Here is a 288,358-nt window from a genome sequence, read left to right on the forward strand (position 1 = left end):
AAGCTTTTACAGTTACAATTCGAAAAAGATATTAATAATAATAACAGTGCATGATCACTGTTGTGAATGGTAGTACACTGTGAAGTTATAAATTAATAAATGGTAAAAAGTTTGTTTGTATTCTGTGATTTTATATAAAGGGGAAATCCAATATTTGCCGGGGTTCCGGATAAGAACTATTTATTTTGGTTGTTATGAATGCATGATTGAATGGTGACATATGCATGTTGCACAATCATGTGTATACTGTGATTAAACCCAACATGCTGGAATTTTTTAATGGACTGTCCAGCTTCTATTTTTAGAACTGTCCATTTTCAATTGTGGGGATGTCAGAATGAAAATTTTAATTTAGTGAGCCAACTGTATGTAGAGCCTTGTCAATCAGCACTTGTAGTATAGAGGCCTGGTCAGACTGCACTGATGTTCAGCTGGCCTTGATGTACAGGCTAGACTGGCCTAATGTACAGGCTAGACTGGCCTAAATGTTCAGGCTAGGCTGGCCTAATGTACAGGCTACACTGGCTTAACGTACTGGCTGGCCTGGCTCTATACTGGTGTGGCAAGGGTTAATCATTTTTGGTTCCAGCAGGGTATGGGGTTGATATTTTGATGGAGATTATTGTATTATACTCATTTCAAGTTTAAGTTTAATATTTAGTTTACAAAAATTTGTGCATTATTTGGTTTCTTATTTATTTTCATTGCTTAATTATACATTATAATTTTTACAAGTTTATTTATTTCAACATAATGCTGTAAAGTTAGATGTACTTTTTTTTTAATTCGGTTGAAATTATTTTGTAAAATTACATTTAAAGCATTAGTACATTACATTTACCAACAAATAAGATTCATTCATGATTATGCCCCCATTTTTTCGAAGAAAAGGGGTTATATTGCTTTGCACTTGTCGGTCCGTCGGTCTGTCGGTCCGTCGGTCCGTAGACCCAAATGGTTTCCGAGTGATAACTAAAGAACCCTTAGGCCTAGGAACTTCAAACTTGGTATGGTGATTGGTTCATGACCAGTAGATGACCCCTATTGATTTTGGGGTCAAGGGTCAAAGGTCAAGGTCACATTGACCTTGTAAGCAAAAACGGTTTCCGATCAATAACTAAAGAACCTTAAGGCCTAGGAACTTCAAAACTTGGTATGGTGATTGGTCATGATCAGTAGATGACTCCCTATGATTTGGGTCAAGGGGTCAAAGGTCAAGGTCACATTGACCTTGAAGGCAAAAAAAACGGTTTCCGATCAATAACTAAAGAACCTTAAGGCCTAGGAACTTCAAACTTGGTATGGTGATTGGTCATTGATCAGTAGATGATCCCTATTGATTTTGGGGTCAAGGGGTCAAAGGTCAAGGTCACATTGACTTTGTAGGCAAAAACGGTTTCTGATCAATAACTAAAGAAACTTTAAGGCCTAGGAACTTCAAACTTTGGTATGGTGATTGGTCATGATCAGTAGAATGACCCCTATTTGATTTTGGGGTCAAGGGGTCAAAGGTCAAGGTTCACATTGACCTCTTGGGTAAAAAAACGGTTTCTGACCAATAAACAAAAAACCCTTAGGCCTAGGAACTTTCAAACTTGGTATGGTGATTGGTTATGACCAGCAGATGACCCCTATTGATTTTGGGGGGGGGGGTCAAAGGTCAAGGTCACATTGACCTTGTAGGTAAAAACGGTTTCCGATCAATAACAAAAAGAAACCCTTAGGCCTAGGAACTTCAAAACTTGATATGGTGATTGGTCATGATCAGTAGATGACCCCCATTGATTTTTGGGGTCAAGGGTCAAAGGTCAAGGTCAACATTGACCTCTTAGGTTAAAAACGGTTTCCGATCAATAACTAAAGAACCTTAGGCCCAGGGACTTCAAACTTGGTATGGTGATTGGTCATGACCAGCAGATGACCCCTATTGATTATGGGGTTAAGGGTCAATGGGCAAGGTCACATTGACCTTGTAGGTAAAAAAAATGCTTTACAATCAATAACTTAAGAACCCTTAGGCTTAGGAACTTCAAACTTGGTATGGTGATTGGTCATGACCAGCAGATGACCTATTGATTTTGGGGTCAAGCGGGTCAAAGGTCAAGGTCACATTGACCCTTGTAGGTAAAAATGGTTTCCGATCAATTAACTAAAAAGGCTTGGCCTAGGAACTTCAAACTTTGTATGATGATTGGTCATGACCAGCAGATGACCCCTATTGAGTTTTGGGTCAAGGGGGTCAAAGGTCAAGGTCACATTGACCTTGTAAGTAAAAAAACGGTTTTCAGATCAAAAAACTTAAGAACGCTTAGGCCTAGGAACTTCAAACTTGGGTATGGTGATTTGTCATGACCAGCAGATTACCCCTATTGATTTTGGGATCAAGGCGGTCAAAAGTCAAGGTCACATTGACCTTGTAAGTAAAAAGGGTTTCTGATCAATAACTAAAGAACGCTTCGGCCTAGGAACTTCAAACTTGGCATTGGTGATTGTCAATGACCAGCAGATGACCCCTATTGATTTTGGGTCAAAGGTCAAGGTCACATTGACCTTGTATGTTAAACGGTTTTCCGATCAATAACTAAAGAAAACCCTTAGGCCTAGGAACTTCAAAACTTGGTATGGTGATTGGTCATGACCAGCAGATGACCTATTGATTTTGGGTCAAGGGTCAAAGGTCAAGGTCACATTGACCTTGTAGGTAAAAAACGGTTTCCGATCAATTAACTAAAAAACGCTTAGGCCTAGGAACTTCAAACTTTGTATGATGACTTGGTCGTGACCAGCAGATGACCCCTATTGAGTTTTGGGTCAAGGGGTCAAAGGTTAAGGTCATGACCAGTAGATACTTGATAACCCTTATTAATTGTTTGATCACTGGGTCAGAAGTCATGCATAATAACCTTATCACATGACTAATTGGCTGCAGATAGGGGGCATACATGTTTTACAAACATATCTTGTTTTCTTTGGTGTATACAGCTTATCGTGCTTAAGAAGTTCAGCCATAGAAAAATATTTTCAGAGTCACTTGTCCTGCAGAACAAGTAGCTTCTAAATCCAATGTGCAGACAACATTGTTCTACTAGTCCTGCTTTGAATTCTCTTAAATTCTACTCGTAATTACGACAAGTGGAATTTTCGGTCTCTGAAGTTAAATGAATGACCAACATTGTTGATAGATTCAGTAATTATTCATAAAAAAATAAAGAATAATACCATTGATATCAAGGTCATTAAAAGACATGACAGTTAACATATGAAAAAATCATAGTAAAATTCTTAGTTCTGGGATTTTTTCTATAAAAAGCATTTTGGAACAGATTTTTTTTTGTTATTTTACGGGTAGGAGCTGGAAATCTGTATATTTTTGGAAGAGGGAAAAAATTTGGGATATAAATAAAGAAATTTTAGAAATTAGGATAGATATTCACTGATTAGAGAGGTTATGGGGAAAAGTAGTCTCTATAGATTTTAAGTGATGCAGGCTGGAATTAGATTTAGGTTTCTTGATGCAGATTATGAAATTTGCTGTGCAAATGAAATTTGGTTTAAGGGTTACCTTGGTAATGAATACTAAAAAACAGATAACTAATGTTTTCATTATGTGACTATTAGTGAACTGAATTGGAGTTTTTACTTTGGGAGAGAAATTATTTGTACTGAAGGCCCTAGGGTAGGTTTTTGATTGTTTGCCAGGATTTATGAACTGTGTATTGCTAGCCAGGTGCACTCCAATTCAGTCCATGATTGAGACCTGACAGTTCACAAACCAGTTACCTTGAATCATCTAATTGTAGTTATATCCAATGAAATTAAAAAAAAAAGTTGTTTAAAATACACTTGTAATGAAAAATTAAAAGTACATGTAAAAAATGAGTTCTACATTATTCCTGTAACAACAGGTATGAACAACAGGTATGAATATGAAGTTTAGCTGAAAGTAAATGTTTTAGAACAGGGTACAAATGTATATGCGTGTGAAATGTAAACAAGATTAAGCTTAACACTGAAATGATAGTTTTTTCTGAAGTTTTTTATGCAATAATTGAAGAGTTTTATAAAATAAGTTATTATACCCCCACAAACGAAGTTTAGGGGGGGTATATAGGAGTCAGCTTGTCGGTCGGTCGGTCCGTCGGTCGGTCGGTTGGTCCGGCGGTCGGTCCACATCATGGTTTCCGGACGATAACTAGAGTTTAGAATGAGGTATTGTAATCAAACTTGGTATATAGCAACCTTATGTGGAAACTCCGGTTGGTATTGCATTTGGACCCCCTGGGGTCAAGGTCAAGGTCACCGTTACTAAAAATAGAAAAATGGTTTCCGGACAATAACGAGAGTTAGGAATGAGATATTGTTATCAAACTTGGCGTATAGCAAGCTTATATGAAGACCTGGGTTGGTATTGCATTTGGGTTCTCTGGAGTCAAGGTCAAGGTCACTGTTACTAAAAATAGAAAAATGGTTTCCGGACAATAACTTGACTTAGGAATGACATATTGTAATCAAACTTGGTGTATAGCAAGCTTATATGAAGACCTGGGTTGGTATTGCATTTGGACCCCCTGGGGTCAAGGTCAAGGTCACCATTAGGAAAAATAGACAAATGGTTTCCAGACAATAACTAGAGTTAGGAATGAGATATTGTAATCTAATTTGGTGTAAAGGAAGCTTATATGAAGACCTGGGTTGGTATTGCATTTGGACCCCCTAGGGTCAAGGTCACCGTTACAGTGTTACTAAAAATAGAAAATGGTTTCCGGACAATAACAAGAGTTAGGAATGAGATATTGTTATCAAACTTGGCGTATAGCAAGCCTATATGAAGACTTTGGTTGGTATTGCATTTGGGCCCCCTTGGGTCAAGGTCAAGGTCACCGTTACGAAAAATGGTTTTCGGACAATAACTAGAGTTAGGAATGAGATATTGTAATCTTATTTGGTGTATAGGAAGCTTATATGAAGACCTGGGTTGGTATTGCATTTGGACCCCCTAGGGTCAAGGTCACTGTTACAGTGTTACTAAAAATAGTAAAAATGGTTTCCTGACAATAACTAGAGTTAGGAATGAGATATTGTAATCAAACTTGGTGTATAGCAAGCTTATTTCGAGACCCCAGTTGCGATTACAATTAATTGAAATATTTCTTTGTACACAGTTGATAGTTTGTGTTCAAATTTTTCTTCAGACTACTTTTTTTTCAAAAAGTCAAAGTTGTTGGTGGGGGTATTAATCACCTTCAGTGATAGGTCTAGTTAACATTGGTTTGAATTGTGAACCAGTGATCTTAGGACTAATGGATACCCCTGTATTGTAAAGGTCTGAACCGCAAATATTCGATATACTTGTTACAGCTATAATATTGATGATATACTTTTTGTGCAATTCTTTCGCTATGATCCAGAGAAAAAAAAATCATTAATTTAGACTCTTATTTAAGACAATTAACATTATTTGAATTGAAATTCTAAGGGAAAAAAACAAAACAAACGAAAACAGGCACTTGACCAAATATCATATGGAACAAACATTTTTTTAATTGGCTGTAAAAATATTGAAAAAATAGAGTGATTTTTTTTTTTTTAACTGAAACTTAATTTACTTACCATACAGAAGCTCCAAGATTAGACATTCATTAAAAAGAGAAACTGACCATCCGTCTGTTATAACATTTTAATTTTAACCTTGATTTTATGTTTCAAAGTTTTACATCTTGCTATTACAATGCTAAACAAAGAAGTATATATGCTTTATTTGGTACATATAGTTATACAGCTATATCATATTAATAATGTTTATTACATTTGACAGGTGCTCAGGTTGATTGCTGTGATAAAGTGGGGAACACGCCACTCCACATAGCTGCCAGATACGGTCACGAATTACTGATTAATACCTTGCTAGAAAACGGGTCTGATCCAACAAGGTAAGTTGGTCAGGGGTATCAAGTTAAACTAGTAGTGATTTTTCACTCTTTCTTTGGAAGAGATTCAGATCAGGCCAGTGGGGAAATCTTTTAGACATGAAAAGAACGGGTCCATGGCCAAGATGTTAAGGTCGTTGATGTGTTAAACCCCTTGCCTCTCACTGTTGTGGGTTTAAATTCTGACCTTGGATTCTTTCATTCAAGGAAGCTATCCAGCTAGCTAACAAGGTGTATGAGGTTCTACTCAGGTGCCCATTAATGCATGAAATAATGCATGGAATGGCACCCAAGATCTTCCTCTACCAGTAAAGCTTGAGAGTTGCCATATGACCTATGCAGTGTTGGTGTGATGTAAAACCTAACACACAAAAAAAAGTTGTGAAACAAGGTTGTTTGTTGGTAAAAATCAGGTTTTAACAACATTATTTTAATGAATTTGAATAATCATGGTCCCCATTTTGGGAAAAATTGATTATTTGAAATAGGTCTGTTTTTCAGTTTTAAGAAAGAAGATAATAGTGTGAAATATTTTATGCAAAAATAACTACAACCCTGATTATTCTATTATTAAAAAATGATTTGGAGCGTTCAAAATATAAACAGGAAAGAGAATGCAGGGTTTTCATTATTAACCAATTGATGATCCATATCATCGGTTGAAATGCTGTTAAAATTGGACATATTTTCAGCTTTTAGATTAAAATATCCCCTAGACCCTTGGCCAAATCCTTTTTCATTGGCGCATCTGTTGCCTCAGATAAAAATAAAAACCCTGAGAATGTTAGATAGTAATGTCTATTTGGTGATGTTTTTGGCAGGTTATTTTAAAATGTACTAATATTATATTATAGACGTGGTGTACACGGGATGATGGCAATACATGTAGCGGCCCTGTACGGTCATATGGACTGTGTTAGAAAATTACTATCTGTGATGCCTGAATTAGATCTTAACGTCCCTGATGACTGTGGTAGAACCTGCCTTCATGCTGCTGCTTGTAGTGGGTAAGTAAAGGTCTTCATGTTTATAGTAGGTTAGTTAAATATCTGAAATAAAGTGATCCCTGGGAAGCATTAAAAATGGCAAAATTACATGAAAATTGCAGACTCGGTACGATTGAGTCTGTACATATGTAATGGGTAAGTTGAGCTGTATTAAGTGGGTAAGTTCAGCTACATGTAGTGGGTAAGTAAATGTTTTATGTATTAGAATAATTAAGCTGTATTAAGTGGGTAAGTTCAGCTTATATAGTGGGTAAGTAGCAGAATAATCAAGCTGTATTTAGTGGGTATGTTATTCTATATATACTGTTGGCTGACTAGCTCAAAATGTTCATATCCTTAAAATTTGGAATATGAAAATGTCCATTTAAGCAGATTTAATACAAAACTCCAATACAAAAGATCTCATCAATTAATGAATTTGAAAGCTGTTCATTTTGTATGCTAATTAAAGGAGTTTTATATTGTTTTACAGGAAGATTGACAATGTTGAGATGCTGATAAAAGGGGGAGCCAATGTTAATCAAGAGGACACAGCCGGAAGGTATGGTCACATTTTATTGTCAGCAAGTTAGTCACTAAAGTGGCATTTATCAATAGGAATTATGGCAAAATTTTCTAAAATCTTAAAATTTTGACCTTGAAGGTCAACATTAGTTCATATTTAAACAGGTTAACATGTAATTTTTTGTCCAACTGTTGTGTCCATGTATTGATGGTTCTAGCTTACAGAATGAATTTGTACTAGTTATGTTTTAAGTTCTCTTTAGAGAGATGGTAGAAACAGGTAAAAAAAATAACCAGGGGTACAACAATAATTTAAAGGCACATTATTCCTCAGAAACAAATAAATATTTTCTTCCTTAAAAAGGGCAAATTTCGACTTCAATACAAAATTGTAAATCACTATTATTGAACACACCAGCAGCAATAGATGGTTCAAGTATTTGGCCGCCAATTTGTAACTTTCTTGAATCTATAAACGGACACAAAAAAATAAAAAGTTTTTGAGAAGTAAAATAAAAGGAATACTGGGGCAAAATGGGCCTTTAATGATATCATGGTATTGCACCTTCACCCCAGATCCATTTATAGACATGCAAAAGAACAATATCATTTTTTCACTGGTACAATTGTTTTTTTCAGGTTTCCTATACATTACGCAGCTGCAAACGTACACCATGGATGTGTATTTTCTCTGCTAAATGCGGGCAGTGCAGTAGATGTACAGGATCACGCGGGTTGCACACCATTACACTTTGCTGCTGCAGCCGCTGCTGATGATGATGCTAAGTAAGTTAAAATACCTGAACAAATATTAGATATATCAATTGCTAATAATGTGAGAGTTGGTTGTTTGAAGAACGAAATTTTATTTGAATGAAAACGAAAAAATTTAAACTTCCTCCTATTAACCTCATTTTATGATTTTATTGACCTTTCCCTTAATGTTCTGTCCCAGTTATTTATTAGGACTGAGGACAGACAAAAGGACAATAATTATGTCTCCCCCACCTTGGGGGGAGACATATTGTTTTTGCCCTGTCCGTCCGTCCGTCAGTCCGTCCGTCAGTCCGTCCGTCCATTCTTCGTTTCCGGACGATAACTAGAGTTCCTTTTGACCTACAGCCCTCAAACTTCATAGGATGATTGGTCTTATAGAGCTGATGATCCCTATTGTTTTTGGGGTCAGTAGGTCAAAGGTCAAGGTCACAGTGACCGTTGGTCAATTTCTCGTTTCCGGATGATAACTAGAGTTCCTTTTGACCTACAGCCCTCAAACTTCATAGGATGATTGGTCTTATAGAGCTGATGATCCCTATTGTTTTTGGGGTCAGTAGGTCAAAGGTCAAGGTCACACTGACCGTTGGTCAATTTCTCGTTTCCGGATGATAACTAGAGTTCCTTTAGACCTACAGACCTCAAACTTCATAGATGGATTGGTCTTATTGAGCAGATGATCCCTATTGTTTTTGGGGTCAGTAGTTCAAAGGTCAAGGTCACAGTGACCGTTGGTCAATTTCTCGTTTCCGGATGATAACTAGAGTTCCTTTTGACCTACAGCCCTCAAACTTCATAGGATGATTGGTCTTAAAGAGCTGATGATCCCTATTGTTTTTGGGGTCAGTAGGTCAAAGGTCAAGGTCACACTGACCGTTGGTCAATTTCTCGTTTCCGGATGATAACTAGAGTTCCTTAAGACCTACAGACCTCAAACTTCATAGGATGATTGGTCTTATTGAGCAGATGATCCCTATTGTTTTTGGGGTCAGTAGTTCAAAGGTCAAGGTCACAGTGACCGTTGGTCAATTTCTCGTTTCCGGATGATAACTAGAGTTCCTTTTGACCTACAGCCCTCAAACTCATCAAAATCCTTCAAAGGATTGAAGAGTTATGGAGCAGACACAATTTCCTTTAATTTCGTTTGTGAAACTATATATGATATGACATTCAAGTGTCAAGTAGACCTTGACCTTGGAACCAGCCATACGAAACATGTACTCTACACGTTCTCTGGATGTGGTGAATTTTTGTTTCAAGTATCTACCAGAGAGGCTTCATTGTGAAAACGAGTGGAGTCATCCCAACACACTACAGTTATCATGATTTTACATACATTGTAATTTGAGTTGTCTTTCAATAGTGTAAAAAAATCTGACAATATGAACGTTTGTTTCAAGTATCATCAAAATCCTTTAAAGGTTTGAAGAATTATGGAGCAGACACAATTTCATTTAATTTCATTTGTGAAACTATATATGATATGACCATCAAGTGCAATTTCGTTTGACGCCCGCCTGCCATACGCTGATTGAATAACCAGGATTTTCAAAATTGAATACCTGGTTAAAAACAAACAGTTTAGGAAGCATCTTCTCATACAACCTTAACAATAGAAACCATCCATAGACAGCCTTCATTGAAGTGACTACCGGGTATTTACATTATCTTATCTCCATTTCCATTCCTGTTTCCATTCACAGTTATTCTCAGCAGTGGGGGAGACATGCGCTTTTTTACAAAAGCATCCTCTAGTTTGATTCCTGTCCCATTTTTCCTTGGGTCGAAGGGGCCAGGGTTACGAATAGGTGGTGTACTCATAATGGTGATTAGAATCAATTCCAATGCACTTAGCAGTCCTTATTCATATAATACAAGTTAGCTTACATATATATGTTTCTTCAAACCATTGTGTTTTTAACACCTGAGGTTTGCCAAAAATCATCTTTCCATATGACCTATACTGTATTGGTGCGCTGTAAAACCAAACAAACAAACAACCATTGTTAAAGAAACTTCAGAGGAATACTCCATGGGTAGTACTGTATCAAAATGATCTTACAAATATATATTGAATGGTGTTTATATATTTTCAGGGTACTGGAGTTACTGTTGAAGCACGAGGCTCGGCCAGGAATTTCTGACAATCAGGGATACAATGCTATACATTACGCAGCTTTAAAGGGGCACAGATTAGCCCTTGAAATGGTAATTGTTATTTATGGATGTAATAGATGATAATATTAATATGGATGTAATAGATATAATAAAATTAGAATGAATAAATTATATAAAAAATATCTGATCCCTCAGAAGGTGATAGAACAAAATATGAACTCAAAAAAAAATCTTATAATTTCTACCAACACTAGCAATGTTTTGATTGTTATTAAAAAATGTTATTCATCTTTAAGCTTAATTTAATAAGACAGAATTAGAATCAGTTTAATTTCATAAGTACATATATTAGTTTAAAGAATTTGTTATGTGTAAAACATAATCTATTTACAATTTAAAGATATGTGCGATAAGTCTGTTTTAATTCAGATATTGGTTCTTTAAGCTATTTTAAGTGCAAAATTTTAGGAAAAATGTGTCTTCTGTTTTTGATATATACACATTCAGCACATCTTAAGTTAATTTCAGCCACAATTTTAAAAATATATAAATTTATACTCAATATTTTATTGTTATTTTCAGTTACTAGATGTATCAGCAATAAACTTGGTTAAAGGGGAAGCCCCTTATTCTCCTGCCCATCTGAGTGTAAGTCAATATTAAACTTTATTGCCTAAATAAAATGCATTCAACAGATTTGATTGGTTAATAATGATACAAATATTGTAAAATATTGCACTTTATTTTAAAAACAAAATTACTCAAGGAAAATTAATTATTTCATCTCTGTGCAAGTGTTTCCAACATCTATAATACAGGCAATTCTGGACTGGCCTCACTGATGGAATGTTTTGGGGTTTTTTAATCCCCCAGTATGAGCATTATCCCCCTCCCCAGCATCCCTACTTTGCCCCATATTGCAGTGGTTTAGCATGTTTTATATAAGGAAATTTAAAAAAGAAATTCAACATATTGCATATCCACGTCTGCATTTCATATTCTTTCAAGGCATTTTATTTATATATTTTGCCCTCTTGATGTAGTGGTTCCTCTACTTTACTTACCAGAATAATAGGTCTGGTCATTGCATTGTTAATATAATGTGACTGGGCAAGGTGTTGTGTCAGTCCATCTTTACTGTAATATTTCATTAAAGCAGTATTATAAAATTTCGACATTTTGCTCATCGCAAACCATGCTAATTGTCCCATATAGATTTGCACTATTCTTGTAGGAGACTTATAAAAGTAAAAAGTAAAAGTAATTGCATTTTATAGTCTAAGTTTCATGCTTACGCACGTTCACCGACTTTACAGCTATTACCCCTGGTCATCGGGCTACTGGTATCTATCAATCAATCTCCCTGGGGAGTCTTTTAACTCCGCTTAGTGCAGCCGACACTTGGCGCAACAGAATTATACCACCCTCGCAGGTACCCATTTACACCTGGGTGAAGTGAAGCAATCGCAGGTAATTTTCTTGCTCAAGGAAATTAGCAGTGCCCCTGGTGGGGTTCGAACCCGGGACCTCTTGATCCCTAAGCGCGCGTCCTACCACTGGACTACTGCTCCTACAATATATATACATATCTTATCCCTGCTTGATCATAAGAGGCAACTTAAAATTACTGGTGTCTACGCATCTCTTATCTCCGGCAGGTGGGGTAGTTTTAACCTCTGTGTTGCTTCAAGTTTGTAACAACCGAAGTTAGCCAATATCATCTATCCTGTTTCGGCACCGTATGACCTAAATTGTGTTGGTATGCTGTTACACCACACTTAAAATTCTAGAACACCTGTTCACTGTTTTGAAAAAGACCTCAATCTTTCCCAATCATTGAAAGTGTTTCTCTTGTGTGACTGCTTTCCCTGTTAAGATCATTGTTTCTGAATCATTTTTCCTACAAAGTTCGAAGCACTATTAGGTGCCTGTATGTGATTGGTAAAAAATATAAATAGATATCTTTGCATATCTGTCCAATGGTTATAGCTGGAAAGTTGCCTGATGACATTAACATTGTCTAAGTGAATCAAACTAAACCAAGGGAAAAAAAAGCCTTGTTGTTTTTAAGGTTAGCCAAAATCAACTTTCCGTTTCGGCACCATATGACCTAAAATGAGTTGGTGAGCTGTTAAACCAAACAGACAAACCTTGATATACTAGTATACCTGAACTTAACACAACAGTCGTCTGGAATCTGAAAGTCTAAATCCTACCACCCCTTAGGAGTTTGTTGTCACAGTTAACTGGTACATTACAAGTGACTGTTTAGAATTCGAAGCAGAAAGAGTCCACCTCACAAATATAGGGGATAAAAGTTTACACTGTTTCACTATATATTTCAGGCATCTCGTGGACATAATGAAGCACTGCTTGTATTGTTGTCGTGTGTTATGAACCTTGAAATCCGAGATGTTAATGGTATATTTATGTTTTTGTTTTATGTTTACTAACAAAAAATTATGTTTTCAGTGAGATATCATTTATGTCTCATCTCACAACATTTTTCATATAATTTAAAAAGTTAGTTTGATTTAAAGTGTATAGCTACATGTATACTAGCAAAATGGACAGAATTAATGTATAGTCAGGGACTTTTGATACAGAGGCATTTTTTTTCTAGAATAATTCTTTAAATTGTTAAAAATGACTCAAAAATGATATGATTTTCATTTCTGAGTATATATCTTAATTATCTTTTGCATGTCTTCCTGTTTTATGTATCCCAGCTGATCTATGTTAGAAATTCAAACTTTATGTTTTTAAGCCTTTTGGACCTCAGTGGAGTTCCTTTAACAGCATCCAAACCACACAACAAATTAATAACACTAAACTCTAACGATATATTAATTTAATTTAAAAATGCACATATACAGATATTTTTTTATTTCATTACAAAGTATATGAAGATGTAATCAATAATCTTGCTACAGGACGAACCATGCTGGACCTAGCGTGTTTTAATGGTCATACAGAATGTGTAGAGACGTTACTACTTCAAGGTGCCAGTATAATCGTACATGATAACATCTCACGTAGGACACCACTTCACGCTGCAGGTATATAGATAGTTTAATTGTTCTTTAGTGAGCATAAATTTCAAAATTTGACAAAACACAACATATTTTGCTTTGAAAGCAATTTAGAGCATAAATTCTGTAAATGTATAATTTTATTACAATGCTTCAGCTTTTGCAATGCTTCAGCTGTGACAATGCTTCAGCTGTGACGATACTACAGCTGTGACAATGCTTCAGCTGTGACAATACTTCAGCTGTGACAATACTTCAGCTGTGACGATACTTCAGCTGTGACGATACTTCAGCTGTGACAATGCTTCAGCTGTGACAATGCTTCAGCTGTGATGAAGTTTCAGCTGTAAAATACTTCAGCTGTGACGATACTTCAGCTGTGACAATACTTCAGCTGTGACAATGCTTCAGCTGTGACGATACTTCAGCTGTGACAATACTTCAGCTGTGACAATGCTTCAGCTGTGACGATACTTCAGCTGTGATGATACTTCAGTTGTGACAATACTTCAGCTGTGACGATACTTCAGCTGTGAGGATACTTCAACTGTGATGATACTTCAGTTGTGACGTTACTTCAGCTGTGATGATACTTCAGTTGTGACGATACTTCAGCTGTGACGATACTTTTAGCTGTGATGATACTTCAGTTGTGAGGATACTTCAGCTGTGATGATACTTCAGTTGTGACAATGCTTCAGCTGTGATGATACTTCAGCTGTAACAATGCTTCAGCTGTGATGATACTTCAGTTGTGACGTTACTTCAGCTGTGATGATACTTCAGCTGTGACGATACTTCAGCTGTGACGATACTTTAGCTGTGATGATACTTCAGCTGTGACGATACTTTAGCTGTGATGATACTTCAGTTGTGACAATGCTTCAGCTGTGACGATACTTCAGCTATGACGATACTTCAGTTGTGACGATACTTCAGCTGTGATGATACTTCAGTTGTGACGATACTTCAGCTGTGATATACTTCAGTTTGTGAATGATACTTCAGCTGTGACGATACTTTAGCTGTGACAATACTTCAGCTGTAACAATGCTTCAGTTGTGATGATACTTCAGCTGTGACGATACTTCAGTTGTGACGATACTTCAGCTGTGATGATACTTCAGTTGTGACGATACTTCAGCTGTGATATACTTCAGTTGTGATGATACTTCAGCTGTGACGATACTTTAGCTGTGACAATACTTCAGCTGTAACAATGCTTCAGCTGTGACGATACTTCAGCTGTAACAATGCTTAAGCTGTGCCGATACTTCAGCTGTGAAATGCTACAGCTGTGACGATACTTCAGCTGTGACAGTACTTCAGCTGTGACGATACTCAGCTGTGATGATACTTCAGCTGTGATGATACTTCAGTTGTGACAATGCTTCAGCTGTGACAATGCTTCAGCTGTGAAATGCTTCAGCTGTGACAATGCTTCAGCTGTGACAATGCTTCAGCTGTGACAATGTTTCAGCTGTAACAATACTTCAGCTGTGATGATACTTCAGCTGTGACAATAGTTCAGCTGTAACAATACTTCAGCTTTGATGATACTTCAGCTGTGAAATGCTACAGCTGTGACAATGCTTCAGCTGTAACAATGCTTCAGCTGTGACGATACTTCAGCTGTGATGATACTTCAGCTGTGACAATGCTTCAGCTGTAACAATGCTTCAGCTGTGACGATACTTCAGCTGTGATGATACTTCAGCTGTGATGATACTTCAGCTGTGACAATGTTTCAGCTGTAACAATACTTCAGCTGTGATGATACTTCAGCTGTGAAATGCTACAGCTGTGACAATGCTTCAGCTGTAACAATGCTTCAGCTGTAACAATGCTACAGTTGTGATGATACTTTAGCTGTGACAATGCTTCAGTTGTAACAATGCTTCAGCTGTGACAATACTTCAGCTGTGACAATGCTTCAGCTGTAACAATGCTTCAGCTGTGACAATACTTCAGCTGTGACAATGCTTCAGCTGTGGCAATGCTTCAGCTGTAACAATGCTTCAGCTGTAACAATGCTTCAGCTGTAACAATGCTTCAGCTGTGACAATACTTCAGCTGTAACAATGCTTCAGCTGTGGCAATGCTTCAGCTGTAACAAATGCTTCAGCTGTAACAATGCTTCAGCTGTAACAATGCTTCAGCTGTAACAATGCTTCAGCTGTGACAATGCTTCAGCTGTGACAATGCTTCAGCTGTAGCAATGCTTCAGCTGTGACAATACTTCAGCTGTGACAATGCTTCAGCTGTGGCAATGCTTCAGCTGTAACAATGCTTCAGCTGTAACAATGCTTTAGCTGTAACAATGCTTCAGCTGTGACAATGCTTCAGCTGTGACAATGCTTCAGCTGTGACAATGCTTCAGCTGTGACAATGCTTCAGCTGTAACAATGCTTCAGCTGTAACAATGCTTCAGCTGTAACAATACTTCAGCTGTGACAATGCTTCAGCTGTGATGATACTTCAGCTGTGACAATGTTTCAGCTGTGATGATACTTCAGCTGTGACAATGCTTCAGCTGTAACAATGCTTCAGCTGTAACAATGCTTCAGCTATGACGATACTTCAGCTGTGAAATGCTACAGCTGTGACAATACTTCAGCTGTGGGATGCTACAGCTGTGATGATGCTTCAGCTGTAACAATGCTTCAGCTGTGACGATACTTCAGCTGTGACAATGCTTCAGCTGTAACAATGCTTCAGCTGTGACGATACTTCAGCTGTGAAATGCTTATTCTGTGATGATACTTCAGCTGTGACAATGCTTCAGCTGTGACAATGTTTCAGCTGTGATGATACTTCAGCTGTGATGATACTTCAGCTGTGATGATACTTCAGCTGTGACAATGCTTCAGCTGTGACAATGCTTCAGCTGTGACAATGCTTCAGCTGTGACAATGCTTCAGCTGTGACAATGCTTCAGCTGTAACAATGCTTCAGCTGTGACAATGCTTCAGCTGTGACAATGCTTCAGCTGTGACAATGCTTCAGCTGTGACAATGCTTCAGCTGTGACAATGCTTCAGCTGTAACAATGCTTCAGCTGTAACAATGCTTCAGCTGTGACAATGCTTCAGCTGTAACAATTCTTCAGCTGTAAACAATACTTCAGCTGTGACAATGTTTCAGCTGTGACGATTCTTCAGCTGTGACGATATTTCAGCTGTGACAATGCTTCAGCTGTGACAATGCTTCAGCTGTAACAATGCTTCAGCTGTAACAATGCTTCAGCTGTGATGATACTTCAGCTGTGATGATACTTCAGCTGTGACAATGCTTCAGCTGTAACGATATTTTAGCTGTGACGATGCTGCAGCTGTGACAATAATGACAAAAACTTTACTCTTTGTATTGTACATAGTAATGTAAATATGTCAGCCACCAGTATAGAGCCAGGTCAGACTACACGATTGTGTAGGCTGGCCTGGCCTTATACTTGTGACATAGGATAATCACTTTGGTTGCAATAGGTTGGGGATTAATTAGTTAAGTGACTGTTTTTATATTTCAGCTATAAATGGTCATACAGAATGTTTACGGTTACTAATGGAAACATCTGATGATAATAATATTGTAGATATCAACGATGCCAGAGATAGGTATATACAGTTTAATTTGCTTCATTGTTTAGTGGAACAGTATTTATTTAAGGACGTTTTCATATAGACATAGGCAAAATTAAAACTGTTCAATAGAATTTCTTTAAACTTGGCATGTTGTTAGAATATGATAACAGAAACGTTTTAAGCGGAAAAAAAATTGGGGTCACCATTCTTGTTTTTAGCTCGACTATTCGCAGAATAATCGAGCTAATGCAGTCACCCATTTGTCGGCGTCGGCGTCCCTGTGGTTAAGTTTTTGCGTGCAAGCTGGTATCTCCATAACTACTGAAGGGAATGGATTGAAACTTCACACACTTGTTCTCTGTGATTATCTAACATGATTGGCACAAGTCCCATTACTCTGATTTGCTCTTTTGCATAATTATGCCCCTTTTTCAACTTAGAAATTCTTGGTTAAGTTTTTGCGTGCAAGCTGGTATCTCCATAACTACTGAAGGGAATGGATTGAAACTTCACACACTTGTTCTCTGTGATTATCTTACATGATTGGCACAAGTCCCATAACTCTGATTTGCTTTTTTGCATAATTATGCCCCTTTTTTGACTTAGAAATTCTTGGTTAAGTTTTTGCGTGCAAGCTGGTATCTCCATAACTACTGAAGGGAATGGATTGAAACTTCACACACTTGTTCTCTGTGATTATCTAACATGATTGGCATAAGTCCAATAACTCTGATGTGCTTTTTTACATAATTATGCCCCTTTTTCGACTTAAAATTCTCGGTTAAGTTTTTGCGTGCAAGCTGGTATCTTCATAACTACTGAAGGGAATGGATTGAAACTTCACACACTTGTTCTCTGTGATTATCTTACATGATTGGAATAAGTCCCATAACTCTGATTTGCCATTTTGCATAATTATGCCCCTTTTTCGACTTAAAAATTTTTGTTAAGTTTTTGCATGCAAGCTGGTATCTCCATAACTTCTGAAGGGAATGGCTTGAAACTTCACACACTTGTTCTCTGTGATTATCTTACATGATTGGCACAAGTCCAATAACTCTGATTTGCTCTTTTGCATAATTATGCCCCTTTTTCTACTTAAAATTCTTGGTTAAGCAAATATCTCCACAACTACTGAAGGGTTTGTGCCTTTTTTGAACAATTTTATGCATTTTATAATAATAAAGCAGTGATTAACTCGATAAAACATCTTAATAACAAGCACTTGTACCTTTTCGGACAGTTTTATATATTCATATAGGTAAGCATTATTATACTCAATGAAACACACTTGTGACAACTTTTCGAATAGTCGCGCGTTACTGTCCTCCGACAGTTCTTGTTGAGTTATCTGCCCTTGAATTGGACTTTTTATGTTAAATTCAAGGGCAGATAATTTACAATGAAGGGAATTAATACAATTTTTCTTTCTTATTTTCATGAAGCTTACCTTCGTTTTAGTCGGTAGTTTTTATTCCCACTTCATCTTTTAACCTGTGCATTTTTTCTTAAAAAATGGTCTTTATTTTCATTGAAAAAAAGCAACAGAAACGAAGGAATTACATATTATTATGTATTGTAATCAACAATAAAAAGAAAAACATAATCCAGAAGTAGAAACAAGAATTCATTTAAGTATGTATAAGTTATCTGCCCTTGAAATGACCTCAAATAAGTAGAAAAGTCTGATTCAGGGGCAGATAACCCTAAAACGAGAACGGTGACCCAAATTTTTTTTTCGCTTAAAATATTTCTGTTATCATAATCTAATAACATGCCAAGTTTAAAGAAATTCTATTGAACAGTTTTAATTTTGCCTATATGTTTATATGAAAACTCCCGAAAACGTCTTTAAGCTGGATTTTGAAGAAGGCTTATTTGAGTCTGATTGATTACTAAGCAACCACATCCTTTTGCTTCATAATTTAGTCGCAAACACTTTGAATAGTACAGAAGACAATAGTAGAGGACTAATGCCACCAGTGTAAATCTGTCAGTTCGATCCTCATGCAAGGTGGTATATCTCCATGACCATTAATCTTGGGCATTAAGTCAAATTTGTCTTATTCAGAAATTGTGTGAGATTCGTAGTCAAGTCACTTGCAGAGCATTTTGTAATTACTAGGAAGTTATGCAGGAAAGCCAGTTATATGGATTGACTGCTGTAATGTGAAATCATTTTAACATCTAAAACAAGGACAGAGCCAGGCCAGCCAAACTTTAATATTTGATAGCAAAAACAAAGTATTAACAAGATTATAGAAGGGGAGATCAACATGTTAAATACTATGGTATTTTGATATTATTTGATAATAAGGTCAACCAGTTTTGACCCACTGAGACATTTCACTAGGATCGGTTAATTCCAATATAAAATGAAGACGTATCAACTTAATTTTATTAACTGAAAAATATTGAACATTTGTGAATCACACGTTTGTGTTTTTCTTACAGAACACCTCTCATGTTAGCCATTGAGAATGGCCATGTGGACACAGTTCTATATCTGATAGCAAATGGTGCCATAGTAAATGCTCGTGATATTCAGGGTCGTACAGTTCTTCATAGAGGGGTAAGTAACTGCTTAATTGACATCTTATTTATAACCTTTATTTATTACATGGATACTAATGGCCAATAGATTAATGTTTATATATCCGCAAGATGACCATCTAAATTTGAAATATTAATCATAAATAGTAGTACAAGTATTCCATCTTATTTTCATGTCCATGTCAGTTTATCCATTTATAGGTTGAAATGGCCACGTGACAAACATTTGTGTCAGTAAATCTTTTTATAGACTGCCTTTTGGTGATATGATCAATGTTTAAGTCAATAAATCTATTTATAGGTTGTTTATGGTCATGTGACAAAGATTCAAGTCAGTAAATCTTTTTTTTAGCCTGCTAATGGTCGTTTGACAAATGTTCATGTCAGTAAATCTTCTTATAGACTGTTAATGGTCATGTAATAGGTGTTTGTGTCAGTAAATCTATTTTTAGCCTGCAAAAAGTTGTACGACAAACTTTTATGCCATTCAATCTATTTATAGGCTGCTTATGGTCACATGGCAAACATTCATGAAAATTATATAAATTTATGTCTTGAAGTATATTCATAGACTGCTAATGGTCATGTGACAAATGTTCATGTCAGTATATCTATTTATAGCCTGCTAAAGGTCATGAAACAAACATTCATGTCTGTCAATCTATTTATAGGCTGCTGTTGATCATGTGACACTTGTCTCATGTCAGTGTTTCTATTTATAGGCTGCTGTTGATCATGTGACACTTGTCTCATGTCAGTGTTTCTATTTATAGGCTGCTGTTGATCATGTGACACTTGTCTCATGTCAGTGTTTCTATTTATAGACTGCTGTTGGTCATGTGACACTTGTCTCATGTCAGTGTTACTATTTATAGGCTGCTAATGGTCATGAAGAATGTGTGGATGCCTTGTTACATAATGGTGCTGATATATCGATACAGGATCATAAAGGTCGTACAGCACTACATTTATCCTCTCTGTGTGGACATGTAGGACTTCTAGGATCAATGTTATTGGTATGTAATCTTTACATTTATACACATTATATAGGGATTGTTTTTGGCAATTTTTTGCCCCTGGAAATTTATGTATGTCTACCATTTTTAAGCAATTAGTGAATATATTTTTCAAAGGCCTACTTTAACTTAGCTAAGTAAGCAATGGTAAGTAAAGACTTTATTTATCGAGGCTACACATTTGGTTTCTCAATCTTCCATGACATGTGATAAATTGTGGTAAGCCTGGTTAGCTATTTTTTCTTTAAAATTGTGAATTTGAACCACTTAAATTTAGTTCTTTATATTAAAAGTTTTGTACTGTACTATTGTTAATTTGAAATTGTTATTTATTCTGATTAAATCTTTCTATTTTTTCAATTGATATAAAAGTTCAAAGTAGATATATTTATTTTTGTTGTTGTTGCGGGGTTTTTTTAAACAACATTTTAGATTATATTTGTAAAAGAAACATGAAAGGATACAGTTTTGTTTTGTCTACTTTTTCAGATGGGACCATTAGAGAAACTTCATGATAGACAAGGCTATACACCTCTTCATTTTGCCTGTTATAATGGTAACTTTTTATCTTACTTCATTTTAATCACTACCTGATACATAAAAAATATTGATGGTATATTCAATATGTCTGTCAGCTTAGCTCAAAGTGCTGCCAATATCCCGCAGAATTCCTTAATTTTTATGTGCCAGAGACCATTCTGCAAAAATTCAGTGTAAATGCAATAAAGACATCCATTCTGGTCTTAGTTTCAATAAAGGTATTAGACGCTTCCCGGAAGTTTTTGCTCTGGTGATACATGCATGTATCTCAGGAGCTGAAGGGGGCCCCCAAAAGAGCATTGTCCTGGACCTGCAAGGGGCCTACATGGCCCTCTAAACCCCTGCAAAAAGTTCTTCCATTTTCACTCCTTGTTGTTGGCAGGCTTGGCTAAATAGGGTGAGCGTCAGATTTGTCATCCAGAGGTGGCTTGTTTGATCCTGACTCATACATTCAGTGTAATGGACATTTGTCTCTCACTCCTCATTCAGAAATTATGTGAGATTAGTAGAAGCTTCCTTATGGAGAAATCGGTTTAATCACACTTGTTAGTTTTTCAGGAAAGCTAGTTTGGTGGATAGGATCACCAAGATATAACCAAATATTGTTAAAATTGAAAACTGAACAAACTAAAAAAAAACAGTATAATTAATATTGTATGTCATGATATGTACATTAACATTCTAAAATTGATGGTAAAACTTTGCTGAAATCAAACATACATGTAATAACACATATCTTACTGAATCTTTGTAATGGACTTTTTCCATTTTCATCCTGTTACAGATATGCGGCCCTGTCAGGTTCATGGATATGCAAAGATGCTGGTATATTTTCATCCTGTTTGCAAAGGCTATGCATTATCGCAGTTTACACTATAAAGATTAAGAAAGTAGACCATTAAATTATTTCCTCAATTTTATTTTTAGGTCATGAGGCATGTGTGGACCTGTTATTGGAGAACGAGGAACATCGGCAATTCTCAGGGAACTCTTTCTCACCTTTACATTGTGCTGTGTAAGTATATAAAAATTCTCAACATTATATTCAGTTGTGTATGCTTATAGTAATGATAACAAGAGCACCAAAGTGGTGTTAACAATCTGTTTTAAATTCGTAGTTAAAATGGAGTGTAACTCCAAATATATTGCTTTCAGAATTATGTCCCTTGTCGTAGAACTGCACCTTGTCATGATATGCAAGCATTCCAAGTTTTATGTTTAAAATGTTAATAAATGGGCTACATTGAAGTTTTTGTATGATGTCAACAACGATGACAACAATGATGTCGCAGTGATCATAACTGCTGGACTTTCTCTTCTAAACAGACAAGCTAAAAATAAAAGAACAATCAGTAATCAGAAAAAATATTAACAAGGACAAGTTGCCACCTTATTGCAATAACGGGTTAAATCCTGTTATTATTTAATAGGAGTTTACCTGTTATTACACTAAGGTGATGAAATTTATATGTCTTGTAGGCAAATCCATAATACATTGAGTGGGACGTGTATATACCAATCTTGTAGGCAGTGAAAGGGCCAAGTGATAAGCTTAAGATTTACATTGTTTTGTTGGCAAGAGTTTATGGAAATATAATCCAGTGACAAATACAGTTATCTTTGCTGGTTGTAATTTGATGTGTGTTTAACTTAATTACAGGTCAAATGGTAATGACAGCTGTACAGATTTGTTGCTGGACATTTTAGGGGATACCATAGTTTAACCTCCAGGACTCAAAAGGGCAGGTAATGACAGTTTTTACAACATTTGTAGTGAAATTATTTCCATACAACCTCGATTATTTAAGAATCGGCCTCTGTGGGCTGAGTGGTTAAGTTTGCTGACTTCAGATTAATTGGCCCCAATAGCTGTGGGTTTCGAATCCTTAAAAAACTTTTTGATTCTCCTCTTTTTGAATGCACCTCAGAGTGAAGGCTATCCAGCTAGCTTGCACAGTGTTGGCAGTTCTACTCTAGTGGTTTCGCTTTGCCTAGAAAATTTATCTATATAAGTACTAATTATATCCATGCAAGCTCTAACCTTACCACGCTAAAAATCTTAAATGAACTCATCTATCTTATCATTTGGACAAAACCATTCATCATTTCCAAGGGAAAAATTTTAAATGATATATTGACTAGGGGCGTCTGTGGCCGGGTGGTTAAGGTCGTTGACTTCAAACCATTTGTCCCTCAAATCCCCAAAGGGGCTGGATTCTTTCATGCAAGGAAGCTATCCAGCTAGCTTGCTGAACGCCGGTGGTTCTACTCAGGTGCCCGTTTGTGCCAGAAATAATATACGGAAGGTCACCTGAGGTCTTCCTCCACGAGTAAAGCTGGAAAGTTGCCATATGACCTATACTGTGTTGGTGTGACGTAAATCAAACAAACAAATATACTGACTGAACAGTGCAGACAGACCATAATGTGCCGGCTGATCTAGGTCTGCACTGGTGTCATAAGACGATTTAAGTTGCCACTAGCTGTAGCTGGCTTTGATTAATAATTTAGAAAATGGGGTATAAACAGGAACCAGGTTTAAATCATGTAAATATATGAAAAAATGAAAAACTTTTATATTTATAGGACCCCAGTTCATGCAGCAGCCTACAGGGACCAAGTTGAATCTCTACAGTTATTATTGAGTCATAATGCCTTAGTTAATACAACAGACAACTTTGGTAGAACACCAGTGATGTTAGCAGCTTCTCAAGGTCATTTAGCCTCAGTTGGTAAGTAGGTCAAGGTCATTTGAAGAGAATGTGATTTTAGCAGATCTTCAAGGTCATTTAGCTTTAGTTGGTAAGTAAGTCAAAGTCACTGGAAGATAATTTGATTTTAGCAGCTTCTCAGGATCATTTAGCCTCATTTGGTAAGTAGGTCAAGGTCACTTGAAGAGAATGTGAGAATCTCTTAGTGTGCTTGCAATTTTTACAAAATATTTTGTTTTTCTATCTTATCTTATTAATTTAATGTTCTGATTTATTTCAATATGTGGTTTACTTAATTTAAACAACCTGTTTATAAGCAATAGCAAAAATCTTACATTATTTTGGATCATCCCTCGTACTCATTGTTTGCAGTACAAAATTTGCTTGTATTATACATTTCAGAATTGTTAGTACAGAACAAGGCAGATTTGAGTCTTGCTCTGATGAGTCCCCAAAATACAGCTTTACACTATGCATGTATGAATGTAAGTAATGAAATCAGCTTCATTATTGATTTGTCTCCCTTTTATTTTGATCAAGAAAGACGTCTCAAGTGGAGTTCTTCTACATATATTTATAAAATTTATTGATAGTTCATCATGGTTATTTAGAGTGTTTTTGTGCAGAATGGTTGTATGATATCTAATTTATTTACTTAAAACCAGTATTTATTTACAACATATATATTTCAGGACCATGAAGTATCTAGCACTGTTAATTCTAGATAAGATAGACGACCTAAAAATGTAATAAATAAAGCTAATCAGGATATGAAAACGTAAGTAGTTTCAGTAGTGTTTTTTCTCTCTTGAAGCTGCATGCCTCCAGATGTGCCAAAATATTGATAAAAAACTTGAGAAAAATGTACTATAGTTTTAAGAAAAGCAAGAAGATCTAAGATTTACGTAATAATTTACATGTTATGTGCGATTAATGACTGGTTTTGGAGTATATATATCACCAGGTTACTATTGCGTTTTTACTACTTTTTGCCGTTAACAACGCAGTAAGGGCTATTTTTGCATATTTTGGGCTCTGTCTGAAATAATGGCCCTATATAAACAGTTGTTTGGAAATATAACCCAAGTCCCTAGACAAAAGGCTGTATATAAACTGGTTGTTTGGAATATAACCCTCGTCTAGTAGAGGGTTATATTGCAAATAGCCAATTCTATATACAGCCTGTTCCAAAAATTATTTGTAACAAATTTATAAAACAGCAAAGCAAACTGCCTTTTTTTTAGAGAAAGAAAATTGAGATTGCTTCATAAAATTTACAGGGAGCTTTTGGGATTTAAAAACTATGTAAAAAAATCATTTATTAAATCCAATTTAAAAGTGAAAGTTTTCAAAAATGCAGTATCAAAAAAAAATATTAAAAATTTATGATTATCCAATGAAAAAGTAAGTTACAAACGTTTCAGTTATTATAATGAAATTTTTCATTTTTATTATTTTTTGGTTTTTAGTGCCCTTTTTAAATAGCCCGGGGTTAAAAAATAGGATTAAAAACCTGGAAAATACAAAGATTTTAATTACTAAAAGGGGCCAGTCTTTTACAGCTGTTTGATATAAAAGGGAAAATTCAATTTACTTTCCCCTTTTTTGTTTTTGACTACCCTTTGTATGACAAAAATTTAAAACATAGAAATGTGGTTTAAGAACCCTTTGCCTTAAATCTTTAAAAAATATAGAGCGTTTTTGGGCCGGGGAATTTGTTCAATCCTTGGAGTTTCGGGTTTTGGACAGGGGCAAAAAGGGCAAAATTTCTTTTTTTGAAAATGTTTTTGGGGTTTATTTTTAAACTGAAACCTGGTCTTGGCAAAGTTAAGGGAATTAATCAGTTCCCCTTTTGGAAAGTTGGGGGTAATAGTAAATTTGGGAAAACTCTTAAAAGCCCTTTTAAAGGGAAAAATTTTTCAAGTTTTGGCCCCGAACAGTGGCCTTTTTGGGTTTTAAACAATGTGGTTTTACTTGGGTGTTTTAAATTTGAAGTTTAAAACTACCTTAAAAAAACCACCAACACCAAACTTTAAGATTTTAAAATTACCTTTAAAAGTAAAAATTAATTCCCAAATTTTCCTTTACTGCTTTTCCCAAAAAAAGTGATTTTAAATTTTTTGATATGTTCAATATTTCAAAAAATTTTTTGGGCCCCCTTTGTGTTTTGGGGTTTTATATTTTAAAAAAATATGTTTTCGGCGCTTTGCTTAAAAAAGGGTGAAGGGAATAGATTTTACTCCTTTGGGGTTTTCTGGTTTAATCTTTTGGGGGAAAACAAAATTTTCTCCCAAAACACAATTTTTATTTTCAGACAATAAAATTTTATTCTTTAAAGGGCATTTGTTTTCAAAACAAGCTGATTCAGAAAAAAATGTTTAAAAGTTTCTCGATTTAATGCAAGTTCTATTTTGAAAAATGTCCTTTATTTTTTTATTTTTCTTTTTTTTTGGGATTTATCTTAACCAAACCCGTTTTGGGAAAATTTTGTTATGTTAAAGGGGCCATATTTTAATGGGAAAGGCCTTTAAATAAACAAAATGATAAAAATGGGCCTTTTGACCCAAAAAATATAGGGTTTGGCTTGCTCATTTTTACATGTTTATATTTATTAAGTTACTGCTAATTAAGAAGCAAAGGCAAACTGCTTGGAATAAAATTTTGTTTGTTTTGTTTTGGGTTTTACATCACATCGACACAGTATAGGTCATATCACGACGTTCCAGCTTTACTGGTGGAGGAAGACCTCAGGTGCCCTTCCATGCATTATTTCAGGCACGAAGGGGCACCTGAGAACCACCGACGTTCCGATAGCTTCCTCACATGAAAGAATCCAAAGTCCCAGTCGGGATTCGAACCCACAGCGGTGAGGGGCAAGTGGTTTGAAGTAAACGACCTTAACCACTCGGCCACGGACGCCCCTTGGAATAAATCATAAATGTTCAAGTCTAAGGCTATTGAAACCAATCAGTGCTAGTTTCATATGAGAGAATATGGTTATGACAAAGAAAAAAGCTTGAACTCATAATCCCTTGCTTTGATAGGCAGACATAAGTTGCTGCAGGGCCGAGTGGTAAACATGTCAGAAAAGTAATCTAAAGATTGCTAGTTGCATAGGTTAAGGTTGTTACCTTGAATGAGAAACTACACTAATTGCTTAGTACTGGTTGGTTCCAGGAATGGATTCAAGAGTGTGTCTGTAAGCATAAAGCTTCCTAAACAATCAAACTAAAATTAATTCTGTATAAACTAAAGTTAGTCGTCTTAATTGCTAACCTACCTATTCATGTTTTTAGCATTTTGATGTCAAATTCCTATCGTAGCTCACAATGTACATTTCTGAAGAGACAAAACCAGACAATTTTTAATAGCTAACCTGTCACAAAGTGACATGGTGAGCTTTTGTGATCGCTTTTCTTCTGGTGTCTGTCCATCCCTCGTCTGTCTGTCCGTAAACTTTTACTTTAAACGACATCTCCTCATAAACCACTAAGCCAATTTCATCCAAACTTCACAGGAATGTTCCTTTTGTAGTCAACTTAAAAAATTGTTCAAAGAATTTAATAATTCCAAGCTGAACTCAGGTTCAAATAAAAGCCCTGGGGTCAAAATTGGCCCCACCCAGGGGGTCATTGTTTTTTCCCTTTATGTATATAGTAAAAACTTAAAAAATCTTCTTTTAAAAAACCTTTAGAGCTAGAGCTAAGATATTTAGCATCTTCTAATGGGTGTCTACCATTTTTGTTCAAATAAGGGCCTTGGGGTTAAAATTGGCCCCTCCCCGGGTGGTCATTGATTTTAAAAACTTAAAAAATCTTCTGTTAAAAAACCCAAAGAGCTAGAGTTTAGATATTAAGCATTAATTATCTTCTAGTGAGTGTCTACCAAGTGTGTTCAAATAAAAGCTTAGGGGAAAAATTGGACCCACCCAGAGGGGTGGGGGTCATTGTTTTTCCCTATGTGTAAAGTAAAAACTTAAAAAATCTTCTTAGAGCTAGAGCTTTGATATTTATTATGAAACATCTTCAAATGATTGTCTACCAAGTTTGTTCAAATAAAAGCCCCTGGGTTAAAATTGGCCCCGCCCTGGGGGCCTATATACAGGTGAGCGATTTCAGGGCCATCATGGATCTCTTGTTATACAAAACTTAGCATGTAAATTGTTATGACAAGCTTTGCTGATTTTTCTATATATCTACACTTATCTGGTCATGATTTTATATTCTAAACTTTTATTTATTTTTTCTATCTCAGGCTATTCTCCGGCTCTGTCCTGTGCTCCGAATGATCGTGTAGCCGACTGTCTCGCCATTATTTTAGCTCATATGTCCTTTGCTCCATCTATGTCTAGTACATTCATTCGATCAAGAAACGAGAATACTTCGGGATTCGGTAAGTATTGAAGAAATTCACACCTACATCAACACTAATGAATGGTTATTGTAAATTCACTTAATTTCGTGGCCATGAATTTTCGTGGTTTTGTCTCAATTAACATATTCGTGGGTTCTTAAATACACACCTACATCAACGCTAATGAATGGTTATTGTAAATTCACTTGATTTCGTGGCCATGAATTTTTCGTGGTTTTGTCTCAATTAACATTTTTTGTGGGTTCTTAAATTCCTAGACTGTTTATTTTTTGAAATGATTAAAATGAAAATAATGTGATGCATAATAATCTCATAGCAGACAAAAGTTGGATTTTAATTTTTAGCTCGACTATTCGATAAGAATAAGTAGAGCTATTGCAGTCACCCGAGCGTCGGCGTCGGCGTAACCACTTATGTTAAAGTTTTTGTAATAGTTCAAATATTTTCAAAGTCCATAGACATATGGCTTTGAAACTTTGCACACTTGTTCACCATCATGACCCCAACCTGTAGACAGGAGGAGGTAACTCTATCAAGCATTTTGACAGAATTATGCCCCTTTTTCGACTTAGAATTTACGTTAAAGTTTTTGTAATAGTTCAAATATTTTCAAAGTCCATTGACATATGGCTTTGAAACTTTACACACTTGTTCACCATCATGACCCCAACCTTGAAACAGGAGGAGGTAACTCTATCAAGCATTTTGACAGAATTATGCCCCTTTTTCGACTTAGAATTTACGTTAAAGTTTTTGTAATAGTTCAAATATTTTCAAAGTCCATTGACATATGGCTTTGAAACTTTGCACACTTGTTCACCATCATGACCCCAACCTGTAAACAGGAGGAGGTAACTCTATCAAGCATTTTTTTTACTATCAAGCACTAAGAATAGTCGAGTGTTGCTGTCCTACCGACAGCTCTTGTTTAGATTGACGTATCAGCGAAAACCACGAAAATTAGTTCCCCACCAATAATAATGATTTAGCAGTATATTCTTTCTTACTTTATTGGCATGTTTGAATGAACTCTCTGTTAAGCTTATGCAATTGATTTCTAGTGTTTTAAGAATTTAATAGAATAATTTCAATTTCGTAAGCATGCATGTAAATGATACAATTCAAAACTGTACAGTTTGTGAAGATAAAATTGATACAGAATTACATTTTATTTTATGTAAGAAAGCTATCCAACTAGCTGACAGAAGGCGGATGATTTTAATACACTGAAACCCCGTTATAATGCTCATATTGGGGTCCAAGACTTGACTGTCACATTGAACAATTGTTACAGTGGATAAGGCGCTATATAAATATACATAAAAAAATTATGATCCGTGATGAAATATGATATTATTTTGGGAGCCAAGGCATTATACTGGGGTTAAGATTATAACAGGGCACATTATAACAGAGTGGCAGTGTATTAAGCATAAGGGGGACTTGAGGTATTCATCAGCTAGTCTGTTTAGCTTTTAAAAGTCTTAAATTTCTTATTCTAAATTTTAAGTCCTGGCCCATGAATAAGCACCTATAAAGTCCAAGAAGTTAACAAGTAATAGTTTATTTTTCTATGATTACAGGGGGAACAAGAACTCTGGAAACACCAACAGAGAGCAGCTCAAAAGACCAGAGTCTTCAAAGTTCTGACTCGGAGTTTTATTAGCACATAAAGTTTTTGTTTAGAGTTTATTTATACTAATAGAATTATATACCGGTACTAGATATATAGCAACAATTTATAGGCTTTATTTGTTTGTCTTGAAAAGATTACTGGATCTCTTTTGTTATGTGATGTAGCTAACGAAGTTTTACTTTCGAGGCGTGGGTAATGTTTTGACCTAGATTTCTCTGTGTATTTTCTGTTTGTCCCTATAGTCGCCTATTAACAAATTTTTTTTCAGTATTTTTATTCTTTTGTAGAAAGAATTGTTTATGATTAAAAACAAAATTTGTACATTTTTGAAAAAATGTGTAAAGTATAATAAATTCACTTCTATTTTTCAATTTTAACTTATTTTTTTGCTAGGAGCATGATATAATTATAATTATATTCTAGCTGGAATTGTTATTTCTTTATGTTTACTGGTTTCTGTTTATAGTATATCCTTTATTAAGGATAATTTAGCACAGTGGAACGGTTAAAACTGTGTTAAAGACCACCTATTAATAAAGATGACCCTGAAAATAAATAAAAAATGGGATTTCTTTTCACCAACAGCTTAAGCTGGGTGTGACTAGTAATAGTGTTGATGTTTGTTAACATCATAATTTGTTTAAATAAGTAGAACCATGTAATTGTTTGAATAAGTAGAACCATGTAATAATAAAATAAATAGACAATATATTGTTTGTTTTAGTAAATTGAAGTTTTGCATTTTAGATTATATATATTATAGTTATAATGTATTCAACACTGTCCCAATCATGTTACAGAAATTAGTTGACAAGGAATTTCTTAGAAATTCCTGTAAATATATCAAGTTAAAGCTGCATGCCTCCAGATAAGTCAAAATATTTCAAGAAAATTAAAATTGAGAAAAATGTACTCAGATTTGAAGAGAAGTAATAAGATAAAAGATTCAATTTATAATTAACATGTTATATGTGAGTAATTACTCATTTTGCAGTATTAATCACCATAAATCCTTCAGGCTAATTTTGCATATTTTGATCTCTCTTTGGTAATTTATGAAGATTGTAAGCGCAATTTACAATGTGTAAGTTAACATCTTTGTTCACTTCACAATATTTTACTTTTAAATACATTTTTAAAAATTTGAAGAAAATTTGCATGAATCTGGAGGCATCCTGCTTAAACCCTAAATACTTTCCGATTAAAGAAACATCCCAAAAAAATTTTGATTTTTAAATTTTTTTCAATATAATTTAACATTTTGAATAAAAAAAAGGTAATGAGTAAACAAATAAATAGGGGGTTTTGTTTTTGTAGTGAATAGTTTTTCTCCCCTGTTTCCCCTGTGTTTTTAAAAAGAAAATTTATGTTAAAATACCGTGGAAAAATTAATGTCTTTATTCTTTTTAAAATGTTGATTTTAAAATGCCAAATACTATAGTCTGTCCATCCTTTTTACCGGTTTTCCATTTTTTATCACCCCTTTTAAAAACGTTGTGAATGACATTTTCAACCGGGCCACTTTTTCAGAGTAATAAGTGATTGATTTTTTAAAAAAAATTACACACCATAAACTGAAGTTTAAATTTAACCCCTGATGGTCTTTTAAAACATTGGTGTTCAAAATTGGCTGAATAATTGTAACGTGGATAGTTTTTTGTTAGTGGTATACAACTACATTCAGTACATAATTTAGCATTCAAAACTGCAATTTAAAGGAATAATCTAGTGGTCTGAAACCTTGTTTGAACATACAGGTATTATATATCCCAAAGCTTGAAATAGAGCCACATTATGTGTAAAAATTATATCCCAGCATTAAGTAAAAGATGGGGGAAACAAATTATACACTGAAATGGATGTTGTTTTTTTTTTTTTTGTATTGAACTTGTATGTACCTTTATCTTCAAAGCAATAGAAAACTTTTATTTCTAGTTTTTATTTTTGTAAAAAAAAAAAACCCATAATGTTATAAATGATACGGTACATATCAAATACTAAATATGGAATCATGAAACTTAAGTGTACTTAATTATGATTTCCTGATTACTTACCTTTGTTGATAATTGAAATATTAAATTATTATGATATCTGGATTGTCAAGATCATTTAGTAGGTTTATTAACCTTTTGTGTTTTTTTTTGTTGTTTTGTTTTTTTTTGGCGGGGGGAGGGGGTTATCTTTTGGTGTTTCCATACACTGTTTATAAACTCCTGCATTGAACAATTGGTGTTTATTTATTACCTGTATTGGTAACCATAGCTTGTTTATAAACAACAAAATTACTGTTGATAAAAATAATACTTACTGCTATTTACAAACCATTGTTAATATACATAAAAAAATTGACAAATATGAGTGTTTTTGTAGATTTATATATAATGTAACACTGCCATAGATTATGCATTTCTATTTCTACTATAGAGCTAGGTCCTAGGACATATTATAATGGAACTGGCATCCTGCCAACAAGATTAGTAGTCTTATGTCAGTGACTTGGCATCTTATTAACAGCTGATCAATAGATTTGCATTGTATTTAAGTATTATTGTAATATTGTTATTATAAAAAAAAATCATCGATGAATTTTCATAACATCATGATAAACTATAAAGATACCAAAGGCTGTCAAAATTGTATGCCAGTTGATTTATAGCAATGAAAAACGGCTCGTTTTCTGATATAATATCATATTTTGTAAATTTAATTCAAGGGTTTCACTGTTTAAAAAACTGTTAACAGTTTAAACCGTGACCTAATAACCATGTTAAATGTTTAACCAAACGTACTAATAAAATCGTAAGATTTTCAACATTAACTTTTTTCTTAATGACAAGATATGACATTTTGTTCATGTTTTGTTGTACTCAAAATGATTACAATGCATGTCGGAATAATTAATTAATAATTAAAAAACCGGGAATATGGATTTTTAGCTAAAAACGGACCTTACTGTTTAAAAAGATAAATGTGACACCTCTACATATATTTAATACAAGGCATTAGTGTGAAATACTAATTCAACATAGTTTTGAAATAATATAGACCATTTCCTATATTATTTCCATATTCTTTATCTACATTTCTTTTGTTCAGTCATCCATGAAATAGATTTGAAGTCCGAAATATGAAATATTGTGCCAATATAAGGCATTTCATATAAATTGCTTTTTAAATTCACTACACATGTAATAATTTTGTCACCTTAGTGGAATAACTGGTTAACTCCAATACAATTCATAAAGGCTTAACCCATTAATGCACTAAGGTGACAGTATGTTGTTCAAATATACGATATTGGTTATTTAAATTTATTGCTTTTTGCTAAATATTATGCTTAAGTTAAACTAATGAAATTTTTTGTATATTTATTAATACATTTTTAAAATTTAAATAAAATTACAGAAAAATTGTTGGGGCTTCAATTGATAGAACAATTTTTTTATTTAAGTAAATGTATGTAAACTATTTTTTGGTAAAATTTTTGAATAAGTGTGTTAAGTTTTTTCTTTCTTTTAAAAAAAAACAAAACACACACACTCAGAATGTTGGCTACTGGCCATTTTAGTTTTTGTTTGTTATAGCTGTATATTTATATTGGTGTTAGAAATTTTAGAAGTTTATATTATAAAGATTGTTTAGTGCTGATGGATCAGGTTTTCCGAAATAAAACTCTGGGTAGTAATAAGACTGGTGAATGCCAGTTTGCAGACTAAGTGGGTGACCGAGAATAAACAATTTCTCCTTTGCGTAAGTTTGACATTATTCAAGAGATTACATTTAATCTTTCATCAAATCATTGTCATCAAGTGTCCTGGCACATATTGTCAGGATTTTAAGATGTGTTATTTTTTAAGCAGAATTATGTCCAAAATTTGTTTGTTTTTTGTTGGTTATTTTTGCAGAAAGTGTGAAATGTACATAAGTCTTCAGAAAGAATTTTATTTAAAAATGTTGCCATGGCAACTAATGATAATACAGTGATCAGTAGTATTTAATTATTAATTTGATAATCTGGAAATTGATAGAAAAGGAGTCGAAAATACTTCAAATAATCAAAATCGATAAGAAAAACAGTCAAATTGTTTAAATTATCAAAGAAACTTAAAAAGGGGAGATATTTTCACAATGGATTTTTTTGATAAATTGGAAAAAAGGGGAGATAATTTCACAATGGATTTTTGATAAATTGTAAAGACGACAGTTCATTATTAACTCACAAGTATTGTGTATATATTTTTTCTTCTTCATTATTTAAAAAGAATAATTGTTGTATATTTTCTAGAGGCCAAATTATGTTTTTCATTAGTTATTCATCAGATTCCACAGCTCATTTTTCTGTCAGATCTGAAATGTTAGCAACTTCATAGTGACTGAGGATATGTTATTAGCTTTATAGTGACTAAAACTGCAGCTATTCATTATTTCAATTCAATTCAATTTCAAGACTTACAATTTTTCCATGCTCACAGATTGCTTCCTCAAATACAATTCATTGTTCATCATTATCAAGTTGTTTATTCATGTAGCATACACTATATCAATTAAAAAAATAGGGCAGAGAAATCAACAATTAAAATTCATTTGTAATTTGATGTAATTTTCTTTAACTCACATATTTACTTTGCCAATGTTATTAAAATTTAGCACATCTAGAATGAATATCCCTCACGGTGAGGGAAATTCTTTTCAAATGTGTATTTGATGTAAATTTTCCACTCTTTTCCATTTTTGTTTGCCCATGTTGTTAAAATTTAGCACATTTAGATAAAAAAAAACCCTCATTGTGAGAAATTTGTTTAAATTCTTTTCAAATGTGTAATTGAACATGATGTAAATTTTCCCAACATAAGTTAAAATCTTGTACAGAACCTTCATGGTAACTAAGTGAGATAATTTGTAAAGTTGGTGAGTAACTTATGAATCAATCTATATTTTCCAAAAGCAAACTCTTTCAAAAGTAACTTTACAGAAATTGAGTTATAGTCAATATAAAAGGGGAAAAAGGGACTTTAAAAGAAGAGAAAAAAATTGGTCGTTTCGTAAGGGAACCGGGTGGTCGTTATCGTAAGGAAGAATGGGTTTTATCTGGAAGGTAAACCGATGGTTTGGTTATCGAAAAGGAACCGGATGGTTGGGTTTTCTGTAAAAGGGAACCCGGGGGTTTGGTTTTCGTAAGGGGAACGGGTGTTGGTTTTCTGTAAAGGGAACCGGGTGGTCAGATAAAAGGCATTTATTTCTGTAAAATAACCAGATTTTTCATTATCTGTTAGACATCCAATTTTCAGATAAACCCAATGGCATAACGTAAATAACGGAGGTCAGTTTTATTTCCGAATGGGGCATTTTTCTGCCCGGGGAAAAGATTGGTCAGTTTCTGTAAGTAACGAATGGCAGGGAATCGTGACATAATCGGATGGTCATTTACCTGTAAGATAACCAGATGGTCATTTATCTATAAGATAACTGGATTAACAGATAACCGGATGGTCATTTATCTGTAAGATAACCAGATGGTCATTTATCTGTAAGATAACTGGATTTACAGATAACCGGATGGTCATTTATCTGTAAAATAACCAAATGGTCAGTTGTCTATATATTTTGTTTCTGTCATATAGTACCTAGTATTTTGTAATTAATTATTTCTTGACTGTCTGAGGGTATGCTACTATCTCCTAATACTGTATATATACCTATCATGTGATATCACCATTAATGCCTTTTAAATTACCACTGTTATTGACTGTGAAAAAACTCATTTCTTTACTTGTAAATAATGTTAATACACATTGTCACTGTACACTGTTACACTTCAGTTATCCCCCATCCATATACCTTGTTGGTTAATTTTCTGTTAGGCCAGATTTCACTGGAATAGTTAAAAAAAAAAGCAGTTTTCCTCCATCCATATTCCTTGTTGATTAATTCCCAATTAGTCAAGAGTTCATTGGAACACTTCAGAAAAGCAGTTTCCCCCATCCATATTCCTTGTTGATTAGTTCCCAATTAGTCAAGATTTCACTGGAATACTTAAAAAAAGCAGTCGTTTTTTCAAACACGTATTATTTGTTAAATTTACTCTCAGTTAGTTACGATTTCACTGGAACTGCAAAAAAGCATTTTTCCCCAACCCATATTCCTTGTTGATTAATTCCCAATTAGTCAAAACTTTATTAGAACACTTTAAAGAAGCAATTTTTCCGATCCATATACTTTTGTAATTTTATTCCTAGTTAGTGACATTGTCACTGAAATTCTTCAAAAAAGCAATTTTTCTTCCATCCATATACCTTTTTAATTAACATTTGGTGTAGGTTTTAAATTAAGTAGAAACGACAAATTCTAGTAATATCCCGTAAAAAGATGGATGGTTTTGTCCAGATTAAAAGATGGGCCAGTCCATTTAAGATTAAGGGGGTTAATGGTTAAACTTTTCAGAATACTGTCATGTTTTGTCTGATATACAATACAAAGTTAAGGCACCTAAGGTCTTCTCCCTTCCCCAATAAAGCTGGCACTGCTTATATTTTATTACAGTGTATGTTTACTTTAACTTTAACAAAATAATGATACGATATTTGAATAAATTGTTTAAAGTTAAGGTATATTTCACAAAGTTTCACTGTTTCTTATTTTTCTAGCAGTTGTTTGTATCTCGAATGCATCACAGAATTTGTTAGTTAGAAACATTTGAAATAAAGGCATTAATTTTGTTTTTGCTAGTTTTGTTTTAAAAATGTCCCTTTGATTTTAATATCTTTGACAAGAGTTCTTGGAAGGTCTACGTACATTATGATCGAGTCCTGGTTAAGGCCAATGGACATTTTGATCGAGACCTGGTTAAGGGCAACGGACATTTCGATCGAATCTTGGGTAAGGCTTACGGGCATTTGATTGAGTCCTGGGTAAGGCCTACGGACATTTTGAGTCCTTGGAAAGGCCTACGTACATTTTGATTGAGTCCTTGGTCAGGTCAACGAACATTTTGATCGAGTCCTGGGTAAGGCCTACGTATATTATGATCGAGACCTGGTTAAGGGCAACGGACATTTCGATCGAATCCTGGGTAAGGCTAACGGGCATTTGATTATTCATAATTCAGGAATACTGAACATGTTCGTCTGTGAATGACTAAAAAAACTGGTAAAACAAAACCAACTTTTTTATCACTTGGAAGAAAACAATCAAGACTGCGATCTTCTTGCTAGAGATACCAACTTAGAAAGAAATTAAATGAAAGCTTAAAAATGCACTGAGATGTATAAGCTAACAGTGTAGGTTCAATTAAACAATCATTGCATTGTGAAAATGAAGAGTCAATACAAGAGGCCTTAGCTTCTTGATTTTGGGAAAAATAATCGCTACAACTGCTTATTTTAGAAGTATAAAAATCAGTGTAACTTCTAATTTTCTGGAAAACTGCATGATTTTAAAAAGAATTTCAATTTGGAAAGAAGCCTTTTATAGGCCCCTGTTATATAAGGATTGTATTCAATGGATAGTATTTGTTTCAGTTGAATCTATAATGTATTTCAAATAAAAAAAAATCTTGAAAACAATTTAACTTTGTTTTTTTTTCTCTTGCAACTGTAGTTTGTAAATTTTTTAGCCGTTGATATATTCACAGATTATTGTTCTTTTCCATTGACACCCGTCATCATTCCATGTATACCCCGACCATTTTAAAATGATTGCAGCGCAGTCACAATCTAAGCCTTCAGGACAATAGGGTTGGCTGCTGCCCCAGTTCAACGACGTCCCGAGGACATCCCCGTCCTCCCATAACCAAGAACCGTTCGTTTTCTGAAAGATAACGTAACGCTGCGGTTTCCAACTGTTTATCACTTACAAAATATATTTTATATTATTATATTCAATGTATTAACCACGCATAAAAAACTAATGGTTGCCATTTTACTATTTCTAACATTTTACCATTTGAGTAGTACAACTTATTAGACTTGTCAAAGAGACATCGAGGTACTTTTGGACGGGCGATGTCTTTTTCCTATGAAAAAAAATCTGTAAAATGGACAAACCGGTTTACGCCGAATTGATTTAGCTACCATTTGAGATAATCGGGCTGATAGTTAGAATCATAGGTGTTCGGCGCGTTGATTGGTCACTACCCCGGGACACCCCCCCCCCCCTCACCTACTCTACAACACTCCTACCTCTCAAAACCATGTAAACTGCAGTATTTTTCATTTTAAACATGTTTTAATATTTGGTATATGCTTTTAATTCAATTACCTTCATCTCCAAAATGATTTATTTATATATATATATATATATATATATATATATTTAGTAAAGGTATGCAACTCGCCGCTCATTTTTCAGCACTCATCTTAATATGAACTCCATAACTCAAACATTTTTTCACCAATTTTCAATATCTTGGTACCAAATGGTAGGGAATTGATTACTCTTAAAGGAATTTAAGCTGTCATTACAATCATTTCAAGTTTTAAGAAGATATGTAATCTCGAAGTCATCACAAGTGTAACTTGACAGAGACCTGGGCTTTTGCGGTTAAAAACTCATAAAATTTGACCCATTCTGGAGAACATTTGGCAAATTTTAAGCACTGCCTACAAAGAGCTCATAAGGTTTATCTTCTTATTTCCTACATACAGTTTACTAAGATTTCTAGTAATGTCAGATTTGTCATGCAATCATCAATGTAGAATCAGAATGTTTTAAGGGAGGTCTCGTGTTTAAGTTCTATTATTTTTTTTCCGTTTTTCCTGCTCTAACAATAAGTAACGCGTACTGGAGATCCGCCTAGAAATTTTAGCTAGCAGTTAAACATAAAAAGCACAAACTTCGGAAAACCATGAACATCAATGTTTATTCATTAAAAAGTATATATATATATTATTGTCTAATGTTCAAAAATAAGAGCTAATCTTTTGCACATGTACTCACGTGTAATCCTAGATGAATATTCTTCTCAAACATTGATACTGGATCGGGAACAATTTTGACTATAAATCTCGCAAACGCCTGTTGTTTTTGCACAGATTTTAAAGATAACATAGTGGCATTCCTATCGTTGCAGTACTAAGGTGAACAGGACACTCTTTATCCTCCACAACAAACATCTTCCAACCGGGTGAAGATATCCTGTCGGCATTGAAGAAGTTTTCCGTAACGTGAAGCCGGCAACTTTTGTCCACACTATTGTAAAAGACCGATGAACAATTCGCATGACGGCCACATAAGCCGGCGCAACGTCTAGCATTCGTGATGTTGCTTACCTCTTTTATCAAATATTTAGTGAAAATTAAGTTGTCGTGATCCGGGTTTCTTATAAATCCTGTAGATTTTAAGGTCGTAGAAATAAATGCAAAGCATGCGAATTGTATTATTATTATTGACATATGAGATACCTTAATCATATTTTTATCACAGTAGATTTATTTGTAATTAATTTTGTAAATAGTAAAGAACCTAAATTGCAAATGTACTGTTATTACTCCAACGTCTATGACAAATGGAAAAAAAGAAAGTCATGGCAATGTGTCAGTGTGATTTTAAATAAACTTTTCAAATAAATCAAAAACTGACCTACAAAATGACGCCGGCGTTCAATGTCTACCGGAAGTACCTTAAACATCATAAGCACTTGTCAATATGTACTATTTTATCTCTTTGGTTTAGTAAATAAATCTAATTACTTTAGTCTATGTAATTTCTTGCTCAAGCAAGTTGGAACAAAAGAAAAGCAGGTTTTGCTAGACCCGTCTTTGACAATTTTAAAATCCAATAATATTTAATTTACTTAACATTTATTTAACATGTGCATTTTAGAAGTACATTGCAAAGCTTGTCCGAAAGGCAGCTCGTCTATGTAAAAGTTAAGCGTTTTGTTTTTTTCTTTAAAGAGAGGAAGCATTACTGTTACTTAATTAAGAATTAAGATACATGTACATATGGTTTTTAAAGGCAATATAGTGGATTTGCTTGTTTTTTTTTTGTTTTTTTTTTATTTTTTTTTAATGATTTTTTTCTTTCATTTTGTCGTTGTTGTTTCTTTATCTTCAATATAAAAATAGTGCTAGTGCGACATATATAATTTTCTATGGGAATAGTGCGCATATACCCAAATCGCGACATATATAATTTTCTATATGGGAATAGTGCGCATATACCCAAATCGCGACATATATAATTTTTTATGGGAATAGTGCGCATATACCCAAATCGCGACAGATATAATTTTCTATGGGAATAGTGCGCATATACCCAAATGGCGACATATATAATTTTCTATGGGAATAGTGCGCATATACCCAAATCGCGACATATACAATTTTCTAAGGGAATAGTGCGCATACACCCAAATCGCGACATAAAGAATTTTCTATGGAATAGTGCGCATATACCCAAATCGCGACATATATAATTTTCTATATGGGAATAGTGCGCATATACCCAAAATCGCGACATATATAATTTTCTATGGGAATAGTGCGCATATACCCAAATCGCGACATATATAATTTTCTAAGGGAAATAGTGCGCATATACCCAAATCGCGACATTTATATTTTCTAAGGGAATAGTCCACATATACCCAAATCGCAACATATATAATTTTTCTAAGGGAATAGTTCGCATATACCCAAATCGCGACATATATAATTTTCTAAGGGAATAGTCCGCATATACCCAAATCGCGACATATATAATTTTCTATATGGGAATAGTGCGCATATTACCAAATCGCGACATATATAATTTTCTAAGTGAATAGTGCGCATATACCCAAATCGCGACATATATAATTTTCTATGGGAATAGTGCGCATATACCCAAATCGCGACATATATAATTTTCTAAGGGAATAGTTCGCATATACCCAAATCGCAACATATATAATTTTCTAAGGGAATAGTCCGCATATACCCAAATCGCGACATATATAATTTTCTATATGGGAATAGTGCGCATATACCAAAATCGCGACATATATAATTTTCTAAGTGAATAGTGCCCATATTCCGAGCTATCGGCTTTGTTCGCTTTCCCCAGTGACCTACCTTACATCTTCTGCAATCATGTGGTCAATTTCAAGGGAGGCAACAATTGGTGTTTGTTGATTAGTCTTGTATGTGGCTGGGCGGTATGATATGATTGTTAAAAAGAAGTTGGCGTTTGAAAATTTACATAAGAATTAGGTTTCTGAGGACAAATGACATGAATGTATTGGTTAATTAGATAATTTATAATGGTTTAAACTAATAGAAAGAGTATCGTTTTTCTCGTATTGTATTGATTTCGAAAAAGTAGTACTAATAATGAGACTACATAAGTTTCTCCGCTGCTGAATAAAGCATACTGCATTTAGCAATTTTTACTATCTCACTTTCAATTGGCACACCTCGACTATTATTCACAATAACTTATCCGAAGATTGACGGAAAGGGCCGAGAAGTTGCGATTGTATACTTCAGATTTTTTTTCTTTCAAAGAATATAAATAAAATAGTTGCCATTTTGTTGTCAAATTGACATCAATTCTTTGATAACAAACTCAATATACAAAAGTATACACGTAATACAAGCTTGCGGCATACACAACAATTAAGAGGCGACGAAATATAGACTCGCAAATAAATTATTCAAAATTATATCCGCATTTTGGCCTAATAATTCCAAATGTTGAATAATGCAATAGCAATTATTTCACCTTTTGCATTATAATTATACAAACGGGATAAAATTGATTTCCCATATATATGTACGCTAAAACTGTCTGGTGTTGAGCGCAATTTGCGAGGTGAGGCGGGGAACACAACAAAATCAAACAAAAGATATTGAATGTCTTGTAGCCATCACTCCCTTAAATAAAAAAACAACATTGTTTTAAAGTCAATATACTATTTGTAATCTTTTGATTATACGTATTGACCGGTAGTTTTGACATGAAAAGAACTTCCGTTAATATCACCTTCGTACAATAGATTCTGATGTCATCATTTAACCCGTTGATATTGATCAAACTTACTTGATTCAAAGTACAAAAAAAAATATTTTCATTTTCTATTTATTCATATAAAAAGACGTATCTATAAATCGTTTGCTAGGAGTGATTTCATTTAGTTTCGGCTCAAACGTATGTCTACATTTGTTGGAAGTAAGCGCAGGATATATTATGGGCAATAATAAGAAAGTTACTATCATATTTATGATAGTGCAATTTACATGTTTACCATTCGTTACCATGGTAATAAATTCTAAAGTTTTTATCAGAAACCCGGATAATGACGGCTTCTATTTCACTCAGAATTTTATCAAAGAATTAACGGACGTGAAAAACGCAAAACGATGCGCGGATTTTTGTAACAGGCAGCTGCAGACAGGGTGCTTATCTTTCTTTTACGACAATACTGGACAAAAATGTCGTCTGCATGACTCGACAAATTTTCTTGCATTTGACGGGATATCTTCAAATGGTTGGAAGTTTTATGTTGTAGAGAATAAGGAATGCCCAGTACATCGCAGTTTTATTCATGAAAAAGCTGAAGGATTTTGCTTCCATGTGGCCAAGGGAGAGCACTCTTATTCTTACGGACAACTCTACTGCAGTGAGCGGAATTCCGTTCTGGTATCCTTACAAACCCAGCAAAAACGTATTGCATTTTCAAACTTAATCGCCAGAAGTGACCTAGCTCCTCTTTTTGGTACAAACATCTTACTTGGTTTGCATGTGAGTAAATTAAAAATACTGCAGTAAACTGCCCTTACGGTGAACACGGTTATAGCGAAGTTTCGGTTACAAAGAACAAATAGTTTTTGCCCATTTTTGTTCTTTTCTTCAATCATTATTTAATTCTTTTATAATGAACAAGGTTATAAAGAATATTGCTTGTCGAGTACCAGTTTCAAAAATCAAACGTAATGGACAGACGTGATTTACCGCCTCATTTTGGTTAAGAATTTTACTGAGTTTGCATGCAGGTAATTTTGAAATCTTAAATTTTTTCTAAGAGAAACACGACAGAAATAAACAACTTTTGCTATGGAAACAAACTCAATTTATCTTAATTCAAAAGATCATTGTTTTTTAACGATCAGAATAATTAGATACTACACACGCATTGCCATCATGGTCTAGGAACTGAAACCCGCTAGAAAGACTTCTTTCAATAAAAATCTCTAAAAAAAGATCCTATCAAATCGAATCTCTATTTAAGCCGCGTCACGACAAAACCAACATAATGGGTTTGCGACCAGCATGGATCCAGACCTGCATGCGCGTTCGCGCAGTCTGATCAGGATCCATGCTGTTCGCTTACAAACTCTATAACAAGTAGAGAAACTGATAGCGAACAGCATGGATCCTGATCAGACTGCGCGGATGCGCAGGCTAGTCTGGATCCATGCTGGTCGCAAACCCATTACGTTGGTTTTGTCGTGACGCGGCTCATTTGTCTCATAAGGTGGCAGGTATACATTATTAATGCATTTTAATGCAGCAACTGAATTTTGCCGATCATAATCATACGTCTGCAATTCAAACAGTGAATATATTTATTAATAAATGATCCCTTTAAGTGACGAATGGTTTGCTCCAGATTGAAAGATTGACAAGTCCATTTAAGATATTAAGCGTTGTAAGGTTTAAAGTTAAAGTTAACAATTGCGAGAACAAGAATACATGTAGATATATATTTTTTCTTCTTCAGAAAACAAATGGAGTTTGGGTATGGGAAACTGGAGAAGCTTTATCTGCATCTAACTGGAACCCCGGGCAACCCTTTGTCCGACAGCCACGGTGTGCGAATTGCGTCGGACTGATCATCAGGTTGACTGGGTACACATGAATATGACGTTTGCAACGGGAAAAGAACTGTAGTAGCGAATATATAGAAAGACAGATCAATAATATATGGGGCTGATTTGTGCCAGTGCGTTTTTTTCGCTCTTGGGGAAACACGAAAATACGACGTCAACATTTTGCTATACTTTCGCTCCACGTGATCAACGGTGAATCACGATAATCCACAGTCAACGTTTTTCGTACTTTGCTCCACGGGGCAAAAACACGATAATACGGCAAAGTCACCATTTTGTCGTACTTTCGCTTCATGAGGCGCAAGAAGCTCTGGTCTTGGTATCGCGTTTCCCCTTGCACCCCGAAGAAACGAAAGTACGACTAAGTCGACACTTCGCTATATTTCGTGTTTTCGCCTGGCGCACCGTGGAGCGAAAATACGACAGGCCATAACAGCCCCATAAAAAACTGAACTTTTTTTAAAAGACGATTCACAAAAAAAAGACTTTTTCATTTATTGGGCAATTTTTTTATAAATTTACTTTTTCCCTTTAAACCTATCCACTAATTTTGAAGGGGCCCTTTTACCTTATTTTTTAAACTGTCCCTTAATCTTTGGGAAATAAGATTAGATTGAGTTGGGTTGGGCCATATAGCCGGTCAGACTGCACGCAAACCTTCTAATTGGTGGGAAAAGGGTTAGCCAAATTCATAGTATAAAAGTACATTTAAACAATCTAAAAAATATTCAGTTCTGTTCTTTTTGTATGATCAATAAGCTATTGTCATAAAATCTATAAAATGTTCAACCGATAAAAATCGGTTTAGTTTATATGAAAACCTAAATAAATCATAAAACAATGTATAATTCAGAATTCAAACAAAATTGGGCCAATAATTATGGAAGGGATTATCCGCCAGTTCACCTATTATGCTTTATGACATCCAATTTCCGTTTTTACTTTTGCGATAGTGAATTTGATGTTAGATTTTGGTTATTTTCAAGACTTAGTGTACTTCGTATCTTTATAATTATAAAGGTATTTTGAAATAATTATTATATCTTTGTTATACGTTAACTTTATTTTTATACACGATTTTCTTGTTTCATTCTGAAAATTGGTATGATGTCCCTTAAAATACATTTAATACATTTTAATTCAAAATCACACATTAAAATCAACATTAGGTATTCAGTGTATGGGCGCTACCGAATATGTGTTAATTCATTTGTAATAAAATGTTCAACATTTAATCAAAACAATCGAAACATCATTCGCAGTATAAAATGCTGTTTAACATTGACTCGTCTTCATAACAATGTTGACGTTATCAAATCAAAGCACAGAAGGCGCTGAATTTGTTTGGGTCTCAGAATGTCAGAAAGGTGAAGGTTGTGAGATTCTAAACCAATTTGTTTTTGTATAGTGCCGCCAATGCTTTCCAGCGTTTTAATTGTAGTAAATTGGTTATAAGACTAATTGCAACACTGATATTCAATCCAATGTTTATTTGACTTAAACAATTTGAAAAAAAAAATGAGTTGCCTTAGCTGGGATTTGAACTCCAGACCTCTCGCTTCCCAAGCAAGCGCGCAAACCTCTCGGTCACGGTGAATTTTTATTGATAACGGTCTGAAGAAAACCATATTCTAAATTAGGGTTTGTAACGACGCTAACTGTTGTTTAACACTTGTGTAAATAATTATGGAGCTTACTATAAGCATGTATATCTATAAAGAATAAAACAATATTAGAAATTTTCGACCATTCGGGAATTATTTTGCTTGAAAATTAATGCGCCTGTCATTTGACCATCTTTACGCAGTGATCTCCCCTGAATTTTTCGGCGTTAGTGTACATATAAAGGGAAGTAACCGTTTCAAAAAAGCGGACTACTTTCGACAATTGCAATTAACAGCATTAGAGTCATAAATTTCGCTACCATTATTTGTTTGGTCTGACGTCCCAAACAAATAAAAAACGAAGCGGGGAACCAATTTTTGTAAAGCGTTTTCTTACGACAGAGGTTGCTGTTTAATACTAACTGATCTTTTTCGGTGCGGACGTAAAAATCACCTCATGGAAAAGATCCGACCAAACATCGTGATACCCTGCCATGAAAAAAGCTGTTACTAGCTCTTTATACAACAACAACGAACATGTTCTCTCTTACATAATGCGCAACATATCATTTTTATTCTTCAAATCGACTCATTTTTGAAGTTCTTTCAGAAAAGGTATGCATGTGGCATACTGTATGCGGCGGACTTTCAGATATTTTGCCTCAAACTTGGCCTTTTTACTATACGTTATATATAGAGGGAAATATTTGGTAGTCATTAACCTCCACATGATCGGATTAGTTTCGTAGTATCAGATTTGTGAACACCGGTCAGGGAGCGATTATTATTTTTTACATTTTTACCAGTTATTTCCCGTTGATTAAAAAGGCCAATTCTAGCGCAAAACCTAATTAATTTTGAATTATACTTCGAAACTCTTAGTGTGCTATGCAAACTGCTGTTTCGAATACATAATACACAATGTCAGCATGGGACTAAAATTACCATAAATAAATACTGAAACACTGTAAGAATAAAATGTAAGTCAAAATAATTTTAGAAAGCAAATTCAATTAAAGGAAAAATATTTGAAAGCCAGCAAATTAAATATCTAATTTAGTTTGCTTGTTTACAGTCTTAGAACTGAAGTGTAAATTGAATTTTCGCATATTTTAATAAGAACTCGAGGTACGTCAACAAGTACAACATCTTAATATTGCATAATGATTACAACGTATTAATTATGTCTTCATATTAATAACAATGTTTTCATAATAATAATGTCTTCCTATCAATAAGAATGTCTTAAAAATAATAAGAATGTCTTCATATTAGTTACAATGTATTCATATTACATTTGTAATTAGAGTGGCGGATAATCCCTTCCATAAATAATGACAACCGCATCTTTTCGGTCCTTTCCGTTAACTTCGGATAAGAACTATTGATAATAATAGCCGAGATGTTTCGATACACATGGTAAGAGAAGCATGCTCTCGCCAAATGTGAAGGTCGATGATTTTGCACGTTTTGTCACTTGCTTTTTTTTTGCTACTCATTTATGCTCATTAATATTCATATGTGACGTACCTAATACACGCAAAGACACAAGGTCAAATGGCGGTGTTCAACCTGTACTAGATCGTATTTATACAGTCAAATGTATTAAGTATTATCTTTGTAAAATCTCATTGAAGTTCATTGTTTACATTATCACTATATATAGGGTTCACCTATATATAGGGTATACCAATATGAATGGATGATATTCTTTAATCTCGTCAATAGTCATTGATAGACATATTGCTAATTGTCGATGTTCCGCATATTTACCGATGCATTTGTGCATCCATCTCAGTTACGGATGCGGCTAAAAGTGATACATATATATGTACGATCCAGAGAACCGCTCATAAGCCCTCTGCGCATTTATTTTAAACAGCAGCGGGAGGCATGACACCCAGACTCCCCAACAAATGCTAGCTGGATAAGTTCCTCACAATGAAGAATGCAAGGTTCCTTGTGGGCTTTAAACCCAGAGTGGTGAGGTGGCAAATGGTTCTAAACCTTCAAGCACATTAATCACTTTACAATGTTATCCACTGCGTGTCTATATTAAAGGAACTCCATTGAGGTCCGAAAGCTCCAAAAACATAAAATTTGAATATCTTGCGTAGATCAGCTGGGGCACTTGCAATAGATAAAATAAAACTGAAAATTATATTATTGTGCCATTTTTGTCGCGACGCTTTCACTTTTGGGTCTTTTTAGCAATAATAAGTTTTATTGTTTTTTTTTTGTTGTTTTTTTTTGAATGAGTGAATTATATGAATGTGTGCACACAAGTTATTGGTCTTGACCTACATCAAATGGAACAATTTAAACTATTTCCAGTCTCGTTATGTCAAAAAAAAAAACCCTCCGCGGAGTCCCTTTAAAGAACTCTTCCGCAGTCTGGATTACCTGCCCTTTGTATACACAAAGATTCTATATGTTTACAATAGATGCTGGAACACGGCATCGTTGTTATGAACACAATTAATGATATAAAAAAATTGACTTCACTTGAAACCAGTGCATAGTGAAATAGTTTATTTATTGTTATACTTAAAACATCTTGCAAACTATTCCATATTTTTTACACAATGTTCCACATTACGGATATAGTTAATCCGCTATCAAAGCGAAACGTAACTCAAGCATAATTTAACAAAAATATTGGTCTGCTTGTTATTTCAACTTATTTGTAATCTGAACCAAAGGGCATTGTATTTTATGAAAGAAGTGTTTTTAATATCACAAAATGTAGTACAAATGTAGTTTGTATCATTAATTTAAGTATATTGATAAAGTAAATTGTATGTTTAAATACTTAGTGAGATTTGAATTATGACGGAATGATTGTTACGACAATAAATCAAAGAAAGATAAAATTCGGCCATATTTCGTTGTGTATTATTTCGTTTTTTTTTTCTCTTAATTAAAATGAGATTTTCGTTTTAATTGTTCGAATGAGTTTGATATTTAGAAAAGATAATATTCTATTAATCGAACTCGCAAATTCTATCATCAAAATTTTCAAAACGTATTGATATAATGCATTTGGATTTCTGAAACAATGAAGAATCTTTTTTGTTGTTGAAAATATGGGATTATTTAAAATATATAAAGGAAAGTTTTATACTTAAATATGCCTGTGAACAAAATCAACGTAGAAGCAAATGGGATAAAAAGTTGGGACGGTTCGTCCAATGGAGTCGCCCGACATGGTAAAGAACACGTTCTTAGCGTAAGGTAGGTGTTCTTTCTGTTTAATTTCAAATATTATATTAGAATATGAAGTTATAGTAAAAAGTATTTTTTATTTTCTTCATAAAGCCGCACACGGTTGAAAAGAAATTAGTTGACAAGGTTTTTGTTTATACTGCAATATTAGTCATATTATTTTTTTTATCTCGGCTACAAAAACCAAAGGGTATTTCCATGATAATTTGTAAAGTATTAGCCAGCTAATAACGCAGATCCCGGCCATATTTTCACTACTATGCAGTCTGTTCGACACACAAGTTTAGGTTGTTCAACTTTTTTAAAAAGCTTTTTTAAAATGTTTTAAAGTTTTTCTTTACGAGAAAAAATGGGGATGGGTTCCTTAGTGACTATATATTTTCTAGTGTTGTTCATATGATAATTCCTTAAGCCAAGTAGGTCCATCATATAATGATCTTCTACCCAAGTAGGTTTTAAAATTTTCTAGTCGCTTAATAAGTGAATTGGACTGAATAACATCAAATAAAGTTTAAACGGTTGCAAGTTGTTCTAATTTCCTTCCCTCCCAAGTACTCTTTAATAAACGACGATAACGTGACAAAAAAGGAAACAAACATATGGAAGAAATTTAAAAAAAAAATCACTTACATATAACATATTGTTTATAAATATATAAATAAATTGTTGTTTTAGGACAGAGGAACATCATGCACTTATAGATTCTACAGAAACAGTGGTACTGTCGTGGGAAAATGTAAATGTCAGTATTGACCCCAAAACCAAAACGTGCTGCCGGGGCAATGACGTCACAGAGGGACCGAAACACATCATTAAAAATGGTATAATAAAAGTTTTATTATTCAATATCTTGTATATAGGAAACGTACAATATTTTGTAAAAGTCATTATGTAGTAGAAAGGCAAATTAATTAATGTTCAATTCCACTAGAATGGTTTCTATTACTCAACAGTACCCTATTTTATTATACACATATAGCACGATGCAATTGTGAAAGTATGAGATTTATTTTGGAAAGCTCTTATTCAATCTTATGTCGTCATTTTAAGCCTCCTATAAGAACATCTGTCAATATATTTCGATGACATCTAAGAAAATAACAACAAAATAAATATATAAATTAAAATAAATAAATAAATAAACAACAACAATTTATAAACAATTATATGTACACTGAAGTAAATCAGAAACAATTTTACTTTTTTAAACACTATATGTACATTAACATAAATCAGAAAAAAACGCATTCATTCTGACGAAAATACGCATAAATTTTAATATGAACCATGAACTGGATGCGTATTACACAACACCATATTTGTATTTATATTCAATTGAAATGTAATTCGTCTCTCTGCTTTTTTTTTATAGTACATGTATTTGTATACTAATTATCTTTACAGCGTATGGTCACGTAAAGCCCGGGACCCTTCTTGCAATAATTGGAGCGAGGTAAGTTAGCCGCTTGTATATATCTATAAATGTTCCTACATTTAAATCTAAAAAAAAGTCTTCAGCCATCTTCAAACGGTCAGTAAGTCCTTATTATAAGGCCAACACTACTGCGACTGGTTTCGCTGGAAAGGTTTAAGCGTCTCATTTAAGCAGGTATAAGTCTTGTTTGTGGCCTTTAGGTGAAGGTCAGCGGATTCGATTAATATGAGACCTTTCAGATTTTCTGAGCATATTTTAATTTTCACTTTCGGTCTGATCGGGGTTTTTTGATAATGGAAGTTTATGAATAATTATGCCACGTTGCAAGATATGTAAATTATTCAGCTGTTCATTTTCTCTGACGAGTGTCTAACAGGCATGATTTTATAGTTGCATGTTCTTCACATGCATTGAGTTGTTACGTAAGCATAACTTAGATGTAGGTGCCTATAAATGAACAATGTTATTACGTATAAGCACCAAGCCATTCCATTCATTCTTTTCTTTTTATTTTGAATTATAGTGGGTCAGGGAAGACCATGCTGCTAAACGCCCTAGCTTCTAATACCGATCGCGATATAGTGACGTCAGGTGACGTCATGGTTAATGGAGTTGACGTAGGTAATGGCATACGCAATATATCTGCATATGTCCAACAAAATGATCATTTCATAGCCACAATGACAGTGAAGGAACATCTTACGTTCAGGGTAAGTTAATATGAAAAGTGCAAAGCCTCAAAGCGATATCGATTTACTTTTACCATGAAATAGTATAAAATAATCGTTCATTTTTATTTCACTTCGTTCCCTCGAAAATTAATTTCTTAAAACTCTGTATATAACCTCGAACCTATACATATAAAATCTTCTTATAGCTTTGTAAGTAATGAGTGTAAGAGAAGGCGCAAAGGTGGTTTGGGGGGAAAAAAAAAACAGCGAGCCAAGGGTTTTGGTCGTGCTCATATCTCGGCCTTTTTAAATGAAAGAACTTCCAAAAAAAACATAAAAAATGATATTTTATCAAAAAAAATAAAAGAATTTAAAAATGAAAATAGACTATGGAAATGATAAATGACTTATTTATAGGGGTTTGGGTTTAAGGGTGGAGAAAAAAGTAACCAAAAAAAAACATAGGGGCGTGGGGGATGAGGTTATATTTTAAATTGGACCAAGCAAAAAAGTCAAAAAACATCATTGGGATCCTGGGAGAAAACAAAGGGAATTTCCGGGGGAGAAATGAAGAGGCTTTCTTTCGCATCGGAGGTGAGTGAAATTTTAAGAAATTTTAATAGATTGTACTCGTGTATATTAAATGTAAGGAAGTACAGATGTGAGGAACTGAGGGGCACGCGAGAATTCTGATTTTGTGGTTATGAGATAAAAATGACGATGATGATGATGATGATGACGATAACAAAACGTACCCAATCCTCAAAGTCAACATCAAAATATTCTTTATATTTATTTCTGTATTTTCTTTATTTTCTGTTATATTGATTATTTCAGATCTTAACAAACCCTCCTTTATTATTCTGTGACGAACCTACTTCCGGTTTAGATTCATTCATGGCAGAAAGTATTGTGCAGACTCTGAAAGAAATGGCGCAGAAAGGCAAAACAGTACTGTGCTCGATCCACCAACCTTCCTCAGAAGTGTTTGCATTGTTTGACCAGTAAGACTTACCATCTTTTTTACTTTTCAAAACGTTTTTCTTTTTGTTGATGAAAGTCTACATTTTGAATCTTGCGAAGATGTTTTGCCTGTAAAGGACTAGTCGTGTTTCGTGCTTGAGCTACAGCAGACCAAGGTGTCAAGAAAAGAACGCTGGACTAGTGAGTGGGGCTTCAACGGAAGTAAACCCGCTGCTGTTTATACATGTTTATTATCAGTCTCATTCAAACGAAGCTTTCAATTTCTTTCAGTTTTGTAGTAGTGTCCAATTTCTTTTACTTTTGTAGTAGTGTGCGAATTCGTTCATTTATTGTGGTAGAGTGCGATTTTAAGATTTCCACTCTTTACTACTTCAAAGGCATTTTATCGCAATATTCAATATATCGATGCATTTTGAAAGGTCCATGTTCGTTATTATTTCCGTGTATTACTGACGTCATCACAACGTCTCCAGCTAATCTATATCCACAATAATACCGATTTTTTTGAAATCGATTTTTCTAAATTCATTTCAGTGTCCTCGTCATTGCGGAGGGAAGAGTGGCGTTCCTTGGTGATACGGACGAGGCTCTTAAGTTCTATAGCAAGTAAGTATGCACTGGTTCCCGATTCTTTTATAGAGAAGTTAGGAACCATTCCAGTATTGCATATCGCAAGCGGGGGTGGGGGAGGGATTATCTTTTTGAATAAATAACATAATATATAATTGTGTAATAAACAACTTTTTATGAAGGGTTAACTTTTTTCTTTTACATATTTGATATTTAAAAAGAAAATTTTAACCTTTTATATGATTATATGGTTACTTTAACAAATAAATCTAATTATCTATATCAAAGTGCAATGCATAAACATATTCAAACATGTATATTATCTAACTGAAGAGGAAGAAAAAACAATTTTATTTAGATTATTTTCAATACGTTTTCATTATTATAGCAGTATTTGATATCCGTGCCCCGTGAACTTTAACATTATTATTGCAGTATTAGATATCCGTGCCCCGTGAACTTTAAATTTATTATTGCAGTATTGGATATCCGTGCCCCGTGAACTTTAACATTATTATTGCAGTATTAGATATCCGTGCCCCGTGAACTTTTAATTTATTATTGCAGAATTGGATATCCGTGCCCCGTGAACTTTAACATTATTATTGCAGTATTGGATATCCGTGCCCCGTGAACTTTAACATTATTATTGCAGTATTGGATATCCGTGCCCGTGAACGTTAACATTATTATTGCAGTATTGGATATCCGTACCCCGTGAACTTTAACATTATTATTGCAGTATTGGATATCCGTGCCCCGTAAAACTTTAACATTATTATTGCAGTATTGGATATCCGTGCCCCGTGAACTTTAACATTATTATTGCAGTATTGGATATCCGTGCCCCCGTGAACTTTAACATTATTATTGCAGTATTGGATAGCCGTGCCCCGTGAACTATAACATTATTATTGCAGTATTGGATAGCCGTGCCCCGTGAACTTTAACATTATTATTGCAGTATTGGATAGCCGTGCCCCGTGAACTTTAACATTATTATTGCAGTATTTGATAGCCGTGCCCCGTGAACTTTAACATTATTATTGCAGTATTGGATATCCGTGCCCCGTGAACTTTAACATTATTATTGCAGTATTGGATATCCGTGCCCCGTGAACTTTAACATTATTATTATTGCAGTATTGGATATCCGTGCCCCGTGAACTTTAACATTATTATTGCAGTATTGGATATCCGTGCCCCGTGAACTTTAACATTATTATTGCAGTATTGGATATCCGTGCCCCGTGAACTTTAACCCCGCCGACTTTTACATAATGACAATGGCTGTTGTCCCTGGCAGTGAAACTGAATGTAAACAAAGAATTGAGGTGTGTATAAGTTACATTCATTGAATAAATAAGCGCTTTTATAAATGACGAAAACAAATCTCAAATATAAATCGGAAATACTTCTGAAATCAAATCGTTTTATCCATATAAAAATGTCGGTTTTGAGCACGGTAAACAAGTAAATAGAAATACATTAGTAACAAAAGTACTTTATTGATATAAATGAACGTAAAGTACACAATTTTCGATTTTTCAATTATCATTTCCGCTTATTTTTCTAAGATTATCGTCAGGAGTGTCGGAGTGATTGCGTTTTATCGAATTATAGTGTCGATATCAGTAGAGTATTTACTTTCATTTTTTTTTATTCATTTATTTCCTGTTTTCTTTGTTGTTGTTATTCTTTTATAGAAAATTTGTGATGAATTTTATCAAACCACATACGTGAAGACCATTCTGCAGGACAATAAATCAGTTGTCGAAAGTCCAAGACGTACAGGTGTAATTGTAAGGTCTATTTATAACTATTACCGTTAATAAAAATCGCATTCTTCGAATGAATACCGTTTTTTATTATAATCTTTTATATCTTATGGTAGCTGATTTAGAACATTTAAAGTTTTTTTTTGTTGTTTGTCGCTATTCATGATATCTTGTAAGGTCCTTTTATTACCATTACATTCGAATTCTTTGAATGACAACCGCTTTTTTTTGATCATCTTTTTATCTTATGGTAGCTAATTTAAGACACATTTGTCTTTCTTTCGTCTAGCGTTACTCATCATGTCTGTGTTTCATTAGGTTGCGTACGCTGTTTATCAATTAGCAAGTAATAATCATAGCGAAAATTGCCGTGCACACCAAAACGAAACAAGATTATTTAAAATACTTTTCTTTCGTTGTATAGCTGAATTAATTTGAAAGAATAAACATGATATAACTCAGGCACCATGCTAATTTATATCCACTGTTTGCGATTAAATGGCAACTTTCTTAAATCTAAGGTGTTAATAAAGCCTATATCATTTCGGGTTTACGTAGTCATTTTTAAGCGTTCTAAATCGCCATTACCCAGTGGCTTGACTCTTTGCTTCTGAAAGTTATTAACTTCTTTTTTTATCCTTTAGAAAAGATCCTTTATAACAAATTCTTGTTGTTATTGTTTTACAGTACGAAGAAGCGTTTAGCAGCAAATCGAGGTAAACGAGCAATTATTTATCTTTAATGAACATTTTAAATTGAAATCTAAAAATCGTTCCAGTCTCATAACTTTTCTTTCTTATAATGTTTATAGACTTATTATCAGTTTTTCCACACTGTTATGTACGTTATTAGATAAAATAAAAAAAGAAATAGACAGAGTAGGCATTTTCATAAGCTCTGTTTTTCAAAGATAAGCATTTTTTTTATAAATAATAGGTTCATTTGATATTCTCCCTCGAAAGGATAAGAATGTTACAATACAAGACAGCAACTTTATTTCTTTTCAACAATTATTATAGCCATTCAAGTTTATTTAATATAATTAAAGTAAATTGTGTTTGTTTACATAATTTTAAGATACGAGGCTTCATGGTTACAACGGTTCAGTTCTGTGTTTGGACGAGCCTGGAGCACAACACTCAGAGATCCAATGGTAATCAAGGTTCGAACAGCGCAGACACTTGTAAGTATCCCACCTTGTACAGACGTTATTAGCGACGCCATTAGTGTAGAACGTGATTTTATATACATTGTACATGTATAAGTAAGTCGCTAATAAGAGAAGAAATAAACAATTTTAAGGATCTCAACTGAGTTTTTTGACATCATTCTCTCACTCCGTTTTGCCAGAATAGTTACTTTAGGTGTGTGAAATGACCCAAAATTGAAAGGCGTTGTAACGATTTTCACTCAAATCAGAATAACAATAACACAAAAATACTTTTCAATTAATTTTGGATATATTTATTTATTATCTTGGGCATATCTATCAGTATTGAGTGCCCCGGCATATATATGTTAGAAATTCAAATTTTATGTTTTATGCTTATGCCATAAAAAAGTTATCATAGCAAACTTAAAATTAACAATTGCAGTTATTCGCTTCTCGTTTTCAGGTTTTAGCGGTGATTCTTGGTTTGTTGTATCTACAGCTAGACATTGATCAAGAGGGTGTACAGAACGTCAACGGCGTACTTTATCTGATGTTGTTAAACATGACGTTTGTGAATATGTTTGCAGTATTAAGTGTAAGTTTCAATATGTAAAAATCTCAACATTGCGGGTTGGATTCCCGATTGTGGGTTCGATTTCCGGGCTGGCCAACTAAAATTATTAATCGGTCTTCCGGAAAATACTTTAAATCGAGGTCCCTTGTATGAGTGCTTAAACACTTGGCGTGTTAAGCCAGGAGAAGCTTCTGGAATTGGGGTATCTTTCTGTATCTGTATCTTGCACTATGCTCCAAAATCTAAAATGACTAATAGTTTTCTGGGGTAGAGGCCCATGTTGGCAACCGGTGGCATGTATAAATAAACTCGAATACATGGGAAAAAAAAACAATTATATGTGTATTGACTGTATTCTGATTAAAAATAAGTTGGCGTTGAGGACTTAAGTTCAGTTATAATTATATCTGTATGTCATTAATTTATTTTTTTATGCACTGAAATAACAATATTAGTAAATAACGAATAACTTTATAATTTATCGAACTTGCCGATATACGAGTGTAAAATAGTTAAGGGAAATAAATAATTATATTAAACAATCATGTAGTCTATATGTAATAGAAAGAGTATCAAAACACGGGGCTATCGGGTTTGAACAGGGGATTGCCCCCGAGTCGAGTGTTTTGATGTTCTTTCTCTTTTGTATCATATCCAAAAACAAAAGCACGTTCCCTGTTATCACAATATGAATCCCCGAAAAGGTAACCAATGTACGAGCATCTGAAAATGACCATAGGTCCAATTGGATACCGGATAAAACTGATATAATTGTTCTTATTTTTTGCAGTCTTTTCCTCTAGAGTCGGGTGTATTTTCACGGGAGTATCGCACGGGTCTGTACAGCGTGGACATTTACTTCATGTGTAAAGTTCTTGCAGAGGTAACTTGTGTTTTATAGCTTCAAGCTTCAAATAACTTATCGTTTAAATGTATCTTTCTTGCAAAATAAATGAACGAATGAATAATGAATAAATAAATGAATGAATGAATGAATGAATGAATGAATGAATGAATGAATGAATGAATGAATGAATGAATGGAATTTTGATCGTGATATCATCACACAGCACGTGGAAAATTTCATTACTCTTCCTTTAAACTATTTGTTTTAAATTTAATTTAAAATTCGAGAGAAAAGAATCGCACTACCTTAATGAAACCCCTTTAAAAAGACTTTGCTTAGATCCATACGAGTTATCCCATATTCATTTCAGTTACCATCGTTCATTTTTATACCAATAGCATTCTGTGGAATATGTTACTGGATGATTGGTAAGTATAGTTGATCAATTTTAACGCCGTAAAGTACCATATTGTTAAGTAAAAGTTAAAATCTAGTTATTCTTTGATCTCTTGGTGCTTTAAAATTATTCAAACGTTTCAATGTATGTATTAGGCCTTTACTGGGGAAGCAAGCAAAACTGGTGTCCATTGCTATAAATCCCACGATGAGAAGCCTTAAGTTGTTCCTTTTCATTGATTCTGGAACATGTAACCATTTTACCTTCTATTTCAGGACTATTTTCATCTCTTAAAGCATTCCTGATATTTTCTGCTGTACTTTTACTTGTGGCGAATGTGGCAGTTTCTTATGGTATGTCCTTAAGTTTTCTTTTGTCCACAAAGTTTATTATGAGATAAGGCGTTTTTTGACGTTATATCTAAAGACTTGCAGGACGTATTTTTATAGGTCATTTGTGACTTATATAATATCTGTTAAACAAAACTGCTGATAATTTTTTAACCTTTTCTTTTATTTTTTACACCAAAGAAACTAATTGTGTATTGTAGCAACTGTAAAAAGATTTTATAACTAATACTATCAACGGAAGAAATATCAAATAACTATCTCCATATTCGGACAACACAATTTGTCTGTTAAAAATCTTGCATTTTAAAGTATTTAAATTAAATTGTATTTTAATATCTTGTAACACAAAGTGCATGTGTACCTAAAATAAAATGTTTTTATAACATATGAGCAGAGTCTTTCTATTTGAAAAACCCTCATATGACAGTATTTTTGAAATTTGTTGATGAACAATTTTCGTCACAAAATTATCAAGTATATCTTGAATGCCATGTTTGTTTCTGCCAAGTGCATTTCATTTGAGTGACTAATTCGCGAGTCCATTGTTCTTTTCTTCTTTCGCTCATACGTTTCTTTGTTCGTTAGTGCATGCGTTCGGTCGTTCAATCATTTATATATTTTGTATGTCCATTAAACCATTCATAATTATTAAAGTTTTGATAGCAATTTTGAACATTTGAGACATATTTTGATGTATATCTGAGACATAAATAAAAAAGATACTGTGATAAAATCATTTAATTGTAAATTTGTTTTATATACCGTCGAACAATTAAACTTTTTTACCACATCTTTCATGCACTGTACGCTCAAAATCATCATCGCGGTTGTAGGTATGGATTAAAGATTTTATTGATAATTTCTGATTAAATCTTTAATATCATGAACCATGATATACCCCGCAGAGTAAAAAAAACCCTATTAAACCTAAAAAAAACTATCAAACATTGATTTTTGAATAGCTAATTACTAAAAAAAATATTTTCAGTGGTAACAAAGTTGGTATACCGGGTATCCCATATTTTATTACTACACAAATGAAATATTATAATACTGTTCAAGTGAAGATTAACCGTTTATGTTAAAGTGAAGATTAACCGTTTATGTTAAAGTGAGGATTAACCGTTTATGTTTAGTTCCAAAATAACATAGTTCGTTGTAAATAGGGCGTGCATTCACCTAGGCACTTATTTTGGCGGTGACACGATAAAACTCCACCACAATAGCGGTTGGGAGTTCGACCCCTCCAACATTTTATTTATTTATTCATTTATTATATTATTATAATTATAATTATTATTATTATTATTATAATTATTATTATTATTATTATTATTATTATTATTATAATTATTATTATTATTATTATTATTATTATTTTTATTATTATTATTATTATTTTGACTAAGATGTGATGACAATATTTTTTTTTCATACACAGGTTATATAGTGTCGACGATGTCAAATTCCGTTAGTATGGCACTAGCGCTGGCGCCACCTATGATGATGCCACTGTTCATGTTTGGCGGTTTCTTTGTAAATACAAGGTTAGTAATAACCTTTACAGTCAAACTTGTGTTGAAGACCACCTGTGAATAAAAATCACCCTGTGAATAAAGACCAAGTTTCAACATTTATTCATTGATTTTATAGAGTAAAAGATACGTCTGCTTCAAACCAATAATAATAATAATAATAATAATAATAATAATAATAATAATAATAATAATGATAATAATAATAATAATGACAATAATTAAAGATCATCCATTATCTGTCATTTTCTGTACTTCAGCACTAATCCGGTGTACTTTATATGGTTAGAATACGTTTCCTGGTTCCGATACGCAAACGAACTTTTAGTTGTAAACCAATGGGAAAATATTGACACTATACGTAAGTAGTTTGAATCTTTTTCAGAACTTTTCGTGCTTTTGCAGAGCTTTTCGTGTGTTTTTTTTTTGTCCCTTTTTGTTTTCATTTTGGAATAAAAGTAGTACCTTGTATTTAATAGAATTTATGGACAGTCATTTCACTAAGAAAGCTTTTGTGCTTTTATATTTGACTTCTGGTTTTATTTACCCAAAGCAAATGTAGAATCTTTAGTAAATATGTATTTTATTAATCCCTAGCTCTGCCCGCTTAAAAATGAAATGGAAAAAATGTCTAGGCTGACCTTGGTCTGCACTGGTCGCTTGGTTAGAATAGGTTGATGTAGGCAGAGAAAGTGTTACATTTATTTATAATAATTAAAAATTCAAACCATGGCAATTTAACTTTAAGGTACTCACAAATATTTGTTCTTGTTATTTTTTTACAGCTTGTGAAGGTGGCTCCGGTAGCAGTAGATGTTTGTACAGAAATGGCCAGCAAGTTATCGACTACTTAAACTTTGATGACGTAAGCAAAATCAATCATTTTATACTGAAAAAATCAAAATTTACTCCGATTTCGATAAATACATTCATCAATGAGTTTAGTTCGAGCCATTTCTTGTTATTTATCGTAATATACGTACAAAACATACAAAATGTTCCCAGTATAAAGATAACTAGATAAGTATACATTTATGAATTATGTATATTATTTTTGCATTGGTGTTATATATTCATTTTATAAATTCATTTATAATATTAGTTTAATTTTCTTTCATCTATATGTCCGTTTAGTAAATGTGTACATTTTAACAAGTATGTATATTTGTGACTTATAAAATCGAGTTTTTGCTCTGCCTTTTTATCTAACTAACCAACCAACCAACCAACCCACCCAACTAACCAACCAGCCAGGCAGCCAATCAACCAACCAACCACCCAATCAACAAACAAGCTACCTACCTACCTTCTAACCAACCAACCAAGCAACAAATCAATCAATCAATCAACTAACTAATCAATCAATCAACCAATCATCTTTCCAATCAATAACCAACCAACAAATCAACAAACCAAACCATCATCCAACCACCTAACCAACCAACAAATCAACCAAACAAACAACCTAACAACCCACCCAACCAACCAGTTCATTAATGAATTTTGTAATTTTCTATATATTACAGGGCAAGTTCTGGTTAAACATAGGTCTTCTGATAGGATTACTGTTCGTGTATCGTCTGATTGCCTACATTATATTGTTTGTTAAAGCAAGACGAGCAAAATAAATGACTTTCAACAAAGACAGACGACAAATTTTGTAGTTTTACCAAAATTGTTATTAAAGCAGAAACAAAGACTGCGTGTATATACATTTGAATTCAGTGTTGCATACAGAGCAAAATACGCACCTGTATTTACCTGTATTTACAACATACCTGTATTTACAACATACCTGTATTTACCACAAACCTATTTATTTACCAGTTTTTTTCGACTGCATAAAAACGAAAAGGTATGGTCGTGCATATGTTTTTTTACGTGACGTTATATGCGTTATACAAACATAGTATTGGGACTGACTTTGATTAAAAGTGATTTTTGTTTACTGTTCACTTTTTTTCCTGGGTGTATGATAGATAAATGGCTTCATTACTGAAATTATTCCACACAAACTAAACTTAATAAATATGAAAACTTAATATGAAGACAAACTGCTTATGTTGGCAAGGCTATGTGTGTAAGATAGATGTAGAACTTAAATAAACATATGAAACATATTAATTTGCAAAAAAAAAAATAAAATCCTAAAAACACTTGAAATTTGTGTGGCGGTGCTGGTAGTTTACCCTCTGGAACTTGACAGGGAGCCATATTGAATTCACCAGACCACAGTTCATCCACTGCATTGTCCCTGGGCAGGGTATCAAGCAGTTTACCAATACTAGTTGTCTTCATTTTCGCAGCTTCTGTACATGCCAGACCAGAGGTACAGTGTGAATGATCGAAGAAATGATCATTTACAACAAAAGTGACCTGCATCGTTCGGGAATCGAGCTAGGGTCGCCCGATTCACAATCCAACGGTCTTACTATTGGGGTAACCAGGCGGTTCCTAAAATTTGTCCTGTGTATGATAATATGTACATGTATAATGTTAAAGTATATAAAACATGTTACTAAGCAAGAAATTAAAAAAAATATGTGTTGATACTAAATAAGAATGTTTCGTTTCAATTCAACACGTTTAGGACCTGTGCCCCTATACTCAGTATACCAACTATTTTCAGTTGTTTTCCAAACTATTCGTGATGCGATTTATAAATCGACATCTTTCATTTTAGATTTATGTCTCTAATATTTAAGGCTATGGCACCCTGGTACCTCAGACTGGTATGCAGAAAGTATTTCATGTAGAGTTCTATTGATTTTGATTTCAAATACTATTTCATTGAAAATAGTTTTGTTTATTGAAACCATAATCAACACAAAATATCAAAATCTTAGACACGCTTAATATGTAGACAGTACCGAGAAGAAACAATGCCTTTAGAAAGAAAGATTGCCATGCGTGTATTTTTGCTTCATTTCGTTTGTCATTTGTTTTGGTACCAAAGTATCTTTATTTGTTTCCGTTTAATTGAGCTATGTGAAATGATATTTATTTTGAAGTTAATAAAATATTAGATAAACGAATGATTTGTCTTTATTTATTGATTATATGCTGAGCAATATGACGTTTGTGATTATTTTCTGTTTATAAAGACCTATGACATTATCTCTAAATGCGTATATAAATGAACAAGGCTGTTAATGTAGCATTCCACTATCTTGGACAAAAAAAATCCACAGAGTTTTTGCCGCTGAGTCACACCGTAGATGAATAATGCCCAGTAACAGACCAAAGAACTGCGGCCGTAATAAATAAACCCATAATTGTTTAAAACATATGGCAACCTATATGAGAGGGTAGCAAATTCTACATACTAGCTTTGGTTGTATTAACGATACAGCAATAAACCGCTAGTAATAGCTTATTTTCGTCCGGTTAAACAATACTTAAACTTTCAAAATATGGCATGCTAGGTCATTTAACAAATTTACAGTATGTAATTGAAATACAAACTTTTTTAAGAATAAAAAACTGTCTACTGTAAATGAAGGGTCAATTTTATCATTACAATTTGTTCAGATATTTGGAAAGCAGACTGTTTAAAAATTCATAACCATTTTAACAAGATGCGACCATTTCTATCCGAAAACCGCCTGTCCTGAGCCAATTAAAACGCATAATTTAATACCACATGATAACAAAATGGACGACAAAAGACCTCAGAAAAGGGCGCCTACGGGGCACACCATGCGCCATGTTTTTGTCGGGATACCTATATAATATAGAATTGAAATACTATCTTCATATACGAAACCAAATTGAATGTGTATGCACCTATCGGGTAAACAATATATGTAATATTTACTTTAAAACAAGTAACAATAGCTCTATAGCTCAAGAAAGACTCTTTATACTCGGCTAGCTTTTTTGGGAATTATTAAACGGAACTTGTTGATTACCATGCGACCAGTGCTGTGCAGGCAAATATCAACCAGCACAGCACAGCACATCAATTGATTATTCCATAGTCTGACCAAAGTGTGTACTGTTCTCTATTCAGTACATAATTTTTCTCTTTTTTTTAAAGTTATGAATTTTTTTGATCCAGATTGAAAGACGGATAAGTCCATTTTAAGATATTAAGCGTAATAAGACACTATATCTGAAGATTTACAAATGGAGGATAAACATAATTAAAATACTTAAAGGTCGGATTTAAGTAAGACTGTCACAAAAATAGGTCAATGGACGTGATCGGTATTATACTATTGCCCCTTTGCCAATCTTCTTTGTTCCTCGTACAAAGCAACTTCATGAGGAAATATTTTTTATATTATTCGGTCACGTTTAAATCAAATTGAAGGTGAACCTTTAAACTCTTGATAATACTGAACTAGTTTTCGGATAAATCAGCTTGGCAAATAAGTCCGCTAAATATCAGTTTCACTCCGTCTTATGTTATTATTACTGATATTTTCAATATGCATCGTAACTTTTTTTATATAATATTACGAAAGTATTGCAGGTGTTTTGTAAGCTGATAAAAATAATTTAAAGTGCGTTAATAGTTCTATGGCCTTGTTAAAATATTTGTCAAAATATTTATTTATATTGCTTAATATTTTGCTGTTATCAGATTTATGAAATCAGAATTACTTAAATGACATGAATAAACATTTACGCTCTCCCTGTTTTCAGTATTGTTTTCATGTTTTCATACGGGTTTTATTACCGGTTAATTTGTAAAAACATCAAAATACCGTCTTTGATAGATTATGTCCATATATCGTTTTATATTTTTGTTTCGTTTAAACTTAATCGAACCAAATCACTGATTTTATCACGCGACCACTGTAAAAACACAATGGACCTATATTTATTCAGCTTAAATACATTAAAAGAATAAAACTCCATAAAGGGTAATAATTTGCAGTACATTTGTATTTTTAAAACGATTTTAAAAATCAATGATATTTACGAAAGCCGAGAGATTGTGATGATTTTTTATATGTAATTATATAATTTCAAACATCATTGAGGAGGAAGAAGCATATTGAAATCGATATTATATCGTTTGTGTAATAACACGGAATACCCTCTGAAATACGTGTGGTTTTTGTTTCTTATATACTTTAAATAAGGCGTATTTTAGTTCCTGCAGAACATGAATGAATAACTTTCATTCTGTTGAAGGGTATAATTGTTTTACATTGTATTCACTGATTAATAACATGTAAGATGCTTTTCATTTCAAGAAAGTAGTGCTAAATGTGAAATAATTTGTCAGAAAAAGAACAGAATGTAAACAAAGTGTTATTACTACATCTGTTCTAATTGCCAAACACAAAGCTGGATTAGCCATGTGGCAAATGAGTATATTTTTTAAAACAATAATCAAAGCAACAAATATAAAATGTTTTTGAGAAATAATGTGTTAAGCATTTTTGAGACTTAATATGCCTTTTAATTAAAAAGATGATCATTTAAGTCCTATCTAAATATATCAATAATTTTAAAAGTTGATTAGCAATACAAAACCATACAATTTCTCTTAATCGTAGATGTTTGATTTATTGCATTTGAAAAACTAAGTAAATGATAAATAAACGATATTTTCCTCAAGCAAAACGTAAAAAATTAAAATCTGTAGAAAAAAGGTGATTTCATATAAGAAATGAAAACAACATTAATTAAGAAATAGTGCACAGTACTGAGGGCCTCCTGCATTGTATTGATCAGCCACATTATGGAATCATTTTAGTTTCCGGTCGAAGGACAGAGAATCTGTGAGAAATGATAACAAAAGTTTGTGTAAAAAATTGAGGAATGAAAACAAAAGTAAATATATGAAGTTGACGTTTTATCTGGACCTAAATGACGAGACCGTTTAGGATAGGAACTTTAAAATACTGTTGCCCTCAATAATGATGATGATGATGATGATGATGATGATGATGATGATAATAACGATGATGATGATGATGATGATGATGATGATGATAATAATAATAATAATAATAATAATAATAATAATAATAATATAAAAATCATCATCACCACAATTATCATCATCAACAACAATATCATCATCATCATCATCATCTGAATTATCATCATTATCACCATCATCATCATCATCGTCGTCATCGTCAACATCATCATCAACATCATCGTCTGCGTCGATATCACCTACACCACCAGCACAACCACAAACGTCAACATCATTATTATCATAATTCTTTCAAATCATTAAAAGTCTTATCAGCATTGATAATCTTATTATCATTATTATCAACTGATGTACGGTTGGTTCCTATTGATAGGTCTGTTATTTTTTTCAGGAAACCTGCTGACACTGTGGTGTATAAAGGGGTTGAGAAGGCATCTCTTACCTGGGAACACATCAATGTCCATGTCAAACCGAAAAAATGGCTACCTTGCCTAACAGCTGAGGGAAAACACCAACAAGTTCTTCGTGATGGTATTAAACCGTATTTTAAATTTTACGTTAATTCAAACTAATAGTAATTATTTGCGTTGCAAAACCATAAATACATGTACCTGCTTTTCGTAATGTTGTGTCGTTATGTAACCGTTTAATAAAAGCGCAATGTCGAACTTCCGATTTAAAGTCACTTAGGAGTAAAGTACTTAAATTTTCTGTCATCTTTATTTAACAGTCAAATTTGAAATCGGTTAAAATAAAGAAAAAGAATAGTTTATAAGAATATTGATTTTATCGAATAGACAGGACTGATTTTAAGAAAATATGAATGCTAGAGGCATTTTATAGTACAAGTAATATCTTGAGTGTTTTAACCTAAAACGGGTATACTGAAGACGATGAGGGTGGATACCAAGAAATAAAATTGACCTTGACCTTTAAAAGGTCAATTCAAAATGGCCCCTTGAAATACTAAAATAGGTCATTAAAACTATGATACATTATGATGTAAGTAATTATTCTTGTCAAAATCAAATGATTATTCAATATGATCAGATTTTAATTAGATTGGCCACCAAATAAAACGATTATAAGCCTAATGGCTCAATTAACAGTTATATACAGTACTGTTTTACTAGCGCGTTAAGGTATAAGACTAAGATTGAAAAAAAATCACTTTTTATGTTTTGTTTACCAATAAACTTAGTTTCAAATTTTTTCTTTACAAATATAACCACTGAATAAATATTTCGTGATAACAAATTAATGTTTCGTTATTATTAAATAATATTTCGTAGTAACGAATTTATATTTCGTATTTACGAAATAATATTTCGTAATAACGAATCAATATTTCGTAATTAAGATTTTATATTTCGTTAAAACGAAATGATATTTCTAATTGGGAATTATTATCTCGTAGAAACGAATTCAATTCCGGGAGAAAGTGTGGAAAAGGTCACTTCAGGTGTTCCGTAATTTTCAACATAATTTGAAGCTATGATTTTTTTTAAGTTGTTCATTTTGTTTTCATACATTTTGCACTTATTATGGTATTTATGGTTTAAAATAAATATTTAAAAATTATTTTGAAATGTCAAAAAATTTACAAATCCTAAATTTTTAAATGGTTACAACAACATTTCTGTCACATTCTTATATAAAATTTGTCACTTGCTGAAATGTTGAAATTAATAAAGAGCCGTTTTTCAGCACATTGTGAACATTACACATGTATGCTGCATGTAAGTTTTTTGTGTGTTATTTTGTTTGTATTTGTTGTTTTCTACCGAAAATAATATCTGCATAATTCATTTTTTAGATTCAATTATAACTGCATTCAGGTATACGATGGATAATCGATAATATCAAAAAGTCATCTTAAACTTAGAAGTGTATACTTTATCAAATTCTTAACAAAAATACAGAAAACAACAAATGTTTACCATCTTGTTAAAATAAGTGACTAATTAATTTGAAATTTAAAGTTAAAGTTAAAAATAACAACAACAATATATAACAACACCATATTTTCATCGAGTCATGCACAGAGCTGCATTACTGGTACTGCAGTATGTACTGCAGCGATTTTGCAAGTACTGGTACTGATACTGAATTACTCTTACAAAATTTTGCTACTACTGGTACTGGTACTGCATTACTGTCTTAAAAAGTGGTACTGCTACTGCATTACCCAGTACTTTTGGTTTTGATAAAAATTAAAAATAACATCAATTTTTCTCATAAAATAAAGCTGTAAATTACATTAACTATATTTTATTTTTGTGAAAAAGTAAGTTATCAAATCTAAAGATAATTTGCTGCAATATTCCTTCAAATGTAAACATAGTGTTCATCATAAAAAGCACCAAAGACTTTAAGTAAAAATTAAATTAAGATAAACAGACTCAATAACTCTTTACCCTAAAATATCCTTATTAAAATCTTTTATTACTTTGTATTTACTAGTAAAAGAGCAAAATAACCACTAATTAATTTCTTCTATCATAAAATATCCCATTTCAAGTGAAAAAAGTGATATTGTTAGCACCATAAAAAGTTGTTATTTACTTTGGTATAAATTGAACAGAGGTGTGAAGGTGTGAAAGGCAACAAAAGACTGTTTTAAATGAAAGATGTTTGCAATGTATTTATACAGTTGACTGGTTACTAAACAATTAGATATGACATGAATATATGTTGTAAATATTGTTTGTAAAAAGTATGTTTAAACTATAAAGTTGTAAATATGTTATGTTAATGCTATCGTTCAAAAAATCTTAAATGATAAAAATCGTCTTTATTGTTGCTTTATTGATTTAAAGCGTGCCTTTGACAGTGTATATTTAAATGGTTTATTTTTAAAATTATATAAGCTAGGTATAGGTGGCAAAGCTTTGCGAATTTTAAGAAGTATGTATTCACATGTTAAAACATGAGTAAAGGCTTGTAACTCTTACTCAGACTTTTTTGCATGCGCTGTGGGCTTGAAAACAAGGGGAGATAATGTCGCCTCTACTATTTTCTCTTTTTATAGAGGACCCTAGAACTGTTCTTACAAGATAGTCCGTTGTGTGGTTTAAACTCTTGACGATATTACTTTTTTCTTTTATTATTTGCTGACGATATGGTTTTACTTGGTAAAAGTCCTGTGGAATTACAGCATAGTCTTGATTTGCTAAATGAATATTGTGATAAGTGGGGGCTTGAAGTCAACACTGATAAAACAAAAATTGTTGTATTCAGAAAGCGAGGCCCGTTAAATGCAAACGAAAAATGGACATACAAAGGTAGTCTAAATAGAAACTGTAAATAACTTTTAATTATCTAGGCACTGTTTTTAATTACACAGGCTCTTATACTTTAAATCAGACGACATTAGTAGGTAAAGGATTAAAAAGCTTTGAATGTTTTAAATACATAAAACGAAACATTATGCCGTTAAACCTCTTATGTGCCAACTGGTTTGATGCTTTTGTTTGCCGCCACCTTGAATTACGGATGCGAAAATATGGGGCTTTGGAAAATCGAAAGAAATAGAAACGTGTTTCATTTAAAATTTTGTAACAATTATTAAATGTTTAAACATCAAACATGTACAAATAGTATTTATGGAGAGTTAGGTTCGATTTCCAATTGTATATATAAATAGATATGTTAGAATTTATTAAATTTTGGTGCAAAACTGTATCGACGGAAAATATCTTTGATCAGTAAAACTATATGATTGTCTACTTGAAATTAAGAATAATAAAAATAATTGGGTTTATAATGTTAAATCTCTTTTAGATGAAATACGGATTTTCCTAATGTATGGTACAATCCAGGTTTAGTTGACTTGAAAAAAATTTTCATATTTTGTTTAAAGGAAGAGTAACTGATGTTTTTAAACAAAAATGGGAACGTAAGTTATCTACCAGTGAAGTATCGTATGGATATATTAAAAATAGTTTTGAATTTGAATCTTATATAGACATCTTACCTAAAAAAAAGTTAGAATTGCTACATCCAGACGGGCGTTTATCATCACATAAACTGAGAATTGAAACAGGCCGATATGCGCCAAATAGAATAGACCGCAATCAAAGAAAATGCTTACTTTGTAACAAAAACGATATAGAAGATGAATATCATTTGTAATCATTTGCCCGTTTTACGATGAATTAAGAAAGACTTTATAAAATCTTATTATTACAGACATCCAAGTGTGTTACAAATTTGTAGAATTTTGATGCAATCTAGGAATTTTAAAATAGTAAAGAATCTCGGTAAATTTTTGTATAAAGCTTTTTCTATTAGAGCGAGTCACAATTGGTTTTAGTTCTTTTCATATAATTTATTACCATCTACTAGTTTAAATGTTATTGCATATTGAACTTTACTAAATCTAGGTTTGTTATAATTTTTGTATTCATAAACTGAATTGCAACTGTATTCACATACCCATCCTCCTTCTCCATGTGATAAATATTATTTTTTACCGTAGCATGCGTGTGTGAGTGAGTGTGTTGATGATACGTGCGTGCGTGCGTGCGTGCGTGCGTGTGTGTGTGTGTGTGTGTTGTTTACTTTCTCCCACTATGTTATGCACTAATTTCAATGTTCCTATGTATGCCATTGTCATGTTGATTGTAAATTTGTATCATATATTATTTTGTTATAACGAAAAACTTTGTAAAAGTTTAAGTTAATAAAGTATCTATCTATGTTAACTTTAAAGCAGCACACCTCCAAGATTCATCCTAATTTTCATGAAAATTTGAAAATGTATTTAAAAGGTTAAAATATTGTTAAATGAACAAAGAAAGTACTTTGACACATTACAATCGGCACTTAAAATCCACATAAATTACCAAAAAAGAGGTCAAAAACATGCACTAATAGCCCCTACTGCGTTAGTAACGCAGTAGAAATATGGTGATAAATACTACAAAAATACAGTCATTAATTGTACATAAGATATTAAATTATCACTTGAATCTTTAATTTGTTTACTTTTCTCAAAGTTTTTTAGTTTTCCAAGTTTAATTTTCTTGAAATATTTTTGGTCATATCTGGAGGCATTCAGCATTTAAAGTAAATTATGAAATATTTATTTCTTTGACTGCAATAATATTTGCAATTATTTTTTGACACTGTATTTATTCAAACTTTGATGAAATATATAAAAGTAATTGGTACTGATACTAATTTACTTCACAAAAAGTACTAGTACTGCAGTACAGAGCTAAAAATCTAGTACTGGTACTGTAAAATGTTACTTGCATAAATTGCCAAGTACAATGGTACTGTACTTAAAGAACTACACCCTTAGTACTGATGCAGCTACTGGTCATGCAATGTCTGAAACCGGGAGATTGCTACGTGTGCTTGCTATACCATGGCAGCTCTCGAAAATTTTGGAATTCCAGTCACGTTTAGAGAAAATTCTACAAGAGAAGATTATCACATCATTCGATATACAATAGAATTCCGGGTACCCTCCAATAAATTTCCAGATATCTTAAAGTAACAGCAAAGTATCTATAAGAAAAATATTACTTGTAATAAATCGAGTAATACATGTATTTTATTTGACGATATATAAAAGTCACGTGGGTTGGCTACATAGTAGAGGTGTTAAAATATAATTGTAATAACCCTTTGTTAGCCATTGAAATAGTATTTAATGTATAAAGGACTTTCAAAAAAATGGTTATTATTCAGAGCGGGCCTATTGGTGCAGTGGTAACACTGTCTGCCTTCAAATCAAGGGGTCGTAGTTCGATCCCCCGCTACTCCACTGAACGAATAAATGACTACAAGACTGACAAAACCAGGACATCACACAGAATGACGGCAACGATAGATACAAGAGAAGACCTTAACGGAACAGGAAACAAGTACCGAAAGTACAAGACCGAAGACAACGACCGATAACAAAAGGAAGAATGGAGACAAGAACTGACAACAAGCGAAGAACAGAGGAACAGAGACATGGATAACAGAAATACTGGCAACAAGCGAACAGTGACAGGGACCGATAATAGAAGAACTGACAACAAGCGAACAGTGATGTCGACCGATAACAGAAGAACAGTGACAGGCACCGATAACAGCAAAACTGACAACAAGCGAACAGAGACAGGACCGATAACAGAAGAACAGTGACAGGGACCGATAACAGAAGACCTGACAACAAGCTAACAAAGACGGCACCCGATAACAGCAAAACTGACAACAAGCGAACAGAGACAGACCCGATAACAGGAGAACAGTAACAGGGACCGATAACAGAAGTACAGTAACCGTTAACAGAAGAACTGACAACAAGCTAACAAAGACGACGACCGATAACAGCAAAACTGACAACAAGCGAACAGAGACAGAACCGATAACAGAAGAACAGTGACAGAGACCGATAACAGAAGAACTCACAACAAGAGAACGGAGACAACGATTGATAACAGGAAAATAGAGACGTGGACCGATAGCAAAATAACAACCACGAGAACTGATTCCAGAAGAAAGGACAACAAGCGAACAGTGACAGAGACCGATAACAGCAAAACTGATAACAAGCGAACAGAGACAGGACCGATAACAGAAGAACTAACAACAAGCGAACAGTGACAGTGACCGATAATAAAAGAACTGACAACAAGCTAACAAAGACGACGACTGACAACAAGAGAACGGAGACAAGGATTGATAACAGAATAACATACACGAGGACTGCTTCCAGAAGAAAGGACACAAACATCAATAACGAGACGGGAACCGAAGAATTGACAACAAGAAAACGACGAGAACCGATGACAGAAGAACGAAGACGAGAACCGATAACAGAAGAACAAAGACAACGACCGATAACAGAAACAGAGATGAGAAATCGGAACATCTGACAATAAAAGAACCGATTACAGCAGAACGAAGATCACGACCAATAACAGAAGAACTGACAACAAGAGGCGACGAGGACCGATAATAGAAGAACGGAGACGACGACCGATAACAGAAAAACGAACACCAAAACCCAAGAGTACTAATTAATGTATATTTCGCATGCGCACGTATAAACCCCCTCAGACATACGCATAGGAATCTGAGTTGCCACTCTATATGCTTGCATAGAGTGCCAGATAAAATACATGAAAGCTCTTATATCGATATATCTTTATTTTTGTCTTTTTATTTTATTTATTTCTGTTTATTCTTTTTTTTTTGCAGATTAGGCATAAGGTTAGGTTCGCGCGTAACCCTAAATATAGTCTCTTGTTTAGAATCCTAAAATTTCAGTTTCTTCCTTAATATACTTCCTATATACTATTATGTGCTATAGTAAGTCCCATCTGATATTTCGACCATTCTAGCTTGATGTTGAATATCAATTTTAAAGTTCTTATTTTTTACCAAAACTTTGCTAGTGACAATTTCGGATTTCCTTTCTTAAAGGCTTTAGAATTATATCATCCATTTGATAAAAAATTTGCGGCATTTATGGTCATTCTTAAATGGCCATCAATGTCAAGGACAAGTTTTCATTTGTATCCGCATACCTTAAAAATAAAAATACCCAAGATACACTTACTACAATAATGCCTCTACCAACTTTAGGAGCTATAATATCTCAAAATCAGTCTTCTAAAACCTAAAGAGACTAACGTCTGATGTAATCTGTTTCTGTTTCATTAAACGCACGTGAATCAGGAACGCTATTAGCGTATCTTAGGGCAGAAGACGTTTACAATAGTTCTGTAAACAATACAACCACTCTTATTTTTTATATTTTCTATAAAAACAGAAAATAAACTAATTAAGTCAAATGTTCATATTTAGCTTTAAATAGGTCTGAAATGCTCTAAAATATAAACTTATATCATTTAAAAAGCTATTTGTTTTGATTGTATCTTATATACAACAGTTTATATTGTACGTCGCCTCATTTCACAGTGTATCAGGGGAAGACAACTTTCATAAACACGATGGACTGTAGAACAATCGGATTTCTCGCCCCCCCTGACTTAGAGTACGGTAACGGCGTTAAACTGGAGAATTACTAATATCTAGCATTACCACAAGATACCCTCAGACACTACAGTCAAAGACATCTTATATAGGTTATTTTTTTCTTAACTATTATATTATCCTAGTCTTGGAATCGAATATTCAATCCATTTGTAGCATTTTTAGAGATAGAAAATAGTTAAATGTTTAATTTATAAATTTTACTGACCACGAGAAATGTCGAAGAAATAAAATGTATTCAATAACACAAAGAAAAAGAGAATATAACTTATTAAATCATAATAGCATGAATTTTAGAGAATAAACATAAAAAATCAATCTAATATATTATATTAAAATTCCTTTTCTCTTACTTTAGCTTTATATAAACTACTTTTAAATCTCTTTATATCTCAATAATGGTAATAAGAAAATATCGTTGCTAATTTAACATTGTAAAGAAAATCTTTTAAAAATCTACTATTTTAATGTTATAAATATCATTATGCTGGAATAAAAAAATACTATCGCGCAGTAGAGATGTGACAAGAGATCTCAACAATTCACGAACGTCAACGTGGTGAAAGTTAAAGCTCGACTCAATTGGATTGCAGATAGCAGAATGAAGTCCGCAACGAAGAAGATATTGAGGTCATATTTGTCTTTCTCCTCGAGTCTTTAATTATAATTCTTCTTCTATGTGTTGTTTTTTTCTTTTGTTGTATACTATAAGCTTGTAAGAGATACATTATGCAAATAGAAACAGTGCAAATACACTATAAATATTTTTATCAGTACAATAGTGTCTAAAGCCGGTGCGAGGGGGCGTGGACGGTAACTTGCACTTTCAATGCAGTACCATCCATGTACGGGCTCAATCAAACCGAGCCTGCAACATTTTCAATTTTGTCATTATGGATTATTTTTAGGGATTCCGTGTTTGTATACACTATTGAATTGGTGTTTACATGACTAAAGTTTTTCCTTAACTCGTATTTATATTTTTTTGAAGATTCTGACGAATCCTCCATATGTTTTTAACAGCTACTTCGTTGAATTACATTTACTGCGAAAGTGATATCAATGTTTAAAGCGGAATCCAGTGTGGCGACCGCTGGCACCATCACAACGTCTCTAACTATTTCTTTATTTGAAAGTATTTCCGAATTTCGTTCAACATCAATTTTTTTTTTCTTTTAATACGTTGTTAAATTTCATTGTTATATCCATTTACAAATACACGTAGTGGTTTAAATAGCAAATACATGTAAGTTTAATCAAGAACCGGTTCAAGCAGATAGGGTAAATAGTAACAATTTTAAACGCTGTTGAACTTTCATTTAAAATAATTTTGAGGTTAATTGACAGTTTCGTCAAAGGTTTGGAAATGGGAGTTCAATCCTAAGTCTTATCGAACATGCACTTCGCGCCTGTGCAATTGAAAACTCAACTCGTTGAAAATCACTGTCTCTACCAGTAAAGGAACTTTATTTTTCGTTAATTGTTTTTTTGTTAATTGTTTTTCAGCATTCTAATAATGGCGGAAGGACGTGTAGCTTTTATGGGGAGAGCACAGGATGCATTGGCGTTTTTCTCAAGGTAACAGGTTTATTATGCTCCCCGAAAAAATTTCGGGAGAGCATATAGTCGCCGCCTTGTCCGTCCGTCCGTCCGTCCGTCTTTCCGTCCGTCCGTCCGTCCGTCCCCTTTTCTTGTCCGGGACATAACTTTGAAACAACAAGAGGTATCAACATGAAATTTTGTAGGTAGATAGATCTCATTGAGTAGAAGTGCAGTGCACAAGAACCGTAACTCTGCCTTGCCTATTTTTTGAATTATTCCCCTTTGTTTATTTTTACACTTTGAACTTTGTCCGGGACATAACTCTAAAAGTATAAGAGGTATCAACATGAAACTTTGTAGGTAGATAGATCTCATTGAGTAGTGTGCAGTGCACAAGAACCGTAACTCTGTCTTGCCTAATTTTTGAATTACCCCCCTTTGTTTATTTTACACTTTTGAAATTTGTCCGGGACATAACTCTAAAAGTATAAGAGGTATCAACATGAAACTTTGTAGGTAGATAGATCTCATTGAGTAGGTGTGCAGTGCACAAGAACCGTAACTCTGCCTTGCCTAATTTTTTGAATTACCCCCCTTTGTTTTATTTACACTTTGAAATTTGTCCGGGACATAACTCTAAAAGTATAAGAGGTATCAACATGAAACTTTGTAGGTAGATAGATCTCATTGAGTAGAAGTGCAGTGCACAAGAACCGTAACTCTGCCTTTGCCTAATTTTTGAATTATCCCCCTTTGTTTATTTTACACTTTGAACTTTGTCCGGGTGATAACTCTAAAAGTATAAGAGATATCAACATGAAACTTTGTAGGTAGATAGATCTCATTAAGTAGGTGTGCAGTGCACAAGAACCGTAACTCTGCCTTGTCTAAATTTTGAATTATCCCCCTTTGTTTATTTTACACTTTGAACTTTGTCCGGGACATAACTCTAAAAGTATAAGAGGTATCAACATGAAACTTTGTAGGTAGATAGATCTCATCGAGTAGGTGTGCAGTGAACAAGAACCTTAACTCTGCCATGCCTAATTTTTGAATTATCCCCCTTTGTTTATTTTTACACTTTGAACTTTGTCCGGGACATATTTCTTAATGTATAAGAGATATCAACATGAAACTTTGTAGGTAGATAGATCTCTTTGAGTAAGTTTGCAGTGCACAAGAACTGTAACACTGTCTTGCCTACTTTGTAGTTATTGCCCTTTGTTCATTTTGACACTTTGAACTTTGTCTGGGACATTACTCTAAAATTATAAGAGATATCAACATGAAACTTTGTAGATAGATAGGTCTCATTGGGTGGAAGTGCAGTGCTTAAGAATCATTACTCTGCCTTGCCTTATTTTGAAGTAATTGCCCTTTGTTTATTTTTACTTTTTGACTTTTGTCCTGGACATTACTTTAAAACTATTAGAGATATCAACATGAAACTTTGTAGGTAGCTAGATATAATTGGATAGAACTGCAACGCTTCAAGAACCTAAACAAAGCCTGGTCTAATTTTGGAGTTATTGCCCTTTGTTCATTTTTTTTATACTTTCCTGTGTCCAGAACCTTCTCGGGGAGCATCACCCGGTTCAAACCGCGTTCTTGTATTATATTTGTCTTCAGTAGATTTTGCTCATCTTTAAATATCATTCCCACAATTCTTCGAAAAAATATCTAAACACAAAATACTCCTCTTAACAGGAACATTATCTTTATATATGTACTTGCTCTGAACCAGCTCTAGATAAAGTCAAGAAATTTGGTCCAGACCACACTGTTCGCCGAGAATTCTTGATATCCTTGACCAAGTTTAACCAACAACAAGACATCTCCAATATCACTACGCAACCGCATACGATATCACTACGCAACCGCATACGATATCACAACGCAACCGCATACGATATCACTACGCAACCGCGTACGATAACACTACGCTACGGCATACGATATCACTACGCAACAGCATACGATGACCGAAGTTCTGCAATTTTTGCGTAGTTCCGTGCCTTTATCGCTGATAAGAGATCTCCATATTTTAAAACTCATTTTCAACATTCAAACCAACACCATTGGATTTAAAGGATATTTCGTTTATTTTCTTAACAATATCATTATGTCTGCGTTATTTTAGTGCGGGTTACCCATGCCCAAAGACGTTCAATCCGGCAGACTTCTATGTACTGACGCTAGCCGTACGTCCCGGGAAAGAAGACGAATGTAAAGAAAAGATTGAGGCAAGATAATTAATATAAAAATCATTTCTAAGCTTAAATAAGTACATTTGTCTGTTAATACATTATCTGGTTCTATCGACATGATGAATCATTAAGTGTTAACGCTTAAATAAGCCTCAAGCCGTTGCAAAAGGAAATTGCGTCTAAATAAACGCTCGTAAAATGAATGAATCAAACAATGTATTTCTTGTTTTTTCAATTTGTTATGTTATAACTTTATACTTTGTTGTCAACACATGTAAAGGGTCTTCCTATTCCTATCCGATTAAGATCCATTTTTGTTATTGAGATTCATTTAAGTTTGATAAAGATCTATTTTCGTTTCAATAGGCTCACTGTTCGTCTGATTAAGATCTAGTTTGATCAAAATCCTTTATAGTTTTATTAAGATCTATTTTTATTTTGATTAAGATCCATTTTATGATTGGCATATGAAGATTCGTTTTCGTTTGATAGGGGTCAATGTTTGTTTGATTAAGATCAATTTTGTTTGGTCGTATGATTAATATCAAGTTTTGTTTGATTCATAGTCATTTACGTTTTATTAAGATCCTTTTTCGTTTAATTAAGATCCTGTTTTGTTTAAGATCCCTTTTCGTTAAATTAACACATAGTTTTTCATTATTAAGATACATTTTTGTTTGGTTTATTTACAGAATATATGCGACAAATTTGACTCGTCGACTTACTCCAAGACTATCAAAAATATATCCGATGCCACCACAGTCGAAACAGACCATTTGCAAATAAAGGTACTTCTGTCATTGAAAAAATATTTATTTCTGTTTTTATTTTATTCCCGTTAATTGTTAAAGTTAAAAAAAATGTGTGATCGGAAAAGGCAAAAATAGTACCGTCCCAAATCTGTATAGATAACTACTCGTATAACTACGTAGTAAACATGCAGTATTGTAAACTTTGAAAACTTGACCTTTGCTGGTCAAGGTCATTGAGTCAAGGTCATATTTCAAATCCCCGTTCTTCGATCGATGCGGTGACAAATATTTTCTATTATATGAAAAGTGTATGAATTGTTGTTATTCATGATGATAAATAAACTTTAAATGCTTGACCTAGCTAATCAAGGTCATTTGGTCAAGGTTATATTTCAAAACTACATCATTCGATCGATGTGGAGATGAACAAGTATTGTCTGATGATTAAGATTTTTATCCAGTTATTTAATATTAACATGTTTAAACAAACCAAATTTTTAGCTGTTTGTGGTAACTATAAAATAAGTGAAATTTTGTTGCAGGATAGTATTTTGAAAGAAGACAGGTATGTTGGAATTTTTTAAAAAATCATTTTGTCTTATCTTTTTGTGTAATTACTAAAATGTACAAGTTTTAATATACTACAGCTAGTTTTCTAAAAATAATTAGGAATAGATTTGTTCAATATGAAAGCAATAAGTGATAAAACTTTTTCAACTTTATCTAGCTGGTATATTTCTGTAAAAATCCATTGCCATAGTAACCAATACCTACCATGATAGCTGATTTCTGACATAAACTGCTGTGTCGACAAGTTGTGGTCCTCTAAACAGTAGGTAGACATGTCACCTTTAGCGTTAAGCATCGTTTTAAGCGGTATATCGAAATAAGCGAAATCGTTATAAGCGGAGTTTACTGTATTTTTAGATTCAAGGCATCATGGCCTGTACAGATGGGAACAATGTTGTCTCGGACAGCTAAAACAACGTTCAGAGATACTTTGATGTTGTCTATCAGTATTGGAGAAACACTCGTAAGTACCATATTGAGTATTACACTAGATAACTGCAAAATTGGTCAACACTAATATACTATAAAATGATATTCTAATCAATCCACAAAGAAGTATTTATCATTATAATTATTCACCAAAACGCCAGATTACCCGGCTATAAGGATCTGTTTACATGATTGTATGAATTGTATGAAAATTTGCAGTCCGATTTCAAAGGTATCGAGAAAGTAATGTCATAATCTTACTTAAGGAATTCCAAACGACTGGTTACTTATATTTTGTAAAGCCGCAATCTGTTTTGATTCGGTTTGTTCGTTTTTGGTATGAATTTGTTTACAAATGTGAAACAGGGGATGGCTTTACTGCATGGATTGTTGTTTCTACGTCGTGACAATGATCAAGTTGGTGTGATGGACATCAATGGAGCCTTGTTTCTGATGATGTTAAACTTCTCAGTGACGTCAATGTATGCTGTTCTAAATGTAAGTTTGTACCAGTACAATGCTAAATTTAATCCTGACCAGAGTAAATAATTTGAATGGACTTGTACAGAAACTGTTTTTCAAATTGAAGACAGCTATGCATCATTTTCAGGGAAACTTTCAAAATATGAACTTAGTTAATAGCGAATAATGCAAACCATGAACAGACGACACGAATGTGTCGGCTGATCTTGAGCTAAACGAGTCACATTGGTAAAAAGCACACAGTTGCTGCCAGCACGCATTAATTAGGGTTAATTGTTTGACTATTTATTATAACTTAAACATTCGCCTTCTTTTATGATTTTTCTTGTTTAATTTTATATCTAATATTGCTTTCGCTTCAAAAGTGCGAAAATTATATGGCTTTGTATTTAAAATGTTTGTCGATTGACGATGCTGTACTATAGACACTCGTTATCATTATTATTCATAGATGCAAGTTTCTTATTTACTTTCATCTGTTTACTGATATCCCATTTGTTCATTTATTGCAGACGTTTCCGGCGGAAGTTCCGATATTTGTTCGGGAATACTCGGTAGATCTATACAGAATAGACGTTTATTATATATCTAAAATGCTTGTGGAGGTATGTAGATGAAGTGTAAATGCAATATTGTTTGCGTTGATTTTTTATTTTTAGCTCGCCTGAATTATAAACATCATGTCTTAAAGTCAAAATTGTCAATCTTGGCCTTCTTTTTCTGAATTTATCAAAAGGCTTTAAGTAGGAAATTTTAATGATACCTTTTGATTTAGATACAGGATGGTTTAGTTTGACCATTTTAATTGACATTACGGGAAATAAGGCGGCAAATAAAACAACGACGAGCATCAAATAAACTTATGTCTCTGTTATTTTTCCAAAGCTTCAAATATTTTTACATAAGTACAATAATTACTTTTTTTACAAAAGACCAATATTACCTTCATTTCACTTTTCTTACAATTGAGAAAAATTATGAAATATTACCAGACGATTTCTTGAATGGTGTGCATCTTAGAATTGAAAATATGTTTTTACATTTTTTCTTTTCAGCTTCCATCACACCTAATTATGCCAATAGCTTTTTGTTCCATTGCTTATTATATGATAGGTGAGTACCCTAAGTTCGGCATTATATTGTATATATTATATTTAAGATAAATACTATTACGATACTGTCATTTAAAGATATACTAAGCTCGTCTTTTTGTTAGATAGATCTATGGCATAAATTTATTGAAATCTAGGAAATTCCAACTGAATATGCCTAATGTATATAAGAAAATGGTAAACCTATTGCGTAAGTCACGCAGTGTAAATGTGGTGATAATACTGCATAATTGTTTATTAATCACAAATAACATATAAATTATTACTAAACTCTTTAATTGTTTTACTTTTCTTAAAATCTTAGTACATTTTTTTCAAGTTTGATTTCTTGAAATAGTTTGGCTCATTTGCAGGTTTGCAGCTTTAAACATGCATATAATATCAAACCACTGTAATTATTTATTTCAGGATTGTATTCAACATTTGAAGCGTTCCTGATATTTACTGGTATACAGACGATAGTGGCCAACGTCTCTGTGTCATTTGGTATGACTAAATATTATGTTAATTCATTCATTCATTTCGTTCATTCATTCGTTCATTTGTTCATTCGTTCATTCATTCATTCGTTCATTCATTAGTTCGTTCTTTCGTTCATTCATTTATTAGTTCGTTCGTTCATTCATTCATTCATTCATTCATTCATTCATTCATTCATTCATTCATTCATTCATTCAGTTTTCTTTTCAATGCATTCATTCAAGTATTCACATATCGATCAATTAAAACATGTTTATAATTTACGTGATAACCTGATAATCGTTATTCACATCTCCTTTGATTGTAATTACATGTACGTAAGCATTATAAAAACTGCATGATTAACATGCATTTTACTGATCTATTGAAACGCAATATCAAATTATGGAATATCAAATTTCAAGAGTATTTAGTACAATGCACCTAGGACCTAATGTGGCAAATCGTCTCCCGCCGCCCTTCCTCCCCCACAAAAGTACAAGATTCCTTCCTGGTCGCGGTTTTTGACAGAACATTTAGACCACATTCGCCATAATTTCAATCGACCGTTGTTAACGTGTGACATATGTCATTCCGACTGATTTAGATTTTCTTGTTAGATTAATCGATTAAAGATCATTAGATTTAAAAGAGTTTTTGATAAATCAGTTAGATTACAACCCCATGCATTGTTCTGATGACTGACTAATTCCAATAATAATAATAATAATAATAACGATAATGATGATGATGATGATGATGATGATTATATCGAGGCAGATATAATGAATTTTTTTTTGTAGAATTTATAATGTGTAGTAGTTAGTTTAATTTTTCTCCGTTGATCAAACGTATGCAAAATTAAAGTAGCATTTCTTAAAATGTTCCTATATTTTCATTATTGAACGTTCATCATTATATTACTTCTATTCTCTAACTCATCTGCTCCTCGTTGTGCAGGTTACCTGATATCAGCAGGGTCACCGAGTGCAGAAGTTGCCATTGGGATAGCAGCACCGGCTGTCATTTGTTTCATGATGTTTGGCGGACTGTTCATGAACGCCGAGTAAGCAAATTTCATTTTATCAAATAGCGTTCATTCTTCAAAAATTTACGCGGCTGCTTGAATTTGTTAGAATAATTATTTCATATTTTGACGAAAATCATACCAAATTCTATTTATATACACAATATAAAAGAGAGTATTTTGATGTTTTTATTACAGACACAAAGATTAAAGTTTCTTCAACATTTTTATGGTAATTTTCTATTCCAGCTCCTTCCCAGTGTATTTTGTTTGGCTGGAATATTTATCGTGGTTCAAATATGCCGGCGAGCTTATCACTCTGAATCAGTGGGAAAATATTGAATCTATAGGTAATACAACCTTTTATTATATTGAGTTCAAATCCCGCTAAAGCTACTATATTCATGAAATGATAATGCCGATATACATCTTGCTCCCTCTCGATTTTGATTCTCGGCTCTACTTGGTGCCTTGCCGCTGTGGTTTTACGATATCGGGGGCTGCGTTCTGTGTATGTTGCTTTGCCTTATTGATATTTGTTCTCATTTTAAACATGTAGATTGTTTGTAAATATATTATTTTATAGATTGCGACGCACCTGCCGGAAGTGACCAGTGTTTGTTTAGCGATGGTCAATCTGTGATCGACTATTACAACTACGACAAGGTAAATATACTAGTATAAGCTCGTTATTCTTTACATATACATACATGTATTTCACATAATCCTTGTTTTTTTATTTATCCTGCAATATTGTCCAATTATTTGATGCCACAAAAACTAATATGTCATCTATATTAATGGTTTAGCGCGTATGTCCTTTTCCACTTGTTATCAAAAGTTGAATATTTACTGAATGGCATCAATAAAGAGAATAATATAAGCGTCTTCAAAAACTAGCCTGTCTGTAAAGTGTATCTCAATTATAAGCATTAAATTCAAAACATCATTCTTGTAGTATAAATGATAAGGGAGTCAATCACGCCCCTTGCCGAATACCGTCGATTATTTTAAAGATGATTATTTCACGGCGTCTCAACGCCGTGATATTGTGATGGGTAGTTTTCGGTAGCATGGGCAAAAGTCACGTGACAAAATTCCTTTCGATTTCTACAGCCGACATTTTATTGGCTTTAAATACGCAATCATTGTACAGCCCATTTCCGTGAAAAGTAATATAGAAACATTTTCCTTTCAAATCATATACATTTGTAGAATCTAAACAGTATTTTTATCAACACGCGAAATATCAGCGTGATATATTTACACAATTCCGCACATCCTTTCGACACACTGTATTTGTTTGAATACTAAAACCCGGATTTCGAATATCGTTGTGGTCTACATTGATGCCGTATCCATATCCATTCGTTTATATATTTTCAAAATTTTCCTACAAGAAGAAATTTCACCTGCCAATTAGTATAAGGATAGGTAATGGACTGTTATAAACGATTATCCTATTAATTTTATATATTACGTTTATCTGTTGCACAGAATGGTTGTTTTTACAAGGTGTACCAGTATCCGGATGTTGAAAGCTATCCGATTTTCTGCAAAAACTGCTGTCACATGGTCATCTATTTTTTTTATGAATACTTTACCATGAATTTGCATGGCTTAATAAAACTGAGCCTGCAACATTTCTTAATTTTGATGTTTGGGGTGTTCTTCTGGGTTTTTTTTAGGTTTTCTCTATTTTAAGGGGAAGTAACTCATGTTTACTAAATTATTTGTTCTTTTCTGTCTATCTTAGGTATTATACTTGGTTCCTATGATATCAAGGGTTCTATGATATCAAGGTATTTAAATTTTCTGTGACTGCTAGTAAAAGCAACACACGATGATGCTAATATTTGTAAAACTTGCACACTAGATTCATTTTCATCTGCCAATAAATTTAATTTGGTGAATAATGAATGTATTTGTGGCAAGAAAACTATTTTATAAAATCTTCATATTTGACTACCATTTTCCTTAATGGTTTTTACACAGTCAATTAAAATATGTTATAAACACATATACTGACATATAGTCTGTTCATAAAGTTTTAATTTTATAGCAAGTTAACTGATGGAAGTTTTTCACAACTTAACCTGAAAGTTTTGACCCATCAATCCTTCCATACTTGCTTTTTTTGGGGATTACCTTGATACCGTAGTAACCTCCTCTGAAATGACCCAAAATGGCAGGCATTGAAAATATTCTAAATACTGTCATTTTTATTGGTTCTTTTGAAATAATTTTTTGAGAAACAGTTCTGGAAAAGGTTCATTTATAAGATGGAAGAAAAATCACATTCATTTATGATATTTATATTTAAATATTTTCCGATAAATGTTAAGTACCTTGATATCATAGAACCCCGGGCTATAGGGTTTCTTAATCGGAAAAAAAATCATAATCGATCATTGAAAATAATCGACCAATCATCTATTATATAATCGAAACATTTACGATAACAAAGTAAATATGTACAATGCACATATCATGCTTTAATATTTATAATAATTCCATTAATAATCTATATATTGTGTAACTACCACTTAAGATTAAAATAAACTAGTTACTCATGCTTAATTATGTTCATCCTTGAGTAAAATATTTTAATCAAATAAATTCATTATATCTATGAAATTATTATGTCTCAATTCCAATAAAGGAATGAATAAGCTATGTATGAGAACAAGAGAAGTTGGTCATTAACAAAAATTCCAGGTTTTTTTAATGACACTATATATTGATATTGTTACCATCTTCAGTGTGTAGAATAATTTTATAGATATCTTCTTTGTTTGAAGTCAAAACATGTTTATTTCATATTTACAAATAGACTGTGTAGACATTTTCTAATTTTAAATTTGAGCATAGTATGTCTTTAAACTACAGAATGCCTCACTGTCAACTATTAATCTCATGGTCACCAGTATGCTTTCTCATTCATTTTAATGAAAGTTATTGGGTACACCAAAGCTGGCTTTAATTTAAAGTGTTGTTATAATACAGCGAGTCACTTAAGTAAGAGCAAGAAGATAAATAACCGATGATCGATTATTGAACTTTGTATTCGATCATCGCTAATCGGTCCTATAAACGATCAATTATCGATTATACTTGATCATCGTTTAATCCCTACAAGTTAGGTATTACTTACTATTTTTGTTTAATAAAATTTACCAGTTGTAAGGTAATCAAAAGCATAAAGGCCATGATGAGTGAATATTGATATATATTTTTTTACTGGCTTTATATACCTTAATTAGACCAGATTTTTCTAGTTTGTTCAGTTAGCACATATACTATAGGTATTCTGCTAGAGGAATATTCTAATCAATATGTGAAATTATTATTTTCTATGTGTTTGTATGTAAATTGCTCATAAAATAACCTTTGGTAAAAATGAAAAGGTAGATAATAATATTTAAGCTATACATATGGGTGCTCATTTTAAACACTTGATATATATAGTTACAGTTAGTTTTATAGTAAAGTCTAATGAGGGACAGTATTTGTTACTGTAAGAGATATGCATTTAATGTTTAGAAACTCACACAACTTAATCTTTCAGGGCCTTTTTACCTTCTATAACAGGGGCCGGTATAGGGCTGCTTCCCCAAAGAAAATTTCTTTAAAATCATGCAGTTTTCCCCAAAAATTGAATTTACATCAAGTTTTTTCTTCCCCTTTTGCAAATATACTGTGTAATTTTTCCCCAAAATTAAGGGCTGGGCTGCTTCCCCAAACTGTGAAAAAAGGCCCTGTCTTTATTATATGATTTTTATTGAGATTTTTTTTACTTTTATACTATACAATATCATGTACATTTTAGTTTTCTTTCTACAAGATTATGAATTCCCCCCAAACACCAATGTTAATAGGATGTTATATATTTATTTTTAATGGAACCTGAGAATTATTTATGTAATGTTCATACAAGTGTATCATAGTATATGGATATAATGTGTATTTCTGTATTTAAAGACTTACAGTTATGATGGATGAGACTTGCATTTAAATTTATAAATGATAATACATGATCTGATAAGTCTACAGGTTAAAAATGTTTATACCCAGTGTTAGCTGGCTAATAATAGTATCTATAACAGAGTTTATATATTATAGTTTTCTTTCTACTAGATTTTGAATTCCATCCATTAGTACCAATGTTAATGGTAGGATTTCATATTTATTTAATAGAAACTGGGAATTATTAATGTTATGTGCATACATGTATATCTTAGTATATTGATATGATGAGATTTATAATATTTCTGAATTTAAAGAGTTACAGTTATGTCATTATTATTAAAGGGATGAGACTTTCATTTAAAGTTATAAATGATAATACATGTATTGATTGAAAATGTCCTGAATCTTGGATCCAGCAATATAATTGATAAAGTCTCAAAACAAATCATATTCTGAATAGTTACATTCTATTTTTTTTCTAACATGTGCATAGTTTGAAATGGACAGCTTCTGCCTTATCTATTTGTAATGGAGGGACACCGGTCTCAATCTCCAGGTCTCCTGAGTCAACCTGACAACATACTTTTCATAGAGTAGATTGTTACTTGCCCTTGAATAAATTTGTACACTAAATTTTATAGTGGGTGATTTAATGTGCCACATGAAAACCAACAAAGTACAAAAAGTAACCAGGCGCCAGATGAAAACATGAAAATACAATCTACCACGAAGTGGTTCGTTGGTTGCATAATTTTCATGTTTTCGCCCGGTGCCCTTGATGCAAAATACAAATCAGTCTTCATAAAATTTCTTATCATAGAAAAAAGGTTAGTTTTTATCTGTACAAAAAATAGATATTGTACATGAATTAGCACAGTTATGTTCACTTTCAAATTGACCTGTTATAATGGCACAACCAATAACTGTCTAAGCCCTTTTTAGTAAAAATAATTATACAATGGTATATAAATTGTTATCTTAATTAAGACTATATGAGTATGTAAGGGTTTTTTTTCTAATTTATTAATTAAGAATTATTTATCTGTTAATTTAAAAATCTAAATATCTGTCAATTGGTTTAGAACTGTTCACTATTTAGGGGAGAAAATGTGTAAGTGGCCAGATAGCTCAATCGCTTCAGCCGCGGTACATTATTCTGTGGGTCACAGGTTTGAGTTATGGTGAAGCTGAAAGTTTTTCTCATCCTGTGACTGCATATAACCATGAGTTTAATTAACTATGCTCTGTAAACATCAGAAATTCAAGGACATTAATCAATATAGTGGAGAAATATGTTGTGGTTTAGAACTGTTTCATTATTTAAGAGAAAATGTGTAGCCGGCCGGATAGCTCAGTTGGTCTTCTGAAAGTCATGTGTTCGAGTCATGGTCAGGCAGTTTCAGTCAGGGTTTAGAAGTGGTTTTGCGACTGGCACATGTTTTATTCATTTAATAAAGTGCATTTAATTTGAAATGGACAAAGGCAGTATTGCATGATACTGTTAGATCTACAAAAGCATTTGATACAGTTGATCACACTATACTGCACATGAAGAAGTTCTTTTTCTTCTTCTTCATGGAACTTCAAGCATCTGCCATATGTAATGACATTCTTACATGGTTCAAGTTTTATCTCTGATAGCAGCTGGTTGATGTGGCTGGTTACATACTCCTTCTACTCCTGCTCTGAGTACCTATGGTGTCCCCCTGATGTTCATTTTAGGTCCTCTTTTATGTCTAATATATGTCAATGACATGTCTGCAACCCTAAGCAATAAGCTTTATTATATGCACAAGTACAAGTATCAGACCTGGGAAGAAAAAATATGATTAGATTTTCTTCCCAGGTTCGATACTCGTGCATGTGATTATATGATGATGACTCAGGTATCCTTGTATCTGGTAAAATAAATCTTAAGATTGGTTAATTGACTATAAATTGTCTTTGCATCTTGGCAAGACAGTTGTCTATTCTTTTTGGTTTTAAGTTTCAACTTAAACTGGGCCTAGCCTCCAGGTCACATGAAATGGTACAGCTATAAAGTACACATCTTTTGTTAAGTATTTAGGTCAAATTCTTTTGGCGTCGCCCTTTGATGCTTTGCATCAATGCTTTTCTTGTTGTCTTTTTTTGAATAATTTCATTTTCTTGCGCAATAAAACATTTTTTCCCTAAAATGAGACTTGGTTTTCCATATGCGTTTCACAGTAAGCATTTACCATACCAGGTTGTACAATAACTTAATTTGGTCCGTAAATCAGTCTTTTACTCAAAGTCTTCTGAACTTCATTCAGAATTCATGTCTCATTATTGTGAGCAAAATTCTGAGTTTCCTTTAGCTATAAGCTGGAAAATGTTTAATTATTCCCCGTCGAAAAGATGGTTGGGGATATAAAATTAGTCTCCGTCCGTCCGCCTGTCCTTCCGTCAGTCTGTCCTTCCGTCCTCATTTTAGTCCGGACCATATCTTAAAAAGTATTTGAGGTATCAACTTGAAGCTTCATAGGTGGATAAATCATAGGAGAAGTGCAGTGCACAACAATGATAATTCTACCCTACATAATTTTTCAGTTATTGCCCTTTGTTATCTTTCAAACTTAATTTTTGTCCAGAGCATAACTTCAAAAAGCCATCTCACTCAGGGGTGTGCAGTGCAAAAAAAGTGATTAACTCTACCCCTTCATAGTTTTTGAGTAATTGCCGGCTTTGTAATTTTGCATACTTTATTTTTCATCTGAGTGGAGCATAACTAAAAAAAATCTTTGAGATGTCAACATGAACTTCATTGGTGGATTGATGTTATTGAGGAGGAATGTTGTGCGAAAAATGATAACTGTACCGATTGTAATTTTTTAGTTATTGACATTTTGTTATTTTTCATACTTTTTGTCCGGAGCATATCTCAAAAAGTGTTAGAGGTAGATCTTACTCACGAGGTGATAACTCTACCCTTCATATTTTTTGAGTTATTTCCCTTTGTTATTTTTCATACTAAATTTTTCACCTGAGTGGAGCACATCTCAAAAAGTGTTAGAGGTAACACCTTGAAACTTCATAGGTGGATAGACCTCATTGAGGAGGAGTGCTGCACACAAGAGTGATAACCGAGCGTGCATTATTTTTCAGTTATTGCCCTTTGTTATTTTTCATACTAAATTTTTGTCCAGAGTATAACTACAAATGCCTTTGATATATCAACATGAAACTTCATATATAGATGATTTCTCACTCAGGAGGTGTTCACTGCATAAGGGTGATAACTCTACCCTTCATAATTTTTGAGTTATTGCCCTTTTTTATTTTTCATACTAAATTTTTCACCTGAGTGGAGCATATCTCTAAAAAAGCTTTTGAAATGTCAATATGAAACTTCATAGGTGGATATATCTTATTAACGAGGAATGTTGTGCACAAGAATGTTAACTCTACCCTTTATAATTTTTGAGTTATTGACATTTGTTATTTTTCATACTTTTTGTCCAGAGCTTATTCTCAAAAGTGTTAGAGGGAATAACTTGAAACTTCATAGGTGGATAGAATCTCATTGAGGAGGATTGCAGCACGCAAGAATGATAACCTACCGTGCATTGTTTTTCAGTTTATTGCCCTTTGTTATTTTTCATACTTAATTTTGTCCCAGAGTATAACTACAAAGGCTTTTGAGAACCATCATAGGTGGATAGATCTTACTCAGGAGGTGATAACTCTACCCTTCATATTTTTTGAGTTATTGCCCTTTGTTTTTTTTTCATAAAGTTTTTCACCTGAGTGGAGCATATTTCTAAAAAAGCTTGTGAAATGTCAACATGAAACTTCATAGGTGTATAGATCTTATTAAGGAGGAATGTTGTGCACAAAAATGATAACTTTACCTATAATAATTTTTGAGTTATTGACATTTGTTATTTTTCATACTTTTTGTCCGGAGCTTATTTCAAAAATTGTTAGAGGTTACAACTTTATCACTACAAAAGCCATTGAAATATCAACATGAAACTTCATAGGTAGATAGATCTCACTCAGGAGGTGTGCAGTGCAAAAGAGTGATGACTCTATCCTTCATAGTTTTTGAGTAATTGCCCTTTGTACTTTTTCATACTTAATTTTTCACCTGAGTGGAGCACAACTCAAAAGGTCTTTGAGATGTCAACATGAAACTTCATTGGTGGATTGATCTTATTGAGGAGGAATGTTGTGCGCAAGAATGATACCCTTTATAATTTTTGAGTTATTGCTCTTTGTTATTTTTCAAACTTTTTGTCCGGAGCTTATCTCAAACAGTGTTAGAGGTATTAACGTGAAACTTCATAGGTGAATAAATCTCATTGAGGAGGAGTGCGGCACACACCTACCGTGCATTATTTTTCAGGTATTGCCTTTTGTTACTTTTCATACTTAATTTCGTCCAGAGCATAACTACAAAAGCCTTTGAGATATCAACATGAAACTTCATATGTGGATAGATCTCACTCAAGAAGTATGTACACAAGAATGATAAATTATTCTGCTCTACTACATATGCATGGCTCTTGTAACAAGTTACATTACAATACTTAAAAACCTTCTTAACAAGTTAACCTGTCAATTAAACTCAATGCTATTTGGAGATACCTTAACATTATACTTAACTGTTTGTTTTTGTATTTTTTCTTTTTTTCGCCGTGACAATCACATTGCTGCATTTCCCAGCAATTTTTTACTTGTATTCTTCTTTTTTTACAGGATAATAAGCAGCTGGACATTATACTTCTATGCGTGATGCTGGTCGGATTCCGAATACTTGGATTTATTGTTTTACTTGTACGAGCAAAATTATCTAGAAACTAGAAATTTACATCCATTCCCTTGTTGAATGTGCCAAGGAATGTGACACCGAAAGCAGTGTAATAAAAAGAATATGCAAATATTTCAATTCTTTAATATCTAAAGGTCGCAGATAAGACTTTTTTCGATAAAAAAAAGTTTATTTCCAAACTTAAATAATTCTTTAGTGACACTTAAAGGGAGGTAATTATATTCTGAATTGGGATACCCAGAATTGATAGACTATGTACCTATTGTCTTGAGCAGCAGGCAACAGTGGTAGAAGTATTCGCAGGCAAGAGATTTATACCTGGGTAAATTTATTGAGTAATACATTGGATGTTGTCTATGCTTAAATGTCTACAAACAAAAATTGTAAAATATATGTAAGTTTATTCTCACAACAGTTAAACGAATTGTGCCGTTTTACTATGTAAAAGCATTACTTCCATTATGTAATAGGGTGCAATTCACTAGAACAGTGAATATTACTGATATTGCATTTGATTTATGGACATTGGCCTTCGTATACAAAACAAAATGTTGGTATTTATTGTTATTATTGTTAATGTGATAAAAAATTGATCTTACATAAGTTTTTATGTATTAGAATTATCGCCCTTTTATTTAATTATACGCGACACATCACATTTTGTATTGAAATAATACAAGTTTGAACAATAATGTTGTACAAATTATTCATGAAACTCATTACTTATTATACGTATTGTTGCTTTAAGTGATTTTTTCGTAGGTATACAAATAATTGTTTTCAGTAGATTCACATGTATATGGTATTTTATAATACTGAACGTTTGTAACATCGCTTTTCTTTGGATAATCGTGACGTTCAAAAAGTTTTATAAACACGACTGCTGTAAAAGAAATCTCACTTTTTCCTCTCTGAAAAAGCGGTTTGCTGTATATAAAGGTTTCTGACAGTTTATATGACCGTATATGTAAACGGTTGTTTGCAATATAACCCTCGAACAACCGTTTAATATATACGGCCATATATCTGTCAATAATCTTTATAACTAATAGCAAAAAGACAACAGTTTTTAGTAAGACAATCACATCACATCATGTCAGAAATTTGGGACATATTACTATGTCTTTCTCAGATGATTAAATGTACATGATTTTATGATAATTTTCAGCATTGTTACAATATTGTTTCTTATGTTCCTTTTTTAAACGTATTCTGATTTCATGATAATTTTCAGCATTGCTACGATATTGTTTTATTTTCCTTAAAACCATTATTACGACATTTACAGAATTATTTATACATCAATAAATCGTTTTGTTTATAACGCTGGACTTTTTGTTATTATGTTATGTTTCATTTTCATGATATTTTGATAAAACTGAACTGTGCTCCTGTTAAGATATGTCATGAAATATGCCTATGCACCAAATTAAATCCCTTTTTGTTTCATCTGGCCAAACCCGTGGGAACTTTTCGGTAACTAAACTTCTCCAGCTAATATGTTTTGTAAGGTTCCTAGATCCTGCCAATTTTAACTGTATAACTAATAAAAATCTTAGGTCGATTTTCTTATCACCCAATTTTCGTGTTTGTAATGCTATTCCTGAAGGGAGAAGATGCGAAATAAAATTCGCATTGTCGTATCTTGGCGTTCTTAAAAGGGCGAAGTGATAACTGGTGCGAACGGAACACCATAGTTTTAGCGCTATATGTCAGTTGCTCTGGAAATGATTTACTACTTTGTCTAGCTTTGACTAGTGTGCGGTTATATATTCACAGAAGCTTATTTCATTTGAGCGTCATATTTTTACAAGCGAATATGCTCATAGAAAAAAAATATGTTATTAACATTTTGCGACATCTGTAAATAATTGTCCCATATTTCGTCTGCGAGTGCCATTACATTTGTCTGATCCACCAAAGCGATCGGATCCATTTAACCTAAAATGATTGAACACTGCTAAATGCTAAGCAATGTGGCATAAGCTGTGCAATATTAAACATTCCTAGCACATGAACATGGACAAAGAAACTCGAAACTGCACTTTTTCTGTGTAGTTATTTCTCCCCATGCATATAAGTATCTCTTTTTGAACTTTTGGAGGAATTCTTGACGCCGTTCCAAAAATAGTTTTCGCATGATATATTTAACATTAACTTTACAAAATACATGTATGCCAAGGTAATTCCATAATAAATCATTATCCAAAGCATGAAAGTCTTAAAACCGTCACATGTACCACTGAAGACAAAGCAATCCGAACAAGATGTCGCCTCATTATTGTATCAACGGTAGTTCTTACCCAACAGTGATCTAAAAATAGAAACAAAAATGAAGAAATGACTTGGTTATCTAATTTTGCTTTTAAAATTCTAATACATATAAGCAACCTATTGAAATAAAAACACGAAACACGCTGATACGTTAATGAAAGAAACCTATCAAAAGCTTATCAGATTTCTCATTTGAATCCATTCATTCTACATTTAACGACAACCGGTGCTAGAGAGCATGGTATAATATAGCATTATCATTAATTGACATGAAAACAACCTAAACATAAATCAAATCTCTATGTATGAGTCATGTAAGAACAAATCAAAATAATAATAATTACCTGCACATGAATTTGACTATTGAAAAAAAAAGATCTATCCGGAAATAAAAGAAATGCTAAGCATACGTTTGTATTTATTTAAAACAAAAGCATAAAACCCAAAAAACATCAGCATCCCTTGCCCGACCCCCTAACAAAAAGATGAAAAAACCAAGAGAAAAAAAGATGAAAAAACAACAAACAAACAAACAAAAACAACAACATCAAAAAAACAAAAACAAAAAAAACAGAAACAAAAACAAACAAACAAAAAGAAGAAAAAACAACAACAAAAAAACAAACAAAACAAGCAAACAAAAGAACAAAAAAAAACAAAAAGCAAACATAGCTCAAGATAACCACAAGATACAATAACAACAGGGGACAGGCATTTGTAGTGAGAATAAACACGATAATATACTCACCTTTCTTGTGCACATCATCCACTGTGGTTACTTTTATATCGGGAAGGATCATCAAGAGTGACCACACAATGGTTGCTATAATACATACTGGGCACATTAGCCAGAATCTAGACACTTCAACGGGATCGATAAAATATAGGAATATAGTCGATAACAGCGTTACCATCTCACTCGAAACCTGTGAAATAAAATGCGATGTTTGTAAATTGAAATTTCATTTTTTGTAACCTTTATACTACTTGATTTTTTAAATATGGAATTGCATTGCTTTGACTTAATTACTAATAAGGAGCTCCACTGAAGTCCATGGATAAAAGCCTGAAAAGTTAAGCAAAGACAAAGGAACATTTTATTACACGCCGGCCTCTCGAGGCCGGCGTGTGATATGGTATACATAATGCTGTGTTCTCACCGCCGATCAGATCAACTCGATCAAGCACGATCAAGCGATCGGGTACAAGTCTAGCTCGGTCTGCATGCGTGATCGGGGGTAGACCGCTCCGACCACCCCCGATCACGCATGCAGACCGATCGGCATGGCTCGGGCTTCCTATACCCGAATTTTTTTGACATGTCAAAAAATTCGAGTAGCGATCGAGTAGATAAGACGTCGAGAAGCGATCGTATAGTGATCGAGTAGAAGATCTAGTTGATCGAGAATAAATCGTGTAACGATCTAGTTTGGTCGGGTATACATCGGTTATACATCTCTTACCCGATCTGTACACGATCATCTCGACTTCTACTCGAGCATTATCCGATCTGGTCGAGTGGAAATCTGGCAACGATTGAGCAGAGGTCCAGTTAGTCTAGTTGAGATCGTGTATGACTCGCGTATAGGTCTGGGTGATCGCTGGAACATACGATACGTTATAGTACATCCCAGGTGATCGAGAAGAAGTCGGGATGTTGGTCGGGTTGTCGTCGAGAAGAAGTCGTAAACATGGTCGACTTGAGGTCGTGTAGGAGTCGTGAATTTGCATTTAATCCAGCTTGGTCGGGCTTCATCGGGGAATTAATGTGATCGAGTTGATCTGATCGGCGGTGAGAACATAGCTTAAGATAAAATTTTCATGGGCAAAAAATTGGCCTGTGTGTTTGACGTCATAAGGCCAAAACAAAATGGTCTTGAGGTTCTGGTAACATGCTGAAAAAAATAGGAAAAACATTTTTTTTTTTAATTAGTATTTTATTAAAATTTAACTGTATGTCAGATATATACACACTATAGGATACTCCAATTTTGCAATAAAATGTTCTAGGTAAGGTGCGGAAATACAGGGTCGGTCCGGTTACTGGAACCACAAGATCATTTTGTTTGGCCTAATCTCGCGTGAATAAGTCTCGCGAGAATTGTCTTTTTTTTTAACATGAACGAATATCAGTATATAATTAAGTTATAATAATTATTTGAGAAAAATACGTGATGAAATAATTTAAAATGAAAAAGAAATGCTTTTATTTAGACACGTGACTAAAGTTCTTGCTAAAGAAAAACAACATCCAATGAAAATGCGTTATTTACACCACGTGGTTTTCACACGCATCGGGGTTTGCCTAAAATACGAAAGTGACGTTTTTTTACGAAAGTGAACGAAAGTGACTTTAAAAATATGAATTATAGCTTTTAGATAGAATTTTACAATAAAAATGGCAGTTTGCAGACGAATAATATTTAGAAACTCATTATATTTTATTATCAAAAATAATCATTTACGCATTTATTTGCATAATTTCTAAACACAAGTTCTGAGATCTTCCTTTCGCTCACATTGAAAAAACATACGAAGTGTCTTATAAGAAATAAAAAAAAGAAGCTTTTAAATGGAAATTTAGTCGCTCATTGCTAATATTACACTCTTTGTTGACGTATATTATCAGAAATTCAATAATATTTATTGTCAAAAATAATCATTATGATGCTAGTAATACCCCATTTTATTTAGCATGATTTTATATTCAAGTTCAGCTTCCTTTCGCTCACACTGAAAAATACGAAAGTGACTTATAAAATATTAAAATATTAGTATTTTAATTGAAATTTATAATGAATTAATTTTGCCAGTTTGTACACGTACTTTTTTGTATAAATGATTGTATAATTATTTTCCCAAAAATACATGATTTTGATGATCTAAAATATCAAAGTTATTGCATAATTTCTCATAGCTGTAAACAAGTTCAGAGATCTTCCTTTTCGCTCGCAGACAATAATGTGAAAGTGATTTATTCGGACGACTGGGCGAGAGGAAATGAAAGTAAAAAAATAATTAAACTGTTTACCGTGATGTAACACCGGCGGACCTTTGGGGGGGTGCAAACGCACTTGGGAGGGTCGGGACCCCGAGAAGTTGCGTTTAAATGCGCAGGCCGGGCACTTGGGGTGCAAACCGCACTTGTGGGGTCAAAATCGAGAAATGACCCCAAAGTTGCCCGTATAATATGCTTACATATCAACTCACTTTTGGGTATCCAGATGCGTTCTAAAAAGTGTGTAATCTCGAGTTCTCTTAACAATACTGAGAAGCTGACTTATATTTCGATCTTCGACATTTGAAATATTGGAGTTGGAGTTCAAGATGGCGGTCAATACTTTGATTGATGCTTAAGTGACTTAAAAAGTGTCATTAATTTTTACCAACTTAAAAAATATCCAAAAATATATAATAATTTGTTTCACAATAACAAATCTGGTGGCATAAAAGTGACATTTGCATTTATTAATTTAGAATTTTGCATACATAGTTGTTTTTTGAAGTTTGCATACATAATGTGGTGGTTTTTCAGTTTTGCATTCATATTATTTTTTTGAGCTTTGCATTTTCATATTTTCTTAAAGTTTTTCGAGTGACAGGTGTTTGGACGTACTTTTCGTTTTTTTGCGTCGACATATTGGAGAGCGCAGAATCAAAAAAACAGCCTTCACATCTGCATGAGAGCAGCGGCGCATAAGTTGAGTTATGAAAGACTAGGCAGCTAGTTAGTAGTTGAGTCAGGAGTATTCGGCCCATTGGTTTGGTGAATCGGGGGCCCGGGTGCGGTTCTTGGCCGGCCGCGAAGAGCGTATGGGTTTCGGGGCCGACCTTTTGTCGGGCCCATTTTTTTTAGAATGCCAATAGTGGCGAGTTGTTAGAGTATGAGATATACGTGGAGTGTGTATTATTTTTTAAATTATTATTCTACTATCTATAGTAGTGTCTATTTGGAAAGGCTGTTGATTGGTGAAGGGAATTGAATGATGCGGCCAGGCGAAGCGCCAGCGCGCGCTGAGTTATGAGCGGTGGGGAGAGGGGTCAATTGACTTTAAACCAAGACCGCACCACTAGGTAAAATCTTCGCCTGTCGGGGGTATTTCAGAATAACATATCACTGCCTTATGCCCGGAACAGCGGAGACATTCACCACATTCTTTAACCGCACTTCTCCCCAGGGGGCGGAGAGGGGAGGTTGCGGTTACAATGAGCTGGTGTATTACAGGGTGAATAGCACAAGATAGAAATTCTAAATAGGTCTGTATGATTCGCAGCTGAATTTAGAAGAAAAACATATATATATAGCATTATAGAGCATGTAGCATTGTATATATGCAGAACAGTAGGATAATATCTAGGTGTCTTTCTGTATATATATGAGTACTTAAAAGGTGGTATTAATCTTGTTGATACCCCAAAAAATGCAAAATGGTGAGTATTTTTGCAAATTGCGAATGTTTGGCAAATGGGGTACTGTACAATTTACAGATGGCGAAGTGTAATTGAAAATGAGTGGTTGTTTACCAATGCCTCCGGGCGTAATGGTATCGCAAAGCCATCGTAGCTTGCAGAATAGGCGTCAGAAGTAAAGATTAGTGTAGCGAAGAGAAGGAGGTAAGGAAAACAAAACAGAAAGAGGTAAGAATATGTGGTAGCCGAAGAAAAGCGTAAAATAAATGATAGTATGGCAAGACTAAAATAGAAAGTGATGTAGATGCAAAGCGTTAAAGAATATGGTACTGCAAAGGCTGTAAAAGCAATAGGTGAGTGGAGAGGAAAGTAAAAAAAGCTATCAGTGTTAGTAAAACCTAACAAGAGATTTATGACCAAACAAAAGAGAACACAAAAAAATATTGTTACGAAAAAAATAGTATCAGAAGAAACAGAAGAAGAAGAGTTGCGAATGTCACTCTTTTTAGCCACGTTTTCAAAATATCTTTTAGTACAGAGAAGTCTGGTGCTAGTTGCGCTAGGAGTGTTAGGAGGATGCTGCCGAAACATTTATCCCCGTTCGGTGTCGACAGCGTTAGCTTGGATAGAGCTGTTTGGGTGCCATGGTTGAAGGCGGCCATGGGTTGAAAGGGTAATGTAAGGGAAGTGAAATAACAATGCAGTTAATATTTCCCCCCTCCACGCGCGCGCGGCGCTAAAGGCAGACGCGGCCCAGATGCGTTTATTTGTTATGGAATCTTAAACTATCTCAGAGAGAGTGGGAGGGTTTTTATATTGGTTAATAATCAATGTTTATCAGAGAGATGTAAGATGTGTTGTACGGTGAATTAGGAGGCGGTAGCAGATAATGTGAAAATTATTTGTTCATAAAGTAGTCAGAACCAAGGTGTGAGTATGCTGACGGTCATATAGAAACAGGGTAGAACTACTGTGGATGCTGACGGTGAGTAACGGGTACTGTAATCATCATTCGTCGAAAGGAAGGAACAGATGAGAAAGAGGATGGTTCGGAGAGGTAATTTGCCAGAGTGTGTTATGTTGGTGTTGATGAATGATAAAGAGACATCAAAAATAGAACAAGCTGAAGGAAGAGGAACAGGAATATGAGAAGCATGAAGTGGGCCGTTTAGAAATGGTTATTTTTTTAAACCTGCGGGGAGATTCCGATAGCCCGCGACAATCCCCTCGATATACCCACCAGTGAGGAGAGTTTTACAGGTGTAGTGTGCTGAGAGGGGTGCGCTTCTAATGGGTGTTGGCGACGGTGACTTGAAATAGTTTTGATATTTTTTTGACTGGCCTGTACGGACTACTACTTAATAGCCGACGATCTTCACCTAGTCAAGTTTTCTATCTGTGTCAGTTACATTTTTAGCGTGAGAGGGAGTGAAGTGGCGGGTAGTTTTAACATATTTATCAGCAAATTTTTTTACCTGAAATGTTCTTTACTCAAGAGTGGTACGCGGGGTAGGGATTTACCTTTGTCTAATTGCAAAAGACCTAATCAATTTCTGTAAAAGTGTGGTAAATAACAAGAACGGGAAAATGATGCATTAGCGGTAAAAACAATGGAGTTAATGTAAAGGTGTACATTCTTTTTAAATAGAACATGGAAAATTTTAGAAGAAAACAGTAATTTTTAAGCTTGAAAGCTGCGTTGGTGCCTCCAGATGAGTGCAGAAATATTTCAATAAAATCAAAAGCAGAAATATGTACTACGATTGATAGGAAATGTAAAATGATTCAAGATTCAAGTAATATTTTACATGTTATGTGCGGTCAATGAACTGAGTTTTCAATATTACAAAACTATTATTCCTACTGCGTTACTAACGCATTAAGGGCTATTTATGCATACTATTGACACTTTTTTTGGTAATCTTTTCGTGAGAGTTATAAGTGCCTTTTGCATAATGTGAGAACGAAGAATAGCGTTAGCTGACGCCGATGAGAGTAGCGCTGGGGTGCACTGGTGCAAGGGCCGGGGTGTTAAAATTGGAGATTCTTGCCAGTGTGTGGCTGAGGAGCGATATTATATTTATGAAAACTAAATTGTTTTGCGGTGACTTTCTTTAAAATTATCTTTAAGATGGATGGTTGAGATGCGGTCATGGTAGGGTGTGGATGACGGTGTGGGCAGGTACATTATCTGACGCAATCATATCTCCTTCGCTTCATATGTGAACCTGCGGACGGAAAGGTGAGGCTTTATTGAGATATTCAATATAGCGTTTATAAGTAGACGTTTAAGTATAGTATTGCAGTTTGAAGAATACTCAGTATTAAAAGACGTACATTTATAGATATTTTGTTTATAAAATAGTAGTGAGGTATCATAAAGATCAATTATGTTCCCTGAGGTTTTCAGGAACACATAGACATTCAGTATGTTGTATGTACCTTATGATCACGTAAAGTTGCATAGAAAGCGGTTGATTAGCATCAGTTTAGCAGGATGACCACCTGATTATATTTAAAAGACGAGTAGGTAGAGGTCGGACTTAGCAGAATGTTTATGACGGCGGGATATTTCGCGACGAGACTGTTCATACGAAAGCTTCTTGTTCAATAGTACAGTACATTTTTTGTGACCTTGTGTACATAAAATTTTCATGTATGATCGCCACACAAATAACTATGCAAGATCAAAGGAAGTTTGAATTCCTTTTTTCCTGCATTAGATATGGCCCTTTCTTACTTTTTATACTGTATACAGTACATATTTCACAAGTTGTGTAACTTCAATTACTGACTTTAACAAAAATTCTACTGCCGGCGTATAAATATTTAACTTGTAAATAGATTGTGATCATTCACAGTGCGTGAATTTATTATTTTATCCGTTTCGCAATGATTTTGCTATTGCTTTAAAGGAAATTAACTACCATATTTATGTATATACATTCTTTTTTAAAGTATTTTTTTCTATAGGTCCAACAATAATTTTGCAGCAGATACATAGCTTTATACACTTATTAAATATAATTTCGCAGATCCTATCCGTCAGAATATTATTCAAATAAGTTAAGTACTTACGAAAAACATTTTAGATTGTTCACAGCTTCTACGCCATTGTTCCAAAAATGCTTCAATTGGTAGACATGCTCTTGAAGGATGTTCTATCAGACTCATGTAAAGGCACCCATGGAGATAAAATCCGCTAGACACGGCGGCTGCCAGTTTCAGGATTGCAGCAGACGACATCCTATTAATGTGATTTAAAGTTTATGAATATTATTATATGATCTAAAAATAGCTGCAATATAATTGGTTTTAAACAGTAGTCAACAGAACAAAATTTAAAATGATATTAACTGGGTGCATTGTCATAGTCACTAGCTGAATTGGATGAATGCGTGAAGTAAGCTTTTAACGTGAGTAGTGTTCCTCGCGTCCAAAGTCTTTGATTTATTTATTTTTCATGAGGCTTTACCTGACATTGACGAATCAGATAATAGCATTCGTGCTAAGCTCTCCGAGGCCCCTTACCCAACCTACTCCCTACATTTTACAATTAAATCCCCGCTTGTTATCTCCCTTTTTTGTCGAACATTCGAACATATAGATGTCTTATTCAACCGGAAGTGCAGCCACATGGAAGCTTATCCATCCTATATATTAATATATTCACACGGAATGCATGAGTGATACGACTTTTAACTAAACTAAGCAAAACTGATTTAATTTGATCGAAACATAATTTTTGTTTTTGCAAACCATGTATACATATTCCAAAACATCTAATTATACCATTAAAACCGTAGGTAGAGCGTTGGACTGTAAATCGGGCGACCCATGTTCGATTCCCGGACGGTGCATGTCATTTTCGTTGTAATTGATCATGAAATCCTGTCTACGGCCATTTGCATTTATTTACCTCTACTGTGGCATGTACAGAAGTTATTTGTTCCTTGTGAAGACAAGTGGAGACAACTAGTCCTGGTAAACCGCTTGACAACCTGCCCAGAGACGTTGATGTGGATGAACTGTGCTCTGGTGAATTCAATGTGGTTTATTGCCGTGATCCGGAGTGAAAATTACCAACACAACCACTAATTATACCGGTACTTAGGCAGATAACATAAACACAACTAAATTTTCGAATTTATAACACCATAATAACTATTAATTTTAAATTCGTTTCATTTCGTTTATATTCTTACTTGTTTAGAAATGCACGAGTCCCTTTTGTCAAATTAAAGCTAATTATTCTTGAAATCTTAGTATGAAAACAATTAAAACATCCAAGATAAAATTCAAACAGAAATATTTAAAGAAATTAACACTTTAATATGAGTCAATACATTCACGTACCTTGTAATTTGATCAACCGTCCTTGATAAAGTGAACGTTTCACTGCAAAAAATTGAAAGATCAGGTATAATTTACATATCGGTAAACTCGATCTATTTAAAATAACTGCATGCGTTTACATGCACCGAATACATTACGTATCATATTTCTACGGAATAATCGCTATTTCTTATTATAAAATAACCATTCATTTCGGTAATATATTTCTTATGATAGTATAACCATTTAGTTCTATAAATATAACATAATTATGTTTATTAAGATATCTTGTGAAAGATACATTACTTAAAAATAGCAAAATAAGACTGTTTAAGATAGTCTTTAGTATGCTAGGATAACTGGATATGACTTCCATGCTTAAAACTCGAAGTTTAAGTTTCACTGTAAAATGTTACCTTTTAACAAGGTCTGTTTAGGTCTATGCGGAATATGATTAGGACCGTAATGAAAAATGTCGATGAACTTAAACGAACTGAAATATGTCCGTGTCAAGCTCATAAAGCGGACACATTGTTAACACTGCCCAGGTTTTACGAGTTCGAACCCCCCGCTCTTCCAACTAAGGTTTGTAACAAATCTTTTGGGAAAAAATTAAATAAAATAAAATTAATAAATAAGTTTAAGTCATACCTTTACAGCAAACGTGTTACAATGGGATTTTCACCTTCATAAATCTTCGTATCATAAAAATTTTATATGAGAATATCCTAAACAGAACTATAAAACTACACAAATAGTATAAAAAAGTAAAAGAACAATAGACCATATATATATCAAATATACCTTAAAACACATCTTTTATCCCCCCAAAGAAAAAAAATAAAAATAGATAAATAAAAATGAATCATAATTTTTTGAAAGATATGTAGACACTTTTCCATTACAAAATGTGCACGTAAAATGCACCGGAAGCCACCATTTAACATGTAGATTTCATTTCTTTACCTAGGCAGGACCAAAGGCAGTCGGTACTTGGCTTGGATAGTAGACATATACATGACCACGCCCACTTATTTTTATAAATATTTTTTTTCACTAATAAAATATTAAAATATGCTTATAATAAAAACTGCCTACGATTAAAAAAAAAATAACAAAAAAAACATGTTGAGATGGTTTTAGAACACCATTCAAGAAATAACAGAACACTTAGAAATAAAAATAAAGATCAACATGGCAAGGCGACGTTTACAGACCGCAGACCCCGACATAATTCTGTCACACCAGCAGGGCACCCAGATTGCACCGAACTAGAAATGGGAAGAAGACACAAGGGTGGTGAAAAGAGTGGAGGGATATGTAATGAAGTAAAATGAAAAGAACTAAAAGGGGCCGATATAAGAATAAAAGGGACAATGGTTGTAAGGAAGAAAGTGGGGTGGGGGAGGCTGGGGACACAAAACGCGACAAGCGGGGAAATGGAAAGATAATACCGCTAACGACAATTTATCACGATAGGACATTAAATGAATTAGACGGGGGAGTAAAATGTATTTTCTGTTACACAAAGAATCAAATTAAACCCATTTTAGTTCATTGAATTATGCCAAAAATTGTCTATGGTTGTAACATATTAAAATTGTCCTTCAATTTAATATGGGGATTTCGTAACTTTCTAGACCTTGATTTTTCTTACAATTTGCTACCCAGTTTAGTCGTATATCATATGTATCAAATATCATTTTCCGATTTTCATGATTATTAAGCATTAAATGTTTTAAGTCCATAAACTCAAAGTGACACAGTGAGCAAACAAGTACGAGTATTTTGTATATAATTTTGATAATGTTACAATAATATTATATATATGTAAAGAATTTATTTACCATATTGTTAAAAATAAATTTCAATATACGAGTGCGTGGTTGTTGTTTCTGTTATTGTTTTGATGCAGATTCCGAGATTTGATGAACGTTTCAAGATGAAATTACCAGTTAATAAAGAGTATTCTGTTATTTAAGGCACATTATTCCTCAGAAATCCATATATATTTTTAATTGCCTAGAACTGTCAAAACAAGTGTTTAATAATGTTTAAATAATGGATTTAGAGTATAGTAGATGTTTTATTACTTAAAGTTGACACTGATCATGCAGTTATGTTTCTTAAAGGCAGCAAAATATAAACACTTTCATTACGGAAACGTATGGCGACCACCTCTATATGTTAGTTAAAACATAATTTTTGACAATTTATTTAATACATATTATATACTTAACCAATTTTTACAAACCAAACTAACTTGATCTGAAATATTTATCTAGTAATATCTAAATTGGTAAAAACAGAATTTAAGACAATTTATTTTACACACGATATATATTTGACGATATTTACATTGATATTTGATCTTGAATACATCAGTTACTAAATCTGCTGTTTATATAGCTGGATTCAAATTTATGTGACATTTTTCTGTTCATTTATATGTATTAGTTTTATATATTGAGTTTGTGGAAAAATGATGAAAAATCTGCATAATTACATAAAAGAAAATACTTTAATATGTGTACTCAATCGGGTCTTATTTGCTAACTGAAGATCCGCTGTTAAAGGGAAGTAACTAATACCGATAATAAATTTCAATTATGCATGTGAGATTACTCTCCCTCTTTTTCAAATACATTTCTGTACGTTGCAAGGCCAAAGTAAAAACTCGGTTTGTTTACTTTGTGCCTATCAAAAAATTTAAAACCCATTTTTTTGGGACGGGGGACCTGGTCATTGATCCCTTTTTTTTAAATTTAAAAAATCCCCTGTCCCCCAAAAAGAGTTTTTTTTCCCATTAAGATTGAGAAAACCCTTGGTCCTTTTTTCAATTCCCCGGGGGGGCATAATGGGCAAAAAATTTTTTTTATGGAAGGGAAATTTTTAAACTAAAAATTAAAATTTTTTTTACTTTTTTCTAAAAAGTCCCGAAGAAATAAAAATTTTTTTTTTTTAAACAAAAAAAATGAAAAATGGGAAAGCTTAAAATTGGGATTAAAAAACAAATTTTTCGGCGCCCAAAATTTTTTTTCGCTTTTTAATTTTCGGAAAAAAAAAGAAAACATGTTGGGGTTTTAAATTTAAACTTTGGCCCCAAATGGGGGAAAAAACCCTTTTTTTTTTAAATAAGGGGAAAATTAAACAACTTTTTAAAAAGTTTTAGAAAAATAGTTTTAAATCCCCCCTTTTGGGAATTTCGGCCTTTGAAAAATAAAAGGGCGGGAAACAAGAAAATTTAAATTTAATTTACAAACCCGAAACCCCCCAACCCCGCTTTTTTTTGGTTTCCCGTTTTGTCCCGTTTTTTAAAAAGACTTTTTCAGAATGTTCCCCGAATAAATTTGGGTTTTTGCAATATTTTTGGTTTTCTATTCAAAGGCCAAAAATTTTTAATTTAAATTTTCCAAAAATTATTCTAAAAAAATTTTTAAAATTACGGTTTTTTTTTGAACCAAAAATGGGCCCGCCAAAAGGGAAAAAACCGGTTTTAAAAATTTCAATTTTTAAAAGAATTTTTAACGGGGCTTTTTTATTTTTTTTATGGGAGAATTTTTTTATAAAACATTTTTTCATTTTTTTTCCCTTTGAAAATCTTTTCCCAATTCGCGAATAAAAGGTTTTCACAGTTTTCGATTAAAAACAGTACTCTTTTTTTGAAGGGAAAAAAGAGGTGGTTTTTGCTAAAGTTTAAACAACGTTTTTTCTTTTTTTGCCGTAAAATTGTGATTAAAAAATAAAAAATTTTTTGTTTAATTCTAATTGGATTTATAAAAAAAAGCAAATAAAGGTAAAAAAGTTAAAATTTTGGATTTTTTAAACCCCTTGGGAATTGAAAAATTAAAACTTGGGTTTAAAAATCTTAAATTGGGCCCTTTAAAGGAAAAAATTACATAAAATTAAAAGTTGAAAAAATGGGCCCTTAAATTTTTAAGAAAGGTTTTTTCCGTCCAAAAAATAGTTTTACCCTTTTGTTTTAAATTTTCAAAAAAAATGAAATAGTTTTTAAAACTAACATTTCAAAAAAAAAGTAAAAATTTTTTTTAAAGGTTTACTTCTTTATGTTTCAGTAAAGTTTTGGAAATTTGGAGTAAATGTATTTAAAAAATTATCAGCCAAATTTTATATTAAAAAATTAATTTTTTTGTTGGCGGGGCCCTTTAAAGTTTGCCGGGGGTTGGCAACCTTTTGGCCCCTTTTCCCTTGGGCCTTTACCTTTCTTTAATTTTTCGTTTTTAAAAATTTCTTTAACCCCCGTGGGAAAAAAAGAGTGGGTTTTTTCCCCTTTTAACCCAGTTAAAAGTGGGCCAAAAACCCGCCCCCCAAAAACTTATAAATATTTTGAACAAAATCCTTTTTGGGGTTTTCTTATTTTTTCTTTTTTGCAATTTTTTTTTTTTTGTTGGTTTTAAACCCTCTGTACATGGAAAAAATTTTTTTTTTTTAAGGTTCCCCCTTTTGGTAAAAAAAAAAATGGAAAGGCCCCCTTTGGGTTAAAAGAAGTATTCCCTTTTTTTTACAATCAAAAACTATCAATATCAATACCAAAAAAGGTTTGGGAAAAATACATTTTTTTAGGAAAAATGGGAAAAAACCCCTTTAATTTTTTATAAATTTTCTCGTTTTTTTAAAAATGTTTTTTTTTTTATTTTTAAATAATGCAATGACCTTTTACCCCAAAACCCGTTTTTCTTTAATAAATTTTTCCCAAAATTAAAAACAAAATTAAAACCCCCTTTAAAATAAAAGCTCATATTTTTTGTCTTTTTCCCGGGTTTAAAAAAAATTTTTAAATCAAATTTAAAAATATTTTTTTTTTAAATTGGCCCTTTTAAATTTCCCCAAAAACTTTCTTATTTAACTTAAAATTAAAGGGTTTTTTTTAAATTAATTTTTTTTAAAACCTGGGGTTTTTTTTTTTCCAAAATTTTTTTCATTGTTTGGGAATGAATTTTTTTAAATAGTTCATATCATTGGTTTTTTGTGGGCAAAACAAATGAATATCTTTTTTCCCTTTTCTTTTAGCCTTTGTGGTTTTTTTGCTTTTTGTTTTTTTTGTTCTTTTTAAAATTTTTATTTTTTATCAAGAAAAACTCTGACCACACAAAACTTTTCTTTTGGGAAAATTTTGGATGTCTTTGGAGAAATTTTTCCCCGGATCACAGAAAGCTTTTCCGGGGAAAACCAAATTTTTTAACAACCCTTGGGGACCCTGGTTTTCCAACCCTCCCCTTAAAATTTGGGCCCTATTTTTTGATGACACTGCCCCAAACCCTTGGGAGGGTTTTTAAAACCCAAAAAAAAAGAAAAATGTATAAAAAAATGAATGAAAATAAAAAAGTAAATTGGGGGGCACCCCACAAATTCCCTATTCCCCCCGGGATATCCGGGGGAAGGGGGTTTTAAAAAATTTAAAATTTTCTAAGATATTTCGCCCTTTTTGGACCACAGAAAGCAAATTAAGCCGGGAGAATTCATCTTTTTTTTTTCCAAAAAATTAAAATACAATCAAAAGAAAAGAATGAAAAAAAGAAATGGCGAAAAAAAAAAGATATTTTTCCCCCCCCCTGTGGGGCCAATGTGGTCTTTCCCCAACCGTCCCCACAGGTAAATGGGTTTAAAAACTTATGAAATTAAAGTTTTTTTTCAGTTTTTTAATTTATTTAAATTTAATTTTTTTAACCCCCAAAATGTAAAAAACCCCAAAAAAATTTTAAATTTTCTTTTTTTTACTTTTTAGTTATGTAATTTTTTTTAAATTTCTTCACCCTTTTAATGTTTTGGAAAACCCAATAAATTTTAAAAAAATGTTTCTTACTTTTACATGGAAAAATTTACAATCTTCGTCCCCTAAAACCCATTTTACCCACTTTTTAAACCCTTTTTTCCCCCCGGAAAAACTTTTTTGGGGGGTTTTTTCCCTTTTAAAAGACCTTCTTTTTTCAAAACGCCCCTTTTTCCCCCAAGGGGGGGGGCGACAGGACCTGCAAAAAATAACCAAAAAATTTTTCCAAAATTTTTTTTTATAAAATTAAATTGGGAGGTCTGTAAACGCGGGGAGTTTTCAATTAATGGGATCTTTCGAATTAAAAATACACGACTCCCTTTAAAAAATTTTGAAATTATGGGAAATTTAAAAAAAACGAAAAAAAAAAATCAAACAAATAAAAAAAAAAATGTTATACGAGCTTTTTTTGACCCCATTTAAAAAACGGGGTTTTTTTTTTGGTTTTAAAATTTAAATTTAACCGTTTTTAAAGGGTTTTTTAAGGGGGAAAAAAAGGGGAAAAAAAAATTAAAAGAAACCCTTTGATTTCAAAAAAAAACTAAAAAAAGACCAATTTTTTTTAAAAATTTCCCCGCATGAATTTTTTCCCCTTAAAATTCTACATATTTTGGGGTTTTTAAAACCTAAAAAATATCTTTTATTTTTTTTGGGAAAAAATTTTTAAAAACCCAAAAAATCACCAAAAAAGTTTTAAAACAATCGGTGGGCTTTTAAAAAACCCTTGGAAAAAAACAATAACAGATACCCGGGGATATTGTAAAAGAAATTTACCCCAAAATCTAAGTTCATTTTAAGGGAAATGTTTTTTAAACCGGTTTTTCCGAGTTTTAAATGTTGGGCAAAATTTTTTGAAATCCCCCAGCCCCTTTTTTTAACCCAACCAAAGGGGGGGTTTAAGTTAGGAAAAATAAAAATTTTAAATTTTTTATAAAGGAGAAAAGGGTTTTTTTTTCCTTTTTAACCCGGGCCCCCAAAAGTTTTTTTTTTGAAGGCAAAATTTTTAAAAAATAGTTTAAAAGAAAAAATCAAAAAGACGAAAAAAAATTTTTTCCCCGGGGTCTCCCCTTCGTTTTTATACATGTTTTAAAAATTTTTTTAAATTTTAGTGTCCCCTTGGAAAAAAAGATAAAACAAAAAAGCCCCGGGGGTATAATTAAAGTTTTTTATGGAAAAAAAAATTTAACCCATAATAGACAAGGGCCCTTAAATTTAAAACTGGGCACTTTATATTATTAAAAGAAAAAACCACAATAAAATTTTAGAAGTGAATTTTAAATAAATTTTTTGTTTTTTTGGTTTTTTAAATTTTTAAAAAAAAATTTCCCAAAATTTTAAATTATAATTTGGTGGAAAAATTTTGGTTTTTTTTTTAAAAAATTCCCCGGAAAAAAATTTGGGGTTTAATTTCCCACTCCAAAATTGGGGTTTATTCATTTCCAAATAAAGAAAAATAAATTTTTGGACCTTTTCAAAGAAAACGATGTTTTTTCAAAAATAGAAAATTTTTTTTAATAAACCGTCCCTGAATAGTTTTTTTAAAGGAAAAAATTTTGATAATGGTGTTTTTAAGTAAATTTTTTTTAACTTCCGGCACCCCTAAAAATCCCCCATACTTTTCCCGCCACATTCAAAACACAAAAATGTTCCCCTTCCCGGGAAAAATTTTGGGGTTTTTCCCGAAATTTAACCTATTGGGGTCAAATTTTCGAAAAAACCCCCCTTTTTCCCCAAAATTTAAAATGAAAAAAGTTTTTTTCCCAAAAACGTTTTTTTTCCCCCAAATTTTTCCTTGAAAACTGGGGGGCCCCCCAATTTTTTGGGATGTCCCCCCCATGTTTTTTCCCCCTTTACACGTGAAAAATTTTCCCCTAGTGAAAACCCCCTTTGGAAAACGATTCACGGGGTTGGGGTTTTAAATTTTCAAACGTTGTTTAAATTGTTCCCAAAAAAAAAAAGCAAAATGAATTTTTTTATTTATAAATTTTTCTTTTTTTAAATTTTCAAAAGTAAAAAGTCCCCGAAAAGTTTTTTTAAAGTAAAAGCAAAAAAAAAAGAAAAAAAGAAGAAACAAACAACTAAACAAACCTATTACTAAGGCATTGCAACGAAACGAAAATTTTGTAGAGATATACAATGTAATTATATTGGACATGAAGTAAACTTTTTTTTATAATGTTTTACTTATAAAATACTACAATTTTCGCAATTGTATTCATAAAAATTTCATTGTCAGTTGAAATAATATAAATCTAATTAAACAGAACAAACAAACAATAAATACAACAGGTAATAACATGTAAAGACAGCAATAAAAAAACGAAAAACACACACAAAAAAATAAAAATAAAAGAAAAGCAGCAACAACAAAAAACCCCAAAAATTGAAAAAAATCTTAACAAATAAAAACGAAATAACATAAACGACACTTACATGTATTATAAGATACTCCGTCTTTCACGCAATTATATTTCTTTCCGATTTTTGTCTCTTTGGTTGCCTTCGAATTTGTACTTTTAGATTTTGAGATAGTTTTACCATTGGTTATACTACCCGACGTCAGTGACTCGTCGAAATCAGCTTCCGTTGACTTAGATGAGGTCTTGTCTTTTCCGGATGATGATTTTGATTTGCTTATGTTTTTACTTTTCAACGATTTAGATGACTTCTTAGCTTCATTATCGAGTGTTTTGGATGAAGCTTTATCCATATGTTTGTTCGTGGTTTCCTTTGATTTGTCAATACTTTCGGAAGACTTAGATTTGCTTTTCTCCATGCCTGTCTTAGATTGCTCACTGTTTTCTTTCAGAATCGACTTATTTATTGTTCCTTCATTGTTTTCTGATTCCATACTAATTTTGTTTTCGCCGGATTTTGAAAATGTTTTACTTTTCCTTTCACTTTTGCTTTTTATGGACTTAGTACCTTTGGTTTGGGATGCTTTGTTAGATGAACCTCCAGATTTCTTGGACTTGCTTTCATCAACTGTACCTGAGGCTTTGGAAGACATTTTCGATTTACTTGATGTTGGACCAACAATATTTCCAGGTGTTTTTGATTCTGCACTTTTTGAATTTGCTAATTCATTTGCCCCAATAACGCCGCTGTTGTCGGATGCATCATTCGATTCCTTGGACTTATTATCATCGTCTTTACCCGAGGTTTTGGCAGACTTTTTCGATTTACTAGATGTTTTACCAAAACTATTTTCAGGTGTTTTTGATTCTGCACTTTTTGAACTTGCCGATCCCTTTGCCCCAATAACGCCACTATTTTTGGATGCATCGTTTGATTCGATGGATTTGCCTTCATCATCTTTACCGGAGGTTTTGGCAGACATTTTCGATTCACTTGATGTCTTACCTACACTGTTTCCAGATGTTTTTGATTCTGCACCTTTTGAATTTGTCGATCCTTTTGCCTCAATAACGCCGTTTTTGTTAAATGCATCGCCTGATTGCTTGGACTTGCCTCTGTCATTTTTACCGGAGGCCTTGGCAGACATTTTCGATTTACTAGATGTTTTACCAAAACTATTTCCAGATATTTTTTATTCTGCACTTTTTGAACTTGTCGATCCCTTTGCCTCAATAACGCCGATATCATTGGATACATCGTTTGATTCCTTGGACTTCTTTTCATCATCTTTACCGGAGGTTTTGACAGACATTTTCGACTCTCTTGATTCCTTTCCTACACTTTTTCTAGATGTTTTTGATTCTACACTTTTTGAGCCTGTTGATTCCATTGCCTCCATAACGCTGTGATTGTTAGATGTCTTCGAACTTTTTGATTTAGTCGATGAAGTTTCTTTCGAATCTTTGAACTTGTAAGATCCTTCTGTGTAATCATCTGACAACTTTGAATCTACATCATCTTTTCCAGGTGATTTATTCTCTTCGTTTCCCGAACGTTCGTTATTTGATCTTTGTTTAGAGCTTTTATCCATTGATCCAGATTTACTCCTTGAAGAAGTGGTAACAACTGTTGCCAATAAACTAACCAATAACACAAGTGTGATAACCCTCATTCTTGAAGTTTTAGTGATACGAGTAATCGTTCAATAGTTATGAATGAACCAAACAAGCTCCTTTATATACGTTCTTGAATTGTTCTGCAAATATTTGACGACTTCGTTATTTTGCAAATCATCTATGTTCTTTTTAAACTCTTTTGTCTTTTTATCAATACAGAAAAGAAAAACCATTTTTTATCTTATTGCAGTTTATTTCAGTTTTTTTATTTATTTAATATTTATTTATTTATTTATTAATGTATTTATAAAAACTGTTATTCTTCATGTTATTTGTTATCTACTTTATTTTATTTTGGTTTAGTGGGTGTTGGTGGGTTGAAGTGAGGCAGTGAGGGTGTGATGAGTCGGAATGTATTGAAAAAAGAATTTACTCCGTTCTAAAAGACCGCTTGTTATAAATAAAGTAAATAAGGAATATTTTATTGTCATTCATAAAGCTTAAACATTTTAAGCCTATTATAGCATTCGGTGCGATATGACCAGTTATGTGTTGACATGCTGTAAAAATCCAAACAAACAAACAAACAAACAAATAAAGGATATCACGAATTCTTCTGTATTAGGGATGGGATGGAAATAATATTAATGTTGCAATTTTTGAAATGAAAGTTACTGATATTACTTACTCTATCTTCTATTTGAGTATACGCTGTTTAACTTAATGCGTATCTCTTTTTGCACATATTCTTGGAAAAGAACCACCTGCCTCGTTAACATTTAATAAGTATTCATTTTACTGTCAAAATCTGTTTTTCTAAGGTGGTTGATTTACGCAAGGTCTTATTAGTGTGGAATCGGAACATCTCGGCTTCTATCCATAATAACTTCTTATCTGCAGTTGCTGTGAGATAACTAATAAACAAATTCTTTATCAAGTTCAATAAGTCACCTAAAATTCAGTTGTTTTTATTGTAATGGGACTTAGCTAAAATCTGACATTGAAAATAATTATCAAAAAATGGTCGTGCAAGAACTTTTGTACATACAGTTCATCCTAATTGGGAGTATCTATACATCTGTTTCTTAATCCAATTAGCAGTCAAGCGTGGCCCCGTCTATGTCCCTACCTTTGTATAACAATAAGAATAATAATACTTATTAATTAATTACTCACTCTGTCGATAAGTGCACAAACAATAATCTTGCGTAGTACATACTAAATTACAAGTATTACAAGTATTACCGGCAGCTGGTTGGGTACAAAACAGTAGACCAAGTACAATAAAGGGATTGTAACGGGGACAAATAATCCCCAGTCCCATGCCACGTGATTGTGACGTAGATATTACATGGTTAATTAAGTTAGATATTGGTAATGAAAGAGCTTGTGTTTAGCCAATCAGAAAGGTGAACATGAGTGCAATGTTAATTTGTAGACAGTTTTAAAAAGATTATAATGTTAATAAGAAAATAATAATAAACTAGCAAAGACCAAACAAAATCACAAGAGAAAATTACACAAAAATAGTAAAAACCACGCAATAACAATTGAAATTACGCAAAAACTAGTAAATATCACGCAGAAACTAGTGAAAACCAACTGAAGATTAAGCAAAAAACTAGTAAATATCACGTATAACTATCGAAAATCACGCAGAAAAATTTAACTAATAACCCACTTTGAAAACTAGCAAAAACTCCAGTAATAATAATAAAAAGTTTGCAAGTCTGGAATTTTTGCAAACTCAACTATCCTTTTAAATATAGTTTCAATACAAAAAGTTAAATATAAAATGTGGATGTGATTTGGGGATTGTTGACCGTTTATATAAAGATAGCAGACAAATAAAACGCTGGGCAAGTGCGCCGTCCCAAGGGTTTTCCATCCTCCTATTGGGTTTTACGTGTCCCATGGTTGCTCCATTGGGATTAAAACCTCATTTTCATAAAATGGGAGAAAATAATCCACGGATTTTTTTTCCAAATATTTTTACATTACTTTTGTTGTTTATTATATACTTATAAAGAACTTATAAGTACTTAAGGAACATATTTAAAGAAATTGACAATCCTCCCATTGCCGAACTAAATAATTAAGGTCAACCGAACAAAAAAATCCTATATAAGAATTCCTGTATAAGTATATTTTTGTCGGTCGATAGAAACAAAACATTTCATTTGATAAAAAAAAAACAAAACAAAAAAACATGTTACATCCAATGAAAATAAAAAAAAAATTGTATCCTTACGAAGCATTACTGCACATCCAGTCCTACTTTCTTGAGTTTTTGAACATCTGACATGTTCTTAATACATTATTAAACACAATTGACCTTTTTAAAGAATTAAAAAAAATACTGACTTCTGAGGCATAATGTGCCTTTCAATAAATAAAAACAAATAAGTAGCATTTCGTATCGGTTAGTCATTAATGTGGGCTGAAGCATCAGATTTGAAGCCACTGTTTATCACTGCGTGAACGTAAAAGGCGAATAAATTGGTTTAAATAACAAGAGCCTTTGCTTCTCCCACACTTGTTTTCCTTTAAGTTGTATCATCCGGGGTTTGCAAAAATCATCCTTCCTGTTTTGGTGCCATATTACCTAAATTGTGTTTGTGCGCCGTAAAACCAAACAAACGAAACCAATTACTAAGCCCGGCATTACCTTTTACTGCATACTACTCACAATAATAGGGGCATTACCCATTCAATTCTTTAAAAATATGTATATTTGAAAAGCAAAAGTGAATAATTTACCTGAATAATCTATACGAATGTTCAATTTTCAGACATCAGCAGCCTAAATGCAATAAGGCATTTGGGTATTCTTGAAAGATTATTTTTTGCTTCTGTTAAATTTTTATACCAAACGGTCCTACAGGGTCATCAATTCCTTTATGGTCCTACGGCGTCATTGATTCTTTCATGGTCATTCAGAATAATTGATATTTTAATGGTTCTTCAGAATAATTGATTCCTTAATGGTCCTTCAAGATAGTTGATTACTTAATGGTACTTCATGATAATTCATTCCTTAAAGTCCTTCAGATTAATTGATTCCTTTATGGTCCTTCAGAATAATTTATCCTTCATAGTCCTCCAGGATTATTGCTTTCTTCATTGTCCTTCAGTATCATTGGTTTCTTCATGGTCATTCAGGATCATTGTTTTCTTCATGATCATTCAGGATCATTGATTCCTGCATAGCAGATGGTGTATCCGCGAGTTTTACCCATTTTGGAAATTTCATCTGGCATGGGGGTGCCAGATGAGTCGCGTGCCAAAGTAAGTTGTAAGTTCATACGATATTGTAAAAAAGTAGTTATGGATGAAATGACTTAAATTTCCATGAACTTATATCATATTGAGGTAAACCATTTTAAATATGAAATAATATGGCAGAATATGCAAGAAATAATATCTGACATATATCTAACGAACCGCAACATATGACATATTTATAAAATCTTTGTTTTTAATTTAGCAGTCGTAATTATAGCTTTTTGTTAAAAGCTATGTTTTCTAATAGAATTTAATAAGTTGAACTAACATACACTTGTCTATGAACGCCTGCACTGTGCAGGAAGGACGATGGTCTTTTTTCATTATGCGGTTTTCTCTTTTGCAACTAAATAATACAGTCTGACGAACTTGCATAGCGACAAGGCGTGTTATAATAAGTTCTTTTATTTACAATATCTTTTTTATATACCTGTTACAGTCTGTAATTCCCTTCAATGACATTTTAAATTTTCTATATGAAATATGAAATATCTTGTGCCCTTAAAGACATATTCTTATGAATAAACTCTCTATTCTATGCAGATTGATATAATCATTCACTTCAGACCAAGGCAAGGGGAGATACTCCCGGTATGCCACGGTGCTGGGGGTGTTCAATTCATTAACATGCAGTTTTCATGCATTACACACTGTAGTGAATTAGCTGATAGACCTTTGGTACATGGACAATTTCGACTGAAAGGCTTTATCTGCCCCTCGTCGAACGAAGGATTTATTGTGTTGTTTTTACTTTTATAAATTAACCTAAATGTCCTTTAGTCGCGAGACAATTTAAGTGTGTTCGGACTTTTTAATTTAATTGCACAACCCTTCACATTTTCTGCATTTGTTACCGCATTTGTTATCGCTTAATTTTCAATGTTTTCAAGTGTTGTACTTTCACATTCATGTTGAATGGTATTGTCAGTGGATAATCAAGCGAATACTGATACAGAATAATTGCTGCCAAGTATATGACAAACTCTGTAAGAAACCAGTCGCTCTAATAAATAATGAAAGAATATGAAATATAGGTATAATGAGTCTTCGTGCTTATGTACACTGTGTTTTTTTTCTACCCATGTTTTGGTATTTATTTTGATTTTAAGAAAAATACCAATGATATTATTGGCATTTCTAGATTTCGCTTCTATATTTTTCTGGACATTTACATTTACTTAAAATGCACTGGATTGATAGAATGATGTTATTTTATTTTAGTACAGTAATCCCGACAGGGACTTTGGTCTCTTTCTTGTGAGCTTACGGAACGTCGGTGGTTCTCCCCAAGTGCCCGCCTGTGCCTAAAATAATGCTCCGAAGGGCATCTGAGGTCTTCCTCCATCAATAAAGCTGGAAAGTCGCTATATGACCAATACTGTGGGCCTGTGGTGTGAAATCTCAGATATTCTGAAACTACGTGGACGTGAAAATAAAATCAGTCAAGTATGGATTCTAAATTGTGTAGATTTTACTGCAAACTTCGTTCCTTTTGTCAATGAAGTTTTTTCCCGTAAACTATTTCAGTGTGTGTCTTCAGTAACATTTTTCCATTTTTTATAGCAATTTTATGTAATGTGTAGATGTCCTCTCCATTTTACAAAACAATGAAACATCTAAGATATCTGGTCTATCCACCATGTTTAGAAAGCCAACATTCAATTTACTTAAAGTGACATTATGCTCATTTGTTTCATATTCAAGTTGAGTTGAATTGTCTTTCCATTTCAAAAGATTGACTGTTATATTGGTGATTGACCAACACTTGTTAATGTTCAGGATAAAATATAAATCTGCTAAAGATATATTAAAAGACTGCCCCACTCTTTTTTATAAATTGAACGTTACATGTCAACTCCGATACATATTTACAAAACTTTCATTGAGACACGTGAGTTATCTTTCATTCATGTAAAGTAAGTTATAAAATTGAATGGAATTATGGCAAAATGTAATTTATTTTTGACTTTCAATTGTTCACTCATTATATATCTTTGAATGGGCTTGCCACTTTAAGGAAACTATTTACGCTTCATTTAAAACAAACAACACACTAGGATGAAGCTTATGTTTCATGAAGGTCATAGGTGCAGGACATTATGCAGTTAACCAATAACCACGTGTTTTAGGAAGGAACTGGATTACGCCGTGTGTTGACGTCATATTACGCGTCACAAAATGTGCAATTTTCAAAAATACGTCGCTTTACGTTGTTGTTTCTGGCGTACTTTGATATCTAATGCTAGTTCTATGTACAGGTAAGTTTGAATGCAAGTCAAAAGCACTTTCATGCTGTTATTCACTTTCGATATCGTCTTCCAAATAATTGAAAGTATAGTATTGGTTTTAAAGGCGCTGTGATAATCTAAATTTCATGTTTCTGTGATTAAATATCAGGATACAGGCTTTTATTCCTGATTATAAACACCTTAATACTATGACAAAAAATAAAAACAAACAATTTCTATTTTTTCTATTTTATTATTTTTTTTTCATTTATTTTATAATGCCATCTTTAAATTTGTATTTTTTACACATTTTTTTGTTTAACTATGTACAATGTCTATTTTTTATCACTGGGGGATTATTTTTTGTATTTTTCATCTTTGCAGGGGGGCTATTTACAGGAGAAAGTTTATCGCATTTCTTGGTCGGCATCGGTAAATCATAATATATAAAATTGGCTAAAATCGTAGTCGGTTATAACGGTCCATGGTAGGTCGATCGGGGTTTAGGTATATTTTTGGTTGATTATTCGTGGTTAGTCTATTTTCCTTGGGACGGTCCATTTTCTGAAAATGAACAAAATAGATTATGTCAGTCATTATCATCATCGTTACGATTATCATCATTATCATTGATATATTTATGAAATTAGTAGATAAGGAAGAAGTTAAGTAATTTTTCTTTCACATGACGTAATAACAATCGTTTTAATAAAAAAGTGAAATTACAAATAATATCTTATGTGCATTTGATATATGTAAACGTATCTTGTAAAATAAAATTCTACTTTGCCTTATTTTGGCATTACATAATCATGGTAACATGATTACACAGGCAATGAGAATATTTTTCATATTTCCAAACCAACTTATTTTGCTGAATTTTGACAAACATTTAAAGATGGAATTATCACTACTTTAAAATGAAATAAATAATGTCACTACTGTATACTTTGCATATTTTCCAGTGTATTACTTATAAAATATATCTGGTATATTTTATGAATCACAGGTAAAATGTAAAGAAAATACTGTCACTCACGAGGTCTGGCAACTCCTTGGCAAACTTGACAACTGCACGCAGCTATTACAGGAACGAACATGGTCTTCAATTTCTGAGATTTACCTTCACCACAGAGCACGTTCACTTCCTTGTAACTTCTGACGTCACCCGTACAGCATCTGATGACGTAACAAACAGCCAAACGTTAATAAAATCAAATATAATTACGTCAATTTCGGAAGTTAAAATTGACACAATGATAAAGAATTACTGCACATTTGTCATTTATTGATTAATGTTACTGTGTTGCTCAAGCAAAATTCTCAAAATATGTTTACGATTATTCTATACATATGAAATACTTGTTCAAGTATATGGCATACGTAAGTGTTAAAGAGTATTTTACGTAAGCGTAATGTTCAGACATTCAACATTCAGGACCAAAGTTTAACACTAAAGTGGTAAGCACTTACACTCTATGTCTCCATATTAACTTCATAAGCATTGTTAAGACAAATTCAAGAAAGTTAAAAATAGTTTCAAAAAGTGAACCATTTTCAAATTCAACCTCTGACCCTTTATAAATACTTTGAACTACTTTTACTCTTGAAATTCGAGTTTGTTTGACTCTTTTGCATTTGGTTTTGAGGAACTTTTTCTCCAACAGTCCCGTGCAATACAGACTAGATTTCCTCTAGACTTTCTAAAAGTAAGACGTTGTTTTAGACCTGAAATGTTTACAAGTCTTTATCTTGTGGTTCGAAGCGTTTAAAAGATTTGTTTTACACTGGGCCACTTTTAAACTTCGAAAATGTATACCATTTCATTTGTTTTGTTTTTTGTGCTTAAGAAATACCAGCCTCATTTAGAATTTAGCTCTCGAAATATTAAATGTGATTAACTCACCTGCACTCGTTGTCAAGCATGGCATCGGTTTTGGCAAGAAGCATTGGGACTGAAGTACTATTACCGCATGATCCCTCGCAATATGTGAACTCTATCTTGGATACGGACCGGCATAAATGACTTGGATCCTCCAAGTAGTCGGATCGTTTGTACAATGTGCACGAATCTTGAAAGAAGTAAAAATGCGTGGTTAGAATAATGTGAATGATTCTGTACTGCCATTAAAAGAAAGATATTGATGTGGTATATATTTAAAATAAGAACAGTGTGTACTACCATTAATTTTAAAAGTGAATTCGTCTATAAAGAAAAGTGTGTACTAACATTAACGTGAATTAGTCTATACTTCAATGTATGTAATACAATAAATAATTACGTTGATCGTATTTAGTATCAAATATAGAAGCGTTCATGCAATTTAGCAATATTTTTTTTAAAACATTATAAGAACATAATATTTATATTGTTTTCATCTGTATTTAAAATTGTCATGGACATTGTGCCACTTTAAAAGCTCACAAGTTTTGACTCACGAATATTTCGGCAAAAGGTCAAGTTTAAGCAATTGATTTAATTTTCATTGTGTTAAAAGATTAGAGTTTGTTCTCTTAAGTATACAATGCTGGCGTAAAACTGACATTAAGGAAACAAGAGAAACTAGCACAATTCTATACAATGTTATCTTTTTTACAGTATATGTATTTTGTAACAATGAATTACCTGTTCGTTCAACACATCTTGGGCAACATGGGTTTGGTACGTCGTAGCTGAGTACTTCACCCTGAAATCGAATATATATAAGTTTGTGAATTAACTTAACTTTTCTTATTTTATCGAGTATAATTCCGGTGATATCAATGTATTAACAAATGAAAAGAAGAATTCTTGGGCTGCACTGATTTGTCTTTTTCATATTACACGATATATACGTATACAGCTACTTAGACTTTCTTGATTCAATTTAACTCTTTTAGGTAGCAATACAAGTAACAAAAATCTTTTTTTTAACAAAATAAATAAATAAATAAACAGATAAATCAATCAATCAATCAATCAATCAATCAATCAATTAATGGAATGCTTACCTCGCCACATTCAGGTATTTCACAGACTGGTGTACATTTAACACTTCCGGCGATACACTCACAAACGGAACATTCGTTGTCCTCGGATGGCCAGGTCTCGCCAGACTGTAACAACAAAATCATTGTTCAATTGTCAAACATATAGGTTAGGTGAGCTACATTAACACATTAACTGATATTCACTTTCATTTTTTATACTAATTAATAAGCGTCTATAAACTAAGATGAAAGATAAAAGCCGTCAGAAGGACTGAATGCTTTCTTATCGTTTACAACTCCTTCATTTCATTATAAAATGGCTCAACTTTTATTGCTATAAAAATAACATTTACCTTCTTATATTCACCGTCAACAAAGCATTTGTCACACTCGTTAATTTTCACGCAATCACCGTTCTCGTCACGGAAGTAGTCATCTTCGCAGACACAGCCGTCCTTAAGTTTCTCCTCACAGTTTTCAGGTACTCCACTAAGTCTGTTCTCACAAGTGTGCTCACACAACGTGTGGTTGGAATATTCTTCATTAGGTCCGCAGCCTTTTTTGATAAAAATAAGAGCCTTTGCTAATTTGTGAACGCAAAAGAAACCCCTAAGAATATTTTATTTTCGTAGAGGCGATTTATACAAAAAAGCCGAGCAAAATAATCCATTAGCAACATTGTAAAAATCTTTAATGAAGACACTGCAAAGTATGGAAGTCATAAAACTTATTATTAACATTAGTAAAGACATGTATTTAATGAACCCATCTTATACTCTTACTAATAAATATAAATAAAAAATAAAAACCTCAGAACACGACCAATATCCAGATATTTTTTTATTCTTTTCGTAAGCATTTCATAGCATTTTGTGATTTAACTCTGTAAATAGGTTATCTAATAGTAGTAAAAATGTTTGTAAAACTTACGACATGCTTTCTTATAGCATAAGGCAGAATCGTTGAGGTCTGGACAATCCGGAAGTTCCGGTCCACGAATGCGTCTGGTTCTGGTCTTTCGGCCAACACCGCAATCCTCTGAACAATCCGACCAATCCGACCATTGGGTAACATTACATTTCACTGTAACAAAATTATTTGATTAATTGTATATCATATTCCACTTACATTTCACTGCAACAAGATAATTTGATTAATTGTATATCATATTCCACTTACATTTCACTGTAACAAGATTATTTGATTAATTATATATCATATTTCACTTACATTTCACTGTGATTATTTGTATATCATATTTCACTTACATTTCACTGTAACAAGATTATTTGATTAATTGTTTATATCATATGTCACTTACATTTCTCTTTCACAATATCATTTGATTAATCGTATATCATATTTCACTTTTTATGTAATGAATTTTGGTAATTTTGCTACTCCTTATAACAATGAAATATTCATGAATACGTATTTGTATTATATTTATAACTTACTGTCACACTCGTGCTCCAAGCAAGATTCTGTTTCTTGTAAGACCTTTGAACAATCGTCACTGTTGGCGCCATTTTCGTATTCACGTGCACGTGTCCTGGTTCCTCTACCGCACGTGGTAGAACATTCAGACCATACACTCCAGGCGGAAACCGTACAGCCTGTAACACATAAACATACGAGACGTGCAAAAGTTTATGATTTCATTGGTATTTAGCAGTGATTTTTTTTCTTCTCAAACTTTTGCAATTTTAGTAATATTTTATATAATTATAACGTCGAAGATTACATTTGTACATGTATTAAGTCAATCTGTGATCTAATGATTATTACATCTATACGCATCCCTCTCAGTTTTTTAATTATAGCTTTACAAAATAATCTTCAATACAATTATAGGCTACATTTATATTCTATTATAATTATCGTTTTAGGCTTTTCTAGGACATCGTTTCTAGGACACCGTGGTGTTTGTTGAACAGAACAGATATGTATACACAACTGGTGCATTTTATGTTTTAATTATATTGTTACTATTATGATATCCTGCAATTCGTTTGACATTACTCATACATGTAATTCTTATAATACTCACAAGACACATCACTGTTGCATGGTTTATTGTCAGAGTTACGTCCCTTGCATGGTGCGCCACCACACTGAGGAAGTGGGTCATTACATTGCCTGTATCTATTGGTTACGCCACCATCGCACGTTCTACTGCACGTGCTCCACGAGCTCCATTCGGACCAGTTACCGTCAACTGAAAGGAAATAGTGAAGTATGAATAAAACATAACTATTTTGTTAACATATTGCACCGGATGTACTGTGAAAACTCGTCACATATTTTGTATGTAATGTAGAACATGATAAATAACGCTATTCCGTGTGACCTGAATTAATGCTATCTCCGGAAATGACGCAATTGGTGAAATTAAAACAATTGGTGAAATTCATACGCGCATTAGAAGGTTAGAATATTGCGTGGGACAAAAAAGTAAGATATATATATACCAATGGCATGTGTATCATTTTCACAAAGTTCTCCCTTTGTTGTGCAGTGGCAGACTTCACAGCCTTCTTCTTTAGTGACGTCACCAATGTGATACGGTTGGCCACGAATGACGCAATCCGCTGGACATGGTTTTCTCGGACAATCTTCTGTGTCAACCTTCTCACCACATGTGTATGGATCGCCATTCATCAAAATTCTACAGCATGAATGGAAAAATTTTATATATATTATGCCCACTAATAACATAATTGCATAATCTTAGGCCTACATATTTTGTAATAGATTGAGCTTAAGCTCTATATTTCAAAGCAAGACTGAGATTCTGATTCAATGAATTAAACTTTTGTATCTTAAAGCTCTGATATTATGTTACATATTCAGGAAAACAGGTGCCTTTTCCCCAATTCTTTAAATATATTTTCTGAAGAATCAATTCGTAGGTAGGTACACACAGAATGGTTGCTTATTTATGTCAATGTCATGCACATTACTTTTCAAGTAGCGGAACGAAAAGTTCAAAAGCATGTCAAAATTACGTGTTGTATTTTATAACCGGAATTATCGTACTTTTGATTTTTTTGCGTTGTCACAAGATAACCAGTAAAAGAAATACACCGACTACCGTACGTTAAGACTTTAGGAATCATAATTTACCTGTATCTGTTCCTAGTAGCCTCGCCACAGGTATCACTACATTCTCCCCATGGTCCCCAGGTCTCCCACTCACAACCTGATGAATTAAGAGAGTAAAGAAATATATGAGAATTATGATCAACAAGGGAATTTTTTTTTTTTAAATCTATTCCAAATCAAGTTCTTTTCCGTTGAAATAGTTGTTGTAAAGTACTTTCAAAACTGCATCGATCAACTTAACTCTAATGCGAAAACGTAAACCACCCTATATTTCAAAGCCTTGGTCTTATTTGGTGATTTTAGCATTCACATTATTTCAATGTTTTTCCTTTTATTAATAACTGAATCAATATTTCATTCGCGCTTATTTTCATTGGTTTAAAATGCAATAAATAACTTATATAAACTTACAGTCAGGATCTTTATGGCAGTCCATTTCTCCGTTCTTGCAGACGCTGTAATTCAAAGAAAATATATTTTTATAAAATACATTGCACATATGAATATACAATCTGTATTTCATAGTTTAACTTAAAACATAAACAATCAAATACATTTCCGTGAAATTAGCAATTAGCTTATAATATGTACATGTAGAATAAAAGGCACTTTAAATAAGATTAATTTGAAATTAAAACAAAAAATGTTATAAAAATATTCGTTATTGGCTCACCAAGTTTCACAGGGTGTCTTGTTAATTTCAAAGCCTGGCAAGATAACGTTTCCGTCCTCGTCGTAGCACGGGCATTTCTTCTCTACTATGCATTCACCGTCGTACAATACCTCACCGTCGGGACATGTACAACCTTTGAAATAAAGAATAAAAACAGTTTTAAACGTAAGTTTGATGCAGTTACAATTTTAACCTTCCAATTGAGTACCAACAAGCCTTTTGCTAGCCATTTTAGGAAAAGGTACCTAGCTCAGTTTGGAAAATTTTGTGTTGTTAATTTGCTTAATTGGAGAAAATATTTGATACCTCCTTTATGGTCTTTTGGTTAAGTATTTTGAATTGCGCAAAATTGTTTATTGATATATCATTCAGATAAAAATTCATTAAATTTTGAGAATGAAATGTGTGGAAACATCTGTCTGATACCATACTGGAACAACTTCATCAAAATAGTCATTTTATATATGTTTACATTAAACACGCATCAGAAATGTTCTAAAGTTCGGCACAGTAACGCTTTTTATCACACACCCGTGCCGATTTTGCGACTCCGTAAAAATGGTATTGCACGGCCGTGCATATATTTTGACGTGACGTCATTAGCGTTGTGCAAACATAGTGTAAAGACGCGCTGAATGTTAGCGTTATACTATAGGCGTGTCAATGTAAAATGATTCTTATTTCACTTAAAACGGTCTTTATTTTGGTAATGTGATAAATAGAATATTAAATTCGTGTAAGTTCAATACTGTATTTATTGCACTCGTTGAATTAAATAATATTATGCTCGCCAGAGGCTCGCATAATATCATTTTATTCAACTCGTGCAATAAATTCAGTATTGAACTTACACTCATTCAATATCCTCTATTTCACGCACCGTTGCTTTTAACGTTCTTAGACTTCTTTTATTTACATTAATTCTAAAGCATATTCTATTTATACCTGGTTCACATTCGTCATCTTCGTCTTCAGTGCACGTGCCGAGTCTTACGTCCATACACGTGTGTGGACATCTGTTGGCACAATTGCTCCATACCATATTATGGTCACACTGAGCTGGGGCTATAAGATAAATATATTTAAATTTTACTAATGCACGAGTTGCTAATTATAGCCGTTTGGCACGTGTTTGACAAGTGATTTTTTATGAATATTTCTTTTGTAACATCTTTTCGTGTAAAAGAAACTATAAAGAAATTATAAAAGTCTTTTGAATCAACTGCACTAAAGTTTGCCGTTATTTATGTCACATCAACACTAATCATAACGTGACATTAAACATATTCAGTGACATAATATTTAAATATTGAATATTTCAGTCACATTCGTTTGAGTAAGACTTATAATAAATAAAGTACACAATTTTAAAAGTGAAAGTTTCATTTATCCCAAGTACGAGGTCCCACAACCACTCAAACACCTCTCAAATCAAACTCCTCTTAAGTCAAAAGCATAAAACATATGAATAAAATTACTTACTTGTAACACACGGGTTTTCGCACGGTTTTGTCTCCACAGCGTCACCGTAACAGTTGCTGTTTGGCTGTATATTACACATCCTGTTTCTCTGTCTCGTGCCGAACGTGCACGGTGCATCCGGTGTACAGTCACTCCATGACGACCACGTGTTCCATTCCGGAGGCATGACGGCTATTAACAAAACGTGCAAAAGTTTTTTCCCGGTTTATTTTATTTTATATTTTTTGCAGTAAAAATGTAGAAAGATGTTAGAATCCTTACAGAAAATTCTTTTTTCTAAAGAAACTATAAAAATCAAAGGCATTTTTAGGCACATTTATTATACATGTATATAATATGTATAAACGTGTGATAAATGTAAAAAAAATAAAATTATTACATGCGTTCTTTTGGGATGTTCAACGATAAAATACAAAGCAGTAGAGCATACTTTTAAGAAGTTGAAACACTGATCTTCTATAGATACATGTAGTTGGTCAAATTGACATAAAATTTTTTAGTCGCACAAGCGATATAGGTTGAACAACCAAATGACATGCCGTAACTTTTCTACTTTCAGACCAAATTAGTTTAAATATGTCATTTTTAACAATATAAACAATAGAAAACAAAACCCCACAACTTACTCGGACATGGGTCAAGGTTACAATCTTCTCTCTCGGTAAGTACAGGCTTGCATTTAGATGCACGTCTAGAACTGTCCTTCAAACGGCGAGTTCTCTGCCTTTGACCAACATCACAAGATTTCGAGCAGTCTGTCCATTTACTCCATTTAGAGTATGTGCACTCTGAAAAATAAACAGTCGACGTTACTTAAAACGAACTCGTTAATGACGAATTATCGCTATAGCGAACTAAATCTGAAATCCCCGACCAATTTCTTCTTTATTTCATATTAAATCAAATCGCTTGATACTTGCTCACTTTAAACGAATAATTGGATGTAGCCGATATAAATAAAAGTTTGTTAACATTTAAGAATTTGTATTAGAAGCACAATATCTTTAGTATATCTGTTGTAAGCTGTTCTTTGTAAGAAATTCTTTTTCATATTTTATTTAGGCTTTTATAACTCAGTGGAGTTCCTTTAACTGTTTAAGGACTATTCTTAATATAAAAAGCACTTTACCTTCGCAATCACCAACTTGGCAGTCAATCATACCTTCGTCGCAGGTACTGAAATAATACAAAATAATTTTGTATTTTATACAGAATGTATTCTAGCTCGGTTATGTAGGACGTCATAATCTTACAGACACGCTGTTTGTTCAAACGATGAATAAAACTACGTTTTGGATACATTGGGTAACAAGTTCAGCTACAATGGGTAACCGGTTCAGCTACTGTGGGTAACCAGTTAAGCTACAGTGGGTAACCAGATAAGCTTCAGTGGGTAACCAGTTCAAACTAATAAAGACCAGGACCAGCTTGAAATTTTTATGCATGTTCTGCATTGTTTGCTATGCAGTCAGTACTTTTGAATTCGTATTGAATTTTCCCTTAATATGATGAATGGGTTTTGTCCTGATTGTAAGATGGATATGTCCATTAAAGACTTCCATTGACGAAAGGGGCAAATGTTCACTTTAAATGAATAGCCTTTTACCAATGAAGATTACATGTGACCATGTTTTCGTACATTTTGCACGGGTTTCGAAATCTTCGAACCTAATGATTGGTAGGCCTAATTAAGTTCACTACACAGAGACACTTATTACTTAATGTTTAACTTAAGCTAAATTCAACAAACGCGAGTTCTGTAATAGCATGTATGATATTTTCAGAATTTCTTTAATTTAATTGCCAGGTAGAATATCTGGGCAGTTTTTAAGCATTAACGCTGTTAATCTGTACAACCTGACAACAACGTGACAAAACCTGACAACAAGTTTAGTGTTTTCGGCAAAATTGTCAGGAAATATCTTACCAGTTGCTGCAGTCCACGTGTACAACGACGCCATCTTCGAACGTATCATCAATAAAGACATCTTCGTCTGGGCTTGTTGGACCGTATGTTCCATCACTTTCAACCCAACCTTTAGAAAACAGTAATATTGACACAATATACTTTCATTTATTTCAAATTGTTACCTCCCTTTTTGCTGTAAGCCTCCACTTGCATGGCAAAATGGTGCATGGAAAATGAGGAGTAAATATTGCATAATTATACTTATTTCTGGAGTGAAGTTCTTTTGTTTCGTTTGACAAAAAATGAATCTTTACAAAACGTATAAGTATATACTGATACAAATTTGGAAACATAAACTCTATAAATTAAATGATTCAATAAATAAAAATAATTAATAACATAGGATAAGTTCATATTCTTTTCATTTTACTCTGTTTCTCAATTATTTTTAACATGAATATGTATATTTTGATATAAAAATTGTCCTGTTTTGAAAAAAACATAAACTCTTACTTTCTATGGATATTACACTGAGAGCAATTCGGACAAATTAATACTTTTCTAATAAAGAAACTGGGAAAAATAAAGGAAATCCAGATCTACAATGAATTTATCAATTTACCGATTTGTTCAGACGGTTCGTAGCCAAATATGTTTTCAAATCCAGTCATAGTAAATGTACATTCACATGGCCGTTGAGTACAAATCTCCGTATCAACATCGTCTCCTGGACAAGGGTCTTGACCTGGTGCTGGTGCCGGGCTGTCACATGCTCTGAGTAAACAAAAATTGATAAGATGTGCGCATGCGTAAATTCAGGTTTATTTATAGTAACCGCCTGATATAAATAGGTTCGATTTGTTTTTTTTAATCTAGGCTCAAAATATTTTTTATTTTATGATAAAACACGGCTGTTAGCTTAGCTGTTTGCCCAATTTTGAAATATAACAATTATTTTCAGAATTAAAAAAAAGGTATATAACAAATTTTAGTAAATGGAGTTTGCAATACTAGGGGAGTCAACTGGTTTGAATAGATGTAAAGTAGTTATATAAGACAAGAGTGTGTTACCTTGATCTAGTTCGCATGCCTGTGCCGCAGTGGACATCACATTCTCCCCATGGTGCCCATGGAGACCAGTTAGGTGGACCTGACATACAGAAACATATAGTTTTATAAATGGTATTCATGTTTAGCCTTTACTTACTTAATTTGTATAACTGATACGATTAGCCCTATTCAAATTAATAACAGTCCATTCCAGGTCTAAGGAATTTCAGTTATAACTTTACTTAAATTTGAAGTTTTAACAATCTGTTCACCTTGACAATCCTTCTTTTTGCATGCTCTTTCTTGCTCGGCGTTTCCTGTACATGGTTTGCCATTAGGTCCTGGGGCAGGATCACTACACTCCCTGTATCGTGTCTCACGACCTTCACCGCATGACCTTGAACAACGTGACCATGGTGACCACGAGCTCCATTCACCTGAAAAAAAATGATGAAATTATTTTAAACACTGAATTTAACACATAATGACAGGCAAAATGCAGTCTATGCACACTGGTATGACAAAAACGCCTTACTCTATTTGAAAAAGCGCAATGTAGTGATATGGCGTTTGTTACATGAAAATGTTTCAAGGAAAGGCTTTTCATTGATTTAGAATGGCAATAAATTAACGCGGCCATGATCTATTTTAAACACATGTTGCCACATCTTGGAAGAGGGCCATCCAATCTCTATAAGCTTGATTCAATTCTGATGCATGAACCCTTACAGGCAACCTCTCAGCCACAAGGTGAGGAATTGTTATAAAAGAATATATTTCTGTTCAAGGCATTTCTATACCTCTTTATATCTCATATAGATAAGAAAACTTATAGAATATAGGAAGTATTCATACCGTCTGGGCCGTATGGTGTAACGGAAGTTGTGTAAGATGGAGTTGTTTCAACTGCAATGGAAACAAAACATATACATATGCATATGAAACCAGTTTATTTATGGTCTAGGAAGAAAAAACCTATAAACCATCTTTTATAGTACATAATATTGACAGTGTAACAATTAACTTCCTAGGAAACGAACTAAATTGTCAAAGAAAATATCTTAACCGCACATAAAAAGAGATTTACTGCGAACGATTCCCGGCCTGAATATGAAATAGATTTGTGTCAATACACCTTCCAATGATAAATTCAATGTCATTCGTTTACAAAGAATTCATTTTAGTTCGATTGTTATTCGACGTTATAAGCTTATAGACACTTTCGAATCTGTTCATGGAACCAACCAGTACTAAGCAATGAGTGTAAAGTTTCTTGCTCAAGGACACAACGACTTGCCCCTGACGGGGGTTGGATACATGCAGCTAGCGATCATACATTACTAGTCCGACACCTGAACCACTCGGGCCATATCGTCAATATTGCTGAATACATAAATAAGGTAACATGAAATATCTAAACAATAGGCAAGAATAATATGTAAAGTAAGTTATAAGTTTTAATTAATTGACTCATTTGTGTAAAACTGGACAACAATGTACCTTCACATGGTCCTTCGTTACATCTTCTTGTGTCCGAATCATCCTCCGAACAATCTCTTTCTGGGTTTTTACTTGTGCAGGTACGCGTTCGAGTCTCGACGCCAGCACCGCAGGTCTTTGAACAAGAGCTCCATTCACCCCATTGTGTCCAGAAGTCTAATAAAACAATGTATATAGTTGATAGTAATGCTTGTTATTGTTAAAAAATACTGTGTGACGTCATGATGTATGTTTTATAAAGTTTCAACATTGACCATTTGACTGTATTATATGCTGATTTGTTATACGTACTGTGTACGCATATGCATACAGCCCGGATGTACGTATTTTCTGAAGAAAACTCTTGTTACTTTTGCAATGAAGGATAATAAAAAAGTTAAGGCTTTATAAGCTGGCAAATACTTGTTTGATGCAGAAAATACGTATACATTGTGCCATTCTAATTTGCTATTTCAATTTTGGAATGTAATAGGCCTGTAAGGAAATAATACTAAGTTATTCTTTATTGCATGTAACGAAATCAAAAGCAAGCCGTGTGCAAAACATTTTCCCGCGCAAGCAGTTCTTATATTCAATAAAAATTAAGATAACATGTCGGTAACTGCATCGAAAACAAATTTGCATTGTTATCAAAGATCGATATGGTACCATGTCCCCTTAATGTTTATATGAAATTATGTAAGCTACCAAAGAGTTCAGGATTAAATTTAATCTTCGTTTCTATATTTATAAATAAAGCGCCAATGCAAACACGAGAATAAAAAGCTGTTTTCCGAACTGATATACTATGTACGAAAAGCGACGGAGTTGACCGAATCTATACCAGCTTTTGAAATAACATTTATATACCTTGCTATGAAATATATCTCCTTAAGAATAGAATATCATTTATGAATTTCATGCTGAAATATTTAGAATGTGTTGAAGTAAGCTTATTATGTACAATATACATTACCTATTGGCCTACAACAAGCACCACGGGTTGATCTTGGGTACAGAACACATGTGTCGTTCTTCTTTGGACATTTCTGGTTAGTAAAACCTCCGCAGGTAACTACGTCATCATCGTCATCCATTACTGGGGCGTAGCCCATGTCACATTCTATAAAAAGAGTGTTCAACCTTAAATGTCTTCGCTCTACCATTTGGCTTTTTAAATTCAATGATGTCAAACTACCCTTTCATAGCTTCCCATGGCTTAAATTTGCCATTATTATCTTGGATTCAACCATGACAAAATGATAAACTCCAAACATTCAGCGAGTACGATATTGTATCAGAATGCTCACAGTATCGCAAACTAACCAATCAATTTTACATTTTGCTCATAATTATGTTCTTCAGATGTGAGAGGGGAGAAACAGGCGCGATGAATTAAAGGTCACCATAGTATACATGTTGGTTTTTTTTGGGGGGGGGGGGGGGGTTACGTCACACCACCAACAAAGTATAGGTCATATGTCGACGTTCCAGCTTTACTGGTGGAGGAAGATCTTAGGTGCCCTTCCGTGTATTATTTCAGGCAGGCACCTGAGTAGAACCACCGACGTTCCGTAAGCTAGCTTGGTAGCTTCTTCACATGAACGAATCCCTGGCGGGATTCGAACCCACAAAGGTGAGGGGCAAGTCGATTTTAATTGGATAACCGTGACGATTTTATAATCTTTATACACCGCTGCAGTCGATTTCAGAATTAATTTCAAGTAAGTTTCTCTCTAATAAAGAATGTTTGCAGTATTATAAATTCGTTACACAGATTCTTGACAGGTTATATGGGGCCGTATAAAACATTTATATGCAAAATAAGGACTTGGGTTATATTTACAAGCAATCGTTTATATAAGGCCATATAACATATTATAAATCTATATAACTTAAAACATTTCTTGAATTAGAAATAACCCCAAAATCATATCAACCCATATAAACATTAATAGTAAAAATAAAGCAAAAAAAAATCCATACTGTCGCATTCGTCTGGTCGGTCGCACTCCATGGTTTGAGCAGACGGACCTCTGCAATATTTGCCGCCATATTTTGGTTTCGGGTTGTCACATCGGCGTACACGTGTGATTGTTCCTTGGCAGTTACATTTGCTCCATGGGCTCCAGGTACCCCATTCACCTACATGTACGGAAGTTTAGATTGATATTTCGTTTACATAAATACAGGTACATGTACATGATTACCCTTGTAGTATATTTATATGAAGAATGGATAAAGCCCATACTCACAACAGTATTATAATATACGTAATAGTATATAGTCACATAATTGTTTTTGTTTTCCGAATCTTGTATATTGCATATATACTACATCGAAATCACATTCATATGACTATGGACGTGTATGAATAAAGTTTTGATTGAAAATTTGAATAATTAAGTGTCCTTGTTCAAACTATCTTGAATTAATGACTGCTTGATAAATTCAAATTGCTAATTTGACTTTGTTTCTGATTGATTAAGTTTAAATGATTTACTTACCGTCTGGTACAGATGGTGTGGTGCCACAATTATCTTCGTCCGTACAATCAAAGCAGTCACAATTGCCATCACATATCTGTACAATTTTAAAACAAACTCAAAGTTTAATATGGTTAATGATAAATTGACGAATTATAAGGCACATAAGGTATAGTCACTATTAGATTGAAAAAATATTAAACGTAAGAGACTTTTTATAGCATCGTTGGCGCCGACGGAGTACGGTGAAGAACGGCGTCAACCCGATCACGGGAAGAAACTGCTGTGAGGAATTTAGGACGGCATTACAGACATTATCACTGTCGGAAGTGTTATTCGCAATGAATATCGGAACCTCTGTCTCTTTTGTAATATATTTTTTTTCTATGCAGACGAATATCAGGCTTAATCAATAGATACACAATCTGCAGACGAAATTGTTACGTGAAATGGATACTTGATAATTTAAAGATCCTGTATGTTGTGATCAAAGTGGTAAACCACAGTAAGTGAAGTTTTATATATGTAGAATCTACATAATTATGCAAATAAAACTTATATTTTCAAACATCAAATAATATGTAAAAAATGTACTGCAAATATTTGTGCATATTATATGTAATCATTTAAATATATGCATTTATTTCTTATTATAAAATTTGACTTAAACTTTATAGAAAATAAAGTTTTTATTACCTCCCTTTATTTACATGAAATATTAAATTCGGTGATATCTTTATAAATAATGCTTTTTGGAACCTACGATATTAATAAATTTTAATTTGAGCATCATATTTATTATTTAAAACCATAAAAAATTGTGTTACAGGATCTTTAAAAGAAAATGATAAAATTTGTAGTATTTACCTCATCGAAGGATAAGCACGTGGAGCCTTCGTCACACATTGACGCACAAACTTTCGGCGTTGTGGGAGATGTTGGGGGAGCGGGGGTTGTTATTTCCGGTGTAGTTGTAGATCCTATAACAAATTCAAAGAAAAAAAATAAAACTGCGTTTCGTTTATTTAAAACGCGGTGATATTTGCCTCTCTCAAATCAGAGACATAGATAACTATCTATGTCTCTGCTCAAATATATACAATATATACATTAACACAAGAATGTTTGCGTTAGATTCATCAGGTACAAATGTCCGCAAATGTTACTCTTCCAAAATTTATTACATCATATATTAAACTGTACGAGCATTCCTTTGATTTTCGCTATCGGCAAAAAAGCCCGCATAATAATTTGTATGGTTACAAGAGCCCACTCTTGCCTGAAAACAATGTACGGCTAGCTAAGAGACATAAGAATAAAATCTATCATGCCAGCGTGCTTAAAAAGCTATTTAAAAAGTGAAGATAGTAACTTCTGGAACTGTTGGTTATTAAAGAAACATCATGCCTCAGAAATCCATAACTTCTTTTAATTATTTGGAAAGATAAAACGGGTGTTCAGTAATGTCTTAACAATGGATTTAGAGCAACAGCTAAGACAGTAGCACTGAATGTTTAATTGATAAAATCAAAGTAGTATTTTGATTTCCATACAAACTACTAATTTGCTATTATTTTAGTGCTCGCGAACAGAGCAGAAAAAGCAAAAAGGTAGTTCCATTTAAATGGCATATGAGGTACTTTTGGAAACCGAAACTGTAACAAGGTTTCAAAAGTTTTCTGGAAATAAAGCTGATAACATTTCAGGGGCAATATGGTTATTTAACCTTTGCCAGCAATATTCCAACAGTCAGACTTGGCTTTATACTGTAGGTAAGTAAAATTTTGTGTTTTTTTTTTAATTTTGATAAAATTCTAATTATTAACGGACAGATAAATCCACTACCAGTACACAAATTTAGTAAGTTCAGGTTTTAACTTTCTTGTTTATTTAGGTTTAAACTTACTTGTTTCTTCCTCGTAACAGGCGTGTATTTGTACGTTGCTGATTTGAGGTTGTGTCTTCTTTATAGGCTGTACGTAGATATAAATCTTGTCTCCAGTTTGGCCATAAAAGTTGTAGGTGATGTGTTTATGGTGGATTGGTGTGTCGCATTTGATTTTCTAAGGTAAGTAGATACGATATGGTTAGAAAAAATCGTGTTTATGCAAAATTAAGTCGTTAGGGTGCATTCGTTTTGTTATGCATATTAAAGCTGTATGCCTCAAGATGAGATAAAAGTATTTCAAGATAATTAAACTTGAGAAAAATGCACAATGTTATAAGATTTTAAGAACAGTTAAGAAAAAGATTATATTAATAATTCAAATTATACGTGCGGTTTTTTGTCTGATTTTGCAGTATTTATCACCTTTTTTCGTCTGTGTTATTCACCCAGTAAAGGCTATTTTTTTTTTTCGTATTTCACATTTTTGGTAATTTAAGTGGATTAAAAGTACCATTTGCAGTGTGCAAATTTTACTGTCGTTATTCACTTTACAGTATTCTACCTTAATTTATTTAAATGTTTGAAAAATTTATCTGAACAATCGATCAAATTTCTATGAAAACACGATAAATTCATTTAGATATTCGAGACATTTGAGCTGCGTCACGACAAACGCGCAGTCTGATCAGGATCCATGCTGTTCGCTATCAGTTTCTCTACTTGTTATAGAGTTTGTAAGCGAACAGCATGGATCCTGATCAGACTGCGCGGATGCGCAGGCTGGTCTGGATCCATGCTGGTCGCAAACGCATTATGTTGGTTTTGTCGTGACACGGCTCATTTATTAGTTTTGTTCTGGTTGTTGGTCTTACGGCGCACCGACACAGTTTAGGTCATATGGCGTCAAACAGGGAAGATGATTTCGCTAACCTCGGGTGTTACAAATATTAAGCAACACTAGAGGTCAAAACCATCTCACCTGCTGGAACTAAGAAATGCATAGGATCGAATTTAGTTGCCTTTTACGGTCATGCATGGTTAAACGGCGGTTGAAATTCTGACGCTCAACCCGTAAAGGCAACCCCGCAGCCACAAGGGGAAGAAATTCAGTCAAAAGTTCGATAAATAACTAAGATATACTTACGTCGCTCGTATCCACATTCTTATCATTCTTGGAGTATAGGGCGATTATTACTGACCTAGAGAATCGCGTTGTGAATGACACTTGGTAAACTGATGCCTTTCCGTTCTTTGCCTTTATCTTAAAACAAAAACAAAATCAATCACTCTTTTTTTATAATCATTTTGAAATATTATCTTTGAAAATAATGTTCAAAGATCAATTTAATACTGAATACATAGAACTCATATATTTTAAACCCTGATCCTTGTGGAACCATTGAAAGAGATTATGTTTTGTCATATGTATAATTTGTTCCCGAGGTTTACAATATTTACCTCCCTTGCCAAAAGTGGCAGCCATTTTGAACGTGAATATTTTATTTAATATAAATGACAAAGTATAAAAAAAATCAATAAAAACAGTTGCTTTCGTTAAATTGTCAATTTTTTATACAAAAAAGGGATATATTACTATAGCATCAATAAGGTAATTTCATTAAGATGGTGAGATTTTCATTTTATCTTCAACATATGATATGTTAAAAAATGACCCCAAAATTGCGGCCAGGGGAGTACATATTTGCTATTACACATGTATATATAGTAAGGCTATCCTGCACGTCCGTTAAAATCTGTTCAGGCCCAGTATTATCGGTTGCTCATTTGTTGTATTTTGTTATTGAAATCCACTAAACTTTTATTATACTACTCTATATTCACATTTTTGCAAATCCTTTACACACATTCCGCAGGTCAAGGGTTAAAAGTGATATGTGACATGGTGGCATTGACTTTTAATACATTTGAAATAGGTAACCTTATGTTTGTGTATACTTCTTTCAACATACCTGGAAGAATACAAACGGTGAAACTTCATTATCTCCCTTTTTCGGAGACCAGAAAGAGTCACTGCCCTTTAGGGCCATTATTGCGGTGGCTGCCGGCATTTCGGAAGAGGAGCCGACGATTACATCGTCGGAGTCGTACTTTATCACTTTCTGGTCACATGTAGGCGGTGTTGATCCGGTGGTAGAGGAGAACCCTGGTGTGGTGACTGAAAGTGTGGCAAAATGAATTTTAAAAGTGTGGTAAAATAAAATACTTCAATAAAATATTACACATTCATATAACGGAATAATAGTTTATAAGAATACATTGTAACGGTATGGAACTGTTTACTAAGTGCCTTATAACTAAATGTACATAATAAAACATATTTATTGGAAAGCAAATAAATTAAAATTTTTCACGGCAGAACATGTGTTCAATGTATTGTTATGTAAAATATTTTTTTTTTCTGATTTTTTAAAATTTATAATGAGTATAGTTGCAATGCATTGCTTTATGACAAGCATATCATTTTCAAATTATATTGCATAATTTTATGGAATAGGAACGCGATTCCGTGTTACGAATAAGTATTTTCTGTTCTGTTTAAAATCTATTTTCAAACCAAGGCTAACTCGTAATATATAGAGTTTTCCTCTACACCAATTTCAATTGGTATGATTAGCTATGCTTCTCTACTGAAACGTATGTTTCATTGCTGTTATACTTCGCATTTCTGATTGTCATACCATTTAACTAGTCTTATTTCACATTATTTAGTACAAAAATATCTTGACGTGAGTGCGTTTTTGTATTTTATAATATGGTATTGGAAAAGTTATCTAAGAAAGGTATATCGACTGCCGAGTTCTGACATACCGGAAAGAGCATGACATGTGACCGGAAGAAACATAACATGTGACCGAAAGAAGCAAACAAAGTGACCGGAAAACGCATGACACGTGTCCGGAAGAAACATGACACAAGACCTGTAGAAACTATAACGTGCAGTTGGATAGGAAACCGGCGACATACCTATATCAAAAAGTAAACTTACAGACGTCAAAGCAGGCCCAAATGTTGATGGTGATGAAGATGGGTTCTGTGGGCACTAACTTTTCTACGACAATGATGATGACTTGATTTGCCATAATGCCACTAGGCAGTTGAATTGGTTCATCTGATACTGTTATTGACTATGGAAGAAAGTGAATCATTTATAAACATGAATAATACAACATATAGCATATTTTCTTGTAATGAAAATACGATAATATTTAAATTCTGATGGTATCCTTCATATTCGAATACCTGACAGCGGGTTTAAAGCATCCTAAATTTTCAATCGAGTACATCCTTTTCGTTTTTGGTTGTCTGCAAAGCGTCCCGTCAAACGGTAAGTTCAAACATTTATTATTTTCCTATGCTTTTCCTTTTAATACGCGCATCTATTAAATAACGTCCATGGAACTTTTAACTATAACACCGTTTTGAAATCGTACCTGGCGGCGCTCGCATTATGTATGCGTCACTTTATGATTTAACCTTACCACAAGCGTGTTTTCAAAGCAATATCTACTTTTGATTTATACTTATCTATAATAAAAGAGATTTTTCTCAATCTGACTCAAGTTCAGATCTTTTTACATTTACAAGCATAGGTCAATTTAATAGCTGATTTTTATCAGACTGGCTTGTACTGTACTGTACTTGTGTAATTTCTCGCTATAAATTTAGGTATACATAAAACTCTTACCATTCCTCCCATATATGGTATAAGATTAGTCTCTCCTGGTAACATGATCATGATCTGGATCTTTAGGATGTTTGAATGAGTTGGCATAGCCAGTTTATCCAGGGCAGCACCGCCACTGAATTTTATTGTGATCCTAAGATGACTCAAATAGGATTTAGCAGGTCCCTTTGTTCTTCCAGGTAACAGCTGCTCGATATCCAAACTGTCATCGTTGGTCTCCAACGCTTCTATGTAACAAATAGACAAACACATAATATTTACATATACATGTATATATATTTACATAGAAATAGCTATAAACCAACAGAATATTGATAATACATATACGTACGGAACTGTCTATGTAAAGATAAGACAGGTACCTACTTAATTTTCATAGAAAAATTAATACGTATAATTGTTTAAAGGAAAACTATCTGAATACGCTGTAAATTGGCTATGTTACATGGAAGCATTGGTATTGCTTCAAACATATTCAAATGCTATGTTTCTTTCGATATTTTACTGAACAATTTCGATATTTTACTGAACACTTTCGATATTTTACTATCAAATTCTGTGATAAATGTTTAGTGTTTGACATTACAGTTCGGTAACGATTTGCGCCCGACTCAGAGGGGCATTGCATTATATTTCAATTTTATTTGTTCAAAACATTTGTCAAAATATAAGTATCAATATGCATATATTTCAGAAGTACATGTTCCAAAGGTTCAATACCCCAATCATAATAGTTTGGACTATGGTAAAAATAGGTTCAGCATAATACACACGATATGCAAAACATGTTCGAGTACACAACTGTTTACAGTTACAGTGCAATATTAGAGTAACGGAAGAATTAACCAGCGGTTGTCAGGGCAGACGTGAATATGAAATCTTTGGTACAATATAAGACAGATTTACCCTTCGGTAAATATTCGGTGTAAGAGAGTTCTACCCTTTGGTAAATATACGGTGTAAGAGAGTTCTACCCTTTGGTAAATATACGGTGTAAGAAAGATCTACCATTTGATGAATATAAGGTATAAGGCAAATCTACACTTTGGTAAATATACGTATAAGAAAGATCTACCTTTTGGTAAATATACAGTATAAGAAAGATTTTCCCTTTGATAAATACACGGTATAAGAAAGATCTACCTTTTGGTAAATATAAGTATAAGAAAGTTCTACCTTTTGGTAAATATACGTTATAAGAAGATCTACCCTTTGATAAATATACGTATAAAAAAGATCTACCCTTTGGTAAATATAAGTATAAGAAAGTTCTACCTTTTGGTAAATATACAGCTTTGTCAACCATGCTTTCAGCCTCACATGGAATACTGACTGAAGAGTACATGCTTGGTGTAGTGACGAATTCAGTCGTTGTTCCTAGAAAAAATCAAGAGTAATACACTTGAAAGATATACATGAAACAGCTTATTAATTAAAGACATTGTCGTAAATACATCCCAGTTTTTATATTGTTGACAATTAATATAAAACAAAACTTATTACCTTAAACGTGATAACTATGGACTTTTTGTAATATAAACGAGATCTCACAGCTTGTTTAGAATAAAGAATTAGAAATACTCTGTCACACATAAAAATGTAACAAAACAATAAATCATAACGTAATGATGATCTTGATAAACATTGCCGTAATTTCATAAAATAGACAAACCGACTCTACGAATAATACATCCGAATGCTCTAGTATCTCATTTTATCAGTATCACTTTAAATTCCCTTCGACCAACTTAATCAATTCAGCAAGTTTACTGTACCTGGAACGAAGCATCCCCAGATTTCGATAGATATACGTATTTCGTCTTCTTCGATGAACTTATCAACCACAACAATTACAACACGTGTAATAGGCACACCTACAGGCATCTTAATTGGCTTATCAGCGGGTACCGGCTACAAGTAAAAAACGAAAAACATATTTTTCTGATAAAGCTGTTTATAGATATTGACACTTTATATATCAAATATGTTATAATTTAATTTTATTACAATGAAAATCTATTCGCTTATGAAAGATTCAAGGTTTCAGCTATTTTATTCTTCCTTTGCAAGAAATACACCGCAATTTGTTCCTACTTTAAATTTATCGAAGACATTAGTTTCAACTGTTGCATGATTCTCAGCCATTTTGAACGTAGCTGACGGCGTGCATGAATGTCTTCTATTAATACCACAATTAAAGCAAATCTTGTAAAAAAAAAAGTTTGCAAGAATCATTTTTAATAACAACAATATTGATGGTAGCAATTATTCTTTAACTACAACAAGAACAAAAACCAAAAAATAAATCAACAACGGAATTTTAGAAAAAATAACCTTGTCTCCATTGATAGGTAGAAGCGAATTTCGCCCTTCTGGACTATAGTAAACTTTAACAGCCTTTATGTTAACGTTGTCAGGGAGGGTTACTCTGTCCAATGGAACTCCTTCACTTGGTAGGTCTATTGTTACCTGATTAACACAAAACATGATTTTAAATCCAGCAAAGTTATTGACAAACAATATTAATTTTCTTCGGTTCCGATACCTAACCTTTTTATGTTCAATACATAGAAAATTGCATTCTTATTTCATTCGAAAAATACGTCGAGCATTTTTACTAGAAAACGATGCCACCAAAATTAAAATGGCCCAAATATTTTGAAATAGGCGTAACATTTTCATTTAACTTTGTTGTCCTGTTAACTAAAGATAGAAAACATCATTTCAATTCTTACTTTGAAGTTTGGTTTGTGACTCCTTGCGGGGTTCTTGTGTTCCGGTCTAAGTCTGTTTATTTTCTCATTCACGTTCTTGTCATTCGTTTTGATGTTTTCATCGGGGATGTCTGAATGGCTGTCCATTCCTCTGCTTATGATGCAAGGCGCTAGAGTGTGAAAGAGAACACTTGATAAGTAATAATTGAAGGCTCTAACTAAAATAGCATAATTAAACCGTGAACTAAGTGACTTAATGAATGTTAATTAAATTCATTTTCAAAAGATATTTTATCAAGCAAAAGGCATTATTTTCTATGTCTTCCACATCTACATTCTTGTTAAGTGCAAAGCGCTAGATGAACTGCAAATATGAAAAAAAAAACACGTACTAATGAATATAAACTGTATAGTTTCAGTGACCGAAATAATACAGACCTGGTGTAGACGTTGAACTGGTTGCAGAACTAGTAGAACTTGTGCTCGTACTTATAGAAGATGTAGAGGATGTAGATACAGGTGTTGTTGACGTGGAGGTGCTGATCAGGGAAGAGCTAGTTGATGGCGTCAAGGTAAATGTACTAACTCTTGGTGTCGTCGATTCTGGTCCGAATTTAAAACATGCAAATATAGACACTTTGAAAGACATTGGCTTATTTGAAACCTGTCTGTTTACAGTAAGAACTATTTCTACAGCGTCAGGTTGTTGTGGGAATCGAACAGTCTTCTTCGGGTTCTCATTCTAAAAAAAAAAACACGATGTTTTAGGTGAAAGATAGATATATTTATTTTGTTGTACACGTCATGTATTATATGCATCCCGCAATAGTATTTAAATGCAAAAGTGACAATAGAATTATGTTAGGTACACAAACTCATACATCTAGTTTAGCATATTAAGAGCTTTGTTATACGTCTACTCGACAATTATTCTTTAATTACGCTTTAAGTGTATCAAAGTGAAAATTGCAACCCTTTGTCATGCTACAAACTATAAATTTTCGTTTTACAATAACAATTCATTAAATAATAAGGTTAAACTTGGGTAAACTGGAACATATGCAGACGGACGAGTTTGTGTAGCGAAGAATGTAAAACAACTATGTACCGTTTCATGAAACGCAATGTTTGGTTAACAAGGAACATGTATTTGTACGCGCTTAATAAGGAAACAGTAGTTGGAACTCAATTCTATCGAATTAATGGAAGGCATTAGAGATTATGCAGCATGTGTTTCACTTAAAACTGTCATGATAAAAGTTTGAAATACAAGTTTCAAACGCACATATGTTTGAAAATAATTTTAAAACTGTAGCCGTATGCTTGGTGACTGGTATTTATTGTTTCTTCGTTTATCATATCAATAGTATGCAGAACAAATCAGCTGCAAACAGTTAAACATCAGATAGAGAAACAGTAATCAAGTCATCTTTTTGATTTAGTGACCCTTTTAAAATGTGACCAAAAACATACTAAAACAACAACAACAAATGTATGAACATATACCTCAACAACTTCTATTTTGTTAGAACTTCTAGGTCGCACGTATGAAACAGTTATATCTTCAATATTCTTTGGCATGATCAATTCTAACGACTCAATCGGAATAGCAGGATTAAATAAGAATCGTACAGTAAAAGAATTCCTATCAACAGTAAATGGATTCTCTGCATTAGGTCTTAAATTCTCAGCACCTTGCGGTATACGATCATTATTGTCCCTTATATTTTCTCTTGGAATAGACTTTGGTCTATCCATGCCCTCCGTGACAGTACAAACTGTAGTTGGTGTAAGATAAACTGATGTCGATGTCGTGGACACTGGAGTTGTCCCTGTCGTGTATAAACTAGATGTGCTTGAACTTGTCTCTGGGACAGACGTCAAACTTGAACTACTTGTTGAACTGCTAGTTGAGCTGCTAGTTGAGCCGCTAGTTGAACTGCTTGATGAACTGCTTGTTGATGGAGTCACTTCCTCAAAACATGCTTTTATTGAAACTCTGAATTTCATTTCGTCTGCAGAAGGTTTCTTTACTACTTCAAGTAATATATCAACAGCTTCAGGCATACCTGGGAAGCGAACGATGCTATCTGGTGATTCTTTCTGTAAAATAAGTCAATTTAATAAATTGTAACATTTACAACGTTAATCGTCAACAATTAAGTTTGTTTCCGATTTGGCTCTACATTAGCAATGAGTGATTTACTTAAAACAATAGAACACATAATGGTATCAAAAGTCAGAGGAAAAAGATGTGGAATTGAATGATGTCATGAGTGCAATATATAAATTTCTCCATCTTCAATGAACAACTATACATTCCTATGTTCATATTCCTTTTGCAATATATTTCTATTCATTGATAATTATAATCCAAATGCAAATTCGCAGAAATTAAGTATATCCATGTTGTCTCCTTACATTTGATTGTGTGTGTAAGTATGTACAAAATAATTTTACCTTAACTACTACTCGTTCTTTTGATGCTCTTTCTGAAGGTCTGATGTACCAAACAGCAATCGATTGTACGCCAACGGGATTTATCAATCTGATCGATGCAATTCGTCTCTCCGGCATCAGCCAGAATTTGATAGTCATTTTACTACGTGTCACAGAAAATGGACGTCGGCTATTAGGTCTCAACATTTCAACGTCGTCTGGCACATTGTCGTTTTCATCTACTATGTTGTTGTTCGGGATCAATTGATCGTCATCCATTCCGTCAGATAGTTCACATATCGTTGTTACTTCTGATAAAACAAACAAAGTTTGTTGATTATCTTGTATAAAAACACCAGGAATGCTGATCAAATATTCGATCACGCGATCATATCATAAGTTTCCACAATTTAAGTGTAAAAGGTGTAACAAACACGTACATGTAATTGTTTTGACTCCTCAATCGGAATTAAATGTAATGAAGTTTACAAAAAATTAAATACAAAACCATGTCGAAAGCCGATGGAAAATGCAAATCAAGTTTGATTTCTATCAGTATACGGGTATAATGATCACATAAACTGATGTAAATACCTGCAGATGTTGAACTGCTCGAAGAACTAGTAGAAGTTATGCCTGGAGAAGATGAAGATGTGTAAATGGAGGAAGAAGTAACTGGTCCTGTAGAACTAGTAGACGTTATACCTGGCGAGGTTGAAGATGTATAAATTGTAGACGTAGTGACTGGTCTTGTAGACGTTGATGAAGTGCTGCTAGTTAAAGAGCTTGTTGTTGGAACAGAAGATGTTTCAACAGAGGATGTTGTAACTACAGGAGTTGTTGTTGTCGGTATTTCGAAGCAAGCAAATATAGCAACTTGGAACGACATTGGCTCATCCGAATCTTCTCTATTCACTGTGAGTACAACCTCTACAGCATCTGGTTGCTCTGGGAATCGCACGACTTTCTTTGGATTTCCATTCTGAAAGAATCCAAAAAATAGTTGCAAGGTTTTTATAACTTTTTTGCCTTTAATACTTTCAAATACATTTATGTTGCCATTCATGGCATTTACCTACTTTTTATTTTCTTTTATTAGGAGATAACAAGTTCTTTCATATGTAATGCTTTTATTGATATATATTGATAAGGATTTAATACATATTATTCCGAATGAGACTTTGTGACTTATCAGTCTCGCTCACTTAAAGCTATTGTTTTTGTATTATAATCGCAATTATCAAATGACAAAAAATAAAACAAAAACCGAAACTGACCTGTCATGAAGTTAAGGTATCAGATATTAAAATAACTTATTAACGCTGCAGTATCACTCATTGAACAATTTAAGGAAAAATATATATAAATATGTTCAAACATACCTCGACAACCGTTATTCTCTTATTATTTCTAGGTTGTACGTATAAAACTGTTATATCTTCAATATTCCTTGGCCTGATCAATTCTAACGATTCAACGGGAATAGCAGGATTAAATAAGAATCGTACAGTAAAAGAATTCCTATCAACAGTAAATGGATTCTCTGCATTAGGTCTTAAATTCTCAGCACCTTGCGGTATACGATCATTATTGTCCCTTATATTTTCTCTTGGAATTGATTTCGGTCTATCCATACCCTCTGATACAGTGCACACTGTAGTTGGAGTAAGATAAACTGATGTCGATGTCGTGGACACTGGGGTTGTTCCTGTCGTGTATAAACTAGATGTGCTTGAACTTGTCTCTGGGACAGACGTCAAACTTGAACTACTTGTTGAACTGCTAGTTGAGCTGCTAGTTGAGCCGCTAGTTGAACTGCTTGATGAACTGCTTGTTGATGGAGTCCCTTCTTCAAAACATGCTTTTATTGAAACTCTGAATTTCATTTCGTCTGCAGAAGGTTTCTTTACTACTTCAAGTAATATATCAACAGCTTCAGGCATACCTGGGAAGCGAACGATGCTATCTGGTGATTCTTTCTGTAAAATAAGTCAATTTAATAAATTGTAAGATTTACAACATTAATCGTCCACAATTAAGTTTGTTTCCGTTTTGGCTCTACATTAGCAATGAGTTATTTACTTAAACCAATAGAACACATAATGGTATCAAAAGTCAGAAGAAAAAGATGTGGAATTGATAGATCTCATGAGTGCAATATATAAATGTCTCCATCTTCAATGAACAACTATAAATTCCTATGTTAATATTGCTTTTGCAATATATTTCTATTTATTGATAATTATGATTCAAATGCAAATTCGCAGAAATTTAAATATATCCATGTTGTCTCCTTATATTTGATTGTGTGTGTAAGTATGTACAAAATAATTTTACCTTAACTACTACTCGTTCTTTTGATGCTCTTTCTGAAGGTCTGATGTACCAAACAGCAATCGATTGTACGCCAACGGGATTTATCAATCTGATCGATGCAATTCGTCTCTCCGGCATCAGCCAGAATTTGATAGTCATTTTATTACGTGTCACAGAAAATGGACGTCGGCTATTAGGTCTCAACATTTCAACGTCGTCTGGCACATTGTCGTTTTCATCTACTATGTTGTTGTTCGGGATCAATTGATCGTCATCCATTCCGTCAGATAGTTCACATATCGTTGTTACTTCTGATAAAACAAACAAAGTTTGTTGATTATCTTGTATAAAAACACCAGGAATGCTGATCAAAAATTCGATCACGCGATCATATCAAAAGTTTCCACAATTTAAGTGTAAAAGGTGTAACAAACACGTACGTGTGATTGTTTTGACTCCTCAATCGGAATTAAATGTAATGAAGATTACAAAAAATTAAATACAAAACCGTGTCGAAAGCCGATGGAAAATGCAAATCAAGTTTGATTTCTATCAGTATACGGGTATAATGATCACATAAACTGATGTAAATACCTGCAGATGTTGAACTGCTCGAAGAACTAGTAGAAGTTATGCCTGGAGAAGATGAAGATGTGTAAATGGAGGAAGTAGTAACTGGTCCTGTAGAACTAGTAGACGTTATACCTGGCGAGGTTGAAGATGTATAAATTGTAGACGTAGTGACTGGTCTTGTAGACGTTGATGAAGTGCTGCTAGTTAAAGAGCTTGTTGTTGGAACAGAAGATGTTTCAACAGAGGATGTTGTAACTACAGGAGTTGTTGTTGTCGGTATTTCGAAGCAAGCAAATATAGCAACTTGGAACGAAATTGGCTCATCCGAATCTTCTCTATTCACTGTGAGTACAACCTCTACAGCATCTGGTTGTTCTGGGAATCGCACGACTTTCTTTGGATTTCCATTCTGAAAAAATCCAAAAAATAGTTGCAAGGTTTTTATAACTTTTTTGCCTTTAATACTTTCAAATACATTTATGTTGCCATTCATGGCATTTTCCTACTTTTTATTTTCTATTATTAGGAGATAACAAGTTCTTTCATATGTAATGCTTTTATTGATATATATTGATAAGGATTTAATACATATTATTCCGAATGAGACTTTGTGACTTATCAGTCTCGCTCACTTAAAGCTATTGTTTTTGTATTATAATCGCAATTATCAAATGACAAAAAATAAAAGAAAAACCGAAACTGACCTGTCATGAAGTTAAGGTATCAGATATTAAAATAACTTATTAACGCTGCAGTATCACTCATTGAACAATTTAAGGAAAAATATATATAAATATGTTCAAACATACCTCGACAACCATTATTCTCTTATTATTTCTAGGTTGTATGTATAAAACTGTTATATCTTCAATATTCCTTGGCCTGATCAATTCTAACGATTCAACGGGAATAGCAGGATTAAATAAGAATCGTACAGTAAAAGAATTCCTATCAACAGTAAATGGATTCTCTGCATTAGGTCTTAAATTCTCAGCACCTTGCGGTATACGATCATTATTGTCCCTTATATTTTCTCTTGGAATTGATTTCGGTCTATCCATACCCTCTGATACAGTGCACACTGTAGTTGGAGTAAGATAAACTGATGTCGATGTCGTGGACACTGGGGTTGTTCCTGTTGTGTATAAACTAGATGTGCTTGAACTTGTCTCTGGGACAGACGTCAAACTTGAACTACTTATTGAACTGCTAGTTGAGCTGCTAGTTGAGCCGCTAGTTGAACTGCTTGATGAACTGCTTGTTGATGGAGTCCCTTCTTCAAAACATGCTTTTATTGAAACTCTGAATTTCATTTCGTCTGCAGAAGGTTTCTTTACTACTTCAAGTAATATATCAACAGCTTCAGGCATACCTGGGAAGCGAACGATGCTATCTGGTGATTCTTTCTGTAAAATAAGTCAATTTAATTAATTGTAAGATTTACAACATTATTCGTCCACAATTAAGTTTGTTTCCGTTTTGGCTCTACATTAGCAATGAGTTATTTACTTAAACCAATAGAACACATAATGGTATCAAAAGTCAGAAGAAAAAGATGTGGACTTGATAGATCTCATGAGTGCAATATATAAATGTCTCCATCTTCAATGAACAACTATAAATTCCTATGTTAATATTGCTTTTGCAATATATTTCTATTTATTGATAATTATGATTCAAATGCAAATTCGCAGAAATTTAAATATATCCATGTTGTCTCCTTATTTGATTGTGTTTGTAAGTATGTACAAAATAATTTTACCTTAACTACTACTCGTTCTTTTGATGCTCTTTCTGAAGGTCTGATGTACCAAACAGCAATCGATTGTACGCCAACGGGATTTATCAATCTGATCGATGCAATTCGTCTCTCCGGCATCAGCCAGAATTTGATAGTCATTTTATTACGTGTCACAGAAAATGGACGTCGGCTATTAGGTCTCAACATTTCAACGTCGTCTGGCACATTGTCGTTTTCATCTACTATGTTGTTGTTCGGGATCAATTGATCGTCATCCATTCCGTCAGATAGTTCACATATCGTTGTTACTTCTGATAAAACAAACAAAGTTTGTTGATTATCTTGTATAAAAACACCAGGAATGCTGATCAAAAATTCGATCACGCGATCATATCAAAAGTTTCCACAATTTAAGTGTAAAAGGTTTAACAAACACGTACGTGTGATTGTTTTGACTCCTCAATCGGAATTAAATGTAATGAAGATTACAAAAAAATTAAATACAAAACCGTGTCGAAAGCCGATGGAAAATGCAAATCAAGTTTGATTTCTATCAGTATACGGGTATAATGATCACATAAACTGATGTAAATACCTGCAGATGTTGAACTGCTCGAAGAACTAGTAGAAGTTATGCCTGGAGAAGATGAAGATGTGTAAATGGAGGAAGTAGTAACTGGTCCTGTAGAACTAGTAGACGTTATACCTGGCGAGGTTGAAGATGTATAAATTGTAGACGTAGTGACTGGTCTTGTAGACGTTGATGAAGTACTGCTAGTTAAAGATGTTGTTGTTGGAACAGAAGATGTTTCAACAGAGGATGTTGTAACTACAGGAGTTGTTGTTGTCGGTATTTCGAAGCAAGCAAATATAGCAACTTGGAACGACATTGGCTCATCCGAATCTTCTCTTTTCACTATGAGTACAACCTCTACAGCATCTGGTTGTTCTGGGAATCGCACGACTTTCTTTGGATTTCCATTCTGAAAAAATCCAAAAAATAGTTGCAAGGTATTTGTAACTTTTTTACCTTTAATATTGTCAAATACATTTATGTTGCCATTCCTAGAATTTTGTTACTTTTTGTTCTATATTGTTTTAAAAATTACAAGTTCTTTTATATATAAAGCTTTTATTGAAATATATTGATAATGGTTTAATACATATTATTCTGATTGAGATATTGTGACTAATCAGCTTTGCAGACTAAAAGCTATTGTTTTAGGAATATAATACGTATCATCAAATTACACAAAATAAAACAAAAACTGAAACTGTGATATCATTACGTTAAGGTATCTAATGAAATTATTTATTTAAGCAGCAGTATCACTCATTATACAATTTAAGAAGAAAAATATAAATATGTTCAAACATACCTCGACAACCGGTATTTTCTTATTATTTCTAGGTTGTACGTATAAAACTGTTATATCTTCAATATTCCTTGGCCTTATCAATTCTAACGATTCAACGGGAATAGCAGGATTAAATAAGAATCGTACAGTAAACGAATTCCTATCAACAGTAAATGGATTCTCTGCATTAGGTCTTAAATTCTCAGCACCTTGCGGTATACGATCATTATTGTCCCTTATATTTTCTCTCGGAATAGTTTTCGGTCTGTCCATACCCTCCGTTACAGTACAAACTGTAGTTGGCGTGGAATAAACCGATGTCGATGTAGTTGAAACTGGGATTGTTTCTGTGGAACTGCTACGTGATGAGCTTGTGTATACACCACTAGAGGAAGACGATGATGAGCTAACACCGGACGGGCTAGTGCTTGAAGAGGACGTGTGAACATATGAGCTAGAACTTGTTGTTGATGTTTCTGAACTCGACGAAGTCGTTTCAACAGGAGAAGTACTTGAACTTGACGTTGACGGAGTCGTCTCTGAGGTCACTTCCTCGAAACATGCCTTGATGGAAACTCTGAAATTCATTTCATTAGCCGAAGGTTTCTTCACGACTTCAAGTATTATATCAACAGCCTCCGGCATTCCTGGGAATCTGACAATACTGTCTGGAGATTCATTCTGGAAAAGACACTGACTTTATCAAAAGTGATTTTCACAACGTGAACTTAACGGCTCATTACATTTGTGTTTATTTTCACGTTCTAAATGAATGTTTACATTTACAAGGAAGAAAGTAACATGAGCTAAAAATGTAGCATTTTCAATGTTTTGTGTCGTAATTGCCATCCATTATAATAGTGAAATTTTGAATCAAAATTTTACCTTAACAACTGCTCGTTCCTTAGATGCTCTGGTAGAAGGTCTAATGAACCAAACCGCAATCGACTGAACACCCACAGGATCGATCAATCTAATTGATGCAATTCTTCTTTCCGGCATCAACCAGAACTTGAGTGTCATCCTATTACGCCTAACAGAAAATGGACGTCGGCTATCGGGCCTCAACATTTTAACGTCGTCTGGTACATCATCATTTTCATCTACAATGTTCTCATCTGGTATTAATTGATCGTCATCCATTCCGTCAGAAAGAGCACATATCGTTGATATTTCTGAAAAAATCAATACAAACTGTTTATTAAGATTGATGATATATATAATCAATAAACACAATTCAGCTTTTTCAAGACATATATTCTTTTGAAGCAACCTAAGAAGTATTGCTAAAGTGTCCACATTCATAAAATTTTATGAAATTTCATGAGCCATTTGTGTCAACAAATGTTTATAAAAAATTGATCTAAGTGAAGTCTTGCCCTAGTTGTAAAGGTTTCCACATCTAAACCTAGGGATCGTGGGTTCGAGCAATACTCGGGTCTTATCCATTTTCCTTCATTTGACATATTACTGGTAGGTCAGGTAAGCAAACTCAAATGTCAGTAATATAAGTTGAAAAAACATAATATACCAAAATGAGATATGTTTAATTAAATAATTTCGTGAAAACAAATTCAACTGAAAATAATAACAAGTAGCATGTATATGTTTTTAATCATTTGTCACAAGAAATAGCTACATAAAAGTGTTTCCATGTACCTGATGAAGTGGAAGAAGTAGAAGAGGTTATTCCTGGCGATGATGAAGTAGACGTTATGACTGGTGTAGATGAAGTGCTGCTAACAGAAGTGCTTGTGGTTGGAACTGATGATGAAGTCGTTTCAACAGAAGGGCTGGACTGCTTGTTGAACTGCTTGTTGAACCGCTTGTTGAAGTGCTTGTTGCTGGTGTCGTCTCTGAGGTCACTCCCTCGAAACATGCCTTTATGGAAACTCTGAATTTCATTTCATCAGCTGAAGGTTTCTTCACTACTTCAAGTATTATATCAACGGCTTCAGGCATGCCTTGGAAGCGAACGATGCTATCCGGTGATTCATTCTGAAAACAAATTGAATTCATATCAAGCTAGATATTACAAGATGAATAATCAGCTATGGAGGTTTCCTTTTATTTCAAATAACATTAAAATGGTAATATTTATAGGACACAGAATAAATCATGTAGCCTTTGAAATATATTTTGTTTGGCAATATCTAACTATTTGAGAGAATAGTAAGCAATCGGCCTTACCTTTACCACTGCTCGTTCTTTAGATGCTCTGAGTGAAGGCCTTATAAACCAAACTGCTATAGATTGCACGCCTACGGGATTGATCAATTTAATCGATGCGATTCTTCTTTCTGGCATCAACCAGAACTTGAGTGTCATCCTATTTCTTTTGACAGAAAATGGACGTCGGCTATTGGGTCTCAACATTTCAACGTCGTCTGGCACATCATTGTTTTCGTCAACTATGTTATTGTTTGGTATCAATTGATCGTCATCCATACCGTCGGATAATCCACATATCGTTGATACTTCACACAAAACAAAATACCAGCGATAAAACAATTATCATTTAAAATTGGCAGTTCTGCTAGGTTAACCATCATGTGTGAATATAGTTTTGTAACAAGGGTCTGACAAAACTATACAACTGATAAATGCAGTTTATGCAATGGTTTAATTATATTGAATGTTTTAGTTTGTCTACGAAATAACATGATCACATTGCCAACTCATTACAAAGGGATTTACAAATACAAGAATGCAAGGTATTGTAGTAAGATACATGTGTGTACTTTCAAAATGTAGTCTTAGATACAAATAATTACATACATACCTGATGAGGAAGATGTCGAACTGCTTGATGAACTAGTTGACGTTATGCCTGAAGTAGTTGAAGATGTGGATGAAGTACCTGGTATCACAGAAGTGAAACATTTTATAAATAGTGGTTATGTTGATGAAACGATCATTGGTATGATTATAATGAATGTTTTTTTAATTTATCTACAAAATAGCATGATCACATTGTAAGCAAATAACAAATGGGTTGACCAATACAAGCTTGCATGACATTGTAGTAATTTACATGTGTGTACCCTCAAATGCATTCTCAAAAACAAACAATTACATACATACCTGATGAAGACGATGTCAAAATGCTTGATGAACTAGTTGACGTTATGCCTGGAGTAGATGATGTGAAAACAGAGGACGTTGTACCTGGTATCACAGAAGTAGTGGAAGTTATTCCTGTACTACTACTACTTGAAGTTACGCCTGGAGAAGATGAAGATGTAGAAATTGAGGACGTAGAAACTGGTACTGTTGACGTTGAGAAAGTGCTGATTGAAGAAGAGCTTGTTGTTGGAACGGATGATGTTTCAACTGAGGATGTAGTGAATATAGTAGTCGTTTCAGTTACAATTTTAAAGCAGGCAAAAATAGAGACTTGGAACGACATTGGTTCGTCTGAATTTTTCCTGTTCACTGTAAGAACAACCTCCACAGCGTCTGGCTGTTGTGGGAAACGAACAACTTTTCTCGGGTTTTCGTCCTTCAAAAAAAAGTAAATGAAACCATTTGAAGTACTTAATTTAGTTTTTTAACGACATATTTTTGAATTTTATTACATTTTGTTTTATCTTATTTCAAAATCTACAAGTCCGTAACCATATAAGCACAAACCGTCTAACTAGTTACCACTTTAGACATAATTAAATGATTAACATGTAGGAAAACAAACATTGAAATATTTATTATTTTGCAGATTCATTTTTGGTGCATATGCTCATGGACTGTCTAAAGATTCCAGTTTTTACCCTCATCCCTTATAACCGTCTTATGCGCAAGACATTATCTTATTCATAATGTTGGTAAAAGTTTCGTAAAAGAAAAATATGCAGACACGGTTTTCTTCGGCGGTGACCATAAAACTATTTTGTATAAGGCAACTTTCGAGCAACAATAAAAAAGTAATGTCAGCTTTACAATAAAACAATGATCGGAAATAGACAATACCGAATTTATCGAAAGTAAGAGATATATTATGAAGATTGCGTTTCATAGAAAATTGTCACAATCCAAGATTAAAATGCAGATCATATTTGCAAAGTATCCCTCATTCATTTGTTTGACAACATCTTCAAAACTTATTGCTGTAGCTAAATACTTGGTGACTGGTATCTATCGTTCCTTCATGTATCACTTAACTCAAACATAAGAAAATGATTCCATTTAAGGGTATTACTAAACAAAAACAAGTCAAGCAAAGAGAAGATCAGATGGAGAATCAGTTATCACGTGTTTGTTTAATTTACTGGCCTTTCAAAAGAAGACAAAAAAAGAAGTTGTAAACAAATACCTCAACAACTGGTATTCTCTTGTTACTTCCAGGTCGAACGTATGAAACAGTTATATCTTCAATATTGTTTGGCTTGATCAATTCTAACGATTCAACCGGAATAGCAGGATTAAACAAGAATCGGACAGTAAACGATTTCCTGTTTACAATAAATGGATTCCTTGCGTTAGGTCGTAGATTCTCAGCACCATCTGGTATACGATTATTATCATCCCTAATATTTTCTCTCGGAATCGATTTTGGTCTATCCATTCCCTCTGATACAGTGCACACTGTCGTAGGCGTCAGATAAACTGATGTCGATGTAGTTGAAACTGGAGTTATTTCTGTGGAACTGCTACTTGATGAGCTTGTGTATACACCACTAGAGGGAGACGATGATGAGCTAACACCGGACGGGCTAGTGCTTGAAGAGGACGTGTGAACATATGGGCTAGAACTTGTTGATGATGTTTCTGAACTCGACGAGGTCGTTTCAACAGAAGAAGTACTTGAACTTGTCGTCGACGGAGTCGTCTCTGAGGTCACTTCCTCTTCCTCGAAACATGCCTTGATGGAAACTCTGAAATTCATTTCATCAGCCGAAGGTTTCTTCACGACTTCAAGTATTATATCAACAGCCTCAGGCATTCCTGGGAATCTAACAATACTGTCTGGAGATTCATTCTGGAAAAGATACTGACTTTATGAAACGTGATTTTCACAACGTGAACGTAACAGCTCATTACATTTGTGTTTATTTTCACGTTCTAAATGAATGTTTACATTTACAAGGATGAAAGAAACAGTAGAAAAAACTGTAGCATTTTCAATGTTTTGTGTTGTATTTGCCATCAATTATAATAGTGAAATTTTGAATCAAAATTTTACCTTAACAACTGCTCGTTCCTTAGATGCTCTGGTAGAAGGTCTAATGAACCAAACCGCAATCGACTGAACACCCACAGGATCGATCAATCTAATTGATGCAATTCTTCTTTCCGGCATCAACCAGAACTTGAGTGTCATCCTATTACGCCTAACAGAAAATGGACGTCGGCTATCGGGCCTCAACATTTCAACGTCGTCTGGTACATCATCATTTTCATCTACAATGTTCTCATCTGGTATTAATTGATCGTCATCCATTCCGTCAGAAAGAGCACATATCGTTGATACTTCTGAAAAAATAAATACAAACTGTTTATTAAGTTTGATGATATATATAATCAATAAGGACAATTCAGCTTTTTCAAGACATATATTCTTTTGAAGCAACCTAAAAAGAATTGTTAAAGTTTCCACATTCATAAAATTTTATGAAATTTCATGAGCCATTTGTGGTTAAAAATGATCTAAGTGAAGTCTTGCCCTAGTTGTTTAGGTTTCCACATCTAAACCCAGGGATCGTGGGTTCGAGCAATATTCGGGTCTTATCCATTTTCCTTCATTTGACATATTACTGGTAGGTCAGGTAAGCAAACTCAAATGTCAGTAATATAAGTTGAAAAAACATAATATACCAAAACGAGATATGTTTAATTAAATAATTTCGTGAAAACAAATTCAACTGAAAAAAATAACAAGTAGCATGTATATGTTTTTAATCATTTGTCACAAGAAATAGCTACATAAAAGTGTTTCCATGTACCTGATGAAGTGGAAGAAGTAGAAGATGTTATTCCTGGCGATGTTGAAGTAGACGTTATGACTGGTGTAGATGAAGTGCTGCTAACAGAAGTGCTTGTGGTTGGAACTGATGATGAAGTCGTTTCAACAAAAGGGCTGGAACTACTTGTTGAACTGCTTGTTGAACCGCTTGTTGAAGTGCTTGTTGATGGAGTCGTCTCTGAGGTCACTCCCTCGAAACATGCTTTTATTGAAACTCTGAATTTCATTTCGTCTGCAGAAGGTTTCTTTACAACTTCAAGTAATATATCAACAGCTTCAGGCATACCTGGGAAGCGAACGATGCTATCTGGTGATTCTTTCTGTAAAATAAGTCAATTTAATAAATTGTTACATTTTCAACGTTAATCGTCAACAATTAAGTTTGTTTCCGATTTGGCTCTTCATTAGCAATGAGTGATTTACTTAAACCAACAAAACACATAATGGTATCAAAAGTCATAGGAAATAAATGTGGAATTGAAAGATCCCCGTGAGTGAAATATATACATTTCTCTACCTTCAATGGACAATTATAATTCCTATGTTAATTTTCCTTTTGCAATATTCTTCTACACATGGATAGTTATAATACAAATGCAAATTCGCAGAAATTGAATATTTCCATTTTGTCCTTACATTTAATTGTGTAAGTATGTACAAAATGATATTACCTTTACTACTACTCGTTCCTTTGATGCTCTTTCTGAAGGTCTGATGTACCAAACGGCTATCGATTGTACGCCAACGGGATTTATCAATCTGATCGATGCAATTCGTCTTTCCGGCATCAGCCAGAATTTGATAGTCATTTTATTACGTTTTACAGAAAATGGACGTCGGCTATTAGGTCTCAACATTTCGACGTCGTCTAGCACATCGTTATTTTCATCAACTATGTTATTGTTTGGGATTAATTGATCGTCATCCATACCGTCGGACAGTCCACATATCGTTGATACTACAATAGAAACAGAAACAAAAGATATTATAATTTACAATAAATTACTTTTTGTATTCTTCAAGAGTTTTACGACGAACTAATACTGTAAAGATCATATGACGACTTGTCAGCTTTATCGATTTAGGAAGACCTACGAGACTCTTCCGTTTATCATTTCAGGCTTATATAGGCATATAGAATCACCGAGGTTTTGTTACCTAGTTGGACAAGCTCTACACATGGAAAAATGAACAATCCTTTGTATGAGTCAAGTACACAGCCATACAAGGGCAAGTGGTTTAAAGAAAACGAATTATACTACTCAATTAACGTTTAAAAATGGTAGTTCTATTGTGCTTATAATCATGTGATAACATTACAGCCCTGCATATTTCAAAATTGCAGTGTAATATTATTCCCACGATCTTGTAGCTTTATTTCAAAAGTTGTGTATCACAGGAGTGAAACATCTGAACAATAACTTTAAAAAGTGAGTTTAATCATAGTTAATATTGAGCTTTAAAATTTATATTCCAATAAGAATAATGAATTGTCAACATAGTTCAAATCAAATACATTCGTGCATGAAAATACCATTTACATATCATGTCTGTAGTCTGAAAATGAAATATTGCAGAACAAGTAACCTGATGAAAAGGGAGAAGAGGTTGAACTGCTTGATGAACTTGTAGATGTAATGCCTGGTGAAGATGAAGATGTGAAAACGGAAGACGTTGTGACTTGTTCTGTAGAACTTGTAGAAGTTATCGCGGGAGAAGTAGTGTAAACGGATGACTGTAGTTACTGGCCGGGTAGACGTTGATGTAGAAGAACTGGTTGTTGGAACGGATGATGTCTCAACTGACGATGTACCTGAAATGTATTAAAGATTTTTAGAACTTTATTCTTAACAATGAACTTGTTATTTGTTAAAATTATGTTCTTTTTATAATCGCATCGCGGAGCATTGAACAATTCTGATGGAATTGAAGAAGTACCTGATGAGATTGAAGACGTATATAAAGAAGTGGAGCTGCTAGAAGAACTTGTAGGAACTGAGATTGTAGAGCTAGACGTGGATACTGGTGATGTTGAGCTTGTTGAAGTTGGTGTACCAGTAGTTAAACCTGTAAGTAACGGAGCAAACATGTTTACTTACTGCATTAAAAACCCCTTTAAATTTATGTCAAAAACATAGAATTCAGGTAATGGGCTCATGTAAAATGGTTGAAAGTATTTTAAATGAACAAAACTATACACAAAATTTTATAAACGTTTATCTCGCATAATGACGAAATGTGTGGAGTGAACAATGAATATGCTAACTGTTGAAAGCATTTTCAATTTGCATTTTCTTTACATGAAAAGTGGTAATTAAAGATCCGGTAACACATTACGGTATTTCTATGGTTTTATATCATAAATATGATGCTCAAATTAAGATTGATCAATTTTGTAAGTTCCAAAAAGCATTATTTATAAAGATATTATCGAATTTAACATTTAATGTAACAAAGGGAGGTAATATAAATTTACTTACTAAGTCTAAGTCAATTTTTTCAATAAGAAATAAATGCAATATTTTAATGATGACATATAATGCGTTTGAACATTTGCAATACATAATCTACATATTCTTCGATGTTTGAAAATTGTTTGATAAGCATAATTATATCATACATCAATATTATTTCAGAAAAGTGTGGTATACAATATCAATTACAACATACTGGTATTTAATGCAAAACTGTGGGTGTGCATGTGAATGTAAACCGTCGGTGGTATGTATAATTTAATATACCGACAGAATATATGGTAACATTTATATATTACATTAATGCAAAAACGATCAGTGACAAAACGTTCACCTAAATTAAACACATTTAGGGTGATTTAGGGTGATTTCACTTTGCTTCATTGTTGCATGTTGTAGCTTCTGTGTAGCAGGAAACAAAATCGTTAACAGACCAAAATGTTTTCTTGTTTCTTTTTTTTCTTCTATTTATTTAAGGGCTACAAAAAAAATAAAAATCCTTCAACTAGAAAAGCCATATATTGTGTGCAAATAATTGAGAAAGCGATCAATTATGCAAAGTTTCATTCCAATTGCTTATTTGGTGTTTCGGGAGAAGTCTGGAAAAAACTTGAAAATAATAATTAAAGGGCCATAGCTGTGGCAAAATCAAAGAGGATAAGCGCCTGGTTATTCCTGTTGAATTTGGACGAAATAGCAAGGAGTTTTTTATTAGTTGTTCGGACAAGATTTTTTTGTGGAAGGCAACGGAGGGATGGACAGGCAGACAGACAGGCAACAGGAAAGTGAGTTTGTAACATGTACCAGCTATTATGTAGCAGGCAATACAAAAATCACTATAAGGCCCAAATCCCTTTTATTATTCAAGGGCCACAATTCAGTCAAAAATCAGAAAAACCGAAAACTGTTAAAAATGTGCAAGTATTTGAGCTACAAAGCAATCCCGTAAATCTAATTCCAATTGCATTACTGGTAAAAGAGAAGTAGCCCAGACAAACTTTTAAAACATCATTGAAGGACAATAAATTTGACAAAAAATCATTTACAAGACAAAGATAATTTTATATTTGTAAATAGCATCCACGGGTGCATGTATATGCTTACTTAGTCTGACATGCATTTTAAAGGAAGGAATACATATACTGTTGTTGGACACTATTTGTCTTTTTAGGACATTGGGTATACTATTACACACATGAAAAATGCCTATAGGTTAGGACCAATGGACACGTATATCCGACATTCAACTGTTTTGTCATTCTACAGGCGGACAGCAGGTCAATTGGACAAACTGGAAATTGCAAATGAATGGTACCTCAAGAATGGACATGACCAGACAAATCTTAAAAATACATTTTTATATTGTTGCTCTCGATGTGTGGATCAAGAATATATTAATGAATGTATAAATACTTTCACTAGTTCTATTGTCTGCAGATGTATCAAGTATAAGAATTAAAGTGACAGTGTGCATGTTTTTCAATGTCAATGTCAGTCTGAGAAGAAAACTGTTGTCTATTTTATCTTTTGGGGATTAAACAAAATTGATAAATACACATGTTTAAGATAAAATAAAAAAAACATCCTTAAACATATAACGACCACCCCGCCTTTTTATACATTTCCGATAATTTCCATAGTAAATTGATAGATATTTGTGAGGGTCATGAGGGTTTTTGATTAATTATACACATTTGGCATTTATTATAAGATTAAAAACAAATATAACAACATGTCAAGTTATTTTAATTTCATGTAAACATTAACCATTTTACTCGTGGATTAGCATAATGTCACTCAAAGAACTGAAAAAGTGCACATCAATAGTATTATTATAATAAAATTAATATAATAAAACAAAAAATAAAATAAACAACAACAATCACCCATATCCCATCCTTACATTACGGACAAGTAGTTTGATCTTTAAAAAGAAATCTATGACACAACTTAATACACGGACACGCAGTTTAATCTTCAAAAAGAAGTGTATGACACAAAATTTACATAAGAAGACGTAGTCTGCAATTTTTACGAAATGCGTGAGGAATGTTGTACTCTTACATTATCCCTCATATACATACTCAATTAAACCGATTGTTCATGTAATTTTGTTTTGATAAATGCTTCCGATGGATTACTCTTTCTCCAATTTTTTTGTTTTAACACAAAGACACGCAAGCAGTTTGATTTCTACAAAGGTATGTATAACACAACTTTACACAAATGTAAGGGATTGAATCCCACTGGCTCACAACATTTTGTTTTTTAGTTTTGTCATTTGTTTTCTTTCTGGTCTAAATACAAAAAATAGAGAGCATTGAAAACTGTAAATTCAGAAATATTGAACGTTATAATATTATACCAAAAGAATGTCTACAATGTACTGTAAAATAGGTACCAAAAGGTCCGAGAGGACTTGCAGAAATTATTAGCTTTCAGAACATTAAAAGTACATCTAAACAACCTTTATCACACACCCGTGCCGATTTTGCGACTTCGTAAAATGTATTGCACGGCCGTACATATATTTTGACGTGATGTCATTAACAATCATAGTACACAGACGCGCTAAATGACTAGCTTTATACTATAGGCGCATCAGTGAAAAATAACACTTTTTTCACTTTAAACGGTCTATTTAGTTTGGGTGTGTCATAAATAGACTATTAAATTCGTGTACGTTCATTACAAAATTAAATAAATTGTTTAATAAAATGATATATTGCTCGCCAGAGGCTCGCGTATCATAATTTTATTCAACTTGTTAGATAAATTCAGTATTGAACTTACACTCATTCAACTACCTCTATTTAGTTGTGTTCATAATTGCACATATATGATTATTATAAAAGCCAAAAAGAACATGCTCAAGTCATAGATAGTATTTTCAGAAGAGCTTGGATGTCTACTCTTCGTCGATTTAAGAAGATTTTACCAAGTGCAATGTCAGTCAACCAATTTTGGCTTTTTCGTAACTGTATGATGATTTTGGACACTCTTTTACAGATTTGTTTTTATTTCCGTAATCAATTGATCTATTTTTTATCTATACAACAAAGAAAAGATTTTTATTTATATATTTTAAACATTGCCAGTTACGATTGTCAAACCTTAGTATATACCAGCGTTAATGTTAATAATTATATATTACTTACTACTTTCAACTTCGTAACATCCCCATATTTCGATTGTCATTGATATAGGTCTGCTAGGCTGTTCCTTTTCAACAACAACAATTTCTACTTTTGTTACTAAAACACGTGGGAATTGAATTCTCCTGTCAACAGGTATTGGCTGAAAACAATATCAAACTTGGTTATATAGAATTATGAGCATTTAGTGAAATCTAAATAATAAATTCTTTACATGTATTTGAATTATGCTCATTGCAGCTTTAAAACTTTAGGGAATAAGATTGATTTAGATAAAAATGCTTCCTTTGAATATTGAATAGACACTTAATATGTAGCACCAAAGCTACTATAAATTTGTGCGGCGAAATAAAAACAAACATACCATTAAAGTGTCAATTTCTTTGGTATCATATTGAAATAATGAACAATTGTTATCCTTTAAGCTATCAACTGACAACTTGTGTTTACTGGTATCAGAAGAATTAAGCTTGGTAATAATTGAACGGGTTATTAGCTAACATATCTTAGCATCTGTTTCCTTGCTTTCAATGTTGACGTTTTAACAGTTAAAACTTTAACACGATATTTAATTTTATCGTTTTGTTTTTACGTTAAGGAACAAAACATGTTTACCTTGTCTGAATTCAATGGCATAGGGTTTGGTTTTCCAGGTCTGTAAACATAAACCTTAACAGCATCAATGTTGTCTCGTACAGGTAGTCGTATTCTATCAACTGGTATACCGCCGTCTGGGAAATTCACGGTCACCGTGAACCTGTCTACGGAAGAGGTTGCCGGACTATTTGGACTGTCTGGACGCAGTGAATCGATATTTCTGTTTACTTTGTTGTCGTTTGTTGTTATATCTTCGTCTCTTTAGTCAAGAATGTTAAATTAGTTAATGATACAATAAAATATGATCATAATGTAACAGTTCAGGCTCATTTAAGAAATTAGGATAAACATATTTGTGTGTGTTTTATTTATTTATTTTATAAATGCCCTTGTTTAAGAGATACGACACTGTTTGCGTGTCAAACCTTTAACCATCAAAATGAAACAACAGTGCAACAAAATTTTGCTTATGTAGCTTAAGTTAAAAATTCTGATAATACAATTGTAAACATTTTTCAAATAAAAAATGATTTATCATTTGCTGGACCAGAAAATAAACCTTGATGAAACTAACAAATTAATTTCTATGTAATTCATATAAAAAAATATATTTTTTATTTTCAAATGTTACGCATACCTTATAACTGAGGGTCTGTCCATCCCTTCAGAGTACTGGCATGGTGTAACTGTTGACAGGAACGAAGATGACGAAGTGGAACCTTATGGTAAGACACAATAAAGATTTTAAACAGGCTATCAGATTATATGAAAGTTTCCTATTTATTAATGCTTCAATTATTTTACACACAACTGTTGACTTATTGACGATTTTCCGAGCTGGAACAAGCAAGTGTAAAATCCTTTCTTGACGCCAGATGTTTAACTGATGATGGTTTATCGACTTGTAATAAAAATGGCTATATATACGTTAAAATAAATATGTGTAAATAACATAAAATAAAAATATATGACACACTATTAGTACATTAGTAACGCACCGCTTGCAATTAAAAATATGCAAATTATCTTTGTAATTATTTTTTCCATAAGTTTTAAATTGTCGAAAATTTTACACAAAAAAAATGTTTTAAATTCCACCAAACCTGAATACCGGCGATGAAAGAAAAAGAGCTGGTTCCGGTCTATTAAATTATAATTAATGATTGAACTGATTAGGCAACATTTATAAGAATAAAGCCTGAAAATTAATATTTATCAGAATAAATGTCGTTGTAATATTTAACAAGTTATATTACCAACCTCTGCTTTAGTTAAGGTACTTCGTGTCAAAATTAAAATACATTGTGGATACTAAACATCTTAAAGGGACATAGGAAAACAGCACACGATGATGAATCTAATATACAGAAAATGAAAATCCTATGCACATGCTCTGGCATTTAATTAGATATATTGGTATAAAATAGCTCAAAAATCAATGCTAATATAAAGAACCTACATGCCTATATATTGGTATTAAATTAATGTTTGTCTCTTTATGCCGCAACAACCAGACATTGAAAAAATATTCGTTGATATATTATCGACAAACAAGACATGTTACGAAGTACGTTTAATCTAGCATGGCATGCACCAGTGTTTACGCGTTGAACTAATAATCTAAGGACTGCTGGTCGCTTTGGATAAAACCCACTTAGGGGCAAGCTGTTGCAGGTTAGAACATTCATTGCTTAGAACTGGCTTGTTCCAGGGACGGATTCAAAAGTGTTTCAATAAGGTTATAGATTCAACTAAAATAAATCCGTATAAACTAACTTGAACTATATGTTGTAGGCACTGTTGATGTTGATGATGATGTAGTGCTTAAAGGCGAACTTGAACTAGAGCTTGAAGTTGTCGATGTAGTAAACGATGGATAAGTTGCTGTTTCGGTGATAAGCACGGTAGACGATGAACCTGAAACAGTAAGTAATCAATGTAGCTTGTTTGTTGCTGAAGTCTGTATTTCATAAACAAACAATTGAGACTAAATGATTTGATAGAACCAGCATCCACAAATGACTAGTTCAGATCTAGTTAACTATATTAGTTGCCATATAGGTCAACATTGGTCCATATATGGAAGCTGAAAAACATACGATCATAAGGTAGAGAGTGGACACCTTATATTTATCACTACGTTGCACAATGTTTGAATGTTGAAGTGAAATTTTTAAAGTTGTCGAATTTTTAAAGTACGCAAATAATTATGATACAAGTCATATAAATGGCAATTTAAGTAAACATGGAAAGAGGCAGAATTTATTTACTTGATGAAGTTACTTCAGGCGTAGAAGACGACGTAACCGAGGGTCCAGACGGAGTAGTTATAGATGATGTGGTTGAAACTGAAACAAAGATATCAATATAATATGTTATGCAAAAGACGTGTTCTCAAATGTTATATTTTAGAAACTCTGATATGGTACAAAACATTAATAAATTGTTTGTTTGTTTCATTTTACGCCTTTTCCCTACAGTATTTCAGTCATATAGGCGGACAGTTTCCTAACCATCGTTCCTGGAAGTTACACGAGTACTAGACTACCTTCCTCCGCGCTAAACTACCAAAGCATCTCCCGATTATTGAACCCACGCCAAAGAGGTAACTGGATTAGAAGTCATCGACTCCAACCCTTCGACCACGGAGGCTGTCCAAAACATTTAAAATGAGATAATTGAGAGCTATTTTTGTGTACAGATTAACGTTGGTAAAATGGTAATATTAACCGGTATCATTAGCACTAATAAAATTCATATAAAAAGTATTTACTTTGTTCAAAGCAAGCTACAACAGAAATTCGTATTGACATCTGTTGGAATTTTCTGTCAAGTCGTACAACAAATATCACATCTTGTGCAAAGGGATACGACTGAAACTTAACTACATCGTTTGGTTTAACATTCTGAAAGAGCAAAATCAATATTTTATATTTATATTATATTTATATTTTATATATCATTATTATTCAAATTATTTCAAACTCCAAACAATGAATGATTAAGTAGTTGTTACATAAGATGAATTACTACGTAAATGACAACCGTCGTGTTTCATTTTTTTCTAACCACGGTTGAATATTGCACTTTATATGTAGAATCATAAATGATATCATCACAAATATTACCAGAGTTCAAGCTTGAATGACCTTATTTCTGAAAATAAAATTCGAATTGAATCCAAACTGGAACAACCTTGCATGAACGGTCTGTTTCAAATTTAATTTTTATTATTTAATTGTAAAGAATAGAATAATAACCGACATAAAATAACTGAAATAAACCAATATGTAAAGAATATCTTTATAATTTTTATTATTATTATTTAATGATATCCAGATATGGATAATTTACTTCCTTTCTTTAGCAAAGTTCTTCCAGAAAAACTTTGTAAAACCGTTATCTTTATCAACTTTTATAGCGTTACCCAAATCTTGAACTTGCATTTCGAGCAAGCTAATGCTCAAGACGAGCAGAATGGCTAACTGCGGGTATAACAATTCTTAAATACTATTGGCAAACAATATATAACGATTTGTGAATTAATTTGATTAAAATATAGATATGGTTTTAACAGAAATTCTGATATCGAATTATACAAAAATATATAATCGAACATAGTTATCACATATAGCTAGATTTCTTAGTATATCTATATTTCCTTTTATATATTATATTATCTTTATAAAAAATAAATACAATGCATGCGTAGAAAGGAAATTTATTATTATTACATGTATATTTTAATCAATATAATCGAGAATCTATTCAGTACCAACAATAATTACCTCTCTGTAAGGTACATCCCTAGATGCTCGTCCAGGTTTAACGTAATAGACATCGTACGATTTTACATTTTTAGATGTAACCAAATTTGCTGAAGAAATGCGCGCTTCAGGCATAATCCACACTTTGATAGTGATAACATCTTTCTTTACCACTAACGGGTTCTTGCTGTTTGGTCTTAAATTCTTAACATTCTTCTCATTTGACGCATCGTCTATAACTATTTGGTTTTCAGGTACATAAACCGGTTCGTCCATTCCGTCTACCATTGCACATGGAGTTGCTGAAGAGGAAATAAAAGTCGAGTAAATGTTAACGTTTTTACAGCAGAAATATAACATATTTTATTGTGTTCTGAAATTAGCGAGATCATCATTATTTATACAACCTTTAGAAGATTTCTTTAATATAATAACTCGATCCATACAGCAGATGTTGGTCGTCTTTAAGCCATTACAGGGCTCAACTCAGATAAAGAACGTTTAAACATGTAAACAATTAAATAGATAATAGTTTAAGTTTATAAAATTATTATTTTGATTTCATCCAAGGTCGTTACAGGCTATATTTCGTCATATTTTATTAAATGGCTAATGTTAAAAACAATTCCTCACTCTGAATGATAAATTCCATTTTCGGGATTGCATAAAAATACGATAATTTGATAATATAATGTTTCAATGTCGCTACACACCTTTCCAAAACATAGCATTGTCATACACTAGTATTTAACTGGGTTTTACAATTTCAACAATATTTAAAAACAAACAGCCATAACGATCAAATACAACTGCAATATAATGTTAATCAGGAGACGCAACCTACCTGTTACATCAATGAAGAAAAGTTGGTACAAACTTGCTATGTGACTTTGTTAACTGTGGTACACTTTTGAATTTAAAAGCAAAAAGCTAAACATCAATATCACTTCAACAGATCAAGTTATTAAATATAATTGGTCTTAAGATAGGAAACCCTTTTTATTCAGACATTATTACATAATTGGGCCTGTGATTTAGTTATCAAATAATTTGAAATCATATTACTTGTAGATGAACTTGTTGATGTGTAAGGAGATGTAATTGTCGGAGTCGTCTCACTTGTTGATACATATGGCGTGGACACAGAACTTGTACTTGAGGTAGAAGACGTAGTCGGATATTCAGATGAGGTTGTTATATGCGATGTCAATGTAGTGGAAGTACTAGTAGACGTTATGCCTGGTGAAGATGAAGATGTGTAAATGGAGGAAGTAGTGACCGGGCCAGTAGAACTAGTAGACGTTATGCCTGGAGAAGACGAAGATGTGTAAACAGAGGATGTGGTGACAGGTACTAAAGACGTTGATGAAGTGCTGCTAGTTGAAGAGCTTGTTGTTGGAACAGAAGATGTTTCAACAGAGTATGTTGTAACTACAGGAGTTGTTGTTGTCGGGATTTCGAAGCAAGCAAATATAGCAACTTGGAACGACATTGGCTCATCCGAATCTTCTCTATTCACTGTGAGTACAACCTCGACAGCATCTGGTTGTTCTGGGAATCGCACGACTTTCTTTGGATTTCCATTCTGAAAATATCCAAAAATAGTTGCAATGTTTTTGTAACTTTTTTACCTTTAATACTTTCAAATACAATTATGTTGCCATTCATGACATTTTCCTACTTTTTATTTTGTATTATTTGGAGATAACAAGTTCTTTTATATGTAGCGCTTTTATTGAGATATATTGATAATGGTTTAATACATATTATTCCGAATGAGACTTTGTGACTTATCAGTCTCGCTGACTTAAAGCTATTGTTTTTGTAGTATAATCGCTATTATCAAATGACACAAAATAAAACAAAAACCGAAACTGTGATATCATTAAGTTAAGGTATCAGATATTAAAATAATTTATTTAAGCAGCAGTATCACTCATTGAACAATTTAAGGAAAATATATATAAATATGTTCAAACATACCTCGACAACCGGTATTCTCTTATTATTTCTGGGTTGTACGTATGAAACTGTTATATCTTCAATATTCCTTGGCCTTATCAGTTCTAACGATTCAACTGGAATAGCAGGATTAAATAAGAATCGTACAGTAAAAGAATTCCTATCAACAGTAAATGGATTCTCTGCATTAGGTCTTAAATTCTCAGCACCTTGCGGTATACGATCATTATTGTCCCTTATATTTTCTCTTGGAATAGACTTTGGTCTATCCATGCCCTCCGTGACAGTACAAACTGTAGTTGGTGTAAGATAAACTGATGTCGATGTCGTGGACTCTGGAGTTGTTCCTGTCGTGTATAAACTAGATGTGCTTGAACTTGTCTCTGGGACAGACGTCAAAGTTGAACTGCTAGTGGAACTGCTAGTTGAGCCGCTAGTTGAACTGCTTGATGAACTGCTTGTTGGTGTAGTCACTTCCTCAAAACATGCTTTTATTGAAACTCTGAATTTCATTTCGTCTGCAGAAGGTTTCTTTACTACTTCAAGTAATATATCAACAGCTTCAGGCATACCTGGGAAGCGAACGATGCTATCTGGTGATTCTTTCTGTAAAATAAATCAATTTAATAAATTGTAACATTTACAACGTTAATCGTCAACAATTAAGTTTGTTTCCGATTTGGCTCTACATTAGCAATAAGTGATTTACTTAAACCAACAGAACTCATAATGGTATCAAAAGTCAGAGGAAATACATGCGGAATCAAATGATCCCCCTGAGTGAAATATATACATTTCTCTACATTCAATGGACATTTATCAATTCCTATGTTAATTTTCCTTTTGCAATATTCTTCTATACATGGATAATTATAATACAAATGCAAATTCGCAGAAATTTGAATATTTCAATGTTGTCTCCTTATATATAATTGTGTGTGTAAGTATGTATAAACTCATATTACCTTAACTACTACACGTTCCTTTGATGCTCTTTCTGAAGGTCTAATGTACCAAACAGCAATCGATTGTACGCCTTCAGGTTTTATCAATCTGATCGATGCAATTCGTCTTTCCGGCATCAGCCAGAATTTGATAGTCATTTTATTACGCTTTACAGAAAATGGACGTCGGCTATTAGGTCTCAACATTTCAACGTCGTCTGGCACATTGTCGTTTTCATCTACTATGTTGTTGTTCGGGATCAATTGATCGTCATCCATTCCGTCAGATAGTTCACATATTGTTGTTACTTCTGATAAAACAAAGAAAGTCTGTTGATACTCTTGTATAAAAAAACACACGGAATAATTCGATCACGCGATCATATCAACAAGTTTTCACAATTTAAGTGTGCAAGATGTAACAAACTCGTACACGTTATTGTTTTGACTCCTAAATCGGGATTGAATGTAACGAAGTTTACAAAATTTAATTACAAAACTGTCTCAAAAGCCGATGGAAAATGCAAATCAAGTTTGATTTCCACCAATATAGGGGTAAAATGATCACATAAACTGTTGTAAATACCTGCAGATGTTGAACTGCTCGAAGAACTAGTAGAGGTTATGCCTGGAGAAGATGAGGATGTGTAAATGGAGGAAGTAGTGACTGGTCCTGTAGAGCTAGTAGACGTTATGCCTGGCGAGGATGAAGATGTATAAATTGTGGACGTAGTGACTGGTCTTGTAGACGTCGATGAAGTGCTGCTAGTTGAAGAGCTTGTTGTTGGAACAGAAGATGTTTCAACAGAGTATGTTGTAACTACAGGAGTTGTTGTTGTCGGGATTTTGAAGCAAGCAAATATAGCAACTTGGAACGACATTGGCTCATCCGAATCTTCTCTATTCACTGTGAGTACAACCTCGACAGCATCTGGTTGTTCTGGGAATCGCACAACCTTCTTTGGATTTCCATTCTGAAAATATCCAAAAATAGTTGCAAGAGTTTGTAACTTTTTTACCCTTAATATTTTCAAATACATTTATGTTGCCATTCCTAGAATTTTGTTACTTTTTGTTCTATATTATTTTAAAAATTACAAGTTCTTTAATATTTAACGCTTTTATTGAAATATATTGATAATGGTTTAATACATATTATTCTGATTGAGATATTGTGACTTATCAACCTTGCAGACTAAAAGCTATTGTTTTTGTGATATATAAGGTATCATCAAATTACACAAAATAAAATAAAATTCGAAACTGTGATATCATTAAGTTAAGGTATCAGATGAAATAATTTATTTAAGCAGCAGTATCACTCATTATACAATTTAGGAAGAAAAAATATAAAATGTTCAAACATACCTCGACAACCGGTATTCTCTTATTATTTCTAGGTTGAACGTATGAAACTGTTATATCTTCAATATTCCTTGGCCTTATCAATTCTAACGATTCAACTGGAATAGCAGGATTAAATAAGAATCGTACAGTAAAAGAATTCCTATCAACAGTAAATGGATTCTCTGCATTAGGTCTTAAATTCTCAGCACCTTGCGGTATACGATCATTATTGTCCCTTATATTTTCTCTTGGAATAGACTTTGGTCTATCCATGCCCTCCGTGACAGTACAAACTGTAGTTGGTGTAAGATAAACTGATGTCGATGTCGTGGACACTGGAGTTGTTCCTGTCGTGTATAAACTAGATGTGCTTGAACTTGTCTCTGGGACAGACGTCAAAGTTGAACTGCTAGTGGAGCTGCTAGTTGAGCCGCTAGTTGAACTGCTTGATGAACTGCTTGTTGGTGTAGTCACTTCCTCAAAACATGCTTTTATTGAAACTCTGAATTTCATTTCGTCTGCAGAAGGTTTCTTTACTACTTCAAGTAATATATCAACAGCTTCAGGCATACCTGGGAAGCGAACGATGCTATCTGGTGATTCTTTCTGTAAAATAAGTCAATTTAATAAATTGTAACATTTACAACGTTAATCGTCAACAATTAAGTTTGTTTCCGATTTGGCTCTACATTAGCAATGAGTGATTTACTTAAACCAACAGAACACATAATGGTATCAAAAGTCAGAGGAAATACATGCGGAATCAAATGATCCCCCTGAGTGAAATATATACATTTCTCTACATTCAATGGACATTTATCAATTCCTATGTTAATTTTCCTTTTGCAATATTCTTCTATACATGGATAATTATAATACAAATGCAAATTCGCAGAAATTTGAATATTTCAATGTTGTCTCCTTATATATAATTGTGTGTGTAAGTATGTATAAAATCATTTTACCTTAACTACTACACGTTCCTTTGATGCTCTTTCTGAAGGTCTAATGTACCAAACAGCAATCGATTGTACGCCTTCAGGTTTTATCAATCTGATCGATGCAATTCGTCTTTCCGGCATCAGCCAGAATTTGATAGTCATTTTATTACGCTTCACAGAAAATGGACGTCGGCTATTAGGTCTCAACATTTCAACGTCGTCTGGCACATTGTCGTTTTCATCTACTATGTTGTTGTTCGGGATCAATTGATCGTCATCCATTCCGTCAGATAGTTCACATATCGTTGTTACTTCTGATAAGACAAACAAAGTTTGTTGATACTCTTGTATAAAAAAACTACAAGGAATGATTCGATCACGCGATCATATCAACAAGTTTTCACAATTTAAGTGTGCAAGGTGTAACAAACTCGTACACGTTATTGTTTTGATTCCTAAATCGGGATTGAATGTAATGAAGTTTACAAAATTTAAATACAAAACTGTCTCGAAAGCCGATGGAAAATGCAAATTGAAGCTTGATTTCTACCAATATACGGGTAAAATGATCACATAAACTGTTGTAAATACCTGCAGATGTTGAACTGCTCGAAGAACTAGTAGAAGTTATGCCTGGAGAAGATGAAGATGTGTAAATGGAGGAAGTAGTAACTGGTCCTGTAGAACTAGTAGACGTTATGCCTGGCGAGGATGAAGATGTATAAATTGTGGACGTAGTGACTGGTCTTGTAGACGTCGATGAAGTGCTGCTAGTTGAAGAGCTTGTTGTTGGAACAGAAGATGTTTCAACAGAGTATGTTGTAACTACAGGAGTTGTTGTTGTCGGGATTTCGAAGCAAGCAAATATAGCAACTTGGAACGACATTGGCTCATCCGAATCTTCTCTATTCACTGTGAGTACAACCTCGACAGCATCTGGTTGTTCTGGGAATCGCACGACTTTCTTTGGATTTCCATTCTGAAAATATCCAAAAATAGTTGCAATGTTTTTGTAACTTTTTTACCTTTAATACTTTCAAATACAATTATGTTGCCATTCATGACATTTTCCTACTTTTTATTTTGTATTATTTGGAGATAACAAGTTCTTTTATATGTAGCGCTTTTATTGAGATATATTGATAATGGTTTAATACATATTATTCCGAATGAGACTTTGTGACTTATCAGTCTCGCTGACTTAAAGCTATTGTTTTTGTAGTATAATAATTGCAAAATTACAAAATAAAACAAAAACAGAAACTGTGATACCATTAAGTTAAGGTATCAAATATTAAATCATTTATTTAAGCAGCAGTATCACTCATTTAACAATTTAAGGAAAATATATATAAATATGTTCAAACATACCTCGACAACCGGCATTCTCTTATTATTTCTGGGTTGTTCGTATGAAACTGATATATCTTCAATATTCATTGGCCTTATCAATTCTAACGATTCAACTGGAATAGCAGGATTAAATAAGAATCGTACAGTAAAAGAATTCCTATCAACAGTAAATGGATTCTCTGCATTAGGTCTTAAATTCTCAGCACCTTGCGGTATACGATCATTATTGTCCCTTATATTTTCTCTTGGAATAGACTTTGGTCTATTCATGCCCTCCGTGACAGTACAAACTGTAGTTGGTGTAAGATAAACTGATGTCGATGTCGTGGACACTGGAGTGGTTCCTTCCGTGTATGAACTGGATGTGCTTGAACTTGTCTCTGGGACAGACGTCAAACTTGAACTACTTGCTGAACTGCTAGTTGAGCTGCTTGATGAGCCGCTAGTTGAACTGCTTGATAAACTGCTTGTTGGTGTAAGCACTTCCACAAAACATGCTTTTATTGAAACTCTGAAATTCATTTCGACTGCAGAAGGTTTCTTTACTACTTCAAGTAATATATCAACAGCTTCAGGCATACCTGGGAAGCGAACGATGCTATCTGGTGATTCTTTCTGTAAAATAAGTCAATTTAATAAATTGTAACATTTACAACGTTAATCGTCAATAATTAAGTCTGTTTCCGATTTGGCTCTACATTAACAATGAGTGATTTACTTAAACCAACAAAGACATAATGGTATCAAAAGTCAGAGGAAATAAATGTGGAATCGAATGATCCCCCTAAGTGAAATATATACATTTCTCTACCTTCAATGGACATTTATCAATTCCTATGTTAATTTTCCTTTTGCAATATTCTTTATACATGGATAATTATAATACAAATGCAAATTCGCAGAAATTCGAGTATTTCAATGTTGTCTTCTTATATATAATTGTGTGTGTAAGTATGTATAAAATCATTTTACCTTAACTACTACACGTTCCTTTGATGCTCTTTCTGAAGGTCTGATGTACCAAACAGCAATCGATTGTACGCCTTCAGGTTTTATCAATCTGATCGATGCAATTCGTCTTTCCGGCATCAGCCAGAATTTGATAGTCATTTTATTACGTTTCACAGAAAATGGACGTCGGCTATTTGGTCTCAACATTTCAACGTCGTCTGGCACATTGTCGTTTTCATCTACTATGTTGTTGTTCGGGATCAATTGATCGTCATCCATTCCGTCAGAAAGTTCACATATCGTTGTTACTTCTGATAAAAAAACAAAGTTTATTTATACTCTTGTATAAAAACCGCAAGGAATGCTGATCAAACAATCGACCACACGATCACATCAAAATTTTTGCACAATTTTAGTGTGAACAATTATATATGTGCTTGTATATTTTACAGAAAGGAATAATGATCACAAGAACTGTTGTAAATACCTGCAGATGTTGAACTGCTCGAGGAACTAGTAGAAGTTATGCCTGGAGAAGATGAAGATGTGTAAATGGAGGAAGTAGTAACTGGTCCTGTAGAACTAGTAGACGTTATGCCTGGTGAAGATGAAGACGTATATATAGTGGACGTAGTGACTGGCCCTGTAGACGAAGATGAACTGCTACTTGTAGAAGTACTGGTTGTTGGAACAGTTGATGTCTCGGCTGTATAAGACGTCTCTGTGCTTGATGAAGTCGTTTCACCGGAAGCTTGAACTGCTTGTCGAACTGCTTGTTGAACTACTTGTTGATGGAGTAGTCTCTGAAGTTACCTCTTCAAAACATGCCTTTACAGACACCCTAAATTTCATTTCGTCTGCTGAAGGTTTCTTCACTACTTCAAGTATTATATCAACAGCGTAAGGCATACCTTGGAATCGAACGATGCTATCTGGCGATTCATTCTGTAGAAACATACATTGTCAGTTGTTCATTTTCATTGTTTAAAGAATAAAATGTAAAACATTTTGACCTTTCTTTAGCTTTTTAAGTCAAATAGGTAGTCATATTTTATATGTTAAACTAGGGAGTATATATTTTATTATAGAGGTTAAATGTGTATGAACGTAAACAAAATAAACTTACTTTTACTACAGCTCGCTCCTTAGAGGCTCTTAGTGAAGGTCTAATGAACCAAACAGCAATCGACTGAACGCCTACGGGATTTATCAGTTTGATCGATGCAATTCGTCGTTCTGGCATCAGCCAAAATTTAAGAGTTATCTTATTACGTTTCACAGAAAATGGACGTCGGCTTTTAGGTCTCAACATTTCAACATCATCTGGCACATCATTGTTTTCATCTACTATATTATTGTTTGGAATCAATTGATCGTCATCCATACCGTCTGACAGTCCACATATCGTTGATATTTCTTATAAAATGAAGAGAAATGATTAAAACACTTGCTATTATAAATGATATATAGTTAATAAAATAAAGCCAACGTTCAAAGACATTGCCTTTTGCGAGATAAGTTGTGCTAAGCGGTGGAGCAAATTGTGTGTTAACGCAGTAAGAAAGACAACATAATTAAGTCTATCTACAAACAAATAACTATCAAACAATTGTCTTAATAGAGTTTTGATAAACATAAACTCGTATAATAATTGACAAACGTCCGGAACAGTGCTTTCCATAATCATGTAATATATCTATATGTATTTTAACTTGTGCAATAATACCTTGAGAAGTAGAAGAAGAAAATGAACTACTCGAAGAACTAGTAGAAGTAATGCCTGGAGAAGATGAGGATGTGTGAACAGAGGAAGTAGTGACCGGGCCTGTAGAACTAGTAGACGTTATGCCTGGAGAAGACGAAGATGTGTAAACAGAGGATGTGGTAACAGGTCCTGAAGACGTTGATGAAGTGCTGCTAGTTGAAGAGCTTGTTGTTGGAACAGACGATGTTTCAACAGAGTATGTTGTAACTACAGGAGTTGTTGTTGTCGGGATTTCGAAGCAAGCAAATATAGCAACTTGGAACGACATTGGCTCATCCGAATCTTCTCTATTCACTGTGAGTACAACCTCTACAGCATCTGGTTGTTCTGGGAATCGCACGACTTTCTTTGGATTTCCATTCTGAAAATATCCAAAAATAGTTGCAAGAGTTTGTAACTTTTTTACCTTTAATTTATTTTTAAATACATTTATGTTGCCATTCCTAGCATTTTGTTACTTTTTGTTCTACATTATTTTAAAAATTACAAGTTCTTTTATATATAACGCTTTTATTGAAATATATTGATAATGGTTTAATACATATTATTCTGATTGAGATATTGTGACTTATCAACCTTGCAGACTAAAAGCTATTGTTTTTGTAATATAATCGGTATCATCAAATTACACAAAATAAAACAAAAACCGAAACTGTGCTATCATTAAGTTATGGTATCAGATGAAATAATTTATTTAGGCAGCAGTATCACTCATTATACAATTTAAGAAGAAAAAATATAAATATGTTCAAACATACCTCGACAACCGGTATTCTCTTATTATTTCTGGGTTGTACGTATGAAACTGTTATATCTTCAATATTCCTTGGCCTTATCAATTCTAACGATTCAACTGGAATAGCAGGATTAAATAAGAATCGTACAGTAAAAGAATTCCTATCAACAGTAAATGGATTCTCTGCATTAGGTCTTAAATTCTCAGCACCTTGCGGTATACGATCATTATTGTCCCTTATATTTTCTCTTGGAATTGATTTCGGTCTATCCATACCCTCCGTTACAGTGCACACTGTCGTAGATGTAGCCGTGGCCGAAACAGGACTTGATTCTGTTAAACTGCTGCTTGATGAGCTTGTGTATACATTGGTTGTGGGCGATGAGGACGTTGAAATTGAAGACGATGATATACTGGTACTGGATGAGCTTGTATATGGGGATACTGAAATATGACAATACATTTATCTGTTAGAGATGTTCTGTGTTTTCCGTACATGCTGAAGTTGATAACCTTAAAATTGTACATTTCAAAACAATTACAATTACACATATTTTTGCTTGACAAACAATAGTTTATAGATTTACATGAAATATCAATAGCTTGTCATTGGCTATTCAGCACTTAATGACTTGTCAATTTCTTTCTTCCGCCAAAAATTTGGAAATGGACTTTTAAGAATAAGTCTGAGAGAAAACATATAACTATAAAGGAATCGTATAATATTAAAGAACTTTACATTATTTCAAAATAATGGGCAGACATGTCAACTATTAAGTTATCACATGTACTATATTCGTACTATATATGTACCCGATATAACCATATGTTATCTATGATTGAAAATTAGTACGACGTGCATAATTTTCATATCTTCCTCTACATATATACCAAGTACCATCTTTGTCGTTCTTGTCTTTTGTTCATTTTATTAAGGCGTATTCAGTTTCCTTTATTTTTTCCTTAACAACCTTAACAACAGAACAATGACAAAGATGATCATAATATCTATAAATCTCAAATATCCTCAACATATCTTGTGATGGCAGGACCAATATATTTTCAGTTTTCGGAAGGGCGATAAAATGGACGGAGGGTAAACCTGCAGTCCCCTCTTGTGAAACCAAAGCGAGAATACATATATTTAAAGATAAATGTACCTTATCATTCTTTTTTTTAAGGGGTCAGTATGTTAACAAGATATAGATATATACACGTGATTGGATAAAAAAAGACCTGCTTTTTAATATAATTATGTTTCAATACAATTATCCTTATCAAAACATATTAATTTTAAAAAAAATCTTTTCATAATTGATACAAAGTTGTAGAACAAATTACAGGCATTTCTAATATGCATTCAAATATATGTCATGAATATCACAAAAGGGTTATGGCCATCCTGCAAGTATAATTAAGGCCAATAACATGAATCACCTGATTATCGCTGTGTATTCTTTAATGTTAGAAAGAAGTGTAGTTTATGAACTAGTCTATTTTACTCAAACGCCCACCCGTATTTAAGGTAGTCTCACTGTAATGTTTTCCCGCTCTAATATTTTCCCGCAAAAACATTTCTAACATAGGCCTAAATTGTAATAAATCGAAAATTTCCGGAATGTTATATTTCACCATCTTAGTTAATCAATAGATTTTTAATCATTTATAACCGGAATTTAGTACATAGCGATATAGGATGAGTAATTGTAAATAATCTAATGCCCAAGATTTTGAAAAAAATAATGTTCCGAAAAGAACAAATTTGCTACGATATTGGTCTCTGATTTTTTTTCGGCGGAAAGCATAACCGTAAGATTAAAAGAAAGCATAGGGACAACTGTGGTCCATCTTTAATAGTAATACTGACGAAAAACATCTTTTAAATGTCGATGTGACAAATAACTAAATAGATTTTGATATAAAATCCATAAATGTAAAATAACCCTTGCATAAAATATTAATATTTTTTGTAAAAATATAAATAAACCTCGCTATTTACAATTTCACCCAAACTTTTAATTTGAGAATTCAAACACTTCTAATTCGTTTATGTGTATTAATTGAATAAATTCTACAAAATGCAATACCATATTTACGGAGTCGCAAAATCGGCACGGGTGTGTGATAAATTGTTTTACCCCATCATAAAATAATCCAGTCTTTAACAGACAATGAGAAGTAAAAACATTAAACAGCTTTAACGTCAAAACACGTGTTTTATTGTTTTTGTAATTTTCCAATCCTGATAAGAGTGAAGGCTCTCTGAAACTGGATGAGACATGTTTAACATTAATTAAATTGTGGTTCATACTTCTCTGGATAGTTTGTAGTCATTTCTGTTAGTTTAAAACATCTCTTACAATTCTTACAGATTTTAAGTTACCTGATGTTGTTGAAGAAGTTTCCACGTGTGGTGACGTATATGTCGTGTACGTGGTCGATGTTTCAGGTACCGACGATGTTTCTGAAGAACTCGTAAATGTTATGGGATATGAAGATGTAGTGCTTGGCGTGGATGTCACCGGGGTTGTTACTGTAAATATAAATATCGATATAATTTCGGTTGTTTTATTTTACTTTTCATTACCATAGCAAATGATTTAATAAGATTCACTTGCTTATTTTATTTCATTTTTTTTTTATATTTTGTGTGTTGGGGTGCTTTCTCGTCGCACTAACACAGTATAGGTCATATGGCGACTTTTTAGCATTATTGGTGGAGGAAGACCTAAGATGCATGTTCGTGGATGGAGTAGAACTACGACGTTCCGTAAGCTAGTTGGTTAGCTTCCTCATATCAAAGAATGCAAAGTCCCTGTCGGGATTCGAAGCCACAGCGGTGAGTAGCCGAAGAACATATATCGGCAAAATATCAAAATTACAAACTCACTGAGTATGAAAATTATTTTTATTTCAAGAATAAATTGATTGTATTATACCGATCTCTTAACAGTATTTCTGTCCTGCATTGTAATTAAATACCAAACTTGAACATGTTTATGGACAGTACTATCGTCCACGCTCCCTAACACCGGCTTGATTAAATTACAAGATTTATACATGAAAAGTTCATCTGTTTCCATGTCAGTACTAAAAACATATACTTTACATATACGTATAAAACAGCAATGGAGAAGTATTTTTAAATCAAACCAATACCTGTTTCGAAGCAAGCTATTATGCTGAGACGAATTTTGAACGGTGTATCGCCGAATAATTCTATGTCAATTTCAACAATATATGTGTTTATTGGAATCACGTCGTCTGGAGAAAATTTCTAAAATGTAAAAAAAGACCAGCTAACGAAATGGCTACATAGATGTATGCAAATATCAGTCATTATCAGTAAAACACAATTTAATTTCTCATTCAAATAAAAAAAATAAATAAATAACTTTATTTATTTCCGCGAAACTTCTCTAGAACAATACACAGCAGTATTTATATAATTTGTATATAAATAATTACAATTACATCAATATTGATGACTAGTGAAATCAGTTCAATGTACTGTTGCTGTCAGTGCAAAAAAAAACAGTTTTTTTAAAGTTATATAACTATAGTTATATATAGTTTTTGTTCCACTAAAAAGAGATAAACAGCTCAAGAATTCAAACAAAATGGTAGTAAAGCATATATTTAGACTAAATACAGTTGATGCCTATTACCTTTCCGTTTTGAACTGGTTTAAGCGAATCGTCCGATGGTCTTTTGATGGATAGCCTAAACTTGTTGACATTGATAGAGGTGGGCAATGAAACTGATTCCACATAGATATTTGGGAGCACTATTCTTATAACAGGCTCGTTCTTTCGGATTACTAATGGTGTTGAGCTATCGGGACGTATATTTTCTATGTTTTTCTTTGCTGTGTCGTCATCCGTGAAGATAGCCTCTGACGGTATACGTAAGGGTTCATCCATTCCTTCCGAACTTTCACATGGAACCTGGCCACTTGTATACGTGGATGACGTCTCTGACGTCACTATAGAAATGATGGGATTAAGCTTTTATAGAACATGTGTATTTTACACAGCGCTTTATCATAAAATAATAATGCAGGTTTCTTGAATCTTGAAAGATATCTTACGTTCTTATGAAACTTTAATCTAATTTTTTCTACATTTAGTAGATCAAGAATCCTGATTTAACATCAAATTGTAATTACTATAATCTACAACTTCACTACCCATTTAAAAAAGAAAAATACGTCAAAAGGAAACGTATACCTGATATTTTACTTTTCCGAAACTAATCATACCGGATCAGTTTAGTTCTATTTGCAAGCAATTTATCGAAACAATACAAATTAATTTCAATATGGTTGAAATTATGTTTAAGAATATAGACTACCTGTTTGGAAAGGTGTAAAGGAAGATGTCTCTGTTACATACGGCGTGGTTGTAACTGCGGATAATAACAAAATCATGAAAGTAACTTCAAACATGTAACAATTTTTTTATAAATTGCGTTTTATGTCATTTAAGTCTGCACAAAACGTAAAAGCATATATTTAAAGAGACTCGTAAGCACAATTTATAAACAGATATTTTACAGACACAATATTAAACATTAAAAAAGAGAAAAACAAACTCTTACAATGCGCATAATATTACGTTCATATATCTATTTAGTCGATATCCTATATTCATATTTAATGTTTATAAACCGATAAAAAATGCTTCTCGTTTAAATCATGTCATTCAGATGTAGATATTGAACAAAATTGCTTAAAAAGTTAAAGAAACCTTTAAGTGAGATATAGAAATAATTTTCATTTCTGACTATACTTACAGACTTGCCCGACAACACAACCGTACATTTCAACTTGGAAAGAGATTGCACTTGTGGATGTGACACGAATTCGGATAGCAGTGACCTTGATAGGACTAAGTTTGAAGTCAATGGGCTTGTCCTCATTTCGTACACTAAATATCTATAATGGTAAGACAAAAAATATTTTTATCGTATGTTAGCATAATTGTAAGTCCAACGATTACCAAAAAATACATACCTTACTATATACGCCTAAATTGGGATATCCTTAACTTGTTAAATAAATAGATTGCATTTTACTTAATTATCTTCTAAATTATTATTTATTATTAGCATAATGGTGGTATGTAACGAAGTCTTGCATTCGTGACCACTTACCATATCGTCATAAAGTTAATTTCAATAAATGCATGCTACTGTAAGAAGAAATGTAGAGTAAAGTTACCGATGAGTGTTACAAATCTAATATGTACACTTTATACACCAACATTGAGGTTAATTGCATTAAATGCTACCGATACTAAATTGTTACAATTCGAACAATCATTTTGTACAATTGATAATTCTGTTTTATCTTTAAGTATAAGCCTGTAATGGAAATCCTTAAAGATAATAGGAGGGTTTTAAGACCGTTCTATAAATTAAATTTACCATTGGTCTATTATCGTCATCATATTCCGTTTCCCATGGTTTATCCATAGGTTTATATTCCACCATAAACTGCATTCTTTTGCCTTTGACTGTTATTTGTTTGACTAGCATCTCTGCGCTGAATTTGGCTGTGAGTGATGGGTTTGAGTCCGAAGACGCCGGAGTCCAAGGACTATCATCGAAGGAACCGTCACCGGATGAAGATTTAACCGAACTGTAATCGAGTTTGGCTCGCCATACAAGCTCCTCCATACATATTTCTGTAACAAAAACGTATCAGAGGTATCATTTACTTATCTGTTTAACATTATGTATCATTACCTATCCTATTGACCTCCTCGTTCCTATTTGGTCTCCAACTATGCGTCGTTTCTATTTGATCTTTCTCAAGGCGACAATTATATTTTATCTTCTAGTAGGCGACTATCTTGTGTGTCTTAACATTTTGTTTGAGATGTAGAGTTGCATTCCAAATAACGCTGCGTTCACTTGTTGATCTTTGTCTTCATCTATTTATTATGTTCAGATGTTTATTCTAAGGACTATTGTCTTAAAAATGATGATAATATAAACAGTAGCTAAAATGACAGTTGAAACAAAAGTGTGTTCTAATAATATGAAACGCACTGATTTCCTGGCTTTTTGTGCTACACTGAAAAGTACATAGCTTCAAGACGTAATTACATGTACTACTTCTGTAGTAGAAGAAACTGTCGTAAATGAAGATGCACAAATGCAATGACTTACCTTCGGTAGTAGTAGAGTAAGGTGTTGATGTAGATGATGAGCTGATTATAGGGGGAGTAGTAAGAGTAGATACTGAAATTAAAATGAAAAAAAGTATATTGTTAACAGCTTCTACATGACAAATCAGAAATGTCTGTGGTAGCAAGATGTAGCCAATGTATTAAACTTAAGACTGATCGCTTTAGAAAGTATATCATAGTGCTTGATTTGGATGCAACTACACCCGTCAAAACTGTTGAAGTAATACGGCTAGCCGACTAAAGAATCGCAACTCGCCAATGTAAATTTTAAACAGTCTTTTGTACAATCTAAACTTTTTTAAAGATAGAATCAAACTAGCTTGGTAATGATTTTGATAAAATAATAATAATAATGCAAATATAATATATATAGCGTATCCTGTCAAAAAAGGTAAATGAAGACAGTTACCCGATATAAATGATGACTTACTTGAAGGTTGGAAACAAGCAGCGATAGAAAGGCCACATACACGTGGCGTTCTGTCAACAGCTGGAATCACTTTGATTTTGATTGTCTGCGCAGGTTTGCCGGCTGGGGTTGTGAAATCAACACGGGATGGAATGGATGGGTCACTAATAATACGAAGGGGCTGGAAAAAATGGAAAATATTGTTTGCTTTTAAAAGTGCTCTAATAACAAAAATAAAAGATTTGATCAAATGATAAGATATTCTTATAAGATAAGTACATAAATGAATCTCGTGTGGTGTATGTTTTAAGGTCATTCATAACTTAATATACACAAAAATTAGTGTGAAAGTAACTAATAGTAACAACATACCGGGGAATATGTGCTGGGTAAATATTCGACTTCAACCATACTAACGCCTGTAACCTTCATTACGATCAAAGTCACGAGAGCGTTTCCTTCACTAAGGATAGTCACAGTCAATGTCGGTTCATCGTCATCATCGTCGGCTTCCCAGCATGTGTTTGGTTGCTGGAACAGCGCGTCCTCCGGTTTAGAACCCGGTTTCGATGAGGTTGCGTCAATACGAACAAATGGTGAATCGCCAAATAACATTCTTTCGGTGCAAGCTAAATAATTTAATAACATATTAAAATTGGATAAATTTCAATGATGCGAATAAAGTTGGATCAATGAAATGGAGATCAGCAAAAGTATATTTTAATCACCTATTTACAATTTACACCTTTAAACCGGTCAGCTAATAAAGATTACACAGAGTGTTGTCATTTAAATGCTGGAATACGTAAGAAATATGGTTATTTAAATCTTGTGTTTATATGTCAATATCCTTATAAAAATTTGTTATTACCTGTTGGTGTTGTAAGGCTTGGAGTTGTTGATATTGGCTCAACTACAAAGATAACCAAATAATGTTTGTGATTATTTATATCATTATATTTCTTAGTAATACAAGTGTTCAACAAGTTTTTGACTTGTTTTAACCCAATTTTGGACAAGTTTAAACACAAATACTGGCTTGGGGTGTGACAGGTATTGCTGTACTTTGCAACGTATTTCATGAACAGATTCGATACGACGAAACCGTGCTTCTATGTTATAAACCCAAACCTAAGTTAAGATGAATGTAGAAAAAATACATTTCACTGAAATTAAGTCTTGATAAACTATAATTTTGCAATTTGTTCATTTTATTTCGTAGGACAATTTAATATTTAGTAACTCTGAAGTAAAATATTAATGATTTGATTCAAATGAATTTTGTCACTGTAATAAATTATGTATGAAATAATGATTACACATGGTTTTACCTTCAACACAAGCCGATATCTCTACCTCGACATAGTATGGACGAGTTTTCCTGATTTTAGAAGTCAAGGTTACAATAATCTCGTCAGCGCTATAATCAGAAAGGTCAACAGTGTCGTCTGGACCAAAGGCCTTAAATATAAAAAAAAAATGTTTATCTTAGACTTTAATAGATGTATATTTTGCATTTGATCTACTATAGATGCAGAACAACAACAAAGATAAATGTACACGGTAGAAAGAGTATTGTGATACAAGTATACATTTATATACATTAGGTTATACAATATGGTTATTATCTGATATTGCTCCAATCGGTATTGATTTGAAATAAGCACACGGAATGCGCAAAATGTTCAATATGATCAGGCCGCCTTGCAAAACGCCGTGACAGATAAATGAATGTTCCCGGCAAGAAAGCTCTTGCTATGAATCATACAACTCCTCGTTTGTTTTGTAATATATTCAACTGGTATGTAAGGAAGCTAATTCAAGTAATATTGAAAAAAAAACTCTCTGGAATACCGGTAGGACTTTCCCTTCTGTATAGAGATATATCTATTTAGACATTCAGTTTATACGGTTTGTCTTATAAGGTCTAAAGTCTCACCGAGACTGAAAATGTTATATGGCGAATTTTCAGCTTTGTTGATGGCTAAATATTTCAGATGCCCTTGGTGCATTATTTTAAGCACGGCAGGACAACTGAGTATTTTCACAGACATTCCAAAAGCTAGCTGATTATGTTTCTCACATGAAAGAATCCAAAGTCCCTGTCCCTGACTCGAACCCATAGCGCTAATGGACCAGTAGTTCAAAGTCAATAATCATTACAACTCGGCCAAGGACACGCCCATATCATATTTAGTACAATTCTTTCAAGAATGTAACAACGTGACAAACAAATGTAAAATTACAATTCTAGAACACAAAGGGAAAACAAAGTAGTCGACAATAATCAAAATATGTATTTTAAGCCAAAACACAAGCTTCATTTGTGGGAAAATGAAAGACGAGATTTATATATCAACGAGGAAATGATGTAAATATTCACTTACAGCTCCATCATGGATGTCGATAATTTTGTTTCCGATCTTTATGGAAACAGTAAATGCAGCGACATTGTCTGAGGTAGGGAGCCATACAGAATCTGTTGGCGTATCCTTCTGAGGAAAGTCTATAACAATCTGAAATATTCAACAACTTTTGTAATATGTACCGTTATATAAATGAGCACTAGAGCATACCCGTATATTTTGTGTGTTTGATCTGTGGGAACCTGTGCAAGTGTCATTCTAGAAAAAATATCTGGCTTCTGCTGACTGGACATTTATCGATAGCCCATGCAGTCTTTATAAAGACTTTTCGATCTGCTGTTAATTTTGATGGTGTAGGTCTTTTGTGTTGATTTTGTTCTGTTGTTATTGTTGATTTGGTTTGTTGTTGTTTTATTTTTGTTGGAGGTGTTCTTGTTCTTCGTCGTGAGTTTCTGTTGTTTTTATTCTTTTTGTTCTTTTTCTTACCTAACATTTTTCATTAAGTTCAACAATATTTCTGATAATTTAATTAATTAATGAGTTAATACTTATCAGATTTGATTAATCAGTATAATTATAATTTAATTATTAAACCAAACTCATTATAAGTGATAAACATACCTTAAGAACATCTTGGTAGGATTTGAGCGGATCGCCGCCAGGTCTTATATTTTCCTTTTTTGGCCTTGCATCAGGGTCACTGACAAAGATATCCTTCTTGTGTATAGCGTAGGGTGTGGTCAAGCAACTGATGTAATTGCAGGGCGTGGTGACGGAACTTGATGTTGTGACAGCTGCATTATTATATAACAATTGTGTTTTCAGTCCATGAGGGAAGCATACCAATGCAATAATTTGAAATTTAATAGTATTTTTGTTATAGACTTATACTGATACGAATTTGAAGTTTTTGCATTGTCATGTTGAGGGAGACAATAATATAATATAATATATTATTTTACCTAATTTTAAGAACTTCATTATTATTTTTAAAAGACTTCGGGTCATGATGATGTAGGTTTTTTGTGATATATATTTGAAAATCAACTGTAAAATCTAAGACCGGAAATCGATGAACTGAACATTATACGTACGAGTAGGCGTGGTTTCAATTCCACATCCGGATTCGTCACTTCCGTCTTTGCAGTCTGCTGCACCATCACATCGCTTGTTGTTGTCAACACATAGACCGTTATCACATGTGAACTGACCACGTCCACATTCTGTGACAAGGCAAAACAAATATAACAATGTGTAAGTTATAAAGTTATATCTAATCTAAATTTGCGATATCAGATATCATAGATTCGAACCAACCACCCTTGAAAAAAATTTAATATCCAAAAATAAATGTCTTCCTACCGGAAATGATTGAGGCTATTTCAGAATATAATTTAATGCAAATTTGACTCTTCCATATCTTGAAAATAAAATAACAATTCATTTTTATTGGATCCATTCGTCTTGGATTTTACATTTTTCTACCTCCAATCCTTCTTTCTACCTCCGTCTATGAAGAGTGTAGCTCAGTTACTTCCGGTGCAAAACATGTCTAACCCTTACTGATATAAAACAATATGCTTGCGTTACCGTAAAGCTTCGTATTTTCGTGATTTACTTGGTATTACAAAAAGTTTGATGACATGGCTGCAAATGTGTTTAACAAGAGACAGTTTTTTGTGTTTTTTTACCCTTCTAACATATTTTAGACGCCATTTTCTCTACACATAAAAATAACAGAATCTATAGGAACTCCGATTGCTCCAGATACGTAAAATGCATTATGATTTGCTTTAAAAAGGGCCGCTCTTGTACATAAACTTCTAATGTTAATTGAATATACGCACTGCATCCTTGTTCATCTGATCCGTCGGCACAATCAAACACACCGTCACACTGGTGATATCCCTCCAAACATTCACAACTTCCGCACGTGAATACACCGCGTCCATCGCACGTGCAATCTAGTGTAAATTATAAAGATAATAAACTGTAGACAATTCTGGAAAACGCTTCCATACATAAAATTCCGTACGTGAGAATACTATAACCGAATCATGGATTTTTCACTTTCTAGTTGTCCAATGTAATTTATTTTATTAAGCAAAATTACTTTTCGTTACTTTTTTTATACCGATGGAACAACATGCTTCACATTCAGCGCGTTTAGAAATCACAATTATGATTGTGAATAAAAAGAATGTTAAGTAACGGTTACGCGTTCTAAACTGTGATTTTTTAAATAGAAAAAGATTGTATGAACCTCTGTGGAACCAGAAATAGATTTCACTTTGAATAAAATCAAGAAAAGTATTTGTCCTATCAAAATAATGTTTTTTTATCATCTTCTTTTTCAGATCAAGTTCAAGGTCCATAAACAGTACATATACATGTATTTTGAACCTTTATCTAGCTGCCAAAAGAAAGGTAAGGTATAAACTAAACATGTACTTACTGCAGCCTACTTCGTCACTACCGTCTCCACAATCATCATGTCGGTCACACCTCAATGTGTAAGGTACACAGGCACCGTTCTCACAGCGGAAGGTTCGAACCTCAGAGCACTCCGTAACAACTGTAATCAGCGAAATTGAATGTGTTTTACTAAATCAATGGAAGTTAAAATATATTTGTATATTACAGTATTTGTGATGAAGAAAAGTTTATTACAACAAATATCGAGTTCGTTTTCTGGACATAATTAGTACTGGAATCCCATGAACAAACATGTCCGGGATCACATGGTTTGAACCCATGATCCACTGGCTGCAGGCCAGGCACATCATGACTGCTCGTCCGCTTCTCCACATTGAATATTTGAGTGAAATAAGCAAAACAATAGCTAAAAATTGTTTATACTTGGTAGATTAAAAGTTAGATATAAATTTTGTTAACCGGAAAATAGCAAAATACTAATCCATACCATACGTTTACAAATACTTAATCATTCTTTCTTTATATTTCTTTTCTTTTACATTCTTTTAGATTAACTATAAAAAATCGTTTCAAGTTAAAATGACATACAGCAAAGTCATGGAGAATTTCATAATAATTTTATCAATCAAAACGAAATGTCAACGTGTTCGTTATATTTCAATAACTCTGAAAGAATCATTTGCCAGTTTGATTATGAATATTTAAAAAAAAACATACTTGGACATTTCTTTTCATCCGAGTTGTCCATTGGCCCACAGTCTGGTTCACCGTCGCATTTAAAGTTGAGTGGTATACACAATCCGGAGTCGCACGTAAACTCGTGCTCATCACATGTTGGCTCTAAAACAACAGGCAAAGAAAACTTGATAATTAAAAAATTTCATTCCCCGGACTAGAATTGTTTAAGACTCTTAGCCTACTGGCATTTTCCAAAAATATTATTTGCCCTTTCAAAGTAATGGTCCATTAACAGCTCATGTACATGTTTAGGAAATGATTAGTGACATATCCGGGGTCCGTACTCTCAGTGCCTGAAAGCGGATGGACCCTTATGAACCTTAGAACTTATGGCGACTGCCAATCTACCCATGCAACCAATGCATACCAAAATAACCGGCACACACGTGCCAAATGGTCAGTGTCTGCGCTGGTCGCTTTTCAGTCAATATTAATTTTGAAATGTTCTCTAAAAATTATGAATAATTTTGTCCATATTAAAAGATGGAAAAGTCCGTTTTAGATATTGAGCAGGGTAGGGGTTTATTACAATATAAATATGACGAAACATAAGCAAATGAAACAATTAGACCTGTTGTTATATTTGATATAATTATTGCGGTTATCTGCAAATAATCTATTAATAACAAATAAACATCTGAATAAGACGTAAGTGTACACAATGAGAAATAATGCGAGCTCTGGCCTAAAGCCTAGAAATTCGGCTCCTTAGATAGAGGGCGATATAAGCTTTGTATATGTGCTCTGAAAGTATGGCCTTACCACATCCAGCCTCGTCTGACATGTCAACACAGTCAAAAAAGCCGTCACAACGTACATCCTCTGGTACACAACGTCCATTTCCACACTGGAAATAATCGTCCCCACATTCGATCTCTGAAAAGAGACAGGTCAATGATTTATTGTATAAGTTAAAGGGACTCCACTAAGTTTTTTTTAATATCACGGGTCTGAAAATAATTGTCCGAGATTAATGTTCCATTCGATGAAGTTTCTCGGCCATTAATGTGTGTGCAAAATTTCAGATCATTTGCTCACTCTGTTTTTTTTCCAAAATGATTATTCTAATTGTGGAAAAAGATCAAAAACTGAAACGCGTTGCAACGTTTTTCACTCAAATGAGGCTATAAATAGCACAGAACTACGAATTTTATTATTTCTGTGTATATTTCTTAATTATCTTTTGCATTTTTTTCCGTTTTGAAAGCCCCTCATAATCTTTGTAATAAATTCAAATTTTATGTTTCCAGGCATCTGTACCACAGTGGAGTTCCTTTTAACTTACTACGTTACAAGGTAACGTTAGGTGCCTGTGAACTTTTGCTATGCTTATGAACAACGACTGTGTGTGCTCGGTAGAAAATTGTTTGGAAACAGCTACAAAACTGCAGGATATTCTTGCAGCGATGCTTGAATGGGTGACACGTTTTTATAAATTTGATTTCTACCTATATGGAACATATTTTGCATATCATTATATGAAACCTTGTTATTTTTGATAAATATGTGTTTAAATATAAAAAGGGGCATTATGCTTCCTTCACAATTTCAAAACTTTATACCTATCGACTGTATACTTTGAATAATAAAATTATGTAAAATGAAAAAAAGGTTATGACTAATATATCTTACCTTCACAGTTCACTTCATCGCTTCCATCTTGGCAATCTGAGTATCCGTCGCAAACATATTCAGATTTGACACAGTCTCCATTTTCACAAACGAACTCACCATCGGCACAGATTCCCGTGCAGTTGGATCCCGAACATTCAAACTTGCCCTTAATGCAAGTGCTAAATGAAAACAAAAGTTATATGAAGTATAAGTCTCATCCATGAAAAATTGCAAAAAAATAAATTCCAGGGAACCGTATTGTTCACCTTATGACGATTTTTATTCACGAATATACATCTTGTACTATAAACAGAAATGTGAAATATACATCAAGTTCTAAAAATAGATGTCTCAGACGTCAATAAACATGCTGAATGTCTTGAATGAACTTGCCCAGCTTCCATTTTAGGAATTGTTCATTATTATATTTTCAATGGGGGTATCAAGATGAAAATTTGAAGTTGGTCAGACAACAGTATGGATATTTGTCAGACTGCATGATAGAGCTGGCTGACCACACTGGTAAGAATGCCCAATAGTACAGGCTGCACTGGACCTAGACCTTTTGGAAAGGTTAATCACTTCGGTTCAAGCAGGGTAACGTTTAATTGGTGATAATGTGGTATTCGAACATAGTAAGCAACTCTGGTAGGTAACTTACCAATTCATGCAGGTCCTCATTATAGAGGTACCAGGTGGGTATTTAGTGCCATCCTTGATACATGGGCATTCGTCAGCCGGCACACATCTGTCTCCTGAAATTAGTTTACGATGGTTAACTTTACCAAATGTGGTTACTTCGTTTCAACTATATATATTACTTACGTTTCTATGGTTAATTTTACGAATTGTAGTTAATTGGTTTCAACTATATAAAATAATTAAACATCTTTTGGTTAATTTAACGAAATGTAGCTAATTCTTTTCAACTATATATAATAAATACTTTTCTTTCTGAAACAGAAATAAAAAAAAAGAAATATATAAAACAGCCTTATATGTTCCTACATTCCTGTATTTATTTAGTAGTTCAACTCTTAACGAAGGTTATTCTTTCGTTTTGTTATCAATTTTTTAACATGTTGTTTTGCTCAGTGTTAATGTTTGTTTGTTTGTTTGTTTGTTTGTTTGTTTGTTTTAAGAACAAGATTAACATAAGTCAACTATCGTTAACTCACTTTCGTTCTTCTCGAAGTTCCGACTTTTTTCCTTCTTTAGCTTTACAGTGTCCATCATGTATAAAAAACGTAAGTAGAATAAAGAAATAAATTTTAAAATAGAAGCTTAGCATAACATTAAAGTAACATTAGCGTAGTATTTACCATTTTGGACGAAACCGTCTGGGCAAAAGCACCCTTCAACACATGGGACGTTGTCGCAGAATGGTTCGGGCTCGTCACCTATATTCTGACAGGTTTGTGGGCAGGCCGGTCCGCAGGCTATGTACACCATGCCATTGTCACACTGCATTGCTATAAATAGATTAGACATCTCATTAACATAAACTCTAAAAATAATTTCTCGTGCGCAGTGTATATAATTTTATAACGTTTTTTGTATACTTTTACATAAAATCACCCTTTCACAATAAAACATGAATGGATTTGGAAACTAGATTAAAAGTTCTTTTGTTTAGAGAAGGAAAACGATTTATTCAATTATTTACTTAACTGCCGGGCATATTTTTGTTACTGAGAGATTCGAACTTACGACAGAGCCTTTGGGAACGCCATCTGACGGGAGCGCCGAGTTCGTTACATTTTTCAGCAAAGTTGGCAAGGGCTGTACACAAACACTCGCAGTCACCACCCATATCACATCTGAAAGTATAACATGGTGTCAATTAAATATAATGAATTTTCACAATAAAAACCAACAAAAAAAAACAAATATTACATTACGATAAATTTTCGAATAATTCATGTGATTTTGCTAAATTAAGTGTAGATGATGTGAAAAGAAATGGTTGCAACAATATCTCAACTGGTTTTCCAAGTGACACATTATTTATCGTTGAATGAACCGAACCACTCCTGAACATTCAATTACACACTCTTTTGTCAGTTTTGGGTTTTTCTTTGGTGATGTTTTAAAAAACCTTGAAATCTCTCTTTCTCCGACTTTAGGTAAGGCCCCGCAAAAATATTGCTACACTGTAAGGCTCAACTCTTTAAAGATATATGCACATACTCGTATACGCTTGTGCTACAAGGATTGTGTGTCTGCCATGTTGATTTTTATACTGTATATCAGGCAAAGTCCCCGTATTAAATTCAAGCAAAATTTAGCGAATCATTTTTATTTTTCGCGATATTCATTGCACGCAAATATAGCGAAAATTAGATACTCGTGAAAAAAAAACCTGATACATGTATACGGTATGTTATTTACATTTATGCAAAGAAATAAGTTTGAAACTACAAGTAAGTTCAGTTCTCTGGTTCTTGTTATGTTTATTTGGTTGGTTGGTTGGTCGGTCGGTCGGTCGGTCGGTCGGTCGGTGGGTCGGTTTCACACTTGGAACAAAATGATATAATATTATTTATACCTGCAAGCGTCAAACAGACAATCCTGATAGTAGAAATCTTCCATCCAGTCCGGCATCGAGTCTCGGCACGAGCTAAACATGTCACCTTCTATAATGAGAGCGCACGATTGCTCCGCCCAGGCCTCTCTGTGTTCCACGTTCTAAAACACAAAAATATTTCATATAAATCCATTTTTGTTTTGACAAATGAGATACAGATTAATGAATTTTATCTCATAATTTCAAATAAAGGCTTAGGTTGTGGACGAGAGATCTTCACAAAGAGTTTTTATTAACAGAAAAAAACGGGAATCTCTAAAATTCACAAATATTTCAGTCGGAAAACAAATCCAAGCGATGGATCTTGGATATTGACGTTTAAAATAAACCAAAAGACGTCTGTAAAGTTCAACAAAAATACCTTCCATGGCTTAGGTGATATAAAGTCGTACTCAAAAAATCTTGTATCATAATCAATAATTCACGAATTTGTTATTAAATTAATGTCTCCCAATTTTCAGACAATATTATATTACAGACATTATGTTGGTAGTAATATAAATGATAAAGTACTGGAATTAAAATAATGCATAATTTCAATAATAATAATAATAATAATAAACCGAATGATGTTAAATAACCAGCTAAAACGATTTGCTTACAAAGCATGGTTCGAGTTGTTTCGGGGACGGATGAGGAGCATCCGCGCATCGGGAGCTCGTTTTCCAGCCATTTCCGAAATCCACAATATTATTTCCGCAGTCATTATTTGAGCGTCCGTCAAAGTTTCCGCATAGACCTTCAACTTTAGACCTCCATCTGGCGTTCAAATGCACCATAATACGTGTACCTTGACGAAAGAAATTACCAAGCAGTTATAAAACCCTTCTGTTGGCCGACAAATTAAGTGTAAAATTTATTTATCAACCGATAATCTGTGCTATAGCTAGGTAGTACTTTTTTCCATTTTTATTTTTCTATATTTTTTTGATGGGACAAAAAGTAGCTAGTGTCTAAAAAGACAACGTAAGAGTGGCAACTATGGGCATATCAATGTTTTATATAGTAAAACCTTATTTAATCTCAAATGCAGTTAAACCTTTGTTAAAGACACCTCCAAATACAGGCCGTCCTGTAAATAAAAGCCACTGTTCAACAACCTTTCATTGATTAAATAACACACTATAACCTCCATATAAAGACCACTTGTCTGTAAAGGTCAAATTTGGTCTATCCTTCAGGTGGTCTTTGTTCACTGGTTTAACTGTATGTATCCATAATACTCATATTAATCTAAGCATCATAAACATCATCACTGTTATCATCATTCATCATTATAATTATCATATTTCAGTAATGAACGAATGTACATGTACATTATAACATTCCTGGTTTGGACACGCAAGAAGAAATAACCTAGTACATAAAATGACCGTCCTTGTTATATTTTATATCAAACTCCGCGCACCGGTTACGCTACGGCCAGTATCTAATCTTGTAAGGGGAGATCACTGCGTAGGAGATTGATTTTATATATGTACTAGACAGTAAGTAAACACATTCAAACTTACCTTCGTCGTACATGACAGTAAGCTGGAGTTTTGAGGAGTAAAGAATGACCCACACTCCTGACCTGCTGATGGTCATTCCCTTGGCCTTGTAATTTCCATTGGTCACAGTAAAGTCATCAATTCTCGGCGGCATCCCTCTCATCATTTTAACCGTGACGCCAAAAATACGAACGCTGACACTCTTAGTGCATGTCACGCCTGATGGAAGGAAAGAAACATACATTAATTTTGTTAATATGACAGGCCTAAACATCCGCTTTATTAATCTACATAAAGAGAGCGGACCGGTAAAACTAGAGGTATCAAGGGGTTTCCTTTATGTACATGTATTTATCTACGGCAAATTTCATTTTTCCATCTTAATTCTTTTGTTTTGACAATTATATGAAACGATTTATCTAAAATTAACATATTCAACTTTTAGAAAAGCTAAATGCCGCTTTAATAAGGTAATAGCATTACATTGGTAGTTTCTTACCAGTTGATCCACATGGGACGTTTTCTACCGTGATTTCGAACTCTCCACCGGAAGTTTTGTCCCTCACCAGTACGTAGGAGCATGCGCCCTGGAAGGAGTAATGTTTGCCGTCGAACGTCGACAAATGAGGGTCTCCAGCTGCCCAACATGTTCCTGTAATTAAAAAGAGTAAACTCTCAAATCTATTTGAGCATTATTTTATTCATGTCCTATCAAATTTATTTGCATATGTCGATAACTTTTGTACATGTATTGTCTTATCTAGCTAAGTATACTTTGCCTAAAGCAAAGAAATTCTGAACAATAACCGCTCTTCTTTTTATATGAATAGAAGAGTTCACCGCTTAATGCGTGAATTTTGATATCCAGTATGACCGTGTCTATTAATTATTTGCACATTTTTTATGCTTTCCGAATTTTATTCACCAACTATATGTAATCATTCAAATGCTATTCAACTTTGACAGCAATCATTCGCCGCCAATAAGGGCAGATATGATTGATTTATTATGATTTACCTGGACAATCTTCATCCTTGACTACCACCCATTTTTGTCCTTCACAACGTCTGTGGATAGAAAAAAAAATGTAAGCATGATATTTTACTTTTATTATCACTGTTATTTACAGTTCTGCTTTAGTATCGCTGTGTTGAACTATTTATCAGTTGAAACTAATGTTAAATGAATATCTAAAATGCTTCAATGTTAAAAGTCTGTAATTTAGCGTTGGGAGTCAGTACATTACGTAACTGCATTATGTGTCCCTCCAAGGAATTGCAGACGAAACTCACGGGAGGTAACTAGAATTCAATTTAAAAAGAGAGAATGTAGGAGTTGTCGTTATTGTTGCCTGCGCGTTGATCTACAATTATAACCGTTAAAGACATAATATGTAGGTTATATGCTTACAGTTCCTTGCAACCAGACTTGACTATTTTGCCGACTTTGTACCATTCATTACCGTACTGGCATGGACAATTGTCGGGGTCAATACAGCTTCCCTGTTGAGTAAACAAAATTGTAACAATAAATTACTGAAATTATTAAATTACATTATTAAAACTTATCAAACAAAGACATATAGATAATTGAGATACTGATGTGGTGAATTTTTACTTTCGCATAGCCTCACGAAAACTGCGCATTGCAAGATTTTCACGTTGAAATTAACTGTCTTATAACATTTGAAAATAAACTATGCAATTACTTATTAATTAGATCGACGTCAACTACAGTCGTAATGGCGCTTTTTAAAAAATGAAGTAAATAAACAATTTTACGTACATCAGGAGACATTGTCTTGTTTTTAGGGCAACCACAGCCGCTAAATATATAGTCTCTACCACAGTCCATTCCGTTATTCTCGCACGTAGTCTGACAGACTTTACTGTCTTCCAAGTAGATTTGATTACGTGGGCACGAGACATCTGTGTAACATTCCTGTATAGCCGAGCATTCCCACGCACCATTTGCACATGTGCTGTAAAATACAATGCGAACTATTATTAGAAATCCAATAGACGTGACATAAGTGACAAAATTTATTATGAGTATACAAAATAGCGAGCTAATAGACCGGCTTAGATATCCATTATAGGATGTACATTATGATCAGATTCCAAAAAATAAATATTGCATAGCTTCAGCATTTGCCTGTGTCGAGATATCACTAAATGAAGACCATTGTCAAGGGAAAAGTCCAACACACGATTCTAAGGTTGCTAAAGCCATCTCCATAAATAATAGTTCAAACACGATGGAATTCATTGCAACATCCGTATTCAAGCTTGTCATAGGCGAATTCAAACACAACGATACCTGCCGAACGACAGCGCAAACGTAAATGTCACTTTGCAACCACATTCGGCAGCCATCGTAATGCTTGTGGAGTTGTGGTTTGTCTTCCTTCATGTAAAGTTTGTCGACATCCATCTGTTTATATTATACCTGCTGGGTATCCATCACAGATTCTGTTTCCATATCGATCTGCCTTTTCTTCAGTCGGATAAATACAGTAATAATGACCGCCGGACGACAGCGCAAATTTCATATCCACTTTGCGAAACCATACAGCGGCGATTATTCCTGCACAATAATAAGATGTAGCCGTGTCCTCTGCACCCTACCGCTATCATTAGCATTATGTTCCACTGCTCTTTCAAGGTCTTGCTCGTCTGCGTATATGCTCAACCATAGACGTCGGTTATTCTTGCACAATTAGAGGAATTGGTAATCTGCCCTTAATCGGAACTGTCCTCAATCGAAGCTGCTCTTCGAAAGGTTTACGGATCATAATGCATACAAACGTAACATATGTTTCCATACTCCATTTCTTGTTACTTCACTCTCCTCCTCTCGTCTGCATGATTAGTTACAGAGACAATTTTACTTATCGGACATTTCTTTCCCAAAGCCAACTATGTACGTGCCTTACATAATTTTAGAATAGTTTGTTGAATTTCGTTTTCTTCATTACAAGTTTACAAAAGAAGTTATTCTTGCATATGAAATGCCACTGTACCATCATCTCTCCGTTGAAAGCGTTTCATTTCTGGAATACAATGCGTTGCCTTTCCGAATTCTTCACGCATGCGCGGTTGATCAATGAGATGATACCCGCCGGACGACAGCGCAAACGTTTATTACACTTTGCTCCACCATCCGTCGGCGTTCATATCATAGATGTTTGGCTCATTGTTACATCCGAAAACAAACCATCAAGCAGTTGTTATCCGAAGTTCTTCACCAAGGCTTACATGTACTTAAATATTACAGATGTAGACGGAAGTAGAGTAAACGTAAGAAGGTCCTTTAAAGTTTTAAGTAATTTACAAGAAAAACATAGAGAGAAACCAGATATAGCAAACTGATTTTATAAGAATATGCCAATAAAAATAAACGTACCATCTATGACAATTCCTCTCCACGACATCTCCGGCATCACGGATTTTATCCCCTTCCGTAGCGTACTTATCGTAACAAGTACACTGTGCTAATTTCACGCAATCACCGTTATCATCCATAACTTGTCCAACGGGACACATACATCCGGGTATGCATTCTTCTTGACACGTGTTATCGGCAATCTCCATGTCCCGACAATGACCTCTGCAAGCTGAGCAGCATTCCCGGTACTGGGTACCTCCTGCCGATGGACACTTCGTAAGGCCTCCTGAAATTTCCAGATAATAATACATGTATAATAGTTATAAACTGATCTATAAAGAAGAACCTCCGAACTACTACAATTCATAATCGGTAGAGCATTCACACAAATGGCATTGGAAGTTTGCAACAGAAAATGGTGTTTTTCACGAAGGATTTTTTCACTTTATGTAGAGAAAGAATAAATCGCCGGTCAACAAAAAAACGACCATGCCTCGAGGAAATTTCAGGGTCATATTCTGATATTTCTATAACGAAAAACCTCTAATGTAATACAAGCTAATGGGTAACCTTTTGTAAGTATGCAGCGTTCATTTTAACTATGCTGTGCTTCAACCATAATGACGTACCATTTTCAAATGTTTTATTATTGATGTTAAACTATTAAGAACTGTAGATCTACAAAAGGAACATGAGCGCAATAAAGGGGTATTTTAAAGTTGTGACAAATAGAGCGTTTAACTAGCTCTAGATAAATACAAAGTATATCTCGTATGAGTAAAATGTACAACTAACCGCATTGTCCTTTCACGCTGGCGTCATTACTCCAGTCGTTGACAACTGCTCCTTGGAGAGCACATTCACGAGCTACCACTGACATAATGATGCAAGCGGGCTCGCTGACGTCAAGGGAGCTCACGGAGCACATGTCGCTAAGACACTGTTGATAGTAAGCGTTGAAGTCTACAAGATCACGACACTTCCTCCACAGGTTCGATGTGTCTCGCACAGGTTCGCAAACTTCCTTGGCATATTTAAGCTGAAAACCAGAAACATTTGGTTCAATCATAATTATTTTTATGAAGTTACAATACTACACATCAAACACAAAATTTACTAGTATACAAAATCATGAAAAAGTGGATTAAACTGGAAGCTCAAAGCTTATTGTAATTCTCTCCACTTCTAGGTAGACATCGGTGCAGATGCATTTATTGAAACACAAACATTTGGCATAAATACCACACATATTTATTACTGGTATTAAACTAGCCTTGATTCTTATATGGTAACAAAATGATACATAGTCTTAGAAATTGAATGTGTATTAGAAAAAAGGTTTAATAACGAGAACTTGAATGTGTATGAAGAAATACCGTGCATGACGAACTTAGAATACGTTACTGAAATAGGGATAACTGACTTTTTTATTTAAAAATAAGTTATATATATATATAGGTCAAGGATTTCGATATTACAAATACCTTTATGTTGGAGCACTGAAGGGTGGCTGGTCGGTCCTCCTGTCTGGCACAGTTTTGTGGGTTCATGTAGTGGGCCACAAAGGCACCAGCTCTGTTCTCTGTAATACCGTTTGGTGCGAGCCAGTCATCATTGGTGATGTAGTTAAACTTACCGCAAATACCTTGAATCTAAGTAATAATGATAATAATATTAATAATAATACATGTAACAATAATAATAATAAAGTTATATATTTTTTCTCCAAGGGATAAAATACCCTTGGCCTTCCGGTGACATGTGAATATACTGATACGACCAGAGAGCAACACATGTATGAAAAACAAGTAGTCACAAAAAAGGTTTCAAAAATATATACATGCAATGGTAAAATAGCACAAACTGTCATTTGGGGTAATCCGTTTGTCACGTTTATTAACAGATATAGTGCAAAATAGTCTTGTTTTAAAGGCGGACGGACGGACGAAATTCAAATTACACACAAACAGACAGACTGATATTTACCTTGTTGTCATAAAATGGATCTACGCTGATAAATATTCGTCTATAGCCATATAGAACACGGAATCCGAAACCTCGTACCATCTTGAACAATGAGGTAGCTTGTTTTACGTACAGGTGTCTGGATTGGAAAGGTTGTTCTTTAATAAGGGACGAATAATCCTGTCCGTTGATTTTTACAATATCCCCTTGGATGATTACTTTTTCCCCCTGTGTCTCGATTCTCACACCCCCAATGCAGTTCCTGTTGTTGACATTTTCACCGCAGTCCTCGTGCAATGCACGGATAAGAAGATCAGCACGTGGATCATTGGCAACGGCCTCTGGTGAAGGCTGTAAGTAATTGAACATAATTTTGATTGCCGTAATTTTTTTCATTATATTTAACTATTTTAACATTCAAATTTCTTTTTTAATGAGGAAATATTATTATAATTAAATAATTAAATTATTAATAAAATATTCGTCGGTTATGATTTGCTCGTACACAATTTTATGTTATTATAATGCTTAAGTGTTCGTTGGCCGCTGAATGTGGTCATATTCATGGCTACAAATTCACCACATTCGTGTTTGAATCACAAAGAAATAAAAAACTTAACATTGAATAAATTGTCTTCAACCATTTATTCACGTGGTAAAACACGTGTCGCGTCTAAGAATTGAACATTTCAACTCTAAAGTTTTGTCCTCTAATGAGCAAATCGTTTTAACTTCGATTATACATAAGATTGTCCATTTCAATATTTTAACTGTTTCTGTTTGTTTTCATTTCAATTATATGACAAATACATGTATGTTAAACGGCTTGAAGCGGCATCTGTGTCTGATAAAAGAAATTTAGAATCTAGTTTTTTTTTAATATTCTAACCTCGACAAGATCGTAAGCACATGGGGCAGCTTCAAAATCATATTCAAGTCCGTCGAACGTTTTCACGTGCGACATTGCGTAGTAATTACACGTGGAACTACATTTATCCTCCGTGCATCTCCATTTGCCCATATCACATGTACTGTAAACAAATTAAGTAATATGATCAATACATCAAACTTCGTTCAAACTTTCCTTTTATGGCCATGATAACGAGATAACAAAATTGATATTTTTACAAGTGATGGTCACCCAAAATAGCTAATTTAGCAGTAAAGTTGAATAATGTTTGATAGTAAACATGCTATTTTACTTTCAGCTGTAATTTTCTTTTTCTTTAAAAGGAAATTATTTTGAAGTTATTCATCAGACATATATAGTTTACTATATTCAAATAAATGGACATTAACCAATGTCTTATATATTTGAGCCGCGTCACGACAAAACCAACATAGTGCGTTTGCGACCAGCATGGATCCAGACCAGCCTGCGCATCCGCGCAGTCTGATCAGGATCCATCCTGTTCGCTATCAGTTTCTCTATTTGTTATAGGGTCTGTAAGCGAACAGCATGGATCCTGATCAGACTGCGCGGATGCGCAGGCTGGTCTGGATCCATGCTGGTCGCAAACCCATTATGTTGGTTTTGTCTTGACGCGGCTCATTTTGAATTAATGTTAAAGTCACTTATAGGCCCACTGGGCCGGGTACCTATATTGTATGTATAAATTGTTGAAAATAAATTGTAATTGTACAATGTGACTATAATAAACCAATTTCTTATCTTATCTTATCTTATCTTTATGTTCAAATATATTACATGTACTTATACTTAAAGCTGCATGCTTACAGATGAGCAGAACTATTTATAGAAAATCTAACATGAAATAAATGTACAAAAATTTTAAGCAAAGATTCAAGTAATAATTTAGATGTTATGTGTGATTCATGACTGATTTTTGCTAGAATTATTACGATATTTCTACTGCGTGACTAACGCAATTAGAGCTATTTTTGCATAGTTTGACTTTTTTTGTATTATAAAAAAAATCGGAGGAGAGAATTCACATTGATTTGTAAGTGCCCTTTGTAACGTGTAAAATGCTTTTTGGGTTCAATTCATAATATATTAATTTTCAATATATATTTTCAAAATTTTCATGAAAATTAGCATAAATCTGTAAGTGTGCTACTTTAAAGGGTCATACCATTTATTGCATCCAATTTGAATCTCGTCTGTGTTATTGAACTTATTGTGGTTGTATTCGCACTGGCAGGCTGTCGGCTCAACGCATACACCATCTTGATAGAATCTTCCAGGCGGACATTCACAACCGGAAACACATTCGGCCGTGCACGAGTCCGGCATCACGTTGTGAATACTTTGACACGTGCGTGGGCACGCGGAAGTACAGTCTGAATACACAAGTCCGATGGGGCATTCCTTGGCTGTTGGTAAAGAAGTAGAATGGTTTGATATTTAAATATAAAAAAAATCAGTAAGAAATAGCTAGAATTTTTATTTTGTGTGAATGACGTTAACAAGAATAAGAATAAATATTATTTTGATCTTTAATGGATGGAATAAAATTAATATGAGTACAATTTAGAAATGGGAAAGCATGTGCTAAAACAGTGTCAAGAGTAATCTAAAGTATGCTAAATAACAGTTTCTGATATTATTTTGTATCTATTGTATAACATAAAAAAACTATTTCAGCGATAACATAAGGACCACTCAAGCGTGAGGGAGGTGGCACCTTTTCATTATCCGACATGTACAGACTCAATCAAACCTAGTCGGCAGTTTTGCAATTTTCATGTAATTTTGTTGTGAATTATGCTTCCGAGGGATCACTTTTTATCAAAATTTTTAACATTTTATTCTTATTATCACGTATATAAAGACTTACGGCACATAGAAATGGACCTCCACTGTACGACGACACCTTGGGACGAGCACTCGCGGGCATAAGCCTCGGTATAGAAACATTTCACAGCCTCGCGGTCCTCGTCTGACTCGGCACCACAGAAATAGTTCATACACATACTAAACCAGACGTTAACGTCAATCTGAAACATACGTTATATAACGTTACGTTAAAGCTGCATGCCTCCAGATGTAAAATATTTCAATAAAATCAAACTTGAGAAAAATGTACTAAGATTTTAGGAAAAGTAAAAAATATTCAAGATTCAAGTAATAATCTACATGTCATGTGCGATTTATGACTATTTTTTCAGTATTTATAACTATATTCCTACTGCAATACTAACACAGTAATGGCTATTTTCGCATATTTTGTCCTCTTTTTAGCAATTTACGTGGGTTGTAAGTGCCATTGATAATGTGTAAATTGCTTGATTTTGGTTATTTCACTAAAAACTACTTTTAGATACATTTTCAAAATTTTCATGAAAATTAGAATGAATCTGGAGGCGTGCTGCTTTAATGGTAGTGAAATTTTAGCGGTAGATAGAATTGTATATGTATCATACGGAAACGTTTTATAATATCTATATTTTATACTTCTAAATAATTTGTGTTATTCTTTGTACCAAATTTTCGTCGCATTGGTCTACTGAAATTGCAACATTTAAAAGCACATTGTGCCTCAGAAATTTATACCTTTTAATTCTTTAGAAAAGTCAGACATGTGTTGAATAGTGCTTTATTAATGGATTTAGAGTATGTTGAATAACAACTTTTGAAAATAGCGCTGAACGTGCATCAATGTGTCGTAAACGTAGCAAAAAGTAAGCAAAAAAGTATTTTGACTTCCGTACAAAATACCCATCCATTCAATTATACCAATTACCAACTGTGCTAAAGTAGCAAAAATATTCATATATATGGCAATGAGTATTTAATGGAAAAATATAACACAGTAAGTTTATCGATGGCATAAGGATTTTGTAAAATTACCAATTATTTCATTTTAGTGTACAAATGTAGTGCGGAAAAACAGGGGAGGTAACTATTGTCATATTTTTTGGAACTATTGACATAATTATCTTTCATGAAGGCTTACCAATTGATGACAATCTCGGAAAACAGATGAACGCATGAACGAACAAGCTTCCTCGGCGGCACGTTTTGCTCGGTTACTTTCGCCAGAACAATAACTCTGTATAGCTCCGGAATCGGGGCACTGTAACACAAACACAGTTATATATTTAACCGGCCTTAAAAAGTTTCAAAATATTTATCTCCCCTTAACATGATTGATTTATATAAGTTATTGTTCATGTCAAACATTACATTATGTGTCCCCATTTATATAATCATACAAAATTAACCGTAAAATAATTAAATATAAAAGAGAAAGTTATAAAAGCGTAGCAAAATCATAATTCAGGGAAAGTTGGTAAATGCTACATGTACTTGTATAATGACAAATCATGACTTAGTATAAAGAGCGGTCGACTGTTTTAAATTAATGTAAAAACATATTCGTTATCTGATTTATTTAACTTTTTGTTTTTAACAGTAATTGTAATAAACAATCAACGAATACAACTTACGACTGCGCCATCCGTAACAACTTTGTAAGAGTTACCGAACGTTGAAGGATTTTTGGTTCCCTCAAATTCATCTGGAATAAGAATGTAATAATTTCATGTATATCACACGAACATTGGTTATTGATTCTTGATAAGAAAAGAATTTTAGTATTTAATATTTATACCATCTTATTTATATCAGAGATTTTGTGTACATATTTCAAATATATATTTCTGAAAATAAATGGACAAATCAGCTAATCAATAAAACATTTAATCAATAAAAAATCAATAAAAAATTAATAAAAAATCAATAAATAAACTGCTAAACAATACTCTAAAACCTGTGTAAAAGTGTTTATTCCTGCAAACTTTCTCAATATGGTGCTTTTATAAAGATATAATTAAGAAAAGCAAGCATAAAGTATTTCTGTATTTTAACTTATATGTGTAAAAGCCCCCAGTTAAATGCTTGAACATGCACAGGTTATTTAAAGATTTGTTAAGCACCAGATTACGGAAGATGAATATAATTATGTTCGAACTGTAAAATATCGGACACTTTACCTGGTATGTCGGGAATGCCGTTGTTATTGCCACAGAGACCGCGGACATTCTGTCCGGCCGACTTATCCTTGTCTAATGTTACATAAACCGTTGAAGCACGATCGACCTTCACCCTGAGACCGTTGGGGCACTCGATAAGTGTCCAGTCGCCAATAACGCTGATTGTATAGGCTGAAAAAAAAAGATTCCAGTAGTTATTGAATCATAAAGTACTATGTATTAAAACTATTCTTGCCATTAGTATTGTTCTAAAAGCTATGCAAAGAAATGGTAAAGTTATGTACAAAGATAGAGTATGGTATATATTTAATTCAAACGTATATCTGGTTTTTCTGCCTTACTTTAATGTGTTTTTTTTTCAAAGGAATATTAGATCTGACTCATATGTATGTGTACGAAATACTAATAAAACCGGAAAAAAAAACGTTGTTAACTTTTGTTAACGGATATATAAGCTTTGAAGTAATTAAAAGAAATCATGGGAGGTTTACGAAAAATCGCGGTTACTGGAGGTTTGATGTGCTGCCACTGAGCGTCTGGCGTAATATAAGCCCCTTCTGCTATTCCTTCGCAATTTTATTTTGCGTTCCCGCCTTTTTTAGACGACAGAAACAAATCGGTACACTATGGTGGCTGATTTGTGCCATGTCGTATTATCGCTCCGCGGGGCGCCATGCGAAAACACGAAACTATGACAAAATGACGACTTTGGCGAACTTTCGCTCCAGACGAAGCGAAAATACGACATGACACAAATCAGCCACCATAGTGAACAGCACAAATCGGGTACAATAAATTTTCCATCATTATAATTAATCCAAAGCATCTCAATTATGTTTTCCTCATTGAGAAAGCGGGACCTGTCCTCAGTAAAAATAGTTGTTAATGATAATTACTTTCACTAGGAGTCAGCACCGGTTTATCGGGTAGCACGGTGATCTCACGTCCGTTGACTTTAATGACACCGCCTTCTGTTTCAACCATATCTCCATTATCCATATAGGTTTTCACGAGCTGAAAGATATAGTTGTATATGCATGTAGTTGGACAAAATCGAAAATGGCCGAATTTCACCGTAGTTTTACGATCTGTAAATTGATTTACTGGAAGAATTAAAATTTCTGCTCTTAAAATACAAAAATAAAAAAAGTTATAGAAAACTTCGCAAGTGGTCAAGATGTAGTGTTTTTTACCTTACGACAAGTTGTCCAGTAGTCACAGTTTTTCACGGTCATTTCCACGTGCCAGCCCTGCTCCAAGTTTTCGGAGAGAGTGTAGGTACATGTACCCGCAAACTGGTATTCTAAGCCGTCAAACATACGATAGAAACTGCGTCCAAAGTTGAGACAGGTTCGGAATGGCATCTTTGTCGTCTGAAGAATTACTGAAGGCTCTGCGATTGAAATTATATACATATATATATACATATTAAAGAAAATGACTTCACATGTAATGTATCATTTAATATAACTACATGTACAGGATTTATTTTAACTGTAAACCGTTCTCTTTTTGAATATGTGATAAATAGAATATTATATTCGTGTTGATTCAATACTAAATTTATTGATCTCGTTGAATAAATATTAAATAATTATGTTTATTCTAATTTATCTGCCAAAATAATACAACATTTATCTACACAAATATGGGGGAAATGTGTCTATGTAACATTGGTTTTGATCTGCTTTTCTGTCATTGTTGCGCTTGTTATTTATATGTTTGCTTTGCGCATACGCAATATCTATGCGCATACGCGTATGCTCTTTTTCACTATCTAGCATTATTTGTTTATATATATATATATTTGATTCGGGTTTCACCATGTCAGGAATAACATTGCTTTAGGTATTCATGATAAGTATAACCTATCCATAGGACAAAGGTCACAAAGGCAAAAGAAAATAAGAATCATTATATCGAATTAGTGGATACCAGAATTCAATTATAAACCTTGGTTACTGTGATACTAACCCAGTTCTCCCTCTTCCGGACAAGTGACACAGTGGTCTGTACCACTGACACCCCAACTTCCGCCTCCCTTGGCGCAACACTTGTCCTCAGTGACCACCTTGTCTTCAAACCCTTCTTTTTTCATGCCATAACAAGTATTGGCTGTGTAACAGTACTGCAGAGTGGATTCGAGCTCTAAAATTAAACGATAGATACGCATAAATCATACGCTTGTTATCTTTACCTTTGACCCTTATACGTTTAATTTCGCGTTGTTCTATTTGGTTTTATCGGAAAATATCAACGAATTAAAAAAAAACACAACATTTTTGCTTGATACAGTTTTATCAAGGACGTTGGGGTATTCTAACTTATTTGATAGCAACCCCACAACAATTTTTGAAATGAGAACTTATACTTTAAACTTACGTTTAGACAGATCGTCACATCTGTAGCCTGTAAAGCCGTCCTTGCACTGGCATACATTGGGCTGGACACAACCCTTGGAGTTGGCTAGGTTACAAGGAGGGTCGCAAATTGCTGAAAAGTAAGTTTATTATGATAATGGTGGGTTTTAATTTTTAAATGATAGCGAATGATCAGATTTGTCGCAAATTTCTGGGAAGTGAAAACAGTTTTGTACGCCTTAGTCGCATAGATATGTCGCAAATTTCTATGAAAAATAACTTTTTGGTACGCTTTAGTCGCTAATTGTTAAATTTAAGTATACCAATACAAGTAGTATGACAAAATCGTGTCGCAAATTTCAAATCAAAATGATATTATGCTGCTTCATATTGATAAAAATTTTCGAGTCGCAAAATGCTAACTTACGTGTAACTATATAGTATACAATATATTATATGGTAAATTGGGTCGCAAATTGCAAGTTGGTCTGGTCGCAACTTGTAAAAGGTGTACATAGAGTCTCAAATTGCATTAAAAACGTTTTACATTTTTAATCTATTTATTTATTTATTTGTTTAATTTGTTAAAGGTATCAACAACTTACGTTCGTCGCATTTCGAGCCCTCCCAACCAGGACAGCACTCTTGCGATGGAACCTCCACGTCCCTGTTGTGGTTAAATAAGTTAACACGTAAACAATGTTAGATAAAAGGAGATACACCTCAGTATATAGCCACAGTATATATGGTATAAGTAATTAAACTATGTATTGAGTGTGTTTTGTATATTGTAATGTTAGTTAGCTTACGGAGGGCTTTTGGTGATAATCAGATCCCGCTCAAGACTGAAATAACGAACGAATGGGGTCTGAGTGTCAGTTTCCAAATCATTGTTAAGTAAAACGATACACTTTCTGGTCGTTATCTCAATGTAAGGACAATACATGTATATGCTTGAGCAGGGCAATATTCTGATGACCATGGAGCGGATCCCTGGCCAAGTAATAACGCAATTTTGAACCTCCGCTCTAGCACTATTAATACTTATATGGTCTCTCGGATAAGACTTTAAGATCCGAGGTCCCATGTTTCGGTGCTTTACACACGGTATATACAAGAACCGGGCCGCCTTTGGAACAGCGCAACTGTTGCACCTTGCACAACCCCCTGAATAATTCTTAACTCTTTTGGGCGTTATCTTTCAATTCAATAAACCAAAAGAAAATGTTAACTAACTCTAATAAATAATTAAGGGGACCGTTTGGCCTAGAAGTTAAGGCATCTGCCTCTCAACCCAGGGATCATGGGTTAAAGCCCTAATCGGTTCCCGACAATGTTTCTTCACGCCGTTATGCTGACTCGAAGTTATTTATAAAGTCGCAAGAACTTGTTTCGCAATTATGCTTAAATGAATATGTTTAAACCAATAAGTAAACCAAAAGGAGAAATAATCTTTTGATCAAAACATACTTTGTGTAAACACATTTAGGAGTGGATTTGCCACTTTTCCTTGCCCTCTCCATGTATTCCATTTGCTCTTCGTAAGATTTGTAGTCTATCCCAGATGCCTTCTTGTCTATTTGGAAGCCTTCGAGAGTCATCTTTACAAAGTCGGCACATGGTGCCTTTTCGGATTTAGTGGTTCGTTTCGTAGTTTTGCATACTCTGCGTAAAACAAAATATGCAAATAATAAGAAATATTGTTGAATGCGTTGTTTAAAAGATTTTAACATATACATGTATTAGATATTATAAGGATCTAAAAAAAATTATGCAAAATCGATTTTTTTTAAAAATTTTTGTTTTGTTTATTTTTTGTATCTTTTTGTTTTATTAATTAATTGTTGTACATGAAGACAATCATTTGTAAAGGGTCATATAACCTGTTAAAAATCTTAAAAAACTATTATATATAACAATTTTACTTTCATTTGTTTCATTCGAAAATGTCTATCTACGGTCTGTTCCGGCTGTTTTTGCCAGATGTCACCTTAGTATTTCATTAGATAAGTATTGTGTATTTTCAGTAGAAAGTGAGAAATCAATTAAAGGCCTACAAAAATTCCATGTATTATGTTATATAACTAAATAATTTAGCATGAAATATTTTCTCTTCTTCAAATTTTACAATATTTTCGTCATTTTTATAAGAACGTACATGTATATTCTAAGCTCCCATATCAAAGTAATTTATGCTGATCCGTATTTTTTTTATTTGAAAATGTTCACAAATAACGGATTTAATGAGTCAAATGGCGCTATCCACACCCCGATATTAATTAAAATTACATATGAGCCGTGTCACGACAAAACCAACATATTGGGTTTGCGACCAGCATGGATCCAGACCAGCCTGCGCATCCGCGCAGTCTGATCAGGATCCATACTGTTCGCTTACCAACCTATCACAAGTAGTGAAACTGATAGCGAACAGCATGGATCCTGATCAGACTGCGCGGATGCGCAGGCTGGTCTGGATCCATGCTGGTCGCAAACGCACTATGTTGGTTTTGTCGTGACACGGCTCATATATTTATTCAAGACTGCTTATATATATTTGCTGTTATATATGTATTCAGACTTACTCTATTGAACAAAAATAAAATTTCATTTAGCTTATAATATTATATGTCTAATATGTGTAAAAAACAACAACTTACAGTAGGCAAATAAAATATTTAAAAAAAGAAGACATTGAAAAGTTTTGATGATATTATTTTGGTGAAGAATCCTAGCTAAGAAATATTTAAAAAGTTATTTCAAAAGCAAGGGCATCGTTAACGTTAAGTGTTTTACATACCGGTATATTAAGAAATAAAAAGTACACTGTATATCAATGTACATTTTAGTTAATATAACTAGTTGTTTGTTCATAAAGAACAGGCGCCGGTATGGTTAAAGGTCGTGTCTTTTCAACGGAATAAGTATGACTGCTAAAAAGCGTCTTCATCGTAAGCGGTATTATTTTGACTGTTAATAAAGATAACTAATTAATTAAAAATTAAGAGATTAAGAAACATCAGTGAAAACAACATGCATTTTACAGTCTGAATTTAAGAGACATCCGCGCACTATTTTATTCTTAAGAAAAAACATTGAAGTAATAGTTATAAGGCTACATATGATGAAATTATAAATGAAAGCTACTTTTAATGTGCTGGCATTGTTAACCGAGATATATATGTATATATCATTTAGAGTTAAAAACTTAAAATTATTGGTTTTTTTAAATGCTTTTTATAATGCGTTGGAATCGGTAATGGTGAAATAATTACATGTACATATATTATAGTGTTAAAATTATGAAAAAAAATACTTACGAGGCACCGGCATCGTTAATTGTCGACAATAAGATCCATATTAACAATCCTATGAGTGGCGGTGTATTACCCGCCATTATGTTGTCCCTTTAAGGGGCCTTAACAACCGTGATTTCCTTTGGGGGACTGTCCAATAGTACAGGGCTTTTGATTGAGAACAGTTTCGACAACAAATTAGTTATGCGTCCCCCTATTTCTCTCAATATACTCCGGTTAACTTTGCCTCGGGGACAATACTGGCTGGTGGAACGGGGAAACTGGCTTTATATACGTCGCCACCATTTTACGTAGGTTTTGCGTTGAATATATTAATAAGCATCTTTTAGTGGTTATGCAAAACTGTTAATTCAAATCCGCCGCTATTAGGAGCAAGAGTAAACCATCGGTCACGGATTATTGTCTCCAGTTAGCCCTCTTTTCCATTACATGGGCTTGCATGACTTGGATAACCGTTCGTACGTATTACAGATATGTCCATGTGTTACATTGTAAGCGGATTCGCGGGACTAAGCCCATGTTTATTGGCGAAAGCAGACCGGCATTTTCATAAAGTACTGATCTTTCAGAGGAATATTGCAGATTAAGTCACAGATGTGAAAAATTGTTATTCTGTATTTTGGTCGTTTTTATTTCGTTTGTGTTAAGTGGTGATTTTTTGACATTTAGCATTTTGATATACACGATTATGTATATACATGATAAAGTTTGCAGCATTTTCTAGAAGACATACAAAATCAATCAATTGTTGTATAAGAGGAATTATCTAAAATGTTACGTAGTTTTGTGTGTGTGTGTGTATGTGTGTGTGTTTTGTTTTTATTTATTATACATTATAATTGCAAACATCGAGGTATTTTTTAGAATTAAAACGTATTAATTTATCATCGCGCTCCCCACCCCACACCTAAAAATACATTTACATGCGGGCATGTGCGCCATATTTTTTGGTAGTTTTCTTTTTTTCTGATTTGGAAAAAGATTAGTTTGGATTTGCTTAAAAACAAGATTTATATATACATGTACATATATTTGTATGATCTGACAAGAGGTGCCCATAGAATATTAAAGGGCTGGAAATGTTTGTTTTTTTTTTTCGAAAATAAATGTTACATTTGATGTTAGTCTACACCAGTAACCTATGTCATTCGCTCAATCCGTTTATTTCCAGAATAATTATTCTAAATGTGTAATTGAAAATGGTTGAAACGTTTTTCACTGAATTAATAATGAATAGTACAAAAATACGATTTTCAATTTATATCTGGTGATATTACTTAATTATCTTTTGCATATCTTTTTGTTTTAAGTACCTAAGTTGATTTATGATTGAAATTCAAATTTTATGTTTTTATTTTGTTTTGTTTTGTTGTTGTTTTTTCCTCAGTACCAGCGTGTTCAAGATATTGTTTTAGTCAAGCTTTAAATCAAAGCACAGAAGGCGCTGAATTTGTTTGGGTCTCAGAAAGTCAGAAAGGTGAAGGTTGTGAGATTATAAACCAATTTGTTTGTTAAGTGTCACCAAATTCTGTTTCCAGTGTTATAACTATAGTAAATTGGCTATAAGACTAATTGCATCACTGATATTCAATTCAATGTTTATTTGGCTTAATCAATTTAAAAAAAAAAACAAACAAAACATGAGTTGCCTGAACTGGATTTTGAACTCCGGACCTCTCGCTACTAAAGCGAGCGTGTAAACTCGAGGAGTTTGGACTACTTTCGGCATCTGCAAATAAGAACATCAGGGTCTGAAATTTTGCTACCATTATTTGTTTGGTCTGACGCTCCAAACAAATAAAAATTACTTGAACTAGAGAACGAATGTTAGAACCTTATTATCACATGACTTAATGCATCTAGAAAATAAGCGACGTCATATCATAAATTAATATAAAAACTAAATAGCTTTCTACAAGACTAAAGTATATATAGTTGGCCTAAAAAGTTGAAATCAGTAAAATTCTGATGATTTTTCCGAGACGTTCATTTTCATAAATTTGTTGTGCTTTTAATTTTGGGCATAAATCGCTTAGAATGTTATCTTTTAAATTATAAGCATTATGTAATATGTTGATGTTTTTGTTGTTGTATTTTAGTGTGTTTTTTTTGTTGTTGTTGTTTTCCAAATTTTATAACGTAATTTCATCGTCCAAATATTTATCATATTAAATGTATTTATGTTGTTGTTGTTGTTGCTGCTGCTGTTGTTGATGTTTGTTAGAAGTACTACCTGACGATTTCCACCTTTCTTCTGTTTTCTTGTTTATCCAAACACAATCCGCTTATCTTTATTAATGATAACCATTAAAGGTACTTTATCTTAATTCAGTCGTAAATGTCATTGTAATTGGTTATATATATACAGTGCGTTTGATTTCGTTAATTGTGTATTGATTATTGATCTACATTGTAAACTATTTCTCATGTATTTGTGTTAATTGTTTTAGTCTGAAGCTGATTAAAATGTATTGTATTGTATTGTTATATATTGTATTGTAATGTGTTTTGTATTGTATCATATTGTATTGTAATGTATTTTATTTATAAAAATCTGGATAAAGAGTAATCCTTTGGAAGCATTAATCACAACAAATTTATATAAAATTTGCAGACTCGGTTTGATTGAGTCTGTACATGAAGGATAATAAAAAAGTTCAACATTCCTCACGCCCCCTAGCTAGCACCGGCTTGAGCGGTACTCAATTCTAAACACTTAAAAGTGTTGGATAAGGACTAGAAAAATATAACTACACTGAAGTGAAGTATGGGACGACTTTTTACAGGTGCCACTCGGCACTTTCTAAGCCTAAAATTGATTTGTATAAATCGTTTACAAACGCAGTAGGTTTCTAAAGCTTAAAACCGTAATTCTACCTCAAATGACGAATATATGGTGGCTGATTTGGAACGCCTTTGTGCGTCGTGTTGGCGCTAGCGACAACAGGACAAAGAACCAAACGGCGCGTTGTCGGACTTTCGTCTTGTCGTCCTGTCGCTAACGATGTACGCCAAACGGCGCGTTGTCGTGCGGCGTGTTGTCGCGATGTCACATTGTCGCTCGGTTCAAATCGAAGGATTGGCTTATAAGCCAAGCGACAGGGCGACATCGCGACAACGCGCCGCACGACAACGCGCCGTTTGGCGTGCTTCGCTAGAGACAGGACGACAAGACGACAGCGCGCCGTTTCGCGTGCTCCGCTAGAGACAGGACGACAAGACGACAGCGCGCGCGCCGTTTAGTGCTTTGTCGTGTTGTCGCTAGCGACAAGACGAAAATGTGATAACGATATAGGTTTCATTGTCGCTATCGACAACGCTTCGCGTAATGTTCCAAATCAGCCACCATATGTATTGAACGAGTACACAGCTGAAAACCCTGTTGTTGATTTTTTCGAGAGTATCTTTCGCATTTATTTTGTATAATTATCTAGACTTTTTCTGACCAGTCTTATTGTAACTTGTCATCGAAGGCATAAGCTTTTATTAAATATATAGCAAACAAATGCAGTTCTGAGACTTAGTTTGTTTGATTTTTTAAAATGAAATTCTGTTCATATTTGAAGTTTGATACTTCACTGAAAAATGGGTTAAGGCATTTCTGTACAACTACAACTAGCGTTTCTAATAAGATTTTGGAGTGGTTTAGGTCGTTGACTTAAAATCATTTGCCCTTCACCGCTGTGGGTTCTAATCCCGACAAGGACTTAGGATTCTGAAAATAAAGTTTCTGTTCTGTTCTGTCAAGTAAGGAAGCTATCCAACTAACTTTATAACGTCGGTGGTTCTACTCAGGTGTTTGTTCGTGCCTGAAGTAATGCACGGAGGGGCACCCGAGGTATTCCTCCACCAGTAAAAGTCGTCATGTGACCAACACTGTGTTGGTTCGACGTAAAACTGCAACATTGAATCCGCCAATGTACTTGAAATAACCACCTTTAAAACACACGACTGCCTGTTTTAAGCTATTTATCATTAATATTATTATTATAAATATTTATACAGCAAATGTTGTTGCATTACTCAGGCATTTCCATTCTAATTCATATTTTTTTTGTTTCCAAAAAAACAAAAACTTGGAATCTATATACGAATACATTATTTCCTAAAGTGCGCTTACAATCGATTGTAACGCCTCGCCTCTCGGAGGAAATGATTCCGGTTATAACTACCGTTGTTCGCTTTCTGCGGTCCTAATTAAGCGCAAAAATAGTGAGGGGTGTATCAAACTTTCATTGCGGGGAGGTGGGTTGGGGAGTTAGCGGGTATATTACAATCTCACTGTTCCGGGCCTTTACCAGGGTTTCTATCATCCAAAAGTACAAGTCTTCATTATCAGTCGGGGTTGGAGACCTTGGTTTATTATTGATAAATGCTGCGACTCCCTGAATATTTCCTTTGTAAAGTCTGCAAGTGGTGTGATCCAAATTAAATCAAATTGAACTGAACATTGGTTTTTTGTGTATTAACATGTACCAGAGTGAACCTTTTCTATCACTTTGCCAATTAGAGTAGCCTACCATTTTCATATAAAAACTCAACATATTTAATTGTTCAGCACATTTATTTTTAATGACATTTTTTTCAATAACAATTTGTGTACAAGATCAAAATAAAGATAAATCTGTTAGATTTAGCACATAATTATGACATGATTATCTCAACAATTATTCTTAAAAAAATACACATATATAAGCCCGGTCTTTCAAGACAAAAGAAATGAGGCAGCAAAATTGAAATGAAATTTAATTATCATACATCTAAACATACACTGCCCACCTGATCAGAGTATTCAGAATCCACATTACCTTATATTATCTGCATGACATAGTATAATTTATACAACCTTGGGGTGTCAATCTTACATATTAATTTTCAAACATGACATTCTTTCATTCTACTAGACTTATTATCATAAACCAGTAAAAACATATAGTTAAAAACAATGACACCCCTGGGGCAGGGCCAGTTTTGACCCCCGGTCGTTTATTTTAACAAACTTTGTAGATATTTACTTAAAGATGTTTCATGCTTAATATCTTAACTCTAGCTATTTGGGTTTTTCCAAAGAAGATTTTAAAGTTTTGCTATACACATACAAGGAAAATCAATGACCCCCCCCCCCCCGGGCGGGGCCAATTTTGACCCAAGGGCTTTTATTTGAACAAACTTGGTAGACACTCATAAGAAGATGTTTCATGCTAAATATCTTAGCTCTAGCTCTTTGGGTTCTTTAAAAGAAGATTTTTTAAGTTTTTACTATATGCATATAGGGAAAATCTATGACCCCCTGGGGCGGGGTCAATTTTGACCCAAGGGCTTTTATTTGAACAAACTTGGTAGACATTCACTAGAAGATGTTTCATGCCAAATATCTAAGCTCTAGCTCTTATGGTTCTTTAAAAGAAGATTTTTTAAGTTTTTACTATATGCATATAGGGAAAATCAATGACCCTCGGGGCGGGGCCAATTTTGACCCCAGGGCTTTAATTTGAACAAACTTGGTAGACACTCACTAGAAGATGTTTCATGCTTAATATCTTAGCTCTAGCTCTTACGGTTCTTTAAAAGAAGATTTTTTAAGTTTTTACTATATGCATATAGGGAAAATCAATGCCCCCCTGGGGCGGGGCCAATTTTGACCCCAGGGCTTTTATTTGAACAAACTTGGTAGACACTCACTAGAAGATGTTTCATGCCAAATATCTAAGCTCTAGCTCTTATGGTTTTTTAAAAGAAGATATTTAAAGTTTTTTTCTTTTGGTTGCCATGGCAACCAGAGTTCTGCATGGAATTAAATTCTTTGAACAATTTTTAAAGGTGACCACCAAAGGAACATTCCTGTGAAGTTTGGATGAAATTGGCATAGTGGTTTATGAGGAGATGTCATTTTAGGCAAAAGTTTACGGACGGACGGACGACGGACGGACGGACGCCGGACGAAAAGCGATCACAAAAGCTCACCCTGTCACTTTGTGACAGGTGAGCTAAAAAGACACAACATTATCCACCTGACATTAAATCATTCACAGGGCATCATCCCTCTAATATTATCCACATTATTTTTGTTTACCTTTTCATTTGTCAGGATCTCACCATTGTTTCTATACTGTAACAGTTTTCATTAACATCTACCGGTATCAAAGTTTCTTTTCCGCACATCTTCATATTTAAGTTCCTCGAAACCAGTAGTTTGAGGAAACCACAATAATTCTTCAAAAGCCATTTATTTGATGAGGAACCAGTATTATAATGAACCTTGTGTTCATCTAATTCAGTCTGGTAAAACAATATCAATACTCATCCATGACTTCTTTCTATAAGAAAGATATTGCGGTATCATCAGTCAACTCTTTGCGTTACCACAGTTTTCCAAAGGTTCAAACACGATCTGGTCATAACCAAATGAACATTAAATAACATTTTCCATTGTTTTACTTTACAAGAAAGCTATTGCATTGTCATCCGTCGCCTCTTCTATGCCTTCGGATATTTTCCACTGATTTTTACGTCCAAACTCGTACATCTCTTTTATAACTTTACGCACTTTGTCCATGCCTTCTTTAGACATCTCCTGGTATTTCAGGTACAACTGTAGGGCAGTTCTCGCGTCCTCCACAGAGTCATGGGTTATTGACTGTATATTGATCTCTGTGAATAGAAATTTTGTTGTTGCCATAGTAAACAATAATAATTTTTTTCTATACATATAAAAATATGCCTTGAATCAAGGCCTTAAGAAAGTTGAACAAGAACAACTTTTAATGCAAAACCTTAGTTGGTTCAGTGGAAAATATGTGTATTATTTAAGTTTGTTTATGCTAAAGTTGACACTTATGCCCAGTCCCGGTATGCTTCTAATAAATAACATTATCACTTAAACTAAGGCACAGGAGTGTAATAGCGCCATTTAATGAAAACAATATTACACCAGTGTAACAACACTACTGTGTGACGTCATTTGCACTATATACAAGCACTGCTTCAAAGCTTTCTAATGTTAGCATACACTATGAACATGAATGAAAAATGTACCTGTAAATCGTTCTTACTTTGGATATGTGATAAATAGAAAATTATATTCATGCAGATTCAATACTAACAAGACGCGTCCAATAAAACAATAGTATGCTTGCCAGAGTCTCGCATAATGTGATTTTATTTAACTTGTTAAATTAATTCAGTATAAAATGTACACTCATTCAATATTTACTGCAAAATAAAATATTCAAACTAAAAGAAAGTTATGTATAGGGATTAACTTACTGAGAAAGTACCAGGCCAGGAACTTGAGTGAGATCATTCTCTGTCTAGGCAGGTGAAACAATTCTACAGTGTCAATTATCTGGTCCCTTGGCACCTATTTGATTAAAATTAAAATGTGTCATCTTTATATTTTCATACTGTTTCGTTTGCAACTATTTATTTAAAAATGCACATTTGACATTATTCTACAAACAAAACCCAAATCTTTTACCCTTTAACCTGCTTAATTTAAATAAACTGGTAGGTCCTTGAATAATTATGTTTAAAAATCACACTGATGTTTGGCACATATATGTTCTTTCCTTCTGTTTTACTATTTTCATTGTACACTCTTGAAATGTTTTTTTCTAAATATCAATGCTGACAATTTATAATTCAAGTTTCATTTGAAAGCAGTTTTAAATTTCATTTTCTGCACCGGTAATATGACCATTTATGAACAGTTGTTACTTATATAACCCTTACCTAGCAGCTCCAGTTATATATCATTACCTGAATGCAGTGATGGGTTAACTCCTATTATATTCATATCCTGTTGCTGCATGAAATAAATGATATTACCTATAGACCTGAAACTAAATTACTAGTAATATAAAGTCATGTCTTTAAGTAAAATGTTTTACTAACATGGATATTGATGACCCTAAAATCCTTCTTGAGCCCATGACCCACAAATATGACCCCCGTGTCCACTAGGTATCGGATCTTCTGATAGGTTGCCTTTAACGTGGTCAGGTGACGATTAGACAAGGTTGGGTCAAGGTCACCAGGTTTGATTCCAGAATACTGTGTAAGGTAATCCACTACCTGAGAATGAGAAAAGATCGGAAATCTACAAATATACTTCTAGGAAAATAATCAATTAAGACATTAACTATGTACACAAAAATGTAGTTATCACATGTAATAAAATTCACCAATCTACAGAACAAATCACAAAGAAATGGGTCAGAAGTGGTGAACAACTATTCAGTTTTCACATGTCATAAAATTTACCTACCCTAAATCCAAGTCACGAAGAATGAGTCATAAGTGGTTAACAAAAATTTTTCACACTAACTCTGTCAAAAAGAGCATTAGAAGTGTCTGGAAAAACCAGAGTGACCAAATTTTCTTGCCGGCCAAATTATACTATTTTGTCACATTTTGCATTTTCTTCTGTGTAATTTGAATATACAATGCAACCTCTATGTATAGCAATATCCTCTAAATAACAACATTTATCAATTCTTCCCATAAAATTAAACCTCTTTATATAGCAACAACCTTCCAGCAAAACCAAACTAGAACTGCCACTATCATGGCGTGAATACCCCCGCATACCACTTTGTCAGAATCAACAGTGGCCATTTAAAGCTCAAGGACAACCTCCCTGCCAAATCTGAGGTTACTAAGCCAGTGCATTGCTAAGTTATGTATTCTACGTGCTTCAAATGTGAAAATGTCAAAAACAATACACTGCGGACAGGCATTCTTAAGCAATTGAGGGGAAAAGATTTTTTTTGTCAAGGTCCCTGTGACCTTGACCTTTTACCCAGTGACCTCAAAATCAATAGGGGTCACCTTATGGTCATGATCAACATCCATGCCAAAAACAAAGACTGTGGGTCAAAGGAATCTTAAGATAATGGGTGGACAATCTTTTTTAGTCAAGGCCCCTGTGACCTTGACCTTTGACCCAGTGACCTAAAAATCAATATGGTCACCTATTATTCATTAATCATTACTAACCTCCATGCCAAATATGAAGACTGTGGGTCAAAGGAATCTTAAGTTATTGGGCAGACAAACTTTTGAAGTCAAAGTCCCTGTGACCTTGACCTTTGACCCAGTGACCTCAAAATCAATTGGGGTCATCTACTAATCATGACTAACCTCCACGCCAAACATGAAGACTGTGGGTCAAAGGAATCTTAAGTTATTGGGGGACAAGCTTTTTGAAGTCAAGGCCCCTGTGACCTTGACCTTTGACCTGGTGACCTCAAAGTCAATAGGGGTCATCTACTAATCATGACTAACCTCCATGCCAAACATGAAGACTGTGGGTCAAAGGAATCTTAAGTTATTGGGCAGACAAGCTTTTTGAAGTCAATGCCCCTGTGACCTTGACCTTTGACCTGGTGACCTCAAAGTCAATAGGGGTCATTTACTAATCATGACTAACCTCCATGCCAAATATGAAGACTGTAGGTCAAAGGAATCTTAAGTTATTGGGCGGACAAGTTTTTTGAAGTCAAGGCCCCTGTGACCTTGACCTTTGACCTGGTGACCTCAAAATCAATTGGGGTCATCTACTAATCATGACTAACCTCCATGCCAAATATGAAGACTGTAGGTCAAAGGAATCTTAAGTTATTGGGCGGACAAGCTTTTTTAAGTCAAGGCCCCTGTGACCTTGACCTTTGACCTGGTGACCTCAAAATCAATAGGGGTCATCTACTAATCATGACTACCCTCCATGCCAAATATGAAGACTGTAGGTCAAAGGAATCTTAAGTTATTGGGCGGACAAGCTTTTTGAAGTCAAGGTCCCTGTGACCTTGACCTTTGACCTGGTGACCTCAAAATCAATAGGGGTCATCTACTAATCTTGACTAACCTCCATGCCAAATATGAAGACTGTGGGTCAAAGAAATCTTAAGTTATTGGTCGGACAAGAAAAAACCGACGGACAGCCGGACGGACAAGCTGATTCCAGTATACCCCCCCTTACAACTTTGTTGTGCGGGGGTATAAATATTCATCTCCCACCTCAATAAAACAACAGTATCAGTGCTTTCCCTCAAAAAAATTAATCCTCTTTAAAGCAAGACCCTCCCAGCAACAACCAAAATCTTTTTTTTCCAAATTATGTTGCTCTGCAAATATGGAACTTGAAATGTAGCTTAAAATATTCATGTACATATAAAATAGTTTTGTATGATGTGGGATATTCTAGACAGGTGAAAAACTTGAAAAAGCATCTTTGACTCTCCTGGTGTATTTTTGCATATGATTTCTCAAGCAACTTGACTATATATATTCAGGGGATAATTCCAATATCCAATAGGTAAATGTTGTAAATAATCTTCTACTACACGGTACTAACCTGTTCATGACTACAGATATAGTCATCTATGAAAGGTTCACCAAGGTTTTCTCCTTGTCTGAAATGTAAAATCAGCATTCAGAATGGCCAGACTTCAGTAATTCAAAGCCAAGTAGATTTTTTTACACAAAATACATTAATTTTATAATCTTTAATGGCAATTATAAACAGGGAAAGAGGGAACAAATGGGTACAGTGCCTGCCTCCATATCCATTATTAACTTTTTTATACAAGAAAGAAAGGTGGTAATAAAAGGTTAACAACCATGTTTCCTCACCAGTACTGGTTAAACCAAAGAACAACAGTTCTGTAGGAAGGTGGTATAAATAAACAAGGCAAAATAAACAACTTAGACTTAATTTATACAGCATTTATAAAAAGTGCTTTTACATGTGAATGAAGTACACACAAGAGCTGCTGGTAGGACACCGTGCTCGACTACTCACAGGGCTTGATAGGAAAACAAGAGCCTGGATAATGTAGAATTTTCTATAATTCTATCAAAATCCAGGGACCTCCAATTATGCTCCCAAGGAATTATGCGAAGTTTCAACCCATTCCCTTCAGTAGTTTTGGAGATATCAACTTGCAAACAAAAACCTAACCAAAGTGTGACACAGACACCGGGGTGGTGTACAACAGCTCTCCCTATCCATCAAATAGTCAAGCTAAAAATGTACGAGTATACAATCAAACACCTACCCTCTGATACATGTAATCCTAGCTACAGACATGTGACTAGGTCGCAGAGTTGACCTTGTACCATCACTTCTCAACTCAGATTCTTCCTGTAAATTACATGTAAATTACACATGTATACATCTTAAAGGTTAAAAACAATTCATTAAAACTAGCACAAATCAGTTTGAATGGTTTGCTTCCAAAACTGTAACATTAAATATTTACTTATTTCCGTAATAAACTTATAGGCATATACAGATTCTACCCATGCAACCATTCCAGACCAAGATATGTTCTGTCTGATCCTGGTCTGCATTGTTCGCTAATCTGTTCATATCTTGAAATTTTCCCGAAACATGATGAATGGTTTTACCCAGATTAAAAGATGGACAATTCCATTAAATATTTCATTGTGAGAAGGGTTAAAATAACATTTGTTAGATGGCACACGGCAGAACATCAATATCTGATCACTTTACAAAAATTGACCTTTTTGTTCTTGGATTTTGCACATGTATTTATCAATGCAGGTGATTAAAATGCAAAAAAGATTAACTGACCTGATTAAGGGAGACAAACTCCGCATCAAGCCCAATTATGTCCCCTTCTTTTGGAGACTCTTCATCAGTGAATGGCAAAAATGTCATTTTTCTCCTCTTTGGGTTGATAAGGGTGGACTCATCTGTCAGTACAGTGCTGGTAATTGGGTTAACCACTATAAAATATAAACCAGAAATAATTCAGCATGATTTACGTTAACTATTTTTAAGTGGTTAACAGCCATTTCAGTACTAGATATCCAGTTAACCACTTTGGGTTGATAAGGGTAGACTCATCTGTCAGTACACTACTGGTTATTGGGTTAACCACTATAAATATAAACAGGAAATAAGTCAGCATGAATTACATTAACTATTTTTAAGTGGTTAACAGCCATTTCAGTACTAGATATCCAGTAACCACTTTGGGTTGATAAGGGTAGACTCATCGGTCAGTACACTACTGGTTATTGGGTTAACCACTATAAATTAATATAAACAGGAAATAAGTCAGCATGATTTACGTTAACCTTTCAACCTGTTAGGACCGGAAGCCATTACCCTTTGCCACCAGTATGCAGCCAAGCCAGCGTTAACATCCGTTAAGTCTGACCAGACTCTATACTGTTGGTAGCTCGTTTTTGCATTTTGATATTGAAATCTTTTAAACATTAAATGGACTGTTCCAGAATTCAAAACAGGGTAAGTCCATTACAAAAATAAAGCAGATTAAGTGTTAACTATTCATAAGTGGTTAACTGCCATTTCTGCACTAGATGTATAATAATTAACCACTTAATATGGATCTGAAAGTAAAAAGTACTAAAGAATGGTTGATATACAACATTATTAAGTGGTTCATAATCACTACTGTACTAGATACCCAATTTACCACTTGTATGGTTTTATGCCAATTTCAACAAATTTTTGGTCATATCGAGCAAACCAGCTTTTCTGGATAACTAACCAGTAATTATCAATTTTCTCCAGAAGATGTGTATGAAGTTTCAACCAATTCCATTTAGTAGTTTTTGAGATATCAACCTGCATGCAAGAAACTTAAAAGTGTGATGCTGCTGCCTTGTTGAGTACAAAATATCTCCTTATTCTTCAAATAGTGGTGCTAATAATCTATTTTTAAATAATATAATGCTATTTTTATCAGGGCATGCAAATGTTATATACATGTAAATTCTCTAACAAGAAACATGGCAATGCCATGAAACCAAGTTTTCAATTATCACCATTGTAGATAAATATGTTGTATTTGAAATACAAATACAAGCAACAAACAATGTAACTATGTGCAATGTAAAACATGCCCGGGCACTGGATGACAAAGCTACTGTGAAAGTTTGAACAAAATCCGTTGAGAAATGTAGGAGTTCAGCACAGAAGAATTTTTTCACTATATATTCTGTATAAGGAAAAATAACAAAGGGCCATAATTAGGTTTTTTAGGTCAAATATTATCCAATCACAAAACCCCAATAATGTGCGCCAGGGCACTTGATAACAAAGCTTCTGTGAAAGTTTGGTAAAAATCTGTTGAGAAATGTAGGAGAAGTTGCGCATGGTAAAAATTGTTCACTATATAATCTGTATAAGGGAAAAAAACAAAGGGCCATAATTAGGTCAAATATTATACAATCACAAAACCCTGACAATATGCCCTAAGGCACTTGATGACAAAGCCTCTGTGAAAGTTTGGTCTAATTCCGTTGAGAGAAATTTAGGAGGAGTTGCGCACAGAAAATTGTGCACTATATATCCTATATTGGGAAAAAAAACAAAGGGCCATAATTAAATCCATTGAGAAATGTAGGAACAGTTGGGCACAGAAGAAATTATTCACTATATATTCTATATAAGGAAAAAAAAACAAAGGGCCATAATTAGGTCAAATATTATCCAATCACAAAACCCCGACAATATGCGCCAGGTCACTTGATGACAAAGCTTCTGTGAAAGTTTGGTCAAAATCCGTTGAAAAATGTAGGAGGAGTTGCGCACAGAAGAAATTGTTTACGCCCGCCCGCCCGTCCGCCCGCCAACATACCTCAATCTAATAACCAGTTTTTTCCTTCGGAAAACCTGGTTAAAAATCACTCTAAATGGATCAAGGTGAAAAAAAATTTATACACCAAGTCTTTATGCAACTACCTTAAAAATCTGTTACAGTAAAAAGGCATAAAGAACATTGCTCCTTTAATCTAGTGTGTCTCGAAACATGGCCAGAAGTACCTATATTCATGTATATAATACAATATAATATAATACAATATCAATAACATATAGATGTCAAACTTATGAGAGGCAGGGAATGTAGACTGGTAGATATTTGCCGCAAGCTGTCGCCCCCATACTTCAAGAAGAAGGAAAACAAACTTAAGGGATAATCCTCTTTTCATTAGGAACATAAAGATTACAATAATGTTCTTATGCTAATTGTTTTTACAGAAATTTGATCAGCAAAGTGCTCTCCTCCATATTGTCCCATCGGCCAATCAGAAGAGAGGATTTTATACTCGACCAATCAGAGCACAGTATGTTTGAATGGACCAATCAGCAAGTGGCATGTCACTGTCACAAGACAATTTATCATTCCGATAACATGCTGTATGTTAATTTTACGCAGGAATTACATATCATGAAGTCAGAACATGATTTGTGCCTGTTTTGAGTTTAATAACCTTGTTATCTACAGTAGGAGTAATTTATTTTTATCTGTTTTCTTTCTTTTCTTAATGTTATACAATATCTTAATATATTACTTTCACCTCGCTTGGTATTGCTTTATGCAGATCTTTGGTACGTTTGTCATTTCATGTTGCTACACGTTAATAAAAAATAGACAAAATTTCTATCCAGTACATGTATTTATGTATACACATGTTGATTTTTTATTGGCTGCCACACCTTATAAATAAAGCAGTCTATACAGTGAATAAATTTTTCCCTAAACTATCCTGATATAGGTAGTTTTTACATTAAGAAATGTAATGAGAGAAAAGAATTTGCAATATTGAAAAATTGATTGGATAATTCTTGGGATGACAGGAGAATATAGCCATCTGTTTATTTATCTAATTCAGACTATATTCCCCAATTGGTCCAGACAGCAATTAGCATAAACAGGATAGCATGCTGAACAGTTGGGTTGTGACAAAAATTATGATCAGTAAGACGTGTATTAAGTTTCAAGTGGATACCTTCAGTAGCTTTGTAGACCGATGTTGCATGTAAAACTTTAAATATTTTATTTTCTAAATTTACAAAAGGCTTTGGATAGTGACACCCAGATTTGGTCACAAATGTAATTGTATTTAAATTCAAAAGAATATCTTCAGTAGTTTTTTCAGTAGTTTTGTAGATTGATGTTGCATAAATATTTTCTAAGTTCATACATCCATGCCAGAGTTATACATGTGCCTTAGTAGTGACACCCCTATCAATGAAACAAGTGACTACTTTATTGTTTCTAAAGGTGTATAATTTTAAGGCAACAACGGTTACTGTCATACTATATCATTACTAAACAAACTATGCAATCAAGTGCATTTTATATAATATGATAATGCAACACAAGGGAAAGAAATGTTAAAATACTATATGATATCAGATGTGATATCAATAAACCAACTGCTAACCCCATGTTCACAAAGATTTAAGGATCAAGATCAGGATCAAATTTAAGAACTCAAATATTCTCCATTATTTATCCACATAGATTTAATATTCAATATTAAATTGATAAAACTGGACTAAAAATAGCATGTTTATGAAAGTTTAGAATAAATTTATTGTTATTTTTACAAGATATGGGCATTTTATAGTTGATCCAAATTTTGATTTTGATCCTAAAATTGATCATCATTTTGATCAGATTACTTTTGTATTTGTTTAGTTGATTTTATCCCAAAATAGGTTATAAGGTTTCTTTGCAAATAAGCAATTATTTACAATTTGAATATGAACCATTGCCACACTGCTTACCAAGTCGAAAAACCCACCCTCCGAACCCCTTAATGCCATGACTTGTCATATACTGCAAAAAAAAATCTTGCTGCTGCTGCTTTTTCTTTATACTTTCAGGTCACAGTGCTAACTTGCGAGGGACCAGACATAGTTCCCATGTCAGCTTGGTGCAAAAAACAAAAACACCAAGAGTAAGTGATCCAAACTACATAATGTTTGCCTACAAATTTGGAAATCTTAGTCTGAACATATGCTGTTTATAAACGATTAGCTGTTTATTGCTGTAACGATGAACATTTGATTACTTTTGTTACATGAAATAAGTTGTGTAATTGCAAGGCACAGAGGGGGCCAATTTGTAGGGGGCGGCCGGGGAGACAAACAAGGGTGGTTTCGGGTTTAACAGCCTGGCTCTTTCTCCTAGCCTGACTTGCTTTAAAGCATGCAGGCATGGTTTTAATGTATTTTGTTGGGGTGCACTCCCGAGTAACGGGGGCACCCCCCTCCACCTCCAGGTATGGAGGGGAGGCCTAGGGCAGGGCTACGTCCGGGACCGTCTGTTAGGAGTTAGTAGTAATCCAGGCTGCCCAGCCGCAACCGTCCTCTTCAGGGTGTGTGCATTAACTGTTGGGATGCGACACTAGGTTTCAACCTAGGTCACTGACTTGGCCATTTTACCTTGTATAGGAGGCAGTCAGTTGTCTCCCCTGGACTGAGTAAAATTCTTTGGGCAGTCCATCTCTGTTGCCAGTATTAACGCCACATAAGATATTAAAGGAATCATTAAAATAAACAAATTTAATTTTAACATGTGTTTTTTATTCTTAAAATGTAAATCATAGTCTGAGACATTTTCCAGGCTGCAAAAGGCAAATGTCAAATTGTGATGGTTTTTTGTCCGGCCACTAAGGTCCAAATAATTTGTGATCACCCTTTGTCTGTCCATTCCGAGGTATGTGATTTAATTCTAGCATAATACAATCAATTTTAGTTTTATAAAACAATGAAAATAAAATCAGGATCACCTGATCCTGATCTTTTCTTTGTGAACACTGGACCTGGCGTTGAAAGTTTTATCTAAAGGCTACTAGTCCTTCAAAGACTGGTGCCTGAAAAAAATGTTACTTACAATTGTCAGGACAGTAACCACTTGCACTTGGAAATTGGAAAATTTACTCAGGACTGTTTTTTGTAATTAAAATGAAATTTGTAACACTTTTTTTTTCTTTTCTCTTACTAAAAAGTGTTTTTCTCCCCCCCCCCCCTTTATTGTTATACAACAATAATGTAAAACTTTAAGTTTTATAAAGAAATTTTTTTTATCTAGACCTAGTAGGTCAAAATTTAACCCACTAGATGACAACCTAAGTTCACAGATAGAATTTTTAACACCAAAACTGATGACATGAACAATGTAATTACACTTTCTCTTAAAGGGCCTCCTTAAACTCCTTTAATCATTAAATTTGGAATTTTCCATATATCAAGAAATTAGTGAAAAAACTAAGTCTTATAATGGACAAAATATGCAAAGGAAAAAATAAAAAAAATTGCTCAGAATTAAATTGAAAATCTTTTTTTTTTGTGTGATTCTTAGACAAGTGTTGCAAGTTTTTTGGTTATTTTGCACAAAAAAATGACAATTCTGGGAAGAATGATATGACAATTTGCACACAAGTTATTATATCCAAACCTACATTAAATTGGTAAACAAAACTTGGACAAATATTCTAAGTCCCGTCATATCAAAAAACCTCAGTGGAGTCCTTTTAAGCATTTTATATAAGTTCAATATGGAATAAGCTTTATCTCTAAACAAGTTGCTATATCAACAAGAAAAAACAAAAGGGCAATGAACTCAACTTACTAACACTTATATCAAATTGCCTATATAGAGAAGACCTGTTTCAGAGTCTTAAAAGGTTAATCTCTAATGAACTTTTTTACTTATTGTCCCCATATGTTTGTTAGATTTATGATACTGAGTAGATACTGTCACCTTGGTGCAATAACAGGTTAACTCCTATTATTTTATATAAGGAGTTATCCCATTACTACACTAAGGCGACAATAAAGCTATGTGATGATATCTCTGCTTCAGATAAACATTGCTATGTATTGAACATATGAGCCGTGTTATGACAAAACCAACATAATGGGTTTGCGACCAGCATGGATCCAGACCAGCCTGCGCATCCGCGCAGTCTGATCAGGATCCATGCTGTTCGCTATCAGTTGCTTTACTTGTTATAGGGTCTGTATGCGAACAGCATGGATCCTGATCAGACTGCGCGGATGCGCAGGCTGGTCTGGATCCATGCTGGTCGCAAACCCATTATGTTGGTTTTGTCGTGACACGGCTCATATTGTTTTTGTCCAGTAGACAGGTAGTAAGTCACGCAGACACTGTGGTGGTCACAGAATGGTCAACTTTTCAATTTCAATTGTACAGTTTAGAGACCTAAATTAACCTTTTGTAGAAAAATTCAAGCACAAGCATGCCTATATTCTAACAACATGCCAAGTTTAAAGAAATTCTACTGAACAACTTTAATTCTGCCTATATGATTGTACATATCTATATGAAAACTCCCGAAAACGACCTTAAAAGACCATTAATTTTATAAGTGACAATTTCAATTTAAAGGATACTTGTATTGACAAAGGAAATTTTTTTATTTTGTTGTTTTCTTGGGTTTTGAGTCACACTGTCCCTGTAGAGAATAGGGAACAGAGCAGAGAAATTTGAGAGACATTTGATGAATGTCATTTAGTCAAGGGGAAAAAATATGAAATATGGCAACTTTCCAATATTACAAGAGGATAAGACCTCAGCTGCCCTTATATAAATTATTTGAGGCACAAGCAGGTATCTCAAAAGAACCACTTTCCAGCTTTACTGGTGGAGGAAAACCTCAGCCTCAGGTGTCCCTTTTTGCATTATTTTAGGCACAGAAGAACCAATGATGTTCGGTTAGCTAGCTGGATAGCTTTCTCACATGAGAGGATTTGGAGACACTTGAACCTACAGCAGTGAGAGGCAAGTGATTAAAAAGTCAACAAACTTAACCCCTCATCCATGGACGCACCCTTTACGGTACTTAGACACCTATTTAACATTTTTACTCATACAGGTGAGAAGTTTAAAGTGAATATCTTGCCAAGCTAATCAGATATGAACTTGTACATGTATGTGAATGCCGACATGTGTAGGATAGCCCAGCTATTGTAGGATAGCCCCAGCATCGTGGGAAAGCCCCGACATTGTAGGATTGTCCCACTATTCTTCAAACCCCACTATTCTTCAAATAGTCAAGTTTAAGCTGCATTTATAAATTTTATAGATACATTGAATTAGTAACAGTCTGTGAATAAAAGGTGTTTCTTAGTGACCTCATTCCAATTTTGTTAACCAGATGATCAAAATGTGTTTTATGAACTTAAATGTTTTTGGCCTCATTGTGGCGAAATTGAATGTAAAATTAGTACATGTAAGAAACTCAGCCTTCGGTCCTTCGAATACATTCAAACATCAACACAAAAAAAATCAACAAACATGGTGTTTGTTTGTTTCATTTTACGCCTTTTTCCAACAGTTTCTCAGTTATACAGGCGGATAGTTTCCTAACCATCGTTTCTGGGGTGATTAACCAGAAGCATTCGTTAGAGTTACAATCATCGTTAAGCCTTGGTTAAGCTCTAGTTAGTAATTTACCCTCTAACCCAAAACGTTCGTAATACCAAAAATTGTAACGAAACTGTCATTAAATAACGAATACCTCGGAGTACACGTTAGACCTTCGTTGAAGGAAAAACAACGTGTGAAGCTCTTTCAATAAACTTTTTATGAGTATATATTATTTCTTATAGCGAATTTTCTTTCTATTTTCCTGATAATAAGTTCTTTAATATGGTGTTACAATCTGTATATGTCTTAATGTGTAAAGTTATTATTATTTAATTATTTATTCATTTATTTATTATTATTATTATCATTATTACTGCATTCATTTTCAAAATAATACGTTAAAGTAACATTATGCCCATCCAATGGTATGTAGTGAGAGAACGGATGAATATCAAAATAAGTTTTCATTTTGTCATAATTCCTTTTAATTTTATAATTTAGTTCACATAAACAATAAATAACTCACAGATCCAAACGAAATTTCTGTAAATATACATTAGAATTTACCTTTAACGCTAAGTTTAACAATAATAATAAATGGCGCATACTGTACTCATTAAACTTGAGTGAGCATTTCTTTCGTAAATGATTTTTAGAATAATTCCAAATACAAATGTATCTTTATACAAATGATGTTGTTTTTTCATTCCGCAGACAATTATTTAGAAAACTGACATACTTTGGACTCTCAAATATTTGAATGCTTCTAAGGAGGTTGATTTATTTCATTAATACACGACTTGTTGATCACTATCTTCTGTGATAGTATTTTCTTGTATCTGTGTCATTTCCTCATATTTCCTTATTTCTCTAAACAATGCATGTTTAACTACGCATAACATTCTTTCATGTATGGAATCAAATATATATAATATTACATTAAAGTTTCAAGTTTTTAATACTCAAAACACTTATACCTTATACTAGTTCTATGTACAAAGTGAAATTAAGGAATTCAGCATAAACACATTCATGTACAATGAACGCATTACACAGTATATGGATAAATTTTGACGTTTTTGGTTATAATGAAATTCATCTGAGTATTTTAATAAAACTATTATATACGTTTCATATGGTTTATATTAATGGTTTACCTCTATTTCATGAAAAGTAAAGATAATTAATCGAAACTTGCTTTGTTTCCCAATGTAATTTTCAAATTTTCACCAGTGTGTAACAAAGGTCATGTAAAGAACGTTTTAAAAGAAAAAGCAGTTCATTCATTAAAATCAAAACAAAAATTACGTTACTATTTAGCGTCAATATTTTTGAAAGAGTTCTTCGCAAGCATCGATTAAGATATAAGCGAAGATATTATTGCCATTGGCCAATAATCATTAAGTTTTAAACTATTTTATTACCTTATTCTTAAAAAAAAAATTCACATTTATTAAAAAAATGATACTTTGCCTTTAAAAGGAAATATAATTAACAATGTCTCTTAAATTGTGTATAAATCTTTATTGATGTACATTTCATCACAAAGAAATATCAAATCATATATTTATATTACTTATTTAGCAGATAAGAGATTATTTTACTTTTTTCTATCATTGTATATTTATCTCGAAAAGTATCCAAGTGTTATTGTTTTTAATTTACTTTGCACTTTAACATTTACTCTTAAATAGTGTATTACTCTTTTTCATCACACACATATAACCTGTCAAGACCGAAATATTCTACATCTTAAAGATGAGGCAATGAACTTATATCTAGTCTCTCCTTTTCTATTTTGTTGCACATCCAAAATGTTCAGTTGTTTCCTGTCTATATATTTTGCTAGAACGTTGTATAATGTTAAACTTTATTGTATTGTATTGTATTGTATCGATACAATACAATACAATAAAGTTTAACATTATAAGTTCATTGCCTAATCTTTAAGATGCAGAATATTTCGGTCTTAACAGGTTTTACAGGTTGTATCGTATTGTATATCAGACGACTTAGGATTGATTTCGTTAGATGCGTTTTACTGCGAACGTATGATATACATACATACAAACAAACAAACATACAAACAAACAAACAAAAAGATTTATAAAGAGTGTCAACTGTTTCTTTGAAGCAGTTGTGCGTTCACAGATATATGGTTGTACATTTGTAAAAACATTTTTAAACAATTTATAAATAATTTATAAACAATTATTTGTACATGCAATGTAATCTATGCAGGAAAAGTTAATAACATGTGGTGCCAAAATGTTGTGTATACCCTTAACGATTACACAACGATTTCGTTAATGAATTTTACCAACGACTGATTAACGATATGGTAACGATGCTGTCTGGTTATGCAACAAAAACAATCGTAAAAATAACTAACGTGTTCGTTACGCGATCGCTAACGCTTTCGTTAGCGTGATTTTAAGGAAAGCTTCTGGTTACTCACCCCTGGAGAGTTACACCAGTACTAGACTACCTTCCTCCGCGCTAAACTACCTAAGCATCTCCCGGGGATCGAACCCATGCCAGAGAGGTAACTGGATTAGAAGTCATTGACTCTAACCCTTCTAACTACTAATATTATAAGCTACATGTATTTGGTCTCTCCTAAAATACACTAGAATAGAAATAAAGAGTTAAGAGCCAGTTGGTCAGACTCACCTGTGATATCATAGAACTGTTTGATGTTTCTACGAATAAAGTAGAGTGTACAAGGTACCCTCCATTCCAGATTAAACCGGACAGCCTCTTCCTGTAAATATACAAATATTTTCAAGTCTACAAAAAAATCCCAAGAGCAGCTAAATTAAATCAAAGGTGTGAGAAAAGTTTGAATTATTTTTACTTAACATCATATTTAACGTTTTTTTTTTTTTTTCTTAAACTAAAACTTTTTAAACTTTCCCAAAATGCTGTCTACTTCTTCACAATTTAAGCCAGTGGCATTTCCCTATAATAAATGGGAAAATTCTGGGATAGTAACAGCAGTAGACAAAAAACAATAAAAATAAATCAATCATAATCTAGAGAAGAAATCAGACAGAAATGACATTTTTAAGTAAAGGGAGACAATCTAAATGGAGACAAGATCAAAACATTTGAACCAAACCTATATCTAAACTTTTACCAAACACTGTATAGTTAATAATATTATGGAGATCCCCAAACCCAACCCCCCTTCCATGCATTATTTCAGGTAGAACCCCATATTATAAATCAGGTTATTTTCGTGTACTGCAAATTTCGTGATTTCGGCAGTTTTTGAAGCAAATTAAATTTTTTAGTGATTCTGCTGGAAGGAAAATTTAGCGAATCTATTTTTCATTATATTCATTGCAGGTGAATAAAGTGAAAATTAGATACTAGCAAAAAAAACTTGGATATATGGTATGTTCTACCTGGATAGCTTTCTCACATGACAAACCAAAAGTTTTTGGTGGGATTCAAACACACAGTGCTCAAAACACCAAGGTCAGTAGGACAAATTGCCTGACTATTTGTAAAACAAGAGCCAGGATAATGTAAAATTTTCTAAATTCAAAAAGGGTCATTATTCTGTCAAAATCCATGTCACAGTTATGAACAGCGACCTTCTATTTCGGCTCTAAAATAAGTGTGTGAAGTTTCAACGCATTCCCTTCAGTAGTTTTGGAGATACCAAATATAACCAAGTGTGACACTGATGCCTGGGTGTGTACAATAGCTCCTAATCGAGCTAAAAATGTATCAACTTGATAATTAAAAGAAAACTCACTTTTTCCACATCTGAGATAGAGAAGTCATTAAAGAGATAAAACTGTGTGGTTGTTACACCTTCTTTCCTCTGGTGGAACGTTTCTCCCACTTTAATATGGCTGACAAGATGGCCGCCACCCTTACTGTCCTTGATATGGGATACTGTACCATGCAACTCGTAATATTTTGTGTTTGGATCTAAAAAAAAGAGATGAATAAAGCTTTTAAAATGTTTAACACGTCAGGGTTCACATTAGCTTGAAAACTGTTGGAATTAATTCTTCAGTATAAAATAAAAGAATTATTATAATGAGCCAATACAATTCTGCAAACAGGATAATATTCCATAGGCTAGCCCAAAACATCTTTTATAATGAGCCAATAGACTGTTACGCACAATAGCCCAATGATAATGAAAATGAGCCTATACAAACCTACACGCCTGGCCAACTTAGCAATTACAACTGACAAATATAAACTTTCTTACACTGCATCATGCATGAGGTCAATACAGTCCTTATAATTAGCCAGTCTATAGACTATTACATACAGAAGGCCAATATGATAATCCAAATGAGCCAATACAAACCTACTAGTTTGGCCAACATAGCTCTTCGCATTGACAAATAAAAACTTACAGTTACTATCACTGTATTATGCAACAGGCCAATACAGCCCTTCGAAAACGCAATTCAAACCAACTAACAAAATAAGACAGGCCAACATACCTGGATCAACAGGCAAATACAGCCCTTCTAATGACCCAATTCAAATCAACCAGCAAAATAACACAGACCAACATACCTGGATCAACAGGCCAAACCAGCCCTTCTAATGACCCAATTCAAATCAACCAGCAAAATAAAACAGGCCAATATACCTGGATCAACAGGCCAAACCAGCCCTTTGAATGACCCAATTCAAATCAACCAGCAAAAGAAGACAGACCAACACACCTGGATCAAAAGGCCAATACAGCCCTTCGAATGACCCAATACAAACCAACCAGCAAAATAACACAAACCAACATACCTGGATCAACAGGCCAATATAGCTCTTCGATTAACCCAATACAATCCAACTAACAAAATAACACAAGACCAACATACCTAGATCATCTGGTAATGGCTCATCATCAGGGAACTCCTCTATTTTCAGTTTACCATTCTCTAATTTAACCTGTAGACCAAATGGTATCCATACTGGATCATTCTCGTCATCTGTGTGTATCTTCATGATGTCATCTTGTAACCAGGAGCTACAAGAAAAAGAGAGACCATTATCATTATATTAATGCACCAATCAATTGCAAATCTCGAGCATCTAACCTTATAATCAGAAAGTTGTGTAGACTGACTTTGGTATTATTAGTTCATACCCACCCCCTCCCTATTTAAAGTGGTAAAATCCCAATTTAAATAACCTTGCACTTCAAATTGGTCATGTGACATGTCTCAATAAAACCACAGGATCAACCTGCCCAAAAAAACCAACACACCCACAGCATTGTCCCAGCAATGCAGGGACAGACTGAGGGTAAAAAGATGGCTCTATTTCCTGATATTCCCCCACACCGTCCTAAAGATGGGTGGGTGGTAGGGATGGGAAGGGTAAAATTGACTGGTACTTGATAATTTTCTGGACAAAGATTACAGTATTGTTTACAACTTTAAAGAACTTAAACTTCAACTTTAAGAGTAGCAATCCTAAATGATTTTATAACATTTCAATTTATCATGGTTTTGCACAGGTATTCACCATACATATACCTTGCATTTATGATTTGTTGAAATATTGTCAAAGCTCGCCATAGAAACTGTGTAGAAATACGACGATAAAATAGTGAATTCTACCATACACATGCAATAAATCATATTGATAGTGAACTTTTTCTTTTAATATTTCTGAAAACTTTTGAGTTTGATGAATTTTTTTTTATTTTGTTATTTAAATAATTTCTAAACTCATCTGCAAGTGTGCAGCTTTAACACACAAAACTAAAACAAAACAAAAAACAACAAAAAATACAGTGAACAAAAATAATATACCAATATAACTCAGACAGTTTGACATAGAAAAACTGAGAACGTGACTTAAAACCTGTGTATGTAATAAAAGCAAGCTGTTTCCATAAATTTACGAGAGAGTTTAACATTCTTAAATCTCCGACATAAGCTTGATGCATATCTGACTGTAATTGCTGATTCATCAATCAAAGATAATATACAAAACAGTATGATTATATCAAACTGTTAACCTGAATTAATTAGCCAAGTTTTCCCTTTACAAAATCCTGCCCCCCAAAATTAATCCATCTTTGACTGAAAATTTAGTTTAGTTTATACTAGTTTATTTTAGTTTGATTGTGCGTTGGAAGCTATAAGCTTACTGAAACACTTTCAGATGTGAACCAACCAGTATTAAGCAATGAGTGTACAGTTTCTTGCTCAGGAAAAAAACAACATCTTTCCCCTGAAACTACTATAAAGGTATTTTTAACGTTGAACCAACACAGTATAGGTATATGAAGACTTTCCAGCTTTATTGGTGGAGGAAGATCTCAGGTGCCTTTCTGTACATTATCTAAGGCACAAACTGGTATCTATCTAGGACCACTGACATTCAGTAATCTAGCTGGATAGCTTTCTAACATGAGACATCCAAAGACGGGGCTCTGACCTACAGCAAAGAGAGACAAGTGGTTTGAAGTAAACATCCTTAACATTCGTTATTCTTTATTAACATACCTATTATCTTGCTCATGCCTAAACCTGCAGCCTTTCTTTGTACATTTTCTACCATATCTACACATGACCGTAGTTGACTGTAGTGGGATAGGGGATGATGATGTTGATGATGAGTTCTCACCTTCATCTTTCTGCTTTAATAACTGTAACATACAACATACATGTATACCAAACTGTCATAGCATGTGAGAGATAACATTTTTATAAGATTTTAAAGAAGCCCCACTGAGGTTCAAAAGATTAAAAACATAAAATTTAAAAATCTTAAATTGATCTACTTGTGCACTTAAAAAGGAAAAATTTGAAACAGATGATAAAGAAATATACTCAGAATTAAATTGACAATCAATATTTAGTGCAAAGCTTTGCATATTTTAAGTTATAATAATTATGCTTTTCATTTTTAGTTCATTTTGTACAGCAAAAATTAATCACTTTGATAAAAACAGAGAGAACAAGTGGCATGGAATTTAGCACACATGTTATTGGTAATGGATTTGGGGCATCCCCTCCCCATCTCCTCCCCCCCCTGGAATTGATTAAAGTACTATTAATCTTTAAATTTGGTACTGACTAACATCAAGTGGTATAAACATCTTGAAGTAATATTTCAAGCCCAGTCACGTCAAGAAACCGATGTGGAGTCCCTTTAAGTACTTATAACCACTACTTGAGTCATTTTAGAAAACATGGTCATGAATGTATTATTTTTTGTAACCAAAATTAGTCTTTTACTAGATAATGGACCTTACAAGACAAATAAACTCCTATAAATGTAGACGAAAAAAAAAGACTGATACAATATTGAAAAGTTCACCATAAGCTGTATCTTCCAGAACTCCAGATCTCTCGGATTCTCCAGCTGGCAGTTTAAAGCTAACACATCTGGCAGTGTGAGCACTTCTTTACTTTGTTGCTGAAATGATCAGGTGTACAAAATATCTTAAAATTTGAGTTCAGCATATCAAGATGTCATTTTGTGTAATGAAAAAAGTTACATCATGGTCAAACTTTACCTGACCTATAATAGTGAATGCATCTTTCCATATGTGGTTTTTACATCGTTTATTTCAAGTTAGAATTGCATATTTCTGCAATAAAATTATTTATTCTCAAAGATGAGAATACAATATCTTTAATGAAAAAAAAAACAACAATATTTTCTCTCTCTCCCCCCCCCCCCCCCCCACACACACACATTAGAAGATTGTATTTAACTCAATGACTGATAGTGGAAAATACCAGGCTCTTTAATATTAACTACTCAGTTTCAAAATTTTGATAAGAAACCCTTATAATAACAATGGAAAGTTCTAATGCAATGCAGGGTTAAGTCCATAAAAATGTAAAAATTATAAACATTGATCAAAGGGAAGTAACTGCAATGTATTTCTAATGAATAATGCTTTTATTCTTTTATTTTTACACAATAATTGGAAAAGAGATTATTAATAATCACTTAGTACAATTTACAAATATTAACAAATACAACAGATTGTTACTTATAACTTATATATACATATTATGCAAATATATGCAGAAAATTATGCAGAAAAAAAAATGATTATGGTGACTGAATGAAACATGGTAAAATCCAACAAAGCATTACACTGTACACTTATTTTAAGTTTTTTTAGATCAATCTGACAAAAGAGTAAACAAATTGCAATGCTACGTCTATAGACTAAATTTAAAATAACTCCCTAGATCTGCTTTCTTTAATACACATAAACAACAAGAGGGCCATGATGGCCCGAGGTCGCTCACCTGTATATAGGCCCCTGGAGCGGGGCCAGTTTAAAAACCCTAGGGCTTTTTTTTTTCAAAACTTGAAAGACACCCATTAGAAAATGTTTAACAATGATGTTAAGTTTTTACGCACACATATAATGAAAAAACAATGATTTCCCCCCTGCTTCCTCCCCCCCCCCAGCAGGACCCTTTTAACCCCCAAGGGCTTTTTATTTGAAACCAAACTTGTTTTGGACCAATATCCATAAAAAAGATGTTTCCTCCTAAACATCTAAGCTCCTAGTCTCATTGGGTTTTTTAAAAAGATTTTTTTTAAGATTTTACTATACAAATAGTTAAAAAAACAATGACACCCCTTTGGGCAGGGGCCCAATTTTGACCCCAGGGCTTTTATTTGAAAGAAACTTTGTAAGAACTTTACTAGGGAAAATGTTTCATGCTTAATATCTAAACTCTAGCTATTTTGGGTCCTTTTTTCCAAAAACAGATTTTTTTAACTTTTTGCTATACCACCATAAAGGAAAATCAATGACCCCCGGGGGGCAGGGCCAAATTTTGACCCCAGGGCTTTTATTTAAAACAAATTTGGTAGGACACCCATTAAAGAACATGTTTCATTGCTAAATATCCTTTAGCTCTAGCTCCTGAGTTTTCTTTTAAAAAGAAGATTTTTTAAGTTTTTACTATATGGCATAATGGGAAAAATCAATGACCCCCTAGGCGCGGGCCAAAAAATCAATACCCCAGGGCTTTTTAATTTGAACAAACTTGGTAGACACTCATTAGAAGATGTTTTTCAGCTAAATATCTTAAGCCTCTTAGCTCTTTTGGGTTTTTTTAAAAAGAAAAGAATTTAAAAGTTTTTTCATTTGGTTGCCATGGTTCCCTGCCATGGAATTAAATTTCTTTGAACAATTTTAAAAGGTGACCACCAAAGGGAACATTCCTGTGAAAGTTTGGGATGAAAATTGGCCCTTAGGGTTTATTAGGAGATTGTCAAATTTAAATAAAAAGTTTACGGACGGAGATGGACGGACGACGGACAGACCGGACGAAAAGCGATCACAAAAGCTCAAACCCTGTCCAACTTTGTGACTTCACAGGGAGGCTTTAAAAAAGAAACAGAAAGATCAATGATTATAAAAAATATTTTTTTAACATGTTGTTTGATATTTAGCACAATTTTTTTTGCCACCAACTTTTTTGTGTTCTGTTTTCCAGCGTCAGATGTGTTCCAAAAACCTGAAACAAAAACTCACTTTGGGACTGGTCCCTTGTTTAAAAACCTTAAAAAAAAAAAAAAAGAAAAACAAATTAACCCTTTTTTTTCCAGAAATCAAATACAGTTAAACTTCGTTCGCTCGAACTCGGATCGTCGAATACCTTTCCCTTCGTCGAACTCATCGCCCAGTCCCCGGGCAAAATTCCTATATTAAAATATATATTGGTCTACCTCGGAATCGCTCGAACACCGATCGCTCGAATCTCGAACCTGATTTCTGGTCCCTTCGGCAGAAAATATAGCGAAAATCACACCCCTTTTCGGTTCGAACACAAAAAGGGACCAAGTCGGTTTTGTTCCTAAATAAATGACAGTGTGGGCGGACACATTGTTTTTAAAACGACCTCGTGATCGTTGACAAAGGTAATTAAGGTTAATTGATACAAAATAAGAGGTGTTTGTAACCGATTTAAATTTGTATGGAATAATATTGTTTGATTTTGCCATTTATTGGGTAACGAATAAAAAAGAAAATAACTTGGTGAAATAAAATGAAAAATGCATGCCAAAAAAGAATTGACGTTTACCCGGACGGCTTTAATTACAAAAACCGTGGTTCTTGTAAAGTGAAATCGTAAACAGTGTTATCTAATTATAGAATGATTACTTGTATGTGTGTTTAATTTTAGGGTAAATGATACAAATAGATGCTGCTGGTAAATGTTTTTTAATTTAAATATTGTATTGTTTTTTCTTTTGAAATTAAAATTCATCCCATTATAAAACATATAATATATTTTTGAACCATTGTTCAACAAGTTTGGTGTATTGCCCAATGAAAAATTTCAACCCCAAAAAACCCCCAATTTTATTTGTATGGGGAATTATAGATTAACACAGCCGTAACTGTTAATACTTAATTTATAACATTGGGATAATAATTCTGAAATGAAATATTCTACGAACAGATGTACTAACAAACAATTATAGATTGAACGCATTTATCATTCGAGAGAGGTCCGGAATGTAAGCTAGGAAAACCTTTAGGCATATGATCAACGTAATAATAGTTCAACCTCGGTTGGCTTGAACTACCGATCTCTCGAACAAATTTGCACAGGCCCTCCGAGTTCGAGCGAACGGAGTTCGACTGTGCCTCTCTTCTAATAACAGTTCCACCTCAATATACAGTCCGACCCCGGTTATTCCACAACCCTTTATTCAAATTCCCGAACAAGTTTGTTGTAAACGGTAATTTTTTGCTATGATTGGCCAAAAGGGAGTAGTTTTCGTCTAATCACAATATTCGGATTTCAGTTATTCGAACCCATGGATTATTTGAAGTAAATTTTCAATCCCCGAAAGTCCGAAAAATTAGGGTTGAACTTTATACATGTATATGTAGGTCACTTAGCACCTACCTGTACAGTATGGGAATTTTTCAACTGTGTACTTAGCCAAATATATCCCATATTGTACAGAACAATGCATAAATGTAACCTACTTCTCTACCTCACTCATATTGAAGACAAGTGTGACCAGACAATATATTCTAACAAGAAACATAAGTCTGTTCCATTTTTGTACGACACTTTTTAGCACTCACCATTACAATAAGGGAACTTTTAGACTGTGCACTCATCCAATTATATCCCATATTGAACAGAACAATGTAACCTATTTGTTCTATATCATAATCATTTTCAGGAAATGAAAAATGTCACCAAATAGTATATTCTGACAAAAAATATCAGTATGTTTCATTTTATTAGCTCTGTACAGATATAATTCCGATACTTTTGTTAAAAAGGGCCTTATATATTTCTGACAGTACATGAAAAAGGTCAAATTCACCCAACAGTCCAATATATGTAATAATGGACTATACAGGGTCCAATATAGAATATATGTATTAAATTTCCCTTCAGTGTTACCTTGTCCAGAGCAGTCGGGATAATTGAGATTCACAAGTGTTGTAGTGTTCTGCCTCGTATTTTCCTGGCCGCAGCGACACCTCAATGTTGTCACGGTGTCCAGACCAAATATATCGTTGACCACAGACCCATCTTTCCTGTAAAAACAAAATACATGTAACTGAATAATTATTTATCACTGAGCAAGATTATGTGAATAAAGAGTAGACACTGATTCTTAACCTCTGAATATCTAATTGGATGTTTTTGGTTCGTAGCTGTAAACTGACCTATCAAAACAGTAGATTTAAGACATGTTCTGCAGTTATGTAATTACAAAATAATACCTTGGTATTATTTTAAAGCATATACCTTCAAAGACAAGCTCATTGGTCAATCTTTTGTAAACTTTCTGGCAATCTTTTACTCTTTCAAGAACTTTCATGTGAACAAAATGATATCACATATCCTAGAGTTAAACAAGAGCTGGCAGTAAGACAGCATGCTCGACTATACTCAGAGCTTGATAGCAAAACAATGGCCTGAATAATGTAGAATATTTTAAGTTCAAAAAGGGCAATTAATTCTGTCAAAATCAAAGTTAGAGTTATGGGCCTTGGAAAGTCAAATCTTACTTTTCTTTCTCTTCTCTTGGAGACTCCACAGGTGTTTCAGTACCCTCCCCCTCAGGTTTCTCTGCTGGCTGTTCTGTGACACTCCCCTGTGTAGTCTCTGTAGCAGCAGCTTTTTTTGCTTCTTTATCCTCTTTTTTATCCTTCTTGCCTTTTTTCTTTTTCTTCTTGGACTTTGATGATTTTGGCTCCTCTTTCTTCACCTCCTTTTCCTTTTCTACCTTCTCCTCTACAGGTTTTTCAGGTTCCTCTACTGGCGGGGGAGCTTCTGCTGTGGCACCTTCAACGACTGTTTCTTCTTTCTCAACTTCGGGCACCTCCAGCTTATTTTCTATCATAGGCCTTGGTGAGGTTTCCTTGTAGAGATAAAAAAAATTCAATATTCTTAAAGCTGCATGGCTGGAGATGAGCCAAAATATTTCAAGAAAATTAAACTTGAGAAGAATGTCTAAGATTTAAAGAAAAATAGAAAGATTTAAGATTCAAGTAATTATTAACATATTATGTGGGATTAAGAACTGATTTTGCAGTATTTATCACCTTTTTCTAGTGCGTTACTTATGCAGTCAGGGCTATTTTGATAATTTACGTGGGTTGCAGGTGCTGCTTGCAATGTGTAAATTATTTACTTTGTTCACTTTACAATACATTTATTTCACTTTTAACTTTTTTTCAAGAAAATTAGCATGAATCTTACAGAATGTATCTGCTGATGCATGAACCTCTGCCAGCTTTGGATCAATCGTCCGAGATTTGTCCGTCCCGCCACTTCCTCATTCTCTGCTAGTACAAGACCCAACGCTGCAGCCTCAGGCAAGGTACGGAATGCCCTCAAAAAATTACTCGCCTGAAATTGATAAAATTACAGGTCTTACAACTTTGGCCCACCATGAATGCTAATTTTACCTAATTTAGTCTTTTATAAAACACATTATTATATCAATTCCAGAGTGAATAAATCATTTTTTTGGTTTATTTACAACGAATCTGAATTGGTCTACTCCTATTTTCAGAATTTAAAGTGAATATCTGATGTAACAAGTCTTAAACTGCAGCACATTGAGCGTTGATAACTGAATACTTCTCTTAAGTGCCGCTCAAGCCAGTGCTAGGGGAGCATAAGAGATGTTCCCCTTTTTCATTATCCCTCATGTACAGACTCAATCAAACAGACTCATGTACAGACTCAATCAAACAGAGTCTGCAATTTTCATGTAATTGTGCTGATTTTACTGCTTCCAAAGATCACTCTTTTTCCAGATTTTTGCTTAAAAGAAGTCTGTACTCAAAATAATTAAATATAAATAATCAATTAATAGAGCAGACAGAACACTTAGTCAAACCTGAATACAGTTTTCAAAATAAGTAAATTTTTCATATAAATGTAGAAAATACATATTCATGTCCATGTGTGGAAGAAAAAAGGAGATAAAAACAGTGACCACAATACTATTAGTTAAACTTGCCTGTCCCATAACTTTTATTGAAGACCACTTGCAACCAAGGTCCAAACTTGATCCTTTTCCTTCATATCAAAAATGATTAAATCATAATTCCAAACAAAAGATACTTACAGACTATTTCACCTCATACAAAAACACTAGAATATTTGCAAAAGATTTAAAAATATAGTTTTACCTGACTAGTCTGACCTTTCTGTTTATCTAACATATGAAATAGGAAACCCAGTTCACAAGACAGGCAGAATTCTCTATCACACAGGTGGTTCAGTAACTTAACTCTTAGTGGCTCAATGAAGTAAAATATCTGAAAATTATAATATAAAGTAAAATATAGATTACTTTGAGGCTTAAGGGGTTAAAGTCATTGACTTCAAATTTATCTGCAACACATCCCTATAGCTTCAAGTTTTTCTTGTTTTGTTGAATTATTTTGTGAAAGAGAGGTATACTGTTTGCTAAGAGGAATCCATGGCCAAGTGATGAATGTTGTTAACTTCAAACCATTTTTCCCTCACCACTGTAGGATTGAATGTTGCCAGGGACTTTAAAATTTTTCACATGAGGAAGTTGCAAGTTAGCTTATGGAACGCTGATGGTTCCATTCAGGTGCCCATTTGTGCCTGAAAAAATGCATGTCAGGGCACCTGAGGTATAAATACACTTGTTACTATATATAGAAACAAAATCGCCTATGATTTCAACTGATTATGAGTGTCACGTGACCTATTATGAGTTTGCGGCCCGGGGCCGAGAACTAGTTATCAGCCCGCTGAACATGTGCACGTGCACAAAGTGAAACAATGACGTCACATTTTACGTCATCAAACAGTAAACTATAAAAGTGAAAGTAGGTTTTAAGCATGAATCGCTTGATTTTATTATGAAAGCTTAAGCGTATTTCGTACACACACAGTTTTATTACTATTGAAATTTAAAGAAATAATACGACAAATTCATTCCGAAAAAACGAAATATAGATTTTACAGTACAGTAGTGTACTTTGAACATACAAAAAGTAAACAACTCTATGGAAGTTACTGTACTGTACATTACGGTAGAAATGCAGACAGGAATTTCAACGAAAGAAATTCCAAAGTATTTTTTTAGAAAAATTCTACTATTAGATCTACCAAGTGTATTAAAGACATTAATACACGGCAGAGTAGGGCCGGCAGGTGATAATCGGCCCTGAAATAAATAATGCCCTCGGGGCCATTATTTATTTTGCGGGCCGATTATCACCTTCCGGCCCTACTCTGCCGTGTATTAATCTCTTATTCCTCCACCAGTGAAGCTGGAAAGTCGCTATATAACCTTCAAAGTGTTAGTGTCACTCAAACACAATTATACTAAACGCGTTGTTTCAAGAAAGCAGATTAATTTTAGAAAGGTAACTTTTTACAATCATAAATGATAAATATATGGATCAATTACATGTAAAATTTTGATTACACAGTATGATTACAAATTACTTATTAATTACATGTAAATGTAAGTATAAGATATATCAACATACCTGCAACATGCTATTACAATAAACATTAGGTATATGAATCTCCAGTCCAGCAAAATGTGTTTTATTATAATGTCTGAAGTCAAAATCTTCCAAGCCCAGCTTTGAATACTTAAGATCCACCTTTCTAAATCGCTTTGGTATCGCCATAAATGGGTCATCTCCTTAAATAAATCAAATACAGAATAATATTTATAATAAATATGATAAAGAGGTTATTTATTTCTTTCTGTCTAAGATAATAATATATTTCACAAAGAGAACACCAAATGCTATATTTAAAATATATTTCACCCAGAGAACACCAAATGCTGTATTTGAAATATATTTCACTAACAGTATACCAAATGCTATATTTTAAATATATTTCACTCAGAGAACACCAAATGCAATATTCAAAATATAAATATTCTCTATAACCAGGTAACTACTGCTTATATTTACTGAAATACTGTTACTAACCTAGTAAACCAGAAAATGAAAGCTTGTATTTTTTTGGCATTTTTCAATCTTTCAACAGGTCCTGTTAACAGGCCCATTCTGAATCACTTGAAATTGTAATATGTCCCACTGGTGTCAAAATTCCTAGTTTGGCAATTTTGACAACTTTTTCCAAATTTGGTTTATTTATGATTAAAATAGCTCTACTGAGGTAAAAAAAGTCCTAAAAACATAAAATTTAAAACTCAGGGGAGTCCCTTTAATAAAGTTTTAAAAAAGAGTTCATTAAAGGGTGCACAAAATACTGAAAATAAACAAAACACATTCTTCATGCTTACCTCGGCCCAGGGGTGATTCTGGTATGTTAGATTTCCCCTTTGCCGTGCCTTCTGTACCCTTTGTGTATGGGATCTGATTTCTTCTTTCCTTCCCAGGATTTGGGGCATAACCAACATTGTGATACACTTTCATAGTGCGTAATATCTCAGAATCAATTTGCTTGGGCTTCCTTATAAAAAGAAATAAATACTGGCATAAGAAAACGATGCTTAACGTCATTAACTTATATTAATTGCCAATTTTGAATTCTTGCAGCAATTCAATCCCATAGTTTTTGAAATAAATAAAAACTTCTGAAATTTGCTTATTGTTACCTATTCATATTTATCCTTAACATTTCAAGGTTAATTTGATTCGGAACATTTATTGTTTTTTTCCTATAGATTAAATGCACTATGTTTCCCCTTTTTTTTATTAGATTGCTCCTTATAGGGCTATTTTACAGATACAGAGGGAAATTTTTCATACAACAAGAGCTGTCGGTAGGACAGCATGCTCGACTATTCTAAGTGCTTGATAGTAAAAGAGCCTTTATAATGTTAAATTTTTTAAGTTCACAAAAGAGCTAATTTTTGGCTTGACTATTCGGAAGGTAATGTCACAAGGGTGTTTAATTGAGTAAAATAAAACTAATTACCTATGAGTAAAATAATACTAATTACCTATGAATACATAAATTTGACAGAAAAGGTACAAAGGCTTGTTATTAAGATGTTTTATCAAGTTAATCACTGCTTTATTATTATGAATGCATAAAATTGTCCCAAAAAAGGTACAAACCCTTGCTTACAAGCAAAACTTTACCATGAATTTTTAAGTTGAAAAAGGGGATAAAAATCAGCCTAAATGCAAGATAGAACTAGAGGATGCTTTTGTAAAAAAGCGCATGTCTCCCCCACTGCTGAGAATAACTGTGAATGGAAACAGGAATGGAAATGGAGATAAAAGAACAGAGTATATAAAACCAGACAACTGATATATCACTGATATATCAATAATAGTTAAATGTCCTCACTGATAAGAACTCTAGTTATCATCCGGAAATGAGAAAATGACCAATGGTCACTGTGACCTTAACCTTTGACCTACTGACCCCATAAACAAGAGGGATCATCTGCTCAATAAGACCAATCATCCTATGAAGTTTGAGGGTTGTAGGTCTAAAGGAACTCTAGTTATCATCCGGAAAGGAGAAATTAACCAACGGTCGCTGTGACCTTGACCTTTGACCTACTGACCATTAAAACAATAGGGATCATTTGATTAATAAGACCAATCATCCTATGAAGTTTGAGGGTTGTAGGTCAAAAGGAACTCTAGTTATCATCCGGAAATGAGAAATTGACCAACGGTCACTGTGACCTTGACCTTTGACCTACTGACCCAAAAACAATAGGGATCATCTGCTCTATAAGACCAATCATCCTATGAAGTTTGAGGTCTGTAGGTCTAAAGGAACTCTAGTTATCATCCGGAAACGAGAAATTGACCAACAGTCAGTGTGACCTTGACCTTTGACCTACTGACCCCAAAAACAATAGGGGATCATCAGCTCTATAAGACCAATCATCCTATGAAGTTTGAGGGCTGTAGGTCAAAAGGAACTCTAGTTATCATCCGGAAACGAGAAATTGACCAAACCGTCACTGTGACCTTGACCTTTGAACTACTGACCCCAAAAACAATAGGGATCATCTGCTCAATAAGACCATTCATCCTATGAAGTTTGAGAGCTGTAGGTCAAAAGGAACTCTAGTTATCGTCCGGAAACGAAGAATGGACGGACGGACTGACGGACGGACGGACTGACGGACGGACAGGGCAAAAACAATATGTCTCCCCCCGAGGTGGGGGAGACATAATTATGGATCATTGTCTGCAGTGACCTACAATTATGACCCTAAATGCATATGTGAAGTTTTAAATAAATATTTTTAATAGTTATTGAGATATGTAAAACTATCATGTTAACATTAACCAAGAGACTAAGTAGAAAAGGGGATATGAATCAGCCTTAATGCAATTTATGGAACTTGGTCAGTGACATACAATTATGACCCTCCAATTATGACCCTAAGTGCATGTGTAAAGTTTCAAGTAAATATCTTTGAAGACCTTTAACCTTTAACCAAAATTTCTAAGTTTCAAAGGGGCAAATATTCTGCAAATATTGCAGGCAGAGTTATGCAATTTTGCAAACTGATAAACATTGTTACTATAAAAGAGTGTTTTAAATTTCAATTGAATATCTCGAGCAATAATTAAGATATTTGACTTTACAAAAAAAACTTTAACCAAAATTTCTAAGTTCCAAAGGGGTATAATTCTGTCAATATTGTAGGCAGAGTTATCCAACTTGTCAATCTGATGTACCTTGTTACTATAAATAAGTATTGTAAGTTTCAATTGAATATCTCAAGCAATAATTGAGATATTTGACTTTACAAAAAACTTTAACCAAAATTTCTAAGTTAAAAAGGGGCATAATTCTGTCAATATTGTAGGCAGAGTTATCCAACTTGTTAATCTGATGTACCTTGTTACTATAAATAAGTATTGTAAGTTTCAATTGAATATCTCAAGCAATAACTGAGATATTTGACTTTACAAAAAACTTTAACCAAAATTTCTAAGTTAAAAAGGGGCATAATTCTGTCAATATTGTAGGCAGAGTTATCAAACTTGTCAATCTGATGAACCTTGTTACTATAAATAAGTATTGTAAGTTTCAATTGAATATCTCAAGCAATAACTGAGATATTTGACTTTACAAAAAACTTTAACCAAAATTTCTAAGTTAAAAAGGGGCATAATTCTGTCAATATTGTAGGCAGAGTTATCAAACTTGTCAATCTGATGAACCTTGTTACTATAAATAAGTATTGTAAGTTTCAATTGAATATCTCAAGCAGTAATTGAGATATTTGACTTTACAAAAAACTTTAACCAATGCAGACGCCGACGCGGACGCTGACGCCGACGCCGGGGCGACTAGAATAGCTCTCATATTCTTCGAATAGTCGAGCTAAAAAATAAAGCCACCCATATTGTTTAGATTATCTTTAAACATTTGACAAAAGGAAAATTACCTGACACCCCTATTCTTCAGGGCAGGCAAAATTTGATTTTGACTTACTTTTCTGTTTTTATCTGAAGCATTTCTTTGCATGTCTGTTTGATATTTATCTAGTAAATTATAGGAAATTTCCACTTGTCTGTACTGACAATTGATGCAGTCGCCCCTGTAATCTTGTGGATTGTATAACTATTATTAATTGCACATTCATGGAAATGCAACTCTGCACAATCAACTCAAGCAATATGACTCAAAAGCATATAATTATCTTTTACAAATATTCAATATCATATTCATTAAATCGGCAAACTACAGTAAACTCCGCTTATAACCAACTCACTGGGACATTCAAAACCTGTTCCTTATATCCGGAGTTCCTTGTAAGCATATAGCGAATTAGTTTGTTGTATCAGGAGTTTTTATAGCGAACAGATTTACATATAACGAACTGATTGTTTACCATTGTCCGCCATTTTTGACGAGAATTTGATTAAGAAATAGAAATATTAGTCATATATTTATATTTTAGACACACTACCCGAGAGCGTACTTTTTGGAATTCGAAAATCATTGCTATTTCAGTTTTAGTTTTACTCCTTATCTTAATTTCACTTAAAATATAATATTTTGTTTCTAAACTACTTTCGTTTTCTTTCAATGATTGAGATTTTCGATTTTTCCTTCCTTTCATACTGAATATCTTCTATAATAATTTAAGGGTGACTTTTACTAATGTAAGATATAGATTTCTTTTCATTTAAATCAAGCGTACTTTGCAGTTTGCAATGGATCATGCTTGCAGGCATGCATGATTATGTTGAAAACCGATTATAAATTATTATAATTATTTTACTCGAGCAAAACTATTGAAGAAAATAAATAAATAACCGTTTTATCTTGGTGAAAACAGCTCATGCTAAAAATATCCAAAATAGAAAACTTTACAAATTCATTTGAATAGATGTAGTGAAGTACATACAACGATAAACGGTACATTCGCCCGAGTTTTAATCCGTGCGTTGAAAATGCAGGATCTATTTACGGATAGCCAATATTTTGGAGTTCGTTATAAAAGTGTAATTTTCTGTACTTTTAACTAAATTGGGACTTAGAAATGAGTTCCTTATAAGCGATAATTCCTTATAACCGTGTTCGCTATAACCATATATTTTTATATTAAATAAAGAAGGCCAAAATTCGGGCCAAAATAAATTGTTCCCTATAACCGGAAGTTCGCTATAACCGTGTTCGCTATAAGTGAAGTTTACTGTATATGTGACAGTCCAATCTACTTGTATGATAAAAACTGGAGAAGTTACCTGTAAACTTTTTCACATAGGTATTCTGGCCAATCAGAGAGAAGTTTGCCTGTACCAGGATAACTCATGGGAACCATGGCGTAAGGTGTAGAGAAGTCATGGATATGAATATTCTGACTAGGCTCAACCTGAAATATTTAGATATATTTATAAAGTACAAGATAAGAACATTATAGAAGATGAGCTGATTATGTTTTTAATAAATGTTCCTTTTGCACTTACAGCATCTGAGAGGTAACTGGATTAGAAGTCATCGACTCTAACCCCTCGACCATGGAGGCGGTCTATAATCTAAGTAAATACTTAAAAGCACAGGTCTTAAATTTTTTTTTATATATATATATTTTCTTATCACATATGCTTATAAATAAACTTAACAATGCCATCACAAGTATGTATGTAGTTTGTATTAAATTAATAAATTACAAATCCATAAGCATATCCTATATGTGAAGCCTCTATGGCTGATCAGTTAAGATTGAGGACTTCAAATCACTTGCCATTCACCACTGTGGGTACACGCCACATCAGGGACTTGGATCCTTTCACATGAGGAAGCTATCAAGCTAGCTTATGTATAAGGATGGTGGCTTTACTCAGGTGCCCGATTATGCCTTAATAATGCATGTAGGGGCACATGACATCTTCCACCACAAGTAAAACTGTTTAGTTATCCTTTATAGTGTTGGTGTGATTTAAAAATTAACAAAGCAAACAAACGAAAAATTTATTGATTTATCTACTGATATGAGAGAACTTGTAACTGATGAAAGTTAACTTACTGGGTCAGCAAGGTCTGTGTCTTCATGAAAGGGATTAAACTGAATATTTTCATCTGTGGCAAATAGGTGTAGATAACCTGCAAAAAATTGACAAAAGTAAATGTACATTGATAAAATATTAAAATTACATATAACTTTAGCATTTTAATAAATCTTAAACCTCACATAAAACATTTTGTTCTGAAAAAAGTTCAAATCTGACGATATTGGCATGAAAAAATGAAAGACTAGTCAAAAAGTTCAATATCAGCTTTTTTCATCTCAGATTACTTATGTTTTTGTGTGTATTTGAGTTTATTCATTTATGCCACCGGTTGCCCATATGGGCGAGTCCTCTACAAGAATATTAGTCATTTTTAGATTTTGAGGATTGTGCAAGATACAGATACAGAAAGATGCCCCAATTGTAGAACCTTCTCCTGGTTCTTTAGCGCGCCAAGTGTTTAAGCCCTCATACATGGGATCTTGATTTAAAGTCTCATTTAAAAGACTGTTTAGTAATTTTAGTTGGCCAGCCTGGGAATCGTAACCCCCAATGTAATCTTAGATTACTAAAGAATATGCATATTTAACATTTAACTATTTTCTAAACCTATACTGATAGGAAAAGAAAACAAATTGTTTTTATGCCAATGAAAGCAACATGGTCAAAAATTGCTAAAGGAAATAGAAAAAGAAACAATAGCATATTTTTTATTCCTATACTGAAAGGAAAAGACAGTATTTATGCAAATGGAAGAAACATGGTCAAAACTTGCTAAAGAAGAATTGATAAAAACTGTAGCATATCAGATTAATGTACCTCCACTGTCACCAAATGCCAGAGCCTGACATGTGGCTGCTACATCAAAACTCATGATGATTGAATTATGACACTGGACCTGATACATGTTGAGAGAGGCAGTCCCTGTGGCCTCTATTACTTGAAACTGACCAACCTGTGAAAACAAACAACAGTATTGAAATAGGAAACAGTTTCTATAAAAAACATATTTTATGTGTAGAGAAAATTGGAAGTTGCACACATCTGGTTATAATACATTAATAAGAAAGTTGTCTGGCGATCAGGTGCCAACTCATACAAACCATGTGATCAAGTGCCATAGATCAGGGAAAATATACCGCATATTGTTATCAGGGTCAAAAATGATATGAGCCGCGTCACGACAAAACCAACGTAATGGGTTTGCGACCAGCATGGATCCAGACCAGCCTGCGCATCCGCATTCAGATCATTTGCTCACTTTGTTCTCCCAGAATTATTATTCTAATTGTGCAAAATAGTCCAAATAACCCAAAATTGAAAAGCGTTGAAACTCTTCACTCAAATCAGGATAAGAATAGCATGAAAAAATACAATTTTCAATTTATTTTTGAAAATATTTTGTTGATCATGTTGTAATATCTTTCTGTTCTATGGCCCAAGTTGATCAATATAAGAAAATCATGTTTCTAGGCTCTTGAACCCCAGTGGAGTTCCTTTAACAACAAAATACAGCACAAAGTTAAAAACATTATTTATTCATCATCAAGTAGCTTTACCTGTGAAACAACGGCCAGTCTGCTAGAGTATGTAGGTACAAATCGTAGGAATGTGGGGTCAATAATCAGCTGTAGAGGTGACATAGATCTCATCATCCGTAGATCATACATCTTCAAATATCTGTCAGGTGTTAGATTACCTACCCTGTTGAACATAGGTATGCAGTCAACACAAAGAACAATTTTGAGTGCCAAATAGTACACTATACTGTGTTTAGATAGTGGAAAATTACTTGCAAGTCTCTTCAATAATTATCACGGCAGTTTGTGATTTAAAAAAAAATATCAAAAATTTGTTTTGTTGGTTCTAAGATAATGCAGATACTACAAAGGGCATATTGTAACTTTCCATCTAACTAGTGGAAAAAGATCTTGTTTGCCTCTCCCAGCATTATTTTAGGCTAGACTGAGCAGAAACATCAGCCTTATGTAAGCTATATACATAGTAATAATGATCATATGCATGTGCCATCTTACATAAAACTGCTAATTATATGCCTTGTCAAGCAATTTAATTTGAGCCTTTTTCTGCCCCTTTAGAAACAAGCTAGTCTGCACTTCTTTGCAGTCTAGCCAAGTTCTATACTGTTGGTTTTGTACTTGATATACTGAAATCTTTAAATTTTAATGGATTGTTCCAAATTCAAATACTGGGAAAATCTCCATTCAGCAGGTCAAATTTAAAATAAAAACAATATCCCAATATACCTGCTAGAGAAGCCACATGTCACCAAAAGGTTGCCATGGATATCAAAATCTGACAGAGTCCCTGAATGAGCATCAAAGACATGTTCAGCTTTCATAGTATTTGGATCATAAAGTGTTACCTGTGATAATAAAATATAATTCATTACATATTACAGATGCTGGCAGAGTTCATTGTAAAGGTGGAAAGTAATCAAAACTTACTTTACATTGTATATAACAAGTACAATAAGAAGCTTAGGGTATTCACAGTTTGCGTACAGTTTATTTATTATACTCATGAATAATTTATGTATCTTTAAAACAAATTACTTTAGAAGTTCTAAACTTCTTGTTTAAAGGATTAAATGATTAAAGTTTAACAATGAATATACATATATATACACATAGCAAAATTTCAGTACAGGGGCATAAACTTAATACAAACATACATGTATGTGCTTGTAAACTACATATTTTATATTATATGAATTTGACAATTGCTCAAAATTACCTTCCCACTGGTGTCTCCAGCACAGATGCATTTGCTGGTAGTTCTTAAAATAGCACAACCAGGATCTGGCACCTCAAACTGTAAGGGAATAAAAACTCCAGCTAAAATCATCAAGTTAAACAAACAAACTGAAATATTATATTGAAATGCATGAACCATATTCCAGGTTTGTTGCATTTAATGATCATCAGTTTTAAGGTGTGAAAACCAGACACATTCAAGAAATTTACATGAACGTGTGTGTAATAAACAAATATATGGGAAAAAGTGATCCCTCGGAGGCATTAAAACAGCAAAATTACATGAAAATTGCAGACTTGGTTTGATTCTGTACATGAAGGATAAAGAAAAAGTGCAACATCCCTCACACCCCCTAGCACCTCTGCATGAAAATATATTATACAATAGTAGAATGATCAACCTTCCTTACATAAATATTGTAATAATTATATTATCGTAACCTATGACAAAACATGGTCTGTATGCCAATCTGACTTAGGCTCGAATCTTTTGCATTTCATAAAGTGTCACCAATTCTTAATTTGATTTCAGTCTATTATGACTTTTCCAATAGACATATTTTTAGCCAGCCAATCAAATCATCTGTTACAGAGGTGATCGGCAAAATCACCATTTACATTGTATAGTTGTCGGCCATGCTGCAAATCATTATTTAGGAACTGGCATTATTCAGATATGTTGCTTTAATTGACTCAAAAGTCTACCATTTATTCATGCAGCTCCCCAATCTTACCTTCTGTCTCTCTGTGACTGTTGTAAGGTCAAGGTCAATGACCTTTGTATGATGTCCACCAATCAGGAGAGATGTTGGACTGGTTACCAACATACACTGCATATCATGCATGTCTGGACTCCTGAAACACGGAATCACAGTCTGTAGAGTTGGAAACTTACATACATATCTAAATCTATCTACATGCTTACAAATTTTTTCTTTCTTTTTTTGTTAATAATGTCATAAAAATAAAGTAGAGGCCATATGGTGACACTCAAGCTTTACTAGTTCAGGAATGGGCACCCCAGTAGAATGTTTTAAACGCTAGCTTGATAGCTTACTCACAAGAAAGAATCCATAAGTCCCATGCAGGATTAGAAACTACAGGTGAGGGGCAAGTGGTTTAAAATCGATGACCTTTACCACTAAGCCTAGGATGCCAAAAAAAAATAATGCCATCAGACCTAAATTACCTTTTAGAATGTTTCGAAGCAGGCACAAATATAATATTAAAAGTATATTATGCTATGTGTATCATGTTTTTTCAGTGCTTTTATTAAAGGCTAATTAAAGGTTGAAAGGCTGAAAGTTAGCCCCATTCCTCTTTCCAAAAAGCATACCTATGGAAGTTTGATTTTGCTAAAAGAGTGAATCACATTTCTTGAAATGATTATGACATCAGAAAGTTGTTTCGTTACAATTTAAAATGAAATGGCCTTTTTGTTTAATTTCTAAATTTCCCTGGTTTACCCTCTCTGAAACAATTTTCCTTCTCCATGGATACTGCCACAATTCCCATGTAAGTGCAAAAAGGTTTTTGCCATCTATCATTCACCGGGCAAAGAGAGAAAAGCTGTGTTATGATTCTGAATAACTGAGTGACTATTCAAACTCACTGAAACGTAAACTGTGAAGTTCCCCTTCTTACTGACAATCTCAAACTACTTTGAGTCAGTGACAATATTCCCCTGTCTTTAAGTGGCGCCATCTGTCGGACATCTTCATTTTGATGCATCTGGAATGATGTGTACTTCTGCAGGCTAGGTCCATAGTAGGATGTCACATGACCCTGTTAAAAGGTACAAACTTGTCAATAACATGGGATTCCTTTAGTTTTAGATATTCTATTCATACTTGTTCAAGAATGATTATATGATAAAACTCTATACATTTAGGGTTTCCGTTAATGGAAGAATGGGAGTCATTTACTCCTTGATTTGGTTTGTGACTTCAAAAATGAAATACTTTTCCTTCTTCACCTATATAATGTGACTTCCAATGTCAGAGATTTAGCAGTCTCTGACTTCCAAATTTTGAAACCTATTGGAACATTTATGTTAAAGGCTGCCAAAAAGTAAACACTTAAAACACTACTCACTGCTTAACAATATAATAAAATCCTTGATAATATCGAATTTTCTATACACACTATGGGCAATGATTTGCTATAAAAACTATGAAAAAGTATAAAAAAATCATAAGGAAAAAGTGAAATATCTAAGGAAAAAAACCCCAGCAAACTAGTACTGTTTGAGAACCTGATTTTGTAAGAAATATACCAAACTGGAAGATAAAAAGATTTAAACATTAGAACATATACCCCTTGATTTCCCATCCAGAGAAGTTCTTGTGTATCAAAGCATAGACATGACACACCAAATCTATCACCACCATCTACCATGAGACTGTGTAACTGCTTGTACTCCTGGTTAGGTAGAGGAGCTGCTTCTGCCCCAGGGAACATCTTCAAAATATATGTTTATACAAAATCACAAAATATCTCAAAATTAAAGTACATTCCCAATATTTAAAGATATACATTCCAATGGTTAAAGATATACCTTCCAGTAAAATAACTAGAGTTTCTAGGACAAATATGCAGTCTAAGAGGACTAAGTGATTAAGCTTGCTAACTTTAAATAACTTGCTCCTCACCACTGTACATGTAGGTTTGAATCCTGTCAGAGACATTAATTAGCATTTTGTTGTAAGGAAGCAAACTCACTAGCTTAAAAATGAAACATTGGCGATTCTAGTTTCTACTCAGGTGTCAACTTGTGCCTAAAATAATGCAAGGAAGGGCACACAAGGTCTTCCTTCGCCAATATCATATTAACCTTATCCAGAATGAAAGGGCATTCTGATAATCAAATTCTTTTAATTCTTCAACAATTAACAAATACAATATATCAAAAACATACTTATTCCTAATATCAACATACCAATATAAATGTTACATATGACAATGCTAAAGTACACAAATTAAAATGTTATCAGGCCTTTTTAAGAAAACCGAAGCCTTCCTAATACTATAAGCAGATAGGATTGTTACTGTTTCTAATCAGGTAAACAGACATACAGCCAATATAAATATATTTCAAAGGTTCAACAGAATTGCTGATGTTTTAAAAAGATCGGGGAAAAAGTCCAAACATTTATATGCTTTTCAAAAAAATATACATACCGGAGGAGCATAAGGGTTCATTAAAGTAGGGTCAATCATGGTTGGGTCAATCATATTTGGATCAATCATGTTAGGATCGATCATCCTTGGTGCTTGAGATGCATCTACCTGTATTTCTGCCCCTGCATAGGGGTTCATAGGTATCTGGTTATAGTCCATCTTTTAACCCTGAAACTTAAATCGAAGTAAAGTTTATAAAATGTCAGGATAGTTCCCATTGTTATTACATACCAGTGTGGTTTTCGGATGACATATGTCCTTGCATGAGCGTTTCTTCCAGATATTAACGTTACATTATTTGTGACGAATTTATGGGAAGTCAAAAATTGATGAGTATAAGGCATAGTTATGTGAAATATGTTGGAAATAATTTGCTTTCTTGTCAGTATTACATTTTTAAAGTAAATTCTTGTAAAAAAATCACTTGTGAATGTCCGAATAGGCTTGGGATCAACTTAGTCTAATATATCAGACGTTGCGGGCTCTAGTTATAGTTTATCTTGGTCGAGCCTGACGTCTTAAAGTTATTGCTTATGTTCATAAACGCATAGCATCATAAAAATAAAAAAATGTCTATTGTCTTGCCTTTCAAGCTTAATTCAAAAGTTTATCAAATTTTCTTTCAATTTCATGCTCAATCATTAGCAAAAACTCAGTGTTTGAACAATGTAGTTATCATCTAAAATGAAATACAATCATCAATCAATTTTTGCCCATCGGCCATACTGGTTTAATTAAAGTGCTTTACAGATTGGTTTCAAATTTTTGAACAGAATATAAGAATCTTACACCAGCTGCCAGTACAGACCGGAATATCTAGCTCGAGGGTAACTGTTTACAGCGGTAACGAGGCTCTGGTGTGTTTCCGCTAAACAGTTACCTGAGAGCTAGATATTCCAGTCTGTACCAACAGCCGGCATTTAATTTTTTTCTTGCATATTATATGTCAATTATTTTTGGAACAGAAATTATGAAAACTGATATTCTCATTACACACTTTTTTCTTATAGTAGCGTATGTACATACAACTTCATTTATAACGGAAAAATGACGTCATCACAAGAACGCGATTTATTCATAAAAGGCGGGCGTGAGAGACGTCATTTAAAGCAGGCGACTTGTCTTACATGGGGGATGTAAGACAGAGTTTTCTAGCACCGGTGTAAACAGTAGATAATCCTGTCTGATATGCAAGAAAAATGTTTTCGTACTCGCTGGCGGTGCATGGCCAAATATTTTGTTAAAAAATATTTCGTTTGAAACTTCTGACTCATTGAAACGCTTTCATTTGAATAAACCAATCAGATTTCACGCATTGTGTGATGGCCATTTGTTTATTGGCTGTATAAGGAATTTAATTAAATAAGAGTATTTAATCATGATTTTTCAGATGTGACAGTTTAATCATTTTGTTAAAGGTACTTATTTTTTACTTTTGTTCACAAATAGGTCAAAATTACCTGATTACTGTAAATATACGCTGTATTTTTTTTCGTTCTGCCAGATTTTCTTGCTGAACGTGCTATGGGATTTTGAGCAATTTTGACATGACGTTGCTTTTATCCAGAAGCAAAATTATCTCAAAGCAATGGCTGCAATAGGACTAGGGCCACCTAGGCAATAAGGACAATTAATTTTGCTGTCCCTGTCATGCATTAGAATGATCCCTTCAAGAACATACATGGATACACTGGGTGATAAATATACCTGACATATCTATAAAATCCTTGAACTTAATCAAATCAACTTAATTTAACACTAACAAATTGAACTTCAAAAAAGAAAAAAAATGAAAAAAATAGACCTTACAAAATTTTAAAAAACAGTTAAATTATTCAACATGCTGAAGAGTGTAGGAACATGTTTTACATGTCACATGCAATAAGTTTTTACCTGATAATGAACAATATGCCTTCGAATTAATAGCTGTAACTCTTAAAAATACAAAAATAACATCATTTCAAATCCATGGTTGTTGTTGTTTCGCAGACAAAGCGTCTATCTGACAATGATTGCTAACTAGGATGTAAAACACTAAATATTTTCTACAATAGGGTGAACACAACAAATATTTTATTTTTCATTTTGGTATTGATTTTGTTTAATATTGACACATTTATAAAACGGGATTATAAGTAGGGATATTTCACAAAATATATACCAAAATAAAAAATGAGTGAGACTAAAATAAGGATAGGAGCACCACACTAAAGACCGTATTCGGGTATATACCGGGGAAGGCGCTTGAATCATAAAATGCTACAATCTTGCCTTTTTTACCCAGCGGAACGAACTTTAATATGTCTAATTCATCTTTACACACCGATTTATGTATGATAATGAATGAAAAATGTAAAAATCGGCGAAAAAACCATATAAATTTTGTCTATTTTGTGATCATGATTTCTGCAAGCGTCTAGAGGTACTGTTCCAATCCTGTATTGAGTTGAATCCAATAAAAATAAATAGTCCAGACTGTTTTATTTTTACACACAGACAGTCTTGGCCAGACCCTGACCGCACATAAATTAGCACTATGTATCTATCTTTTTCCATTAATGTCAAACGCCTCGCGAGGACGTAGGTATGTAAAACAAGAGACAGGACGTGAAATGGAAATGGAAATGAAAAGGACGTGATTTTTTGAAACGGGTAACGAATTTTTGCCAGGCAAATTATTCGAATATGTAAGTTTCAAACTGCATTTAACAATAACAAAATAAGTTTCTGTCAATGATGTACAAATGGTTTAGTTCGCAAGTCCGAAGATAAAGTTCAATACACAACAATATCTTGTTCAAGCACATTTTGGTTGCAGACTTATACTTGAAGCATTTTTTGTTGCAAACTTACTCTTATTCAATTGAAATTCATAGTAAAACTTTGCAAAAGGAGTGTAGAAGGATATATTTATTAACAGACCAAACAAATAATGGTAGCGAAATTTCAGATCCTGATATGCTTATTTGCAAAATCCAAAAGTAGTTCATCACGACTTCCTCGAAGCTGTTATTTCCCTTTATAAGTACACCAACGCCGAACATTGCGTTAATATTGTCAACTGACAGGTGCATTAATTTTCAAACCTCTGAGGGGAGAAAAAATAGTTCCCGATTGCTTTCGAATCCCAGATGAGGCAACCTTTTTTTAAAAAACTGTTTAAGCCAAATAAACATTGAATTGAATATCAGTGTTGCAATTAGCCTTATTGCCAATTTACTACAGTTATAAAACTGGAAACAGCATTGCTGACACTATACAAAAATTCAGCGCCTTCTGTGCTTTGATTATACACTGATTTTTCAAGAATATGAGCATGCAAGATGGGAATATTTCCCCGTCCGTTTTATTCGCATATAACGGCATTGTAGACTTAATGGAAATGCCGAGGTATTTCCCGACGATTTTGTAAATATAAATAATGATTTTTTATCGTTTACGTTTGTCACAATGTCTTTGGCAAACATTTTTGTATTTTAAGTCTTTTACCTACCATATATACATGTTGAGGCTTTTAGAATTTCAGAATTGTCAACCACTTTCGTAGGAAGGCTAATATTAAAGAATCACATAGAATCACTATACAATGTATAATGATATATTTAATAGTAATTGTATAAATTGTAATGAACTTGACACGGTATAGTAACTATTAAAAGAAAAGAAGGGAAAAAAAAGAAATGAATAATAGTTTAAAGATTTATTTAGGCCTTGATCTAACATGGTTCTCACCCGAGATTGATATTCAATATACGATTATTTAAAAATAACCTAGTACATCAACAATCCTGAGTATCTCCAAATAAGGAAAGATAACTTTTGGATACAGTTCTTTACTAGTGCCAACACGAGTTGCATCCCTTGAAGACACCAACGATAGAAAAAAAGGCAAAAAAGCAGTGAGGAAAGAATTGACCAGTTCGTTAAATACATCATATTCAACCACGGTTTTAGTGAATAAATGCTTTGATTCTATTTATTACTGCAAGCGTAAAAGTAAACTACATGTTTATAAGAAACTACATGTAAATAAAAGACTACATGCTAATAAGAAACCACATGCGTATAAGAAACTACAGTCATGCCTATAAGAAAATCCATGCGAATAAGAAACTACATGCTTATATTTTTCGTCACGTGATCTTAAAGTATGAAGACATGGGTTTTACAGTGAGTAATTTTTGTGGAATAAAATGCAAATTAAAAGTTGTATGGACTAAATTTTTGATGGATTAGTAAGAAATGAAAGATTGTGTAGTAATTGTAATGCCGGTCTTATAGAAAATGAGTATCATTTTGTATTAATATGTTCTAAATTCCAGGACTTAAGATCAAAATATATAAAGAGATATTATTATACGTGGCCAACTAAACAGAAATTTGTTAATCTCATATGTGCAAAATCAAAAGCAATAATTAATAATTTAGCAAAATATATATACTATGCAAACTTGCGAAATAACTAGCTATAGTCATCTTTAATGCAGATACATATATTATATTATTGTGCTCTTCTGTAAACCATGTCTTTGTATAAAAAAAATTGTATTGCTATGGAACATGTTGTTTTAATGCAATAAAATATTTGTAGTTGTAGTTGTAGTTATAAGAAACTACATGCTTAATAATCATAAGAAACTACATGATGATAAGAAATTATACGCGTATAAACAACAACATGCCTATAAGAAACTGCAGCATGCTTATAGGAAACTATATGTTTGTATGAAACTACATTTTCCTGTAATGTGAACTAGCATGGAATTGACGGACTTCGTTTGATTTTATGGCTGAATAACTTGAGAAATTTCTGTCTTGATATTCCCAGATTGGCAGACAGTTCTAAAAATAGAAGCTTGAAAAGTGCATTTTACAAATTCAGCAGGCCAAGTCTTACCAGTGTCAGAATTGTCGGTTGCTCAAGTTATACATTTATTTCTTGCGGCCCATCACATTACTTTCTTATATTACAAGTAGGTTATAGTCGAATATACATGTAGAACTAAGCAAAACTGCCCCCAGGATAATGTTTGCAAACAGTGTGAAATTATCTCCCATATTTAATCCATATAAAACATTTTTAAACGTTCATGTTCTGCAAAAATTCTGTAATATACATTAAATGAAAAGTAAAAGAAGCTCTAAGTCAAAATTTTCCAATAAATTAAATATAATTTTTAAAAATTTTCATAGCGAGCTTAAAAGGACGAAAACTGGAACCCGATTGGTTTGCATTATTGTCCTTGTATATAAACCAATTTGAGGCATACCCTTGTAATTTAGCCTCCTTATCATTAGCTATAAGGTGATGCTATACTTTTTAAGTCTGCCCTTTTTTAAAAGGGCGGACACGTCTTTGTCCCCTTCTCCAAGAGAAGGGGAACTTTGTGATGCGTGTATGTGGTCGCACGGTCACTTTCCGTAGAAGAAAATGTCCTCGATGCGTGTATGTGGTCGCACGGTCGAATATCTCATAATATCTTAAAAATGTTTGGCTTGCATATTTTATGTTCCTAGTGAGATGAGAAGTAAAAAATCCTAATAAAGACTTTGTTTATTTAGGAATGCTAAAAGTCTAATTGGATTTTTCACTTTTCACTCCTTAGTAGGAGTTTAAATATCCTAATTAGGACTTTGATACTAATCTTAAATAAGAGAGATAAAGATTATTACAACGTTGTTACATCAGTTAATTAGGACTATTTACTCATGATAAGGGAAAGGATACATTGCTAATGTCCAGGTTTACTGATGAAGGAAGACCTCTGGCGATCCTTCGTGCACGAAATAATTAGGACTATTTACTCATGATTAGGGAAAGGATACATTGCTAATGTCCAGGTTTACTGATGAAGGAAGACCTCTGCCGATCCTTCGTGCACGAACGTCAACATCAGTAGACCCCCAAGTTCCTGGTGGGATTCGAACCAACAGCAGTGAGGGGTAAGTAGATAAACTGCAGTCCAGTTATAAATTTGCAAAAGTACGCAAAACAATTCACTTAGATTAAAGATAAGTAATATATGCACCAAACATTACCGTAGCTGCGTACATAATGCCATCTTTTTACATTTTAATCGCAACGAAAAGAAAAGGACATTTAAATTGACTGGTTCACTTTGTTTCCAGAATTTTGTACTTCACAACAGCAGGTGTCAAGTGCTGTGTGGCAGCCGTAAAAAGTTGCCCCGTACTTCACTTCAGTGTTGTTATATTTTCTGGTCCTTCGGGATCATTGATGCCAACACTATAAAGTGTTGAGAATTGAGTACCGCTCAAGCCGGTGCTAGGGGGCGTGAGGGATGTTGCACTTATCCATTATCCCTCATGTACAGACTCAATCAAACCGAGTCTGCAATTCTTATGTTATTTTGTTGTGATGAATGCTTCCGAGAGATCACTTTGTTTCCAGAATTTTGGTCTATGATGCAAAGTATGCACTGTCACATATATTTATGTTGAAAGTATTTAGTAATATGTGTGATAACAAAGTACTGATAATTCATCATATAGATGTCATATCAAATCATGTAGAACTAGAAAGACATTTTTAGTTCAAGAAATATTTCAACACTCTCGAGTCCGTACTGAACCAGCCTGTACTGAGTAATGAGTGTAAAGTTTCTTGCTCAAGGAAACAACAGATTGCCTCTGACAGGGTTTGAATCCACACGGTCAGCAATCATTCAGTTACTAGTCCGATGCTTTAACCACACGGCCTTGCCGCCACATAAAAAAAGCCTCTTCCGTTCATTACTGGTGTTGTATAAGTGTGTGTCAGATAACATTAGATAATATCAGTCAACACTGTGTCCGCATCCTAAACACACAAGTAGCTAATCCATTGTTATCAGGTTGAGAGGTTGACACAATCACCACGTGCACTAGGACCCCGCTTTGGTAGCATTTGGCGACTTCTGTAGAGAAGATACATGACTGTATGTCAAGCCAATTATCTGAAATGTAAATTGCTACTGTCGCGCCTCGATTTTTTCGCAGAGGTTACGTGATCTCCACATTGGTATCATTGGAATTAGCTAGCATAAACCAGACCGTTTCCCTTCAAACACTACAAATACAAACATACACATTCAATGGTGAACAATAATACCCTTTTTTATTTGTACGCAAAAATATCGGCCACCAAATACTACTATAAATTCTATACCCATCTTAGAAAATGGTCAAAACGCCACAATTCTCTAAACATATTATCGTTAAAGTGCAACGATAGTGTTTTGACAGCATCATCTTATTTTGTATTTTCCTCTTTTAGAATATCTGTGTTTGGAAATGCCAAAATTAATATGAGATTTGATATTGATAAATATCTAGAGCATTCTCTCGAAAAGTGACTTTTATGACTAGACGCTTTCTTTGAAATCTATTTTTAAACTGCATCGGAAATAGTGAAGTTGGAATTAGGAATTGAATTTTCTGTCATATTCTGCCATACAATACAGTAACCTCACACAAATGAGAGGCCCCCTTTAATTTCAAACTGGGTTAGATTAATTCAATTGTTTTGGTCAAAGTTAATTGGTGTTATAAATAACATATTGCAAATAGCTTTGATGGTGCTCTCGTTTTTTATTTGTTTGGTTTTAATTATATTTTAATGAAATGTTGTAATAATGTTAACAAAGCACATTGGAAAATGTGCCATATAATTGTAAATTATTGTAAAGGCCTTGTATAATTATTGATTATTGTGAAGCCTTAAGAGTAAGCACACATCCAGGACGCTGTTTGTTATTTTAACGAAACCGTACTAAATACAGAACAGTGTCAGCAAATGCAACACATATATCAAACAAATGATAGTTACAAAGGCTTGCAGGACTCAGTTGTTAGTAGGAAATGGAAGATGTTGTGAGATTTTGCAATTTCAAAATGACGTTCTGTCTATCCAAGAATAATGGCGAGAGTACATGTAAAAATCAAAATAAGCTTGCATATTGCCATATTTCTTTCCATTTTCAAATTCTACCTGTTAGTGATTATTCAATAACCCACGTGAAATCAATAACCTTCGGAATATAATGCTCAGATGATAATAAGAGTGGAGCAGTCTTTTTTATTTTGAAAGTAGATTTTATATCTTATCTCATCATTTATTAGTCCGTAATCATTAGAAAGCCAATCCTTTGAAATATACATAATATACATCGTATGTAATTCATCTCAACTTGACAACGAAATAAATAAACATAATGTCACCTTAAAAATATTTTCTTTAACTGAAATCATTATCATTATTTTCCAATTATTGGCTCATTGAATCATTTTCAATTTGATCATTTTATAAACTTTAAAGATAACTTCTAATGAAAGTCAATAGAATCGCTCATTTAAGGAAGAAGGTTACTTCTACAAAGACAATGTTCTATACGTTAAAAAATTGCACATTCAAGCGGCAAATTCTTTGGTATGTACAATTATCTTTGCAACATTATTGGTGTCATCGGATAAATGGATGCATTGCCTTTAATGTGCACGTCAAAGAGTATGTCAACTATTATATACTTAGCAATTTTCATAACAATGCAAATATGCGATATTCTGTTTCGTGTTTTGTTTTAATCAAGAGTTGATAGGTGTTTCCTTCCATTTGCGTTTGGTCACATCTAGAAGATTGCATTTTTGCATTGAATGTAAAGACAATTTCTCCATTTGCGGAGATAACTGAAATAAAAAATCAAAGAGCTAATTTATACACTTGGCATTTCTTTGCATATACCTGTAAAGTCGCAATAAGAATCCCGAACAGCTAATCTTTTATGAGAACGTTGTGAATTTCATGTTTTGGGGAAAAAGTGCATCCGACACAGACAATAATTCGTTACAAAAACAAGAAACAACATTTTATTTATTAGCTTTCCAGCTGTAAAACATCTTTGCATGGTACCTTAAGGTTGTTTGTAACCTAGATTGGTGTAACTGCGTACTGAACGTATAATTCAAAGACAAAACTGCCATTCCAATTTTCAATAAACAACAAAACAAATTTTTAAAAGGTTTGTATAAACTAGTTAATTTGCACAATGAATTGGTAACGTAAAATAGAAATGTAATCAGGGTTCTTAATATGACTGTAAACTAAAGCGTTTGTAATTAAATACAAAGGATCCATGCGATTATTTTTCTCCTCTCACAAATACTCAAGCAAAGCACGTGCAAAAAAGTAACAATTTAAATGAGATTATGAGATGAAAGCCTTAATTTATTTTCCAGCATAAACCATCTCAACTACAAACTTCTTTGAAAGAATGGTTTTCAAAATAAAGAAAATACTTACTACTTACGAAAAGTGATTAATATATTCCATCAACTAAAAGTTGAGAAAAGAAAATTAAGAATAAATCTCTTTCAAAGAAGAATTTTAAAAGTAATTTTACTTTAATTATCTAGCCAGTTTCATGGTTTTAAATGAGTTAGATATAGTTCTCTATCTTATTCAATTTTAAATTCATCAATATAATTCCTGAAAAATAACTAACAGATATTACTTCTTGAATTAATTACTATTTTTGGCAAGTGAGTAATTTATGTACTTTATTATTGATATACGATATTTGTCTTTTTTATTGAGATAATAAATATATTAACAATGAAACTTCCAACACGAGCAATTTAAATACAACTAACTGACATTAATTAAATCTGTATGGCAAAATAAAATTTCAACTCTTTGCAACTTAGGCAAAACCTATACTGACTTAAAAATGCGAATGTCTAACGAACAAACCCTTTAACAATAGCAATATAGGAGCTCAGTGAATAACAACGATACATAAAACAAATAAATGAAAAGGTAGACTCAACTTTATTCAGTCTGTTCATGACAAACCTTGAAAGGGCTACAGCTCCTTAAACCCCCTATAGCATCACTTTGAGCAGTATTCAATTTAACACCAAGTATTCGAATTAGTGATTCTACAAGATCAAGGCAAATATAAATCAAAACAGATAGAAAGCGCTGGAAATAATGATACAAATATCTAATTTTTACAAGGGTCTTACGATATGCCTATTGAAGCCAGAACTTAAAAAAGAGACACTTTATGAGTGTTGCCACAATAATGATGAACCTATGGCATCAGTTGGCATCTTAGTCAAACGCTTTTCCATTTTGTGAATATCGTCATATGACACTAAATTCAGCTTTTATTTCAAGAATTTGTAGATATCTGTTTCGTGTTAATGTTCATCTTTTTATAAGCAATCATATTATGTTGTTATTATACAAAAAGTACTTGTCAAACATCTAAGGCGCAGTTTGCCATATTTTACTAAAGCATTGCTATACAAAAACGTACAAAACCAAGTATAGTGGCAGCAAATCAAACATGTATATCAATTAACTGAATGGTCTAACTAAGTGAGAACGCTAAAGATATTTTGCAATATCACGAAACTGTTAATGTTTATGAAGTTGTGTTTTTTTAACGTCACTTTAAAGCTTTGAAAAATCGGCAGAGTTGAAGCTTAAATAACATTAAAGAGTCTTTTAAAAGCTTTTATTACTTGATGCACGCGCATAACACGTACATCCTGCTGAATTAAAGGAAACGTATAATTAAATTGTTTTTCTCTGCAATTCGATTAATCCAAATGCAAGAAGTAAATTATTTGGAATGTATCATTAACTTTGCAGCATACTTGGTGTCGTCGGCTAATTAAATTACCCATATAAATCGATCAATGTTTTGTATAATAGAGCTTTGCAAGACTGCATAAACGTGCATGTTTGTCTGGCTCTATACTGGTGGCAACGGCTTATCACAGTCGATTCGGGGAGGATATTGGTTAATTATAATGGTATTAATAATGCGTTGTTCAGTTTTGTGTTTGTTTTGTTTGGTTCAAGACTTTCATAACTGTAAAAATTTACCTTTGGTCCCAATAAGCATACTGCATAAGTACCCTGAATCTATTAGAGCAATTTGAATAATGCTGTATATTTACAAAACAAAAAAATCATTTATTCTCCATATTTTAAAACCATCTTCCAATGATAGAGTAATTAATGTATTTGAATACTTAATGAGCCTCTAGATCAATTTAAGTGGTAATTTATGATAGTATAAATTTTAAAGCAGAGACGAAACGTGTCTTGATTGATTCATGGAAGAGGAATGGACATAAAACGCACATATATCAATTAGCCAAACGCATTATATTAAGTAATCAAACTTCATGATCAATTTTTCCAACATAATACATTGGTGTGCACGTTATTAGATAACGATATAAAGGCACACTATGACAATAATATTTTGGCTACTCATTTGTATTCAAATGGTTATAATATGCGCAGATGTACATGCATTTGAATTGTTATTTGGAACGGACTTTGTACCCCAATTACCAATTTCTATGTGACTATTCCGAGATAGTAGAATTCCATTACATTATCAATAAATATATCAAGTACAGTTTGATGTTTATCAAACCATTATGTATAGACTCATTAGAATAATTTCAATTCTTGTTTTGCTTATCTTAGAACAAATCTTTTTTAAGCAGCATGTTTATTAAAAGTTGATTCATACACATGTGTTTTATATTCTTTTTCAGATACTTTCTTTGTCAAATGAAACACAAGTTAAACACGCTTATTCACTGTTGTTCAAACACCCCCATTCTGTTACCATGGTAATCTGTATAATTTTACAAGTTATCGTGACAGATTAAGTACAGATATGACAGCACAATTTCCAACAGAGAACATTACCATGTCAATAAAACTGCAAATCTCAATGATTCACTCTTACTCCTAAATGTGCATCAACGACAAAATTATACTGGCTTAAAATAAAATTTCCTGACAGCTGTCGAGAGAGGTGCAATACCATGTAAATGAACTTTGAATGCACGGAATAGATGATATGGAAAATGGATTATTAACGTCTTTATAGAAAAAGTTTTCTAAAACGCTGTATATTGATTACCGAGACTTAATAAGGCTACATTATATAACAAACCTATAGGTTTGCGTTAAAGGATAAAAACTAAAGTTAGATTACGTAACATATTCGTTATAATTTCATTTAACTATTCCTTTTTCCTTTGATTCTTTTGTTTTTGTAGCAGTGTTTTAAATTACGAGGGAATAGATCAGTCTATACTTTGCTTTCCTCATGCATGAGCTATTCTAGTATTGCATTCTGTTCTTAAAGTGATGAATTCATTGCAATTTAATTACACTTGAACTATTTCCCTCTTTATCGGTTACGAGAGATCCAGACATAGATTTATGTCTAGGAAGTTTCGAAATACTACGGAAATCAAGTAAATCAGACAGACAAATTACTTCTATGGCATGAAAGGATAATTATGTACTTATTAATCTTTAATCTATTTGCTGATAGAGACGGACTAGACAAATCTTATTCACCTTATAACATTAAATAGAAATGATAACATTAAATTAAAATTATCTTATATGGTAGCGCTATTTTATCAATAAAACATTGCATATATAAATGTTAAATTCATAGTACATGATATATTTAACAGAAATATTAATTGGCTTACCTTGATGCAAAATTAATATGATTCACATAAAATCCTTCACATCATAAAACTTTAAAACTTTGAAAGAAAATTTAAAAATTTACTGATAAATGTACTTCTTGCATTTCTATTGTAACTTTAAGCCAGTTGTAAACCTACAAATCTTTATCAGTTAAGATTTAATAGTAGCACGAAAGACCAAAATTATGTGAGCTTGTTACACTATTAAATAAAGTGCCAAGCAGAACTATAGTTTAACCCCTTCTCTTGCTAATGGTAATTGTATCTGCCTTAAGACCAGTGCAGATCAAGATCACCCTGCACATCCTTGCAGTCTGATCATGATTGCTGCTGTTTGCTTTTCAGTCAGTAAGTTTTTCATGAAAATCCTGATGAACTATAAATGGTACTGTCCAAATTGAAAGATTGAGTAGTCCATTTTTGAAGATAGTAAGGTAAAGGTTAATTTAACTTATAAATTTAGTCAACTTGTTACACATGTATATTTTGTCACTTAAGTCCTTAGTTAACCCTATTAAGTCAAGAGAATTGATATATATATATATATATACATGTATAACACATGTATATTTTGTCACTTAAGTCCTTAGTTAACCCTATTAAGTCAAGAGAATTGATATATATATATATATATATATATATATATATATATATATATATATATATATATATATATATATATATATATATATATATATATATATATATATATATATATATATATATATATATATATATATATATTGTCATTTTTTTCACACTTCTATGGATTTTGTGATTTGCATACAGTGTGTTTTAAATGATTTTGTTAATATATGTAAACCTTGACTCAATTACACTTTACCTATTACTCATGATATATAATTATAATGGTTTTGCCTGTGAAAAAATTGTATAGTTTATTTAAATTGTCACAAACTGCATCATTATATGGTCAGTGCACACAATAAATATATATTCGCTTCAGAGGAATATAGTGTGAGCACAGGCAGTGTAATTATGCAGTTTGTGTCAGTTTTAAAGTAACAGCACTGTGTTAGCTTCATATCAAATTGTTGCATATCAGTTATTTTGCGTGTTTGTTGTTATCAGTTTTGTGTTTCATACACCATTTAGTCACAGCAATACATATGTGTCTAACCATAAAAGACTTGTTGCACTCTTAAACTTTTTGTTGCAAGTTACGTGCCACTTTTACAGTATTATCCAGTTTGCCTATTATACATGAAATTTGTAAAGTCAATTGACTGTTATAGATTTTGCGATTTCTGATGAAATTTGAATAAAATGAGATGCCATTTTCAACGTCAATGTATCGTTCAATGACCTTATATTTCTGTCCATTTGAGTATATAGGTGCCATCGGGTCGGTTGGTCAGCTTTTTTGTGTCAAGTCTAGGGTATTTATCGGCTTAAGTGCCTAGTAGTCTGTCCGATATTGAAAGCTGATTGTTGGCCGATAACGAAATTTGAGGCCAAGCTGATATAGAAATCTGATGATGGGTCGATATAAAAATCTGATGATGGGTCCATATAGAAATCTGATGATGGGTCGATATAAAAATCTGATGATGGGTCGATATAAAAATCTGATGATGGGTCGATAGAAAAATCTGATGATGGGCCAATGTCGTTTTAATCTCGGAACAATATCGGTTTGATGTCAGAAAGTATGTTGGTTATCAACTTTGATCAAGTCTGATCATTGGTAGACCAATATCTATTTCTGATGATGGGCCGATATTGAAGACATTATCGGTCCAATGTTGGCTTGATATATAATGCTTGCTGGGAAGAAAAATAGTTCCCGATTGGTTTCGAATCCCAGATGAGGCAACCTTTTTTAAATATTTTTTTTTTAAATTGTTTAAGCCAAATAAACATTGAATTGAGTATCAATTTGCTATTAGCCTTATTGCCAATATACTACAGTTACAACACTGGAAACAGTATTGCTGACACTATACAAAAAAAAAACCACAAACAAATTGGACAAATTCAGCGCCTTCTGTGCTTTGATTATTTGTTGATTTTACAAGAATATGAGCCTGTGAGATCGGAATATTTTCCCGTCCGTTTTATTCGCATATAAGGGCTTAGTAGCCATTATGACAATGCCGAGGTATTTTCCGATGCTTTTGTAAATATATACAATGCTTTTTTATCGTTTCCGTTTGTTACAATGTCTTTGGCAAACACTTTTTTATTTCATGTCTTTTACCTACCATATATACATGTTCAGGCTTTTAGAATTTCATGATTGTCAACCATTTTCGCAGGTGGGCAAATATAAAAGAATCACATATAATCACTATATAATGATATATTTAATAGTATTTGTACAAATTGTAATGGACTTGACACGGAATAGCAACTATTAAAAGAAAAGAAGGAAAAAAGAAATGAAGCCGTGTATAATGGTTTAAAGATTTATTTTGGCCTTGATCTAACTCGGTTCTCACCCAAAATTGATATCCAATATACGATTATTCTTTAAAGAAAAACCTAGTACATCAACAATCCTGAGTATCTCCAAATAAAGAAATAAGAAATGTAACTTTTGGATACAGTTCTTTACTAGTGCCAACACGAGTTGCATCCCTTGAAGGTCTGTTTGGTATATTTCAGTTGGTCGAGTTGGACGTCCTGGCACCAACGATAGCAAACGAAATGAAAGAGATAATTTAAAAGGGCAAAAAGTAGGGAGGAAAGAATTGACCAGTTCATATTCATATTCTACCACGGTTTTAGTGAGTAAAGGCTTTGATTCTACTTACTACTGCAAGCGTAAAAGTAACTACATGTAAATATTAAATAAACACTACATGCTAACAGGGTCTTTCAAGTAGAAAGACCCTGATGCTAATAAGAAACCACATGCGTATAAGAAACTACAGTCATGCCTATTAGAAAATACATGCGAATACGAAACTACATGCTATTAAGAAATACAAGCATTTAAGTTACAAGAAACTATACATGCATAATATAAGAAACTACATGATGATAAGAAATTACACGCGTATAAAAAACAACATGTCTATAAGGAACTGCATGCTTATAAGAAACTACATTTTCCTGTAATGTGAAGTAGCATTGAATTGACGGACTTAGTTTGATTTTATGGCTGAATAACTTGAGAAATTTCTGTCTTGATATTCCCAGATTGGTAGACAGTTCTAAAAATAAAAGTTTAAAAAGTGCATTTTACAAATTCAGCAGGCCAAGTCTTACACGTGTCAGAAGTAATACATTTGTTTCTTGCGGCCCATCACATAACTTTCTTATATCACAAGTATAGGATATATTCGAATGTACATGAAGAACTAAGCAAAACTGCCCTCAGGATAAAATGTTTGCAAACAAAGTGTGAAATTATCTCTCATATTTAATGTATATAAAACATTTTTGAAACGTTCATGTTCTGTGAAAATTCTGTAATATACATTAAATGAAAAGTAAAAATAGCTATAAAGTCAAAATTTTCCAATAAAGTAAATATGATTTTTTAAATTTTCATAGCGGACTTAAAGGGACGAAAACTGAAACCCGATTGGTTTGCATTATTGTTATTGTATATAAACCAATTTGAGACATATCCTTGTAATATAGCCTCCTTATCATTAGCTATAAGGTGATGCTTTAATTATAAGTCCGCCCTATTTTAAAAGGGCGGACACGTCTTTGTTGTCCCCTTCTCCGAGAGAAGGGGAACTCTGTGATGCGTGTATGTGGTCGCAAGGTCACTTTCCTTAGAAAATGTCCTCGATGCGTGTATGTGGTCGCACGGTCGAATATCTCTTAATATTTTAAAAATATTTGGCTTGCAAATTTTATGTTCCTAGTCAGATAACAAGAAAAAAAATTCTAAATAAGGCTTTGTTTATTTAGGAATTCTAAAATCCTAATTGGATTTTTCACTCCTTAATAGGAGTTTTAAAATCCTAATTAGGACTTAGATCTTAAATAAGATAGATAAAAATTATTACAATGTTGTTACTTCAGTAACAACTAATAAGGACTCTTTACTCATGATTTGGAGAAAGGTTACATTGCGAATGTCCAGGTTAACTGGTGAAGGAAGACCTCTGGCGATCCTTCGTGCAAGAACGTCAACATGAGTAGAAACACACGATGTTCCATAAGCTAGCTGGATAGACTCCCAAGTTCCTTTTGGGATTCGAACCAACAGCAGTGGGTAAGTAGATGAACTGCAGTCCAGTTATAAATTTGCAAAAGTACGCAAAACAATTCACTTAGATTAAAGACAAGTAATATATGCACCAAACATCACCTTAGCTGCGTACATAATGCCATCTTTTTACATTTTAATCGCAACGAAAAGAAAAGGATATTTAAAGTGACATGGTCTATGATGGAAAGTATGCACTGTCACATATATTTCATATGTTGAAAGTATTTTGTAATATGTGTGATAACAAAGTACTGATAGTTCATCATATAGATGTCATATCAAATCATGTAGAACTAGAAAGACATTTTTCGTTCAAGAATTATTTTGCAAAATATCCAAGTAATACGTTTTTATTGTTTTTATCAATATTTGAAATATTTCTTCAAAATGTGCCCATTGTAGTCGGCATATTGATCGAGACTTTCCTTTATGTCCCAAACTTACTAAAATTAATATTTACACATTTACACAAAGTTAATTGTGATTTAATACAATTAGCTAACTTAATTTTATTATGAATATACAATATACATTTAATTTTATCATTGTGACATTTAATGACAGAAGAATGTCCGACATTTACTGGAGCCACTGGCATAGGTCTAAAGCAATAACTTGTGTACAAATTTTCAGATCATCCTCTCACCCTGTTTTCCAGAATAATTATTTTTATTATGCAAAATGACCCAAAAATGCGTTGCAACGCCTTTCTCTCTTATCTTGTTATTTTTCTTCTTTAATATTTTATTTGGAGATTTCCATTTTTAGGTGCTTTACTTGATCTGTGTAAGAATTTCAAATTTTATCTTCTGACCTCGGTAGAGATCCTTTAAGTATGTATGTTTGTATATTCACACTCGCTGTATATAATAGATAAATGAATTGTTTGACGTGCGGGATGACATGGAACTGCTTACGTTTTAGTTAAATATTTATAAATGAAATAAAACACCTTCTTCGTCTCTACAAATTCATTTAAGTTCGATTGTGTTGGAAGATATAAACTTATTTAAAAATCCTGGAACTAACCTGTACTAATTAGGTAATGAGTGTAAAGTTTCTTGCTCAAGGAAACAATAGCTTGCCCCTGACAGGGGTTTGAACCCGCGCGGTGAGCAATCCTTAAATTACTATAATCCGTCGAGTTAAACACTCGCCCTCGCCGCCACATAAAAACTCTCTTCCGTTCATTTCTGGTGTTGTATAAGTGTGTGTCAGATAACATTAGATAATATCAGTCAACACTGTATCCGCACCCTAAACACACAAGCAGCTAATCCATTGTTATCATCAGGTTGAGAGGTAGACACAATCACCACGTGTACTTGAACACCGCTTTGGTTGCATTCAATTACTAGTTCGATGCTTTAACCAGTCGCCCTCGCCGCCACATAAAAACTCTCTTCCGTTCATTTCTGGCGTTGTATAAGTGTCTGTCAGATAACATTAGATGATATCAGTCAACACTGTGTCCGCACCCTAAACACACAAGTAGCGAATGCATTGTTATCATCAGGTTGAGAGGTAGACACAATCACCACGTGCACTTGAACACCGCTATGGTTGCATTGACGACTTCTGTAGAGAGTATGTTAAACCAATTATCTGAAATGTAAATTGCGACTGTCGCGCCTCGATTTTTTTCGCAGAGGTTACGTGACCTTTACATTTGTATATCATTGGAATTAACAAACACTCACAAGACCGTTTCTTCTTTAAAAAAACACTACATATACAAGCATACGTACAGATTCAACGGTGAACAATAATACCCTTTTTGTTTTGCACGCAAAATAATCGGCCACCAAATACTACTATAAGCTCTATACCCATCTTAGAAACATTCAAATCACTACAATTCTCTAAAATATTATCGCTAAAGTGAAACGATAGTTTTTTTACAGCATCATCTTATTTTGTATTTAAGAAATAATATATCACAACCTGTGATTTTATCGCTCAATAACATCACTATTTGGAGTTCGGATGCGAGGAATTATATCACGAGGGCGTAGCCCGAGTGATATAATGATGCGCATCCGGAAGACAAACAGTGATGTTATCCAGCGATAAAATCACCGATTTGGATATATTATTTCGATTCTAACACGACATAAACAAAAAAATGCTGCCGTATCTGCTATTAAGCAAAATTGCGCCTGATTCGTTTCCGTACTTCTTGTCAGCGCGTCGGATTTTATAGTGCTTACATCACATGTATAATGATTACGTCACATGTCTAAATATAGAAAGTCAAACAGTGACTCGATTGCATTATAACACACACTTTCGGTTCTTCTATGTTCAATAGGGAAAAATGCGGGTCGTGTTAGAATTCCTCTTTTAGAATATCTGTATTTGGAAGTGCCAAAATTAATATGATATTTGATATTGATAAATATCTAGAGTATTCTCTCGAAAAGTGACTTGTATGACTAGACGCTTTCTTTGAAATCTATTTTTAAACCGCATAGGAAAAAGTGAAGTGTAACGTCTACTAGGAATTGAATTTTCTGTCATATTCTGCCATACAATACAGTAACTTAACACAAATGAGAGGCCCCTTTAATTTAAAACTAGGTTAAATTAATTCAATTGTTTTGGTCAAAGTTAATTGGTGTTATAAATAACATATTGCAAATAGCTTTGATGGTTCACTCGTTTTTTATTTGTTTGGTTTAAATTATATTTAATGAAATGTTGTAATAATGTTAACAAAGCACATTGGAAAATGTGCCATATAATTGTAAATTATTGTAATGGAATTGTATAATTATTGATTATTGTGAAGCCTTAAGAGTTAGCACACATCCAGGACGCTGTTTGTTATTTTAACGAAACCGTACTAAATACAGAATGTTCAGTGTCAGCAACTGCAACACATATATCAAACAAATGATAGTTACAAAGGCTTGCAGGACTCAGTTGTTAGTAGGAAATGGAAGATGTTGAGAGATTTTGCAATTGCAAAATGACGTTCTGTCTATCCAAGGATAATGGCGAGAGTACATGTAAAAATCAAAATAAGCTTGCATATTGCCATATTTCTTTCCATTTTCAAATTCTACCTGTTAGTGATTATTCAATAACCCACGTGAAATCAATAACCTTCGGAATATAATGCTCAGATGATAATAAGAGTGGAGCAGTCTTTTTATTTTGAAGGTAGAATTTTATCTTATCTCATCATTTATTAGTCCGTAATCATTAGAAAGCCAATCCTTTTCAAGAAATATACATAATATATATCGTATGTATTTCATCTCAACTTGACAACGAAATAAATAAGCATAATGTCACCTTAAAAATATTTTCTTTAACTGAAATCATTATCATTATTTTCCAATTATTGGCTCATTGAATCATTTTCAATTTGATCATTTTATAAATTTTAACTTCTAATGAAAGTCAATAGAATCGCTCATTTAAGGAAAAAGGTTACTTCTACAAAGACAATGTTCTATACGTTAAAAAATTGCACATTCAAGCGGCAAATTCTTTGGTACATGTGGTATGTACAATTATCTTTGCAACATTATTGGTGTCATCGGATAAATGGATGCATTGCCTTTAATGTGCACGTCAAAGAGTATGTCAACTATTATATACTTAGCAATTTTCATAACAATGCAAATATGCGATATTCTGTTTCGTGTTTTGTTTTAATCAAGAGTTGATAGGTGTTTCCTTCCATTTGCGTTTGGTCACATCTAGAAGATTGCATTTTTGCATTGAATGTAAAGACAATTTCTCCATTTGCGGAGATAACTGATCACTTTCCAGATTTTAAAACTGTCTCCTAATGATCAATTGATAAATGTTTATGGATACTTAATGAGAGTCTAAATCAATTCACTAGATACTTTATGAGAGCATAAATTTCACAGCAAAGACCTAAAGTGTCTTGTTTTGCAATACATGGAATAGGAAAAGATATTAAAAATCCGATAGATCAATTAGCCAAACGCATTAAATAATCAGAAAACAAAGGCCGTGATTAATTTTCGAGACGCAGTACATTGATTTGCACTTTCGAATATATTGAAATCATCAGCAGTTAAACGTTTAGCGACCTTACCACAAAAAAACGTAATTAAAATTTTACCAGCTGTATTAATGTTAACTGGTGTATATTTAAAACAGCACATTTCAGAAATCAATTTGCAAGTCATTTGTTTTTTAATACTAGGTTATATTTTGCGTTAATATAAATGTGCATGTAATTGATTTGTCAATTTGAAAAATGTTACGTTCGCAAAATACCAATACCTGTGTCGAGTCCAAGAAAGTAATGAGTCACTACCTTATCAAAAATAATTATAAAAGTACTAGATTTAAATATAAAATATCAACACATAATACATAAAACATAAAATTACAATAACCGTTAAATATAATACTTGTATACATATATATATTTTTTTATTAAATTCACTGATCTTAGGATCAGTATTTTTAATCAAATGGAACATATTTTGAGGTTAAGTTAGAAAGAAATGTTTTATTTATGATTTTACAAAGAAACGCCATTTAAAAACACGCTTACATTCTGCTATTAAAATTTTCTCATTCTGTTACCATGGTAATCTGTATAATTTTACAAGTTATCGTGGCAGATTAAGTACAGATATGATAGCACATTTCCTAACAGGGAACATTACAATGTCAACAAAACTGAAAATTTCAATGAGTCAGCTTTGACTTCTAAATGTGCATCAAGGAAAGAGTTATTCTGTCTTGAATTGAGGCCTACAGCTTTCAAGAGATGTAAAATACCGTGCTTCTGATGTTTTACAGTACAGTATAAATAATACGGCTGGAGGACAAACTTTGTTACTAGTAATGCTGTGAGTTTTTATATAATTCTCTTAAAATAGATATTTAAATATAGTTTATATCTTTCAAAACGTTTTGGGCTACATGATAGAACTTTTTTTATTCTTAAAAATATTCAATTAAATTGCTCTTGAAATAAATAAAAAAAATAAATTTGCTTTTTGTTACTTACTTTGAGAGGGTCATTCACTTTTTTATTTCTAACGTCAATGACCACTTTGAAATGTCATAAAGGGTCGCTTTCTTATGCTGACGTTCATATAGTAAATTCTTCAGTTTGAGTTAGAAAATAAAATTGATATAAGCTTTAATTGCCATTCTATTTTATTTGATTGTTCACCTTACTTTCCAAGATGACGAAATATTCCTTTCTTGTCAGTACCGTGTCCTCTTCCTTGATATGTTGCACGCACACGTTATTTTTCTTGTTTCTGGTAATAAAATGATTCCTAAACGACATTCTCAAAATGTTATCTTTTCAGTCTGCACAGCGAAAGATCAAGACAAAGATATATGTCTAAAATGTCGAAATAAATCCCGAACGGCGAATCCTATATGAGACGTTATGAATTTCATGTTTAAGGGGAAAAGTGCAACTGACAAAGATAATAATTCGTTACAAAAAAAACAAGAACAAAAAAACATAAACCCCCATCTTATTCCTTTACTTTCTAGCTGTAAAACATCTTTGCATGGTACCTTAAGGCTGCTTGTAACCTAGATTGGTGTAACTGCGTATTGAACGTATAATTCAAAGACAACACAGTTGTTCTAATTTGCTATAAACAACAAAAGATTTTTTTAAAAGGTTTGTTTACACAATGAATTGGTTACGTAAAAATAGAAATGTAATCATGGTTCTAATTATGACTGTAAACTAGATCGTTTGTAATTAAATACAAAGGAACCATGTGATATTCTCTCCTCTTACAATTACTCAAGCGAAGGTCATTCAAAAAAGTAACGATTTAAATGAGATTTATGAGTTGAAAGCCTTAATTTAGAATGAATTCGTTCAACATATTTCCAGCATTAACCATCCCAACTACAAAAGTGCTTCCCACCAACTTCTTAGAAAGAATGGCGTAACATCGGGATTTCTTATTTTCTATTTAATATTTCCTTTGTAGTGTAATGTTAGAGGATGTTAAAAGTGTTATGATAATATTTTCTCCATGTTTGCAGTAACACTAGAATACATTGTAATAGCATCCTTTAATAGCTTCTAATATTGGATAACTTTAAAATAACATTGCTTTTTTTGCTTTATTTCCCGAGGAAATTAAACATTTTAAAAATACTTACTGCTTACGAAAAGTGATTTAATATATTTTCCATCAACTAAATGTTGAGAAAAGATAATAAAGAATTATCTCTTTCAAAGAAGACGTTTAAAGGTACATTTACTTTTATTATCTAGCCAGCTCCTTGGCTTTAAATGAATTAGATCAAGTTCTCTATCTTTTTCAGTATTAAATTAATCAATATAAGTCCAGAAAAACAGATTCCATTTTTTGAATTAAATATTATTTTTGGCAATTGCTTATGTACTTTATTATTTGTGTACAAAAACGTACAAAACCAAGTATAGTGGCAGCAAACGAAACGTGTATATTCAGCTAACTGAATTGTCCGATTAAGTTCTTAGAAGGAAATGAAGATTTTTTGCAATTTCAGGAAACTGTTAATGTTTATAAGGCAGTCGTATTCCTAATGTCACTTTCAAGTTAAGAAATCGGTAGAATGGCTCTATTAAGGTTGAAATACCATTAGCGAGTCTTTTTAAAGATTTTATTTCTTGATGCACGCGAACAACACGTACATCCTGCTGAATTAAAGGAAACGTATAATTAAATTGTTTTTTCTTTGCAATTCGATTAATCCAAATGCAAGAAGTAAATTATTTGAAATGTATCATTAACTTTGCAGCATACTTGGTGTCGTCGGCTAATTAAATTACCTATATAAATCGATCAGTGTTTTGTAAAATTCAAAAATAGAGTTTTCAGCATAATAGAGCTTTGTAAGACTGTACGAACGTGCATGTTTGCCTGGCTCTATACTGGTGGCAACGGCTTATCACGTTCGGTTCGATGAGGAAATTGGCTATTTATAATGGTATTAATAATGCGTTGATTTGTGTTTGTTTTGTTTTGTTCAAGACTTTAATAACTGTAAAAATTTGCCTTTGGTCCCAAAAAGCATACTGCATTAGTATTCTGAATTTTTCAGAGCAATTTGAATGCTGTATATTTACAAAACAATAAAAAATCCTTTATTCTCCAGATTTTAAAACCGTCTTCCAATGATAAAGTAATAAATGTATTTGAATACTAAATGAGCCTCCAGATCAATTAAATAGGTACTTTATTATAGTCTGAATTTCAAAGTAGAGGCAAAAAGCGTCTTGTTTGATTCATGGAAAAGGAAATGATATACAAAACACGTAGATCAATTAACCAAGCGCGTGAAAGTTAGTAATCAAAGTTCATTTATTTATCATTTGTTTGAAAACAAAACATTGGTGTGAACTTTAGTAGATAACAACACAAGTGCACACTACTTCAATAATATTTTGGCTACTCATTTGTATTCACATAGTTATAATTTTCGCAAATGTACATGCAATTAATTTGTAATTTGGAAACTGTTTTGTACGCAAATCACCCATTCCTATATAACAATTCCAAGATTGTAGAATTACATTACATTATCATTAAATATATGAAGTACAATTTCATGTTTCACAACCATTATTTATAGACCCGTTAAAATAATTTAGAATAATGATATTCTAATTTTTGTTTTGCTTATCTTATATAACCAATCTTTTTCATTAGCATTTTTTAAAAATTGATTCAGAACTAATGTTTTATTTTCTATTTCAGATATTTCCTTTGTCAAATGAAACACAAGTTAAATACGCTTATTCACTGCTGTTGAAATATCCCTATTCTGATACCATGGCAATTTGTATAATTTTACAAGTTATAGTGACAGATTAAGTACAGATATGATAGCATATATTCTAATAAGGAACATTACCATTCCAATAAAACTGCAAATTCAATGAGTCAGCTCTGACTTCTAAATATGCATCAACGATAAAATCATACTGGCTTAAACGAATCTTCCTTGACATCTTTCGAGAGAAGTACAATACCATATTAATGAACATTGAAAGCACGGAATAAATGATACGGCAAAAGGATTATTAACTTCGTTATTGAAAAGGTTTTCTAAAACGCTGTATATTGATAACCAAGACTTAATAAGGCTACATTATATAACAAACCTATAAGTTTGCGTTAAAGGATAAAAACTAAAGTTAGATTACGAAACATATTGGTTATAATTTCATTTAACTATTCCTTTTTCCTTTGTTTCTTTTGTTTTTGTAGCAACTAGTGCTTGTAAATTATGAGGGGATATATCAGTCTATACTTTGCTTTCCTCATGCATGAGCTATTCTAGTATTGCATTCTGTTCTGAAAGTGATGAATTCATTGCAATTTAATTACATTTGAACTATTTCCCTCTTTATCGATTACGAGAGATCCAGACATAGATTTATGTCCAGGAAGTTTCGAAATACTACGGAAATCAAGTAAATCAGACAGACAAATTACTTCTATGGCATGAAAGGATAATTATGTACTTATTAATCTTTAATCTATTTGCTGATAGAGACGGACTTGACAAATCTTATTCACCTTATAACATTAAATAGAAATTATCTGATATGGTATCGCTACGCACATATGATATACATATCCATATATATTCGTTCACTCTCAAGATCATATGCCGCTTCTCATGGAAAATCTAAGTTAAACGAGGATCCATGATATCCACCATAAAGATATCTGGGGATATTTCTATATTCCAAATAAGACCATTTGTCATATTTAAATGTTGAATGATGCTTTCACCAGTGCTAGGGGCGTGGGCAGTAGCTTGAAAATTTCCATTACTGTCCAAGACAAGATTCATTCAAAGTTGCAATATTTTTTTTCTGTTTTTTTTGTTCGTTTGTTTGTTTTGTTTTTGTTTTTTTATCAATATTTTGCATTCTTTTAAGTATTCGTTTTACTTTTTTTACACTTAACATGTAGAAATTGTAAACATGTTAACAATGGCTATATCTGCATTTAAAATTAAATTTGAAAATGCCATTATATAAGAATAATATAATGAGATTTTAAATCACTTAATTTTAATAATTCGAAATTTTATCCACGCCATTAAATACTTTTAAAATCTCAACTTTAAACAGAATGTGATATATATCTTTATTATATGATCTAAATATAGCTGCAATCTCATTGGTCCAAACAGTAGTCAACAGAACTTTTTATAAAATCATATTCACTGGGTGAATTGGATTTTCCCAGTCTAAAAATAGATTGAGACTCGTATTCAATGATCCTACACCGTAGACTGTGTAATTACACGTGTTAATTGAAAAATAATTGTTGCTTTTTGTTCTTTTTTGGCATATTTCTCGATTAAAATATCATTACCTTACGATTATGCTCAAAGACTACAACGTAATGATGAGTATAAACTTGAATTATTTTTGTATGCGCAGCGTTGCGTAGTCGTTGCACGCCTAACACTTGCGTGTTTTTTCCCACGCTTCAACAAGGCAAAATTTGTACATGTATATAAGGTTGCACTTTTTGTGATTTTTTTTATTCCTTAGCCTATTCATATAATAAAACAATTATTGACTAGTGAGCCATTGAATATGATGTGATATTCACCGGCAGAAATTCATATTGACCTCGGCTATCGCCTCGGTCAATATGTCATCTGCCGGTGAATATCACATCATATTCAATGGCTCACTAGTCAATAATTGTATAATACTCAACTAAAATATCAACTAAACTCATCAAGAATAGTTTTTCGTGCAAAATTAAAGTTTTAACAGTAAAATAAATGAATCGTCTAGTCAATTTAGCCGCTTTAAATGCAATAGCTGTATATTATTTCAAATCTTCATTTCATCAAATAAGTTCAGATTTAAATATAAAGACATATTCCATTAAGCGGAAAGATATCGGCTTACGTAACCAAATACATCAAACATTTACAGCAGTTTTTTTAAACACATAAATATTGAATATACATTCAATTACATGATTATCATATAAATATTGGCAAATATCTATTGATGTATGCTTAATATAGCTGTAAATGTATGTGAGTCGCATGTTACCTCAGTTTGGATCTACGTCGCAGCGCATTTATATTGTGTAACGACAACGTTCACTGGAGTATTGTCTTTTGTCATCTATTTATTATTCAAATATCTAATATTTCTTTTAAAGGGTTCTTTTTAAACCCTTTGAATAATAATTCAGTGACAGATATTGGTGAGTCGACTAGATATATTAATATTGTAACATTTAGTCACATGTAATTGTTCATCTAACATACACACATTCACACAATTTATAACATACCGATGCTTCTTTTGCGACACCGTAAAAATGGTTTCGCACGAAGGTGCAAGGTTATGCAGAATAGTTGTTACTTTTCATCGACTCCAGTCATAAAAAGTGCATACAGTGGAAAATAAATGTAAAAATGTCAGAGGAAAACTCACTAAACACAATTTGCAAATTTTCATATAAATGTATTTTAAAAACCTACGGAGATCTCTAACTTTTTCATTGAAAGAAAGAGGATATCATAATATATGATAATCTAAACTATTTGTATTTATCAATATTTTGAATTATCTACTCTACATTATAAGTATAAAAGTTCATAAGAACGTCCTGTAAAGAATAATAAAAAATGACAATAATAAGTGGTGGTGTGTATATCATTGTTAATTTTGACCCATTAAATAAAAAAAAAACGATTAAATGAATAAAGTGAACAAAGAAATTAAACTACACTTTCATTCCACATAAATGACAAAATAAAGGTACAAGTTTGTAAAGAAATATCTCGTTATTTTTCTTTAATTATTTATATATTTGCAGAGTTTCCGTTTTAAGGTGCCTCACTTGATCTGTGTATGAATTTAAAATTTTATCTTTTGACGTCAGTAAAGATCCTTTAGGTATGTTTGTAAATATATACTATATAAACGAATTGTATGATGTTTGATGACTTAATTAGAACTGCTTACGTTTTAGTTAAATATTTATAAAAGAAACACCCTCTTAGTTTATACAAAGTTATTTTAGTTCGATTGTGCTGGAAGCCATAAACTTATTGAAACACTCTTGAATCCGTTGCGATTTTTGTTGAAAATATACATGTATGTTAACTCAATTATCTCAGAATGTACGTACGCGTCTCGAAATTTCCACAAAGGCTACGCTACCTTCACATTTGTATATCATTGAAATTAACTAATGTACACCAGGCCGATTCCCTTTCAAACACGCATTCACATTCAACAATAATAACTTTGTGTGGCGGCATGGCCGAGTGGTTAACGCGTCGGACTAGTAATCTAATGATCGCTAGCCGCATGAGTTTAAACCCCGTCAGGGGCAAGTCGTTGTTTCCTTGAGCAAGAAACTTTACACACATTGCTCAGTACTGGTTGGTTCCAGGAACGGATTCGAAAGTGTGTCTATAAGCTTATAGCTTCCTACACAATCGAACTAAAATAAATTCTGTATATAAACCAATAACTTTTTTGTTTTGCATACAAAACAATTGACCACCAAATGCTACCCATTTTAGAAATGTTCAAAACGTCACAATTCCGCTAAAGTGCAACGAATGTGTTTTTCCAGCATCATCTTATTTTGCATTTTTCCTCTTTTAGAATATCTGTATTTGGAAATGCCAAAATTAATATGAGATTTGATATTGATAAATATCTAGAGCATTCTCTCTAAAAGTTACTTTAATGACTAGACGCTTTCTTTCAAAATCTATTTAAGAGCGAAGTGTTACGGCTGCTAGGAATTGAATTCTCTGTTATGCTTTCTGTTCATTCCTAAATGTCTGCCATACAATACAGTAACTTAACACAAATGAAAACCCCCCCTTTAATTTCAAACTGGATTAAATTAATTCAATTGTTTTGGTCAAAGTTAATTGATGTTATAAATAACATATTGCAAAAAGCTTTGATGGTGCTCTCGTTTTTAATTTGTTTGGTTTAAATTTTATTTTTTTATGAATTGTTGTAATGATAGAAACAAGGTTCATTGGTTAATGTGCCTTATGGTTAAAAATTATTGTAAAGGCCTAAAGAATAATTATTGATTATTGTGTAGCCTAAAGAGTTGCCACACATCCAGGGCGCTGTTTGTTATTTTATTACTAAATAATTTGCCAAACGAAACCGTACTAAATAAAGAACAGTGTCAGCAAATGCAACACATATATCAAACAACTGAAAGTTACAATGGCTTGCCAGATTCAGTTGCTAGGAGGAAATGGAAGACGCTGTAGGGATTTTGCAATTGCAAAATGACGATCTGTCTATCCAAGAATAATGCTGAGACTACGGGTAAAAATCAAAATAAGCTTGCAAATTGCCATATTTGTTTCCAATTTCATATTCTACCTTTTATTGATAATTCAACTACCAACGTGAAATAACCGTCTGATTATAATGCTCAGTTGATAATAAGAGGGGTGCAGTCTTTTTATATTTTAGGTAGATTTGATATCTTATCTTAAATATTTGAACCATCATTTATTAGTCCGTAACCATTAGAGTATTTCATCTCAACATGACAACGAAATAAATAAGCATAATGTCACCTTAAAATATTTTTGAAATCATTATCACTATTTTCCAATTACTGGCTCATTGAATCATATTCAATTTGATCATTTTATAAATTCTATAGATAACTTCTAATGAAAGTCAATAGAGTGGCACATTTAAGGAAGAAAGTTACTCCCACATAGGCAATGTTCTATAAGTTAAAAAATTGCACATTCAAGCGGCAAATTCTTTGGTATGTACAATTTACTTTGCAGGATGTTTGGTGTCATCGGATTGTTGGATGTATTGCCTTTAATGTGCATGTCAAAGAGTAGGTCAACCATTATATACTAAGCGATTTTCATAACAATGTAAATATGCGATATTCTGTTTCGTGTTTGGTTTTGTTCAAGAGGTGATAAGTGTTTCCTTCCATTTGCGTTTGGTCACATCTAAAATATAGCATTTGTGCATTGAATGTAAAAGGCAATTTCCCCATTTGCGAAGATAATTGATCATTTTCCAGATTTTAAAACTGTCTGCTGATGATCAATTGATAAATGTATATGAATACTTAATGAGCGTTTAGATCAATTCACTAGATACTTTATGAGAGCATAAATTTCAAAGCAAGGACCTAAAGTGTCTTGTTTTACATTGCATGGAATAGGAAATGATATTAGAAATCAGATAGATCAATTAGCCAAACGCATCATGTAATCAGAAGACAAGAGCTATGATTAATTTTCGAGACGAAGTACATTAATTTGCACTTTCGTTTATATTGTAATCATCAGCAATTAAAGTTTAGCGACCTTACCACAAAAACGTTATCAAACTTATACCAGCTGTATTAATGTTAACCGGTGTTTATTTAAAACTGCACATTTCAGAAATCAATCTTCTAGTCATTTGTGTTTTAATACTAGGATATATGTTGCGTAAATAGAAATGTACATGCAATTGCTTTGTAAATTTGAAAGAAATATTGGTACGTTCGGAAAATACTAATTCCTGTGTCAATTCCAAGAAAGTAGTCAGTCATAGACCGATTAAAAATATATTATCTTATTTTTTTTACTAAGTCAGTTATATATAATTTACCAAGAAACGCCAATTTAAAAACACGCTTACATTCTGCTGTTAAAATTTTAAAATTCTGTTACCATGGTAATCCGTGACAGATTAAGTACAGATATGAGAGCACAATTTCCAACAGGGAACATTAAAATGTCAATAAAACTGTAAATTTCAATGAGTCAGCTCTGACTTCTAAATGTGCATCAAGGAAAGAATAATTCAGTCTTGAATTGAGACCGACAGCATTCGAGAGATGAACAATACTGAACTCTAAAAGTACGGTATAAATAATACAAATGAAGAACAAACTTTGTTAATGAAAAGGCTATACGATTTTAATCATTCTCTTAAGATAATTCTATAAATATTCTTATTATCTTTTGAACGAGTTTGGCTACATGCTATAGTAAATTCTTCAGTTTGAGTTACAAGATATTATCTTTTCGATATGCATGCAGGGATATATCAAGAGAAAGATATATATCTAGAAATGTCAAAATAAAGAAGAAATCTTGTATATCAAATGGATATATGATTTCCTTAACTCGAAAAGATATCTTCCATATATTCAAAACAATTTTGTCTGACAGAAACTAACCAGAGGATCTTACCTGATTACATAGTACTGATATCAAAGGTGACACTATCGTAACAATAAGTACACGTTATTACTATTTGTAACACATAATATGGAACAAACTAAATGAGTATATGCCTCTTGTCAAAATTTTATGCATCTGTTATTTTTAATCTATTGACGATGAAAGAAATACAAAAGAAAATACTGAAGTGAAACTACCTGCTAGTCAGTTGTGTGCATGTAAGCCAACTCACCCTAGAAATACATATATACTTGCGATTGCATTTTACACCGGCTTGACATAAAAAAGATCATATAACGCCATCTGAAATGCAAACTGAAATGCAAATTAAAAGCAAAGAGCTTATAGATATTTCCTACCATTGACATATCTTTGCATATATCAGTAAATGCAACATAAGAATCCCCAATGGGGACGAATTTCCTGTTTTCGAGGAAAGTCAGCTGACACAGAAAATAATCAACTGCTGGAAAAAACAGCTTTGTAAGGTGCACGTGTAAATCACCTTTTCATGGCATTTTTCAGTTGTTTGTAATCTAAATTGGAGTAACTGCAGACTGAACGTATAATTCAAAGACAAAACAGTCATTCTAATTTGCTATAAACAACGAAACATTAACTAGTAAATTGAAATGGTAACGTACAAATAGAAATGTAATCATTGTATTAATTATGACTGTAAACCATGTAAACTAGATCGTTTGTAATTAAATACAAAGGATCCATGTGATTATTTTCTCCTTTCACAACTCAAGTGAAGCATGTGCAAAAAAAGTAAACTTTAAGATTAAATGAGATTAATGAGATGAAAGTCTTAATTTTGAAAAAAATATCGTTCGCGCTGCTTTGATTAAATATTTTCAGCATAAACCACATCAAATGCAAAGGTGCTTTCCATCAACAACTTCTTTAAAAGAACGGTTTATAAAATTTAAAAGTCAGGAAAAAAATGTATCGGGATTCCTTAGTTCTTTAAGAAGGCATTGTCACATGATGGCGATCGTGTTATGATTATCAATGTGTTTGCAGTATACCGAAGTACATCATAATAAAGCAATTTTTTGCTTAAAATATAGCTTTATAAATTGTCTGTTTCCTTTAACAGTATCTATCACTGAATGACATTTAAATACCTTTGATTTTTTTGCTTTATTTTCCTGAGGAAATAAAACATTTTAACAATCCAAACTGCTTTCAAAATGTTATCTATATTTCTATCAACTAAAATGTTTAGAAAAGATAATTAAGAATAAATCTCTTTCAAAGTAGACGTTTTAAAGTATTTACTTTAATTATCTAGCCAGCTCCTTGGCTTTAAATGAATTAGATCTAGTTCTCTATCTTAACCAATCTTAAATTTATCAATGTATATCCAGAAAAGCAGATAGCACTTCTTGAATTAAATACTATTTCGGCAAGTACATATTCACTATGTCGCTGATGTGTAAGATATTAATCATTTCATAATGTCGATAATAAATATATATTTACATTGAAACTTCTAACTTAAGCGATTTAAGAAATAAATATAGATAATTAACACTTATAATTCTATATGGCAAAATAAATGTTCAACACTTTGCAACTCGGAAAAAATATATACTGACAAGAAAATACAAATATGTAACTAAAAACCCTTTAACAATAGCAATAAAGGAGATTCATCAAAAGCAATGGCACATAAAACAAATAAATGAAATTATTGAAACTGTTCATGACACACTATGCAAGTGCTATAGCTTTTTAACTCCCTAGCACCGCTCTGAGGTACTCATTTTTGAACACTAGACATTCGAATATGTGGATACTATAGGACCGACAAAAATATATATCAACACAGATAAAGAGTGCTGGAAATGATAATACCAATTTCTAATGTTTTACAAGGGTCTTACGTTTAGACTATGTCTGTTAAAGCCAGAACTAAAATAGAGACACTTTATGAAAGTGTTGCCACAATAGAGATAGACTCATGACATCAGTTGGCATCTTCGTCCAACGCTTTTTATGGTGTCATTTGACCCTAAATTCAGCGTTTATTTAAAGGATTTGTAGTTATCTGTTTCATGTTAATGTTCATCTTTTTGTAAAGCAATGTTGTTATTATTTAACAAAAATACTTGGCACACATCTATGGTGCAGTTTGTCGTATTTTACTGAAGCATTGCTACACGAAAACGTACAAAACCAAGTATAGTTGCAGCAAATGAAACGTGTAACTAACTAACGGAATGGTCTTATTAAGTTGTTAAAAGGAAATGACAACGCTTAAGATATTTTGCAATTTCAGGAAACTGTTAATGTTTATAAGGCGGTTGTGTTTTTAACGTCCCTTTAAAGTTTTGAAAAATCGGCAGAGTTGAAGCTAAAATACCATTAGCGAGTCTTTTTTAAGCTTTTATTCCTTGGTGCACACGCACAACACGGACATCCTGCTGAATTAAAGGGAACGCATAATTAAATTGTTTTTCTGGCATTCAATTAATCCAATTTTCAAATGCAAGAAGTAAATTATTTGGAATGTATAATTATCTTGGCAGCATACTTAGTATCATCGGCTAATTCGATTATCCGTATACATGTACATCGATCAATCATTTTTTTGTAATTTGCGTTTTCAACCTTAATTTTTTTTTTAAATTGGACTGTGCCTTGCTTTCCATTTGAAACAATCCATTCAAAGTTCAAGAAATTTCAATAACAAAATTCAAAAATATAGCTTCCAGCATTATTAAGCCTGGCAAGACTGCACGAATGTGCATGCTTGCCTGGCTCTATACGGTGACAACGGCTAATAACCTTCGGTTCGAGGAGGCTATTGGTATAAATAAAAATGATATTAATAATGCGATGTTCAGATTTTTTTTTCATGACTTTGAAAGTGTAAACTTTACCTTTGGTCACAATACGCATATTTATGAGCAGCTACAAAAAGTACTGTATATTTAAAAAAAAGAAAGAAAAAAAAAGCTTTATTCGCCAGCTTTTAAAACCGCCTTTTACTGATAGGACAATAAATGTGAATGTATACTTAATGAGCATCTAGATCAATTGAATAGGTACTTCAAAATAGTGTAAATTTTAACGCAGACACAAAGACAGTGTGGTCTTAGATAACGACATATGAGCACACTATGACAATAATATTTTTGCTACGCATTTGTATTCAAACAATCATAATTTGCACATGCAATTGATTTGTTATTTAGAAATGGGTTTATATGCGCCAATTACGAATTAATATGTTACAATTCCAAGATTGTACAATGACATTACAATATCATTATATATGTAAAGTACAATTGCATGTTTAACAACCATTATCTATAGACCCGTTAGAAATAATTTAAAATGATAATATTCAAATTCTAGTTTTGCTTATCTTAGAACCAATTTTTTTTATTAGTATTTGTTAAAAGTTCATTCAGAAAC

The 288,358-nt window shown here is 33.4% G+C and overlaps 10 protein-coding genes and 1 long non-coding RNA gene across 11 annotated transcripts; 5 read left to right on the forward strand and 6 right to left on the reverse strand.

Moving 5' to 3' along the window:
* Window positions 1-5,815: 5,815 nt before the first annotated feature.
* Window positions 5,816-30,957, forward strand: LOC132747919 (serine/threonine-protein phosphatase 6 regulatory ankyrin repeat subunit A-like; the record flags this gene model as incomplete). The annotated part of the gene is given in 19 exon segments (XM_060737450.1): window positions 5,816-5,930; window positions 6,782-6,934; window positions 7,407-7,475; window positions 8,078-8,224; window positions 10,309-10,420; window positions 10,913-10,978; window positions 12,676-12,751; window positions 13,264-13,389; window positions 16,888-16,975; window positions 19,397-19,514; window positions 20,371-20,511; window positions 21,001-21,067; window positions 21,979-22,066; window positions 22,712-22,769; window positions 22,860-22,882; window positions 23,638-23,783; window positions 24,165-24,251; window positions 27,936-28,154; window positions 29,720-30,957. Coding segments are annotated over 19 exon segments (1,982 nt in total), but the record flags the coding sequence as incomplete, so codon positions are not given.
* Window positions 30,958-48,163: 17,206 nt separating this feature from the next.
* Window positions 48,164-60,447, forward strand: LOC132747921 (protein white-like). Its single transcript, XM_060737452.1, has 19 exons — window positions 48,164-48,418; window positions 49,085-49,230; window positions 49,814-49,862; window positions 50,368-50,554; window positions 51,056-51,109; window positions 51,353-51,519; window positions 52,034-52,105; window positions 53,301-53,403; window positions 53,776-53,871; window positions 54,535-54,563; window positions 54,925-55,030; window positions 55,464-55,595; window positions 56,365-56,457; window positions 56,792-56,849; window positions 57,094-57,171; window positions 58,610-58,715; window positions 58,964-59,064; window positions 59,489-59,568; window positions 60,230-60,447. Exons 1-19 carry the CDS (start codon window positions 48,315-48,317, stop codon window positions 60,329-60,331), a joined length of 1,863 nt encoding a protein of 620 aa, XP_060593435.1. The 5' UTR covers window positions 48,164-48,314; the 3' UTR covers window positions 60,332-60,447.
* A 13,663-nt stretch (window positions 60,448-74,110) lies between these two features.
* Window positions 74,111-77,691, forward strand: LOC132747922 (protein white-like). Its single transcript, XM_060737453.1, has 4 exons — window positions 74,111-74,184; window positions 76,289-76,391; window positions 77,048-77,143; window positions 77,650-77,691. Exons 1-4 carry the CDS (start codon window positions 74,123-74,125, stop codon window positions 77,689-77,691), a joined length of 303 nt encoding a protein of 100 aa, XP_060593436.1. The 5' UTR covers window positions 74,111-74,122.
* A 338-nt stretch (window positions 77,692-78,029) lies between these two features.
* On the forward strand, window positions 78,030-92,378 carry LOC132747920 (protein white-like). Its single transcript, XM_060737451.1, has 9 exons — window positions 78,030-78,140; window positions 78,473-78,604; window positions 79,102-79,194; window positions 79,645-79,702; window positions 80,110-80,187; window positions 81,121-81,226; window positions 81,437-81,537; window positions 81,774-81,853; window positions 89,879-92,378. The coding sequence occupies exons 1-9, from the start codon at window positions 78,060-78,062 to the stop codon at window positions 89,981-89,983; spliced, it is 834 nt and encodes a 277-aa protein (XP_060593434.1). The 5' UTR covers window positions 78,030-78,059; the 3' UTR covers window positions 89,984-92,378.
* A 1,154-nt stretch (window positions 92,379-93,532) lies between these two features.
* On the forward strand, window positions 93,533-94,551 carry LOC132747918 (uncharacterized). The gene is made up of 2 exons (XR_009628177.1): window positions 93,533-93,819; window positions 93,860-94,551. It is a non-coding gene; the product is annotated as an uncharacterized LOC132747918 (long non-coding RNA).
* A 14,605-nt stretch (window positions 94,552-109,156) lies between these two features.
* LOC132747923 (uncharacterized) lies at window positions 109,157-110,266 on the reverse strand. Its single transcript, XM_060737454.1, has one exon. It carries the CDS (start codon window positions 110,264-110,266, stop codon window positions 109,157-109,159), a length of 1,110 nt encoding a protein of 369 aa, XP_060593437.1.
* A 6,226-nt stretch (window positions 110,267-116,492) lies between these two features.
* Window positions 116,493-150,467, reverse strand: LOC132747924 (mucin-2-like). Its single transcript, XM_060737455.1, has 50 exons — window positions 150,328-150,467; window positions 149,797-150,135; window positions 149,023-149,312; window positions 148,159-148,818; window positions 147,375-147,762; window positions 146,801-147,090; window positions 145,848-146,444; window positions 145,060-145,447; window positions 144,487-144,776; window positions 143,532-144,128; window positions 142,744-143,131; window positions 142,171-142,460; window positions 141,217-141,813; window positions 140,149-140,452; window positions 139,732-139,880; window positions 139,331-139,465; window positions 138,772-138,907; window positions 138,272-138,373; window positions 136,997-137,223; window positions 136,298-136,436; window positions 135,261-135,466; window positions 134,435-134,551; window positions 133,309-133,465; window positions 132,270-132,382; window positions 131,424-131,499; window positions 130,903-131,061; window positions 129,893-130,039; window positions 128,938-129,093; window positions 128,293-128,343; window positions 127,710-127,874; window positions 127,459-127,537; window positions 127,010-127,161; window positions 126,406-126,514; window positions 125,608-125,654; window positions 125,105-125,266; window positions 124,479-124,649; window positions 123,942-124,061; window positions 122,997-123,129; window positions 122,735-122,778; window positions 122,345-122,420; window positions 121,690-121,886; window positions 121,269-121,436; window positions 120,676-120,834; window positions 120,149-120,301; window positions 119,572-119,774; window positions 119,240-119,344; window positions 118,875-118,935; window positions 118,155-118,320; window positions 117,288-117,427; window positions 116,493-116,812 (listed from the first exon to the last, which is right to left on the reverse strand). The coding sequence occupies exons 2-50, from the start codon at window positions 150,014-150,016 to the stop codon at window positions 116,787-116,789; spliced, it is 10,005 nt and encodes a 3,334-aa protein (XP_060593438.1). The 5' UTR covers window positions 150,017-150,135; window positions 150,328-150,467; the 3' UTR covers window positions 116,493-116,786.
* LOC132747925 (mucin-2-like) lies at window positions 150,295-154,953 on the reverse strand. The gene is made up of 7 exons (XM_060737456.1): window positions 154,768-154,953; window positions 154,077-154,416; window positions 153,317-153,606; window positions 152,447-153,112; window positions 151,222-151,639; window positions 150,920-150,997; window positions 150,295-150,614 (listed from the first exon to the last, which is right to left on the reverse strand). Exons 1-7 carry the CDS (start codon window positions 154,951-154,953, stop codon window positions 150,295-150,297), a joined length of 2,298 nt encoding a protein of 765 aa, XP_060593439.1.
* LOC132747926 (mucin-2-like) lies at window positions 154,890-171,866 on the reverse strand. The gene is made up of 19 exons (XM_060737458.1): window positions 171,609-171,866; window positions 170,655-171,251; window positions 169,875-170,262; window positions 169,308-169,597; window positions 168,364-168,948; window positions 167,582-167,969; window positions 167,017-167,306; window positions 166,073-166,657; window positions 165,155-165,674; window positions 164,111-164,391; window positions 163,096-163,228; window positions 162,593-162,670; window positions 162,099-162,239; window positions 160,960-161,041; window positions 160,341-160,581; window positions 159,729-159,867; window positions 156,035-156,163; window positions 155,684-155,909; window positions 154,890-155,054 (listed from the first exon to the last, which is right to left on the reverse strand). The coding sequence occupies exons 1-19, from the start codon at window positions 171,864-171,866 to the stop codon at window positions 155,018-155,020; spliced, it is 5,388 nt and encodes a 1,795-aa protein (XP_060593441.1). The 3' UTR covers window positions 154,890-155,017.
* On the reverse strand, window positions 171,146-208,131 carry LOC132747927 (SCO-spondin-like). The gene is made up of 52 exons (XM_060737459.1): window positions 207,914-208,131; window positions 206,064-206,258; window positions 205,199-205,272; window positions 204,616-204,726; window positions 204,208-204,381; window positions 203,427-203,626; window positions 203,130-203,247; window positions 202,234-202,404; window positions 201,688-201,758; window positions 201,195-201,314; window positions 200,076-200,235; window positions 199,371-199,611; window positions 198,164-198,305; window positions 197,296-197,625; window positions 196,794-196,961; window positions 196,105-196,348; window positions 195,328-195,595; window positions 193,708-193,903; window positions 193,333-193,424; window positions 192,940-192,989; window positions 192,422-192,574; window positions 191,944-192,141; window positions 191,035-191,222; window positions 190,394-190,533; window positions 189,556-189,665; window positions 189,168-189,317; window positions 188,507-188,600; window positions 187,864-188,024; window positions 186,994-187,107; window positions 186,211-186,333; window positions 185,513-185,632; window positions 184,905-185,021; window positions 184,152-184,280; window positions 183,679-183,851; window positions 183,079-183,207; window positions 182,023-182,152; window positions 181,563-181,604; window positions 181,064-181,320; window positions 180,713-180,872; window positions 180,263-180,334; window positions 179,516-179,775; window positions 178,883-179,024; window positions 178,442-178,495; window positions 177,757-178,073; window positions 177,248-177,365; window positions 176,472-176,621; window positions 174,111-174,532; window positions 173,314-173,713; window positions 172,714-173,003; window positions 172,075-172,532; window positions 171,609-171,898; window positions 171,146-171,251 (listed from the first exon to the last, which is right to left on the reverse strand). Exons 1-50 carry the CDS (start codon window positions 207,988-207,990, stop codon window positions 172,329-172,331), a joined length of 8,319 nt encoding a protein of 2,772 aa, XP_060593442.1. The 5' UTR covers window positions 207,991-208,131; the 3' UTR covers window positions 171,146-171,251; window positions 171,609-171,898; window positions 172,075-172,328.
* Window positions 208,132-212,455: 4,324 nt separating this feature from the next.
* On the reverse strand, window positions 212,456-255,960 carry LOC132747928 (PAN2-PAN3 deadenylation complex catalytic subunit PAN2-like). Its single transcript, XM_060737460.1, has 30 exons — window positions 255,871-255,960; window positions 253,978-254,151; window positions 253,114-253,257; window positions 252,410-252,582; window positions 251,532-251,652; window positions 250,778-250,855; window positions 250,288-250,406; window positions 249,580-249,724; window positions 248,840-248,975; window positions 248,038-248,114; window positions 247,256-247,383; window positions 242,860-243,029; window positions 242,084-242,244; window positions 240,743-240,871; window positions 239,802-239,951; window positions 239,108-239,460; window positions 238,492-238,630; window positions 236,597-236,619; window positions 234,597-234,606; window positions 234,403-234,501; window positions 233,586-233,728; window positions 231,948-232,096; window positions 230,858-231,036; window positions 229,765-229,855; window positions 219,507-219,661; window positions 218,968-219,053; window positions 218,265-218,322; window positions 215,804-215,983; window positions 215,177-215,270; window positions 212,456-214,561 (listed from the first exon to the last, which is right to left on the reverse strand). The coding sequence occupies exons 2-30, from the start codon at window positions 254,134-254,136 to the stop codon at window positions 214,350-214,352; spliced, it is 3,861 nt and encodes a 1,286-aa protein (XP_060593443.1). The 5' UTR covers window positions 254,137-254,151; window positions 255,871-255,960; the 3' UTR covers window positions 212,456-214,349.
* Window positions 255,961-288,358: the final 32,398 nt, after the last annotated feature.

Source organism: Ruditapes philippinarum, unplaced genomic scaffold (genome assembly GCF_026571515.1).
Source record: "Ruditapes philippinarum isolate M1 unplaced genomic scaffold, ASM2657151v2 ctg1051_1_1_1_1, whole genome shotgun sequence".
Classification (NCBI taxonomy): domain Eukaryota; kingdom Metazoa; phylum Mollusca; class Bivalvia; order Venerida; family Veneridae; genus Ruditapes; species Ruditapes philippinarum.

What these genes read in the sequence shown, in the direction of transcription:
- LOC132747921 (XM_060737452.1), top strand. Translation starts at nt 48,315, where the DNA reads ATGCCTGTGAACAAAATCAACGTAGAAGCAAATGGGATAAAAAGTTGG. An exon ending in AATATGTTACTGGATGATTG is followed by an intron (nt 56,850 to 57,093) that starts GTAAGTATAGTT and finishes CTTCTATTTCAG; the next exon opens with GACTATTTTCATCTCTTAAA. An exon ending in ACTACTTAAACTTTGATGAC is followed by an intron (nt 59,569 to 60,229) that starts GTAAGCAAAATC and finishes TATATATTACAG; the next exon opens with GGCAAGTTCTGGTTAAACAT.
- LOC132747922 (XM_060737453.1), top strand. Translation starts at nt 74,123, where the DNA reads ATGGCGGAAGGACGTGTAGCTTTTATGGGGAGAGCACAGGATGCATTG. An exon ending in GCATTGGCGTTTTTCTCAAG is followed by an intron (nt 74,185 to 76,288) that starts GTAACAGGTTTA and finishes GCGTTATTTTAG; the next exon opens with TGCGGGTTACCCATGCCCAA. An exon ending in CAGACCATTTGCAAATAAAG is followed by an intron (nt 77,144 to 77,649) that starts GTACTTCTGTCA and finishes ATTTTGTTGCAG; the next exon opens with GATAGTATTTTGAAAGAAGA.
- LOC132747920 (XM_060737451.1), top strand. Translation starts at nt 78,060, where the DNA reads ATGGGAACAATGTTGTCTCGGACAGCTAAAACAACGTTCAGAGATACT. An exon ending in GGAAAATATTGAATCTATAG is followed by an intron (nt 81,538 to 81,773) that starts GTAATACAACCT and finishes ATTATTTTATAG; the next exon opens with ATTGCGACGCACCTGCCGGA. An exon ending in ACTATTACAACTACGACAAG is followed by an intron (nt 81,854 to 89,878) that starts GTAAATATACTA and finishes CTTTTTTTACAG; the next exon opens with GATAATAAGCAGCTGGACAT.
- LOC132747923 (XM_060737454.1), bottom strand. Translation starts at nt 110,266, where the DNA reads ATGTCTGCCAAGGCCTCCGGTAAAAATGACAGAGGCAAGTCCAAGCAA.
- LOC132747924 (XM_060737455.1), bottom strand. Translation starts at nt 150,016, where the DNA reads ATGTTTCGAGGGAGTGACCTCAGAGACGACACCAGCAACAAGCACTTC. An exon ending in GAGCAGTTCAACATCTGCAG is followed by an intron (nt 144,777 to 145,059) that starts GTATTTACATCA and finishes TTGTTTTATCAG; the next exon opens with AAGTAACAACGATATGTGAA. An exon ending in GCTACTAGGAACAGATACAG is followed by an intron (nt 121,887 to 122,344) that starts GTAAATTATGAT and finishes TTCATGCTGTAG; the next exon opens with AATTTTGATGAATGGCGATC.
- LOC132747925 (XM_060737456.1), bottom strand. Translation starts at nt 154,953, where the DNA reads ATGTTGAGACCTAATAGCCGACGTCCATTTTCTGTAAAACGTAATAAA. An exon ending in TTTGACATCGTCTTCATCAG is followed by an intron (nt 150,998 to 151,221) that starts GTATGTATGTAA and finishes CTGTGATACCAG; the next exon opens with GTACTTCATCCACATCTTCA. An exon ending in TTCGACATCTTCCTCATCAG is followed by an intron (nt 150,615 to 150,919) that starts GTATGTATGTAA and finishes TTTTGTGTGAAG; the next exon opens with TATCAACGATATGTGGATTA.
- LOC132747926 (XM_060737458.1), bottom strand. Translation starts at nt 171,866, where the DNA reads ATGGATGACGATCAATTGATCCCGAACAACAACATAGTAGATGAAAAC. An exon ending in GGGATGTACCTTACAGAGAG is followed by an intron (nt 163,229 to 164,110) that starts GTAATTATTGTT and finishes TTGCTCTTTCAG; the next exon opens with AATGTTAAACCAAACGATGT. An exon ending in ATGTTACGAAGTTGAAAGTA is followed by an intron (nt 156,164 to 159,728) that starts GTAAGTAATATA and finishes CGTTACTTACAG; the next exon opens with GTTTAACTACTGGTACACCA.
- LOC132747927 (XM_060737459.1), bottom strand. Translation starts at nt 207,990, where the DNA reads ATGGCGGGTAATACACCGCCACTCATAGGATTGTTAATATGGATCTTA. An exon ending in GCGTTCCCAAAGGCTCTGTC is followed by an intron (nt 189,318 to 189,555) that starts GTAAGTTCGAAT and finishes ATCTATTTATAG; the next exon opens with CAATGCAGTGTGACAATGGC. An exon ending in AGGAGCGAGCTGTAGTAAAA is followed by an intron (nt 172,533 to 172,713) that starts GTAAGTTTATTT and finishes ATGTTTCTACAG; the next exon opens with AATGAATCGCCAGATAGCAT.
- LOC132747928 (XM_060737460.1), bottom strand. Translation starts at nt 254,136, where the DNA reads ATGGACTATAACCAGATACCTATGAACCCCTATGCAGGGGCAGAAATA. An exon ending in ATATCTGTAGTCATGAACAG is followed by an intron (nt 215,984 to 218,264) that starts GTTAGTACCGTG and finishes TCTCATTCTCAG; the next exon opens with GTAGTGGATTACCTTACACA. An exon ending in CCTGGCCTGGTACTTTCTCA is followed by an intron (nt 214,562 to 215,176) that starts GTAAGTTAATCC and finishes TTCTATTCACAG; the next exon opens with AGATCAATATACAGTCAATA.